Below are 288358 nucleotides of genomic sequence, written 5' to 3'. Positions count from 1 at the left end.
TTTAACAAAGACTAATAGGGGAAAATCAATGGTGGTATTACACCTTTAAGGAAAATTATAATTTGGTGACTATGTTTATCTGTGGTCACACCTTACCAGATAGCACGAACGGATGCCTAATGAATGAAAAAAAAGGTTTTACGTTGACAACGTTGTTATCCGTTGGGAGTCCGTTGATGTACACACCAAATAAAACGGATGCGTAACGAATGCATGACGGAAACACACAGAATATGCAACGTACGGGAAACGGAAACGTAACGGACAGAACGGAGGTCGAACGTACATCCAATGAAATTTATATGTCTTTCATCTCCTAATTTGGTAAAATTGCGTCAAAAACTTCGTATAGAAAAAAAAACTGTTTGTAATCATTACATTAATTTCTAGACCGATGGCCGGTCTAGCTATGGAAATACGGAGAGTCAAACAGAAAACGGCCCATAAAACATGTATAAAATAATCTTGATGTTCTTATAAACCATCTGTGAAGGCTAAATTAGTACTCAGCTGTCTAAAATTGATTTTTTATATTTGAAAAACCCACCCAGCCAAAATCTGAAACTAACTCCTAACTGTGTATTGCTTCCTTAAACGTTTAAGATCCGTTCATCATCCGTTTTATTAGTTAAACGTCCGGTAGAAACCCGTTTCACATTCGTTCAACATCCGTTTTATCCGTTAAACGTCCGGTAGAAGTCCGTTGGTGGCCAGACCTTCAACGGATGTATAACGGACAATTATTAACCAACTTACTACAATATGTATAGAAATGCCCATGCTTTATAAAAGGAAAATTTCGACATCTGGTCATTATGAACGGAGAAATTGCTACAGCCAGTCATTACGAGATCTCAGTCATGCATTACGAAATCTCAGTCATGCATTACGAAACCACACCCGTGCATTACGAAATCACAGTCATGCATTATGTGATATAGATACAATGGATAAGCGTAGATTCTTGAAAAAGAAACCATGAGCCCGGAGTGCTTAAAATTCAAAATCAAATAATTTATAATTATAAAAACTCGTACCCCTGAAAAAAATGAATGGTCAGTGTCTAAGTAAACTTGTGAGCTTGCAGGATTTTTAATAATTTTTTTGCAAAACCATTGACTGTTTTTAAGAATTTAGTTGATAACCTTTTAAGAATAAAACAAAATACTCACATGTTCGTCCATGTTATGGTATCATAAATGTATTATTGTTTATAATCGCCATAACGTCATTGCTTAGTCACTTAAGTTGGGCGTACTCTAAAGGTGTACTTGAACATTTTTATTCAATTATATATAGTATACTCAGTAATTAAAGGTTAGCAACAAATTTGTAGAATTTATATTTACCATAAAACACTTCTAAGTATAGACATAAATACATTTGCGTTAAAGAGAACATATGCGATCAGCTGTTACATTAGTTCAAAGTTTACAAATTATTTCCGAATTTTAGACATTTTTGATATTTTTTTTCTTAAGTAAAAATATATGTTGCTAATTTTGTTTTACTCAGTATAGAATTAAATATTGATTGATTGATTGTTGGTTGCTTAACGTCCAGTGGGAAATATTTCATGAATGTTCAGGACAACTATTTATATATTAAATAGTATTTACGAAATCCATTGTTCACATTGATTATAGTAATTCCCTATTGATTTGATATAAAAAAAAAATCCTATTCGAGGCGTTCAAAATCACGCAAGTGTCATGCGTTTTCGATTCTTAATCTTAATTGAGCAGGATTGTCAGTTTCCCGAACTCCCGTAGAATCAAAATTACAAATAGATATTGTTATAAATGCCTAATTAGATTTTTTTTTATTAAATATTCAACTTTTTCATTTCAGCCCAGAACAGACAAAAACTAATGTGTTTTATCTGAGGCCATTATCTAAGCCAAAGGAAAACATTTGGTATACAGCCCAACCAATTGGTTTAAACACCCTAGCTGCAACCGTAGGAAAAATGTGCACAGATCAAGGACTCCAGGGATTTAGGTCAAACCATTCATTGCGTGCAACAGCTGCAACCCGTTTATATGAATGTGGCGTTGATGAGCAAATAATATCAGAGGTAACTGGACACAGGAGTGATGCTGTGAGGGAGTATAAAAGAACCAGTGAGACCATGCGACGAGACGCATGCGGAATTATTCGCGGAGATGTGCCTAAAAAACAAGAAGTGTCGAAAAAAATCTGTATTGGAAACAAGGAATTAGACATTAATATAAATGTTAATGTTAACGTAAATAAAAGTTAAATGCAGTGTCTTTTCATTTTTGTAATTGAACTTATTTCAGATTTATCGGCCCGAAGGTTCAGTGATAAATACTCGTCAGGCAACAATACTCGATAATGAGCTATTGTAGCCTTAATGAGTTTTGCCAAAGGCTCTCTCATTGTTCAACCACAGTGGGTTCTTGAAAAAGAATCCACGCTTATTGAATAGAAAAATTTCACAACAATGGTTTAAGTGATATAGATACAATGGATAAGCGTTGATTCTTGAAAAAGAAAACATGAGCCCGCAGGGCGAATGGTTTGTTTTCCATGAATCAACGCTTATCCATTGTATCTATCACTTAAACTATTGTGATAATGTCTTTTGAAAATTAAAGTCTATTCTTAATTAGAAGGTATTGTAAGTGAGTTTAATTAACCATGATATTGTGGCAAACGATCCATTGCAATAAATTAGATATCACAATTAAATATTTAAAAAAAATACAAATATATTATAACACAACACGTTTGCCCTTAAAGATCTTCATATCATCAGGCATCCGAATGTTATATCTGTTTTTACAAAATAAGACATATTCGAACTTATTTCTATTTGGATTGATCTTAATGGAAATGGAGAATGTGTCAAAGGGACAACAACCCGACAAAAACATTATATATAGTGCATATAATAAGTATGTTTCCGGAATTTCTAGCAATAAGCCTAATTCAAGACATATCACGATTTTCTAGCATAGGAATTTGCGAATTAAAATTTGTAAAATTATATAGTATTAAAACAGATGAAATCATATAATATTAATTTATAAAACAAAAATGGACCATTATTATGCAATCCATTTTTGTTTTCTTTGAAACATATGGAATAGCCAACCATTATCCGATAATAAACGACCAAAATCGCTTTTTTACACAAAATATCCACAATAACATTCAAAACAAGAACAAAAACTGGAAATCTAGACTAATTTGGAACAATAAAAAGAATTCAGGGATTCGAACCTAAACAGACAAGTCCTTAGCTTTAACTCATTTATCTTAACTACGAAACCTCGTGGCTATCAACTCATACTATACGATTACCTATTATGTATATATTAAGGTACAAGCCATGTGTGTCCGTTGTACCGATGTATATCATATATTCATTTATATATATAAAATAGACTTGTAAATCGTAACCGATTGGTAGCCCAGAGGTTTCGTCGATATGTTAATGTCAGTAACAAGTTACAAAACTGATGGACGGGTTCGATTCCTAGTGAAGGCATATAGAAATTACAAAAATTAAAGGTAAGTTTTTTAAAATAATTGCATTAGTGAACAGAAATCAGGAAATTAGTCAATTCAAACTTAATGATATTAGGAACACAAAGGAAACAATAGAATATAATCTAGTGAGTCCATTTCAGCGACGGATTTAGAAAGCGTTGATTCTAGAAAAAGAATCCACGGTAAATGAATAGGCTGACGTCACCACAATGGTTTAAGAACAGTTGAAACGGGACATCGATTAAAACAAAATGTCGTTTATTTCTGTAAATAAGTGTGACATTTTTTTATTCTTTTTTAAACTTAATATCATAAAAATAAGTTTAATAAATGATGTTCATTAACATTGTTTTGTAACGACTTGAAACGGAAATATTTCACAGCCTTTTTCGAGAACGATTTTCGATTATTATCACTGTTTCATTTCCGTTGTTCAATCCTCAGAATGCAGACTTTACTGTCTGATTAATTCTTCCCAGCTACTTTTTATTTGCTAGATGAAATGAATTTTAATAGCATAAAATTAAGTACTTGGATGAGAAATCAGAAATTACATCTGACAGTCACAATGTTGACTAAAATTCCATGCGAAATTGAATGCGAAAAGACAAGTTGAAGTTCAGCTATGAAATTCCTGTATCTTCTTCACGGTAAGTTTTTTACTCTTTGTTTAATCGAAGAATAAAACCATTTAATAAAAATTTTATGAAACGGGCTTTTCTGTATTGGTCCTGTTGTAGTTTGTGGATAGCTGTATAATTTTGGATCCGAGACTCGAAGACTGTTCTTGAATGAAGTTGCCTTTATAGTTGGTTAATAAAAGTATCAATATATGGACTTTTTCATATTGGCCCTGTAACATGCCCTTGATATTAATAATGGCCTCGGACAGTTGTAATGGCCCTCGGCGTTGCCTCAGGGCCATTACAACCATCCTTGGCCATTATTAACACCTTGGGCATGTTACAGGGCCAATATGAAAAAGTCCATACATTAATACTATAGTAACGGATACAAAACGGTAACGAAATGGACGAGTACTGTACAAAACGGACGCCTACCGGACGTTTAACGGACACTTCATCCGTTGGACGTCCGTTCAAAGTTTGGAACATGGTCAAAATTTTCCACCGGACAAAAAGGATGGAAAAAACGTACGCTAAACGGACATGAAACGGATATGGACGGACGTCTAACGGATAAGAATGGACGTCTAACGGACATAAACGGATTGAAAAAAAGTTATCCTTTCGGCATCCGTTCAAGGTATCCGTTAAGGTGTGACAGTGGCTCTTAGATCTGTCCTTGTCTTATTGTCATTTGAACATTTTCTCTAAGATGATTATTTCAAACTATTTTCATGATGTATTCATGGACCGGTATTGTGCATTTCTTACAATGAGTAAGGCTTAAGGATAAAATCGTGCATTCTGGCTATGATAACACCACAACTGAATGTTTATTGTTGAAAAATTATTTTGATATAATCCATTAACCTATAAACAATGATAAAGATTTAGTTATAAGCAGGAAAAGGAGATTAGATCATTTAAGCTTTTAATGAAGAGAATAAACCTAGAGTTGCACGTAGTAATGTTGAAGACATCCCTTTAAACATGGTACGCTCGTCATCACGAGTCAGTTGGCTGTTAGACGATTGAAGATGATTTTCAAATGTTGTAACCAACACCCCGTAATTTAAATCGCGGATTTTGTCATCGTCGAGTTTTTACTTACACGAGAAGTACGACAATTGGGAAATGTGCAAAAAGATCTAGGCAACCTTGTGTAGCATCTGAGATCATTTCTTTGTTTTAGGGTGTGTGTTGCTGCGTCTCGATGTTTTCGATGTTGTGTTTTATACACTGGTTTTACCTATTGGTTGTTAGGTTTTTTGTCATGAAGCATTTTCAGTTTGCCATCGACTTATGAGTTTCAATAACCCTTTTGTATCTTTGCATTTTTTTTTATTCGTTAGCCACAACATCTCTTCTAATGCGAGGCTGATTTATGATCTTTGAGACCAAATAAATAATTAGTTATATATAAGGTTAATCTTTTTTTTCTGTCATTGCTTTAAATGCTTTATATACTTTTAAACGTGCACCAATCCATTTAAAAATGCAGTTTTAATGCAAAAAAAAACAGCAAAAAAACCGCATAGTATTTTTGGTTTTTAATATTATAGAATACTGGTTTATAAAAACGAACATTTTGAAAACTAACATACCTCCTTTTTCAGATACAACAAATGAACAATCTTCCGTAAATTCTTTAATAATACCATTTTGAATGCAGGAATACTTTGATGGATCTGCTGGGCAGAATGCACTGGCTCTCAAAGACCATTGTGCTAGATGTGGACATTTGAGTTTGAAAGGGACACTCATTCCAATAGCCTTTCGAAAATAAAAAAAATCACATTGTTTCGCATTGGATTGAAATTTGTTCGAACTAAACACACGGAACAGTTATCCTTTTATATATCTAATTGTTAAATCACATACACCAATATTTTTTACAATAAAGTTAATAATAGAAGTACGGAAGCATGGAAATTTAAACTTTTTGTTTTCATTTCTTACAGCACTGTTTTGATACCTGTGCTGGTGGACTATCAGTCATCTTGTGTATCGTGAATTAGTCAGTTTGTCGGTATCTAGAATTGTCCGTACATATATTTAAATTTTGAAATGATTCAAAAACTAAGGTTTTAATTCCTTCGTGCAATGTTGGCCTTAGATGGATTTGGCTATTTTTAAGTCTTTTTGAATTATACCTTTTCATTTTTTTCGGTCATTATACATCAAAATATTTGGCTTATATTGTTCTTGGTGTAGCTAAATCCACAAAAAACTCATGTAAACCTAAACATATGTTTTCTATTTGTGATAGTAATATCAGTGCATTTAATACGATATTGAATTGATATTCGATAAGCTTTATCCTTAAGATGTGTTGTGGTGCGTTTATATAAAAAGATACGAAGTGTAATGAGAAAATTAAATCATTACATTTAGTAAGGATAACAATTTAGGCCAAACGTAGTGGCTTTACTTAATTTTTGGTTTTCCGGTGAAAAATAGTCATATTATGGAAAGGGCCAAATCCACCTTTACTCTGGTGCCATTTTATGCACTACCGGTATACACTGTTTGAAAATGTCGTTCTTAATGGTCCGTGTATATCAATCTAATTGACCTCGTAGGTGTGTCTTTTTCGACCAATGAAATTGAGTCTTCCACGATCTTGGAAGTTTAACGTAAGGCAAAGGGATGTAACTCATTTTATTTACGACGAAATCGTCAGTCAAAATAATTCATAAACTTTTTTGATTGGCTTATTAATAGGTCGTCAACTCATTTGCATATCTTTATAAATTCATAACTTTTAGTTCACTCACATGTGACCTCAAAGCCGGTTTCGTTAGATTGCGTGTATATCTGCGTCCATTCGTTTTTCGTTTTGAAATATAAAAAACAAAAAACAAAAAACAAAAAACGAAAGTGTTTTCATTTTTCGTTTTTGATTTCTTAAAAAACCAACATGAAAAACAAAAGTGTTTTCGTTTTTCGTTTTTGATTTCACAAAACGAAAAACGAAAAACAAAAGTATTTTCATTTTTCATTTTTGATTTCTCAAAAATCAAAATCGAAAAATGAAAGTGTTTTCATTTTTCATTTTTGATTTCACAAAAACAAAAAACGAGAAACGAAAGTGTGTTCAATTTATCTTTCCCACACTGTTTTTAATTGTCATTCAAAAAATGACAATGTTGTCATTTGTCATTCATTTAAAGGCGCTTCAGACAATGAAATTATAACAATGTTATCAATTTATGTTACATAACAAAAAGGTGAACATAAAGTTTTGTATATATAATTTTAATTATTTCTCGATTTATAATGTAAATTTTTTTCTTTTGTTGATGTACAGTCATTGATAGTTAATGTTGCTAATGTAAACACTCCGGTATTCATTCAACATAATGTAGACAAAATAGACCGCATGACTTCTGAATTGAACTACGGTGATAAAGTAATCAAAGACTTTCAAATTACCTTGTTTATATCTTTGATAAAGAATTAATTATTATATTTAGATATTAAACGAATCAAAAATTTAAATTGTACAATATAATATTATATAAAGGTGGTACAAATAAATAGATTGATGACAACATCACACTAACAAGGGAGGTAACTACTTTTAAAACTAACAAGAAAACTAGCCCGGTCGTTAAAGTATACATGAACAGCGGTTGTCAGATCAATATTATTTTAATCGAAGTAAAATGTCGACGGATGCAAAAGTCTTTATCAATCTAAACACTAAGGATGCGTGATCTTAACTTTTAAGTTTGGAGAGGTTGATATATAAGATGATAATATAGAAGCGTAACTAGTCTCTATTACAAATAAAGCAAACTATATTTTGGCCAGGGAAGGGCTCAAGGACCCCGGAAGAACTGGAAAAAAATTTACAAAATTTTTGGACCATTTATTAATCTAAAGCGCAAGTTTTGTCTTATTTATTTTATTATGTTCTGGTCTCGGAGCAAAATATATAAATACAGTATAAGACTTTTAGTATTTACATGTAGAAGCAATATCAAAAGACATATGTAGGATGAAGAAAAAACAATGTAATCTACATAGTCAAGTGTGTGGCTATTTTTAGTTTAAACATATTTATTAATAGTGGATAGGCAATGTTCTCCCCGGAACGGGAATCGAACCAGGAACTTCTGCTTTTGTAGTCCGATGCACTAACCCATGTTACTTTTGTATAATGAGTATCAATGGTCCGGTTCATCGTTGAAGACCCTCCCGCTACTTTCAAGATGAAGAACAGGAATAAAAGCCCTGTTCATTAATAATTTGTATTTTTTCTATATATTGTGTGCGATTTTGTCCCGTGTACATTTACTCCACATCTCTTTATTTTCTATTTAGGACCTGGATACGGCTCAATGCTAGTTTCAGCCCTCCAATGCTAAAGGCCTAGGTCATATGTTTTTTTTTTAATTATTTGATGCCGTGGGATTGGGATTTTTAGCTTTAATATAACCCTTGTCAGCTTTAACTTGTGTTTACAGCAAAGATAGCCAGTTTTGTGTTCTGTAATATACTGTAACAGTTTAATTTTTCATGTCCGGTAGCATCGTAACTTCTCAAAACATCTTCTGAGCAATATCTGGACATCTGTGCCGTGGGCATGTACAATTGCCAAACCACACATGCCCGTTCTTGAGTCTTCGTAGATCTATTCCAACTTAAGTATTATTGAGTGTACGACAAGCAGAACATGATATTTTATACCATTGAATATTGAATCCATAGTTATAAAGATCGATTACTTGATTGGTGTTCCTTTAACGTAGCTGCAGAACAAAACGAGAGAGCTACTTTCGAATATTTCTACAATTTCAAGCAGTTTTCCACTCACAAACACAATAATATTTTCAACAATTATTAAAATAATTATTTTTTACACTTTTTTATTTTTATGTTGTTTTAAAATATCAAATTGACTTGAATTTTGGATCCCGCTAAAATGTTTAACCCCGCCACATTCTAAATGTATGTGCCTGTCCCAAGTCAAGAGCCCGTTATTCAGTGGTTTTCGTTTGTTTATGTGTTACATTTTTGTTTTTCATTCAATTTTTGTACATAAATTAGGCCGTTAGTTTTCTTGTTTGAATTGTTTTGCATTGTTATTTCGGGCCCTTTTGTAGCTTACTATGTAGTATGGGCTTTGCTCATTGTTGAAGGCCGTACGGTGACTGATAGTTTTTAATTTCTGTGTTATTTTGGTCTCTTGTGGAGAGTTGTCTTATTGACAATCATACCACATCTTTTTTATATTTATATGAGTATTTGTATATACCAAGCTAAGTCAGTTTATATCTTGTTTCTCGTCTGACTATACAAAAGGCTAGGAGAGCTACTTTGATAGATCAGGTTGATTCTATTCAAACTGGGTGACCTGGGAGAAAAACATTGAAACTTTCCAAAGAAATACACCCCCCCCCCCCCTTTTCAACTTTTTAATAAGGAGATATGGTATTATTGCAAATGAGTCAACTATCCCACAAAGTTCAAATGTAGTGGATGTAAGCAGTTATATACAAGCAACCATATAACCTTCAACAATGAGAAAAAACAAACGGTATTGTTGGTTACAATAGTCCATGAAATGAAAAATATGAAACAGTTCAATTGAGAAAAATAACGGCCTATTTTAAAACAACATAAAATACGAAAAACAAATATGAAGACATCAACAAACGACAACCACTGAACTACATGCTCCTGGGTTGTAACAGGCACATGCAATATATGGCGGAGTTTAACATGTTTGTGAGCGCTCAATCCTCCCCTGAACCTGAAACAGTTTGTTACAGCACAGCATAAGAACAAACTATACAAATCATCGGAAAAGGGCTTAACGCATGAGATCAATACAAAACAGACGAAAAAAAACCATCTAACAAAAACACATACCGAATGTGGCAGGGTATATTTATACATCGTTTTCAAACAATCAAAGTACTGAAGTACTGAACATCGAATGACTGCAAGTTCTTTTGGATTGTCACAAGCACTTGTTTCAGAAAAAAATATCACATCTCTATACCTGAAAGTGAGGTTAATATACAGATAACATTTTCTTTCTGAGACAAGTTCTTGCGTGTATGGTGAATAAATGACAGGGAATCAACTTCAACGTAATATCTTGTATATGTCCTGTAGTATATTGTAGTGATACCAATCAGTACATTCTGGTTTGTTTGTATATGTTATATTAATATTTGTATATTACAGTTACTACATCTTGTATATATGATTTTCATCCATTTGTATATCATTCTATTTTACTATATTAATAATAGTACAGTGCAAGTGCATGGTGGACACTCTTCTGTAATAACTCGATTTTTCTAATAGATTGGATTTGAGTAGGTATTCATATTTCTCGCAAAACTCAGTACACATATTCTCTATCATATGATCTTTTTAATTTTAATGCCAAGTAAAGAGTTCTGACTCTCAATTTCACGGTCCACTAGACATGGAAAATGATAGTTCGAGTGGGTCATTTATGTACTATGGACATATTCTTATTCAAATTCTTTATTAAAGAAGTTAGTAAATTTTCTTCAGATAAAAATACTACATTTGTAAATTAGACGAACCAATCTAATAAAAAGATATATCTCTGATTTCGTTATACTTATGTGTATGAGAACATTAATATAGATATGAATTTTAATAAGATTATTGAACGAACACGTTCAATCTTAGGATTTTATTCTTATCAATTTGGCCAAGGCAAAAACAAATAAACGTCTTTCAAGCCAAAGTTAATATGTTTGCTATACACACACTAGGTTTTTATTAAACTTGGTAATCAATCATTAATCAAAAATACAGTCCCAGATAATAAAAAATCATGAAATATTTGGTCTAGTAATCAAATAATCATACACAAAATCAGTAGTTGTCGTTTGTTGATGTGGTTCTCGCTTCTCGTTTTTTATATAGTTTAATTAGACCGTTGGTTTTCCCGTTTGAATGGTTATACACTAGTCATTTTGGGGGATCTTTATAACTTGCTATTCGGTGTGAGCCAATGATTCGTGTTGAAGAGGGTACTTTGACCTATAATAGTTTACTTTTACAAACTGTGACTTGGATGGAGAGTTGTCTCATTGGCACTCATGCCACATCTTCTTATATCTATATGTCATTTCGATATGTTTAATTGGGGTCTGGGGCTGGCATGTCAGTTACTGCTAGTAGTTCTTTGTCAATTTATGAATCATATTTATTTTGCGTAGTTCCTTTTGTTTACTTTTCTGACATCGGACTCTGATTTCTTTTAAACTGAGTTTTTCTGTACATATTTGTGTGTGTTTGTTTATTTTACATTAACTGGCTATAGTTGAATAGTTGGAGGGTTGAGATCTCACAAAGCATGTTTAACCCCGCCGCATTTTTGCGCCTGTCCTAAGTCAGGAGAATCCGGTCTTTGTTAGTTTTTTATGTGTTTTGTTTTTTTTTTATCTAAGTTAAGTGTGACGTCCATTTTCACATAACTAGTATATATTTTTATTTAGAGACCAGCTGAAGCCCGCCTCTGGTTGAGGGATTTTCTCGTTGTGTTGAAGACCCATTGGTGGCCTTCGGCTGTGCTCTTTGGTTAGGCTGTTGTCTCTTTTACACATTTTTTATTTCCATTCTCAATTTTATTGATTGATCAATTGATTGATTGGTTGATTGGTCATTTTACTTCAAGCAAAGTCATGATCATTTGAGAATCCTTTATTTGTATCGTAGTGTTAATTTTACCAATGAAACTCTACATTAATTTTTGTCTTAATATTAAATTTCTTTGTAATGACCGTCTGATTAAAATAAGACACGCAAGAATATGAAATATGAAAACTTATTTGGCCTTCAATGTCTCAACCTTTTTTAATGTGAGTAACTTCATTGTTCAGTTAGATTTCGATTTTGATATTGTTTTTGCAAGCCTCCATAATAGATTTCCGGTAATTGTTCTGCATAAAACCCTATGGGAAAGCACATTGACTTCCTTTTCCAAACGTTTATTGGACCCCAATAATTTGGCAAGGTGTTGCAACCTTTTATGTAAAGAAGTTACAGCCGATTTCATTGAGTGTGTAGGCAAAGGTAGCATCCTTGGTTAGTTTGCTTATATTATTAGATTAGGTAAACTACCCTCCTTTCAGAGTAGACTAGTTCGACAGGTAACCAATCAATCTGTCTTTAGGACTAGGATCCTTCTACAGGAGGGTAGTATACCTTACCTAATAATGACTTCACGGTTCAGCTAACAAGCAAGCAAACAAAAGATATAACCTTTGTCTACACACTCAATGTAATCAGCTGTAATGAAAATGCGGAGTTTTTGAGACCAGGCTCAAGCAGATAGTCGGTAGCAGCCAGTTTTCAAATATTTATATAAACACAAATGTTGCATAAGACTCAAACGTACTTCAAATGTTTTAATTAATAAATAACCACTATATTATCAAATCAATCGCTTTCGATATATTACACAGCGTACTGCCCGCTTTACGTTTTAAATAGTCAACACTTTTGAGTGTTTATAGAATCGTAAATAATAATGATTTTTTGTAAACGATGGCAAAATTGCACTATTGTGTGAAATAGCTTTCCTTATTATCGGCATCCTGTCAAATAGTTCATGAAACTGAAGAATAATTATTCTGCATTAAAAGAAACCTTTAACTTTTCCGGTAATTGTTCTGCATAAAACCCTATGGGAAAGCACATTGACTTCGATCCTTTTCCAAATGTTTATTGAAACCCAATAATTTGGCAAGGTGTTGCAACCTTTTATGTAAAGAAGTTACAGCCGATTTCATTGAGTGTGTAGGCAAAGGTAGCATCCTCGGTTAGCTTGCTTGTATTATTCGATTAGGTAAACTACCCTCCTTTCAGAGTAGACTAGTTCGACAGATAACCAATCAATCTGTCTGTAGGACTAGGATCCTTCTACAGGAGGGGAGTTTACCTTACCTTATAATGACTTCACGGTTCAGCTAACAAGCCAGCAAACTAAAGATATAATCTTTGTCTACACACGCAATGTAATCAGCTGTAATGAAAATGCGGAGTTTGTGAGACCAGGCTCAAGCAGCCAGTCGGTAGCAGCCAGTTTTCAAATATTTGTATAAACACAAATGTTGCATAAGACTCAAACGTACTTCAAATGTTTTAATCAATAAATAACCACTATATCATCAAATCAATCGCTTTCGATATATTACACAGCGTACTGCCCGCTTTACGTTTCAAATAGTCAACACTTTTGAGTGTTTATAGAATCGTAAATAATAATGATTTTTTTTTTAAATGATCGCAAAATTGCATTATTGTGTGAAATAACTTTCCTTATTATCGGCATCCTGTCAAATAGTTCATGAAATCATGAAACTGAGTTATAATTATTCTGCATTAAAAGAAACCTTTAACTTTTTGCCACACAAAACTGTTTTTACAAAACATTCTACCTCTGAACTAGTGGATTCCGCTTAAATATGATTGGACAAAAGGTTTATTTTTTGTATTCGAAGTATGGTGGGCAAGAACATTATTTATTAGCTAAAAAAGATTAATCCGTGTTATAAATTAACTTGTAATCAAGTAGACCCTAGATCTCTAACTTATGTTCTCACCTAGTGCAGAAAAAAAGTATTGCCGCAGATTTTTTTTATTAACTGTCCGGTAAGGGTTGGGTAGGGTATCCGACCTCAACTTTAGACCTGCTTTAGAAGAAAAACTAAGCAGAACAACACCCTGGATTTTTCTACTGTAGACCTCAACTACCCAGCTTCCCTTTGAACCTAGTGGGGACAATTTTTATTACATTTTCGGTAAGGGTGGGGTTGGGTGTTCGACCCCAACTTTGGACCTATCTTTGAAAAAATAAGCCAAACAGCAACCTTGATTTTTTTATCCAGCTTCCCAGCTCCCCTTTACACATTGTGCGGACAAAAGTATTGCCGTAGAAATTTGTTTATTAACTTTTATGTAATGATGGGATAGGTTGGGTAACTGAGGTCCACTTGAAAAAAAATGCAGGGAATCCAATGTGGTTTTATGCAGAACAATTACCTGAAATCTATGGTAGTTTGCAAAATAAGTAATATGTTGGCAAATAATGAAAGCACGCTTCTTAATTAATAGACATAGAAATAAAGAGAAACCGTATAATAACCGATAACAATCTCCCAGAGACAAACTACATTACATTTTAACACCATTATTCTAGCTATTTTATTTATTTCTTGGTCCATTGTCTCTATCATTTATATTTTTGTCCACTATCCTCAATTCCAATATCCCCCATCAACGGCCTCTTGTTAATATCACCTTAAAGTCTTCACAAATAAGCAAAACTAATACCGAATAGGCTCCAAATGTTAAAATAATTGACTGCTTTAATATCCCAGTTTGAATTTTGAAATTGCAGAAATTTGTTTTTTAATCAATTGATCAAGCAAAATACATTATCGTCCTCGATGTTCGTAAAATACTGGCAGATGGACCTTGGTAATCAATTCTAGTAATCTTGGATCGACCTTTCTAAACTAAAAAGTAAAGTTCACCCACCCATATTGTTCAGATTGTTAAAGACTTTTGCATCCGTCGACATTATCTTCGATTAAGTAGTATTGATCTCACAACCACTGTGCATATGGCACGCCGTTATTATATTTATTCAATTTCGAGATATCTTAGTTAGTTAAATAAGATATCTTATAAACTAATTGAGATATCTTAATAACAAAATGAGATATCTTATATATTAATTGAGATATCTGATTTATTAAATAAGATATCTTATATATTAAATAAGATATTTTATTAAAATGTTTATAAAGATATTTTATTAAAATGTTTATAAAGATATCTTATTAAATATATAAGATATCTTATTTAAAATATAAGATATCTCTATTAATTAATAAGATATCTTATTAACTATATAAGATATCTTTTATATAGTTAATAATAGAGATATCTTATTTACTTAATAAGATATCTCCATAAGTTAATAAGATATCTCTATTAGTTTATAAGATATCTCTATTAATTAATAAGATATCTTATAAAGTATGTATTTAAAAGATATCTTTATAAAAAAGTAAGATATCTCATATATTTTACAAGATATCTTATTAATTAATAGAGATATCTTATTAACTTATAGAGATATCTTATAAACTAATAGAAATATCTTATAAACTTTTAGAGATATATTATTAACTTATAGAGATATCTTATTAACTTATAGAGATATCTTATAAACTAATAGAGATATCTTATAAACTTTTAGAGATATCTTATTAACTTATAGAGATATCTTATTTAATTGGTTATAAAGATATCTTATTTAATATATAAGATATCTCCATAAGTTAATAAGATATCTCTATTAGTTTTTAAGATATCTCTATTAATTAATAAGATATCTTATAAAGTATGTATTTAAAAGATATCTTTATAAAGAAGTAAGATATCTTATATACTTTATAAGATATCTTATTAATTGATATAGATATCTTATTAACTTATAGAGATATCTTATAAACTAATAGAGATATCTTATAAACTAATAGAGATATCTTATTTACTTTCAAATTAAATCAGATATCTTATAAAAATTAAAGATATCTTAATACTTAATAAGATATCTTGTTAAATAAATAAGATATCTTCAAATTTGAATAAATATAAAAACGGTGTGCCATATGTGCATGTATACTTTAACGACCGGGCTAGTTTTCGTGTCAGTTTTAAAAGTAGTTAGTGTGATGTTGTCATCAATCTATTTATTTGTACCACCTTTATATAATATTATATTGTACAATTTAAATTTGTGATTCGTTTAATATCTAAATATAATAATTAATTCTTTATCAAAGATGTAAACAAAGTAATTTGAAAGTCTTTGATTACTTTATCACCGTAGTTCAATTCAGAAGTCATGCGGTCTATTTTGTCTACATTATGTTGAATGAATACCGGAGTGTTTGCATTAGCAACATTTACTATCAATGACTGTACATCAACAAAAGAAAACATTTTACATTATAAATCGAGAAATAATTAAAATTATATATACAAAACTTTATGTTCACCCTTTTGGTATGTAACAAAAATCGACAACATTGTTATAATTTCATTGTCTGAAGCACCTTTAAATGAATGACAAATGACAAAATTGTCATTTTTTGAATGACAATTAAAAACAGTGTGGGAAAGATAAATTGAACACACTTTCATTTTTCGTTTTTTGTTTTTGTGAAATCAAAAATGAAAAATGGAAACACTTTTATTTTTCTATTTTAGTTTTTGAAAAATCAAAAATGAAAAATGAAATTACTGTAACCACTAGCCATTCAACAATGAAGTTGTGAGTTCGAAACCCGCTGCAGGTGCACTCGACTCCAATCTTAATTGACTAGGATTGTCAGTTTTCCTATCGAAAGTCGAGCACTAAAGCATTCTCAACCAGAAAAAAAAACTGGCCGCCACAAAATAGCCTAAATTTGGTGCTTTAAAGTGGCGTCAAAACACAAAACAAAATCAAAAAATCAAATCAACCTTTGATTATGTGTTTCACAGATCTTTCGAAAAGTCTAACCTTACAACTAATGAGACGATAATTGTATAATAAAAAAAAATAAAAGTACTTATAATAATCACGGTGGGTATGGTTGTCCTGCGACAAAACGTTCTGTACTGGTGATTCGGTCCTGACGGGTGCTGGTGATCAATGAAAAAATGTAAACAAAGACGAAAATGATGATTTTTGACGTTTTCACTCATAAAAAATGGAAGAAAACAGTTGAGATTTTTCAATTTTGTTTCTTATTGGTTCATGTGTAAACCATTAACAAGTTGACCCTCTAAACTGTTTCAGTAAGCGTAACACAAAAATGCTCATTTTCAGAAAATCTAGAACTGAAAAAATAAAACAAAAATGCTCATAGAGTCCGCTTTCTATACCGCAATCCACACGACAAAACTATTTTGTGAAAAAACATTGCAATTTATTAAAATTTAGCATTTTCTCAATTTATTCATGTCCTGATACTGTGCTGGTGGGTCCTGTCATTGTGCTGGTGGGTCCTGATACGGTGCTGGTGATTTTGGATAAGAAGTTGGTCATATTTGAAACAAATGTTACAAAATCAATAAAATTGGGCAGATAATTGTTGTCAATAGGATCTATGACTCCTATTTTAGCTCTTGTGCATCCATTTGGCTGTTTAATATGTGTTTTCAAATGATCGTAACTTGTATTACATAATTACATAAAAGGGCAACATCTTTCGTCCAATATCAGATAACAATATATAGTAACTAAAATAAGAATAGTTTTATTAAGATATTAAATGCCCCTTACATTGATGCTTCAACAATGATCAAAGCCCATGTCGCATAGACATGTTTGTTAGCGCTCCGCATACCCCTCCCCACTTCCACCCAACCAACCCTCCTCATTTCCTCCTTCATTGTTACAGTGGTGTACCAACACAACAACTTATCACATAAAATAATAACACAAAGACACACATTATTGAACAACGAATGCTCGCAGGTACTGAAAGCTAGTTCAAAGCCGCATTTTCAACTAATAGATAAACCATGTTCTCATATACAAAAATCCCAATCGTGTCGATTAAAAAAGTCTCAAAACTTAAGTTCACATTTTAATGTTTGATGAAGCAGAACTTTAAAAGTGTGCAGTGAATCTTGTGCTCACAACAGTTATTGTCATAATTATGTTTACATAAGACTTATAAAGGAATTAAGAAGGTACCAAGAAGTATTTTACAGTTCAATTTAATGATCATGAATGGAAGGAAATGGTACGGAAGTTTACATATATAGGTCAAAAAGAAATTGATAGTATTTTTTGGCGAAAGACTTAAACGCTTCTTTGCATTATATAGTACAGCTCTTCTATAAAAGCATGCAAAAAAAAACTTTGATTGACTTGCTTGCTATGTTTTCTTGGATGTTTTCAAACAATAGGTAGGCGGAGTTTCAATACATACTGGGATTTGATTGAACAAATACAAACTGACAGGAATTGAAGTTAATGTTTATTGTCCAAACAATTCTAGTATATATTAAACAGACTACTTACCTGTAGTTTACAAACATCCAAACAATCATAGCAAGCAATTTGACCAATGGTTTGCTTTGCATATATTTATAGAAGAGCTGTAAATTCTAAAAAGAAAATTCTTGTTGTCGTAGATGGTTAAATCCTCAACAAAATTTCAATAACTTTGTTGGAACAAATAAAGGTTTTAAATCAAATTTTCGTGGACTTTTTAGCTTCCACCCTGACGAGGCATGTTAGCTGTTCGTATGCTGTTGCACCTGACGCACGGACACTTTCACATTTCCATCTTCTTTTCTGAAATATTTTACCCAGCTCATACTTGACAGGATTGTTATCCTAGTAAAAGGTGTAACCAATGAATTGAACACAAGTTAAACATTCCACAATACTACATAATTCATTTTATGTGTCAATTTGTTCGAAAAAAAATCGAAAAGAAGAGAGTTTTTTTAATGTCATGATTATCTGTCGCTTTCTAGATCTATGCTTAGCATTTACTACAGATGACATGGACTCCTCACCCTGGTGACCCTGCTGCCTTTCATAGCTTTATCCGTATACATATATTAATAGATAAACAAAAGGCTGCAAATGATATTTTTGTATTTAAAATGATTCGTTGTAACGAGAATATTTGTGGTGAATGCAAACTGTGAGGGTCAAAATCTTAAATTGCTTATAAATGTTGCTGGACCTAGTTTCGTTATCTGATCTGAATTTTCTGAAATGTGCAAGGTAGATAGACATTGGTTTACTCGGTAAATTTTGCCCTAATTGCTTGAACTTCTGCAATATTAAAGCCGATTTCAATGAGTGTGTAGACAAAGGGAATATCTTTGGTTATCTTGCTTGCTGAACAGAAAAGTCATTGTTAGGTTATGTAAACTACCCTACTTTAAGAGTAGACTGGTCTGACAAATGACACATCTTTCTGTCTGTATGACCAGGCTACTTCGAAAGGAGGGTAGTACACCTTACCTAACAATGACTTCACGGTTTAGCTAACAAGCAAGCTAACCAAAGATATTACCTTTGCCTACATACTCAATGGAATCGGCTGTAACTAAAAACTCGAATACATTTTAACAGACAGTGGTCATGTTTGTTGATAAATATTGTTTTTCCTAGATTCACTCTTGAAAAATCATTTGGTAACATTTGGTCAAGTAATTTCAGAAAAGATCTTTTTGTAATTGCGGACGCCAAGACAATACATGAACCTCACACGACCCCTCGACACAGGTGAGCTTATATATTATCTTACAAAATGATCGTAATCCCGAAAATCGTAAACATATTTTCCTATCTTAAAAGGGGGCAAGAAGGGTTCCATTAACAGGCCAATAAATAAGATTACAGTTAATTTGAAAAAAAAAAATAAAAAATAGGGGTATTTTCTCTCTCATAATAACAGTAAACAGATTCACAACAATGTCAATTTCAAGAAAGCAGACAACAGTTAATTAGTCAATAACAGTACAGCATCAATGATCTTGAATATATGCCACTTTTAACTAAAATATAAAGGCACAGAACCAGGACATAGGAGAACAGAACCAGGACCGTTTTTCTTATCACCAGCACAGCGTCAGGACAATTCCGTTTAACGAACTTGCACGACTTTTGCAATATAATATTATTGTAATATACTTTGCATGGTACTTATGACGCATCAGAGAAAAATTAAGCAACAAAACAGTCGTTTTATTGCCGTTCTGATACAATGTAAACAAACCCACCAGCACAGAATCAGGACCCACCACCACCTGACAGGACCAAATCACCAGCACAGAACGTTCTCTCGCAGGACAACCATACCCACCGTGAATAATGCTTAATACATAGTTAATCTATTATTTATACATTTGTCTTTTAAAAGAGTAAAATTGGGAGATATTCAAACAAAAAAGAATAATGTAGGATTCTGATTCTTACAGATGCTTCCATTTCTATTCTTATAATACATTTTTAAAAGTTGTACGATTCGCAGCGGCAATTAATTTTAAAAGCAACACTGCACCTTAGTGTGCATGTATTAAAGATATTAACTTACACAAATCAATAATACTTTACGTAACATCACAAATGCCGTCTATGTCGTCTCCCTAAAATTACAAATTAAAGCAGATTTTTTCCACAGAACATTCCTTTTTAGCATTGCATAACAGAGATATGACTGTACATTGAAGCTTATCATCTTTAACAAATTCAATATATATACTCGAACATGTACCTTATGTGTCTAAAGGGAAATCCCTAAATTTCCCTCCTTCTTTCAGAATGTGTATTCGTGCCCTTTAAATTGGTCAAAATTTGTGTTTACTTATATTAAGTGGCTGCTTGTCTTTATTGTCAGGGTACTCACATTGTACCTATTTTGACGGTTTTGTAACCTTCGTTTTAAACAAACATATAAAGACCTAGACAATTTTTTTTTGAACCTACATATTAACAACCTAGAATTCTGTTTTGAGGATGCATCCATGCATAATTAACATCACATTTGTGACAAACGAACCACTGTTGTTTTGTTTTATTTCTCCACAATTTGATATGCTTTGTAAAAACAAAATGTGATTGTTATATGATGTTTTAATTAGATTCACGCACCTATTTATGTTTGTTCATTTTTCCTTCTCAGTTTGGTCACAGGTTTACCAGTTTGGCGACACAAAACATATTAGAGATACACTGGACAGGGACTAGCTGCAAATAATAAACAAACACAATCATCTGATGCACCACTTTATTTAGGAAATCAGCTTAAATATATAAAGGAAATGTATGAACACTGTTTGAAAAAATATGATAATGAAATTATTTCATCACAACTAAAATAAAATCAGAATTAAAGTGTCTAAGTTGATTTTTGTTTTGTTGAGACAAAAAGGTAAAATGGCTTTTTGGGGTAAAATAAATGTCAATTCCATTCAGTGTATGTCTTTAACTGTTTTGACGAAGTGTGTCCAGATTCATAATGTCAATAAAAGATTTAACATAATGTTTTGAGGCAATTTGAGAGGCTGAATAACGGAGCTTTAATACGTTTTCCTTTTAGGCAAACAAAATTCAATTAATTATTTCTGGAAAGTTTAAAATCATTTTAACTTTCACGATTTGTTTACAGGCAAATAACTCATACCTGAATTTCACTTGACATTTACGTGCAAAATTTATTAACGAGCCACACCAAAAGTATGTTACTTAACAGTACAGGTTGAAATCTACAAAGACAGATAACATAAATCATAATATAACACGTATTTGAGATGATAAACATCGTCAGTACAGAGATCCTGTATATACACACGTTTGCTTTCTATCGTTTTTATAATTGTTACTGGAATTTTTTATCAACATCGCCTTTGATGAAAATATGTCTTTACTATTTTTGCAAAAGCATTTAAGGTCCGAATACTGTGATTAACACAAATCCTTATGCTTCCCAACAAAAGTTTCTTAACATAAAAGAGTTCAACAAAGATTACCACAAATAAAGGCAACAGTAGTATACCGCTGTTCAAAACTAGTAAATCGATGGACAAAAAACAAAATCGGTGTAACAAACTAAAACTGAGAGAAACGCATTACATATAAAAGGACAACAACGACACAACATTAAAATGTAACACACACAGAAACGGACTAAGCATTAGACAAAATGAGAATAACAAATATAACATCACAATGAACTGTGACTTTTTGTCCTTCATCTATCTGTCCTACATTCTTTTATTAAACTTAAAAAAGAAGATGTGGTATTATTGCAAATGAGACAAGTCTTCACAAGAGACCAAAATGACACAGAAATTAACAACTAAAGGTCACCGTACGGCCTTCAACAATGAGCAAAGCCCATACCGCATGTTCAAACAATTCAAACGAGAAAACTAACGGCCTTATTTATTGAAATAAAATGAACAAAAATCAAAGATGTAACACATAAACAAACGATAACCACTGAATTACAGGCTCCTGACTTTGGACAGACACATACATACATAATGTGGCGGGGTTAAACATGTCACAACTTTTCCAAATTGTGGATCCTCAATGCTCTTCAACTTTGTACTTTGTTTGGCTTTTTAAATATTTTTGAAATGAGCGTCAGTGATGAGTCTTATGTAGACGAAACGTGCGTCTGACGTACTAAATTATAAACCTGGCACCTTTAATAGCTATTTACACCACTGGGTCGATGCCACTGCTGGTGGACGTTCGTCCCCGAAGGTATTTTCAGCCCAGTTGACATATCATGAATATCAATAATGTGGACATCTTTATAAACTTCCTGTTTACAAAACTTTGAATTTTTCGAAAAACTAAGGATTTTTTATACCAGGCATAGATTACCGTAGCCGTATTTGGCACAACTTTTTGCAATTTTGGATTCTCAATGCTCTTCAACTTTGTATTTTGTTTGGCTTTATAAATATTTTGAAATGAGCGTCACTGATGAGTCTTATGTAGACGAAACGCGCGTCTGGCGTACTTTATTATAATCCTGGTACCTTTGATAACTATTAGCTGGATCCAAATCCTCCCCCAAACCTGGGACACTGGTCTGACAGTACAACATAAGAACGAACTGTAAAAATCAGTTGAAACTTAGTTGTTTGCCCAGAATTTATATAACAAAAAATATGTTATTTATCACATATGGTCAAGAACATTAACTCTGTAATACGTTTTATGTAATGCATTATGTAGTCCAGCCTTTTATGGTTACACACCTGGAAAGTCTGGAAGGTTCCCCTATGTAGTCTTACAATTGTTTTAAAAATTAGATCCTTTCACAACACGTGTTTATGACCGATCAGTATTTCTTATGGCTTACACCGTAAACCATGTATTTATAATTCTTTTTACATGAGAAACAAGTATATATATATATGTATATATATGTAAAATGACTGATTAAATAGTCAACGATTAATCTTACAGGGCGATGGATCATGTAATATGATTCTGTACACTACAAAATATAATATATAACAAGTCAAAAAGGGTACAACATCACCATTAGATAACTATAAAATGAACAAACATTAGATATTTCGGATAACAGATATCCTTCTTCAATAATATATATAGAGATCACTATAATAAATGTTCTTGTGTATAGAAATATAATATAGATTACTAATAAATCCAACATTTCCAGTATGAATAGTTTTAATTCACTAGTACTTTCATGTTTTAAATAACAATCTTCAGGTGAAACTATACATGATTAACGTAACTATGTAACCACCGTGTATCATCGTACAGCGGATATAGGTACTAACCAAGCGGACGTGAGCGATTTTGATCTTACACGGTAACGAAAAATCTTTGTTTTGTTCACATTATATCAATGTGTACTTCAATCTAAACATAATTGCTGTTTTAAGAAATGATTTGATCGTAGGTTGATGATTAGAGATGTCTCATTATTTTCCCAAAACAAGAGGGATTACTAAAAGCATGTGCAAATACTTGTAAAAGAAGTTGGCCCTAGTCTCATCCGAAATAATTCTATATTCATTGCAACTCTTTTTCTGATAGGAGCTCAATGTGTGTGTGTAATAAGTATAGCTGTTTCAATAATTGGCATTGAAATCTTTCATACATATGTTATTATTCGATATTTTATCCCTGAAGAAGCGTTGTGTACGGTGTTTAGCTGACCACATAAATTCTTATGTACGGTGCATAGTTAAGTTGTTGTACATCGTACACAAAAACTTTATTTATATACTCGTTTATTACCCAAGCAGTTTCAAGGAATGAGTAATCACAGGTAGGTTTATGATTGGTAACTATTACTGTTGCCCTGTATTAGATTTCTTTCAGATAAATGTCTCAACAACTGTATCGAAATTGAAAGTGGGTGTTGACTTCCACAAGTATTTGCGCATGAACAAGTTTATTGTTCTTATTTGAATATCAAAGTTGTTTTATGAATATGAAAAAATCGATGCAAAAATTATTTGGGAGCAGGAATTTCAAATGTTGAGAAAGGTACATTGAATATTGATAAAGCAAAACAAAGATCTTCGTTACCTTGTAAAGTCCAAATCGATCATACCCGCTTGATTAGTACCTATATCCGGTGTACTGATGATACATGGTAACGGTAGGTATGTAACGTCATAGTTGTCTTTGATTATATAAAGGGAGATAAATCGTATTACACTTAGTCTAATATGAGGCAGGCATAACCTGTAAATGGGGACGAAGTCTGTATGAATAATTTTTTTGTAACTTAAATATTTGTTAAAAAAAAGAAACGGAAATACCGTAACGTTTCCGATTTTGGTTCTGTTGTTAGGGATTTTAGTTGTGACATTATTTAAGTTATGACGTCATATGCAATGTAAACAAACAAATGCTATCATAAGGTAACGTTTTTTCATATCAAGGAATTATTGAAAATGAAATTGGTATTGCGTTCCTTCCTATTTTATACTAGACTGATAAATATATATTTTACACAAAGTTTCATACAAACGAGACCGGCAAAAGGAAGTACATTGTAGATTTTTACCAGATGCGGGACTTCAATACATGACATCCAAAACATTGAACGATTTTTCGTTTTGTTTTTCATAACAAGTAATCTTTAACGACAGCGGATTATGAATATCCGAAAATAAAACGCTAGAATTTAATACTGAAAAATTTTGAACCAGCTTAAGAAAATTTGTGGAAGCAATATTGTAATCAACAACACTGGTGTTTTTACATGTAAAACTACCCAGACCTTTGTCTTCACACATTCTTCCATTTAGGATAAACATATTATTATTCTTACAAAATTCAAGTAGCAAATTACCAAAATTGTTTTTTTTTTTTGTGATCCATACTTTTCCTTAATCGATTTATATTTAAGTCATCTAAAGTACAAACACCCTCATTTTCAATGTCTAACATTCCTGAAAATTCTTCAAAATTTACCACGTCAAAGTCTGACTCTTCATGGATAATAATAGATTTAAAGTTTACAAGATATTTTACAAAGTTTATTAGATATTTTATATAGTTTATAAGATATCTTAAATAGTTTATATATTGCTATCTAACATCAGTACTAATCCAGTGACAAATCTCATTTTGAAGAAAAGAGCAGTAAAACTCCCACAACAAATAAGCGTCCTTCTTTACTTTCATAAAGTTTATATAACCATTGGGGTCCTCTTTGTTCAGCTTTCAATTCTCTCATAATTTTGATTTTGCCATTTCATTAGGGACTTTCCGTTTAAAATTTTCCTCGGAGTTCAGCATTTTTGTGATTACTATTTATACTGCCCACACAGTGGTCGCCTTGTCAGCCACTGCATCATCTAGATTTTTCGGCACTTTTTGCTGTCTACCCCTTTTTTGTTTGTTTTTTAAGCTCTTTTCAAGTTCCCTCACAGCTATTAACTTGTTTATCTGAGCTCTAACCACCTTGCCAAACGATCCAACTGCTTTATTTACATGTAGATATTTTAAATGTATAATTTTACTCAGACCTTCTGTGAACTACTGAATCTTACCAAATAAACGGGGATTGTGTCCATTGGACACAGATAATGCCTTAGCTTGCATATAACGTTTTCAATTTCTTTAAATTTGATAAACCTTAAGGTTCATTTGGACCTTTTGGCTATAATGGCTGACTTGTAACTTCAAAATTTACTCTGAGTTCATACAAACCTGTGCATCTGGAAAAGTTTTAAGGCATAGCATGTCCTAGATAAATACATTTTGAATATATATTTTATGATTTAGAAAATTAAAAACTCAACCGGATTTCGTGCACTTTTTTCCATTTCCCCAGAAATTGACAAAATAAACTAAATTTGGAAAGAGGGTTTCGAACTTCTTCACAGGTAATAATTGAAGTTAGCTGTATTGATTGACACGGACAATAGATGTACAATTGAAACCTGACAATCATTGTTAATTTAAACTGTGTACTTGGGTTGACCATATCAAGTGAAACCCAACTGTTTGTTAATTTTCTCATCTTCTGCAGGGACGAAAAAAGTGCACTGCAAAATCCAGTTAAGTTTTAAATTTTCTAAATCATACAATGCATTTGAATTTTATTTCTTTAGGGCATGCTATGCCTTAAAACTTTTCCAGATGCACAGGTTTGTCTATGCACAGAGTAAATGTTCAGGTGAAAACACAACCATTTTAGCCAAAAGGTTCCACACGAGCCGTAAGGTTCATCTATACACTTCAACAAAAATGTTTTCACCATGAAATTTTCATTGAATGCAGACGCAACTGTGTAATCATAACAGTTATAAATCCTGGCAGCATATAGATATTAGCAACTGTTTTCTTGTTGTGTTTTAAAGAGAAAGAAACTTTTGTGGATTTTACTGAACAGGTTCTTTCCTTGCCACAGGTGGTGTAACAATAAACAAAGCCAAGTTGAATCTTTGAGATGGTCCCACTCAGGTAATGATTGTGTTATATCATATTGATTGATATGGGCAATAGAGGGACAATAGAAATCTGCCCACAACAAAGGTGATTTAAATAGTGTAAATGAGTGAACTTAATCAAAGAACACTCAGGTGTTTGTTTATTTTACTATCTTCTATGGCAAGGAAAGAAAATGTCCATAAAAATTTATAAAGAGTTGTAACTATAATTTGGATGTTACACTAATTTATCTAGGTACTGCCAGCCTTTATTTTTTTTTTAAATTACAGAGTTTTGTCTGTACTAATAGAAAATTTCATATTGTAAATACTGCCATTTTTGTTGAAGATAGATGAGCCTTAATATTTCTATACATATCATCATTTTTATTCTAAGCTGTATGTTTTTGCGCATTTAATTCAAGTCAGGAATATGACAGTTGTTGTCCGTTCAGGAGATGTATTTTGATTGGGGACTTTCCGATTAAATTTTCCTCGGAGTTTTTTTGATTTTACTTTTTAATTAATGGATCAAATACTTCTTTTTGTGATGGGTTGTTAAAGCGATGACCGAAGGACATAATGAATGAAGCACTTATGTTACTTGATATGCATGCAAAGCATTATTAAATGTTAATGCTACAACCATGCATTGATGAGTTTTATCGAATGTTTCCTTTTTTTCCCATTGAGTCTTGTGATGTTGTTAGGGGAAAAATGTGCTGTAAAAAATGTTGCCCTTTTTTTTAAATAATAGTTATCAAAGGTAACTACCAGGTGGTAATTACCAGGATATTACTTCAATACGCCAGAGGCGCGTTTCGTCTACATAAGACTCATCAGTGACGCTCATATCAAAATAGTTATAAGGCCAAACAAGTACAAAGTTGAAGAGCATCGAGGATCTAAAATTCCAAAAAGTTGTGCCAAATAGGACTTAGGTAATCCATACCTGGGATAAGAAAATCCGTAGTTTTTCGAAAAATTCAAAGTTTTGTAAACAGGACATTTCTAAAAATGACCACATAACTGATATTTAAGTCAACATACAAGTGCTGACTACTGGGCTTGTGATAACATTGGGGACGAAACGTCCACCAGCAATGGCATCGACTCAGTGGTGTAAATAGTTATCAAAGGTACCAGGATTATAATCTAGTACGCCAGACGTGCGTTTCGAATTTTGATTCTGATTTTTAATGTTTGAATTCCTCTTGATTGCTGTCATTCAATCAAAACTATGGCTTCTTATAAGACTTACATGTAATGTAATAAGGTTGAAATAAACAAATGTCATTCTAGTATAACTTTTAAAATTGTGCGATTTGATAAAACATTAAATGTGCAGTCAGCTTTGACAAGATTTTGTATTGTTTTAATTAATTCATTATATTTATTATATTGTACAATGGGTTAATTGAAGGGTGCATATTGTAATGATATACAATTATGGCCCGCTGAGGAGTTGATTATCCAAAACTGTCAACCCGAGTAAGGGTTATTCCACGAGAGCTTTAGACCGAGGGGATTAAATCTTACTTGGGTTGTCAATTTTGGATAATCACTGACGCAATGGACCAAAACTGTTTTATTATACCGAACGAACAGTTTCAATTAAAAATATAATATTGTCAAAACACTACATAAGAAAATTATTTTGTGTCTTTTGACACTGAGCGTAATTACAACAAAGGTAGACTCTTTCTATAATATATAGATGACCATAAAAATGAACATTTACAAGAGATATCGTCGACACTAGATGAATTCCCAACGCTTGCTAGTTCTAGTTTACTCGTCACTTGATGGGCTTCATGCAACATGAACGTTGTCATTTTGTTTATTTACGTCTGTGACGTCATTTTTATTGGAGATCACCCATGTACAAATCAAAAAATCCAAAGTGCCTTCAAAAGGTTATTCTCCGTCGAATAATTAGACTTACTCGTCCTTCCTTGCGATTGAATGAAAATTAACATGTGCTATTTTAATTACAGATGCTGAATTGACTAGCAATTTGACCAAGAAGTCATATTTTTCCAGAAGTTACGATTATCTGAATTGTAAATCGATAAATGTCGTCTAAGGATTATAGTGCAACCTTTGCGGATTGGTATAATCGGTGAAACGAAAGGAAGGCTAAACAAACGTATGTGCGGTCATAGGTCAGACATTAACCTCAATGCTAACGACATTCTATACCAGCATTTCAATCAGCCCGATCATTCCATCGTTTCTATGACAGTTCGCATTATTGAAAAGATATACCATAGCTCTAACAATCCTAATCTTTCAACGACACTCCGTAGACAAAAAGAAGACTAATGGATTAGACAATTGGGAACTGCAACACCGTATGGCTGCAATGACAAAATTGATGGTATAGGTATTCTATCTAGCCCTTCGTGTAACTCGGTGAATGTGATGAATATTTTCAACTCGACTCCTCGACGTAGACGCAGTCATGGTCATCGTCATTATACATCACCTTCTCTGCATGATGTCTCTATTGATGACTTGCTGTCATTCATACAAAAGCCGTTAGGTATTCATCACATTCGCACGAAACTTTATTCATTACCCCTTTCAAAACTTCATTCTCTGTTCAATTTATGTTTGGAATCCACTGTTACAAACCCTCATTCAAACCAATACAAACTTCAAGCTATAATTTCGGATATTGCAAGTCACAGACTTTTCAAGCCAGTTCGCATTGGAAAAGATGAAAAAGAGAAAAGATCTTTTCTAAATCTTTCCTTTGCCAACAAAGGTCTCGATGGCGTCAACCTAGGCAATATCCTTCATCATAAATTAGTTCAATCGAAAATACCTCCTTATTTCAAAGACCAGTCTGTACCAATAATTTCTTATACCTATACCAAACCTATTGCAACTAAAATTTTCAATTACAAACGCGTTTTGCAGAATCTCGATATTGACGACATCAAGTCTAAACATCCTGATTGCACTTGTGCTAGTTCCCAATTCATATATAATCCTGGTGGCCACGTTATTACCGGTGACCTTAACATTGTTAATAACACTTCTATACGAAATGTGCTATCGAAAGGTCCGAAATATCGTGAGCCTAAATCCATCAATTGGAAATACAACTTTAAAATTTTGATGGACTCAGTCGAGGATTATGCCAGGCAATGGGCTAAACGTGTAAAGGAAGACGTAGACACTCTATCCGAATGGATTAAGGCAGTGAGGTCGTTAATACAAATCAGAATCAAGAAACTGAATGGGTCCATCAATGCCCATGCTATGTCAATCTTTAAAGACCCAAATGTTGCTAAACACTTATCCGACCTCCATGATAAATATGTTGTTGTCCCCGCAGACAAAGCCCCAAATAACATCGTTTTTGTCTGTAAAAGTCACTACATTAATTGCTTGATAAACGAATTATGTATAGACAATTCACCTGGCAACTCAACATATACCCTCACGACACTTACCAAAGAGGAAATCCTGGATAATCATAGGTCTGTTCTTTGTTCCTTTGGTATTTCAACCAAAGATGAAGAACTGGATCTTCCATCACTGTATTGGATACCTAAACTACATAAGTGTCCTTACAAACAACGGTAGATTGCTGGGTCTTCCAAGTGCTCCACGAAACCTCTTTCTAAATCATTAACATCTATTTTATCAGCAATCAAAGACGGGCTTTAAAGTTATTGTGAAACTGCCTATTCTAGAGGTGGCGTGAATCAGATGTGGATACTTAAAAATTCCCAAGATCTTTTAGAGTACATACAATCTAACTCTCTTTCATCTTGTAACAGTATTAAAACATTTGACTTTTCTACTCTTTACACAAGTATTCCACATTCCAAACTAAAAGACAAATTGAAAGAGTTGGTATTACTTTGCTTCATAAAAAAGAATGACCAACGTAGATACAAGTATCTTGTCTTAGGGAGGGATAAATCATACTTTGTAAAGAATCACTCTGATTCAAACAAAAATTCTCTGAAACCGATATTATCAAGATGCTTGATTTCTTGATTGACAACATATTTGTAACGTTCGGAGGACGTGTTTTTTCAACAGACTTTCGGCATCCCAATGGGAACAAACTGTGCCCCTCTACTTGCCGGCTTGTTTCTTTATTATTATGAGGCTGACTTCATGCAGGAACTTCTTAGGAAGAAAGATAAGAAGTTAGCAATATCCTTTAACTCTACTTTCCGCTATATAGATGACGTTCTTTCACTAAACAATTCAAAATTTGGTGACTATGTGGAACGCATCTATCCCATCGAATTGGAGATAAAAGATACTACAGATACAGTTAAGTCGGCTTCATATCTTGACTTACATCTAGAAATTGACAATGAGGGTCGGTTGAAAACAAAACTTTACGACAAAAGAGATGATTTCAGCTTTCCAATTGTGAACTTTCCATTTCTAAGTAGCAACATTCCAGCAGCACCTGCATACGGGGTATATATCTCCCAATTGATACGATATTCCCGTGCTTGCATTTCCTATCATGATTTTCTTGATAGAGGGTTACTGCTCACAAGTAAGCTATTAAACCAAGAGTTCCAAATGGTGAAGTTGAAATCATCCCTTCGTAAATTTTACGGACGCCATCACGAGTTGGTTGACCGTTATGGAATAACCGTTTCACAAATGATATCGGATATGTTCCTTACGTCGTAACTACAATCCCCTTCCCTTTCATGAATGTGACCTACCGAATTAGACTATTGACCGGATTTGTAATCACATAAGCAACACGACGGGTGCCACATGTGGAGCAGGATCTGCTTACCCTTCCGGAGCACCTGAGATCACCCCTAGTTTTTGGTGGGGTTCGTGTTGTTTATTCTTTAGTTTTCTATGTTGTGTCATGTGTAGTATTGTTTTTCTGTTTGTCTTTTTCATTTTTAGCCATGGCGTTGTCAGTTTGTTTTAGATTTATGAGTTTGACTGTCCCTTTGGTATCTTTCGTCCCTCTTTTAAATTGATCAGAATTGTATGAATCTAAGGTATACTAATCCATCTTATATAAATCATCGCTTAAACATACGCATTCATCCAAATAAATGACTTCTGCAATCATATATAGAAATAAGATGTGGCATGAGTGCCAATGAGACTACCCTCAATTCAAGTCACAATGTGTAAAAAGTAAATAACTATAGGTCAAAGTATGGCCTTTGATACGGAGCATTAACTCACACGAAACAGCAAGCTATACAATGACCCGAAATGACTAGTTTAAAAAAATCAACAGGAAAACCAACGGTCTACTCTATATAAAATCGAGAAACGAGAAACTACTGAACGACAGGTTTCTGACTTAGGACATATGCAAACAGATTCAACGGGTTTAAACGTATATATTCTCATAAACATTAATTTTGTCTGGGACGTCACTTATTTAATTTTTGAACATTTACTCATGATATTTGACAAATAATGAATAACCATAAAATATCATAGAAGTCATGTCATTATGACCTTTCCTGTTGATCTCAGGGTCAAAATAATTCATGTTTTGTTCTAGACCTTTGACTCTCCATAAAAATTGATTGAGTTTTATATGTCCAAACCTAAAACCATATATATTCTTACAGGCTATGAAAATTTCTTTTTACTACACACAAGGATTAAATCCTTAAAGTCAAATCTCAGTTATAATTCACCATATGTTTATACCCAGAAGACACATTCACATCCCCACCCCTACGTCAGATCAATTTTTTATTGCCTGTATTATACATTTCATTCCAGACGAGATCTATTTGTGGTACAAGCCACTTATATTTATTTCATTTCATTTACTGTTAAACATATTTACAAAACTGTTCAATCCGACCTCTAATTAGTAAATCCTTTATATTCTTGTTTTCATGAAGACCACATATGTTTTGTAGTTGACTTCAATTAAAAAAAAACACATGTTTGCTGTTACTAAGTAAAATGTTGGTTTCTATGCTCGATATGAAATTCGTCAAAAAAGATAAATGATATTCAAGATGTTTGTATTATAGTGTTACACCAAATGTGAAAGCCTATTCTTCCAAAAAAACTAAATTCATACCTCATATTACATAAGATAACAGTTGTTTGACAGTTGCTATGCACTTTTTATGTTGCTACACAATGTATTTTGTTGATTAGCATTACGAGAACTTCAACTGAAATAACTTTTCATTTCTAACTAAAGATTGTTCATAAACAGTCAATCTGCATTGCATTCACTTTAATTTGTTCAATAAAATGACTTATTGATTTGTAGTTGTCTTTAATTCAAAAATTGTTTTGCTGTTCATAAGCAACTTTTGTGTTGGAATTCGTAATACGGAATTTGTTCAGAATAATGTGTATATAAAAATGTATTGTTATGGAACACCATAGGGAAAGGAACATCTTCTAACAACTGCTTAATTCATACTTCAGAGGAAACAAACACACATTATTGTCTGTTGCTAAGGTTGTTTTTACGCATTTAGTAAACGAAATCAAAGGGACTTTTTCATTTATGACTTCAAGTTCTTCTTAGACAAACAAGATTATTTGGAAATATTTAAATTGTTATTGATAAAGCAATTAATATATGATAATGTTGATACCTGACAAAAACGGTTGCTAGGCAACCTTCCGTTCACCGGAACACAATACAATCAGTGTTTTTTTCAAGTTTTTTTTTATCAATGATATTAATATAAACTTATATGGAAAAAGCGCCCCTTATCGTACCTTGTCCTTTGCAAGTTTATCAGAAGGAGATATCAAGAATTTTATGTTAAATGCAGACGCTGATAATACATGAAAGCTAATGCAACAAGTTATAACGTTTGTCAAAGAATATTTCAATAACATGTTATTTTTTTTTTACAAAATACAATTTAAGAATACAAAGAAAGAACATTAAACGCCATTTTCCTCATACATAATTTACATATGTAATGTAAAAATTAAGGTCTTTCACTCAGTCAATACGTTATATATGGACCTGTTATATAATATTGACATTCGGACTTCGTCCTAGGGCACTTTACTCTGCTCAGGTCCATATATGACGAAGTGACTTCGTTAAAAGTCCATAATTAATAAATATTCACCGCGGCAAAAATCCAAAAGGTTAATATAAGATTTGGAACAACGTCCGTGTACCTAAAAATATATATTCCAAGAAAATGCCAATGATATAGGTCTACGACGTCAAGTAAATACCTGTGTTTTCTTTTTGTCTTGTATTTGATGGATTTGTTTTTCTTTCTTCTTTTTTGTGTATTTGATTTTAGTAATATTTTTAAAATTTTAAAATTTAACAACTGCAAAAGCACATGATACGTTAAATATAAAGACAGAGAACAGTTTTAAAAGTTACCAAAAATATCTGCTACAAATAATAGAAAATTGGAGAAAGATAAAAAAGGCATATAATAAAAGTTGTTTATCACCCCAGAGATATGAAATTCAACTTATAATAAAACAACATAACATTATATAAGAGTTCCACATACGACAGCTGTGGCGTTCCATATATTTGTATCAGCACTCATTTTACAAATAAGACAAGAATTACCACTATTTCTATTGAACCAGCGTCCAAAAAATAAGATTACGCAAAATATGCTTAATGATTAAGCGAGTAATAGTTTCCTGTTTTTCAATTAAAACTCTAGTAATGCATGCGCAGTCATCAATAAAAATTATATGTCAGATATCAAGAATTCTCATATGTATTAGTATTTGCTTATCAATGTTGGGTTTAAAGATTTTTAAAATATATATTCTCATAAAATAATATATATATTATAATTATTTAATTTATATCTAAAATGAAAACATACTGTAATTATCACAAAAAACTTACCACTTTAAAAAAAAATGCAGGAGTGTCTTTTGATATTCTATATCACTAAGAAATAAGGCTAGTTAACTTTACAAACATATTAGTTTACTAGTAATCGAACATTATATCTAAGTTTATTCACTAAGATATACATACACTTCAATTGTTCCTAATACAACAGGTTTAAAAGGCACATAATTGTCAGGCACACAATATCTGTAATTGCATAACTTAATACATCAATACTGAGCTATCATAACAAATACAGGGAATTCTATTTTTTAATCAGACACAAAAAGCCATGACGCAAAACCGTGACTCAATTCAAAAGAACAAACTATCGGCCATATTTATAATTTACGAAAAACAAACATGACAGACAAACCTTGCACGTTCTTCTATATTTGGTAATGTTTATCCGTAAAACAGATACATTGTTCGTGTTTCTGTTTGTCAGTGTTTGGAAGCTATCATGCGTATAACCATTGTTACAGACATATGTCAATTTTTCAACTACTAGACAAATGAAAACCTTAAATGATAAGTAAACGTGAATGCATCTTAAATAAATCCTAAAAACAGTTGTTTTGTCTTGTTAAAGTTTTAAAAGTTCTTAATTAACCTGAATTGTATTTGAACCATTATTTCTTCGATTACAATAAACTAGGTCTTGGAAGTTGATTTTTATATTCAAAATTTAGTAAGTGTTATTAAAGAATAGTGCATAATAAGTTGCAACATTACCTTTCTATCAAATCACCTTTTAAATGCAACAGTTCATAAACAGGTAATGTTGACGTAAATGGAACTAGATAATTAATTCTTCCCTGAGAAACAACCCTGCTAACGGCATATTCATTAACGTGTATAAAAGGTGCTACAAGGAAATCTTACTCCAAATCAGGTGCACTTTTGCAATTTTATTTTCTGGATATATAAATGCTGTTTATAAGATAGACATCTCCCCCTCTCCCCCATTACAACTGACCTTAAAGTGCAATAGAAGTTCGAGAAAACTGGTATTCAGCATTTTGTCCACATATATAGTTTAAAAAATATACAATGTATACATGCATTAAGTTTAAATCTTCTGAAGCGAATACAAATGATTTTAGTGTGACAATTATTGAATTTTCCATTTAAATCCTTTATATAAGTAACAAATAATGTGTATTTCCTATTCATTATGTATTTACGGGAAGCTAAAAGATGTCATTTATATTTATTTTCTTAATCAATATTTACATGGTTACTATCATGTTTGTCTTACTGAGCTTTGTTAGTATTACAAAACATTTAGAACTTTACATGTATGATAGTTTACATGATAACGATAACGTCGTGACATACATAACTATACACATCATTATATACAAAAAAATATTTCTGAAGGTGTAATCCCACCATTGATTTTCCCAATTAGCCTTTGTTAAAGTTGTACTTTATAAAAAACAATGTACAGAATTTATCTTTGTTTCAAATAAAGAAATATATGGCATCAATAAAGTTTTATCCTGTCCAGTATTATGTAAAAGAAAGTTCGCATTGCATTGTATTGCATATAAGAATATAACCACATCTGGAAGTTAATCAAACAAATTCTCATCAATTTACATCGGATGACTGTGAGGGCATTCCGGTATATTGCTGTCGCCTATAGGGAAAACGGTACTATTTCATTTTCCCAGCATGAGTTTGGCCTTTTGTGTACCCAAGACAGGTGAAGAAAGTCAACTTAGGACTGTGATTGAATGTAAGGGTACAATATATATTTTTTATTTATATATGAATAACTGCAGTGTGTAAATTTACAATATAAATTTTAAAACCTATTGAAATACTTTCTAGAGAATTATTTGAAAAGGCTTCCAAATTTCATAAATTTGGTGTAAATGACGTTGGGCATGGATAACATAAACAAGCTCCGTTGGAAATTGGTCATGATACTATTTGGCTTCAATTTTTAAAATAGAGTAACAAAGTACTAACACCACACATAACTGTTTTATCCAGGTTTTTATCATAAAAAGTGGTAAATTTAGAAAATATTAGTATTGTCGCCTATGGCAGAATAAATAGTACCGTTTTCCCTATATTTCCATTACGTAACTTTCGTGTTGGGATTGTAACCGATCTATAAATGTGATAAATAAGCGGACAAAATATCATTCTTTAGCGCTTGTTATAAATTAATTTTTTTCAATGGATACTCCTAAAAATACTTTTTTTAGAACATACATTAATAATATGAAAACGTTTTGTCGATATATATATATATATATAAGTAAAAAATCTTTAATATCTATGCACACGTACAGAAAAAGTGTGTTTACTCATACGGATGAATATCTCAAGAACGTTTGCAATCTCCAATGGAGAGTTTTCGGTCTTTGCTCTCTCTGAAGGACCGGTAACTCTGCATGGGACATTGAACGTTTTGCAGGAACATATGAATGCGCACTCAAATCAAATCTATTAGAAAACTCGAATTAATACAGAAAAGTATCCACTATACTTTGTACTTGCACTGCAATACTTTTGATATAGTAGAATCGAATGATATACAAATGGATGAAATCTATATAGTTACACATGTTTATATGTAATTGTATACAAATATTTTTATTATACCTCAGATATCATTTTCAATATAAAATAAGTACACAATTTTTTCACTATTTTGCAAATTAAAAGCTTTGAACTATTGGACCGGCCAAAATTTCCAACTATTGGACCTGGGTGAAACCATTTGACCGCAAGCTTCATTATATTTCGCGGAATTTTAAATGCAGCTACGCGATTGGTGGATTTTGAAAATAACGCGGGGTGAACGACGTCGTGTTTTACCTATTGTATGTAGTATAGGGTTGAAGTCAGTGCAAGACGTAGCCTTATCATTTCAACATATCTATGAAGTAAACGTTATGATTTGGTTTCTTTTTAATATTACGATACTTGATTAATCACCGGCATTTATTGTCTGTTGTCTTTTTCGATATAATGAAACACTAACTGACTGGATATTCGTGAAATATAAAGTTAAGTGTCCCTCGGATACAACTATTGCTCTCTGCTACGCCTCAGGACAATAGTTGATCCTCGGGACAATAAACTTACTATTCCACTCATACCTAGTCAATAAGTATAGAATATAATATATAACAGAAAATATTTTCTCTATATATAACAATAAACCAGATTAAACTGATTTGTATCACTACTGAATATACATTTTTTGTAATAGTTATAACGAGTGATTGAATTAATCCTCCACGCACGAACTTGTCTCAGAAAAAATATATCTGTACTTGGCCCTCACTTTCAGATTTTTTTCTGAGACAAGTGCTTAATATCATCCACAAGAACTTGCGGTCATCCGATGTTCAGTACTTCAGTAAATTGATTAAATATGTGCCAGCTTTGGTAAACTGTTTATATATCTTTATTACCAAAGTCTATATAAACTATAGGTATATCTTTGAATTACATCGACATCAATCATACATACAATGCATACATAAACACAAACTATATTACAGAATAGCAGAAGGTATTGAAGTAATACACAAACATTATTTTAACATTTAGTTCTAAGTGTAAAAGATCTAAATATAAATTTACCTAAATTACACAGCTCTTTTACATTTTTGGACTCATTAGTTTAATAAATTTGTACATCGATGTTTTTCCAATAATATAGCTTAATACAAATTGTTGACAAATGAACATTTGAGGATGAAATGAAACTCATCCTTTATATCATTTTTACAAAAAGTACATGTTCTGTTATTTCTTGTTATGATGTAAATATCTTCCATTTGTTTTAGCTAAGTTGTTGCTACTAAATCCTATTTTTGTTATATAATTTTTGTAAACATTTGAAATTGGTTTGCATTAATAAAATTGCAGACATATAGGTATTTATGTTAAGCATAAATGAATCTATGGTCCCTCAATACTGCCATGATTGTTGTTATTGTTTAGCAGGTTTTTTGTCTAGATCGATAGCCGACCAACCAATAAAAAGTCTCCTTTTCGACAACACATTCATTTAGAGAAACAAATTTTTTATCCCACGAAAATATCTTGGCATATACATGTGGCTGTATCACTCAAGTAATAGTGACTCTTATGACTGTCCTAATTATCTGTTTTCTAAAAATAAACAAAAAGGTGTGAAAAGTTTACTTTAAAGGGCAATAACTATGTATGGGGTCGATTGATTAATTTGGTCATGTTGACTTATTTGTAGATCTTACTTTACTTAACAATTTTGTGGTTTACAGTTCATCGCTATCTATTATAATATCCAAGATAATAACTAAAAACTACAAAATTTCAATAAAATTACAAACTCAGGGCCAGCAACCCAACAACCAGTTGTCTGATGCGTCTGAAAAATTTCAGGGCAGATATATCTTGTTCTGATGAAAATTGCTTTTTTCAGATTTGCTCTAAATGCTTTAGTTTCAGAGCTATAAGCGAAATACTGCAATACACCCCATGTTCTATTTTTAGCCATGGCGACCATCTTGATTGATGGGCCGTGTCTTCGGATATATTTTTTAAACTAATTACCATAAGGATAATTTAGGCCAAGTTTGGTTTTATTTCGCCAAGCAGTTTCAGAGGAAAAGATTTTTGTAAAACCTTACAAAACTTTTCGAAAAGTTGTGTAAAGCTGGCTTTAAATTGCAATAACTCTTTATGGGGTCGAATGATCTTTTTGGTCAAGTTTACTTATTTACAGTTTTTGAACAATTTTGCAGTTTTCAGTTTATCTCAAACTATTATAATATTCAAGATAACACAAAAATGCAAAATTTCATTAAAATAACTAATTAAGGTGCAGCAACAAAACAACGAGTTGTCTGATGCATTTGAAAATTTCAGGGATGATAGATATTGATCTGATAATTTTGTATACCCCATGTCAGATTTGCTCTAAATTCCTTAGTTTCAGAGCTATAAGCCAAAAAACTGCATTTTACCCCCATGATCTATTTTTAGACATGGCCGCCATATTGGTCGATGGGCGGGATCATGACCCAAGACCACAATAAATGAATATAGTTCCCAGTATAGTTTTTCTTTATTTTCTTATCTTTCCCTTTCTCATACATTTCTTAGTTTTACTAGCCATGGGGTGGAAATGAATGAAGAGAGCTGAAACAAATTTTTGGATGATTTATTTTTTATCTGATTTTGGTATGGAAAGAGTGATTTGAATAGGTGCAAAAAGGTAATATTCACACTTTTCAGAACATTTCTTGACTTGACTATAGGAGTATGGATGTGTATTAACCAAATTTGTATGATGTAAGCATGCATTTGTTCTGAAAGTTGGAATTATTTTTGGACTTGTACACACAAAAAAAGACAAAAATTTGGGGACTGATAGAGGAATTGATTGTGGTATCGGGCCTCATCAGATAAATTTTTAAAACTAGATACCTGAAGGATTATTTAGGTGAACTTTGGTTTCATTTTGCCCAGTAGTTTCAGAGGAGAAGATTTTTCTAAAATTTAATGGACCATACCTTTATTGTGAGGTGAGCTAAAAATAGGATAGAAATGACATATGGATTTTTTTATGACGTCTTCACCCTTAATCTGTTGGACATATACTGACTGATACTTAAGTTTTGAATAACAAGATTTACCTGCCAGTTGTGATTTGCGTTGAAATAACTATTAGTTACTACAATTACTCTTATTTCGATATTTTATGTGTATTGTATTTGTGCCTTGTACAGATATTTTAAGTTGAACCAATTGCAATTGTACATTGGTTTTTTATCATGTTGTGCTGTTACACCAGTGTTCCATGTTAGGGAGGGGATGAGAGCTAACATGCGTAATCCTGTCACATTCTTTATTTGCCTGTCCAACGCCAGGAGCCTGAAGTACAATGGTTATATAGATTCTGTCATATTTGGTTTTTGTTAATAAATAATTCAAAAGTTATGAATGCAGCCGTTAATTTTCTCGTTTTGAATTTCTAACATTTTCTACAATCGGGCTTTTTACAGCTGACTATATGGTATAGGTTTTTTTCATTGTTAAAGTCTAAGGTTAGACTATAATAGTTTCTTACACCAACTTCATTTTAACTTTTGTAAAAAGTTGTCTCAGTGGACATCATACCATACCTACAACCTTTTGGTATGTAAAAAAGCAGCAAAACTTTTGTAATGCCCTCTAAATAAACTCATCATATACCTATAGTTGTTTTAATGTCTGTGTCATTTTGGTCTCGTGTGGACAGTTGTCTCATAGGCAATCATACCACATCTTTTTTTTATAATCATCATAGATACCAGGATTAAAATTTTATATAAACGCCAGACGCGCGTTTCGTCTACAAAAGGCTCATCAGTGACGTTCGAATAAAAAAATATTAAAAAGACCAAATAAAGTACGAAGTTGAGAGCATTGAGGACCAAAAATTACTAAAATGTTTGCCAAATACAACTAATGCATTCGGTAAACAAAGGTCAACGAACTCCTATGGCTGCTTTCGTTAAGGCAAACTTGGACTTACATCGGCATTTGGAAGAGCCGCAAATTTGGAAAAGATAGAGTTATACACGTAGTAATTAAATGTATAGTTATTTATTATTGCGTAAATTATTGATACTGTAAACCGAGAAATTTTCGCGCCGTCTTTATTTCGCGATTTACTTGCACGATCCTGATTCGCGCGGTTTTGAATTCGCGATTTCCCATTGGCCTAGATAAATATTTTCATAAATGATTTGGAAAGTGAACAGCTTTACATATATTTTAAATCAAATGATAAAATCAATCAGAAATCTTTTGTTTTCGGTTCATTAATGTTAAAGTAGATTAAAAGTTTGGCATGTTTCAATGCTCGTAAAAACACATACACAATAATAGAAAAGTAAACCTAATTAAGAATAAATTAAAATAAAAAGCTGTCAGGATTAATGCTAATTATCGATCTTTTGATCTGATCAATCTTTGTGGTAGATTCAACGAGTTGATACCTTTATTACTGATTGACAGGTGTCATTTACATAATTTTAATGAGTGTTGTTTACATAACAATATCCGTAATGTTCGCTTCAGTGAAATAACTGATTTGAGTTAAAGACATGACTTTTAACATTGCTTTTCATTAAGAGATACATTTATAATTTAAATTATATATTTGTCGTCTTTGAAATCAGTGTTATACAGTAGTCCTATAGATATTCTATTCATATACATAGATATAAGACGGTGTGGTATGGGTGGCAATTAGGCAACTATCCATCCAAGTCACAATTTGTAAAAGTAAATGTAATTAAAAGAGTTTTTCCTTGATATTTTCGCGGTCGTTTTATTTTCGCGTTTCACTTCTTACCGCGAAAATAAAACTACCGCGAAAATTTCCCTGTTTACAGTACGCCAAACTGTATGCTCGAAAGGTATTCAGCATTGTTTACCTCATAAAATATAGGAAATTGCACCATGTCTGTGCGTTTTGAATCTAGCAGTTTTATCAAATATTCTGTGCAATATCTAAAACTTGCAACAACTTTATAATTGAATAAATCAACCAACACATGCAACTTGCACATTGACATATACTTTGCTAGAACCCTCAGAATCAAAGATTATTTTGATAACAAGGATAAAGAGGTGGATAATGAGGAAGACTCAGACACGTCTGACTTGGGGAAGAAATCAGAATTACGCATTTTAAAAAGAAAGTAAATCTGCTATACTAAAAGATGTTATCGACAAAATCAAATCGGATGTTGTTCATCTAGCTAGCAACAAGTACTCGTCATTTTATAACACCTCTGCTGCCGAAAAAAAGGCCACACAATCGCCGAGATGAAATTGTGATAAAACTAGTAGACAAGGGAAGTGCCGTTTTGATAATGGACAAAGCTAACTATATCGCGGAAGCAGTGCGTCAGCTCTCTGGTGAGATATTTTAAAAAAAGCTATACTATGACCCTACTTCCGACTTTAGTTCCAAAATTATCACTGCGTTACAAACAATGTACGATGACGGTCACATAAATGAGAATACAATCGGTAATTTAAAACCAGAGAACGCCAAGCCTGGTCGAATTGTTTTTTTCTTCCCAAAACGGCCATCCGACTAAGAAAATCTCGGAATTCGTAGATTTTCATTTAAGATCTCATGTAGAAAAATCTTCCTTCCCACATTCAAGACACTACATATTATCTTCGTAAAATATAATTCATGAACCCCCTTCCTCCGGAAACTCGCCTTGTCACTTTAGATATCACCTCATTGTATACCAACATACCTAATGATGACGGCATACAATCTTGTAGGGAAATATGGGACTCGCGCAACACTTTAGAACCACCCACTGAATTTTCAGTCCAGCTACGCACTCTGGTCCTGAAATGCAACAATTTCACCTTTAATGTTGATCATTACCTTCAAATAAACGGGACAGCAATGGGGACGAAAATGGCACCGTCTTACGCCATTGGATTGAATCCCAACAAAAACTGGATGATTTCATCAGACATGCAAACAACGCCGATCAGTCAATTAAATATACGTAAGAAATTTCCGACTCTAAAATATCTTTCTTATTTCTTAGACACAATTATATCTATTAAGGACGGTTTCATATTAACAGACCTCTACTGTAAACCTACAGATAAACGTCACCCCAAACACTGAACAAAAAGTATCCCGTACAGTCAAGCTCTCAGAGTAAAGCTGATTTACTCCTCTGATGAGGCTGTCACGAAACAGTTACAGGAACTTCGCTGATTTTTGACCAAACGAGGTTATAAGAAATTGAACATAGATAAGGGGTTTGCGCGCTCTAACAATAACAACCGCAATAACCTGTTACAGTACAAACGGAAGAAGCGCAGCAAAAAAGAACGGTTTGTTCTAACATACAATATCGCCTTTACTAACCTTTCACGTTTGTTCATTGCCATATGGCAAATTATTGCCAAGCACCCTAAATGATCCAAGATCTTTCCCAATCCTCCTATCTTAGCTTTTCGGAGACCAGCAAGTTTAAGTCTGAAAGACTTATTTGTAAGAGCTGACCACTCCTCAAATCAAAGCTGTTCATCTGCAGGATGGTGCAAGTCATGTGGTAGCAGACGATGTCTGACTTTTCAACAAATGCTAAATACTCAAACCTTTGTTTGCCACTCGACTGGGTCTGTGTACACTATATTTCGCAATATAAATGGCAAAACCCAGAATGTTGTATACCTCCTTCAGTGTCGATGTGGCATGCAGTATGTTGGCGAAATAGAATAGCCATTCAACAAACGCATGAATGGTCATCGAAGTGACTACACTTGCAAGCCCGACCTACCCGTAAGTCATTTGAGATCACCTGGACACGCGCGAGCTGATCTCGAAAACCTTACCATCACAATCATTTACCACAACGAGGGTTGGTCGAAGGTCGACAGAGTCGTTCGGGAAAGATTTTGGATAAGAAAGTTAAGGAGAGTTTCCCAAGAAGGCATAAATTAAAAAAAATAGAATGAGTCACTCATTTTCCTGTCATCACGTTTTTTCCTACTATCCCTTCTTTCCAGTAACTCCAGTTTGAAGATTTTTTAAAAATCATACCAGTTTAAATAACAGGGCTCCATTCATTTGGGATGGGTGTACATGTACGTAGCCACGTTCAATTATTTTACCTTATAAATCAAAAATTTACTTATTGTTCTTATCATTCTTAAACTGCTATTCGTTTGGGAGGCTTAAATATGTAGTTTCTGTTGCAATTGTCCTACGGTTGTCAAATTTGAAACTTGGATCGGTTAGGGTTTCACATCGCAAATAACTATTTTCATTTTTGGCATATCTTTGTAGTCTTTGTGCTGTGTTTGGAAATTTTAAAATTGTACCGGCGTCTGTGATATTCGGTTTAATTATATAAATTTCACGAATTTGATAGTGTCTTAATTTGAATATATTGATATGATTCATTTGACATCGTGCTATTACCGAAGAAGGATATCTGTTATCCGAAATATCTAATATTTGTACCCTTTTTGACTTGATATATATATGCCCTGTACAAGTTGCGATTTTGTACAGGTTATAACATGTACACAATTTTTGTAGATGTTATAGTTTGTACAATGCCATTATACATGTTATAACATATACAAAATATTGCTTAAAAATGATTTTAATTTGTACAAAATTTGAAAATGGAAATATGTTTCTATAAATACAACACATGCCATTACTGTATTTAATAATTTTATCATTTTTCTGTAATTGTCCATTCAAGTAAGTGTCATACTGAAGGTGAATTGAATATTCATGATTCAGCTGACGACAATTAACAAACTATGGAGTATGAAATAGAAACAATGGTAATTGAATGAAGTGATGCTAACATGGTTGGTGAGGAAGTATCAGCATGCCAACTTCTGGTATAGCTTCTTGAATGAGGGCGCGTTCTAGTGTTGATATTCATGCTGTTAAAGCTGTTCCCTTCTAATGTGATAATGTTATCATTCCTATTCCGTTCATTGATATGGGCCCTGCCGATGAGAAAAACATAACAGGCGTGGTGATGAATGTGAGTATACATGGTGGTTATAAAATTGGAACTAAAGACTTAGACGAACAAATAAAGAGACACTTTAGTAGAAACCAGGTTCAATTTCTTACAAATGCAACTTTAAATGTGTCTGAGATCCCAATGAGTATATGAGTTTGGGAGCGATGGTACGGAAGATATCATTAAGTGGAGGGCAAAGTTTTGTGCATTATCAGTGTAAAAAAGGCAGTTGAAAAAAAAGAAGAATGAAAGTTGTATGCAACTCAAAGGTGTCACATGTATCTGTCTTGTAGCAACAAGTAAAACAAATAATTTCTTAAATTATGAAAATGAGGTATTTTATGCATAGTGAAAATAATGCACCTTCTTATGCATTTGATTATGTTCTTTATTATTTGCTAAATTTTAATCGTGAATGTATATTTTGCTTAAATATCATTCTCAAATTTTGTACAGGTTTAAACTTTTTCAACCAATATTTTGTACATATTATAACATGTATGAGGTACTTGTGTACATGTCATAACTTGTAATTTGGCATTGTACAAATTATAACATTTAACAAGTACAATATGTTTGTACATGTTATAACCTGTACAAATTTGTACACGAAATATATGTATATTATATATAAGTGCCTATAAATAGCAGCACATGACATACAAATCTATGGGAGTGTGGATTAATCAGTACAGAGATTAATTCAATTACACAAATAAAATTATAAATTGCCTAACAATGTAATTTTAACACACTATTTAGTATGTAAATATAAGAATGTTTAAAATATTTACAAAATGATGAAAATAAACGCAATATTTCGCTAGACCAACTAGCTTTATCAAGCGTGGATCTATCCAGGTGAAATCGGATGTAGATGATAAGAAACTTTTGCAGCTCAACGTCTATGTTACCCTTAACTGCCATTAAAATGCGAAAATATTGCAGCTCAATGTCTATGAGCACTTGAATTTAGCTTCTTTGAATATAAGAAAATTAATTTTGCAGCTCAATGTATATGTTGCACTCGGATTTAGCTACCTTAAAAATACATAATTGGTAGTTGAAGTTAGCAACGTCCATTGGCCAATATTACGGGATAAAAAGGACGATGCTTTGTTTTAAATTATTCTTTATCTTATCTGAATTTTTTTTCGTCTTTTTCGTTAAGACCATCAGGTTCTAAAGTGTGGAGTTGGTGGATCCAAAAGTTTTCCCTTCTCCTTCTCGCCGTGGTGTCCCACTCGGTGTTGACTTCTATAATTTGGAAAGTGACATTATCAAAAGGATGTTTCGTTGAACGAAGATGTCTTGTGATAGGACAGTTTTTGTTGGTTTTGTACGATGAACGATGGTTATTGAGCCGAATATTAAATTTGTCCATTGTTTCACCTACATACTGAATGCCACAAGTGTCACATGTTAATATATAAATTGAGTTCTCCGTTTTACAGTTGGAATTAGAGTAGATGGTATAATGTTGTTTAGTAACGGAGCTGATGAAAGAACTGCTTGTAAAAAAAGAAAAAGACGAAAAAAGATACAGGAAAGATAAAGAATAATTTAAAACAAAGCATCGTCCTTTCATCAGCTCCGTTACTAAACAAAATTATACAATCTACTCTAATTTTAATCAAATCAACAGCTCAAACACATCAAACGAATGGATAACAACTGTCATATTCCTGACTTGGTACAGACATTTTCTTATGCAGAAAATGGTGGTTTGAACCTGGTTTAAAAAAAAAGGAAGTAGTCTAAATGAAAATTGAAAATAACTTTGATTTACAGAAAACTGAAATATTTTAATGGTAGAATTGTGTATGCTTCGATGGAAGTTCTACTGAAGGTTTCACAAACGGTAACGCCAGGTCAATAGTCAACATTTTTGTGTTGACATGAGTTAGCATGGAAATGGTTATAATTATAAATTAATTATGAACAAAGTTTTGAATTTTTCAAAAATCATAGAATTTTCTACTCACAGATATAGATAGTCTAAGCTGCATTAGGGAGAACCTTTCGGAAATTTGAGTCTTCAATGCTCTTCAACTTTGAATTTTGATTTGGCTTTTCCACGTTTTTTATTCGAGCCCCACTGATGCGTCCTTTATAGACGAACCATCAGTCTTGTGTAAAACGTTTAATCCTGTTATCTATGATTAGTGTCTTGTCATATTGAGTATTAATCATTTTAAAGGGCTTCAAGAAGTTATACTGTTATTACTAGCCAGTAGACACTGACGTTGGGAGTTCGAACCCTGTTCTTGCGATTGCGCCCTTATTCTAATTGACTAAAATTTATTTGCTATCGACGGTGGATGGTTTTCTCCCAGCACTCCTGTTTCCGCGACCGATACAAAAAATTGGTCGCCACGAAATAGCGCAAGTGTGCGTTGAATGGTCGTTATAATACCAATAATCTATATTTTTTTACCATGTTTTATCGCCATTGCTAACTATACTTTTAATATGTTTAATGCAGCTTCTTAACTGCCTCTGTATTCTACATCTAATATACGTTATTTACATATAATTTTCAGGATTGCAGTGCAGTTTGGTAGCAGACAATTATTTTTAAATTTTCATTGTTACATGATTGAAGTCATTTTTGCAAAGTATTTTACTGGATTTAGCTCTCTGTCCAAGTATTATTTATGTAATTTACATTGAACTCAGTTTATTGTTATGCAAATAAATTCTGTATGGAATAAGAATCGGTAAACAGACTTTTTTTTTTACATGTACAACTTTAAAATATTTTATGTGAGTTATAAGGTTATAATTATCGGAAACAATAGCTGCATCTTGCAATAACCCAACAGTTTTGTCCTCTAAATGTATTTTAAGCCTAAATGATGACATTACATTAACTCGTCTCATAACATCAATTATCTTATATATCAAAATTGTAAGGTTTTTTCCTTGACTTGAGACATTTATCAAAAAGATCTTCTATTTTCTCCAGCAAATATAATATGGGTTTGTGATTCAAACTTTTATTTAGACCTTCATTTCTGTCTATATGCTTCTATTGCTTGTTCACATGATTTCATAACTTCCTGTTTTACCGATCCATACTCTTCTTGGTTCTGGTGAAATTGTTGAGTAAACTTCAGCGACCTTGTCATCAAAAACACTTTGCAGCAGTGTAATCCAATAAGGTTAAGGCAATTTGAAATGTGAAGAAATTTATTCAAGCTGTGGACATTCTGTTCAAATTGTGCTACTGTTGTTCAACTATAGACTCATCGTTTACGGTAAGATTCAATATTCATCAGGAATTGTAAATATGTTTTATGATATCGTATGACGTAACGTCTATAGTGAACAAATGACTAAATGAACATTAATTTGTGTAACAAAATAATTTGAAAAGGAGTGTGCCAATAAAAAGTTCAATTGTTTTTTACTTTATTCTTGAATAAAATGTTTATGTTTTCACCTTAACGATTTCCACATTTTAAGGAGTTAGCTCGATAATTTCTTTAAAGTTATTTGATGGCTGGGTGTTAGTTTTGCCGTAGTATTTATGTTGTAATGGTGCTGCTTGTCCATTTATTGTTTTATAAATATAGTAGGCTTTCATCTTTTTTACTAATTAATTTTACAAGATTAATGTTAATTTACAAGGATATATGAGGAAACAATCATGATGTACCTAGAATAAGGCTCCTGGCGAGAATTGTCGGTCACATACTTATTGTATATACTTTATATATGCTACTTGGTTTGGTTGCTGTTTCTTTGACACATCCCCCATTTCCATTCTCATTTTTATGAGAAATAAGTTCGAATATTTCGTATTTTGTAATAACAGATACTATTCAAATGCTTAATAATATAAAGGTCTTTAAAGGCAGACGTGTTGTGTTATATTTGTATTTTTTTTAACCGATTTATTGTGATTTTAGATTTGTCAATTCATCTTTGGACACTATTACATTGTTATTTGAACTCAATTACAATACATCCTAATTAAGAAAAGACTTTAATTTTGAAAAGAAACTAACACAATAGTTTAAGTCATAGATACAATCGATAAGTGTTGATTCATATAAAACAAACCATTCGACCTCCGGGCTACATAACATTACATCCACGCTCCTTTGTTCTAACAGGGGTGATCTGTGCCGGATCATCCCTACCAGATCACCCCAGTGTGAGTTTTTTTGTTATGCATGCTTTCTGTAACATTTTGGCGGGAATGTCAAATCCACTATAAAACTTATGATTAAATATACAATTATACGGAAAAGACTATCTATCAAAATTCACGTAGAAAAAATCCAGTGTATATGCTGGGATTCGAACTCAAGACCTTTAGCATATTAAGCCACGACACAACCACTACACCAAGACGACTGGATACGAACATCAGTAATTTAACATACTTAAAAGAAGCAAGATATCTTTATAAGTTGGGCGAGTTGGCATACCTTTATTCAGTGGGATAAACCTTTTTCGTTAATAAGTGAGTTGTCAGTGATTGTTCAGTTTGATTTTATACTTTTCAAAAGTGGGGCGAGTCGGTAAATATTCAACTGATCAAAATATTGAAAATCAGATAATGCTATGCTGTGGTGAATACTTTAACGAAGAGATACATGTATCATTTACTGATGTACGTAGAGATGAACTCCTACAAAATCAGATGCTCCACGAGAAATTGCCTAAAAAAGTGACATTTCAATTTTGAAATGGTTCTATTTACAGATCTACAGGTTTTAATTTAGTTTTTTTTTCGGGCAATGAGTATGAATGTTGTTTTGGCGGCGTATACGCTGTCCGGTGTTGATAGACGTCTTAAATATTCCAAAAACTATATTTTTTTCATTAAGTCATGCGTGAACTGATCCCCTCACGCATGTCTTAATGAAAATGTTTTTTTTTTAATTTTTAAGACGTCTTTCAACACCGGACAGCGTACACGCCGCCAAAACAACATTCATTTGATCAGTTGAATAAGAAAATTGAGATTTAGAAATGTACATACCTTTTGAAGCGGTGACAATTTCTCCACTCAAGCACAACTGGAAAATCCTCTCACGGTTTTCATTGCAGAACCAAATGTTCTGCGTGTGTAGATTACCAGTGACAGTAGTAATTGTGAAATAAAACTTCCGTCTTGAACACATATCCTGTTGAACTTACTTTAAATAAGGTTAATACTAACAATGACCATTTCCCTTTCCTCGATCTTGATATCTATATCATTAACGGGAAGCTTAATACATAAATTTATGATAAAAGAGATGATTTTTCATTTCCTATCGTTAATTATCCATTTGTAGATGGTGACGTTCCCTTGTCACCATCTTATGTTGTTTATAGATCCACTTGTACGATTCGCTCGTGTATGTAACAACGTATTAGATTTTTGCGAGAGAAATTTATGTATTACTGATAAATTATTCCACCAGGGTTTTCGATACCACAAACTAGTCAAAACATTTACTAAATTTTATTATCGGTATAAAGAAATAATTCGTAAATATAACTCAACATGCAGACATCTTATACGTTCATGTATTTCACATCCAATCTTTTATGGTAATATTCTTTACAAAGCACCTCTAAAGCTTACAAAACCTTTAAACAGACTTATTAAGAAGGGATTTAGTTACGATACTGTTGTCAGGTTGCATATTTTGGCTTAAATATTGATTCGCTTATAGGGTCTATGCATCGGAACTAAACACATTTATTTAAAAAAAAAACAGTTGTTGGCATGACACGGGTTGCGTTCGTCTCATGAATGGAGCTGGCATGTCAGTAAACTGCTAGTAGTCTGTTGTTATTTATGTATTATTGTCATATTATTTATTTTATTTTCTTACATCTTCTAACATCGGACTCGGACTTCTCTTGAACTGAATTTTAATGTGCGTATTGTTGTGCGTTTACTTTTCTACATTGGCTAGAGGTATAGAGAGACGGTTGAGATTTCATAAACATGTTTAACCCCGCCGCAATTTTGCGCCTGTCCCAAGTCAGAAGCTTCTGGCCTTTCTCAGTCTTGTATGATTTTTAATTTTAGTTTCTTGTGTATAATTCGGAGTTTACTATGACGTCCATTATCACTGTACTAGTATACATATTTTTTAAGGGGCCAGCTGAAGGACGCCTACGGGTGTGGGACTTTCTCGCTACATTGAAGACCCATTGGTGGTCTTCGGCTGTTGTCTGCTCTATGGTCGGGTTGTTGTCACTTTGACACATTCCCCATTTCCTTTCTCAATTTTACAGTTGTCCTATTAATACATTTTGAAAAATTTCGAAAAAAGCTAAGAACGAACTGTTGTATCAGTCATGATTGGAATCCATCCATTCATTATGTTTTTTTCCATAGCTGTAATAAATATTTGTAAGTTTTGCATTAATTTAGATAACAGTATATAGACCAATGAAATTCAAAACAGTGTTTCAGTGGTTAAACCATATCCTTTTGGAACTATATTCACACGGTTTAGTGTTACTGTACTTCTAAAACGACTAAAGAAATTACCCAGTAAATTGTATCTACAAACGTGTCATTCAGCGATATGGTAGTGAAACTGTATATTATAGATAAAAGTTGGTCTATAAGTGATGTATTGAAGAGCTCTATGCTACCGTTGCTTCAATGTATTTCATTTCTTTTCTAAGAGGAAAGACTTGAAAATGGAAACGGCAAATGTGTCAAAGAGACAACAATAAAATCAAAAGCATAAAACAGCTCCCATGCCATCATTCTTTGTTTACCACGCAGTCATTAAGTCCCACATCCGGAGGCGAGCTTCAGATAACCCCTTTATAATTTACTATTATTGTTTTGGTATGTAATTTATTTGAATTTTACGTTATGTAAGAGATACATAAAGTACAGGTACCGTATCCCGACGTTCGTAGATAGCATATCAGTAATAAGAATAGTACTTGTAAGTACACAATATAAATATTATTTCAGCTACGTATTCCACTGTTTCAGGCAGGAACCCAGTTGAAATCGAACAAAAAGAATCGAAGATCTTTGTTAGAGAAACCGATAAATGCTTACTATAATGTTTACTATAGTAACAACAATTTTAAAAGTCAATAGAAACAAATAAAACGACAATTTTCTTCTTAATTACGAAGTGTTTTATTTTAATAACACCATTTGTATAAGTTTTCAATTTATCTATTACATAGTAATGCAGAACAATTAGATATCAAGTCCGATTTCGTCCGACGACATGGGTATCTATCAAGTTGGATGTAGAAAATGTATAAACTCCGAGTTTTTTTTTTTAAATCACCACGGACGGAGAAGATATCAATCTGTTAGTTCAGTAATTTTCGTGTCTGCTCTTCCATTATGTGACTCAAGAAAAAAATCCCCAAAATGGGTAACAATTGCATCGAAAAGAGAAAATCGAGTGCACCTTTTTATGTTAGTGCGTGTTTGAGGTGTATATTTTGTCTTAAAATCTCGCTTCAGATTCTATCATTTTTATATATCAAAGCTACAGGTTGATTTTATAAAATAAAAAAATCGCAGTATGATTAGATGATATATATGGGTCAAGTGAAATACATATCTAATGAATAACAAAAACAGAGTAGGTGTGTTCGAATAGTTATTTGTTTACTAAAAGTACTTGACGACAGTCTTTTAAGTTAGATGATGAAAATGCATATCTTCGAAAAAATACAATTGTGTGTGTGTGATAACTAGGGCTTATAATCTTCAACCACTGACAATTTTTAGTCTGCCCATCATGAAATATTTAATAAGAGTTTTTTTTAAATGTTTAGGAATTTTCGAAAATTAACTGAAGCTCATAAGAGACATTTGTCTTTTAAAATACAACTCACATATAAGGATCGTAATGGTGCAATGTGGATAAATTATCGGTTTTCAAGAGCAAAATTGGCAGCGCGTCATCCCAACAATGGCTTCCATTTCTGCGATTGTGAAAATGAACAGGCGTAATGGGGAGATAATTTTGACGAAGTAGAATCTTGACTGTGTCTATTATACATATTGATATGTTAATCGATATTTCATTGGTTGATATTATCCCACGTGTCATTGAATAAATATTAATTTTACCCTCTGATTATTTTATTCCCTTCTGCAATGTCGGGACTACATCGTGAAACGTTACGCGGTGCTAATGTTCATAACGTTTGAACTTTTTTTTTAATGGCGATAGCAAAACTCAAAATCGTGTTCAATTTATATCAGACGTTAAACCAAAAAGACTAATAAATAACTTTTGATCCTCGAACAAACAAATTTCCCACGGGCGAACTTGAAAGCCTTTAAGAAATATGAATATTCTTTGGCCGAGTGAACTAATCTTCATATCTTTCTCAGGCACGAGAAATAAATGTATTTTATGACACTGTTTAAAAATATATATATTATATTATGAATTTTAGTTTATGGAAGACAATAACAATCAAAACCAAAGAGTAATCAAAGACTCTAAAAACCAAAGGACATTTACATCAACAGTTATAAATAATAAATAAGAAACAACACGAACTCCACTGAAAACCGGGAGTGAAATAAGGTGCTCCGGAAGGAAAGCATCTCCTGAACCGTATATGGCACCCGTCGTGTTATTTCTTTGTTCAGTTCGGTAATGATGGAAGGTCATTATGACTAGGAAGAAAATCATATATGATTTCTATTGTATTGCTTTCTAGTGTATGTCAAAGATAAAAGCTTTTGTATATAAGTAATATATTTCTATTTATTGTAAAAAGTAAAATCACAAAAATTCTGAACTTAGAGGAAAATCAATTCGGAAAGTCCATAATCACATGGCCAAATCAAATAACATTATTAGAATTGATCATGGAAACTAGAAACGAGTCAAAGAGACAACAACCCGACTAAAGAGCAGAACACTGCAAATATTGATAAATTGATCGTAAACACAGCCAAGATAATCCGGTTCCCTGTGGCGGGCCTCTGGTGGCTCCTTAAGAAAAATGTCTTACTATTTCAGCGAAATGGACGCCACGTTAATCTCCGCAACATAAAAGAACAAAATATATTCAATAGACAAGACTTACAAAGACATGATGTTTCCGTCGTGAGACAGGTGCATGAAAAATGCGGGGTTAACCATGTTTTAATGAAATATTAATCTTTTCAACTCACATGCGACCAATAAATAAAAGTTTCAATCATATTAATAACTAAACTGGAAGAATATAATAATAAGATTCAACACGTTAATTTAGTGTTCTATTTACCAAATAAATAAATTTGAAATGATAATTAGATAGATTACTGTTACTATGTTGCTTAAAAAAAAAAGGTGTATATAATAAAATTCTATCGGACCATCTATCGGAGAGTGAATAAAAAGCTAATTTGTTTCTAAACGTTATACTTAGCAAGTCAAAAAGAAATAAAACAAATCAACAAAAAGAAATGATAAATACTCAAACAGCAAACTCATACAAGACTGTTAAAAGTTTGTACTTTTATCCCCAATTCTGAATAATTCGCTCCGACACAAAATCTCCTTTAGGACTTGTAGTTCCTGGTGGTAGTAATGCTAAGTACACTGGTGTATCTGCTCCTAAAAGAGAAATACAAACAAGGTCTCTGTAAACAAGCAAGTTCTGTTTTACTATTAACATTTACTATTTTTGTTTGTTTATTAAATAAGGTTCTAAAATGGTTTAATTTTGTAAGTTGTAACTTGGATTGAGAGTTTTCTTATTAGCACTCAAACCACATCTTCTTATATATATATTATGAAATGAGATGATACTTTTAATTCAAATATTTTAAAGCAAGAAGAACAGTTCTTTTGATATTAAAAGGAGATAAAGTTAATCTGCAAGTAGAAAAAAGTTGATACAAGCATTCACATGTCTTCATTAGTGACTAAAACGCATACCGAATAGTAAGTTTTAAAAGGGTCATCCATGAAACTTGAGAGACAAATTTAAAAAAAAAAGTAGTCCCAATATTTGTTAAAAACAAATAAATAATAAACACAGATTTGAAATAAAATAACACCTTAAATCTATATGTTTTCTTACATTCTTGTGAATATGTAATCAAATATTACCAACCACCTGATTTATGAAAAAACAACAATAATTTTTTTTTAATCGTTCCTTACATAGATGTTTCCTCTTGCTATATTGTGTTTATACCTCGAATATTGCATAAATGTCATAAACATGCAATGTTTTATTTCGTAAATTATCTTCCTATATGATACAAGAAATGTTTAGAAAGTAAAACAATACTGACTGTTGGTGACCTATGCCGACCTATGACTGCTAACCTATGCTTAATGTCGGGTTCGGTTGGACAATCGTCTCATTAGCTTCATCATATCACATATCTTTGTTCTATACCTACTGCATATTGTTTTTGGCATAGGTTGATTGCTAATTTTGCAAATGTGTTTTAGGAAATTTTGAAGTATATACCTTTTTTCACTAGTTTGAAAATGGAAATACTGATGTATCGGAAAAAAAGTTAATACTATACCAAATTGGCATTGTTTTTATTATTTCAAATATTTTAACATATACATTTTTGGATGATGTCTAAAACTTAACCAATGTGTATATGTTACCTTCTGTTATTGTTTTAGGACCTTTAAGCGATGTCATATCTGTTGCAACATAGCCAGGACAACACTGTAAAGATAAAAAATCAAATCCTTTCGAATATTTCATGTTAAATTTTATTTCTGATAGAAATGAAGAACAATAATTTCTAAAACATGTTCTTCAGGAAATCTTAGAGGTCGATATCAATCACGACTGAGTATCAGAGATGTAACATGATATTTTCTGGTGAACAAGTGACGCATCGAATACACTATAGACACAAACTGTGTTTGACATTATTAAGTTAAATGTCTGTTTTAATTTACAAAGTTCGTAAGCAAATAATGTAGATTCTTTTAGTGTCGTATCATGATCATTTTTAATTTTATTGACCATTTTTTGGTATCACAGAAAAATGTTTTGGTTGATGACTTACAGCATTAACAACAATATCTTCCCTGGGATCTGTGTTTAATTTTCTTTGTTGAATGAACGTCATAACAGTTACTCCAAGTTTTGACATTCCATAAGGCTTTAAAAAGAATCCTTGTTTTTCATGGTCATCATTTTGTGCAGCACTGAAGTAATATACAATTTATTTCATTTAAATGCAAATGCGGATTAATAAATTTACAACAACATCCTGATTTCAAAATTAAAAACCACTTAGAAAACAAAGAAAGAAAAGGGAGTAAGCGATATTCTTTTACTTTACCTTCCAATATATATATATATATAGGATGTTCTCTCACTACGCAATTCATAATTTGGTGACTGTTGCACGCATCTATCCCATCGTAAAAGAAATAATGAATACATCAGATACAGATTAGTCTGCCTCATATCTTGACTTACATCTAGAAATTTACAATGAGGGTCGGTTGAAAACAAAATTTTACGACAAAAGAGATGATTTCAGCTTCTTAATTGTGAACTTTCCATTTCTATGTAGCATGTTTATTGTGTAAAAATGACAAACAACATAAGAAATGAGAACGTTACCAATCTGGAGAACTCTTTTATATCCCATAATCGAACAAATGTCTAAATAAAATTTGCACAGGACTGACCGATAGAAAAAAAACATCCGCCCATTTGGAGGTGTTCAAATAAAGAAACAAAACTATTTTAGCGATAAAATAGGTATATTAATGTTAATTAGGTTTTTTTAAGCAGTTTATTATTGCTAATTTTAAATGACACCGTCTCTAAGGTAGCCTGGTAGCGTGGTCGCCTCGAGTGCAGAATGTCATGTGTTCGATCAATAGTTCGGATCAAACAAAAGACTATTAAATTTGTATTTGCAGATGAACTAGCTTTTTTGTTTTAAATCCGCCTTGTTGTTTATCGTATTGAAACCTCGTTTTGAATTTCAATATAAGACTAGATAGACCTATCAAATGATCATTTGTAGATACAGACAATAGTAGCATACCGCTGTTCGAAATTCATAAATCGATTGAGGAAAAATACAAATCCGGCTTACTAACTAAAACAGAGGGAAACGCATCTTTTTTTATTTATATTGAAGTCATGATCCCAGTTCTAATATTTGCATGATTGCAAACGATGATATTGAAAGAATCACAATTGATGTAGAGATGTATGCGAGATCAATGCATATTGAAGAACAGATGCGGTTATCTATATTGTAAACCAAACCATAATAATTCAGTTTTTTCAACAAATATAACTATAAAACCTACTCAATAAACTGTTGAATTAATGCAGTCAATTCATCCGTAGTTATGTTTGGCTGTTTGAACTTTGACCTAATCTCTTCACTACACTTACTAATTGCTTCTTGTGAAGCCATGCTGGACACATTTACTACCCTGTAAAATATAATAAATTATGTTTGCTTGATCCATAAGATATCAGTTTTAGAAAATTTTGAAGAGAGTTAGTTTAAAAGTTTTCAACACAAAGCTAATATATGACAAATCATTTTTATCATAAAGTCGTATGGTACTGATGACATACGACACATAATGTTACTAGAATAGTTTTTTTATATACCATTGGTGGTCTTTATTTTTTAACAGAGCAAATTTCGTAAAATATATTGCGACATCTAAACCACAATATTTTGTTAAAGTCGCATGAATACAAACGTGGACAAATCTGTACTAGACAATGTCGTTAACAATTTTAAGAATGAGGTTACTATGTGAATACTATCAACATCAGTACAGCAAGCAGGAATCGTTTAAATTTAACAATTTGGATCGCATGCATGGAAGATCTGACGGATGAAGAACGTCGGAATAGTATATTTCACTACATAAAACTGCTTAATATGTCCTTATAGTGTCCAGAGAATAAAAAACATGGGTGTTGATATATCAGCGCTTCAGAAGATACGATGCCTTGGTAAAGTTATTCAGTGTCCAAAGTTAGAGCAAAACCCCAAATGTTCGATCTCTGAGTGCGATTTGAATGTTATGCTAGGAATCTGGAGTCGATTTCACATAAAAACTTACGACTAAGATTGATCGTAAGTCATGATCAATTCAGTATACTTAAAACCAACTTTAGTTGTAAGTTTTTATGTGAAATCGACTCCTGATGTTCAGTGGTTGTCGTTTATTTATGTGGTTCGTAACTGTTTCTCGTTTCTCGTTTTTTATATAGATTAGACCGTTGGTTTTCCCATTTAAATGGTATTGAACTAGTAATTGTGTGTGCCCTTTATATCTTGATGTTCCGTATGAGCCTAGGCTCCATGTTAAATACCGTACATTGACCTATAATGGTTTACTTTTTACATTGTAACTTGGATGGAGTGTAGTCTCATTGGCACTCATAACACATCTTCCTTTATCTATATAAGTGAAAATATTCAGCCGATTTTAAAGCATACGCACACATAACAGTAAATATTATGTCTTTTTTTTCCTTTTTAAAGCATATATTTTATTCAAAATTCCCTCAAAATTACGCACTTCAGTTCTTATATGTCCAATACCTTTAAATAATTTTATAAGAACCTCATGTATGAATTATTAAACGTATCTCAATGTATGATATAATTGCCATTGAACCTTAAGCATGCTACAATCAACGAGTTAATAGTTTTTAAAACATTTATGTATATACAATTGTGTATGACCGTGCCTGATTTATAAGTTGTTTTAACAGCAATCATTATACTATTAGGAGGATGTTATGCAATTGCCAATGAGACATTTTTCAGCAAGAGCCAAGATGAAAAAACCCAGCGAATAACATGCTCCAGACTTCGGATAAGCCCAGACAGAATGTGTCGGGCTTAATAAGTATGATGGCGCCAAATTTCCACCTACTTTGGAAGTGATGAAACGGTATAACATAATTAAATTACCAATAAAATTCAATTGAAAAGGGCTTTACTTGTCAGCGCTATTAATACAAAAGAAAATGCTAACGTTCTCGAAGTAACTGAGCCAATAAAAACTAATAAAATTAAAAACCAATTGTTCAGAGAACAATTGAAGGTCTTTCCACCAAAACAATGTATTTTAATATGAAAGGTGTAAAAATAGGTTTAAAATGTCATTTCAATCGTCAAATGATAGCTTATTGTACGCTGATTCCAAAAATATATGGTTTCTAAACAATATTTTTTTAGATAAGGGAGATAATTTCTTACTTCCGGTTTGAAAAACTCTATTTCCGATAATATTTGACTATTTACTTAACACTGATTCCAAAAATATCTTGTTTTTTATACTTTTATGTAATAAAGTACAATAAATAGCTACTTCCGGTTTACACAAGGTCACTTCCGGTTGTTTTTTTAAGTTTAAATGGTTTGATACCGTTTGTCAAAAAGTCTCATGACTTTATTATGTATACAGATGGGGTAAAAGCAAAGGTCAAAATCTAGAACGTCAAATTAAGCTATGACCTTGTGATCAATTTCAAGGTCATTAACCAAGAACCTCAAATCAAAAGACCATAGGTCTTAATTATGTTTAGTTAATGAGTTATATCACCATACGCGTATTTTTAAATACCAAAGGGGAGAAAACTCCCTTTCACATTCAACGTACCCTTGCAATCAAAATTTACATGTTACGACATGTTACAACAAACGATTTAGAAAAAATAATTTGTCGATATCTTAAACGTTTTTTGGAAATGAGTGGAAATGAGACATATTCAAAAATTAGAATATGACCTTGACCTTTGACCTTGACCTAATTTTCATTTTTTTGGACCAAGGACCTCAAATCAAAAGATCCTAGGTCTCTATCAATTATGGTTTACCAGTTAGAAATGCAATTCACTTATATCAAATGAATAAGGGGAAATAACTCTCGTATGGAGCATTCATATCACTTCGGTCAAATAGGACAAATCATGCAAAGGATATAACGAGCAATTTTGTAAAATAAATTTGTCATAATATTTTACGTTTGCAAAGGAGTTGCGCTCACAAGGAAAACAGTGTTTGGGGAGATTACTCCTACAAAGAAAAGTTTTCGGTTACGCAGGGTAAATTTCAAAAGCGCATCAATTGTTCGATATCATATACCAAATATCTAAGCGACATATTGCAAAACAAATGTTTATCGCAAGAACAAAATTAGGCGAAAGAAAAAAAAAAAAAATTCAGAGAACAATTGAAGGTCTTTCCATCCTTTTTGATATGAAAAGTTGTGAAACTAAGTTTAAAATGTCATTTCAATTGTCAAATGATAGCTCCTAGTAAGCTGATTCCAAAAATATATTGTTTCCATACATTTTTTTTTAAATAAGGGAGATAATTTGTTACTTCCGGTTTGAAAAATGTTACTTCCGATTATATTTAAATATTTACTTGAAACCGATTCCAAAAATATCTGGTTCTATATACTTTTCTCTTAATAAAGTACAAAAAATAGCTACTTCCGGTTTACAAAAGGTCACGTCCGGTTGTTTTTTTTCAAGGTTAAATGGCTTGATACCTTTTTCTAAAAGTTGTATATCTTTATCATGTATACATATAGAATAAAAGCAAAGGTCAAAATATAGAACGTCAAATTAAGCTATGACCTTGAGATCAATTTCAAGGTCATAAACCAAGGACCTCAAATCAAAAGACCATAGGTCTTAATTATATTTAGTTAATGAGTTATATCACCAAACGCGTATTTTTTAATACAAGAGGGGAGAAAACTCCCTTTCACATTCAACGTACGCTTGCAATCAAAATTTACATCTTACGACATGTCGCAACTAACAATTTAGTAAAAATAATTTGTTGATATCTTATACAGTCTTTGGATATAAGTGAAAATAAGCCAAATTCAAATATTAAAATATGACCTTGACCTTTGACCTTGACCTAATTTTCATTTTTTGGGACCAAGGACCTCAAATCAAAAGATCCTAGGTCTCTATCACTTATGGTTTATAAGATAGAAATTCATATCACTTATATCAGATGCATAAGGGGAAATAACTCTCATATGGAGCGGTCATATCGCTTCGGTCAAAATAGGACAAATCATGCGAAGGATATAACGAGCAATTTTGTAAAATAAATTTGTCATAATCTTTTACGGTTGCGAAGGAGATGCGCTAACAAGGAAAACAGTGTTTGGGGAGATAACTCCTACAAAGAAAAGTATTTGTTTACGCAGGGTAAATTTCAAAAGCGCATAAACTGTTCGATATCATATACAAAATATCTAAGCGACATATTGCGAAACAAATGTTTATCGCAAGACCAAATTAGGCGGAAGAAAAAAAAAATAATCAGAAGAAAAACAATAGGTCTTTCCACAGAAAAGTGGAAAGACCTAATAATTATCTTTATCAGCCGGATATATCAATCAGTTTACATCCAACATCCAATGAACTTAGTGTAAATACGTCATTGACAGCCAAAGAAAAACATGACCTTTTGCAATGATATTTTATAAATGCAATATTTTATGCACTTGATTACTGATTTGGAATAGAAAAATTATCATACCACAATTTGTTTTGCAGTAATATTATCTAATCTAATCAAACATTATTCAAAATTCAGATAGTTTTACTTTGTTATGCACTTTATTGCGTATTTTTATTCGAAATATACCTGCTGCTACATATGTATTGCTTTTACACACATGATAGCGAACTACTTTATCAACATGTTTAAAGTTCCAAACCAAAAAGGCTGAATGGAGTATATGAATATGGTACTTCCTTTAGGTATTCCGTTACTGCATTTAAACCTTTTCTTAAGTTAAGCGTCTACATGGCAGTGTGGTATGTTCGTTTTTGTAAATTTCATAGTCTCTGCACATTTCAATACCTTTCGGTAATTTTTTGAAAAGTTCTAAGATTGCATTTTGTAATAAAAATTGGTCATCCCAATTTCCTGGCCTTTAAGTCATAACACTTTGCTCAGTATTTAAAGCACAAAACATGAAATCCAACATTTTGATTGGTTTATTTTAGAGTTTGAGTACAAAATCTGACTCGAAAGTTTTATGACCGCAAGGCCCTTTCATGTTTTCAATAATGTGTGTCTTTTCGTCGCATTTCTTTTTTATATGTTATTTTTGTCTCTCTGTGATTTTTAAATTTGGTTTCTTTTAAATATTGTTGAAATGACTAGTGATGTATTAAAATCAAGGGTTTCTGAACTATATAATCATTGCTAATTACCTAGAATGAGGCTTTAGAAGAGGAAACAAAGTATTACAAACATTCAAGGTACCAAAGTAATTTGTCCCACATGTCGTTGTAGCCCGCACGCCAATAGTTCCTACCTACAAAAAATACATTCAGAATATAGGTTTCCCAATGAGTACTTGTATAACTTAAAACATTTGCTTTAGGATACCAAACTTCAAAGGCAAAATTATATTAAACGGTTTGTAAACCTTCGACCTAGGAGTCACCATTCGATGGTGTGTAAGTCTAACTCAGCTATATTATATTTTAATCTCAATGAATGGAGTTAATTGAATATAACGTGCAATCCTTTTATTATTAACAATTTTTTTAATACTATAAATACAATAGCAAACTCTTCATCTGATGGCAAATCTAACGAAGTAAACTCTAGGATCATGTACTAATGAAGTTATCAATATATAAATAATAAGATGTGGGTGCATTGTCAATGAAATAACTCTCCACAACAGACCAAATGACGTAGAAGATACCAACTGTAGGTCACTGGAAAACCTTCAGCAGCGGAAAACACATGTTTTATAAACATCTTGATAATTTTTAATATTATACCCGTACTGCTATGTCCGTTTATGCAAACTTCATATTGTAATAAAGAGAAGGGTTAACATCATGCCGAAAGAAATGACTTTGTAATAAATTGTTTTGATTCGTTTCGTCCTTTAAAAACAAACTAGTGTTTGGTGATTTAAAAATATGGCAAAAACATGCTGACTTCCACAATATAATTGCCATTTTTTGGGATACGATTGCTTTCAAGCAATCTGTAGACTTATACCGGTGGCTCAGAGCATTTTCCCTCACGCCAATCGTTTTATTCTAAACATTAAGGAACATCTCAGATTCTTATGATTGTCTTACTTTAAAAGGTAAAAACAAACAAAGGGATTGAACTTAATCAACTTTCCTATAATGTTCTTTTCATGATCTTCATGTTTGATAATTCCCTTGACTTCGATGCATGTTTTTAACAACACGGAAAATCAGAATTAAGCAGTATTTATATTAAGTGTAGTTATAAATTTAGAAACACGTCAGAGGGAATTCCCAGTTTTGATAAAATGCGAGAGTTCTCTGAATGCCGATAAATCTATTTCTGTCATATAAGAACTGAAGTGGAGTTATTTTTATATGTTACCGTTATGAAACTGATATTTGAGATTGTACTTCCATAAAGAAATTGAGAACCATCTAGGTCGTTTAATAAGCATTTAATATATCTTGCCCCAGGGTTTGATTTGGAAATTATGCGCATGCGTATAGTTTTCTTGACTTTAAGGGGTTTTAGATTGAATGGTTGCTCTGGATTCCCCACTCAATTAATTAATTTATAACTCATGGGATCTTTTCTATGTATGTCTGCTATTGAGGGTTATTGTTGTTGCATAATTTTAAATCATATGCATCATTTAGATTAAAATTAATATATTCCACATCGTAGAACACCCCTTCAGGCAAAATGGAGTCTTCCATATTATCGTTTCGAGTTGTCTCCCTTCCGGCAGTAACTTCCGTGAATTCTGAATATAAACAAGACGTCGAGTATTAGCTCGTTCTGTCAATAAACGTCGTATTATATTAAAAACGAATGCAATTTAAACCGATAAATGTGTAGGGAAAGGAGCCATGATGACTGACCCAAAGGAAATTAAATATTTAAAGAGTTAGGAATGGGGTTCCTCCTAGGAAAAGAGGTGATAAGATACGAATTGAAATCTACATCTACATCTACATCATACGACGATCCATCAGCACATTGATGACTATACGTTGGCGCATCGCTAACAGACACTTAATAAAATATAATAACCAATGAGTGAAATAAAATACCTTCTCTGACATCTCTCACTCTGAATCAGTCAGTGACTGCTGTGGAAAGTAAACTTGGTATTGATAGAACAAAAATAAAACACAATAGACCTAATTACATTGTTCATACACTTTTATCCGGGTTTGGCTATTTTGTAATTATTTTACATGTCTGTTTGTCATTTGAATTAGTTTTGAAAATAATATTATCCAGCTACATGCATACTCTTTGATTATACGTTGGTGGCAGAAATAATTCCAACATGATATATATTTTCATTTTCTCTATTTCGATTTTAATTTTGTGTTCGTGATTGCTTTTCTTGATGCTGTTTGTCGAGTTTTAGATGTTAACCATTTGTCCAACCGGAAGTATGGTTTCCATTAGAACATGTGAAACTACTTTATGATACTTGATATATAATAGGTATGGTTTATATCGGTAGAATGGACAATCAACATTCTATAATTTAGATTTGACAATGAGTGTTGTCAATAAAATGTAACAGTTTATGAGCCGTGTTTCTATTGATTAAGATTTGAACGAGCGATGAACTTTCTCCAGCTGTTTAAGATTTAAATGTGTGTAACGGTACACATTAGATCTGTCATAGATACAGACTTACAAGACTGATTAAGTATAGCAAATTACCACCTAAGTTAAAGTAATCAAATCAATTAAGAATGACTAATATTTATTATATATAATTACACAGACTTGTATTCAAGTTATAATATATACAAAAGAAATAAAAAACATAATATGATATAATACAAAATATAAAATTGGCGTTACGGGCAACATGCTAGCAATTGATATGTATTTAAAAAATAAAAATAATACATATCTCAATTAAATTCACATTATTCGAGCATCTATCGCGGCACTTGCACTTGACGACAGAGTGTAGATGTTGTACCGTGACTTCAAATAACTTTGACCATATACTTTAAGGAGAAATTCACGAGCCACTTTAGTATACATCAAACATAAACATAACTCGTAGAGTATTGAATGAAACCTCAAACAATGTGAACCTAATAGCAAAGCGAGCCTTTTAAAAGAGAGTATTTACAAGAGCTCGAAGCATAATTCAAAGAACAATATGTTAATTCAAAATACCTCTCTACGAGCTAGTGACATGTTGAGCGCTGGCCCATCCCATGTCAAACATAGGTAACTCAAGTATACCCACTCTTTTAGTTTATTTTAATTAATTTTAATACCTGCATGTTGAGCGCTGGCCCAGCCCATGCTTAGAGGGTATTGGCTCACTTTGCAACCTGAGACGGATAACCTCGAGTGAAAAAACCATTTGCACACTAAAACATGTATCCAAAAGAACTTTCAAATGAACAAACAAATGATTCGTTCACCCGACGAGAGGGCTGCCTAGTTATCCATTTTATTCAGGGCTGCCTGAGAACTCAGGTAATAATTTTGTGACAAGTAAAAAATGGATGAAATTCATTATTACATTGCCCGAACGAATTGCTACACGTGTTGCCAAAGCACAAACCACAATCTCGGAGGTGTAAGGGGCGGATGGAGGGTCAATAATTACAAATAAAAATATAACATAAAATAAACATGTGTATCTAATCCATATAAAAATTACAACTGCAACTTAACTAAATTTCTAATGTACCCTAGACAAGTAAGGGAGGAGTTACTCAAGATTAACATGCCTTATATAAGATTAACATGCCTTATATAAAACAAGATAGACCATTAACATTGCGGTCAGACAATTCCCAGACTTCCATAAATAAGTCAAGATTAAGAGATAAAGTAAACAAATGGCATCTGCAAGGAAATAAACACTTAAACTTTAATTAATGAACATTAATACACAATAACGAATACAACTGGTAAACAAAAGAATACCTTGTTTGAAATTCCAGCATTGTTTACCAAGATATCAATCCCTCCATAATTATCCTTCACAAAATCCTTCAGTTTGGTGGTTGAACTCGAGTCGTCAATATCGAGAGTATTGTATTTAGGTGAAAGTCTTTTCTCCTGTAGTTGAGCTACTGCAGCTTTACATCTCTCCTCGGATCGACCTGTAAAATGTAGACGGTTACAAGTATTCTAATGATCAATTCACAGTGACTACTAGATTTACTGTGTTTGCTCTGTATACAGTTTCTTTTTATTACGAATATTTGTTATAAATACATAGCTTAAAAACTAATGCACTTTCGTATATAATTCTGTTCTTACCCTAGGCCTGTGGTCGACTATAGTATCATAATAATGTCCACAAAGGACATCCGTCAATCGGACAACAAAAATATATGTAAAGGTTCATAAATTTTTATTACAAAACAGGTGTCTTAGAATACAACAAGATCTTGTAATTATAATTATCAAGATTCTATAACATGTGTGAATGTATTGAATAGAATAGAAACTATCGAAGATCTCCAATCAACTGCAAATTCTTTAAACACAAAATAAAGAACAAAAGAGAGACAAATCAAATTTTATATCAGACAATCACTGTTGATCAATGTTGCGATCCCGTAAACTTCGTCAACATATCAGTTATTTAACTTGCGATCATCAATATCTGAATAAAATATGTTTTCACGATAAAAATTTATAGATTCGGAATAAAAAAAAAAGACGTACGTACAGAACCTACAATGTAGTTAAGTATAGAGACATGCATTGGTTCTATAATGTCAAAATATTTTACAAAACATCATTTGATATGTCTTTTATTACCACGCATAGTAAGGTCGTCATATCGAGGGACGTTTATTACAGTGATTTTGTCATATAGTTTGGATAAGTTAGACATGGTTGTGTTAAGAGATTTTATTGACAATCAATGACATAATATAAACATTCTGATTATTTTCTTAAGGAACCTCTGAATATAAATTCAAGCTAGTAAGTATTTTTGGTTATTGCTTATATGTTAGTACATTAAAGTTTTCATCCTATAGTTATAATTGGACACAGAATTATGCTTGCATATGTCAAAATTTATAAGTTGTTGTTCGTTTCTAATGTATAAATTACAGTAATGTATGTCTGTTATATCCCATATTTCGTTATGGTATACATCTGCCGTCAATAATTCATGAAAAAGCTTACGTTTTCACACAATTTAAGATTAAAGAAAATTCGGTGTCATGGTTTGGTTCATTAGTTTCATGGTTTAGTTCATGTACGACATGGTTCGGATATCTGATTTCTGTCGAGAATGATGGAAGTGTTACGATCAAAATAAACAGACATGGTATGTACAACTATTAAAATACTGTTAAACGATATTTTTGCTGATTCTTGTTTTTGTGTTAAACCCAATATATCCTATTTGAGGCCATTATTATAGCGTCACTATTTCCTTGCTTTGTTGTTTTGTTCCCAGACGAGTAGATCTGAGTTTTACATATTGAAGATGATCTTCTACTCGCAAAAAATCCACCGCTCTAGAAATTAAGTCGTCGACAGTAAGGCTAAGATATCATCATTATAATTATCATAATTTTAGAACAAGCATGTATAAAGAGATTACTAGAGTAACATGTTAATGCATTTCAATTATAGCAAATTTCTTTAAAATGTTGTTGTATTCAGAATACACTATGACCTAAGAAAACACATAGTAATTTACAATTAGTAAATACAGTATGATTTCCAATGGTACAGCTATCCACCCTAGACCAAATGACGTAAATGTAAGATCACCGTACGGCCTTCGACAATTAACAAAACTCATACCTTTTAGCAAGTAATTAAAGGCCCCGACAAAATTGAAGATAAAGCGATTCAAATAAGAAAACTTACAGCCTGACTAATGTTCAAAACGATAAGCAAAAACATGATATACAGGAATAATCGACAACCACTCGAATGCATCACACACTGTATACTTTATACAATGTCATACTGAATATAACGTGGTTTAAATGTTTGCTGGCTCCCAACTAACCCCTTGTCTTAATCTGGGAATACAGGTTACAGCACAACAAACTATAAAAAAAAATAGCTGAAAAGGACTTGATTAGATCGATACAGAGCAAAGTAACAAAAAAATGAAAGTTAGAACTGATCTGTGAGTATATTTCAAGCCAATAATAACTAATAAAACAAAAACAAAAAAACAAATCTTTTATTTATTTTAGAATGGAATACTGATACCAATATTAATATTATTGTCTGTGACTTCTTGCCTTTTCGGCTCAGAAATGTATGATGTCCTCTCGATATCGTTTGTTTAGTTTTATAGTTGAGTTATTGTATCATAAACGGTATCATTTGTAAGTAGATGGACTCAGCCAGGGATCATTATCGTGCGAAATGATTAATGACGTCTACTTAGAGTTCCATAACGTTGAACAGTTAAATAGTAAAAAATAATGTTTCGGTACTAATTTTCCAATCAGTCCAATACATTGCTGATATCAACCTATTATTTAACTTTCATAAGATCCGGTATGAATTGTACATATGAGAGCGTTTAAAATCCAGTTCTCCATATACAGTTATATTTCTAAGGCACACAACTCTTTTAAAATTATTTGAGCGGCACTATTTTTTTGTAATTCGTCCATGACATTGCTAATATAAACCTATAATGTAAGTTTCATAAAATGTTGGCAAAAATTGTACATTTGAAAGTGCTTTATTGTAACAATGCAATTTTTAATATAACTAATGTTTCAAGGGGGCATAACTATTTTAAAGATAAATGATCGGCACTGATTTTCGAACTAGCCCGGACTATTACTAAAAAAAACTATGATAAGTTGCAAAAAAATCCGACAAGAATTGGAAACTTGAGAGCGGACAGATGAACGCACAGAGGGACAGACGGACGGAAGGACGGATGCCCGATATTTCCATTGACCTCGCAATGAATTACGCGAGGTACAAACATAACGTGAAAGTGCGATTTGCCGTTTACGCTCATCAGGATTTTTTTCCTATTTTGTCAATTAATTAAATGTGTTTTTTTTTTTTATTTTTCACAATCACCTACACACAAACTATCAATAATAAGGTGCAACAAATATGTATTAACTTGAATCTAAACCATGGCAAAAGTAACCAAAACCATGACGAAATTTTAGACTCGTAACTGAACCATGTCAATCGTTTAACCAAACCATACCAATTTCGATATTTTGGTTATCATGCGTTAATTTAAAAAAAAAATATATATCAATTTATGTAGTTTGTCTTACAATATAGATTCAAACATTTAATTTGCTTTTTATTTGCTTATATGAAAAGAACTGAGGCAATCGTTTTTGGAAATAGCATAACTTATCCATGACCACACACAACCAAACTATGACAAAGTCACTGTACTAAACGGTCCTCGGTATGACGATCTTGCTACCCGTGATTACTATACCGCTTGTACTCCTATGCCGCAATAATTACACGTATGCGGCAACAGCATATGTATGCCACCTTTCCATTATGTCTTTTAATCCCATTGATATCAGTTGAACCGAATATATATATTTTTACGCTTTATTTGTATACTATAGACTTCCAAAATTTCGATGAGTGTGCATACCATTCAACATACACGCTTTATTTGTTGATTGCATACTTGAGTGGGCATGCCATTCATTCTGTTAGTTTTCTCTCAATGGTTTTTCTTTTATTGTGTCTTCTTTTTCAGAATTTCATGTTGATTTTGTTTCTTTTTCTTATCAATTCTTATAGAATATATTTATACTTTTGTACTGATGCAAAACGATGATTTAGTTGAAATTGATAATTAGTAATGGAACATTTCAGATGTCCCAAATTTAAGCTTACCATTACTCATTTAATAATATTAGACACTACTGCATTGAATATAAAGGTTGTATTTGTAAAGGGAACTCTTGCTTGTTATTTATGTCACCATCCTACTTGTAATAAATAAGTACTAGTACCTGTTAAAATGACGTCCCCATCAAACTGTTTACACAAAGATTCTACAATGGCATAACCGATTCCTTTATTTGCACCCGTCACCTGTAAATTCAAAGCCACAATTCCTATAATTTAATTGTTCGAGACAGCGTATACAGTGTATTATCAGAGAGCAGTAGTTAGTGTTTTGGTGCATACATGATTTGTAACATTTTTTTTTAAATTATTCACTAATAAACGTAGAAATTATGCGGTGTTCCCATTGCATTAGTCAGAGTTTACAATTTCAGTACAGGACCTATTTCATTTTATCAACGTTTTTTCATCAAACTTCTCAAGTACCTATAAATTTTTCCCCTCCTACTTTATGGTTCTGTTTATGACACAACACATTTATAAATGGTTATTTTCATATATATATGCTTCCTTAGAGATAATTCTGGTCGAGCGAGAGAAAGGGCAATTTCACAAATTTGGGAAAATTTTGCTTACAAAATTTGCACTCTATTATTTTCATCCAGTGACCCCATTCTAACTAATAATATGCTGTTTATTCAGTCTGAGACTTTATTATTTAGATGAACATAAGTATAAACGATCGTCTGAGTAAAAAAAAATCTACCACATTGATAAAACTTCGAAATAAACGTCACTGAAATGTATATCTGTTTGCAACAGAAATTATGCATTTATATTTCAGTAAATATCTGGATCAATTTAATTTTTTTTCTATTATTATTGCATTTTGGCGTTCCAATGGTGAGGTAAATCTTATCAATATCTGTGCCATGGGTAATGTTCGTACACTAGAAACGTAGAACCGCATTTAAAGATCCTTTCAAACCATGTATGTAATTGATACCTTATACATATGTATACATGTTACATCTATTGGTTTTTTTTTAATATTATCTATGTTCGCTGATCCGAACTGTATGTCCCTATGTTTGAAGATTTATTTGAATAAACTCACCATAGATACCAGGACCAAAGTTAGTATATACGCCAGACGCGCGTTTCGTCTACAAAAGACCCACCAGTGACGCTCTAATCCAAAAAAGTTAAAAAGACCAAACAAAGTACGAAGTTGAAGAGCATTGACAACCAAAATTCCTAAAAGTTTTGCCAAAAACAGCTAAGGTGATCTATACCTGAGGTAGAAAAGCCTTAGTATTTCAAAAAAAGATTCAAAAATTTTGAAAACAGTAAATTTATAAATATAACTATATCAATGACAATTCATGTCAGCACAAAAAGTGCTGACTACTGGGCTTGTGATGCCCTCGGGGAAATAAACTCCACCAGCAGTCGCATCGACCCATTGGTTGTAAATAAACTCATCATAGATACCAGGACCAGAAATGTTATTTGTGCACAACCAAATAGGTGCATTACACACTTAAATCGATATCAACTCTAATGTAAAACAATCAGATAGTTATTGTTAATTCGTATTTTTAGATTTTAAATAGAAACTAAACTAAATTGGATTTCAGAATAAATGTATTAAATCAAGCATATTATTTTTACGAAGTAGGAACAACTGATAACTAACAATAATAATATGTAAATGTAACTGTATTCACACGTAAAACAGTAGATATATTTATATAGTTTATTACACATAAACTCCCTATTGAAAGAGAAAGTACATATTACACAATGCCATATAATTACTTACAATTGCAACGCGTCCAGTCATCGTCCTGCTTTCTTTCTTTTTATCTTGAAAGACGTGTTGAAAATAATAATTTGAAAGATATTACAATTATATATCGTCTAATCGTTTTACAATTTTTCCTTTACGTTAGCTATATTTATTGTATTGTATTGTATATTTATTGGTTACATTATTTCCATTAACTTTGAACCGGAAGTAATAGTAATTGTTCTAATCAACTACTACTACATTGCAAATTACGTATGACACTTGACTGCTAGAAAAACAATATAATTTTGTTGTTTTAAAAAGTAAAAAATGGAATACACGGTAATCACATGCTTGTGGTATAGTTGTAAATAACATATTCCTCTTATTTATATATATATATTAATTGCATGACCTAATATCATTATTAGAAATATTTAACAGTTCTTGCAATTGTACCTTAATATTGAGTGCAGTTTGACGTCTGAGCAACTTGTAGGTACACTTTTATAAGATATAAAACTGAACATATCAAACATTTTTGTCAAAAGCTTATATTTTATTTTTTTTTCATTATAAAATTAAAAACACTCTGAAAAAGTCTTCTAAACCAAACTCTCATCACAGCATACTGTTTTTCCATACATTGAAATGGGGCGTCCGTTTGGCTGTGCAGGATGTATCAAGTTCGCAGTCACGTCCGGTCAGAAGTTGGACGTTAAATCCGATGCCTCGTGTAAAGAGAATGCCACGCTTTTTGCACGTTAAGAACCCTTACAACCACTCTTTGGGGGGTCCGTAGGTGGCCTGTTCAAGGCAAAATTTCTGTCCCTATCCAATATACCCTTATTTTCCAGTGGCAGTCCAAATTTCCCCGACCATCATCCTAGATGGCCTCTATTGTATCAACCTACCTATAGTATTTATTTTTAACTTGTTCTAGTCCTAAATATGCATCATGTGACATATTTGCCACTGGACGTTTAGCAACCAACAATCAATCAATGATACATTGATAATAAGTAAATAACGTCTGTATTAAGGCCTCAGATACACAGAAAGACAATAATAGTAGAGATTCCTGACATTAAAGTTGTTGATTAAAAAAAAACATGTTCCAATACGTTATTTAAAGCATCGATCGTTATAAGTCGTGGTCAATGGATTAATAACAGTGTATTAAAAACACACAACCTTAAGCTTGCATTGTTTTAGTAAAAATTGTGTATCTCTATACAGTGTATTACAGATTTAAAAACCACATACAGGTTCAAATAAAACAAAACTGAATAATACCATACGAAAGAAATCTTGGACTACTTAAAATCAAGCTTAAAGTAAGTAATATTTTATCAGCATACAAAACAGATTTTAAACAACCCCTTGGTAAAATTCAAATTCCGATTGAAACAATTTTAAAACATTAACGTTGAAAGCAAAGGAGTAGGTCCGGTAAGGCCCGATTTTGGCCTCAAATTTCAGGTCCATCGAACGAAAGATTTTGGACACTTTTTAAACACTTAAGTGTCTATTTAAATTGATTCAATTAGTTTTTGTAAAAGATTTTATCTGATTTAGTCTTCAAAAACGCTCCGATTCAAGCTTAAATATGAAAAATCTATCAAATATGCCAAAAAACGTCACTTTTCAGATGTTTTTTTGTCAAAAATGAAAGTGGCCGCATCCGTGTTCATCCTGAATCTTTTAATATATGTTATGTATCATCATCAAATACAACTTACATTTCAATATTATGAATGAACACGAATGCGGCCACTTTCATTCTAAAAGTTAACTAAAATGCTCAAATTGTGAAGATTGCAGTAAATTAGCATAAGTTAATGGTGCTAGTACCCGATATATGTGCATTGTATTGTCAAAAACAGCCCATATTTATGTAGCAGAAGCATTCTATTTTCCAGTAAATAGCTTAAAGATTACAATTTCATACTTTTGTAAAATTGCTATATTTTGGGGCCAAAACGGGGTCTTACTGAACCTACTCCTTTCCCTCAAGGCAATATTGACTGTTAATGAATATCTCCAGACACATATTTTCTTGCAAATGTTTTCTTTTTACCAAATCGATTCACTAACTGACTGATTGACTGATTGCTTGATAATTAATAAAAAACAACAGCAGAGGGTCACCAACAGGTCTTCAATGTAGCGAGAAATTCCCGCACCCGGAGGTGTCCTTCAGCTGGCCCCTAAACAAATATATACTAGTCCAGTGATAATGAACGCCATACTAATTTCCAAATTGTACACAAGAAACTAAAATTAAAATAATACAAGACTAACAAAGGCCAGAGGCTCCTGACTTGGGACAGGTGCAAAAATGCGGCGGGGTTAAACATGTTTGTGAGATCTCAACCCTCCCTTAATATGTATCAAACAAGTTAAGGTATGTGAAAACATTCAAATATAAAGATGATACTTTTAATTTCAAGGCAAATACAGCTTTCCTGCCTTGCTCAGCTAATTTCTTTGAGTTTTTAAAAAATGTCCGTTATAATTCAACAGAATACCTAAATAACATTTATTAACTTCTGCTCACGAGTGAAATTACTTCAATAAGTAGGTAGGCCGGAAATGTATAGCAACTTGAAATGTTAAAAACGGGTAGTAATTTAGTGTTACAACATGCTACCTTCTAAAAGAGTTTTTAGAAGGGTTCACGAGATGAAAAACGATTCATTTAATTTTAGTGTAATATTTGGAGTTTGGTATGGCGATCATTATCACCGAATTAGTATATATATATTTGTCTAGGGGCCAGCTAGGGGGCGCCTCCGGGTGCGGGAATTTCTCGCTACATTGAAGACCTATTAATGACCTTCTGATGTTGTCTGTTCTATGGTCGGATTGTTGTCTCTTTGACACATTCCCCATTTCCATTCTCAATTTTATTTCACTACGGGGCATCGAATCATAAAGGTAGCGTGTCCACTCTAACCAGTAGTGTCTACGTACTTCTGATAGACGCCTTCAAAATATTCAATTTTATTCTTGCAACAATTCTGGTATTGGTATCACGGGAATAGCATACTCTCGCTGCTGCTTATCAGTCATATAAAAGGTAATAACCAAATATACCGAACTGCATGAAAGCAAAGGCTTAAAGAGACCAAACGAATGGCGAACAACTGACATATTCTTTTCTTGGTGCGGGCGTTTCCTAATGTAGAAAATGGTAGATTAAACATTGATTGAGAGCTAGTTGAATTATGACATCGTTATGAGTTTTATTCTACATGAGAAAAAACGGTTTCAAAACTAATATAGCATTTTCCTCGGAGTTTAGTATTTTTGTCATTTCACTTTGTATTGTTTAACACTTGTTATGTTGGTGTCTTTTATAGCTTGTTGTTCGATGTAAAAGAGGAACGAAAGATACAAGAGGGACAGTCGAACTCATAAATCGAAAAAAATTGACAACGCCATGGCCAAAAATGAAAAGACAAACAGACAAATAATAGTACTCATGACACAACATAGAAAACTAAAGAATAAGCAACACGAACCCCACCAAAAACTAGGGGTGATCACAAGTGCTCCTGAAGGGTAAGCAGATCCTGCTCCACATGTAAAAAGTAAGCCATGGATCCGTGTTGGAGGCCGTACGTTGACCTATGTTTGTTTAACATTCAAACAATGTTACTTGGACTGAGAATTGTCTCTTTGGCACTCATACCACATCTTCTTATCTATATTTTCCTTCTTCAAATATTGTAATAAAATCTTACTATTTTGTGTTTGGGAAGTTCTATTTAGCAATTAAAAGATCTTTTTACAATTTCATTTGAGGTGTAAAAACGAAGCGTTGATAGAAATACATTTTGTTCCGCACTTTATTCTAAATATATTCACGATCAACGCTTTTAAAACCCTAGTGAGAGGGTAAATAACTTGCACCTTTTTTAACCGTTTTTTCACGTTTATTTATGACTCGAACAAAAATTTCCATTCTGCGTTTTTTTTTATATATTTCATTATTTACCATATATATATAGTTCAAAAAATTTAATTTTGACTCCAAATTGAATCGTAGCAAAATAGCGTTTAACCTACCTCCAAACGGTTCCTGATTCTCAAATGAGGAGTTCCCAAATAGCATCCAAGCTTAAATTCACATCCGTAAAAATCAAAGAACTGATTCCATGTTTTATTTATCCAAATATCAAAATAAAATTGACAATTGTCCATGCTTACTATTCATTATGAAATGTTTTGAAATTTTAGAAATAGATGCCTGTCAGATATCTAAATTGCTTATTTTTAAAATGTAACTGCGATTACTCTCAAATCGTGCTTTTGTATTAATTTGACCTGTTGATAACAATTTGTAATGCTTTTTTGTTCTTTAATGTTTACCTTTTAAAAATTACTTTTCTTCTTTCTATTTTCAATATATACATGTTCCTGCTTTGGTTATTGTTAAGTATGACTATACTTTTTCACTCCTGTTCTCGTTCAATGAACAACAACATTATTTTTTTCTTTTTTTTTCATACCGGTGTAAAAAGACAACCCATTGTTAGGTTACTGCCTCTGAATTGGATTTTTTTAATGAAATTTTAATCCTGGTGTCAATGATGAGTTTATTTGCAGTTTATAACTTTGGATATTATTATAAATATATAAACTATAATCGGCAATGATATTTCAACTTTCAAAAATAAACGACGTTCCTTAAGTGAGCGTAACATCGACAGCTGTCACGTAAGGATACAAAAGTAACAGCTGACGCAAAATTAAAAAAAATTATGTTGCACTTGTTTTCTAAAGAACAACATAAGAACTAACAATATGTGCTTTTAATTTTACATTATAAATCTTTTTGAAATCGCCGTGAAGAAAAGATTATACCATCAGTAATCAAGTATCATAAATGGAGTGCTTTTTGCGATGTCAAATTGCATTGGTCGTGTAGAATCATTGACCGTATATTTATCTCCTTATTAATGACGTTGACAATGCGTTTCGGTTGCGTTTTATTCATAACGTCATTATACGTACATGTACCTGTTCGCGTAATTTTAAGCTTAACTCGTTCCAAGTTTAATAATGATATTATTTTATCCTTAACATTTCGACCAGAACAATACATACAAATTGGTGAAAAATGCCATGTCTCCCATCAATTCAAAATACAGCATTATAATATAAAGTGGTATTATTGGTAATATACTTTTGGAGAGGATCGGTATTAAAACATGCCGCCATTGTGTTATTGTGCTATATATGCACTTTTTTGTTTTCTTGTGCTTCATCTCGCTTATGTATTTTGCATAAAGAGTGCCTATATGTCCTTTTGTTTTCCTTTGTTGAATAAAATAATTGTTTTGTAGTAATAAGTAATTATAGATTATAACGCAATGTTGACTGCTGTGTCCTATTTTGACATTCGTTCCTTTAATGTTTGTTTGTGTTCATATATTGTTGTCAATATAATGGAATTCTATGAGACTGTTATACAAGTGAGGGGTCTCTCTAGCTTTAAAACCAGTTTTATTCAACAATTCTATATATAAGAAAATGCCTGTACAAAGGCAGGAATATGACAGTTGTTTTAGATTCGTTTGATATGTTTGAGCTTTAGATATTACCATTTGATAAAGGACTTTCAGTTTGGATTCACCTTTGTTTGTTTTTCTACTTTTTCGTTGAATACAGCAGTAACTTTGTCCCAAAAACCTAATAAATCAATGATTCAAATCAAATCGATGTACGAGTCAATTGTGTATGTCTGAGTAAACATTTCCTAAAAAGAATATTAGTTATTCTCAAAGAATATGATACAATATGATAATCTTTATTCCGAATAAACGGGTCCAACGACTGCAACATGATATTGTTACAATGATAAATTACACAAATACAAAAGAACAATACTGTGGTCATACATACTTGAATGAAAGTATATATAAAAGAGAGAAAATAAAGCTTCACACATGTGTATCCATAATATTAACAATCTGCCTTGTACATGTACATGTTGTAAAAATCAACAGATCATAAGTTAGAACTCGTATCAAATTTAAGGTAAAGGCTCATGTAATATTATATCCTTACTGTATTAAACATCTTTGCCCATATTTATTAATATCTGAAAAAATCTTTCCTAATATAATTGTATGTAACAGAAACACATCAATACTCAGCAGTACTCGAAGTTAAAGTCAAAACCAGATAAATCCCCCCAAAACATTTACCAGTAAAAAAGTTAAGAGATTACAATGTCATGCAAATTTAAAGATGCATGTGTTTTAAAGTTATCAGGAAAGCTCGAATATTTGAATGCTAATGATGTATAAGAACCGAAACAGTTGAGCAAATTTGATTTATAATGATCACCAAATCAATAAAGGTTTACTTTCAATGAGGAAAATATACATAATGTATTGTCAAAGAACTATGCATAATTGTCTAAATCATCAAAATTGAAATATATTATGCTATGCTCAATTTGATCTAATTATAGCCATTCTACAAGCCAAAAATTTCTCAAATCTTAATTTATATATGTACTTTCTCATATGACGATCCCTAAACGCTCACTTTCGCCAATGAAACCTGTTCCTGCGAGGAATTAATTTAATTGCTCGGCGCGTATCTTCCTTCTCAAATGCGAAGAAAACCGATGCATTTAATTGCTTTGAAATGATTGTTGACATCCATTCACGGTGGAACACATTCAACATTGACAAGACACGCAAATAACTAAATCTGTTTGTATATGAAGTGAAAAATAGATCATTTCCAGAGTTTATCATTTGTATCCTATTTTTGAACATATTGTTTTTCGACAACATATAAAGTAAATACTTCTTATCTGCAAATCCAAAGATTGCGTAGTTTCGAAAGAGTTTAGTCATCCAGTTTCTGATTGCATTTCTCTTTTTATGGTGCAAATTAAAGAGGATTATACTTTGAGACAGAATATGCAAACACTGATCACATTGTTTCTTTAGTTCGTATATTTGCTCGTTATGCTTTTCAACTAAGTAATTGTACATAAAATAATCATCCAGTGAATCATCATCGTCATTTGTCATGACATCTGTCTTGGATAAGTTGCACGCACCTTCGCACAATTCAACTATTTCCGTAAAATTAGGCTTTTTTAGGTTTAATTCTGCCCGATCATTGACGTCCGATATCCACAAATAGGAAGCCTGTTTCAATATTTCGAGCTTAAGTGTACGAAACTGATCATATCTTTTATCAACTGTAATAAAGTCATCATGAGACATAATTGTTTTTATACATTTTATCATATTGTGATATGCATAGACGGAATAATGATCAGGGTATGTTATTTGACATGTCCAGTCAAATATATGAAAATTATTCACTAAGTTTAATAAAGTATGTTCATATGCAGATGATGTCGGCTGAACAATATTTATTCCTGTTTGAATAAGCCATCTGGAAATGATAGTTTGATTCATTAATTTAGCGAAAAATAACGGTGTTAGATCATGTTTATTTCGGCAATCCATTATCTTTTCACCGTACATATATTTCACTTGTTTCAAAAACTTTAAGAACCCCTTAGCCGATGTTATATGTAACAAACTAAGATCTTCCTGCTGATTTAAGCATAATTTGACTTTGCTTAAATCTGTAAACTTTAATAACAGTGTTGCAGATTCATCAAATTTTACAGGAAGTTTTGGTTCAATGTGATCTTTATATCTAACTTGCGTCTGATAGCGTATAATATAAAACATTAAACCGTCATCAAAGTAATAAGGTGCAATCCCATTCAATAGGAATGGAGAAGACCTTACAAGAATATCCAATGCTGATTGATTCCTTAAGGACAATTTATTGACATCTAAACCTTTACTTAAAAGGTAGTGCAACGCCTTCAAATGACCTCCCATTGCAGCACGATGAAAAAGATTTAACCCATCGGTATCAAAGCAACAATCTAAAAAGTGACTTGAATAGGGTTTGATGAACAAATCAAAAAATTCTGTTGTTGAGTGATACCAGTATCGATTTCTTTCGTTCATTAATAGTGTATGTAGAGGGCTATGGTGAGATGAATTACATCTTAAGGCATTGTCTTTCGTCAGTACGAATTCTTCTAAGTATGGTCCTTGGTAGGAATGTACTAACTTTTCTATATTAGAAAACGACAGAAGAATATTATTGAACTGACTTCGTGCGTACTCCTTCATCATAAGGATTGGAAATAGCCTTGATTTAGTAGCAGAAAGGTGGACAAGTTTCCAGATATCTATTTTGTCAAACTTGTTATTTTCACTCAAAAACTGGGAAATACTCAATATACATAATTCATGTGGCGAGAGCAAATGTGAATAATTCAGTCCACATTTGTATGTAAACATTTCCCCTAAAGAACAGTTTGTGGGAATTATAATTGGCTCCATGACCAGTCGTTTAGTCATAGCGTTGAATGCAGTTTCAATCGGTGTAAATCCATTTGTATCATTTTGCAACATCATTCCAAGTATATCATTTCGGGAAAGCACCTGTTTAGCATGGTTTATTACATAATATGTTCCTGCTGTACACGCATGATGAAAAACATTTTGTCCATTATTATCTTGGTGCGTTATGTTATGATTCATTTTATCAACTAAGGCATATAAATTGAAAGAGTACCAACTTTTATGGTTTTGAGAAGGTTTGTGTCCTATGATTGCTATATGCAGGATACTTCTTCCAGAAAAATCTTTAACGTCAGGTGTACGTTGTCTGTATGCTTCGAAGATATAACTTAAGGCGTGTGATTCACACGATGCGGCAGAATGAAACGGGGTTGATCCGTTTGATGTTCTATAATAAAGTGTTTCGTTGTAGATTGCTTCGGTAAATGCAATATCAATGAAATATTTGTTGTTGTGACAAAATGCATAATGCAATGGCACTGCATTATCAGAATCACGTTCTGCCCAAGTAATGTTTGTATTATTAAGAACTAGCTTAAGCATTTCGTTACTACCATGGGCTGCAAACAAATGATAAAATGTTGTGTTGACATGACATTGGATGTTTTGTAATATAAACATGTCATAGTCACTTATTTTAATGATATCATTAGATGCAAATTGAATTTTCGACATACATCTCCACGACATAATTTTTTCAAACTCATACAGATACTTGAATATTTCGGAATTTCCATATGCTATAGCTGACATGAGAGGTGTTTTACCAGTTACGTCCATACAATTCAAGCCAGTAATTGACTTTGCGAGCAACTGTTTTATAACTTTAAGATGTCTATTTCTAACCGCAGCATGAAGGGCTGTCTCACAGGTCAATAGATGCCAATCATCACAAAATTGCGTAAATGAAAACGATCTTAGCCAATCAAAAATATTGTCTTGATTTGTAATTTCATCAAGTGATTTAAAATTTTTATTAGAATTATAACCTTTTAAAAATTCACGATATAGTTTGGTTTTCCCGAAATAATTCCGAAATGTCTCATTTTTAAAATCTTTCATAAATAATGATAATATATTGCTAATAATGTCTTTGTTTGATTGAATCCTGTTTGCATCTTGAGATATCCAATAAAGGGACCCGTTACATGGCAGACATTCATCACGTAAACCACCGCGTAATAAGAGATTTACAATTTTATAATTGCCTTGTTCAGCAGCATGGTGAAGGGATAACGCATCTCCTTGTTTCTTGTCGAAGTTATACAATATTTCAAATACACCAGAAAAGCCACTTTCAGCAGCTAAATGGATCGGCTTTAAATTCATATCATTGGTCTGATAAATCAGCGAACGTTGTTTTTTAATGATTAATTCAACGACATCTAAATGTCCATTTTGAGACGCAATATGCAACATTGAATATCCACAAAAGAAGTAGTATTTACAGATGTAAACAAGAAATTTACTGTTGAATGTATACAATGAATGATGGATGACTTCGATCTTTTGTGAAATATTAATACCTATCGATAGAAATGCTTTGAGCGATTCGTCATTTCCATTCAAAGCAGCGATAAAAGGAGCAGTAAAATTTCTTGTGTTTGTTAAATAAATTTCATTCTTTCCAATCAAATCATATATGATTTTAATTGTTTCATAAGAATTTACTTCACGTGCCGCCTTGTGCATCCATCCTTCGTCAGATAACAAAACCAGTTTTTGTATATTATGTTTGTTATGAAATAATCTTTGTTCGATGTGCTTATTTTTGGATAAACTCACATGATAGACTAGTTCTACTAAATCCACAGGTTTCAATCTGTTTAGTTTCTGAAGTAGATATTCGGAAAGACGTTTGTGACCATTTGCCTTACTGACATAATACCTTAGGCCTTTCCTAGAGGCATTGGTAAGAAAGTCTGCAAAAGATTTGTGTATGATTGATAGTTCCAGCTCCGATTTCCTGATGAAGTGTCTCAATTCATTTCCAATTGTATCCAGTATAAAATACTCCTCAGTTGATGTATCAAGGTTTAAAATATCGATGAGTTCATAAAGATTTAGAGGTTTATATGTTGCAATGATCACTTCAAAAAGCGGTAACATCTTTATAAAAGCTCCATAATCTTCTCCAAAGGCTCGGTCTAAAGTATTTTCATATAAGTCTAAAACGGATTCAGGAACAGATTGCGATATACAAGAAGACATTTGTATGCAGTGATGCAAATATGCTTTAGCAAATAAGAAATTTTCTCGCACTCCTCCTACAAATTTCACTACTTCTTGCTTGCTCATGTCAGAATTATCTTCAACATACTGGTGGATGTCTCGAGTATTATGTTCCTCCGTAGTATCCATATGAATATGCTTAAGAAAACCTAATTTTGTTTGAACAACTACCAAATTCCTTGACGTCACAACAAATTTAACATAAGGTGGAAAATGCTTTATATATTTTGCTAATATATTTAAGAAAACATTTTTTCTTTTGGTTTGTAATGTGCATTCATCAATAGCATCAATAACTATTAATAGTGTTTTGTTGTATGATGATTTACTTAGAGGATTAATTACTAGTGCTTCAATACAAGTAAAAGGGTCTTCTTTACAAAGTGTTTCGCTCTCAAGGAATTCAGTCGCTATTTCATCATAATGAATAAGACTTCCAATTGAGGGCACATGTCTAATTATCATTCCTGCCAAATTTGTTATAAACGTTGACGGATCATTGTACAAATCGTGACCAGTTCTGCATATATGATAAGATATCAAATGTTTGTGCAAATTTGACCATGGTAATGTTATTCTACCACAAATTATATGAGATGCTATTGTTGACTTTCCGTAACCCGTTTCCGCTGTCATGATAACACCAACATCAGATGAATTTAACGCTGTCTCTATTCTGCCTACTATCCATGAGCGTTGGACTGTTGACTCACTATAAATGGCCTTTACGTGTGATAATACCAATTTCCAAAAATTGCATGTTTTACCGTGCTCCAAACACAAACATTCTAAAAATAACAATATAAGTTATAACAATAATACAGAATGAGCTAATAACTCAGCTACACGTTTTAATATCTCAATGGACATTTTAAATCAAACGCGAAGACAGTTATCGTGTACATACTAGTTTATAATCATGAAGATAAATGTGGTAATGATTATAACAATGACACTATTTTTTTTTTAGGTCATTAAAAAGAGACATCATGAGCGAAAATAAAGGAGTTTCCGAAAATTGAAATTTAGAATATGCTTACTTTTTTGGATGGTAAAAAAGGTAGCGCGACTTTTGTGCTCTTAACTATGTCTGTGGTTTTATGAGTAAACAAAATGTGAAGATTTAACGTCATTGCGTCATTTTACTAAATTTGCATTCATTTTATTGTCGCATAACTTTGTAAACCAAACATTGTACATTACCTTATTTGATTCAACATATGAATCGGATTATTATAAATGGAATGAAATATATTATATCTTTTGGCCAATTTAGTGAACAACCAAAGCTTCTTTTATATTGGAAAATTATGAATAGTCTTTATCTTATTAGTTCATTGTCAGTAACAACAAATCTAAGAACAACTATAGTGTGAAACTGTCGTGCACGATACTGATAAACGTCTTACAAGACTAGCATATATGATATAAAGAGACGTAATCTGAATAGACGAAATATCAGCAGTGATTTGGACATAAAAATTTGTTGTTGTTTTCTTTTTATTATTTTTCTTTGTTTATTAAATAATTTATTTATTCTGAAAGTTAATGTTTTGATCATAATTGTAAAAGAGCACTGACAGACTTCTTCATCCGTCCGTCCGTAAAAGATTTAAAAAAAATTACGAAAAATTGTTTAATTCGACTTTGAAGGGCAATAACTCGTTGTGAGGTCAATGGACCTTTTGGTCATGATGAAATAATGTAGATTTGTTTTGTGTAATTATTTTATTTTGGATGATGGAACATGTGAAATTACATACTACAGTATTCGATACACTTTATAAAAAATAAAGTAACACTTGATAGATAAATTAAGTCATAAGAATATAATAAGATGTAAATATAGATATCACAAATGATTTTGTTAATAATTAAATAAATTAGATAAAAGCTGCTTCTTACAAAAGCCATTTCCGATCCATTTTTACTTTTTGTACAGGGGTTAAGAAGTATACATTAATCCAATATTCTAAATATTCTACCCCACCATATTGTGTTAGGGGTATTTTCTTACATCTACATTTGTATATTTAATATTTGAGTAGCAACAAAATACTATTAACTGTTTTACTGTTAACAAAATCCTCAGACACACCTTAAATGACTTCTTTTGCACAGAAAGGTAGGAGAATGCCATAATTTTTAATTCAATTCTATCTAACGGATAGCCAGAAGTTTTGTTATACATTATATTTTCAAAAAATATGAAAAATATTTTCTTTAATTTCTGAACAAAATGTACATAGTTCAGTTTCTTTTAATTTACATTTGAACAAAAATGAATTGCAATCTGTATATTTAAATCTCTTTCCCATGTTTTACGCGAGGATAACGATATCATCCTCCAAAAATAATGTATATAAAAATTTATAAGAATTTGATTCCTTTTTAACTTCATCTAATAATTCATTTTCAAACATTTCCAGTTTTGAACTACCTTCTACATATTCTAATATATTTTCCCATCTCTTTGGAATCGCACTTAAAGCACCATAAAACTCTACAAAATTAGTGTTAATATCATACTTTTTTTTAATTCATCTTATGATAATAGTGTTTTATTATCTGACATCAGATCATTACTGAAGAATATACCATTTTCAATATATTTAACCTCAAAATCATCTTGCCATCCATTTTGATGTTCGGGTTCAGCCATATGGTCTGGGCCAGAATTTCAGTATTGTTTTCAGCTTAAAGCTAATTTTTATCTTAGAAAAATTGACCAGGATAATTTACCATGCCAAAACGGATTAACATTTTTCGGCTAAATAAAGTAAATCTTCTTGAATTAAGTGTAAAATTTTGTCCCCCCCCCCAATTTTTGTATATAACTAAGTAGCAAGACCTTCCAAGGAGGGTAATTTTGGGGATCTAATAATTTATACAGCCAAGACATTTTTACACTTTAACAAAATTAATAATTAATAGGCATCTTAAGGCCACTATCACAGTGTTTGGACATTACCACTGCCTTTTTCACTTTATCAGGTTTACCTTTCCATAAACAGTTGAAAATATATTCTGAATCTCCTTCAAAAACCCTCCTGGGGGGGGGGGGGGTAGGAAGGACAGTCAGAACTTGAACCAAAATGGGAAGTGCTAAAGTTTTAATAACTACAACCCTTCCAATATATATTAGTTCTCTATAAGCCCAAGTATTTAGTAATGACTTGATACTGTAAAATCTTGGCTGTTAAATAACAGAGAGTTTTATCCATTTGAGCAAGCTCAACCCATTTACCTAATAGTTTAAACCTCCAAGAATGGTTCCAAACAAGATTTTTATCTGGCAAAAGTTTTCCCATTCTACCCTTTTTTGACACAATCCATACGGTTTCGGTTTTGTCAACATTACACCTAAGTCCAGCACATTTTGAAAAATTATCAAACAAGTATAAACACTGATTTAGGGACTTTTTGTCACTATCCAGGACTACGGAAGATTCGTCAGCGTATTGACTCAACAAAAATTCATAGTCATTAATTGTTACACGATCAACATCAGGGTCATTTTTACGTTGTTTTTTTTTTTTTTGTGTCGTTTGTTTCCTCATATATTTGAGTGTGAACTCGCATTATTATAGACGTGTCACGGTACTTTTCTATCCCAAATTCATGTATTTAGTTGTTTTAACGTTATATTTGTTATTCTCATCGGATTTTGTCTAATGCGTTTCCCTCGGTTTTGGTTTGTGACCCGGATTTTTTTTCTATCTGTTTTATGAGTTAAAAAAAAATATAACCTTTATTTTACACTGCACTAAGAGGCGTCATAGTAGCATGCCTTAATCCAACTTAGAAATGTATGATCAAAGCCATAAGACTGTAAAGCCTCATATTTAAAAGACCATTCAACTGTGTCGAAACCTTTTATAAAATCGACTAAAACTAAAAGTCCAGGGATGTTGTCTTCTACCATCTTTTCCATCATATCATTAATAAATGTGGTACATTCGCCTATATAAATTCCTTTAAGAAAACTTTTTTGTGTTTGACTAATTATGTTTACCAAGACCTTTTTAAATCTATTTGCTAGACTTGCTGTAGCTATCTTATTGTCTACACACAGCAGTGTGGTAGGTCACCAGTTCTTTAGATAAAGTGTTGACTTACCCTCCTTTGGTATACAGGTAATGAGTCCCTGTCTTTGAGTGATAGAGAACTTTCCATATTCTAAAGCCCCTTTCTAGTGGTATTGTGATTGTGACCAAGTTTGATTAAATTTTGCTCCGTAGTTAAACAGAAAAAGATTATTGTCAAGTTTAAACGGACGAGGGACGAGGGACGAAAAGTGATGAGAATAGCTCACTTGTCTCAAAAAGCCAGGTGAGCTGTAAATGAAAACATAACCGTGCTTAGTGCGACACGACATAATATTCGAAGCGTTGATAGCTGGATAGTAATATATTGATTGCCATTTAGTATTGTCTTAAGGCTGAACGAATTTAAAAAAAAAAGATTCCATTCTTACCTTCACCATTCTCTTTGTCAGAATTATTTCTTATACCATAAATTACAACAACTAGTAGTAATAATAAGACTGAAAGATCGAATACACATTTCAGGAATCTCAATGATTGGTTTCTGTATACTATAATGTTATCCTTTTCACATTCGAAAGGCTGTGTAAAACGTTGGAGTTTTTCATGAAACTGTAGTCGGGAGGAATCTGTTAGTTGTGTTGCTTTTTCCAACTGTCTCGCTTCAGATATTGGAATTTGTAGATTTGGGCGATTATTTAGGCTTTCCAGTGCAGTGTTAGACTCTCGCAGTTGCCTAAGGAAACATATCTGTGATTTTGCGCTTTCGTGACAACACACACTCGGAAAAGTTAATATATCTAACAGTATATCTATACATTCCTGTTTTTCCCATCTTAAAATCTGGGCACTATAGTTGTGACCGAAACGTGTGTTACGTATCTGTGCTACTGCTTTTAATTTATCTGTGTCAATATCACATATATTCAAATGTTCTAAAAGTGACATCAAGTTGCCTATGTCTTTCACAACCCCAAAACCACTTATTGTATGTCCGACGTGTCCTGGCGATTTAATGAAACATTTTGACACATCTTCATTTGAATATAACCAGTCAATAGAATTCATTGAACTCCACTGTACTCGATAAGTTGGGTGACCATTAACGTAAGTTTCTAGCTCTCTTTTCCATGCCTTACATGTTTGACACCAGTTATTTCCATTTTTTACATTCTTACTGCAGTTTATCAGACAGTTTGGAAGAGTTGCAAGTTTTTTATAAATGTCAATTCGCACAGTGGATACGATAGAATCAACGTAATCCTGTAATCCTTCTATAGTTGATATCAATGCAATATACACCGCTATGAAATTATCCCATTGCTCCAAATGTTCCTCGATATGTCGAATAATATTTGACATGTTTAATATGAATTATATTGTTTTAAATTTTAAGAGATATAACATTTACGTTAGAGTTACTTTTTTGATTAAATCATAAACTTGGGAACATGGGTTACATGTACATATGGTATGTTTACCGTGGTTGCTCATAGTTACTATCGATCAGTGATATATGACAATGACAATTTAATATATAAATTGTACCTGAAGTATTTATATTAAGTACAAAATATTGCATAATCATTCAATATTATCTAAGTTGCATTTGTCTACCCTTTTCTGAAATAAACATTCAGATCATAATAGTCTTATCATTATTTTCATAACAAGTAAGGTTTGTCAGTATTCGAATATAGCGGTATTCCAATCTTATATATGTATATATATATATATATACAACTCGTCTAAACATCAACCCAACAATGTTAGATCTGTAAATTTGCTTTCGCAAATTTTTGGTTCTTCCCTCGCCGGGATTCGAACCCATGCTACTGTGATATCGTGACACCAAATCGCCTGCACTGCAGCCGTCCCGCTAGACCACACGACCACCTGGGCTCTCAAAAAAGAGCTTTCGCTGGCCATGTGTTACCTTTCCACGTCAGTTTTAATCTAGCGGCGTACTACAGTACATGATATATAAGGCATGAAGATGTTATTGTTACAGATCAGCTAAATTATCTATAGTAAAGGATCCTACAAATTAATGTAAGATACAGTCACAGAAAATAATTATATTCATAAGTACGTCTGAGTCAGTGACAACCCTACAACAGATGTATCCATCGGATCGCCATCAATGATGGTGATACATGGCTGTGTACATAATGTATATACAACTCGTCTAAACATCAACCCAACAATGTTAGATCTGTAAATTTGCTTTCGCAAATTTTTGGTTCTTCCCTCGCCGGGATTCGAACCCATGCTACTGTGATATCGTGACACCAAATCGCCTGCACTGTAGCCGTCCCGCTAGACCACACGACCACCTGGGCTCTCAAAAAAGAGCTTTCGCTGGCCATGTGTTACCTTTCCACGTCAGTTTTAATCTAGCGGCGTACTACAGTACATGATATATAAGGCATGAAGATGTTATTGTTACAGATATATATATATATATATATATTTATCATATATTTAGTAGTAAATACAGTAGTTTTGAATATTTGATAAATATCTTGCTTTTTAATCCATATCGCGCAGCTTTGATGCGCACCCTTTATCATACTTTTTATCACACCCTGCCCTTCATCGCACCCCTTCAATTTTTTTATTTTTTTTTTTTTCATTTTTACATTTAGTCCGTTTCAGTTTACGCAAACTTTTCAAGAAATATTTTCCGCAAAATGGGCCCTAAATTAACGGTCTTTCGGGCGTGATGCAATTTATTGAATGACGTCATTGTAATCATGTGACGTCACAAACGTAGAATTTATATTATCTGGCACACGATATGCACTTATTAAAAAGAACTCAATTAAATACCATACTAAACACACAAAAAATACAATAAACAAAATATTTTTAGATAAACAGCACGCAAATTGTAAGGTAACCCAGGTGATACGGATGAGTAATTGAGCAGTCCTTTTAAAGCTTTTAAAACAACTTGAAGACAAAAGTAGGACTGACGGTAACCCAGGTGCTAGGGATTAGAAAGCAACTCACCTGTTGAAATATATGATAAAGTGTATAAAACATGGCAAAATCCGCATCACATGCCGTATCACCCTCGACCAATATCATCCCTCGGGCTGATCATGCTGATACAGCATATGATACGGATTTTGCCATGTATTATTCTTTATATATATAATATAAATTGCATGTATATACATGCCGATCGATTACCTACAATAAAGGTTATAATATCTTTATGCAAATTTTACCTGGTAGGATTTTGCTATCTAAAAAGTAAAATCACAAAATACTGAACTTAGAGAAAAATCAATTCGGAAAGTCCATAATCACATGGCAAAATCAAATAACAAAACGCATCAAAAACGAATGGACAAGAACTGTCATATTCCTGACTTGGTACAGGCATTTTCAAATGTAGAAAATGGTGAATTAAACCTGGTTCTATAGCGCTAACCCTCTCACTTTAATGACAGTCTCATCATAATCCGTTATATTTACATTGATGCGTTAAATAAACAGACACAATTAATAAAATAGTCAAAATATGGGTACATCAGTCATCATGGTATAACAATTTTAAAAGGGACAAATTAACAGAACACAAAAACATCTACTATCTAAGAACACATTCATTGATTTGAGTGTCTGACGTTAGAAAATTTTATACGTCACATAAATTTGTCGTTCAATGTGCATACAAACAATTTTATAATTTGCATAGGTGATGTTAGAATACAGGGTTAAAAAATCAAAAGTATGTAAGAATAAATTTCAGAAATAGACCGAGATTTAAACTTGTCCAAAAGTTATATATAGAATTTATAAGAATCCACAGATAGTTAATTCCACTACGTGATTGAATGATTTTGACGTTTGTGGTTCAAGGTATATTGTAATTTGTAATAGAAATATATCATAATGACAGTCATATAATAGAACAATATCATACTAACGGGATCTTTTAAAGTACAAAGTCACGTTATAAGAACAAAAGAAATACAAAAAGTCGCATATACAAAACAAACCACCAAAAAATGAAAGCCAATACAAACACATTGACGAGATGTATAAGTACCGAGCCACGTCAAACGGATATTACATAAAACCATTCAACAGTAAAAGTAATAATAATAATAGAACGCAGACAAATGAAAGAACTATAAAACACGTTGTTAAGATGATAAACAACATCAGTACGCAGAATCTATACATCATGACCATCGTCACAGTCATTTAATGTAAGATCAACCGGTGACTTCCTAGTAAGTCTATTTTGCAAGAATTAAACAAAGGTTTATTCAACATTTTTCGGCATTTACATGACTTTGTTTTAAGCAACGTAGATTCACACTAAATCACTAAAAAGACCACATTACTTTTCAACTCTGGAGTAAAAAAATTAAGTGTATTCAGCATTACTTTCTTTTAAAGAAGTTCGCTTGTCATGTTTTTGGATTTTTGTCAGATTTTCGGAATTCTCTGAATTTAACCATTTGAATGCTTTAACAAAATTTGCCCATTGCCCCCCCCCCCCCCCCCCCCCCCCCTTTTTTTTGTTAATTTATAAATCTTTTACATATATAATGATAAGCCATCTGTAAAAGTCTTATAAAATTTATTAGTTTTTGAGATCTTAAACTTGTCAATGATAAAGCTATGAGAAGTCAAGGGAGTATATTTTCCCGCCAAAATTTCAATGACTTATATTTTAAAAACAAGCGCATTAACCCAAATGTTTTTGCTCTTTTGATTCGTTTATTAATCCCCTATCAATAAAAACTAATGTTTTTAAAAGCTTATTAATTTGAACCTGAGAAGCGAACTCCCTTTAATATTTTCAACCCTTATTTTATTCCATCTATCCAAATATATATTTTACAAACAATGGGTGTGTTTGGATATACGCCTGAGGCGGCCTATGGGTACCCAAAGGCACCTATGGTTGGATATTTTGTGTATAAAATATCAAACCATAGGTGCCTATGGGTAACAATAGTTCGCCTCAGGCGTGTATCCAAACACACCCATTATCATCAAAACCAATGGAGCACAGAACTTCCGTATTTTCCTAATTTGACGCAATTTTTTGTGACGTATATTCATTTCCTTAATTTACTCCTATAAAATAACAAATGTCTGCTATAGTTTTAGATAATCGATTTTTCAATACTATATTATAATTAATTGATATTTGCACATGGACTTTTGATGAAATGTTTTACTTTGAAATACATTAGTGTCATTTCAAAATTGTACTTCTTGATTACAAACTGCTCCAAGATCAGACTAAACACTAAAAAATATAAACATTGTTCAAAATACTATGTATGTTTCACTTTAGGAGTGTATTTATATACACTTTAGTTTAGATGTATACTGTATTTTGCAAAACATTTAGATAGTAACGTTCTCAATGCTCTTACACTTAAACTTATAGATTATTATATTTGTTTACTCTGTGTATAACATTTATAAATATATCGAGGGAAACTGCAAACCTACGAAAGAATGTTATGTGTAGCAACCACGTAGAATTAGATATTACGGAAGACTGTATTTACACGCGTTCTGAGGAAACTACTGTACTTTATGGTTGCATATAAAAGCTAGATAACATGAGTTATAAGTTTTGATTGGTATTCCAACTCTTTTTTAACACTGCATAATCTGTATTTAAACAAGTATTTTGTTTTTCTGATCACGCTTTTATAATGAATAATTATTCTATGTTGCAATTTGCGATCGTTTATATAGTTAACGAACAAATATTATGAATATAGATCCCTTGATTTGAAATAGATATATGAATGTGATTTTTTTTTCGAGGACAAAACAAACCTAATGTTTCGTCCATTTCCGAAAAAAACCGAATTTAAAATTAGTATACTTAACATTGATGTCAATTGTTTATTATGTTTAAACCATTGACGTATGTAGTCCGGCGGCTTCATGAACAATTGTGCACAACGTGTTACAAGCATGAAACTTGGCACAAACCTTCCTCTAGTATTACTCTTTAATTTCAGATAGGGAGGCATTTGAAAAAAATGTCTCACTTGCGGTAAAATTCAAAATGGCGGTCAGTATACTTAAATCAGCCCAATATCGAAGGCGGGTATGTGAAAAGGTGTTAAAATCATGCTACTATAATTATATTTGGCACGAACAATGCTTATGTGCTACTTTTGGATACAATTAGAGATTGTAAGTCTTTTGAAGCCCTACTTACGGTAAAAATTAATATGGCGGACATTGTTATAATGTCCTATTTATTTGGGAGGATAATTGAAGTGTATTTGAATGTACTGCTACTATCATCATATTGTACAGGGACCTTTCTTTGGTGCCTCTCTTGGATACAATATATAGGCCACATGTCTATAAAATCACAACATCCGGTGAAATCCAATATGGCGGACATAGAATTTCTTTTTTTTTTTTTTTTTTTTTTTTTTTTTTTTTTTTTTTTGAAATGTTAAAACATTTTTGTGCTAGTCATTCAACTTTTGACTTTAAGTTATCCTTAATCCCAAATATTCACTATATCTAAAAGAGGGACGAAATTTATCAATAATATGGCGGCAACACATTGATTTCTATTCACAATCACCACCACAAGCACACAAAGCAGTGCACGGGAGACCTGATTTGCCACATTTACAACGACCACCGCAGCCTTTTTTTACATCCGCAATGCACAAGCTCCTGACAAGATGACGATGCCTCAGAAAGTGCAGTCCAAAAGGGTTCCCATTGATCATCTTTGTCCCTTTTCCATCCATAAGAGCCTGGACTAGGTAGTAATGGAACCAATTCCAAGCTCGATCCCCATACACAGCCGCCTTGGAATATTGCACGTTTAACATGTTGGAAAAGACTAGACCGAGTCGGTGGAATAGCCTCAATTAGTCTTCCCTTTTGCGCAAACAGTTGTTTTCTTGCTTCATTAACCCCATTTGATGTGTTCATTCGATCGTACATTAAAACCACGTATCGTTCTATCAATGCCATTATTAGATCCATATCAGGTGATGTAGGTTGATCAATCATTATTCGGAATGCTAAAGTAACATCTTCAAATGCCATCCATGTCTCCCACGCAGTCTTTTTTCCTTTTCCAGCAAACGAAGAGACGGTATCACAACCGGTAAAGGCATGAAACACAGGAAGTGTGTGTGATATCTCAATGCCTAGTGCATTTGAAAGTTCATGAATGGATATATATCTGAAGCTTTTTCCACTCCCAAACGCTAGCCATAGTTCGTCTGCCCCAATTTCACGAAATAGTGACCCAGCAATGACAGCAACATCCGTATCAACTGTTCGAATTATGACTCGTTTAAGTCCATGGTTCACTGCATCCGACACATGCACCATGATTCTAGTGTCAGCCTCTTCATGTGAACATGGTGCTAAATTTAAAACATCATCACGTGGTGGATAACATAACACATCCTGATCATTTGTTGCTACAACTATCTTTTCTGCAAAATGTTGTTGAGCAAGATGCTGAGAAAGAAAACTAAAAAGTTCCTTTTTATTGTCATCATCTCTCAAAAAACTTTGCCAATTTTGAGGAATTTTATTTTGACCCTGGACTCGTCTGCGTATTCCCTTCCCTCGTTTGCTTCTGGTGGCAGCCTTCAAGCTATTGTCGATGTAAACATCCCAGACTACATCCACTCTTGCTACAGTTTCCAGTTGTTTTCTAATATAAGGACAGAATATCAAATCAGCATAATCGTCAAAGGTACGAGATGTTGATGGTTTAAGCATATTCACAATTGCGGCACCGTCAATAACTAAAGCATCCACCTCAGGAGCATCACATGTCGTTGTTGTCAATGGTTCCAAACACTTACTGAGAAGATCTGATTTGGTTCCAAGACGCATTTTCCCATGCTGGCTCAATGCTGGCGGATTTATATTGTTTTCATGGGCAAAGAAGTCTTCCAAGTCGCCACCTCTTGTCTGACAAGATATATAGAGTCTTGAAAATAACGACACATCACTTTTCAGTATGCTAATTTTGTCCTTCATTGCCGAAACAGTCTTCCCGTGTGGAGTTCTAAATAATGCCAATGCATTTTTTTTGATCGGTTCAAAAATTGGAACAGTTCTTTTTATCAGTCTGTTTTCTATGTATTTTTCATACTGTGTTTTACCGATCTTCTCTATTTTGCGGATAGTATCAACGACAGATGTCGGTGCTATATCCTTTGTATCAAGGACAAGCAAATCTTGACTATCTTCCATGAACGGATTCCCTAACTCATTCATTACTTCTAACATCGACCAAATATCCTTCAAGAATGACTTTTGTACACTAGTCTTATTTTCGTGGTGATGTTCGTCTTCTTCTACCTCAAAATCACTTACAGTGCTCTCAAACTCTTTTGTCAACCTCGCCATTTCAGGTCCTGCAATCATCCATCGTCGTAAAGCTACAGGATTTTCAGTTAATCCAACTGCACCACCATCAGACTTTATTACTGCATTATTCTGCTCATGAGCATGGTCTATTGCTATTGCAGAAAACCTTTTTTTGGTTTTGTGCACAACAAACTTCCCCGACAAAAACTCAACATGAGCATCAGGATTGGTAGAGGAAAGAGCGGTCATATCACGAACATGAACCGGTAACCATCTTGAGTAGTGGATATGATCAAATTCCTCACTATCACTGTATTCCTGGTAAGCAGCCTTAAGCAATATGTACAAACAACATGCTGATATTTGACGAGCACGTCTGGTCCTTGTTACGTGACTAGCATTTAAAAATGCCTCAGCTTTACCAGAAGATGCAACATTGGCTTGTGTCAGCACAGATGTCCAACCAGATCCTTTCAACCAATCTCCAATGGTCTTAAACGTTGCCATTTCAATATGAAGTCCACCGAACATTACTATGAACTTGTTTTCACCGTAGATTTCTGGCCAATTCCATTGAATTTGCTTAGCAACTGCAAAGAGAGGTTGATCAAACGCTATGACTGGATTCTGACCAGGATTTAATGCCTCGACACTAGTCTTTATAACATCAAATGAGTGCTTTATCATTGCCACAGATTTAGCCTCTTCTTCAAAGAGTGGTAGAAGTGCTGATACGCAGGGTTCAAAATCCTTGATGGGTTCATGTTCTGCATGATAGGCTCCCCAAGAAACCAATGTTCTTTCCTCTATATCATATTCCTTTGAATTGGAAACAGTTTCAAGCCACCTGTATTCGTTCTGGACTGCTTCATGTAAGTCACCAGTACATCCTTTACATGTACTATCTGTCACAGGAATAACAGGCACATTTGTCTTCAAAACAGCTGGTTTGACAACAGCATATGAATCAGGCAAACTTTCAGTCACTCATCCGCCTTGGATGCTAGTTAATTGGAAATCTAATCGCTGTTGTCCATTCATTTGAGTTAACGTTGTAACATGTTGAAAGAGAGAAATTCCTGTTCCATGAAATGAATCTTTTGCTGTCGTTGAGCTAGGGTTATGATCAATATTATCTACGGCGGCAGTGGTGAAAAGGCCTAACCGTAACGACGGAGGACAAACATATCCGTCTTCTTGATACTGCTTACATAGTGTATTTGTAAAAGATGCTGATACTGATAAAATCCGATCATATGAGACTGACAATCCTAGTTTATACAGTTTGTCGATTAACCCTCTCTTCCTTGTTTGACAATGAATCACTATTCCCAAATACATCTGTGAAGGTGTTTCTCTTGATTTTGCATGTCTGTTGGACTTTTGAATTCTTTTATGACTATTGAAAATCAGCATTTGAGCAATGGATAACGTTTCTTGGGAAAAGGAATCAGTTGTTATGTCTGGTCCATACAGTAACATATTCACTAGCGTTAAAAGAGATCGTGGTACTGATTTTTCCTGACAATCGGCAGCAAATGTACCATTGAATTCTGAAGATGTTGAAATCATATCACTTCTAACAATCTTCACAGCCTTATATATCTGCATATAATTTGAGTCAAAATCTTCCTCACATGCCCTTCGTTAGGCTGGCCCAATGTCATCTTTAAATGCTAATAAATTTTCTCGACCTTGCTTATAGGCCTCAATATCAGGTACATACGTCAATAATCTATTCTTCAGTCTCGTACTATGGACTCTACCTTCTTGTTCAGCTCCCATTTTCTCCAATCTGTTACCATACATTTTTGAAAGATCTGACATCTTGAATACTGGTGCAACATTATCTTCACTTCTAGATTCTTCTATAAAGCTTACTAATTCAGCTAATGCAATTCCGTGGCTGATTCGTGACTGTGTTCCTCCTTCAGACTCGTCGTCATTAGCCACTCTTGATGCTTTTCGATAAAGATATATTAAGCATTTTACGTGATACTTTGCCTCTTGGGCTACAAGGTCTCCTGCACTTAACTTTGCTAGTAAGACAGTGTCTTGTAGCTTTTGAGCACATTCACGAACACGATTGTCAATGCCGTAGGTCGCTGCTTCACGTAACATCTCATCTTCCTCAATAGAATCACAAAAGAAGCAAACATAATCTTTCAGACCTATTTTACAGGGTAAACTCAGACGTGTTGATTTTCTTGCCTCTTGTAATAATGATGCTTGCCCATCATCAGATATGTATCTATGTTGTCTCTTTTGAGCCCTTTTGAGTTCCGTAGTATTGAATTTTAGACGACATTTTTTATGCCATTTAGCATTGCTCTTTATCAGTGTGTTCTGAATACCACTCCCATCATTTAGTTTATTTAAGTCTAACCAAGAAGGTAAGGAGTTAATCTCATTAAATTGTTCAAGGTTTTCGGATAATGTTTTATATCCAGCACTCGTGTCATTCTGCCTTGCGGAGGCAGGACATTGGAGTGTGTCGAGACTATCAGTTTGACAAAATATGCATTTAAACCAGTCCACATTTTGGTCATGTCCCCCTATTTTAGAAGATGTTGGTACTTGTTCATCAAATGTATCAATGAGCTGAAACGATTTGTTGGACATCTCTAGTGTAAACAATATTTTATTATAATAATAAAAGTTTAACTATGAACACATTCACAACTAGGATTTATAAACAAGCAACACAATTAAGTACTTATATTTATAGTCTGTCTGATCAATCAGTTCTATAAATAATCGGGTGAATTTGATGTCGGGGAATGAAACGAACTATCATATACTTACTGCAAAAGCATCCGAATACCAACATCTTTTTACAAAACAATATACAAAAAATTTCCAAAATTTACCAAATTTTTTTTTTGTCTGCCATTTTTTACTTAACCGGAAGTATGGAATTTTTATAAAGGTGTGCTTAATATGATATCAAAAACACACACAAAAGAAAGGTTTGTGCCAAATTTGATGCAGTTATGTTTAGTAATACGCCTATAAACATACTTTAAGTCGAAATTAACTTGAGTAGGAGATGATGTCCGCCATTTTGGATTTTACCGGAAGTGAGATATTTTTTTTTAAATGCCTCCCTATCTGAATTAAAAGAGTAATAGTTGAGGAAGGTTTATGCCAAATTTCATGCTTGTAACAGGATGTGCACAATTCTTCTGAAATATGCTTGTAGCCGCCGGACTAATGGGATTACATGACATTGCATAAACATGTAAAGATGATCTCTTATCAAACAAACATCAAACCAAAATATCCAATAAAACTTTTTCGCGAAATAAAAAACAATATCCAGGTTATTATATCTCAATATGACAGCTTTGGAATATAAAAGCATGATAGCATTTTCAAATAAAATATTGAATACGATTTAAGAATCTGCTTATAAATTGTTGAATTCAACGACATTGCATTAGGTGAAAAGTACGTACCGTCACATTTCATAAAATATTGACGGATATCAAAAAGTTCTACTTGGTACGTTTTAATTGCAGTACCGACACTAATAAATCAGGGACATGTTAAGCGTACTTAAAGACACCAACGTGCTTAATAACCGCACGCGAAATCTACAATGCATAATGTACACATGGTGTTCTGACCCTTTCAAGAAGCCCATGGTTATTGCTGCTTTAATCTCACTTCTTGGTACCTTTGATAACTATTCACGTCAAATATATTGAGTTCCAACGGTTACAGTCTTAATCAATATAATATTTACATGTGTATGCAAAATTCATTGTTCGGGATGTTTAAATAAAAGAAACTTAAAATTTCATTAACGTGGGATTCCTACACATCTCCGTTACAAACGAGGTTTATTTCAGAAAATCAAAAGTTCGTCCTTCTTTCTATGGTCGTTAACGTTATTGTCGGTATTTCTTTTCGTATCTTCCAATGGAAGTAGGTTCTTTATATTGAAGACTTGATCACATTGACAAGCCATTGGTCTAATTGGAAAATGTTAATTAAGATAGTCTGTAAGATAAACTCGTTACACAATGTGATAATGCCTAACACGATATATATATGCCAATGAAGTCAATTCATTTCATATGAGGTGAGAGCAAAGGCCATTTTGCAGCTGGTTTTACTGTTTCATGAGTCATTCGTTAAACACATCATGTTTTTTTTTTTTTATCTTTTTGAATGATTTTTTAAGAAAAAGGAATGATTTGATAACACATGCTAAGCAAGCTGGTAGAAACAGACGCGCGTATAAGGATAGATGAAAGAAACCTGTTCCATGGTACTGATTCATTAAATACATGCAAAGACATTTGTACCAATAACTCTGATTTTCGTGCAAGTGATCGAAACGGTATGGTCTATGGTAACAGGTCATATTTTGCTGTTCAAGCTTCATATACTAGTAGTCATTCATAACCATAGGCCGAAACCTCTACAATGGTGCGGTACATGTTCACAGCCAAAGTTTTAGTGGGTCAGTACACCCAGGGGAATTCAACATTTCGTCGACCACCTGAGATCCCAGGACAACAGCATACACGATTGTGTTAACTTCACTGATAACCAATCAATGTTCCTATATATATTTTTTTTGAAAGAAATCAACATTATCCAGAATATCTTCGTATCAATAATGTATTTGATGAGAAAGCAATCACTATAAATGTATACGCATTGAATATTTTGAAAAAAAAAACATACTATTGATTATCATTTTTATTGTAACAAATAAAGTAGAGGCAACAAACCAACAAAAGAGCAGAAAACAGCCATTAACAGGTCCTTCACAGCGGGAAAATAAGCAAACAATTAATATTTATTTTTTTATTTTATTATAATTTATTATCTATTATTAACTGAGAAGACTGGGTGGTTTAGGAAGATTAATTCCAGTACATAACTAATGCATCTGTTTTTTAAAAAGTGAAACTTATCGGTACAAACTTATTATCAAAATTGTATCTTAAACTTTCAACTTTCAATCAATTTCAACTAATCTACAAAATACTGGATTCTTTTCAAATTATTCAGCTTACTGGCTGTTTTCCGGGACATTTGTTTTTCGTTTATTTTTGTACATAAAATAGGCCGTTAGTTTTCTCGTTTGAATTGTTTTAAATTGTCATTTCGAGGCCTTTTATAGCTGACTATTTGGTATGGGCTTTGCTCATTGTTGAAGGCCGTACGGTGACCTATAGTTGTTAATTTCTGTGTTATGTTGGTCTCTTGTGGAGAGTTGTTTCATTGGTAATCATACCACATATTCTTGTTTTATATTGTTTTTCTCTCCTACTATGTAACTTGTTTTGTTTCTTGTATCAATAATGTATTTCTTTACATAATCATCTTTTTAAAACGACAAAAAGAAAGATACTCGATTTAAATTTTCATTCTAAGATATAATGATGGAGTTCTTTTTCTATTGATCCCTAGTCTTAGCGAAAACTTCCGCTTGAACTATTTCAGTACACTTATAATATCATTAACCTCACTGAATCGACAAACGGATCTGCTTGCTACTATTTCAAAATCATACATTGTCAAGTTCCCTGAAAGTTGAAATAGACAGAACTTACCAAACGTGAAATTTCAATGAAGTAGAGATGTTGAAAGTTCTGTTTGCAAATTAAAGTAGTCAATGAAAGCAGTAAAACGTTTAAGCAAAAGAGAGAGGCGGGAGTTACACAATGGAAGTTCAAACTCACCAGTTGGAAGACAAACGAATATCGCCATGGTAAATAAAAAAAATATGACAAAGCGACAAACAGTTTTTAAAAAACACAAAATAAAACATTGGATTATTTACACAATTATACAAAATAAAAAAGACAAACTAAAGACTTAGCAAAATTTATCCAGCAACATTCACTTGCACTACTTTCCTGTTGAAAACTAACTGCACGTACAGTGCCGCGGCTACGAGCATTTGTTAGAGGAATTGTTCACAACCTGCTACAAGCTTGAAACTTGGCATAAAGCTCCGTTTAGATTATTCTTTGTTTTCAGATAGGGAGGCAATCTGAATTTTTTTTAGCTCTTCCGATAAAATCCAATATTGCAGACATTATACTTAAACCATCCCAAAATCGAAGACAGGTATGTGAAAATGTGTTATAATCATGCTACTATCATTAAAGACGGCCAAAAACCTTTATTCTATGTTACGTTTTGATAATTTATATGAATTATATGTCTTTTAAAACCCTTCGTCCGGTAAAAATCAATATGGCGGACATTGTACTAAAATACGCGTACTTTTAGGAAGAGTAGTTGTAACGTGTTGTAATGAATTGCTACTATCACTATTTTGTGCAGGAACATTTCTTTGGTGATCTTCGTGGATACAATATATAGCGCATACATCTTTAAAATATGGCGGACATGTTTAATTCAAATAATAACTATTTCCAAAATGTAAAAAAGTGATTTTCGTGCCGGTAATTAAACATTTGGCTATGTTATCTTCAAACCACTATTCATGATTATATTAAAAATGTTTTCATACAAAGTTTACACTTCAGATAAAAAGCGATATGGCGTAAATTCGGAGATGAGTACTCAATCTGTATTCTCGATGTAGAGTTTTGGATAGATTGATTAAAAAAATAAACGTTTATAAAGTACTTAAACATCTTTGAAATTACTAGTATATGGCAGCAAAAACATGTCTATTTACAACCACAACCACAGTAACAACGACTGCGGGGTCTTTTTTTTTTAACATCATCAATGTACAAGCTTCTGACAAGATGACGAGACTTCAGAAAGATCTGCCTAAAAGGGTTTTCATAGATCATCTTTGTCTCTTCCACAACTATAAGTGCCTGGACTAGGTAGCATAAGAACTAATTCAAAGCTCGTTGCCCATTAACACCCACTTTGGTATATGCACTATTAACATAGTAAACATACTAGCCCGAATCGGTGGATTAGCACAAATACGGGAACCCTGTTGTGCAAACAGTTGTTTTATTGCATTGTTTACCCCATTTGATGAGTTAATTCGACCGTGCATCTAAACCAGGTATCAATACATCTGGTGATGTAAGCTGGTCAATTATCATTCTAAATGCAGAAGTAAAAGTAAAGACTGTGTGTCAGAATCCATTTATAACCAATCAATATTTCGATTCAAGGGTACTAAACACCAATGCTCGATATAATTCTGGTGGATTTTGATTTAGAATAAAAAGGGATCATTTAAAAATAATTTGTTATTCAACAATTCAATAGCCGGAGCAAAGTTTATGTAAGTTTGATCATAAAATCTTCATAAATTAAAAATATCGTGAAATTTGGAGTATAATTTTCTCTCGGGAAGGAATCCATTTTGTTTTCATGATTTAATCTTTCTATGATTCGAGATACCCTATTTGTAGTATAGTAAAAATGCTTTTACGATTAGATTTTTCATAATGTCAATTTTATTAAATTCGTTCGTCAAAAATATATTTTGATGGAAAATGCAGTTGCTATTCTGTTGAAATTAAAAGTTTTTAGGATTTAAAAGTCTATAATTAGTAATAGACATAAACACGATTAACATGATCAATCTATTGTGATCAGATTGAACTATATTTGAATCAGATTTTTGCATAAATTATGGACGTACAGTGTCGGTGTTACCCCAATGTTTTACATTTCAACCTGTTATGTTTGTTTATTTTGCTGAGATATTATTGCAAATATAATTGAATGTTAAGCGACGGTAAAACCGATTAGAGATTTAGCTAACAATAAAACCAGGTTCAATCTACCATTTTCGTTATAAGAACATGCCTTTAACAAGTCATGTATATGACAGTTGTTTTCAATTTATATCATTTCATGTGTTTGAGTTTTTGATTTAGCTATTTGTTTAGGGACTATTCGTTTCGAATTTTCCTTGTAGTTCGGTATTTATGATATCATAATTTAAGTATCATTATATTGTCGTATTGGTTAGCTATCTAAGATTCTTTTTTGCTCTACACTTATTTAACAATTGATCTAGTATGGGTAAAATAATAGACATGCTTTCAAATACGCCGTTTGAAGAAAAAAAGTTAAATGTATATTAGAAGATGTGGTATTAGTGCCAATGAGAAAGCTCTCCATCTAAGTCAAATTTTGAAAAAGTAAACCGTTATTGGTCAAAGTACGGTCTTCAACACGGAGCCTTGGCTCACATCGAACAGCAAGCTATATAGGGCCCCCAAAAATTAGTAGTGTAAAACGATTCAAACGGGAAAACCAACAATCTAATAGAATATATAAAGAAGCTCTGATTTTTCGAGTAATTATCATCATTCTAAAAAATAGTTGCTTTTGCAGAAATCAAGGCATGAGGCAATAACAAAAAACATAGAAACGTGTTACCCTGATATTGTACACACATAAAATACGCAAAATTCTTGACTTCAATATATCTTATTCAAGAAGGATCTAAATCGTGTTTCTTATTGATGTTTCTACAAACTATTGCCTCACATTCTCATTAAGAAAAAATAAACACACCTAATTAAATGGGCATTTAAAAAGTCAGAAAGTGAATAGATATGTTCAAACTCGTTTAGGTCATTTTTTAGTAGTAATAAACAAAAAAACTATGTCAATTGGACATGCTTTGATACTATATATGCCCTTGAATTTTTACTAAATAACATTTTTTTTCGCTAGATTCCGTATATCGTGAGGTTATCGGAATTCCAATGGGGACTAACTGTGCACCACTTATTGCGGACCTGTTTTTTGTATTGCTATGAGTTACAATTTATCACAAAAATCAGCAAAGACCCATCGAAATAACATCTGATACACAAATTTAATAATACTTTTAGATATTTGGATGATATGTTGGCTCTCAATAATGACTTCAGTATGTATACAACAGAAATTTATCCTGTTGAACTACTATAAATAAAGCTAATACAAATAATGACCACTGCCCTTTCCTTGATTTTGATATTTATATCATTAACGGAAAGCTTAATACTAAAATTTATGATAAAAGAGATGATTTTTCATTCCCTATCGTTAATTATCCATTTTTAGATGGTGACGTTCCCTTGTCACCATCTTACGGTGTTTATATATCTCAACTTGTACGATTCGCTCGTGTATGTAACAATGTTTTAGATTTTAACGAGAGAAATTTATGTATTACTGAAAAATTATTACACCAGGGTTTTCGATATCACAAACTAGTCAAAACATTTACTAAATTTTATCATCGGTATAATGATATCATTCGTAAATATAGCTCAACATTCAGACTTCTTATACGTTCAGGTATTTCACATCCAATATTTTATGAAAATATTCTTTATAAAGCACAAAAATGTCAGTATTCACCTCAGAAGCTAACAAAACCTTTAAATATACTTATTAAGAAGGGATATAGTTACGATACTGTTGTCAGGTCATTAAAGATTGCATATTTTGGCGTTAATATTGATTCACTTATAGGGTCTTTGCATTGGAACTAAACACATTTATTTAAAAACCAGTTGTTGGCATGACACGGGTTATGTTCTTCTCATATATGTTATGATGGTATGTTACTAAACCCCTCATGGGGAGGATTGTGTCTGATGTTCATATGATGAAGACATAATTTTTCAATCAGTTTAATTGAGGTCTGGAGCTGGCATATCAGTTAACTGCTAGTAGTCTGATATTATTTATGTATTATTGTCATTTTTTTAATTTTCTTTGGTTACATCTTCTGACATCAGACGCGGACATCTCCTGATCTGAATTTCAATGTGCGTATTGTTATGCGTTTACTTTTCTGCATTGGCTAGAGGTATAGGGGGAGGGTTGAGATCTCATAAACATGTTTAACCCCGCCGCATTTTTGCGCCTGTCCTAAGTCAGGAGCCTCTGGCCTTTGTTAGTCTTGTATTATTTTAACTTTTAGTTTCTTGTGTACAATTTGGAGTTTAGTATGGCGTTCATTATCACTGAACTAGTATATATTTGTTTAGGGGCCAGGTGAAGGATGCCTCCGGGTGCGGGAATTTCTCGTTGCATTATAGACCTGTTGGTGACCTTCTGCTGTTGTCTGCTCTATGGTCGGATTGTTGTCACTTTGTCACATTCCACATTTCCATTCTAAATTTTATTTCATTTAATAGTTAACAAAGGTACCTAGCTTATAATTTAAAAGAAACTCATCAGTGACGCTCAGATCAAAATAAGCATAAAGCCAAACAAGTACAACGTTGAAGAGCATTTAGGACACAAAATTACAAAAAGGTAAGGTAATCTATGCCTGAAATAAGAAAATTCTTAGTATTTCAAAAAAATCATAATTTTGTAAACAGGAAAACACTTCCATCTTCATTTTCCTTTAAGAAAAAAAAAATTAGCTGCACTGAAAATGACCAATTTACAGACTTAACAAAATATAGACGGTTATTTTACTTGCCTCCCTATCTGTCCTGTGTAATCAAAGTAAAGTAATCAAATATCTTTTTATTTTATCAACAAACCATGTATAGTTTATCAACCAGGAGGGTAATCAAATATATTTAAGTTTTGGGATTTAACATTTCATAAATATTGTTTATCAAAGGAAATTATTTGACGTCAGATGAATGTTAACATACTGAATGTTCAAGAACCACGCCAGTGTATGTCTTTAAATTGATTTTTACCGGTTTCTTTTATCATTACGTTTTTGTTGAAATCTTTCTACGATATAGTTTTGGTGTAGATATGTGAATATTTCCTGGTTTTCCGGGTGTTGGACACTACCTCATTCAAAATGACTAAATCCGCACCTGCTTTACATCAAGATAAAACTCGGTTTTCTATATAGATCAAATCAACACAGATAAACGGGTTTACATTTTGTACGCGAGACGCATGTTTCGTCTACAAAACATTCAGCAGTGATGCTCGAATCAAAAAGTTTCAAACAGGCCAAATAAAGTACAAATTTGAAGAGCAATGAGGACACCACATTTCTCAATGTCTTGCTACATACAGTTAAGTTAATATATTCCTCGTGTAAAAAATCTTAGTATTCAGAAAATCCAAAGTTTTATAAACAATTAATATGTATCTATGGTCATACCAATGATAATCCATGTCATTCTTAGTATTTGCATATCATATCTAATTAATATATAGAAGGGGCTTCCGCATCGGACTCAAATAACACTTATCATGCATCCGTTGTGTAAAAAGTACAGACGTTTATTATATCTACTGAATTAATATTTTCTGAAAACGTTGTTTAGGGAAACATTACATAATAAATCTAGAGATAAACTTTTATCTCATGTTTTACGTGTATAATTCAAACAACGGTGAATAATATTATTTTCAAATTTAAAAAACACCAACCAGTTATAATTCAGTTGATTTAGTCACTTCAATCCCATAGTACCCATACAAATTAACAAGATGTAAAATGAATGAAAATAACATTTCAAAAGTTTCAGATTAAGAAATTTGTGTTAATGCGATGTCTGATTTTTGTGCAAGCCATTCAAGTTATTTATATGCACGAAAATGCAACAATATGACAAACTACTAATTGGTATCTTGTGGTAATTGCAGAATAAATGAAGGTAGTTTTGGGAACACGTGTTGTTGGGAAATCAATTACCACTTAATAGGTAATACATTTATGAAATCTTTAATATGCAAAGAGTTGCTTTCAAAAGATACCTTCTGCACTATCAGTTTCTGTTCACTCGTTCTGTTTATCGAATGCCTTTGGGTTTTCATCTTTTTTTTTCATTTATTTTGGTACAATTCTCAATAACGAAAATCATAACTTGATTCACCATTTACTTTCGATATTGCAAAATTTTTCTGAAAATGTAATTTACGAAAAACATTAAAAAATAATGCAAAATTCTTTCCCTAACCCGATCTTTTTTATATTGCAATGGTTTATTAATATTTATACTACATTTGATAAAACGTATCACTACATTATCTAGATAACACATATTTGGAACATATATACCCGGCAAAAACCGCGTATATACAGTATTTGTCATACTTGAGTCTTCAGCTGAAGTCAACTGAGGGTAAGCTACTTTAACAACAATTAACGCAATTCTTACTGAAACAAATCGCTTATCAACTAAACTATATGCATTCTAAGTTTTGCAAAAATGCATTCAACAAATAAAGACAGAGAGCATTATTATATATATGTACAATTTACGGGTCTTGGTGAGATTTACAGAAAAACTAAACCCACCAAGTAACTAAAATAAGAGTTGAAATAAGGAGACCGATCGTTTTTTAGAGACAAAAAATCAGAGTTTTATATAACGATCATTTGTTTTAAAGCCTAGAAAACCGCAGCCTGTAGTTTTCAATCAACAAGATATTCTTATCAAGCAGGTATTAGATGGTAGTATACATATGACAAAATATCGCAAAATTTTTATTATTAATGTGATAGATACAAACTCTTGATGCATTTCAAATTTTAAATTAATTTCATTTCATTATCTTTTCAACATAATCTACTATATTTCCTGTGATATTAAACTAGAAATGAAAGTATATGTTTGTTTACAAAAGTGTTTTCTCTTGTTTAAATATTAATTAGTCACGTTGAAAGGATAGATAATGTCATAACCATTGATCTTAAATTTTAAAAAATAGAATAAAAAAATAGATACATAAATAAATATCCAAATAAATAAATAAGCTGCCTTTATCTAGTTTATCCTTGCCTTTATTGTTGGCATGACAATATCGTGTGGAAATATTGTTTTGGTCAAATTCTATTTCAACTTATTCTACCTGTTTAAATGTATTTGGTAGTTGCATAAAGCTATTATCATATTCATTAGATGGTATCTTCTTTACTGTTTAAATTTCTTGCACTTCTCAAAGGTATTATTAACTTAATACCTGCTGGTCTGATCTGTACACCAGAAAAATTATATAAATGAACAAAAGTTGAGTATTAACTTAATACCTGTTGGTCTGATCTGTTCACCAGAAAAATTATAGAAATGAACAAAGTTATAATTGATCAAAATAAACCATTTTTTTTTCACGTGACACACATCTAGCTTAGTTTCAAGCAGATGATATGATATCTTCAAATGTTTCAGATTTTATTAATAAATATGTAAAGAAAACATGGAACAATTCTCAAATAAAATCGAATTATCTGATACATCCGAGTCTGCTACACGGATGACACCAACAACTGACAGTGCTAGTGAGCCGCACGAGAAGGAGGTTAATAACGAAAGTGTTAAGACCAACGATTTAACAGGGGCAGTAGAAAGAAGAAGAGACAGACAACAGTTTAGTAGGGGTCGTGGTCGTGGGAGAGGTAGAGGCAGGGGCAGAGGGGATAGAAACCGACATCAAGAGACCGAAAAAGAAGGCCAAGGAAATGCAGGTAAAATATCTGGCAAAGGAGCAAATAGCCGTGGCAGAGGGAGAGGTAGAGAAATTACACGACAAATAAAAACAATAGAGGACAATAATGATGAGGAGCAGTTACCAAACGTTGATGAAAATCTGGTTTTTCAATTCATTGTACAAAAATTTGGCGGAGGATGTACGCTTTCCGATTTCAAACAACAATGTGATTTATTTCCCGAAGATTCTAATGTTACCAGATGGTTCACCAAACACAGCAGAAGGTTTCATCTTTTCAAAGATAACGATGAACTAGTTTATATAAAGACCTTCCATAGGCAGGTAAAGATTTGTTTGCAGTATAATAGGAAAACGAATCCTGGTAAATGTGAGAAATCCGAATGTGAATTTGTCCATGTGTGTCAACGGTACACGAGAGATAAATGTAAAAACACTAATTGTTCAATGCTTCATGGTTTTACTGGTGAGCATAATGTTCAATTGAAAGCAATAATGGATATTTCACAATATTCAGATGCAGAAATCAAGATAATTTTGAATTGTAACTTTCCGTCACTTTGCAAAGATTATATTTACAATAAAGGATGCAAAAACGTAAATCCAGAAAAAAGATGCCCAGATCTCCATTTATGCGATAATTATGTATTTAAAAAATGTACAGATCCTTGCAATATAAAGCTTGCACATTCACTACAACAATTTCATAACAACTGGGTTTTGTCATCATACCACATGGACAATCGAGAAAAATGGCCAGAAGCTCGAGTTCTACAATCTATTATCATTCCTACAAAAGATCAGGAACACAGTGGACACAATGAATCTAATGAAAGGAATGAGGGTGAAAAATCACAACAGAAAACAACAATATTTAAAAAGACTCCCTCAGAACCCGATTTTCAAGAAGAAGTTCAATCGTTACTCGCAGAAGATGCATTAAGTGTATCAATTTGTCCTAGTATTAAGAAAGAGAAATGCAAATCTAGAATGTGCAAAAACCATCATCTACAAAGTGGTTTTCCATATTTATGGCAAATTAAATTTGAGGGAAAGTGGCTGTCCTTTTCTGTACTTGACAATGAGAATCTTGAGAGAGAATTTTCTGACTTGAAGGACAATACAGACACTAAGGTAGTTTTATGTATTATCACAATACATTCAAATCATCATTTATGTTTTAACTAAGTAATTGAAATAAACAAAAGATTTAGCACCATCTTTGAAATTTGCAAAAGCACTGTTTTGCTCTCATTACTGGAAGTAAAATCAAATTTAATCATGTCTTTTACAGCTTAAAGAGTTACCAACTCTTCTATCGAATCTAAATAGTTGGCAGTTCTATATATTTTAATAAACAGGTTAATTTCGTACAAAATGATATACACTAAGCTATAAAACCTGGTTTACCTCAGCAATTTCTTCATTCGTAACGTTGGCGCCTTAGATTTATTTTAGTTTATGGACTTCCCCTTTTTGGATTTATATTGCAGTTTGGTATTATAGTTTTTTTTTATTTTTTCAAGTTGGTGTTTCTTCATCAAGAACTTCACACGCGTTAAGATAATAACCTTGAGTGTTATCCGAAATCATCCTTTTTTTATATTGACAGATGAAGTATAACGACATAGAATACAGTTTTAAAGCTACGTTCAACAGTCCAATGTACGCCATTGTTACAGATAGTAATGGGAAAGTAGCAGATAGTTGTGATAAACTGGATGTTAGACGTCTTGGTACAATTTCGTTTGCAGAAAAGAGAATGAGTGCAGAAAATTTTGTAACACAATGGCGATGGTACTGGACGAACGATTCACAGAACTGGACTATATACGAACCGGTACGATTAGTTAAATTCATGACAGTATTATAGTTGATAAATATGATAGTTCACCAACATCATTTTGTTAAAGCATCCTTTTATTAAACTATCAACCTATATATCCGATCTATCGAAGTTAAAAAATGAAAGCAGCAATACATGTCATATATAACTTTATAACAAGTTACTCATGATAAATAAAAATGACAACACCACATTATTTCACATAAAGTTCCCGGTGTTATGTCACTAAAGCTAGGGAGAATACTGGATATTGGTAGTCACTAGACTGGTTATCAATAACCTTATATAACATTAAGGCAACATAGAAAACGAAAATTATTACGTGTAACGATAGAGGGGTTTCGTGTAAAACAAAGAAGGAACATTTACTTGGATATTAAGTTCTATACGCTACGCTTATTTCATCATGAAAAATTCAAACTCTAGTCCAAAATTCATGATCCGCAAGGTAAACAGCCTGTTCTTCATTCCCTTCACCCCCTCCCCCGGTTAACAAATACCTATTTTAATCTTTCATTCTTTTTACTTTTATGCAGGTGGATGAATAGTAAACTTGTCGAAACAAAAAAATTATTCATGAATAATTTAGATCCTCCATCCGTGATGCTCAATTAAAACTTTCAACCATAAGTTTTTAGAATATATACAAACAATATATATAACAGCAAAAGCCCATTCAAAACCGATATCTATACTAGTATCTTAAAAAAATATTTTTAGGATTAATGTACACATGACACTGAAAGAACAATTGAGCGGAATTGTGCTAGTTTGCTCGTTGTTAGCTATTATATGTTATAATATTCAAAAGACCCTCAATGCAAATCAGGATAAACGCTTTCATGGGCATGCAATCTTTAGAAAATGTATTTGACGGAATTTCAAATATTTATGTATTTTTTTAAACAAAAATTGTAAATTCATGTCATCAAACCTAAGCTAATAGTACGTTCTATCTTTGTTTTCCTTATATCTTCTTATATTATTTAGCTTGTCAACGCGTAAAGGCGTAAATTTTTAGAATTATAAGTTGTTAGCGTTAAAATCAACAAAATTGTATTTTCGTAGTACAAGAAATTAGTTATAAAACATAAATGATATCTTGATGTTTATTTTTTTATTTTAGCTTCACCAAAGTAAAACTCTTCACTAGAGTTTTCATTCATCTATTAAAAACAAGTAACACTTTCAATTTAGAATTATAATTAAATGATAAAGCATAACTTCAATAGCATGATATAATAACAATCAACATTTTGTAGGACGTATTCCAATTCTCGCTGGAAAAAAAGTTTCTGCCCAACCAAAAGACCTACTTGTTTATGAGGGATTTTCAATACAGGATTACCTATAAAAGCATGATCCAGACCAATCTAGATAACAATCGTTGTCGTGAAATTATTCGTCGACCATTATTCGTCTCAAGGACAGACGTCATAGAAAGTAAATTGTAAGTATAACTTAAACATGTGTTTCAGAAGATTCATAATCTGCAATAGATTTCGAAGACAACAATTAAGTAAATATAATGTATGTGATAGAAAGCATAATTCATTAAGGAGAACACAACACGCATTTGTTTAAAAGATACCACATACAAAACAACAAATTGGCAACTCGAACTCAACAAAACATTTAGAATGAACTAGAGTGTACTAAAAGGATACAGAGTTTCTATTCCACGTTACAATTTCGTTTATCTGTCATATAAGTTGGTGTCGTACATAAGTTAAACCGAACGGGTTGCTGCTAAGCCAAATTGAAAATTTTAGTGGTCATCAATGATCTGACACATATAATCCATATCGGTCAACCAAACATCATGGCGGCTTAAATTTGTTTCTAGAGATGACTTAATCTTTATAAGTGAGCGCATTTGGTTGGATGATTTTTTTTTTAAATGGAACCCACTATCGGTGTTAAAATGCATCTAATGCCTATCACAGCTTATTGGTGAATATATCTTTATAGATAAATATTCTATGTATTATGTTTTATACAAATGGATGAAATATGTATGATTCAATTCATATTTTGTCTATGAACTATCGTCATGAACTTATAAATAAGAAACGTTTTACTTTGTTTTTCACTAGTCCAACAAGCATACCTTTCCCATTTGCCATGGGAACAAATAAACCACAACATTTCCAAGAATGGGACTGTGCACATGCCTTTGAATTAGTAGAACTTGACTCAGCTGATAACGACTTCCATGAAGTAACTAAGTCTTTCAAAGATTCCTTAGGTACCCAATCAGTTGATATCATGTCTATTTATCGAGTACAGAACAGCAAGTTGTGGAGTGGATATGTCACGTAAGAGCATATTTAATATTCTATAATGGGAAATTTAAGAAACAATGCATGTAAATGGTAAAGGATAAATATATTGATTTTATAATAATAAAAAGATAACAGTCAACAAACTATTTCTGGCTTTAACATAAAACAGTTGGACATGTTCGTTAATGATCTTATAAAAATAAAAATAATAAATGCTTAAAGTGCACTTTTAGCAACACTTATATGCTAGAATATGTGGCGAAATGAGAATAAGTTGCTCAGCCATTTCGACGCTTTCCGTCTCGCCTCTTTTTGCAGTTTGTACGATTACCCTTGCAACTGTAATTTGTATATACCTAACAATCGATGTAACGAGGTTGCAACATTGGAAAACTACTGTTATTTGATGTAAATGTCAAGGTGTTTTGACAATAATTTTCGGAGGCTTATGGGCCCTTTCCAATCAACAATTGTCATTAAAACATTTGTGAAACGTGTATATCTATTTATGTAAGCTCCTTTTGATTTTTATACTCAATATGACAGTTGTTATCCATTCGTTTGTTGTGTTTGAGCTTTTGATATTGCCATTTGATTAGGGACTTTCCTTTTCGAATTTTCCCCACAGTTGGTCCGAGACCACAATTATTTCGTAGTGCATTTCTTGTAGAACATAAATGAAAATAAAAAAAAATCCCACCTGCGCTTTCTCAAAGAAACTTTTACAGTGTGTTGTACTACTTTTGGGACAAATTATATCAAAATTATAGAAAATTTCATCGCCTCAAACTCAAAATATGGACAATTTTATCTTTAGGGCGTCTTGAAATCTTTTGACAGCTTTTGAAGTGCTATTTTTCAACCTTTTTTACCTGGACCAAATCACTACTTTCCTTTAAAATTCTGGACCCAAACTTTTTTACAGTTTAATTTCACCCCCTACTTGCAATTTGAGGCATAAAACATGGAGACATAAATTTGGAAGGGATATAAAAATTAATGGCAAGTAACCCACTGTCAACACTAGGGACTATATTTGGAACAACGAAAATGAACAACGAAAATAAAGGGACGACAATGGTGGTCTCGGACCAGTTCATTACTATTATGATATAACTTTTTTTACACTTAACGTTTCCGAATTATTTGATTTTTTTCATAAAAAGATGAATTTCCAGTTTTTGTGACTATAACTATAGCTATGACTCAAATAGGGTTTGACCACTTGTCCTGAATTGTTTGTGTAATGTTCAACTATATATTAACATACTAGCTTTTGACATCTCAAAAACGCTTTCGATATTTTTCATAAGAATTTGGGATCTTGTTTATTTCCATTGGAACAAGCTCCCTTTGTAATACATTTCTGATATAACATTGTATGTTTTGTGTCAGTGGGTACGACTGTGTGTGTGCATGTTGGTTTTATTTGGGGTTAACTATTTCAGCATTGTTCACAATATTACTAGTTGATCATATAATTAGTTTATATAGCATTAAGACGAGCTAAAAAAAAAAAGGCGACTGGCATAGCATGCAATCATGACACAGGTCTGTTAAATGGCTAGATTACCATACACGATCGATTTCCACCTATTTTCCTTCCAACTAATTTTGGTGGGGTTCCGTGTTGCTTAAGGTGTCAGACCACCAATTACTCCCTCCAATTTAGAACGTATGTAAAAGTAGTCCTACTTTGACACAAAATAGTGCTTTTGATGTCATTGTTAACTTAAACTAACCAACAAATTTGCAGAAATGAAACTTTTGGTGAAAGGGAAATATATTTAGACCATTTTGAGCCAAAATTCACTTGTCTATGAGTTTGCATTAAAAATTCAGGATTAATGCGCTACATAGTACACTAATTTAAGATTTCCAGAAAACCGGGAGTTATTTTGGTAGTACCTGTCTTTTCAAAATCAGAAATTTGTTACAAGACTTTAAACATTGGTTGAAAGTTGGCATGTAGGAAGGTGATACATGTACAATTCAGGATATACCTGGTTTCCTTGAAGTTAAACTTAAGGTAAAATATTTAGAAAGCTGTGAAAATTGCAAAATTTGGTTGAACAGATAGGGATTTTTTTTTTGGTGGTCTGACACCTTAATTTGTAGTTTTCTATGGTATTTCTTTTGTAGTATTATGTGTCTATTGGTCTAATTATTATTTTAGCCATGGCGTTATTAGTTCATTTTCCTATCTGGGATTGAATGTCCCTCTGGGATATTTCGCCCCTCTTTGAATTCATTTACATGTCTTTATCTGTAAATGAGCGCAAGTACTTATAATCGCTTGAAAAACATTTTTTTTCCAAATTATATATTATAAGCTTTTTTTTCTTTCGTGAAGAAGAGTATTTTCTTAATCAAAGATGGTAAATAATTTTTCAATATTTTATATTTAGAAAAAGAAATGACATGATAACAAACGCTGAGCAAGCTGGTAGAAACAGACGGATAGATGAACGTAACCTGTTTCATGGTACGGATTCATTCAACACATGTAAAGGAATTTGTACCAATAACTTTGATTTTCGTACAAGTGGTAGAAACGGTACGGCTTATGGTAACGGTTCTTATTTTGCTGTTCAAGCCTCATATAGTCATTCATATGCAAAACCTGAAACCTCTTCGAAAGTGCGGTACATGTTTAGAGCCAAAGTTTTAGTGGGTCAGTACACTCAGGGAAATTCAGCATTTCGTCGACCACCTGAGATCCCAGGACAACAGCATATACTGTACGACTCTTGTGTTAATTCCATTGATAACCCATCAATGTTCATAATTTTTGAAAGAAATCAACATTATCCAGAATATCTTATTAAGTATAAATAATGTATTTGATGAGAAAAAAATGTATACAAAAACATTGCAAAAGAAACTTACTGTATATTATTATTTTTGTTGGAACTTAAATATAATTGAGAATGGAAATTGGGAATGTGTGAAAGAGGCAACAACCCGACCAAAGAGCAAAAAACAGCCACCATTGTATCCAACACAGCGAAAAAATTAGTGAGAAAATCAGCGAGAAAATAGGATTTTTGTGTATTATTAATTGAGAAGGCTGAGTGGTTTATTAATTAGAAAAATTAATCACTGAACATTATCACTACTGTGTCTGTTTAAAAGTAAAACTTTTCGGTATAAAAATATCATAAAAAGTGTAACTTAAACTTTCAACTTTCAATTTTAAATGATTTACTGCAATCATTCCACATTGTTCAGCCTACTGGCTGTTTCCTGTGAAAAATGCCTTATATATGAAAAAAAAAAAGAAGATGTGGTATGATTGTCAATTAGACAAGTCTCCACATGAAACTAAAATGACACAGAAATTAACAACTATAGGTCAGCGTACGACCTTCAACAATGAGCAAAGCCAATACCGCATAGTCAGCTATAAAAGTCTGGCTCTCCTCAGTTGATCAGTGACTTGTTTCGTTTTTTTTTCGGTTTATTTTATCTTATATCAATAAAGTTTTTTTCTGTACATAATCATCTTTTAAAAACGAAAACAAAGAAAGATAAGTTGTCTTTAAATGTTCATTCAAATATATCATGACAAATATTCTTTCTACTTGTAAGAACATACAAAATATAAAAAAAATTACAAAACGATATAAAGTTAACAATGAAAAGTAGATATGATGATTTAATTGAAACACAATTTGAAAACATTGATGATAAAACAAAATTTTATCTATATAAAAACAATTGCAAAAAACTAGAATCATACCTAAATATATCTAAGGATGAGAAACATTTTTTTAAAACTCTATTGTGATTATAATAAAACACTAAGAAAAGCCTTTTTTTGAACACACATGTACTGAAAATAATAACTTTAATGCTTTAAATAAAGAAGAAAAAAAATCATTATTTACTAAATCCATGAACGACTTTATAAACAAATAAACTAGGGTCCTTCTTGAAAAAGTCATTAGAACTGAATAAATTTTGATGCTGTTTTTTGTAATTGTGTATGTTTGATATGTATGTATATATGTTTATTGTTTTAATACACGTTGGTACGACAATAAAATATTTTATTTGATTTGATAAAGTCCTTTCTCTATTGATCCCTAGTTTAAGTGAGCAATAACGCCTGAAATATTTCAGTACACCAAATGTTCTATCGCAGATGCTTATTTCGACAATCAATGTCTATTCAGTGATGCCCGAGGTCAAAATATTTTAAATACAGGCTTATTAAAACCAAGAAGAGCTTTGCACGAGGGAGATACATTACTCAATTTTAAATAATTTTCAGAAATTTGTAACAGCTAATTCAAAAAACATGAAATCCGTATTTTCATGCAGATAGATAATTTTTAAAATATTAATAATTGTTGGTACTGTGATGTATATGTACGTTATATTTTTCTGGGGAACGTGTACTTTATGTATGTTTTTATTTTAGAGGTTCAATGAAATTTTGGCAATTTCTCTGTATATTTGTGTTGCCCGGTCGTAAAAATTCGTACGGTGCAATTTCCGTCAAATAAAGATCAAAGGTTAAGGACGAATTTATAAGTGCATATTTTCCAAGATGTCAGCTTTATTACATATTCCGACTTCTTTATAGTAAAAAGAGAGAACAACAGACACTTATCAAACGTATTTAGAGGATGGAACTATCAGATGGATCGCTTTATTTGAATACTTAATATTTACTTATTAGAAACAGACAGTGCTCAGTCTTAAATATTTAGAAAAAGAAAACTTTGATATCTAGACTTTCACTTTTTTTTATATACGTTTTCATAAAAGGGACACTTATAATGCATTTTGAAATTTATGATTGTTTTTCTTATTATTTTTAATAAAACAATTGTAGCAGTGTTCACGCAGGAGCGGGATCTGGCAAGATGGCATGGGGGTCATAACCCTATAATTCTACACAAGACCATATGCCAACATTTTTCTGTGGTACCACAGCGAAGTTGTGTTTTTTATAAATGTATAAATGTTTTTTCTCTTGTTTACCAAAGCCTTCGGTTCTTTACTACTACCAGTTATGGAATTATTTTATCCATCAAGTACCGGGGAAGTGTTATTCAGGTTATGGCCTAGCGTTAGTGTGGGGTCGTGCTCCTCGTTCACTTTATTTCCATTAGAAGAACATTTGTAACTTCCGTGACCAGAAGAGCACATACTTTCCAATATCACAAATGCCGGCGGTTTGTATCGTCTTGCCAGACATCGTTTACTGCTTTGTCCTGCGACCGATATTATTCCACATAGTATTTCTTAAATTTTTCAAATCTTGGATCAGAATATATAGGAAAATATGGATTGATTGCTTATTATGCAGAGATTCATTTTTTCCTGAGACAAATTCGTGCGTGGATGAAGAATTAATGACAGGAAATTCAACCGCACCGTAATAACTATTATATTGTAGTGATACAAATCAGTATACCTGGGACTATTATACTAATATAATAATTGTATTATATGTTTATATAATTTTCATCCATGTGTATATCATTCTATTTAATATTCTAATAAAAGTACAGTGCAAGTGCATGGTGGACACTCTTCTGTAAAAAATCGATTTTTCTAAAAGATTGGATATGAGAAGCCATTCATATTTTCCCGCAAAAACTATTACAGAGTTACCGGTCCTTGCCGGGAGTGTCGCAAAACGTTCTTGAGATATACTTCCGCAAGCTTTAACAATATATTTATAGTAGTATCCATTGAAAAAATTAAATTAGAACATGCGATAAGGAATATTATTTTGCACTAGATAATGTCTGCGGATCTATAATTTTTATAGATCGGTTGAAAACCCAAAACTAATTTGCATAATGGAAATTTCGGCGATAGCAATACATCGGAATGACCTCAAGGTCATCTCGATGTAAAAATCAGTTGAAAAAGGCTTCATAGTTATCAAAGGTACCAGGATTATAATTTAATACGCCAGACGCGCGTATCGTCTGTATAAGACTCATCAGTGACGCTCAGATCAAAATAGTTGTAAAGCCAAACAAGTACAAAGTTGAAGAGCATTGAGGACCCAAAATTCCAAAAAGTTGTGCCAAATATGGCTAAAATAGTCTATAATTCCTGGGATAAGAAATTAAAATCCTTAGTTTTTCGAATAATTCAAAGTTTTGTTACAGGAAATTTATAAAAATGACCACATGATTGATATTTATGTCAACACCGAAGTGCTGACTACTGGGCTGGTGATACCCTCGGGGACGAAACGTCCACCAGCAGGGGTATTGACCCAGTGGTGTAAATAGTTATCAAAGGTACCATGATTATATTTTAATACGCCAGACGCGCGTTTCGTCTACATATAAGACTCATCAGTGACGCTCAGATCAAAATAGTTGTAAAGCTGACAAAAATACAAGTGGACGTGTGTTGGCATGATGTTTAGCTTTCTCTTTATCTCATCCTGATTGATGTCATGGGTATGAAGTATTAAATAAACAGCATACACGTCAATGACTGAATTAGATGCCTCCAGGGCATATCATTTATGAATAAAACGATCAGTGTGGGACCTTAAATGGATTCTTATTTAATCAAAAGTTTGAAGCTGTATTGCTGACGTTTGTTGTGCCAAAATTTGATGCGTTGTCTCCTTCAATGCCCAGATGCCGGTACAGCTGATGTTGAATTCCGTGTTGTTTGTGATTAAAATGAGCATCAGACAGTTTTATTTATACAGTTTTATTCTTAACTCGCATAATCCACTTGTATGTCAAGCATTGCTTGTAAATCCTCTGGGTTGTATAAGACCCAGCAGACCTCATTTGCTACTGTGCCACAGTAAATTGGTTCAATGTATCTTCCTAAAAGTAGGGTCTCTAAATGATCATGGATTGATGAAAAGTTTATCTGCAGCAGGTGAGGTAAAATTTTTGATAGCCCACTTTCCTATTGTATTCTGATGTCAAAAGTCACTTTTAATTCAACTATGATGAAGATTTTATAGTTGTGAGCTGTTTCAAACCAATACAATAATGGAATATGAAAATCCTTCTGCAGATAGCTAATGCAATGGTAAACCCACCAGCTTGTATATCCGGTCTGTATGTGCTATATAGTATGCATGTACCTTTGTAAATGTTTAATTTTTCATTTCCAAATATCTTAAATATTTTAAAACCCTGGTAACGGTAATTTTTCGATAAGAGTTTGTGTCATCTAGTGGCTTCCCCTTACACTAAACCCAGAAGTTAATAAACAAAGTTAAAGTAGATCTTTTTTTTATTCATAAAGTGCCTCAGCACTAACCCTACGTATCATTATAATACTGGAAGCATAAAAAGATAACTCTGTAAATGGTATCAACAATTATTTGCATTTATATAAATAGACGACGCCCATTATTTTTTTCTTAACTTTTCCACTTTGTATCAGAATCATTTGTCAAGATAACAATGGAACAGCACGCCCGTATCTAAATTATTATATTCAATGTTCTGTGCTTTATATTTACAGTTCTGTTATATTAGCTTGCGTTTGAAATCATCTTCACAGTTTCATTAAGACTGCAAATTTAGATTTTATTTATATAAATCTGGGAACAGTATAACTAACATATATTTTTATTTCGTTCCTGTATCCATTAATAAGAGTTTATTAGAATATTGAGAATTTAATTAATTTCATAAAAATATTTTCTCAATTTCTGTCTAAAATATCGACGGATTTTAAAAACGACACTAATGAGATCTCAATCCTCCCCCGCTTTACTTCTAGCCAGGCCTTGGGCCTGAGGGAAATATAATGTCTCTGTTCTAGTCAATGTAGAATAAACAAATACATGTAGAATTACCCACAGTAAAACACAGTTAAGAAGCAGTCAGAGTCCAATGTCAGAATATATATAAACAGAAGAAGCGGCAAAATGACAACAATGATACATAAATTAACAATAAAGGACTACTACAAGTTACTGACAGCTCCAGACCTCAATTCATGTCTTCATCATATAAAAATCAAGTACAATCCCTCTCGTTAGGGGTTTAGTATCATAACATCATACAATGCATGTACATCATGCCAACAACGCCATAAGAACAACATGTTGTGTTTATTTCCGATGCAATGACACTATGAACTATATATATTAACGCTCTTCTCTTCTTTTAGTTTCCGCACTCCATCATAATATTGATGACTATGTGCCGTGCATGCGTGGGTAAAATTTACAATTTTATATTTACATTAAAAAAAATTAATAAAGAAATAATAACTTGTTTTTGATTTTCACTGTACATATAAGATAAAACTATTTACAAGGTGTTACATTACATGGTGTAGTATTGGTTGAGAACAGATATCGGAATCTGTTCTCTGAATGCTTCAACTGTGGTGCATTGGACAGCAGTAACTGGTAAAAGGTTCCATTGGACGATTGTCCTAGGATAGAATGAAAATTTATATGAGTCTTTTTTTGCCTGTATGTGCCTGAATGAGTGACTGTGAGTGTATTGTCTTGTTCGACTGTCTGATGGTATTAACAGGTTCGTGGGGTATATTGCTACTTGGTGGTGTATAATTTTAAAGAAAAATATAAGCCTTGTTCTTATTCTTCTAAGTTCAAGTGTTGGCCAGTTAAGATGGTTAAGCATGTTTGTCACAGAGCTGGTGTTATGATATCGATTACATATATACCTGGCTGCACGTCTTTGGACCATTTCTATTTGGGATTTTTGAGATTTTGTATGTGGGTCCCAGATGCAGCTACCATACTCCAGCTTTGGTCTCACAAGTGAGATATAGGCCTTTTCTTTAACTGACTGCGAGCTGACTTTAAGGTTTCTTTTGATAAAATTCAGTTGTTTTGTTGCATTTGCTGTGATGTTATTTATGTGTTTGTTAAATTTTAAATCAGTTTGTATTGTTAAGCCAAGATATTTAGTAGATGTTTCTTGTTGCAAAGTGTGCACATGTAAGATGTAGTCATATGGGAGAGGTGTTTTCTTTGTTGTTACTTGGAGGACTGAACACTTGTCCGGATGGAAGGACATGAGCCAGTCCTCTTCCCACTTTGCTGCTGCTGTTAGGTCTTCTTGTATTTTTTTGAGTCATCTTTATTTTTAATGGTTTTGTATATGATGCTATCATCTGCAAAAAGTCTAAGAGTGCCATGTTTTATATAATAATTCAGATCGTTTATGTACACCAGGAATAAGATAGGACCAAGTACTGTTCCTTGAGGTACCCCTGATGTGACATGTATTTGTTCAGATTTGGTGCCTTCCAGTAATACCGTTTGTGTGCGAAGTGAAAGAAAGTCTTCTATCCAGTTCAATGTTTGGTTGTCCACACCATAGTGTTTAAGTTTATGAAGTAGTCTTTTGTGAGGGACTTTGTCAAATGCTTTGGCAAAGTCCATCACAATTACGTCAATTTGGATGTTATCATTGCTGTATTTTGCCAGTTCTTGTATAAATGACACTAACTGGGTTTCGCAAGATCTTGAGGAGCGAAACCCATGTTGTAGATCGTATAGAATGTTGTTATTTTCTAGATGTGCCATGATGTTACTTGCTAATACATGCTCCATGATCTTACAGAAGGATGCATGTTAGGGATATAGGCCTGTAGTTGATAGGGTTGTGTTTATCTCCCTTTTTGAATACTGGGCAGACGTTGGCATGCTTCCAGTCAGTAGGAATTTTTCCGGTGTTCAGGGATTTTTCAAATATTAATGTTATTATGGGCGCGATGTCAGTACTTGCCATCTGGCCCTGTGGTCTTGTGTGGGTTAATCTTTCCTAGTAGTTTTTGTATGCCTTTCTCTGCAATTTGTATGGTGTTCATTTTTGGATGGTTAGAAATTCCCATGTCAGGTATTGTTTCACTGGATGTTTCTGTTGAGAATGCCTTCTGAAATTGATTGTTTAGCAAATTGGCCTTTTCTTCGGTGTTATCAGTTAGTATGCCATCTTTTCTTAATGCTACAATGCCTGAACTGTCATTTTTCATGTTTTTGATATATAGCTGTACACGTTTTTATGTTGTCTTTTAAATATGGGATTATCTGGTTCGTTTACTGGGAGATCAAATATCATGTTCTCGATGTAGTTGCAGTAGGATCTTCTCATATCTGTTTGAATTGATTTTTGAGATGCTTGTACTTTTTCTTCAGTTGTTCATTTTTTTTCTCTTTTTATGAAGTCGTTTAATTTTGTTGATATCAATTTTAAGCTTGTTGTTAACCCATGGTAGTTTTTTCTTGTTTGTAACTATTTTGTGAGGGATATTAGCTTCTACTGATTGTGTAAGAGCTTCTGTGAATGTATTCCATAGAATGTTTGAGGTCGATTCTTTAAATTGGTCTTTAATTTTGCATAAGAGTGTTCCTAAATCTATTTTTATTTTGCTCCAGTCAGCTTTGGTATATTGTAATACTTTGATTGGTTGTTTTTTGTTTCTTTTTAAAGATACATTGCAAAGAAAAAATAAAGATAAATCTGAAACAATAGCCCGGTGAAGTACTATTTAAAAAAAAAGACTTTATGATAGAAATCGATATCGACATTGTATTTTCTATCTTAAAAAAGAAAATCTTAAGATTGTGTAATATATATCAAAAATAGTCTATTTTGATCACTAGAAAGCACTTGTCTCATAATTTTTTCCACCTATGTCTATGGGCTGATAACAAAATAACCGTTATACCTTTATGGGCGTTTTTCAATAAAAGCTTATATTTCTGACCTAAAAAAAAATGGAAAATCAACTTGTCTAAAATTTAATTTCAAGAGTTATTTTGAATACCTCTATCATAGACCTGTTTGTAAACAAAAAGTGCAATCTTAAATACTCCTTAAAATGATATTTTTTTCATAATTTGAGTACTGTTTCGTAGGGGACTTTTGTTCCCTACGAAACTGCTTCTAAGCACACATATGTTTGCAATTTTAAATGTTTCCTATAGACATTCAAGTTTGTTTACTTTATATACTAGGAAAATCTAATTTTTTTTTCTAAATTAGAGAACCATTTTTTATCGATAAAGATTAGACAGTACTTCACATATGAAGGTACAACTCGTGTTACGTAGTGGACATTTTGATGCGTTTCGTAGGTGACAAATCCGTTTCGGAGTGGACAAAAAGTTTCGTAGTTGACATCAACCCTATTCTATGTTAATAAAAACATAATAAAAATTACATGAAACTAACCCTTGGTATTTGCTTTGCACGAATATAATTGAAAAAAGAGTAAAAAAAAAAAGACTGCATGGTAGTGGTAGTGTCCCCTACGAAACGTTTTTTCTCCCATACTTGTTTCGTAGGTGACCGTTTCGTAGGGGACGTATTCACATGTTTTATTTTTTTCCCACAATCCCTTTATTGCAAAAGTCACAAGACTGATTGTATTCATCAAAGCATGTATTAAGCTGTACACTGATATTTTTTTCATAATTTTAAAACCAGATACTGATGGAGATTTGACCCGTTTCGTAGTGGACATTTACAAAAATACGGTATCACTCTGGTCCATTTGATGTGCTCAATTTTTTTTACCAACAATTTAATTGCCGTTATAAAAGCATCACTTCTTTTGTAAGACCCTAATGTTTATATCTCTTGCAATTAAACAAACATTACATTGATTTTATAAAACGGTTTATAAGCAAATTTGAATGCCTTCGTTTCGTAGTGGACATTTTGTTAGGGACACACCTTCTGAAATTAAAAATCCTATGTTAAAAGCTGTTTATTATAATATGTTGGCTCTAAACATACTTTTGAATTATAAAAGAACTTATATTAAGTAAAAATAACATTTATTTCTACATTTTTTTACGATATTTTAGAGTATGAATGTTGAACAGCTAGCTAGGCGGTCTAGGGACATGCCATTTTGGTTGTTTTGGACCATTCAGGAATCAATAAATTAGCAATCCCTTTAAATAAAATTAACTGTTTCTTTGCTTAAAAATGTTAAATCTAATTCAGTGTACTGACTGCACAAAATATTACTTGCAAAGACCAAACACATTTTTTTAAAGTGGCTAGGACAAGAAAATACGTTTTTATTGAAAAACGCCCTTATATTAAGGTATAACGGTTATTTTGTTATCAGCCCATAGACATAATTTAGTCATGTGACCGTGACGTCATCATGTTCCGGTTTTCTACGGTTTAAAATGAAATTTAGAATTAGATTATAAGGCAGCAACCATTTGATTTTCTGGGGTGGGGGTGGGGGCTATGTGTTTTTTTGGAAAAAAAAGTTTGTTTCCAGTTTTTGGAGAAAAAAATAATTTGTTTTTGATTCTGAGAAAAAAAAATTGTTTGTTTCACCCTCAGCTGCGACTATATATATGTAAGTAAAAATAACATTTATTTCTACATTTTTTTACGATATTTTAGAGTATGAATGTTGAACAGCTAGCTAGGCGGTCTAGGGACATGCCATTTTGGTTGTTTTGGACCATTCAGGAATCAATAAATTAGCAATCCCTTTAAATAAAATTAACTGTTTCTTTGCTTAAAAATGTTAAATCTAATTCAGTGTACTGACTGCACAAAATATTACTTGCAAAGACCAAACACATTTTTTTAAAGTGGCTAGGACAAGAAAATACGTTTTTATTGAAAAACGCCCTTATATTAAGGTATAACGGTTATTTTGTTATCAGCCCATAGACATAATTTAGTCATGTGACCGTGACGTCATCATGTTCCGGTTTTCTACGGTTTAAAATGAAATTTAGAATTAGATTATAAGGCAGCAACCATTTGATTTTCTGGGGTGGGGGTGGGGGCTATGTGTTTTTTTAGAAAAAAAAGTTTGTTTCCAGTTTTTGGAGAAAAAAATAATTTGTTTTTGATTCTGAGAAAAAAAAATTGTTTGTTTCACCCTCAGCTGCGACTATATATATGTAATGCTAAAATTGAAAGAAAAAAATTGTTTTCGACTTGTCGCGAAAAAAATAGATTGTTTTGTCCAGAAAAAAAAACCCATAGCACCCCCCCCCCCCCCCCCCCCCCAGAAAATCAAATGGTTGCTGCCTAAGAAATGACTGTAATATTTTTTCTGTATTCGAAATAACATAAAAAATGTGGTGCACACACTGTTAAATAACCAGCTACGTGCGTTATTCAGTGTGCACCAAATTTTTTTTATGTTATTTCTTCATCGACACCGTCACAGAAAAAATATTACAGTCATTCCTTAAATATATCAAATATAGGAAACCTCAATTTTTTTAATTTCGCGCGCTTTTTAATATTAATATATATATATATAGCTATAGTTACCTCCCCTATTAAATTTTCCGGAATTTTTTTCTACTTTCGTTTTCATAGAACGATTTATCATGGAAGAGTTCTTTCTGGTACCAAACGTACGACTAGAAGAGGTGCTAAGACCATATTAATACACATTGCACTTGCTATCTTTAATTACAAATGTATTACCTTGGCTACTCGCCCAACTCAACGCAACAGTGCCTGTGCAACGCAACACTACAACAGCTACAGAGCTAGGCCTAGGCTAGTCCAAATAATATATTATGACGTCTTGAAAGGCTATGATACTTTTTTTCGTTGACGCTTTACATCAACGCTGTGAGGCGACAAAGCAAAAAGTATAATAGCCTTTCAAAACGTCATAATTATTTGGACTAGGCCTAGTTTAGGGTGACGAATCCCCCCTTTTTACTGCAAATGTTATTATACCAGTAATACACAGGTACTTTTCTCAGAAAACATTCTTTTATACCTAATATTAAACAAGGTGCTAAACTTTCATATTTGAAAATGTGTGCCTGTCCGGAATTTCGATTTCTACATATTTGGGTAAGCCTGTTATGAATGATCCCAACAACAAATATAGACGTGTTATAAACCAATGTGTAGATAAATCAATTTAGATTTTTTGGCATAACAAGTTTAATGGGGTCGACAACTCAGAGAAATCAAAATATAACAGAATTTTGCATCTAGGTGACATTATTCCAAATGCGATTTTAGTAACTTAAATAACATATTGTACACAGTACAGTAACTTACTGTACTTTGTGTCATGTATATATACTAAAAAAAAATTGAGACAAGTGCCTTTGCCGTTATAATTATAAACCAGAGTTCCCAAAAAAATGTTTGACCCATCCAGACATTTTTCTTATCCTGATTTTAATTCCTATTGACTTGGTAACATAAGTCAAGAATGCAAAAAAAATGTGCATCATAGCAATGATAGACATTAAGAAAGGATATAAGAAATCTTCAAACTTATAATGATTTTTTTTGTTCAAGCTATCTCGCTATATTCAGCATGTTCAGTATTAGTCAAGAAGAGACCTAAATGTCAAATAAAATCCACACAATTTAGTGAATATAAAACAACAGATTTTGTAGACAAACTTGTCCTAAACAAGTATTTGTTTAAAAATTCCACCTGGTAAATCTGACCAATATAAACAGTTATTCTTTGCAAGAACAATTTCCAATTCAAAAATAGACTACCAGACACTCTGACAATGTCTGATGTGTGCCAAGATACAGTAATAGAGATCTTTAACATATCATTTGACTAAATTTCTATATCCTCTCTTCCTGTGCCATTGATGCAATATACTGGCCCAGAGTGCATTGACTCAGATTCATTAGCTATTAAATTGCCAGTGCATCATTTGAAGTGTGCAACATTTATTACTTATAAAAAAGAAGATGTGGTAATGCATGCATGCACAATCATGCTATCATAAACTTCTCATGTTTTAAACTGAATTATTCAATTATACCCTTTACTTTTAGAAATATAAATTATATGGAAAATTACATTGTAAACTCTCCTACATTTCTTGTAAGATTGCTATAACTTTATATCAAAGGTTGACAATATATATCAGCAACATTAAACAGCTTATCAATTAAAATTATTTTTCAGCGAGTTATATAAAAAGAAGATGTGGTATGAATGCCAATGAGACAATTATCCACAAGAGACCAAAATGACACAGACATAAACAACTATAGTTGACCATACGGCCTTCAACAATGAGCAAAGCCCATACCGCATAGTCAGCTATAAAAGGCCCCGATATAGTTGTTTCTTATGATGGTCAAAATTTGTCGAAAAGAAGATTTTTAACTTATAACTTTCATATTTTGCACCGTTTTTTTGTAAAAAAAGTTTGTTTTTCACATGTCGCATCATATCTCAGAAACTATTTATGATCATTGCATAAAACGTCGCAGTCACAAGACAATGGCATATCATGCGCTCATGGCGCAGCTGTTTATTTAAGCAAGAACGTTCTTTTAAAATTTGATTTTTAAACCTTTTAGTCTTAAAAGAGCTGTCTTATAATGGACATGATATTTTTTAAATTGTGCAGTCTTGATTCTATTAAAATTATTTATTTATTGTTTATCATAGAATAGGTTAAACTATTGCGCTAAAATGGACATTGATAATATAAATCCTTCGCTAAAATGGGTTAAAAATCCTTCACTAAAATTGGTTATACTTTGTCGCTAAATGGTCAGATCCAGCTCATAAGTCCATGTTATGGTTCTGTAGTTTGTCCTCTTCTTAGATAGAATTAAACTCCATGAGGTGAACCAACGCCTGTGTGAATCATTTCGATAGAGTCCCTGAAGTGGATACCTTGGTATGCAAGGTTGTCAAATTATGCAAATGAATGCAACATTAGAATAATACTCCAAATTGACAACAACACTTCAAATGGTCTGCAATTTTATTTGCTATGGTCTACATGTTTCACCTGCAAGGCAGGCTTCATCAGGACAATTTTTATACAGAAATTAATCCCTGAAGTACTCAAAGTGGTGCATAAAATTTGACGTCATCATGGTGAAAGAAACAATGAAAAGTGAAAGTAGCAATACAGAGTTATAAATAGATAACATAAATATAGAAAGTTAAAGTTTGTTGACCAAGGAATATTCCTGTACCAAGTCAGGAATATGACAGTTGTTATCCATTCGTTTGATGTGTTTGGACTTTTGATTTTGCCTTTTGATTTTTGATTTTCCTTTTTGAATTTTCCTCGGAGTTCAGTATTTTTGTGTTTTTACTTTTTTTTTTCCATACTTGCGATGAAATAACAACTGGACCAAGATGACTAAGATGTCTGATACCACCTTAACATATTTAAATGATAGCAGAAGAAACGTACCACGGGTGCCGATCTTAAATGAACTAGGAATTCACAACCATGCCATTAAACAGACCAACTACTGCAGACGATCCCAAAATTATATAGTCACCAAATAATTAACAAGGGAACATTTTTTGACAATTTTATTTTACCTAGTGGCGACCATAATCTTCCTGTTGTTGCCGATGCACCAGGAAGTAGTATCCTCCAACAATGGCCAGGTTAGAAGAGAAGCCTTGCGAAGTGGTAGGAACCATGGGAAGTTCGTCCAATTAGATACCAAGCCTTAGAACAATTTCATGTATCATATAATAGTAAAACAAACTCAAGTTACAATGTAAACAAACTTTAATTTTCTATATTTATCTTATCTATTTATAATATTATTTTAGATAGAATTGATACAATATTTTTACTGTTTAAAAGATTGCATTTTAGAAGCATTGACCGGGATGAAGTTACTTAGATTTACAAAAAAACAAAGCTCTTACTGTCTGAAAGTACAAACATTCAATATTAGTCTCCTACCAATGAAGTAGAAGGGGACTTTATTAGTCTCCTTCCAATGAAGTAGAAGGGGACTTTAGGTTTCAACTCTGTTTGTCTGTCTGTCTGTCGTCTCTTTCTTTTTTTTTCATATGAGTTGATATTTGTGAAAAAGTTTAAATTTAAACACCATGACAAGTTAAAGATCAAGTTAGCATTTTGTTCCATTTATACAAAGAATTTTTAACTGGTAGGGGAATATGTATTGTCATGTAATACTAGTAACATTCAAGTTTTATATATATTTTTTTAAAAGACAAATGCAGTACTGCATTAGAAAGAGAAAAAGGAACAAATCGGTAATGATAAATAGTTTTGTAGTTGTTCAACTTTTAGCTCTTCCAGATAATGAGATTAAGCATTTGATTTGGTCTTGTTCATTTTTAAATATATCATTAGTAATAGTATGGTCAAAGTATCCATTCTTGTAGGTACCTGATTGACTATCTACTATCATGACTATTGAAGGCAACTGAAATACTACGGTGAGAAAACTTCAGGTAAATGACATGCATGGAGATAGTTGTGAAGTCGAATGAATGTTTGTCACATGTGATTTACTCATAACTAATCGTTCTCCTTTGGTAACTACATAGTACTTTTAAAACATCTATTTATTAGGTCAAGTGTCTTAAATTGTCTTGCATTGAATTTCGATTCAGTATTTAAATTGTTGTTTTGTTTCAGATAAATGATTGAAGAACATGGCCGGCAGATATACCGGTAGACCACTTAAAACCACAGAGTATCACTTGGATGCTGGGGCTGGTCATGGTAGAGTTGATATTTTACTTCAAATAGCTTCACTATTGTACATGCAAGCTGAAGTCTTTAACTGTTTGGCTTAACCAGAAATTATAATGTACAACAATTCATTATGAACTACAAAATCTTTATAAGAATGTATGCAGATTTGGGCAAAATCAGGAAATTAAATATCCACAAAAAAGCAAGTTTTTTTCAATCAACAAAATTTGGTACCAACTTAAAATAAATGAATCCATTCCACAGTATATAGAAAGATTGTAAGGTGAACATTTCTGTCTGCCAGTGTACTGGTATTTCTGACCTTGACCTTATTATCATCGATCATTGAAAATGTTAAGTTTATGTGATATTTGTAGTAAAACCTTTATTTTTGTTAAGCCTGCAACTGATTTCACAGAAAGCTTGACATAGGGATAGTGATCTGGTGGTAGCAGTGGCAGTGGCAGCAGTGTTAGTTCACCTCTTAAAAACCTGATATTGCAGAAGGTAGACCACCTGGATCCTTCATACTTTGTATATATAGAAGTTATAATATAAAGTTTCTGTCTGTCATAAGTCCACTGTCCTTGACCTCATTTTCATGGTTCAGTGACTACTTGGAAAAAAATATTTTTAGTGTTTTATTATGACTAATAGGTCCTCATGCCAGTCAGAAAGTTTTCACTTGACCTTGACCTCATTTCATGGATCAGTGAACAAGATTAAGTTTTCGTGGTTAAGTCCATATCTCAGATACTATAAGCAATAGGTCTACTATATTTTGTGTATGGAATGATTGTAAGGTGTTCATGTCCAAATGACAGGTGACATCTGACCTTGACCTCATGTTCATGGTTCTGTGGTTATTAAGTTTAGTGTTTTTTGTTTTAGGTATGTTTTTCTTCTACTGTTTGAAATAGGTTTACTTTATTTGGTTTTATGGAATGATTGTAAGATGAACATGTCCATCTGGTATGTGTCATCTGACCTTGACCTCATTTTCATGGTTCAATGGTTTAAGTTAAGGTGTTGTGTTTTCATCTGTTGTTCTTATGTATACTGTATGTAATAGGTCAACTATAATTGGTGTATGAAAATATTTTATGATGTACATGTCAGTCACATGTTTTATTTGACCTTGACCTCATTTTTGTGGTTTATTGTTCAATGCTAAAAAATATTTCGGTCTGTTTTTATTTAAGGTTGCCAATCACAATTTGTTCTACAAAGAAAAAAGCTGAAAAAATGACATCTCAAAAAGAAAACTAGACAAACAGAAATATAAAATTTGAAAATTAAAAGCAAATAAAAATTGTTAATCTAATTCTTATAAGAATTACTGCTTATTTTTTTGGCATCATGTTAAAAACTGAAATAGATTATTCTTGATGAAACAGGCGAAAATAGGTCTTGATATTTCAAAGTTATATTTCTTTTGAAATTTAAAACATTTGTTTATATATATTATAGGTCAAAGTAACAATGGTTCAAGAAGACCAGCACCAGTACATCAGCAGAGACCAAAGTCTGTCTCCATCAAAGAAACTGATTTTCGTGTGAAAAAAGATTTCACACGCCACCCGAAAGAAGTAGAATGTTTTAAAAAATCCAAATATTTTACTGAACTTAAATCAAAGCCTGTAAAAGTTTTCATGAATGGGGGTCAGGTTGTTGTTGCAGGTCCTGATGAAAAGAGTGTTGACAAAATTAAAAAGAAAGCAGAGGAACAGTTCAGTAAAATAAAAAGTAAAGCAATGAGAGTAAACAGTTCAATAGCAAGTTTGCTGACTATGGAGGATATCACTTCTTTCATTGACTTGAAACTCGATATTCCTAAAATATCAGTAGCTTGGGGAATTAATGTTCTACTGACTGAGGATAATTTGATAGTTTTTGCATTTAGTGAAAAGGATGCTGCTGAAAAATTAAAACAGATTATGGAATGTATCAAAGAAATTAGAGTTTCTATGGAGGAAAGCAAATCTGAAAATGTTTTGAATATTATTAAAAGAAACAGTTCAAGATTGACAACTAGTTCTACAACAGACAGGAAGGAATTAGTAATTTATACCACTCAAGATGTCTATGACCAATTTTTTTCACCATCAAATCCTGGTAACAAATCTGCAAAAGAAAGAAAGTCGCAAGCACCTAATCCAAATGATCAACGTTCAACAACTCCAGCAAAAAGTATAGTAGCAGGCTCTGGTGGTTCTGGTAACACAAGAAATACTTCTGCAAGTCACCCAGATACTAAGAAAAGAAATGTGAATTCTAGAGGATCTTCTCAAGATAATTATGATGAGAATGGTGATCCTAATCCTGACTATGATCCTGTTGATAAACAATCTGATCAAAAGTTTATTAAAGTTCCTTTGAAGATAGAATCAGCCAAAATAAAATATTTAGAGAAATATGAAGGTCAAAAGTTGGATGGAATATGTGGAAAGTATGATGTTTCTTGTGAAGGTACAACTAAAATGGATTTGAGCGGAAAACAAGCAAATATAGCTTCTGCAGAACAGGAACTTTACAGTTTAGCAGATAATTTTATCGTAAGGGAAGGTTTTAGTTCTGCTGGCAAGCCTGTAATTAGTGAATGCATCAACAAAGGATGGCAAGGACTAGAGAAGGACAAAACCTGTATGATAATGGTTGAACCATGTCAAAGACCAATTTTGAAGGAAGGATGGATTGCAAAAACGGATGACCAGTTGATGAACATTTTGTTTATGAGTGGAACATTAAACTCAATAGAGGCTGATGTCATTCTGTGTCCAGTCAATAAGGAATTGGTACCTATAGGATTTGATTCTGAAGCATTGATGGGAGGTTTGTTATAAAACATTTTTTTTATGGCCTACCATTGTGGAGGTGGCATTAGGTTTTACCCTTGTCTGTTTGTATATGTCTGTCAGTTCTGAAATTGGTTTCAGTTCTCTAACTAAAGTTTGCATTAATTTCAACCAAATATAATGAAACTTATACACAATTCTTATTACCACAAAACACTGATCAAGTTTGATTTTTCAGCAGTGGTATGATTGCCAATGGGACAACTATCCACAAGAGACCAAAATGACACAGAAATCAACAACTATAGGTCACTGTACGGCCTTCATCAATGAGCAAAGCCCATACCGCATAGTCAGCTATAAAAGTCCCGAAATGACAAATATAAAACAAGTCAAATCAGAAAAATAGCAGCCTAATTTATTTTAAAAATAATAAACTAACAACAACTAACACATTAACAAACAACAACCATTGAATTACAGGCTCCTGGCTTTGGACAGGCACATACATACAGAAGGTGGCGGGGTTAAACATACAAGCTGGATTCCAATCTTCCCCTAACCTGGGACAGTTTACAACTGGTAATTTAAACAATTTTTTTTAATTTCTTAAATCATATTTAAACAATGAAGTGTTTATAAAGCCCATAAATTTGACCCAATCTGTCTAAACTCATTGATTTGTTGCATAGCTTATCCTTTCAGGTCTAAATAAAGAAAGGCTTGTCAAACTCCTACCTAAGACATCTGGGAAAAAGCTTCGGATAGGTGATATAGAAAGACTGTATGATCCAGAAAACCTTAACTGCCACTGTTTACTATTGACTGTTCTTGATGAAAAGTTGAACGGTCACTCAGAATCGCTTGATCAGAAAATAGCAGCAGAAGTTATAAACTCTTTAGAAACAAGCAGTTTTAGAAGTTTTGGGATATCGCTGAGCTACAAAACAAGTCCAGAATGGAAAATGTTTTCATTACAATTGCTGTCTTGTTTATGGAAATCCAGTTCTAAACTTAAGTGTCCAATGTTGGTTTATTGCTTTGGGGAAGAAGACTTTGATAGTCTTGACAACCACCTATCTGAGAAATTAATGATTGAAAAGTATTTGCTTCCTATAAAAGCAGAATCTTTACAATATCAAGGTAATATATAATAACTTAAAATTGACACGTAATATTGCTTATTTTATTTATGCAATGAGCAGGGTGAGTTCAAATTATGTTTTTGACTGCTTAGAAAGGGGAAAGTGCATGATAAATTTGCCCTGCCATACAAGGTAAGAGATACAAATTTAGAAAGTAAAACGTTACTCAACATAGCCTTTAAACTATATTAAATTATGTTCTTTTAAGAGCTCTCACCTGCCTCATAGAGCCTTGGGAGTTCAGATATGATTAAAATTACATTGTAGTCCATTGTCTGTGTGTACTATTTACACACCATCTTCTCTGAAGGTACTTATCCAACTTAAATTCATTATACAGATCAAAGCAATGGCTGCAGAAGTCAAACTTTCAGTCATACTAACTGATTTATAAAACCTCTTCTCAACTGCAACTAAAGGCATTTGTTTTATGAAAAAAAATTAAGATTAGCCTAATTTAGGGTTTAAAAAAACCAATTTAAAACAATGTTTATTTATGTGTAAAAGGGCTCCAATATTATGCCATTGGTGAGACTTAGTTGAAAGTCTTTAAAAAATCATGTTTTTCTTCTTCCTAAAACAACTTGATGGGAGTCTATATGTGTGGGAGGTCCAGGGGTGTGGAAATATTTGTTGTGAGCACTTGTCCCTGGGCAAGTAAAACTAAAAATTTTACTTGTCCGGAAAAAAATTTACTTGCCCTGATGATCCCAATAAATATTAAAGTATTTCTTGTTAGCTAATATATGATTCTTACTTAGCACTATTGTGCATCACAAACGAATGAAATCCATTTGTTTATATGTGTAAAAAATTAGTAAAGTAGGAAATGGGTTAACATCAGTGGGACAGAAACCTAACAGCAAACCAACCAATGAAATGACATGTAAAGGACAATTTTGCAGCAGTTTTGGGATAAAAGTTGTAGCCAGTAGGTACATAATATACTAAATTTGAGGACAGTGATTCTCGCTTCCGTTTCCTTTTTTTTAGGCAGTTAAGCTGCCTTATGCGAGCACCCTGGATTTGGGTTCCCCCTGGGAATTTTTGAAAAAGTGCCATTGCTCTGATCTGGCAGGTCTGGTAGATTCTTTATAACTAATTTGACATTTTTTTCACACTTTTTGTTATAAAAAAACAATAAATATAAGGAAGATTACCTTAAATGATCGTCGATTTTCCCAAAACAATTGAAGTTCCCCATTTGAAAAAGTGCTAATTAAAAAGTTAAGCATAGCTTGTTATCGTCTGTGCTTTTGAAGAAGATGTAAGTGAACTATTGTAAGGATAATTTCATCGCCGAAAATGTTTGTAATGAAGGCATTAAAATTTGCCAAATGGCATGAATGGCGCATGGATATTATTATGCGGCTATTACGCCGTTGAATTTGGTGGATTCCATCCTACTAAAGGTAAATATTTAAAAGCATTGTCTTACTTCCTCTCTGTATAAGTCTTGGATTTGTAAGAATACTTGATTATTTTATTTCTACATTGTATGAAGATATGTATTTTATTTAATTATTTAATGCAAGCTGATGTTATTATTTGTCATCGTGTCTCTCCGTACTTGCTATGTATCGTGTAAACCCCCAAACATTATACTCGATCAGGGCCATTCAATCGGGACCTCATTTGAATACGTATTTATAGATTATGTCGATGTCAATTAAGGTCATTTCAAGATGGTTTCCTTTATCGTGTTTTAGTTAAAACAAGGACGTATAACTGAGTAAAATCACAAAAATACTGAACTTAGAGGAAAATATAAAGTTGACATGGTTAATTAATTGCTTTACACACAAACCAGTAAACTCATTCATGTAAGACGATACACCTGTACAGTGTGACCTTTCACTTGGAAATATAGTTTCGTATACAAAATTCCACTTCTTTCAGGTTTACATTTTCAGTATTAATGGTTACAATTTACAATTAAAAAAATGTTAGATCTTGATTTATTTTAGTCGATAAGTTAAGAGTTAAACACAAAAAGTCGGAATACGAAAATTTTTGATACTTCAATCACACATATTTAAAATGGCGCATCGTGGTTTACTTGTACACACGTGAATAACTTTAAACGAAATCGATCTTGGGAAGATTTCACTAGGTTTTATCTCGACTATAATGGTTTTACCATTGAAGGGTTCATCTTTTATTGATATTCAGGATTCAAGTACACTGTTAAGATGCAATGACACAAATTTTACCAAATCCGAAACAAAGCGGACATTCGATCAAAGGCTGATTTTTATGCAAATTACTAAGTCAAAACTGTTAGAGTGTTTATTTTATTTAAAAATAATAACAAAGAGTAGTCAAGAATACTTTTATTTCTAAATAATAAAAAGAGTTGTCAAGAATACATTATAACATTGACAACACATGATGTTTCTGGCCAAACCTCGTTCAACATCGTATCCCACTCTGGAAAAAAAAATGTCATGAAATCCTATAGTACTGCATAGTCCGCACTCTTTCGATCAATTTCATTCCCAGGGTACATAACCGCGGAGTATACACCCCTTTCTACGGTATGTAACACATAAACAAACGACAGCTACTGAATTACAGGCTCCTGACTTGGGACAGGAACATATATTTCATTACCAGAATATTTAGCCAACCCCCTTTGTCATGGTCTATTGACTAATATGTATTAGTTTTTGATTAGGTCAGTTATTGAGGAACCACTAGTGAATGGTCAATGATATTTGGTGTGCAGTTGGATAAACTTTGTCACTTTTAATTTCTTGGCTCACACCGAACAACAAGCTATAAAGGGCCCAGAAATTACTAGTGTAAAACCATTTAAACTAGAAAACCAAAGGTTTGTTAAAAAAGGACAACTTATGAAAAGTCAATGGTATTTGGTAAGCAGTTGTATATTCCTCCATACAGCTTGTAACTATTAGCAAAACCTACATGTATACTGTATAGTAAGCTTTAAAAGACCAGGAATTACAAATGTAAAACAATAAAAACTAATAAAAATGTTAAAATAAATAAAATTTTGAAAGTGGCGGGATTGGATAGTGAAAATTTTAGGGTACAAACATTATTCAATACTTGAGAAATAGCCGAGATAATATTTTCACCAATTTTTCAACAATATTCGTCTTAACTTCTGCCAAGTTTGTCTCTGCTTTTTTATTTAACTGCCTACAGCGCCTTTGGTGCTTTGATTTTAAATACTCTGTGTCCTCCGTTTGCATTTAAGGTTTTCTACTCGACTCATGATTCTTTTTGTCTTGCTTGCCCAGCTTATTATTAAGTATTTGTCAATCTGAATCTCGATACAAAATTGAAAGAAATGACACAACCGGTAAATGATGGATAAAACTTAATCGACAATCCAGGGTCAATGGACAAAGCCAATGCAATGTTACGCGACTCTGGTTCGCATACTTATTTTTATTTATTATGGTAATCGATCTATTTCCAGTATCATGTAATATTTATTGTCATGAACATTGATGTTTTTACTTGCTGAAGATTGGTTTCTTTCACATAAATTAAACATCTTTATACATTTTGAAATTAATTTTATGTTTTTGTTGGATTTGAACTTTGTCTTGTACAAATGTTGTATATTTTTTTACTTGTCCACGGGCAACCAAGACAAAAATAATTACTTGTCCGGTTGTTCAAATGTACGAGTCGGGCGAGTCAGGCATAGCATTTCCACACCCCTGAGGTCCCTGTCATATAAGTTAATAATTCAGTGTTCTCTAATTCCTACCCGATTTATCCTTTTCCTGACCTGTTGATTATTTTTATTTAATCAACTTGTGGCTTGTTTGATCTCAGTCCTTCATTGGTCAAAATTTGATCATGTCGTCAAATTTTCTTGCTTCGTCTGAATTTCCTATTGTGACATCATGAAAAAAGGACACTTCTTTTTGAATACCATTCATAAAGAAGGATTAAAATTGTGTGTACATAGCCTATAAATCAATACGATGTTTAACCACTCTCAACAGTTAAATTTTAAATATCTAAAACGCTCAGCAAGCCTCACATTTTAAATTTGAAAATTTTACTGTCTCAAGTGGATAAATAGGGTATCACACTTGATACAGTGGTAGAATCTATAATTATATTTTACTGTAATGTAGTTTATTCTTATTTTGTACTTACAGAGGAAGAGAAATCTATTAAAGTCCTGGTAGAACAAGGATCCATACTTGACTATGATACCAAGGTGAGATATTGGTTGATCCAACCAGAAAATGAGATAGCGTCATCTTCGTTGCTCGCATTAAATTATTTATGAGTTTTAAATCTTTTTGTTGGTAAAATGTCTATATTAAATTATGTCAACTATTTTCTTCAAATAGTTTAAGGTTTTTTGAGTAAGTTTGTTCATGAGTATAAAGCTGATAAAGTAAAAGGCTCTCCTACTTGTTAAGGGACATCACACTTTAAATCAAGAATATTTGAACTGTTTAGTGTATTGTTTTTGAATACTTATTGTATTTGTTGTTTTAAGCCTAATGGAAAAGAATTTATTCATTCATTGAAGTTTTTATGGTATAATCAAAGACATAAGGATTACTATCTGTTAGCACAGAAGTAAACTTGTTGTATAAAGATTTATATTTCAAAAGTAAAAGACCTGGATACTTTATACCTTGTATGCTTATACCTTATGTTATGAAGATTTCATCTACCATATGTCCATTGTCATAGCTTGACCTCATTTCATTCATGGTTCTGTGACTGTTAAAGTTAAAGAATAAATTTGGTTGGTATATGGGTACATGTTCATCAGACAAGATTCAAGTTATGTGATTATGTCCATTTATCAAATACTGTAAGTAAACTATATGCCTTGTATGGAATGATTGTAAGGGATGTACATGTCCATCTGGCTGGTTCCATCTGATCTTGACTCATTTCCATGGTTCATTAGTCAATACTAAGTTTTTTTGTTTTGATCTGTTATTCAAATTCTAATACTGTGGATTCATTATTATTCGTTGGATATCAATTTTTGTGGGTTTCGTGGATACAGTTGAACCACAAATCCAAATGTTAAACGAATTCCAATTCCATAAGATTTGTAAACAAAGATTGGCAAAACCACAAAATCAAATATTCACGAAAATGTAAGTTTTTCTGAATCCATGAAAATTAATACCCACGAAAATAAATGAATCCACAGTAGGCCAGCTGTATTTGGTTTATGAAATAAGTCTAAGATATGTCTTTCTGGCAAGTAACATTTGACCTTGACCACATATTTGTAGTTCATTAGTCAATGCAAAATTTGTTTGTTTGGTTGATCAATTACAATAAGCCATAGGTCAACTACATTTGGTGTATGGAATGATTGCCTAGTCGGGTTTATCTGACCTGGACTTCATTGTTACAGATATTTTGAAATGTTAAGATTATATGAAACATTGCATTTAAAACTTAATCTGAAAGTTGAAGTTGAAGGTTTTTAACATAAAATCAATGCTCTGAGTAAAGCAGAGGAGACATTCCAGCATGTGCACTCTTGTTTTTAGAACAATATTGCATTCACATCAGCATACATGTTATCTTCAAGAATATTTTGAGACATGACCTTCAAATCAACTAAATATATGGTGTGATACTTAATAATAATGATGTTTAAATTAGAGTATTCTACTTATATTTCCAGGTTGATGCCCTAATCAACTCTGTTGGTGCTTCTCTTGATCTAAGCAATGGGATTGTGTCTAAAAAGCTTGTTAAGATGGCTGGTGATATTGTGCAAAATGAATGTAAAAAAAAGTACAAAGAAGGGATCAATATAGGAGACATTGCCATCACTTCTCCTGGAAATATGAAGTGTAGAACGATTTTTCATGTGGCTTTGTACAAATACTGGGTTTTTGATGGAAATATTTCTATTGAAGTATGTTGAAATCTGAAAACTGGTAATACAAAATTATGCTTCTCCAACCAGAATTGTTCATGTTCTCTGCCTGAAAGGACATTTGTGGTTATAAAATCTTGAAAAAAATGTACATGAAAATTCACCTTTTTCCTTTATATAACCAACTTTCTCAATGTATTTTATTCTGACTTTACATATTGTAGGTCAATACTACATATTTGCATGAAGATTGAACAGATAAGGTCATGAAGAAATTATTAACAAAATCAAAACATATGCAGCAAAAATAGTTCTTTATGAAACTAAGTTGCAACTTGTTAATGTAAATACAGAGGGCCATTTACCTTTTTACAAACAGGGTTAATGAAAATAAATAGGTTTTGCGATTTTAATTTTCTTTTTTCATCTGAATTTTATTTTAAGTTTCCTTAAAATAATCATGAATAGACATAGTTTCAACCTAAATTTTAAGACTTTAAACTGGCTTTTTATACGCCCATTTAGGGGACGTATCATGGTATACCTTTGTCCGTCAGACTGTCAACATGTTGGACATTAACTCAAAAATACTATAACCAATTTGCATAAAACTTTGGTGAATTGTTCATAACTATTTATGTGAGCTCCCTTTCAGTTTTTTTTATAAATTTAGATTTTAGGTTTCCAAGTTTTGCGGTTTTATTCATAAAAAAGGGGGATTTTCTAGTTTTATAATGTTGAATTGTTTATATCTATTGATGTAAACTCCCTTTTGATTATTCATTAAAAAAGGAGGATTTTCCAGTTTTCAAATAATAACTCAGGAATGTTTTCACCAACTTGCAAGAAATTTTGGTGAATCATTTATATTTATTGACATGAGCTCCCTTTCGATTTTTCTGAGTTTTAGATTTTACGTTTCTAAGTTTTGGGGTTTTATTCATAAAAAAAGAGGGATTTTCCAGTTTTTGAATTGTTTATATCTATTGATGTAAACTCTTTTTTAATTTTCATAAATTTCTATTATGACCGTAAGAAGTTATTGAATTTTATTCCTTGAAAATATGGAGGGCATATCATGCCCTCATTGCACAGCTGTTTATTGAACTGTGTCCTTAAAAAACATATGTTAATGACTAATTATGTATATAACATATTCCAAATGTATTTAGATTAATCAGTGTTCTAGGATTTTTTTGGCACCTTGACTTACCACGGGTAAGATCAATAAAAAAATTACTTACCCACATCTAAAAGTTAAATCCGCTTATGGCCGGGGGTCTGGGGGCCGCTCAGGGCCCCCAGAAGCTCTGGGGTAAATGATGCAAAATCCTGCATTCTAGCCATTTCCTGGCACCTTTTTCATGCTTCAGAAAGTACCCTTTTTTGTGATGTCAAATGATGTTTTGTATGAAGCAATGATGACTAAAGTGTATTGAAAAGTATTTGAAATATATGGCTTAATTGTAACTATATACCTATACCACCAGAAAAGTACATTGAACTATAACAGTACTTCACTGACTTTCATACCAATAATCCACTGTAAAAAAAATAAGGGACTTACATGCAACTCTTTTTAAAAATCAGACATGCTCTTTATAAAATACTGAATATTTTTCAGGCTAATTCACTGAACATTAATGATTAAGAATAAGTCATTTGTTGCACAAAGATTTTAAATTTAATAACTTTTATGACATGCTTTAAATTATATGTTGTGAAGTTTGTCTGAACAAAGCTGGATTCGGATACGATTGAATTTTGTACAAAATTTTAAAAAAACGATTTCTTACTAAATTTGACAAATATGTTATAGTTATTACTATGTCATTTATTAAGAGCTATAATAAATGCAACTGTAAGTTTATTTTCCTCCGATGACAAGAAAAAAAACCGTTTATGTCCCATTTAAGCACCAGTTATCAATCCGGATTTTCCGATTTTACCGACACCGTGACCGACTTTTAGAATGATAGGAGAAGAATGTGGTCTCTTTTGCGCTTGATTACACCTAGTAAACGAGTGCTTGAATAAAAGCGCCGATAGACATCGACAAAATCTTCGATCTTTTATCATAGTTTTTTCTCGTGATTTAATAAAAATAAAAAGCAGATATGGGAAAATTGAAGAGGACCGGGAAATTTCAAGAGTTTTTCGGCTTCCCCGAACTTGAAAATTGACTTACCACCGGGTGACAAAGGCTAAAAAATGACTTACCCTTTGTCATAATCCACTTACCCCGGGTAACGGGTAATGGGAATCCTAGAACACTGTTAATGCCAAGTTTATCAGTGCCATGCTATCCTAAATATTCAATGACCTTTTCTTTACTTTTAACAATCCTTTGTTGGGCACATTAATTTAGTTTGTCAATTATTCATAACAGATTCTGAAGAGTATTATGGGAAAATGTATGAAAAAAGCAGAGAAAAAGAAACTCACCTCTATAGCATTTCCAGCTCTGGGTACTGGTACTTTAGGATATCCCCCTTGTTTGGTTGCCAAGACAATGTTTGCTGCTGTTGATGAGTTTGAAAGAACATATCCTACATACTTAAAGCAGGTTGTTTTTGTTCTGTTTAAAGACCCAGATGTATTTCAGGTAATGTAAATGTTCATTTCTTTAATCTTTTGTATTGCACGACTCATGTAAAATTGTATAAGTATGTTACTGTCTTGTCACAAAGTGGACAGAAGAAAATTTGTATAGAACAGATGTACATAAGTATTAATTATCTGGAACATACTATGGCATTAACAATTTGGATATAACTTGTATTTCTAATCTCCATTTTTACCTTGTTAAAGACTCTTTGAAAGTAGATTCTTTCAACATGGGAACTTGCATTGTCTCCTGACCTTAATCTCATTTAAATGCTAAGGGGTCAGGTTACTAGAAATCAGGAAATAAGGAATTTGCCTGTGAATTTATTTAAAGAATTTTTTTACTGCAACATTAAAATTACATTAGATTTACTTAAAACTATCACAAAAACCAGGAAGTTGTCATTAAATCAACATGAAATTTGTTATGCACTTTTATTATGATTTGAACTTTTTATGATGAATGCCAAATAAGATTTTGTTGCCTACTGATCAGGTTAACTTTTAGGTAAAGGTTAGCTGATACTTTTGATACTCAATATATGTTAATCTTGTTAATGAATTACAACTATTTCTTCACTATTTTCTGAAGAAAAAAATCCCTAACAGAATGACTTCTTATTTGGTCAGCTGTTTGGTAATAATGTGTTAAAACATATAGCTAGGCTTTTTGGATCTGTCAGGTACATACTACCTATTTCCTGACCAATAGTGGGAAAACTATTAGTGCAACTCAAATATAGGACCATTGGCTACTGGGCCCCCTGCAAATATCTGAAACTGAGAATGATACACTTGCCATCCTTGTTTTTATCAATATACAAATAATTCATATGAATGAAACTGTCAAATGACTATTGGAATTATCATAATCCTTAAATGACAACTTTACCTATTTTTGGCTATTTTATTGCAAAGATCTTCACCTCAGAAACAACAGAAAACATCTCAATTAAATTTAATATGAATGATCCATAGATTACGGTAGAAAAAAAACCAGAAATTATTCTGATTTTTTTCATATCAATATATCATGTATTTTTTTTATATTTGTATAGCTTTTTAAAAATGTTGGCCAGTGGAGGAATGAAAAAAGAAAAGATATGATAAACTACGGTAAGTGAATAATATACTGTATAAAAGGAATGTAGAAATTCTTCTCAAGAGTAAATTTAGAAATCATCAATATAGATGTGAATGGACAAACCAAATGTTCAATTGGCAAATGCAACTGAAAGGACCACTTTAAAAGTAGTAAACATTTCTAAGAAAACAGTAATCAGAATACTCAGGAATAAATACCTAATGTAATATTTGGGAACTATATTTTAGACCACAAACTAAGGGATTTAATTATGATTGGAAGCCATCATACTGCAAAAAAGTCCATATTTACTGTGGATATTTGCATTATAAGTAAGTATAACGTTAATTTCAAAGTCCTCTCATTCAATAAACACTGGGTTTAAACTGATTTTCCTTTGTTAGTTTTGTTAGTCCATTAGGTCTTCCTCCATCAGGGATAAAGTTTTGTTTATTTAGTCAACCATGAGTTGATGATCACACCAACTTCAAAGCTAGCATGTATGAAAAAGCGACGGGGGCATAATTCGCTCAATAGGCAGCTGTTTATTTTAATTGGGGCTAGATCGACTTCCAATTGGGCTGAATAGACTTTGGCTGGAATAAATAGGACATAATCATGTCTAGAAATCTAATTATATAAATTCAACAAAACTATTGTGTATACAAGAAATAAAATAATCCACTCACATGACTCATAATTTTCAGTTATTCGACCAAAGCAGTTGATGTTTCTACCTAAAGACTTAGAAACCAGAGTAACTGTAGCAGATAATGGTTATTTCAGCAGTTTAAGATACAAAGAACTGAAAGTAGTTGTTACAGAATCAGGGAGTCTAGGTTGGTAAAATGCATGTAGTTGTTATAGATATAAATGAGATAAAATTAAAATAGAACAAGCAATTATGTAATAAGATTTAAGCAAAGAATATAACTCTGCAATGTAGATGACTTAATTTAGAAAGGTTTTAACTTTCATAAGTTTCATCATATTAAAAAAAGTAACATCACAAAATACTAGTCTCTAAGGAAAATCCAAAACTGAAAATCTGTAATCAAATGGCAAAATCAAAGGCCCAAACACTTAAAACGAATGGATAACACAATTCACAATCCTGAATTGGCACAGGCTTTTTCTTATGTAGTAAATGGTTGATTGAACCTGGTTTTAAAGCTAGCTAAACCTCTCTCTTCTATGACACTCGCATAAAATTCCATTATATTGATAACGATGTGTGAACAAAACAAGCTGACATAATAGGTGAAAATGTCAAAAGTAGGGGTACAGCTGTCAAGCATTCTTTTTTTTTTGCTTCTGATTGGGATTCTTTTAGTAGATTTCACTTTTGTAGAGGTTGCTTTAAGAACTATAGAACTCTTTTTTTATAGATAAGAAAATGGATTGGAATGGTCAAGATGGCTGCTTTGTTTTGAAGATGAAAATTGGACATAGTGTAGATGGAATGAAAGCATGCTTCAATGAAATGATAACTCATATGCAATCAAAGAAATTTCATATAGTTGATTTGTTTTTACAAAAAGTTCCAGGTTTGTAAATATCTTTATAAAGAATCAAATACTATCTCTTGTTCTCCAATGAAAATATAAAATCCAAGACATCATTGTATTTTTTTATTTTTTTTGTAATTTGAACTTCCTGGTCCAAAGTCCCATTGTGAGTTATTTAGTTAATTTCCATGATTTCGTCTATCCACCTTCATAATTTGTGTTGTACAGAAACAACTATAAAATAAGGAGATGCAGTATGATCCCCAACAAGACATTTATCAACCAAAGTTCAAACGAAGTGGGTGTAAGCAATTATTATATACAAACCCTTCTACCTTTAACAATGGGAAAAACAATACTGTATAGTGGAATTAAAAATATGAAACTATTTAATTGAGAAAACTAGAAAAGTAGGAGAGACACTGAGTTCCTTGGAACCCTGACAGAATATTTATTTGACAACGCTGCAAAAAACAGGATATATGACACATTATCGCAAGGTGAGGAATATTTGACATTGGAGCCTAAAGTTATGAACATTTTATAAAGGTGCATTAGCCAATCTTATTCATAGTTACAAAGTAATAAAATCTAAGGTTTATTAATTGCTTGTATAAATGTTTTAGATTAGTGCACTGTTTTAATTTTCATTTTTTGTTTCAATAAATGTATCATTTGTAAAATTAGTACTACTATTTCTTTTTAATAGAAATTCCAATCCATAAACAGTTGAAGATTCTGATAAGTGAGGTAAAACAGCATGGAGAAGACATAGATATCATTAACAGGAAGAATGCTGGAAATAATGTTCTACCAGCAATAAACTATGTTAAGCTTGTGAGAGTTTTTCTCAAGTCTGATGATTATGCAGAAGTAGAAACAGAATGTTTGAAATTTAATGACAACAAGGATGGTAATTATATAAAACTTCTCTTACATTGTCTTAAATATGCAAAGAATAAGAATGTCCTTGATATCGTTTAGAGTCAACCATATTATTAAAAACTTAGCCTTTTGACATCCTTCAGAAAAAAATCCTTTTGAAGTTGACAAAACTGTCAACATGATTTTTAGCCTGAATTTGAGATTTTGCAACCACTTTTTGTTCATATAATGACGTTTGTCTTGTTTCAAAAAAACTTTTCAACAAAAAATCTTTTTTCGTTTGAAAAATTGAAACGAAAGTTTTTATGATTCACCTCAGGTTTTCAACTTCAAAGTTTTTAATTATTCGTCAATGTTTATATTCAACATAGCTGCCTTATCTAAAAAAAGGCAACAGGAAATTTTCACTCTTAATATATTACCACCTGTTTTGGAATTATTGCCCTTTAAATATTGATTCCCCTCTTAATTTAAAGCAACTATTAGCTGTTATCCTGAAACTTATAGGAGCTGGGTTAAGATAATCAGAACAGCAAGATAAATCAACTTTGAAAATTGAAAGAAAAAATATGTATCCTTGTTCACTTTAGGAGGTATTGTTTCTGAAATATCAGTTTTAAGCAGTTTTTGGCTGTTATAGTGAATTAAGCTTGGTTAAAAGTGTTAATGCCAGAATGACAGACATGACAACATCTGTCACAACCCTTTCTGAGTGTTATAGTCCCTGAAATATTGTATTTGACTTATATTTACAGTTCTTCCTGTTGTCTTAATAAATCTATGAACCAGTTTAATGATATAGGAAGATGTGGTGTGAGTGCCAATGAGACAACTCTCCATCCAAATAACAATTTATAAAAGTAAACCATTATAGGTCAATATACGGCCTTCAACACAGAGCCTTGGCTCACACCGAACTAAAAGCTATAAAGGGCCCCAAAATTACTAGTGTAAAGCCATTCAAACGGGAAAATCTAATTTAATCTAATCTATTTTAAAAACGAGGAAAGAGAAACCTGCATAGATTACATAAACAAACGACAACTACTGTGCATCAGATTCCTGACTTAGGACAGGTGCAAACATAAGCATGTAAATTGCAAAAAGATTTGATCTGCAACACAAGAGTAACAGTTGTATGTGCATATAAAAGTCATTATTAACAAACTTGTGTTTTTCCACAAGGTGAGCAATACCGACACAATATTTAAAGGCTTAAATAGGCTAATGGGCTTTGCAATTTCAGGCACCAAATAATGGCTCTTATCATGCCTCCCCCTTTGATATTTATTTCAGAAAGTAAATGTCAATGGCATATCACAGATCAAACCTCCTTTCCATTCAGTGTGGAGGTGGTGGGGTCAAAGACGACAGCTGACATTGTGTATAAAAAAGTTGTTCAGGACATTTCTTCTATTCAGGTATGCTGATTTTTTAGGTAATTATATAATTTTTTAAATCAGATATTGTCCATCATTAACATCTTATTAGATTTGATGATAAAGCTTAAATATAATTTCAAAATATAATTCCACAATACATGTTTTAGAAAAGTTATACCAATGTCTGATTTACTAACAAGGTAACATGAAGGATATTATGTGTTTGAACTAGATCTTCAAAAGGAATATTCAACTGGTTTAAAAAAAGGTTACGTCAATAAGAAATATTATTTATGTAGTAAATTGCACTCTCACAACTATTTTTTTGGTAAGTGTAAAATGAAATATACATAGGTTTATTACAGCATTTTCCTTAGTGAGTTCAGGACTGATCCATTATTTGAAATGCCTGATTACAGGACATATTATTAACAAGTCAGACAATAACTCAAAAATACTTTACCCGATTTGTATAAGACTTTGGTGCATTGATTATGTTTTTTGATGAGAGCACCCTTTCAAATTTAAAAATTTTTTGATTTTGTGTTTTCAAACTATGGGGTTTTATTCATTGAAAAAGGGAGATTTTTCAGTTTTTGGACAATAACTCAACAATGCTTTAAACAGTTTTCATGAAACTTTGGTGACTGTTTTATATCTATTAAAATAATCTCCCTTTAGTTTTTTCATGAATTTCTGTTATGACATTGAGGAGATATGGAACTGTATTCTTTAAAAAGGCAACTTGTGTTTATGGGGCAGCTCTTTATTAATACCTTTTTAGCTCACCTGGTTCAAAGGGCCAAGTGAGCTTTTCTCATCACTTTGCATCCCGTCGTCGTGGTCCGTCGCCACAATCATCATTCGGGTATCTAGTTTAAAAAATGTGTGGCGTGACCCGGCCAACCAACCAAGATGGCTGCCATGGCTAAAAATAGAACATAGGGGTAAAATGTAGATTTTGGCTTATAGCCAAAGCATTTAGAGCAAATCTGACGGAGTAAAATTGTTTATCAGGTCAAGATCTATCTGCTCTGAAATTTTCAGACGAATTGGACAACCAGTTGTTGAGTTGCTGCCTCTGAATTGGCAATTTTAAGGAAATTATACTGTTTTTTGGCTATTATCTTGAATATTATTATAGATAGAGATAAACTGTAAACAGCAATAATTTTCAGCAAAGTTAGATCTACAAATAAGTTAGTATGACTAAAATGGTCAGTTAACCCCTTAAGGAGTTATTGCCCTTTATAGTCATTTTTTACCAATTTTTCCTAATTTTTTCTAATGTTTTACAAAAATCTTCTCCTCTAAAACCACTGGTCCAAATTTAACCATACTTGCCCATAATCATCATTGAGGTATGTAGTTTGAAAAATGTGTGCGATGACCCTGCCAACCAACCAAGATGGCTGCCAATGGCTAAAAATAGAACATAGGGGTAAAATGTAGATTTTGGCTTATAACTCTGAAACCAAAACATAAAGAGCAATTCAGACATGGGGTTAAATTGTTTTGCAAGTCAAGATCTATCTGCCCTGAAATTTTCAGATGAAGCCGACAACTGGTTGTTGGGTTGCTGTCCCTGAATTGGAAATTTTTAAGGAAATTTTGCTGTTTTTGGTTATTATCTTGAATATTATTATAGATAGAGATAAACTGTAAACAGCAATAATGATCAGCAAAGTTAGATCCACAAATAAGTCAACATGACCAAAAAGGTCAGTTGACCCCTTAAGGAGTTATTGCCCTTTATAGTAAATTTTTAGCCATTTTTTGTAAGTCTTAGTAATCTTTTACAAAAATCTTCTCCTCTGAAACAACTGGGCCAAATGATTCCAAATTTGGCCACAATCATCTTTTGGGTATCTAGTTTTAAAAATGCCATCCAACCAATATGGCCGCCACGGCTAAAAATAGAACATAGGGTTAAAATGCAGTTTTTGGCTTTTAACTCAAAAATCAAAGCATTTAGAGCAAATCTGACAATTGAAAATTGTTTATCAGGTCAAGATCTATCTGCCCAGAAATTTTCAGATTGATCGGACAACCCATTGTTAGGTTGCTGCCCCATAATTGGTAATTTTAAGGAAATTTTGCTGTTTTTTGTTATTATTTTGAATATTATTATAGATAAAGATAAACTGTAAGCAGCAATAATGTACAGCAAAGTAAAACCTTAAAATAAGTCAACATGACCAAAATGGTCAATTGACCCCCTAAGGAGTTATTGTCCTTTATAGTCAATTTTTAATTTTCATAAAATTTGTAAATTTTTACTAACATTTTCCACTGAAACTACTGGGCCAAGTTCATTATAGATAGAGATAATTGTAAGCAGCAAGAATGTTCAGTAAAGTAAGATGTACAAACACATCACCATGACCAAAACGCAATTTTGTCATGAATCCATCTGCATCCTTTGTTTAATGTTCACATAGACCAAGGTGAGAGACACAGGTTCTTTAGAGCCTCTTGTTTATGCAAATATTTTCCTTCAACTTTCACTGCGCCGACTTTTACTTCCATGTACAAATATATTTATACGACAGGTTCATTGTTATAGCTTTCATCAATAAATAATCTTGACAAACTTCAAGTTTGGATCTATCGTTGTCAGTCAATATTGATTTACATTTGAAAGGCAAAATGATAAACATCGCAAATCCTGTTTTATGTCATCCATTTTGAACAAGGTCTGGGAATCCCCGTAGTTCTAGCTTTTAAAATCTTCTGTTCTTGTCCAAATCCTTTTAATCAGCCGCCGCTGATAAATCGTTATCATTAAAATACTTCTGAACGTGTTGGGCATTTCTCCAAATAATATCCGCCATTTTGTCACTTTTTTCATCAAATTTTTCACTTTTGGTTTTATCGCTTATTTTTAACCAATCAGAATTCATGCAAGTAGAAACTGCCGCAATCTCATGAAAATTGACTCCGCTCATTCAATGGTAACTGTGTAAACAAACGGAGTTACGGAAAACGACTATAGTTGCGCGTAGCAGTAGCAGACTGCTTTATCATAACAACTATAGTCGTCACGTATGTAACAGTCTAAGGGTTAAGTGTCTATTTCAGTAGATTCAATTAGTTTATGTGAAATATTTTAACTGATTTAGTCATAAAAACCCTACGATTCAAGCTTAAATATGAAAAATCTATGAAATATGCCAAAAAATGTCACTTTTCAGATTTTAGTAATTTAGGATGACTTAAAGATGTTAGTACCTTATATATGTGCATTGCATTGTCAAAAACAGACCATATTTATGTAGCAGAAGCATTCTACTTTCCAATAAATAACTATAAGTTTACATTTTAACAATTTTGTAAAACTACTATATTGTTGGGCCAAAAAGGGGTCTTACTGGACCTACTTCTTTTTTATATATTAGGCAGTCTTAAGGGTTTGGCTACAGAAGTGTTTCTTTAACTCAGTCGGTTAGAGCACTGTCTTGTAAAACAGAGCTCCTGGGAGAAATGCCAGAGGATTCGAAGTGATTTTGCAATAGAATCATGCTCTCCTGTGACACTTTGTTATCCATAGCTTATATAAACTGTCTCAACTTTTGCACTGGTATCTGTGGCAGGTAGCCCACCTTTTGTATGACATACTTTCTTTTATTTTTTTTCAGGCTACCTTCAGATTTAAAATGAACATTCAGAGCACAGAAATAAAGAAAGTAAAAAAAGCAGTAGAAAAATTGAAGAAAGATATTTCTGAGATAACTCTAGATGAAGATGCTTATCAAGTTGTATGTGAAGCAACTCAATCACAAATTAGTCACATCAAAAAGGAATTGGCTATGTATGAAGATTTGTCCCTTTCCTATGACATGAGTGAAGATGATTACTCTGCTTTAAAATATATCACAAATGATGACGAATGGCGATCTTATGTCAAAAAAATGAAATATGTGAAAGGAAAAATGACAATTGATGTTGAAGATTCAGATGCTGTAAGCATGTTGGCCACATGTATAAAAAGTAAACTGGAGTGGCTGATGCAGTTAGCAGGAACAGAAGTAATTCCACCAAGCAAGCATTCAATTCCACATACAGATTTAATATCTGAAGTAGAAGATACATGGCCAGGAATGTTTTGTTTCTTGTCCTTCGATAGGAAGAGAATAATTATTAAAGCTTCAAGCTATGAACAAGCACAACAGGCAAAGTATATGATGGAAGTTAATCTTGGAATGGTGCAACAAGGTGGTGGACGTAGAAATAGGAAATTTGCGTCACCAGATGAAGTTGGTCCTGGACCTGTTGCTGCACCTTCCAGCACTTCTGAATTGGCCATCAAAGGAGGAATGACCTTCAAAACTAAAGAAGGTATTCAGATATTTGTATATTCAACTGGTATTGGAAACCTTAAAGTTGACACCTTAGTCAATGCTGCTAATAGGGATCTAATGCATGGTGGTGGAATAGCATACCATATCAGTAGTGCAGCTGGCTATGCCTTGGACAAAGAATGTGATGACTATGTCAGAGCCAATGGACCTCTACATGTTGGAACCTGTTGTTCTAGTACTGCAGGAAGTCTGCCATATAAGTCTATTATTCATGCTGTCGGACCAATGTGGCATTCATATCCACACAACAAAAAGCAACAATGTCTGGATGATTTGAGGAAAACTATTGTATCAGCTTTACAAGAAGCAGATTCTTGTAAATTTACTTCAATAGCTATTCCTTCTATAAGCTCAGGTAAGAAAGTACAGCAACTTTTTGTTATGAGTCACACATCTTTACAGAGGTTATCATCTCCTTTGTCAGTCCATCTGTCGGTTACTATTTAGTGTTGGTATTCTAGCACGTTAGTGTGTTGTTGGTTCTTATTTAAATTTTAAAGGTTAAAAACAAATCAGATAAAAACACAGATGAGTTTGATAAAATTGAAAAATGGGAAATGTGAACAATTTTTTTCAGGAGGGGAATTCGTTAGTATGTTCTTTTCTAATTCATTTCACTTGGATAGTGCTTTTATATATTATCACATTCTCTTTAACTTAGTATGATTGTTTCATAAAATCTTAAAAGATTAATACGATAATCTGTGTAATCTGAAATGAGAGACCATTTTCTAAAGACTTATTTCTCACATATTTATTATGTGAATGGAGTATGTAAGCTTGTTTGCCTATGTTCTTCCATTCATGAACTCCCAGATCACAAACATTTTTAATTTTTGGAAATGTAAATTAATGAATTTAAAAAAAAAAATTTAAAGAAAAAAAATACTCAAAGCATTCATTTCTGGGTCGATATAACTATAGGCATACAATAAGCTTTCAGCTGTCATTTGGGCTTTTCAGTCTGTTGCCCGGTATATTATCTGGGTCTGTTTTTGTAAAAATATAAAAGTGATACAATGGTTAAAAGGATTTATACCCCTCAACACAAAGTTTGGAGGGTGTCTTGTCATCCATTATTCTGTCAAAAATTTACTTTTGAGTCCCATGACTCAGGTAAACCAAAATTTTTACATTTGCAGATTAATTTTATGTTTTATCTTTGCAGCACTAAGAACATTTTTCCCCATTTGTTTATTTGGAATTATTATCCTTATAACCTTAGAAAATTTTATTATGAGGATTCTGTTCAGTAATACATTCTTCACCAGATATAATCAAAAAATGACATACAATGTAAGATTTACATTTTTGTTTAGGGGCCAGCTGAAGCAACATTCGGTTTTCACGCTGCTTTCAAGACCCAATGTTGGCCTTGGACTGTTTTCTGCTCTTTTGGTCAGGTGGTTGTATCTTTGACACATCCCTGTTTCCACCTCAATTTTGTAACATGAAGATGTGCTTATTAGTTGGCCATCCTAAATCCCAAAGTTATACCCTCTTTGCATTAGATTTGATCAGGTTTTTTAAGCTAACTCCTTTAGAAATTTAAGGGATACACAATTAATTCATCCCCAATCTCCAAGGAGTTTTAAAGTTTAGTTAGAGAGCTGAAGATATTTTGTACATATGCACAGGGATGGCTAAATTGAATATTAGCATCTTTATGAAATTTTTAAAGAAATACCTTCATAAACAATTCTTTTATTTTTCAGGTATATTTGGTGTGCCAAAGGAGCTGTGTGCTAAGGAGTATCATGGAGCAGTTATAGAGTACAGTAGAAAATCTCTAAGTACATCGGTTAGAGAAATACACTTTATTGACAAAGACAGAGGAATGTGTAGGCTGATACAGGAAACATTTGAGAATGAATTTGGTATCAAAGGTCAAAAGATGTGATTGAAGCATATTGCCAAGATAATCTTTTTGTGGATTTAGATTGTTGTTTAGAAATAGCATAAGAGAAGTGTCAATCATTTTCACCTGTATTTTACTTAATGCATACTTTTATTTTTATTGCCAATTTTGAAAAACATTGATATAAATATTATATTTTTTTTAAATTATAGTTTTGTCTACAAAGTCAGACATTTCAAGGACCTTTTATATTCTAATCCCTTACCAAAACGTGCTAACATGTTGCACATAAGATGCTCACGTTAGAAACTAACATGATTACACATGAGGTTTTTAACATGCAAATTAGGTGAACATTGTGAGAGCAAAAAAATTGCACATATGAAACTAACCTAATTTGCATGTTAAAAACCTCATGTGCAAATGCTCATATGAGCCTTTGTTTCACATGTGCATTTTATCAGATTGCTCATATGAGCATCTGCTTACATGTTGCACACGTGAATATTAGTTGACCCATTTGATTTTGTTATCTAATTATTTCCAGATTATGATGATTAAAGTGTATCTAAAGATCAAAACAAATGGCTGCTTCAAATAGGAATATTTTTCAAATTTAAATGAATATCTTAAATAATTTAATTAAAAATTAAAAAAAAAAAAACTGACACATTATGTTAAGTGTTATTCTTTAATTACTGTCAATTAATTATGATTTTTATATTATTTTGTTTTTTTTTTATTTCTTAAACCATAATATTACATTTTAAAACTAATGGGTTTAGTACATATTGAATGTCTTTGATTAAGTACTGTATTTCAGAAAGTTTAAAAAGGAATTATCTATATACATGTTATACCTATTTGAAGCAATCTGCAAAATAATTCTCTGTTAAATAAAGACTAAAATTGTAATATATTTCAGAATCTGACACAAAAATGAACATAATGAAATTGAAATGATAACTTACAAATAATTAACCACAGCCACACTGGTTTTATCAGATTTCAACAATACCATTTTCTTCAAATAGCACAAAATATGGCTTAACATTTTTCATATCTATCTCCCTCAAATTATTGCATTTTTTTTTGCTTTGAATTTGAATTTACAGGAAGTACATGACTGGGCATGTCATTTTGAAAAAGCTCATATGAGCAATGATGTAGGTTAGTTTTGAATGGTTAGAAGAATGGAAAAACTTTTCAAAGTACAAAACTAACATTAAACTAACATGGATGATAAAAACTCACCTGAGGTTTGAAATGCACATGTAAGCATTATGTTAGATTTTTGTGGGCACATATGAACTACCAAACTGCACATGTGAGCAACCTGATTTGCATACAATTCTTATTTGCATCTCATGTGCTTCACATGTGAAACTTATGTGCTTTTGTTAGCAATTTCTGTAGGGGATATAACAAAAAATATTAAATAAATAGACTTTACAGTGTTAAGCCAATTAAATAATATTGTATGTTAGATAGCCATATTCAAGTAAAATTTCTAAATTTCGTCAAAGAAATATTAATCACATTTATTTATTTATTTATATCATTTCCTTCATATCCAATTATATTGTATGATTTCCACTTATGTTGTGAATTATATTTAAATTTGTTGTGTCACAATTCTCATGTCAATATGTGTGTGTATGCCCTGGCAACAATAGTAGGTGGATATACTGATTATACCTGTAGGTTTGTGATGATCATCCCATATCAGGTTAAAGTGGTTAACTTAAAGGTTGTCTACCAGGATGTTATTTTCACTGCAAATTTGTTAACATATTTGTTATAATGGGATAGTTTTAATTAGTATAGACCCTGTGATATTTATGTTACAAAAGTGAGACATAGCAATCCTAGATTCTATCGACAGCAACAATATTCAGGTTTAGTCTGTGGTTAAAAATGTTTTTAGGTAAAATTTACAGAGATTGAATTTTTTACATGATAAATATGACCACAGTAATCACAAATGAGACAAAGAGTTCCACAGAACCTCTTACAAATTGTATATTAAGTTATAGTTTCAAACCTAATTTTATGGTCCACTGAACTTAGAAATGTGATAGTGCAAAATTTTATTTCAATATTTTAAAATCTTCTTAAATATTCATTTCACATTTTAGCATAATCTTTTGATACTTATTGGCTTACAGTTCGTTGTTTATGATATTTAAAAAAGTTTTAAATTCAATTTCACCCAATTAGCTTCTAGTCAGACAACTTATTGTCTTCCATAATTCTAGCTCAAAGCTGTTCTTCAATTAGCTACCTTAGTCATATTTTCATTTTTAATTTATTTTCATAATAATTAGCAAATGAAATAGTTGTAAGATAATATTCTACCAGACAAAGATAATGTAAGCATGTGTATGATGAAAATATCTCATATATGAACTCTTGTCCATCGAGTTTTAATATAAGAATTCAAAATGTTAATACTTTCATTTGGTGGTGTATCAATTATATGATTTTATCGCTTTTTACGAAATTTTCCTGTGATCTTGCTGACTGAAAATTTTCTTTCTCAGCGAAGTCGAATGATATAAAAAATATCAATGCAAACTAAGGACACACGTGCCCCTTTTCATGAAATTAACAGCAGTGGCATAGGTTAAATAGCGATAAACAGATTATCAATGGTCATCTCAACTCGATTGCTTTTCTCGCTTTCTCCGTACTGGCTCAAGCGAGAAAAATCAATCTCATTGAGATGATCAACGATAATCTATAATTATACACTTTTTTTTGCACATTAAGTTACAGTTATATCACTCCTTTGTATAATCAACTATAAACTGTAACTGTTTGTATTACTGTTGGTGTAGAGATATATTAACAGTATTTTGACAAATGCAGTATTTGAAAATTGCCTTTGCATCAATTTAGGTCTATCAACAGGGGCGGATCCAGCCATTTGAAAAAGGGGTTCCCAACCCAGAGTAAAGGGGGGATCCCAACTATATGCTCCCATTCAAATGCATTGATCGGCCCAAAAAAAGGGGGGTCCAAACCCCCTGAACACCCCCCCCCCCCCTGGATTCGCCAATGATCAATCAAGTTAAAATTTTCTCTCCAAAAGCATTACATATCATCATTATATTGATTTTATATTTTATTGTATGTTGATCATTTTAATTTTATATGAGTTATTTGATATACATGTAAATGCTTTCTATTTATACACATCAATGATCATCTGGTTTATTGTGTATTATTTTTATTTTAAAGTTGTTGTTTTTCAAGTGTTGTACTCTGTATGTAGAATTATTTGGGTTTTTTTTCATTTATTTTCAAGAATTGCACACTTTGTACACTTGTTTGGGTTGATAAATGGCAAACATTGTTAGTTTTAGATTGGTACGTTTTGTTTCCTTATACACTTTGCCAATTATATTTACACACCTGTATATTTATCCTGTAATTGTTAATAATAAATATAGATTTTAAAGATATAACTTTGTTAAAATTTGATTGAAAAACTCTATGCATATTGTAGAAAAATTTCATAATTGTTCAGCTCTTTTGTGTATAAACCTTTTAATTTATTAATTTTAATTCATTATAATTATATCTTCAACTGCTTTTCATTTCAGGCATTTTAGTCTTTAAATTCCTTCTGTAGTGAACACTTTATTATATGTAACCCTCTCCTGGCTGTGTAAAAATAAATTAGAAAAATAAATCAAATCTTTTTTTTTTGGTTTAACATAGATTTTAGAATGAAAATATAGTTTTAAAAGAGTTAATTTAAAGCTAAAAGATTGCAAGTTTTTTACTTTGAAGAGATAGTTATTGTCGGTATGAAAATGTTTTAAATTTTACAATGCTGGTTAACATTTTATTGACCTACCAAAGTTATCTCCCTTTTGTTAATTGTATGTATCTGCTAGATATTCCATGATATATTTAATATATAATCTAGTCATCATCATATGATATTTGGTAATGCTGAAGAAGCTACAGTTTGTTCACAATTTATGCACAGCTGTTGGGTGTAGTAAGAAAGAACATTTTTAAACCAGGAAAAGTTCTTAAATATTAAATGTCCAAATACTATGGTTCAAGTGTATTACCAGTTTTATTCTTTTATTCCAATGACTTCCAAATTTAAATTTGTTCAATTATTTTTTGTACATTTACTTTATGTTGAAATGCATTTTGTTCAATCATATCTAAAATTTAACTGATTTGACCCCAAGAGGTTTTTGAAAAATTGGACATTTAAGAAATTTTTCAAAAATATGCAAATTTTTAGCAAACTAGTTGTCTCTTGATGCTGTAATTGATGATGATCTTTTTAGCTATGAGAAAGGATTTGGGTTGTGGGATGGGTGATGGTATATTTCCTGGTTGGTTTAAACCAATCTCAGTTGATTTTTTTTCAATTTTAATATGACCTTGTGCCATGAACATTGACCAAATTGTGTTTCTTTTTCATTTAATGTTTACTTTGTAGTTACAGTAGTCAATGCATACTGACTGGAAGAAAATGTGACTTGAGTGTGTCTTCCTGGGAATAATTTTAAAGTCTGTTTTACCGATTTCTGACAAATAGGAGCCTAGATTTTACAGACTTTTTTTGCCTTTTGCCCATATTATACTTCATTATGTTCCTCTACCATGTATGCATGTATTTAAATGTTAATAGTTTTACCTATGACCTATACATTTGGCCCCAAATGACTCTCACCACCTCCTGATTTTGCCCACTTTTCACATTTTTCCAATTTTGAAATCTAAGAAAGCAACAAGATTTGGGGAGAATGGGTTAGGTAAATGTAAGATCATATCCTATTGTGTAATTAAAGGATCTTTTGTGTTATTTCTGTTTGTCTATTAAGGAAATATTGTAGAGTTAATTAAGTATATGTATGTTAATACTAGTATACAACCATTTATATATATATTTATATATTCTGGATATCAGTTTTACATAATCAGTACCTAACAAAATTCACGTTAAATTTTTCAGTACGTTAAAAAAATAAGGTTAAATTTTCTTTTTACATTCTTGAACTTTATTTTTGCAGGTAGTTGTCAAATTTTATACAGGTCTTCATTTTTCAGAAATTTTCTTTTAAAAACAATGTGTCCAAGTTTCAATAATCTCAGATGACCTCTCTTTTCCAGTACAAACTGTTTAAATTAGATAGGGGCATAAGAGCCATCTCTTGTAAAAGGTTCAATAATAGGATTGTTTTGGTTTTAAGGAGAAATAACACTAAATACCTTGTTTGGCCTAATGATTGATTTACAACTAGTTTGGTATAATATTGGATAGGCATGAGTGTTTAAAATTATCTTTGAAATTATTATTATTAAAATAAACTGAGATTGATAGATAAAATGACACAAATTCAACTTATTTTGTACAAATGACAAAAATGCATTTCTGACTTCATGTATCCTGAACAACCTTGTTTAAGTTATATATCATTTTAACTTTGAAACTGTTATGATAAAAAGAAGTACAATTTATAACATTCAAAGGTCAAATTTTAATGAAAAATATCCAAATATATCATTTTTTGCACTCTTATACTTTGATAATGTTTAAAAATTAATCTATAGAAATTAGCCTACAACTGTTTCTAAGTTTTATTTATCTTATTTTAAAGTGCCCAACCCTCAACCAAACCCAAAACAGTGGTGTGACAGCACAACATAAGAACAAGTTGTAAAAAAACAGTTGCATGAATTGATTATTTGTATACTTTTTTGTAAACTTTGTTTGATGGTGGCCCCATTATTTAGTATAACAAGAACATACCCAAATACAATTATGAGGTTGGTCTTCCTTTACAATTATAAGAATGACATTTTTAAAATTTATTTTAATATACTAACAGTTTTCTGTCTTTTCTGACTCATTGCTAGAGATCCTAGATTGCAAGTATAAAATTTATGTACAAAAATTTAGTTTTTCATTTGTCAATTACTATTAGATTTGAGAAATATTGAAAATCCTTATTAATGAAGTAGAGAACTAATATCTTACAATGTGATCATGGCAGCCAAGATTGTTAACATATTTTAACTAAATAAATTAAATAAAAATACTAGTGATCTGTGATATACCAATTAATAATTAGTTTTTCCTTGTTTGAAGACCATCATAATTGTTTGATTATTAACTTATTATTGATTATAAGATTATTAGTGATGCACAATAAAATATGCAATAAGATTGGTATTAATCTTTCTAATATATGAATGAATACTTTATTTGCAAGAAGCATATACATGCTATGGCAAACGAAAAAATCTTTCTGATATACTTACAATAAACTTACAAATTACTTGATTGTATGCTGATAAATTTACAGGAGACAGTGATTGTGGTGAAACATTATATGCATCTAACAGATACATCATTATTACTATATGCAATGAAGTTAGATATTAATTTTAAAAAGAAGATGTGGTATGATTGCCAATGAGACAACTCTCCACATGAGACCAAATGACACAGAAATCAAAAACTACTAGAACACACCCGTGATATCGCGGGTCCGTGACTGAATTAAAGTATATAACTATGCGCAAGCCTTATTTTAGTATTAGTACTGTCATCTGATAAAGTCATGCCGATTATAAGATACACAATTTTCTCTGCTTTCAAATCTTTCTGTTTGAACCCGTCGAACTGGAACTTATCAATTATTGGTAATATTAATTATTTGGAAAACAAAAGGTCCTGGAATGGAGTATTTTTTAATCAACAGCATTGTCCTATATTAGTTATAAATAAAGTTGAATTCTTTGATTCGCTGTTTTACGTCATGCCCGCTAACAAATTGAAACTTTCCAGATTTTTAGTATTCGTATTGTTATCTTAGAAAGTCTTACGGATTAAAATACTACAATAGGTAACAATTTGACAATTAAGTAGTGTCAACCCTGTGATTATGACCCGTGTATATAGCATATTAATCCTGAATACACCGTTTGGTGGTGCGCCTGTCAGATGCGGAACGTACAGATAAGGTCATAGGTAACAGGTGATTATACTATTGGTATCGGTATCGGACTCGACCCGGAACTTCCTAATTATTGGCAATATTAATTACGTGGAAAACAAAAGGGCCTGGAGTGGTGTAATTTTTAATCTACACCTTTGTACTATATTAGTTGTATATAAAGTTGAATTCTTTGATTCGTCGTTTTTACGTGATCACGGCTGACAAATTGGACCTCGTAATTTTAGTATTATAGATAGGTCACCATACGGCCTTCATCAATGAGCAAAGCATATATCGCATAGAAAACTAACAGCCTAATCTATGTACAAAAAATAAACGAAAAACAAATATGTAACACATCAACAAACGACAACCACGCTTGGGACAGGCACATACATACAGAATACTCGATTTATGACCATGAATTATTGCTTCTTATGTTTTAACATACATATGCATGAGATCAATTGGTCAAATGACCCCTTATATGATTTATTGTCCTTGAATGTAGATTTTTGCTTATAACTCTGAAACCAAAGCATTTAGAGCAAATTTGATAGGGGTGAAATGGTTTATCAAGTCAAGATCAATCTGCCCTGAAATTTTCAGATGAATAAGACAACCGGTTGTTGGGTTGCTGCCCCTGAATTGGTAATTTTAAGGAAATTTTGCTGTTTTTGGATCTTGAATATTATTATAGATAGAGATTAACTGTAAACAGCAAAAAAGTTCAGCAAAGTAAGATCTACAAATAAGTTAACATGACCAAAATGGTCAGTTGACCCCTTAAGGAGTTATTGCCCTTTATAGTAATTTTTTACCATTTTTTCTTCATTTTTTGTTATCTTTTACAAAAATCATCTCCTCTGAAACTACTGGGCCAATTTTAACCAAACTTATCCACAATCATCTTTGGAGTATCAGGGTGACGAAATGTGTGGGGTGACTCGGCCAACCAACCAAAATGGCCGCCATGACTAAACATTTGACTTATAAATTTGAAACCAAAGCATTTAGAGCAAATCTAACTGGGTTAAATTGTTAATCAAGTCAAGATATATCTGTCCTGAAATTGTCAGACGAATCAGACAACTGATTGTTGATTGCTGTCCCTGACTTGGTAATTTTTGAGGAAATTTTACCGTTTTATGGTTATTATCTTGAATATTTTTATAGATAAAGATAAAAGATAAACTGTAAACAGCAATAATGTTCAGCAAAGTAAGATCTACAAATAGTTCAACATGAGCAAAATTGTCAGTTGACCCCTTAAGGAATTATAGTCATTTTTTTAACAATTTTCATAAATTTTGTAAATTTTTCTAAATTTTTACAAATATTTTCTCTGTTTCTCAGAGCCCAAGTTCATTATAGATAAAGTAGCAAGAACGTTCAGTAAAGTAAGAACTTCAAACACATCACCATCACCAAAACACAATTTTGTCATGAATCCATCTGTGTCCTTTGTTTAATATGCACAAAGACCGAGGTGAGCGACACAGGCTCTTTAGAATCTCTTGTTTATACATAAGAGAGCAACAATGTATGGCAATGTATTTGCATAGTATGATTTACAAATAAGTCAACATGGTTAAAATCGTCAATTGTCCGGCGAAAGTAGTAATTGAATCAGCCTTTTGTAGAAGTTACTTCCTCTGAAGGCTAAATTTTATCTTTTTTGTTCCTGCATTTTTGTCATAAACTGTAGGTGAGGAACTTTCGAAAGAAAAAAAGATCGACAAAATAAGATAAACAAGTAAGAAAACATAGCCATAACTCAATAAGTTGAGATCTAAAACAACTATTTAAACATAATCGCATGTATATGAGAGGGTCTAATGTTGTGTGCATCGTCTGTTATTGATTTATGTCTTCTCGTGGTTTTGAATCACTTTGTAGACCAGGCGAGCATGTACCATAACCAGAGGCGGATTTAGGGGGGGGGGGGGCAGGGGGCCCGGGCCCCCCTTTTTGGGAAACAATTTGGTTGCTTATATAGGGAATCACTGAAGCGTGACTGGAGCGGGCCCCCTCTTAGGTCAGTCAGTGGGCCCCCACTTATGAAAATTTCTGGATCCGCCACTGAATTTTAGCAACATTTTTAATTATATGATTAAACTATGGTTTTGATTTTTTTTTACAATTCATTAAACATGCAAATAGTGTGATCAAGAGCCGGGGTGGCAATAGTAGCATTAATAATTAAACAAACCAAACGCTTTATATTTTAAGAAAGAAGGAGACCTGGATGCTTCATACTTTTCTATATGCCTCATTTTATGAAGTTGACGTCTATTATATATGTGGGTATTGTCGAACATCTCATTTTCATGGTTCAATGACTTACAAGGTCCAATTCACCATTTTCTACATTTACAAATGCCTGTACCAAGGCAATAACAATCAAAACCAAGGAGAAAACAAAGACTCACAAAACCAAAGAACATTTACATCAACAGTTATAAATAATAAATAAGAAACAACACGAACTCCACTAAAAACCGTGAGTGAAACCAAGTCAGAAATATGACAGTTGTTGTCCATTCTTTTGATGTGTTTTGTCATTTGCTTTTGCCATGTGATTAGGGACTTTCCGATTGAATTTTCCTCGAGTTAGGCATAGGCAAAGTTTATCTACTTTTATAGCTGACTGCTAAACATTGAAATATTGCCAGGTATATATTATAAAGAGTGTCTATACAGTTTGCTACCTTCTTCCAGCATATAGTTGCACACTAAAACGGATGGATCTGGAATTAATTACTTGTAAACAACATATATTAAGACGCTACATGAATTATCATTTTTTTAAAGTGTCTTACCTTGACCTCATTTTCATGGTTTATTGGTAGTTTAAAGTATTTGTGTTTTGATCTGTCTTTCAAGTACTATAAGCCGTAAGTCAACCATATTTGGTGTAAGGAATGATTGTACAATGTGCATGTCTGTCTGGCATGTACAATCTGATCTTGATCTCACTTTCATTGATCTCTAAAATAGTAGTTTTTCAGCGTGAAGTAAATGTTACAAAAAAGCTTGTAAGACATGTAGATAATGCATAGTATAATATATTCATTCAAATGCTACACTTTTCATTTTGACTACTCAGTTGATGTTATTCTTGGGAACTGTAAGTCCACCAGCAGCTGTATCGATTGATTATTTATCAAAAGTACCAGGATTATAATTTAGTACGCAAGACGCGCATTTCGTCTGAATAAGACTTATCAGTGTTGCATAAATGAAAACAACACTTTATCCGTTCCGTTCGTTCAAAGACCTTTTTCTGGATTTACCTTCACCAGGATTGCCAGAGCCGAATATTCATAAGCCAAGAAGAAGAAGAACCACAACAGTGGAAGAGCTATATTTGACTTACAAATAATAGCCACATCCATATAAGGCCATTTTTACCTCGGAAATTTGAAAAGAAATGTTTTCGGGTCTCTGGTGGTTACTGCCGGTTCTTAGAGGTGAATAACCCTAATAGAACATATGTACCCGTTCCAGCGATCGACTGATACCCTGTTACTTATTCGTTAATTATTCGCTTTTAATACGCGTGGTATACGTTGCACCTTGATATAAATCGATTATCAATTGTGTTCATGTCTCTGGCGGTAATTATGTGTTCTCTGAGGTGAAAAAAAACCTATTAGCGCATATGTACCCGTTTCACCGCTGCACTGATACCCTGTTACTTATTCGTTACTTATTCGCTTTTAATACGCGTGGTTTACGTTGCACCTTGAAAAAAATCGATTATCAATTGTTTTCATGTCTCTGGCCTCTGGCGGTAATTATGTGTTCTCTGAGGTGAAAAAACCCTATTAGCGCATATGTTCCAGTTTCAGCGCTCGACTGATACCTGTTACTTATTCGTTCCTTATTCGCTTTTAATACGCGTGGTATACGTTGCACCTTGAAATGAATCGATTTTCAATTGTGTTCATGTTTCTGGTGGTAACAATGTGTTCTTAGAGATGAAATAACCGTATTAGCGCGTATGTACCCGTTCCAGCGCTCGGATAATACTCTGTTACTTATTCGTTCCTTATTCGCTTTTAATACGCGGGGTATACGTTGCACCTTGAAATAAATCGTTTTTAAATTGTGTTCATGTCTCTGGTGGTAATAATGTGTTCTTAGAGATGAAATAACCGTATTAGCGCGTATGTATCCGTTCCAGCGCTCGGTTAATACCCTGTTACTTATTCGCTTATAATACGTTTGTTATACGTTTCACCTTTTAGAAAAGGATTTTTAATTGTGTCCATGTCTCTGGTGGTAACAATGTGTTCTTAAAGATGAAATAACCCTAATAGCCCGTATGTACTCGTTCCAGCGCTCGGTTAATACCCTGTAACTTCTTCCCTTATAATACGTTTGTTATACGTTGCACCATTTAGAAAAGGATTTTCAATTGTGTTCATGTCTGTGGTGGTAACAATGTGTTCTTAAAGATGAAATAACCCTATTAGCCCGTATGTTCCCGTTCCAGCGCTCGGATAATACCCTGTTACTTATTCGCTTATAATACGTTTGTCATACGTTGCACCTTTTAGAAAAGGATTTTGAATTTTGTTCATGTCTCTGGTGGTAATAATGTGTTCTTAGAGATGAAATAACCCTATTAGCGCGTATGTACCCGTTTCAGCGCTCAGTTAATACCCTGTTACTTATTCGTTCCTTATTCGCTTTTAATACGCGGGGTTTACGTTGCACCTTGAAATAAATCGTTTTTCAATTGTGTTCATGTCTCTGTTGGTAACAATGTGTTCTTAGAGATGAAATAACCCTATTAGCGCGTATGTATCCGTTACAGCGCTCGGTTAATACCCTGTAACTTATTCGTTACTTATTCGCTTATAATACGTTTGTTATACGTTGAACCTTTTAGAAAAGGATTTTGAATTGTGTTCATGTCTCTGGTGGTAATAATGTGTTCTTAGAGATGAAATAACCCTATTAGCGCGTATGTACCCGTTCCATCGCTCAGTTAATACCCTGTTACTTATTCGTTACTTATTCGCTTATAATACGTTTTTCATACGTTGCACCTTTTAGAAAAGGATTTTGAATTGTGTTCATGTCTCTGGTGGTAATAATGTGTTCTTAGAGATGAAATAATCATATTAGCGCGTATGTACCCGTTCCAGCGCTCAGTTAATACCCTGTTACTTATTCGATACTTATTCGCTTATAAAATGTTTGTTATACGTTGCACCTTTTATAAAAGGGTTTTAATTGTGTTCATGTCTCTGTTGGTAATAATATGTTCTTTGAGATGAAATAACCCTATTAGCGCGTATGTATCCGTTCCAGCGCTCGGATAATACCCTGTTACTTATTCGCTTATAATACGTTTGTTACACGTTGCACCTTGAAATTTGCGCGCACATATCTTTCAAACATGTGCACATAACTTTCAAAATCTAGTGCGCTCGAGTTTGAAAGTTGTGCTCGCCAATTTGAAAGTCATATGAACAAGTTTGAAAGTCATATGAACAAGTTTGAAAGTCATGTGCACAAGTTTGAAAGATATGTTCGCACAAGTTTGAAAGTCATGTGCACAAGTTTTAAAGTCATGAACACAAGTTTGAAAGTCATTTGCACCAGTTCTTAAAGTTTCACATCATCTACGAAAGTCGTGCATGCTAATATGAAAATCCTGCGCACAATTTTTAAAGTGATGCGCAACAGTTTGAAGTCGTGAAATCCAGTTTAAAAGTCATGTGCACCAGATCTTGAAGGTCGCAAACACCATTATGAAAAGTCGTGAGCACATGTTTGAAAGTTATGCGCGCCAGTTTGAAAATCATGCACACGAGATCTAAAGTTGTGCGCATGAGTTTTCAATCTGGTGCGCGCAATATTTAATATCCGGCAAACTAACATATACTTTCCCCTGTACTGTACCGGCTGTATAATTAACTACATAAACTTTTTTTTTGGCTTGCGTATTTGTTTGAATCGATTGTTAGCATGTTTGTTCGGTGTGAGCCAAGATTCCGTGCTGACGGCCAAACTTTGATCTATAATGATTTACTTTTACGAATTGTGACTAAGATGAAGAGTTATCTCATTGGCACTCATGCCACATCTTCTAATATCTATTGAACGTTAAATAAAGCTGGAGTGTATGTCTGCAATGCATACTGCTAGTTTCAATATATGGCAACGTAAAAACAATTTAGTATGTTAGTGTTGATCCCCCAATTTGACAATATTATGGAATATTGAACAATTCTAATACAAGTGGACATATACACAAGCCGGCAAAGAAAACCAAATTTAACCCACAATTTGTTTAGAAAAATGCCTGTGCCAAATCAGGAATATGCTCTCTTGTTTTTAGAATATTTTTTTTATCAAATTTTTCAAACATCAGCAAGGATTTTCGTTTTATAGATATGAATATGCATAAAATCTAATGGGCATCAGATGAGACGAATCACAGTTTTTGTTTGTGTTTACGTCTGTTTCTCTTATACTGTATGCAATAGGTTTACTATATCTGGTGTATGGAATGATTGTAAGGTGCACATGTCTAGCTAGCAGTTATAGTGAAACTAGTCGGTGTGGTTTATTTAGTGTGGTATAATCAATCAATCAAATCCAATGGTACCAATTGAACCGTTATAGCTCTATTCACAAACAAAAGTTAAACGGAATAAGTCATGTTAATCCAATCTGTTGATATACTAGTTGAAACAATATTTTATTCGAATAAATTGAATTGGATTGGGCAACAGGCATAGCCTATATAAGCCCCTCCACAATATACTGATTACAGGCATAAACAATCGGTAATGATAAAGAAAGATTCGTTATCATGGATATCTTTTTTTAAAGTAAAGTATAAGCAGCAACAGATCTTTCAAGGGCCTTTTCACGATCCGAATATAATTTTTTTAGAAATATTACCGTTTTTGTAAGTTTATGAATAAACTGAATCAGAATAACTTTCAGAACTAAAACAGTAATATTGAACGATATTTCTAAGGGAAAATAGTTGATGTATTTGAAATTTGAAAAAGAAATAATAATTTATTTACATTCTTATTTCTTTGAAATTTCGTATAGAAATCTGCCTTTTGCAGTTTTATCAAGCCTTTGACTTTTGTCGCAGAAAGCTTGACATGGTGAAGTGATCCAGCGGCGGCGGAGTTAGATGACTTCTTTAAAGCTTAACATTTTAGAAGGTGGAAGATCTTGATGCTTCATACTTCACATATAGATGCCTCATGTAACTAAGTTTCCGTCTGTCACATATCCATTGTCATTGACCTCAAGTTCATGGTTCAGTGACTACTTGAAAAAAAAGTAATTTTGTTGTAGCGTTAATTTCTCTCTTATAAAGATAAATAGGATCACTATATTTGGTATGTGCGTATCTTGAAATGTCCTCATGCCCGTCAGGCAGTTTATACTTGATCATTTCATGGATCAGAGAACAACGTTGAGTTTTGGTGGTCAAGTCCATATCTCATAATATAAGCAATAGGTTTAGTAGATTTGGTGCAAGGAATGAGTGTAAGGTGTACATGTGCACCTGGCAGGTGCTGTCTAACCTTGACCTCATTTTCATGGTTCAGTGGTTATAGTTAAGATTTTGTTTGTGTTTTGGTCTGTTTTACTTATACTGTATGCGATAGGTTTACTATATCTGGTGTATGGAATGATTGTAAGGTGCACATGTCTAGCTAGCAGGTGTCATCTGACTTTGACCTAATTTTCATGGTCCAGTGGCCAAATTTTTTGAGATTTTTAATTTTTTTTATAACACTATATGCAATAGATCAACTATATTTGGTGTATGGAAATGTTTTAGGATGTGCATGTCAGTCTGACAGCTTTTATTTGCATGGTTCATAGCTGGAGAGTTTTCTTGGTTTAGTCTGTCTCATATAAACTATTAAGCAATAGGTCAACTATACTTAGTGTATCAATAAATGATTGTAAGGTGTACATGTATTTCTTGTTTGGTATATATAAGCGTGACCTCATTTTCTTGGATCAAGTTAAGTTTATGTGATAGCCGAAGTAAAGGTTTATATTTAGGATAACCAACTTAATATCAAGGATTAGTAAAGAAGGCAATACATTTTAGCGTGTGTACTCTTGTATAAAAACTTTTATGTCCTGACTTTTCTCGGATACTAATAAGAATGTTGAATATAAAAAAGAAAATGTGGCATGATTGCCAATGAGACAGCTCTCCACAAGAGACTAAAATTACACAGAAATATACAACTAAAGGTCATTGTACAGCCTTTAACAATGAGCAAAGCCCATACCCCATAGTCAGCTATAAATGGCCCCGAAATGATAATATAAAACAATTCCCACGAGAAAAATGACGGACTAATTTGACAGACAGTTTTTATTTCCAATATTTTTCACAATTCATTAAATAAGATTATTTACTGACGGAGCATACTATTTCATTCACGATCCTAATTGTATACCAAATCATTCACGATCCGATCGCAATTCTTGACCACCGTTAATTATTTCTTTTCGATCATTTATTCCAATAAACAGAATGCCACCCGTGATTTCTACATTTGTTATATTATTTGTATATTTTCTCTTGGAAAGCATTATAAATAAAGTTTCATGCCAGCCCAAACTCACAAGTTAAACAGTGACAAAGGAACGAAAAAGTAACAAGGTATTAGTCGAGCGCTGAAACGGGAACATACGCGCTAATAGGGTTATTTTACCTTTAAGAACCCACAATTACCACCAGAAACAAGAAAAACAAATGAAAATCTCTTTTTCAAAAATGGAACGTATAACAAACGTATTATAAGCGAATAAGTAACGAATACGTAACTGGGTATCAGTCGAGCGCTGAAACGGGTAAATACGCGCTAATAGGGTTATTTCACCTTTAAGAACACATAGTCACCACCAGAAACATGAACACAATCTAAAATCCATTTATTTAAAGATGAAATGTATACCACGCGTATTAAAAGCGAATAAGGACCGAATAAGTAACAGGGTATTATCCGAGCGCTGGAATGGGAACATACGCGCTAATAGGGTTATTTCATCTCTAAGAACATATTATTACAACCAGAGACATGAACACAATTGAAAAACGATTTATTTCAAGGTGCAACGTATACCCCGCGTATTAAAAGCGAATAAGTAACGAATAAGTAACAGGGTATTATCCGAGCGCTGGAACGGATACATACGCGCTAATAGGGTTATTTCATCTCAAAGAACATATTATTACCACCAGAGACATGAACACAATTGAAAATCCTTTTTTTTCAAGGTGCAACGTATACCACGTGTATTAAAAGCGAATAAGGAACGAATAAGTAACAGGGGATCTGTCGAGCGCTGGAACGGGTACATATGTTCTATTAGGGTTATTACACCTCTTAGAACCGACAGTTACCCCCAGAGACACACAAATATTTCTTTTTTTTAAAGTGCAACACATAACACACGTTTTATAAGCGAATAAGGAACGAATAAGTAACAGGGTATCAGTGTAGCGCTGAAACGGGTACATATGCGCTAATAGTTTTTTTTTCACCTCAAAGAACACATAATTACCGCCAAAGACATGAAAACAATCAATAATCGATTTTTTTCAAGGTGCAACGTATACCACGCGTATTAAAAGCGAATAAGAAACGAATAAGTAACAGGGTATCAGTCGAGCACTGGAACGGGTACATATGTTCTATAAGGGTTATTTCACCTCTAAGAACCGACAGTAACCACCAGAGACACGAAAATATTTCTTTTCAAAATTGGAACGTATAACACACGTTTTATAAGCAAATAAGGAACGAATAAGTAACAGGATAACAGTGTAGCGCTGAAACGGGTACATAGGCGCTAATAGGATTTTTTCCCCTCTTAGAACACATAGGTACCACCAGAGACAAGAAAACAATTGAAAATCATTTTCTAAACGGTGCAACGTATACCAAACGTACGAGACGCGAACAAGGAACGAATAAGTCACAGGGTATCAGTCGAGCCCTGAAACTGCTACATACGCGCTGATAGGGTTATATCACCTCTTAGAAACGAAATCTAACACTAGAAACAAGAAAACAATTTAAATCCTTTTTTAAAAGGTGCAACGTACACCACGCGTATTAAAAGCGATTTAGGAACGAATAAGTAACAGGGTATTAACCGAGCGCTGGAACGGGTACATACGCGCTAAAAGGGTTATTTCATCTCTAAGAACACATAGTTACCGCCAGAGACAAGAACACAATTGACAATCATTTTCTAAAAGGTGCAACGTATAATACGCGTGTTTTAAACAAGGTAGTCTGCTCTGTGGTCGGGTTGTTGTCTTTTTGACACATTCCTCATTTCCATTCTCAATTTTATTAGTCAAGCTCCGAAACGATGTACACCCCGCTAACATGTTTTATAGCTGACCATGCGGTATGGGCTTTGCTTATTGTTGAAGGCCGTATCGTAACCTATAGTTGTTAATTTCTGTGTCATTTTGGTCTATTGTGGGGAGTTGTCTCATTGGCGAGCATACCACATCTTCATTTTTATACTAGCGCTAAAAGGTGATTTCACCTCTTCGAACCAAGAACCGGATCTTCAAACATACAAATATAAAACATGTAAAAGGAAGAACGTATAAAAATCAAATAAGAAACAAATAAGTATCTAACATAAAGCAACAGGATCGGTTGAGCACAAACACATATAAATAGGTCATAAAAAGGTCATTTTACCTCAACAAATTTAGAACTATAACCAGAGATAAGAATATAAACAATTAAAAAGGGGGAAGGATATCAAGAATCGAATAAGTAACGAATAAGGAATAAGTTATAAGTAACGAATAGGTAACGAATAGGTAATAAGGAATAAGTAACGAATAGGTAACGAATAAGGAATAAGTAACGAATAGGGAATAAGGAATAAGTAACGAATAGGTAACGAATAGGGAAAAGGGAATAAGTAACGAATAAGGAATAAGGAATAATAACCAACTTGACGTCCATATACTAATCCTTGATGTTTGTTCTTACAAAAAAAATATTTTAAAAATATAATTTTTTTTATTTCATTCGTTTGATTAGGTTGAGGTTTCGAATTCTTCTTCATTTGAAACACGTCTACACAGTTTCCTCAGACAGGTCGGCTGTTATCTTATCAACTTCTGTCTCGACCTCCTCTACCTCTTCTTACACAGCGTTCTTCTTTTATAATATGCCATTAAAACCACTTTTTTCAGACTTTTTTCAGACGCTCAAGTTGATCATTTCTTAGTCGTATTGGGGAGGCAACTAGGGAAATCATAGGTTCTGGTTTCAAAACGTCACACACTCCGATTTAGCTGGTTGTTCAGCCACACACTGAAATGTTAATTGCATAAACTTCATATTTTACCCTCCAAATCTTCGTAACAATCACTTGTTGAGCCAGATTTCTACTTATACGTATTTTCACTACTGTAAATCCCAAAACATGCAAAATAAACACATATAAATCTTCAACTATATCCAGAATCTCTCTCTCTCTCTCTCCCTTTCTAGCTCTCTCATACAATACGCACACACAAATGCAACTAGTACGAGAACAATGACTTAATGCATTGTGTATGTAACTATGTCACTACTTACACAAATACCTTAATTGTGTGGGAAACGATAACAATTCATTTAAACAAGCCGTGCCCTTTAATAAAAGTTATTTGTGGTACAGGGAAGTAATATAATGGAATGTATAGCCATAAATGCTACATCAAAACATGCAAGCAATAAGTAACATGTAAACATCACGTCGGAACAGCTAACTTTGTGAGTAAAACAGAATATTGCAATATTATTTGTAGGACCATTCGTATTTTAAACGAATAATGATACATTTGCGAAAGGTATAATATTTAAATATGTCAAACAATGGAATATTTTTTCTCATTTCAAAACATTAGTGATCCATATTTCAATAGACTCTTGACAATTCGGTTTGCTCATCATTCACATTGCATGTTAGAAACTAAAGCCCAAACAGGTTGTATATAAGCATTTACCAGCTGGATCTGTATAACAATAAATACCATGCCATTTGCATGTCACAAGTAGTCAACGTGATTGCTGATTTCAATTAACCCTTATTTCCTGTGTAAAATTCCAATTTCTCTATAGACAAAATTATGACGTTTCTTTCTTGTTTCTTCCTCTTAACACGCCAATTATCTTGTTTCATTACTGCAGTTATTTTCCCTATTTATTTCCCATTTGGTTTGTTCCATAGTTTTGTCAGTAATTTGCTTGATTGATGACATTCTTGCTTGTTTTATCCGAAATATATTCCCAGAATTTTAATGGGGTCTTCTTCCAGAATATCTTTTCTTTTGTTTGTTTCTCAAGTCACACACTTTTAAGTTCTAGGACGAAACATTTCTACAAAACACATTTGAGATTTGTGTCGATTCCGATCGGGTATTACTTCATATGCTGTTAAACGTACGAATGGCTCACAATGTTAATAAAATTTGGCCATATTTTTTATTTAGCATAAGCTGAATTGGACCAATAGTTCGTCATGATATAGCTTCACCAAAAGGAACAGCATTCCGTTATTTGAAAAAAATCTTTACTGTAACATAATCTTTTATTGGTTTTAACAAATATGCACAGTGACTACAAATAATACGAGAAAGAATATCGTTTTTAATATACTTGGTCGGTAAGTTCTTACTTTTTGAGATACATGAATATTTACTACAAGCAGATTAAACAAGCTGTACATAATAAAGCAGTCTTGTCGCTGACCATATCATCATTGCAAAAAATCTATTGAGTCTAACAATAAGGAAATAATTATTAGGTTGCTGCATTAGTACAAATGTTGTACATTCCTATAAATTTTAATTTTATATTTTAAACATTGAACTGTATAATTAAACAAATCAAATGAGTCCTTTTAAGATAAACACTGAAAAATATGGGTAAAACATTGATAATGTTAGAAAACACATACATGTATACATGAAAAATAACACACTCTCACACAAAATCACCACAAAAGCAAACACGTATACAGACGCTTTAATCTAGTAGTTTTTATGATCGACGTTCAAACTGTCGTTCTTCGGTGGTCTTGTATTGGTTCTGGTTCGTGCGTTAGTAGCTTACATTGCCTACCAAACTACCATTACTAGAACCCCTTCACATGGAAGTAAACAACCTGTTAATTACAAAATTACAGGTTTCACCTTGACATAAACGTTGCATAAAATCAAATAAAATATAATCAAAATCTGGAAATATTTAATAAATTGTTTTCCTTTGATATACGTATCCAGCTTTTTATATATTTTCATCAATACTGTTTGAAAAATACCAATAATAATGTGGTATAAAACAAATTTGACCAGACACACGTTTTCATATATGATAGGGTTGAATCGTATTATCCTTTTCGTCAGTTTTGTTATTGGCTGTTAAACGTCCTTCTTTAGTTCCTCTTATGATTTCACACGTATATGAATTATGAACTTGAATAGAACGGGGATAATTTCCCTAAATAGTTGAACAATAGTCCTATCCATGCAAGTTGTACCGCATTAAATAGACGGTGACTTGACAGAACCGAAGTTGACAAACATAAACATATTTTGAAACATACACTACATTCACAAAATCGTTTGTATTGCCTAACTGTCATACAATTTGTAATTTCAGCTGGACAATCTGAAAGACTTTGTGATGTTGCATAAAGTATTATTTATCTGTGTAAGTCTATTGTTATTTAATTCTATAGCAAATTATTTGTCATAAAATAAATTTCATTAAGGAGAAACAACAAGTGGTGGTAAAAAAAAGATACCGTATCTATCCGTTTGCTAGGTGAGTGCATTAAATTTGAAAATATGTTTTTAATGTCACTCAACAATAGCATCTTAATCCACATTTACTCGTTTCGTACATTACTTAAAACAGTGTAAATTAATCAGAATAATACATTTTTAAGTTACAGTAATAATAAATAAATATATCAGCTTTGAATGAATTTGTTTCAAAATGTATGTCTTCTTTATTGATCGTGAGGAAATATAAACATAAAATTATATTCTTTTCGATACAAGTATTTGTCAATTATATTCTGTGCAATACATTTAGCCTTTCCACACATTCTTGAGAATACTGTTCGTTCATGCTGTAGTCTAGTGGTCGTCATAAAGTTCGTATATTATACATTATCTTTACTTCTTCGTTAGTTTTTGTTTTTTATAAATCATTACCCTTGTTCATTTATTTGATCGCATTCATTTTTTTCCTAATCTGAATAATAGGATGAAATAGTATATTAATATACACTAATTTAAACTACATTTTTTTCAAAGGTTTTTGGAATGTGTAGTTCTTTCAAACTGAAATGTCCAAATCATTCACAATGGTCTTTGAGAGCCAGATCATTCTGTCCATCAGATCCATCAAAGTATTCCTGCATTCAAAATGAACATATTAAAGGATATACCGAAGGTTGTTCAGTAGCTGAATTTGAAAGGGGAGGCTTGTTTAATTCTCAAGTATTTTTCTTTGTAGAACATCTTTCTTCAATGTAAAATATCGAAATTCAAGCCAGTTTTAAAATGAATGTTTGATAGTATACACATTTTGTTTAACTAGTGCATTTGATTGCTGATTTTAATTTGATATCAAGTTTTGATAAAATCAGAGGTATCAAGATGTATATAAAAGCCTAAAATTAAATTCATCCGTAGAATTAAAGAATATTCTTAGAAGCACAATTGAATATATTGTACAAATTTATTTGAAGATGTAGTAATCTGAAAACAGATACAGCCTGTACATACTATTAATTCAATTATTTAAAAAACATACATTATACTTCACAGATTTATTGATGCATAAGTTCGAGAAATCAAAACCTTTTATACGTTTAACCTTGCCATATGTAAAGTATGGTCTCCTGGTTAGTTTATTTTCTGGGTGCATATGTGTTTCTTTGGACAAACTGCACAAAAGAACATCGGAACCAAGAAAAAAATATACACCCAACAATATTTAAAACAAATTTACGATTTAAGAACTCTCGTGTAAGATAACACAGTGAAGGAAAGACAAAATTCAACATAGAAAAATTAAAGTAATTTATTGGTTAAATGTATGACCAGTTTAAGGGAAATTGATAGATTATAAGCAGGTCCTTCCATACGCTTAGCTCATTCTGAGTATAAATATGGTTCTTTTATCATTTGAAGGCATGAAGATAATCTTGCGAGGTAATTTGGACGCGGGACCATGTTCTGTAGAACGATACCAACCAAGCCAAATAAAGTTTTTAACAAATATTAGTAGTGCGTGTATATTTTCCAAATCAAAATGTAATGAAGAAGGTCAAATATTACATGATAAAGGAAGCCCTACTCAAGATGTTGCGTGCAGATGTGACTTAACACAAAACTACGACTTAATTTCTAGACAAACTGCTTCTAGATATTGTAAACCCGCTGAAGGAGATTGTTCTTGCTTTAAAAAGCAGTGTCATTTAATAGGTGATTATAGTTTATTTATTCGAAAAATAATTAAATATGTTACGATTTTTATTACTTATATATGGCCATATATTTCCATTAATATTTTAAAATTGCATTAATGAACAACAGAATTGATTACTTTTAGAAGATTCTTTTCGAATTGTATCAGTACAAATTTTTTTTTGATTGCCACTCACTCTCTTTCTCTTTCTTTTTCTCATACACATATACATATTTTCAGATTATTCATGCATTTCAACTCCCCCAATAGGAAAGAATCCACTGCCAAATACATTAAGGTAAGCAATCGAAAGCAACATTTGATAGTGATGAACAGCTGCGGTATCGGGTAGTAGAGCAAGTTTAAACTTTAGTTATAGAGATCAGCTTCATGTAATGCGAGTTATGAAAGTCGCCTTGGCTAACTGCGAGTACTCTGATATCAGTACTTATTGTCTTTTTGTTGTTGGAATATACAAGTACCCGGCCACGTTCACTGTGTTTTTTTTTAGATGAATAAATTTGAGAATGAAAATGGGGAATGTGTCAAAGAGACAACAACCCGACCATAGAACAGACAACAACAGAAGGTCATCAACAGGTCTTCAATGCAGCAACTATGTCAATTCGTATCTATATGATGAGTTAAGTCTTTTTCAACTGATTTTTATAGTTCGTTCTTACGTTGTACTGTTACACCCCTGTCCAAGGTTAGAGAAGGGTTAGGATCTCGCTAACATGTTTAACCCCGCCACATTCTGTATGTAAGTGCCTGTCCCAAGGAGCCGGTAATTTAGTGATTGTCTTTTGTTGATGTGTTACATATTAGTTTTTCGTTCATTTTGTGTACTAAAATTTGGCCGTTACTTTTCTCGTTTGAATTGTTTAACGGTTGTCATTTCGCGGTTTTTTATAGCTGACTAAAATGCAGTATGAGCTTTGCTCATTGTTTAAAGCCGTACGGTGACCTATAGTTTTTAATTTCTGAGTCATTTGGTCTCTCGTGGAGTGTTGTCTCATTCGCAATCATACCACATTTCTTGTTTATATTACAATGTATAATATAATGATGTTTGCTTCGCAGAAGCAGTATAAATATGCCAAATTTTGCTGGTGATTAGAAAATTTGGTGTCCGTTTGTGATAGGCGAATTTATTATAAGCCATTGATAGATCGAGGAAAACCGTAAAGGTCTTTTAATCTATGGGTTTTGAAAAGATAATGACAGTTCGTTGTTAACATATGATGATGACGTGTAATTAAGGATTTAATGATTACTTATTTATTACATATTAAGGACATACCTGGTCTCTAAAACGATAAACTACACATATAACTGATCGTCTGTGTTAGCGATTAATTTTGACGGTCAACCAGCTAATTATGATGGCAACCATATTTACTTATAACCATGATATAACAATTTGACATTGGGTGGTTGTGAGTAATGGCTAGATGCATAGTGTATTTCTATATTGCAGAAACGAACCAGTCCCGCCATTTATTGTACAAAGAAGTATAACAAAACGAGGTATGCATTGTTGTTGATAAACATTTTCTCCTGTACAATAAACATAGTTTACAAGTACTAAAAGTTAAACATGTATCACCATATTTTGATCTTTGATATTTTATTTGATCGTATGTTCTTCTCTTTGCCTTGGAGGACCTGTAACCATCTAAAACTACTTAATGTCTTCAAATATGTTGAATGAGATTAGTGTTCTCCTATAATTATACATATTTTCTATGTTTTGACAGAAACGATAAATCGATCACCATGTACAACAATTATTGTGATTGTAATCATACTTGGTGAGTATTAAATCTATCTTATTACACTTTTGGTTTAACATAAATTAATAAATTCACAAAAGTTAACTTATTTATTGGCCCGGTTGCTTTTCAGCGTAATGAAGGTTATTTTAAAACTCAGGTTTTATGCACTGACATCGATGTCACCGGTTTATATCCCTTTCATTGGTTAATATGACTCCTGGTTTGGTGTCCATTCCTGTGGGTTTACATTTTTAGGCTTTTGCTATAGTACTGCCATGGTTCTACCGACAAAAAAGTTCAAATTCATTTTCAACCTATAAAAAGATAGTTATGAACAATTGGAATTTGCTAAATTATTTTAAGATTGCTCTCATCGATCTTTTGACCTTTCAACTTGATTTTTGAAGATTTGTCATTTTGCATGTACTACTCGTATAGCAAAGTATAAATATCAATATGAATACAATGTATGGATACTTGAGAATATAAAAAAATTGCATAGAATCTCAAAGCAGTTCTCACAACCAATAAGCTGCTACTGTTGTTTTTTTATAGCCTTTCCAATGTCAGTGCTGCTTTTTTATGACCAGAGGATAGGCAAGTTTATTGACCAACAGTTTCGAAAAGGTATTTAATATGAAATTTGAGAATAATTTTCATCTTCACTAGAATCATCTAAATATTATCGTCAGTCATTTGTATATGTAATTACACTTCAGTTTTAAATTGGCTTTGTTTACATGTTTAATGAAATGATACCATACCACAAGTATGTTCTGATTAGTTTCCTGGAGATGCTGCTAAGATTATATTTGCTTATATAAGTGAATGTTTTTGGAATTCCATACGGAAAGGAGAATATATTATACATGAGATTTCAGAATCCAGATTAAAACAACTATCATGTGTTCGATGAATTAATATATTCGATTGAGTCGGAGATAGCTTGTTGAATAAGCGCCGAAAGTCTTTCATTTAACATTCCATTTGCTTAATCTGCATTATATAAATGTTTTTTTTCTATTTACATTGTTTTTTTTTTATATATGCCATTAAATAATGTGGCAGATAAGAATGTAAATGAAACTTAAATAGCTCAGTTTACTGATGCTTGTCATCAGTGTTGATCGATATGTAATTATACCCCACACAACGTCCGTCTGTCCGTCACTCCGTCAGCCCTGTTCTTGTAATTGCAACTCCTGAAATCACACAACAGAATTATTCCGAGACCTTTTTAAATAATAAGGACATACCATGTAAATGTGCATATCGACAGGAAATTATGATTCAATTTTCTTTTCTTACAGTTATTTTATTTATCTTGTGACAATGTGGGCGTGGGGTATGTGGGGTATGTGATCTCGCTCACACAGGTTCTTTAATTATACATTGTATAAGTAATTTGTTATTAAATAAAGAAAATATATGTTTATCACTTGAACCTAAGTAGTGAGTACAATATAATAATGATTCACGATGATGATTGATGATCAATTAGTGGTGATACACGACTCTTTCAGTGCGCGTGAATACTTCGCAGCTTAGAAAACTCACATTTATTGTCAATGAAGATAGAATTCGAACTAAAACTACTATGAGCACGGTTCGAACTCACAACTCCATGTTTAAGTATCGCTGTGAATCAACTACTTGGACCACTAGACACGCGATTACAAAAAAAACCAACATGAGTTTATATATCAACAATGTATGTGTGTTACCGTCAGTTAGTTATTTACACAAAACACAGAGTTAAATTTGTTAAGCTATATATATACATGTATATAAGACATATATATAGGAAGTATTTAAAGTCTCAAATGTCTTATATCCTTACCATATTTTCTTGACTAGTAACATTTAGTAAATTCCCTGACAATGTGACATCTTTGAGACTACCTGATAAAGGTTAACCCAGAAAACCGCTTCGAACACATGCAATTATTTAAGTTGTTATTTTTATTGTTTAATACTCGACAAACCAGAATTGTCCTTTAATTTAATGAAATAGTTGGCAATTATGCGTAGTATGTAAATACAACCTAAATATCATTAGAAACTAGTTGGCAAGTTTGAATACAAACCGGGAGCTCCGATTGAATGTAATTTGATCAACAAAAAATGGTATACACTAAAAATAATTGACTTATTCACTTAAAAACAAAGTTACCAACCAAATTGTTATGAATTACATAGGGCACGACAGCTTGAAACTTTTCTTTGTATGACTTCGTTGTTTGCCACTAACGGGTATGCATCATTTTACAAATTTCAAGAAATGTTATTTCATCAGTGTTTTATACTGGTTTGTAAGGACTGATGCATGAAATCATTTTATCATGCATTAACATAAACATGTAAGGTTATAACTATTGCAATTTTCACACAGATAAAATGACAGTATTTGATCAAAGGTTACTATACAAATGGATGAAAATGAGAGGTAAAGGTGGCGCGGTAGTATTTCCTGACCGATAAAAATAATGATAGCCCTTTTAGAATTGATGCAATTTTTCTAACACTGTCCAAAATTCTACATGCATATTTAACTGTAAATTATTCAGAAATGATTTTTAAAGTGTATCATGACCTTGTACTTGTTTTTGCTATCTTTAAAAATATAAGGCCACAAGTGCTTTTAGGTCTTTTATCATGTAGTGAATACAAATTTTTTAAATAATCTCAAAAATTCATTTTCATCCGTCTGCATGTAAAATTATTTCATATTTTTCAATACCTGATTCATCCCTCAGTTTGGGAAAGTATGTTCAGTTGATATTTTTTTTCAATCACACTGTTCACATACATTTACTTACTCGGGTACACAAACGAGCAACCTAAATTACGAAATAAAAATACTACCGTGTAGAAACTATAACAGCCATATCTATGTACATCTGTAAGTGTGCGCTAAATAGAGATATATATCGAGAAATTTTATCACGCTGATCAAAAAGCAAAGCAGAATTTCATAACAGTAGAATTATATTTATTTACATTATATATATAGATTCTACGACTGCATCGACTGAGATACAATATTTATCCATTCGAGACAGTTAAATTTCAAATTTAAAACCCGAGGCTCGCCGAGCATTTTAAATGTTCATAATATAACTGTTGAGAGTGGATAAATATCGAATTACACGAGGTTTGGTGGTGGAATCTGTTTTTCTAATGATTTTCAAACAATACGCAGGCAAATTAATTCCTTCTTTTCGAATGATCTACATAAGATGTGTTCTTACTATCTGACATCTTCAAGCAATGACTCCTTTTTTTGCTAGACCACTTGACCACCTAGGCTCTACAATAATAAAGCTTTCGGAGACTGGGTGTTACCGTTTCACGCCAGTTTATATCTACCATCGTAACACAGAACATGATATATAAGGCATAACGTTGGAATATTAACAGATCTCTCTCTATATGTATATTAATTGAGAAAATTATTTATCAGCCTTAATTGAAATCTCACATTGTTATAGTTCAGAATTACGCTGGATCAAGAATGCAAACTTCTGAGACAGATTTTTCAGATGAACCCAACCCGGAAAAGGAGGGTTCAACAACCTTAGCAAAAATTACAATAGAACAGGCTGATGAAACTGACTCTAATGACCAAAACCTTGCAAATAATGAGTCTGATAAATGTTGTATCAAAGTTACGCAATGGATAAAATCAAGCAAACTAAATTCCTTTTGTTCCGATGGAAAGCCTGTATTTAATGAATGTATCCACGACAAATGGAAAAAACTGGAGACTGACACAAAATGTGAGATCACAGTTGAACCATGTGACAAAACAGTTTTGAAGAAAGGTTGGGTTGCCAAAACAAACAAAGATTTTATGAACATTTTGTTTATGAGTGGAACATTGAACTCAATTAAAGCTGATATCATTCTCTGTCCTGTCAACAAAGAATTGGTACCTATAGTATTTGATTCTGAAGTATTGATGGGAGGTTTGTATGCATTGCTTTTCTATTTTATAAAATGATTACTATACTTTGATTTAACTTGATTTTTATATAAAAAGTCAAAACACAAAAATACTAAATTCCGAGGAAAATTCATAAAGGAAAATCCAAAATCAAAAGGCAAAATCAAAAGTCCAAACACATCAAACGAATGGATAACAACTGTCATATTCCTGACTTGGTACCGGCATTTTTCTAATGTAGAAAATGGTGGATTGAACCTGGTTTTATAGCTAGCTAAACCTCTCACTTGTATGACAGTCGCATCAAATGCCATTACATTGTCAACGATGCATGAACAAAACAAACATACTCAAAGAGTAAAAATGTCAAAAATAGGGGTACAGCAGTCAATATTGTGTTATCATCTTTATATCACTATAAAAACAACAAATGTAAGGAAGAAGCACAAAAAGGCATACATCAAATTTAACATACTCATATTGCTTTTCTTATACGACTTAATTTATCTATGTAAAGTCTACCCGTGAAGGATAGAAGGTTTTCAGTACTGGTGTAAAATTGCGCGTTTGAAATTCGCACAGGTAGACATAAAAATAATTTTGTCGTTCGATTGACGGCATACATAAATACAGAGTCACGTATAATATATATATATATATATATATATATATATATATATATATATATATATATGTACAAGGCTATTTATTTAAAAGGATGTGTACTATGAGATGCAGATATTACTGAAAGCATACTATTTTATCTGAATAACTATACACGTTTGATGAAACTCCCTTGTTTAACAAAATATCGACTGAGTATATAAATTATATAACAATTATTTTCGAAAAATTCATTTAGAAAATTAATATTTCGGATAGCAGATATCCTTCATCAATATAATGTGAAATGATTTTTTTTTTATATTTCTTCACAATCTTGAAAACAATACAAATTTAAAAACCTCTCTAGAATTTTCAACTTGACGCATGTTAAGTATTTTTCACTGTGACTGCATGGATATGCATTAGTTAGTTGTGAAATGAGCTGATTTGAATTGTCACAGGGGTAAAACGTTGGGTTTTTTCAATAGAAGCTATGAATTCATACAAACCAAATTAATATCCGTGTTCAATTTGAACTGGTAAAGTTCTTAATTTTCAAAGTTGAAGAAGGTTAAGTAATATAAACTTAGGCTAGCTGCGTATTTATACATGCCACATTGATAACACTGTTCAATATTATGGAACTGGAAAAAAAATATCTGCCTGATAAGTGTGAGGTTTAACTAGCTATAAAACCAAGTTTAACCAACCATTATCTTCGGATCATACCTGTAATAATGACGTTTGTTTTTCACTTGTTCCGTTTGAATTTGTTAGTTTTTATGGACTTTCCTTATTTCAATTTGACTTGGAGCTCAGAATTTTTGAATTTGACTTGGAGCTCAGTATTTTTGAATTTGACTTGGAGCTCAGTATTTTTGAATTTGACTTCGAGCTCAGTATTTTTGAATTTAACTTGGAGCTCAGTATTTTTGAATTTGACTTGAAGCTCAGTATTTTTGTTTGACTTGGAACTCAGTATTTTTGTTTGAATTGGAGCTCAGTATTTTTGAATTTGACTTGGAGCTCAGTATTCTTGAATTTGACTTCGAGCTCAGCATTTTTTAATTTAACTTGGAGCTCAGTATTTTTGAATTTGACTTGGAGCTCAGTATTTTTGAATTTGACTTGGAGCTCAGTATTTTTGAATTTGACTTGGAGCTCAGTATTTTTGTTTGACTTGGAACTCAGTATTTTTGTTTGACTTGGAGCTCAGTATTTTTGAATTTGACTTGGAGCTCAGTATTTTTTAATTTGACTTGGAGCTCAGTATTTTTGAATTTGACTTGGAGCTCAGTATTTTTGTTTGACTTGGAGCTCGGTATTTTTTAATTTGACTTGAAGCTCAGTATTTTTGAATTTGACTATGAGCTCAGTATTTTTGTTTGACTTGGAGCTCAGTATTTTTGAATTTGACTTGGAGCTCAGTATTTTTGAATTTGACTTGGAGCTCAGTATGTTTGTTTGACTTGAAGCTCAGTATTTTTGCATTTGACTTGGAGCTCAGTATTCTTGAATTTGACTTGGAGCTCAGTATTTTTGAATTTGACTTTGAGTTCAGTATTTTTGTCTGACTTGGAGCTCAGTATTTTTGTTTGACTTGGAGCTCAGTATTTTTGTTTGACTTGGAGCTCAGTATTTTTTAATTTGACTTGGAGCTCAGTATTTTTGAATTTGACTTGGAGCTCAGTATTTTTGTTTGACTTGGAGCTCAGTATTTTTGAATTCGACTTGGAGCTCAGTATTTTTGTTTGACTTGGAGCTCAGTATTTTTGAATTTGACTTGGAGCTCAGTATTTTTGAATTTGACTTGGAGTTCAGTATTTTTGTCTGACTTGGAGCTCAGTATTTTTGTTTGACTTGGTGCTCAGTATTTTTGTTTGACTTTTTTGTATAAACTATTTCAACAAGCAGACATAACAAATTGACATTATTTTAGTTAAGCCAAGAGTGAGATAAATTTCAAAAATGACCAACAGAACTGCAAATAAACAAAATATCAGAAACACATGTAATGCCTTAAAACAAATTAAATAACACATACATTGCAATCATCAAGTAGTATATATCATGGACCCTTATCGAGAAATGACAACACAATTAGGATGTTAATATACAAAACGGATATAGTGTGACTGTCATTGTATAAATATCAGGTTCCATTACTAAAATATCGAATTCATTATTGAATTTTTTTAATCGTCTCTAAAGCTACTCGGCTACAGGCTACCAACATGTAATTTGTTGCATTTGGGTATCAAGTTTGAAAATGAATATTATTTAACATGGCTGATGTTGTCAAAATATTCCTTGGAATCAAACTGCAGTTTTGGGCTAATTTGGGCAAATAAAGTAGTTAGGGTATACCAATTTATAAAACTCATAGTTTTGTCAACAAACGACAACCACTAATTACAGTTTCCTAACATGGGACAGGCCCATACATATATAAAGTGGCGTGGCTAAACATGTTAGCTAAATCCCGAACCCCCTCCTTAACCTGGACCAGTGGTGTAACAGTGAAACATTAGAACGAACTATATAATCAGTTATGGTGGTGGTTTCGTGTAGTATTTTGGCCTTTAGTGCGGAAGTCAGGATAATCTATCCGTTTGGTATGACTTCAATTCATGCGAATTAGGACATCGGTCTTTATACAACAGGGTTTTTACTTAAATCGCAGTCTTTTGTTCTCGTCCCGAAAATACACGTAATTGGCAACTGGACGATAAATGGGCATGTATTCATCATACTGAAGTATGAAAACCACATTTTGGTGACCCCTTTTCGCTTTGAAGTCTGTCATATATTCACTCTTTGACATGAATAAGATAGATGCCGGATACACATTATGAAATTACAACTTAAAATGAAATTAAAACTTAAAATGAAATTAAAACGAAGTCAAAAGGTGTGTATGCACATATGAAATGAAAATGTAGTTACTTGGATTGAATATTTCCCAATAGGAATCAGTTTATTTGACTGTTCCTTGGATTAAGTACCATATAAATCAGGTCATACATGGACTGACTGTTCTCCTACCTGGTTTATTGGTTACTTGTAAACACGTTTGTCATGTGTATTGTTTATTTTATTATATTATAGATAGTGAAAAACATTTCATATTTTTTTGGGTACATTTTTGTACCATATCATATAGTAATAACTAATAGTGTAAGGAATAGAATTTGTAATGAAAAGACAAATGTTTATTTTTTTTGCCTAAATTTTTGTACTGTCAGCTGTAAAATAATATTTCTATGGTCTAATTTTAGGTCTTAACAAGGAAGAGCTGGAGGAAGAGCTCCAAAAATATGATGTGGTACGAATATATAATCCAGAAAACTTTAACTGCCACTGTTTACTTTTGACTGTTTTTGAGGATTTGAATATAAAGACTCACTCTGATTTCAGGGAACAGAACGTTGCAACACAGGTTATTCACACTTTAGTAACAAACGGATTTAGAAGTTTAGGAATATCACTGAAGAACAACAAAAACCCAGAATGGAAAATGTTTGCATTCAAGTTACTGACTTGTTTGTTGAAATCTAAATCTAAACTGAAGAGTCCAGTTGTGGTTTATTGCTTTGATGCAGTGGACGAGTTTGATAGTCTTGAAGACTACATACGAAGGAAATTGAATATGGACAAGTATTTGGTTCCTATAAAAACTGAGCATTTAGAATATCAAGGTGAACATTTATCATTGATTAAATTAATTCTTAAATAATAAAGCCTACTATACTGCTTTCTCATTGAACATGAATTTAAGTAAACTGCAAAGAGACATAACAGGTATAAAAACAAAACTAACATGTTGCGTGGTGCAGTCTGTGTAAGATTACATGCTGTTTGAGAGGTAATGACAAAGGCAAGGACAGTACATGTCACAACTAACAATGGGTAGGATGCTTTAAGAGGAAATCGTTGTTAACATTTCTATATGGAGAAAATCACTAAAAGGTCTAACTGCAAGATATTTTCATATGTTATCTTCACATTAGAATTGTGCCGGGTTTTTTATAAAGTAAATATCGTTTATCAAATATATGATGTGCCAACTTTTTATTTTTGTATTGCAGAGGGAGAAAAATCAATTGAAGTATTGGTAGAACAAGGATCTATACTTGACTATGATGCTATGGTGAGATATTGCTTGATTTTTTTTTGTATCGTGTATAATAGTATTTTATTTTATCGCAATTGTAAGAAATATTTCTTTGATCTTACTGAATGATATTTTCCTTTCTCGTCACAGTAGAGTTACGTTAGATTTAGGGCATAAGTTCCCTTGTCAATGAAATTAACAACGTCGACATAGGTAAAATAGGGATATTAAACAGATTATGATTGGTCATATCAATTCGATTGATTGTCTCACTTTCGACGTACCGGCTCAAGCGAGAAAGTCAATCTCCTTCAGATGACCAACGATACTCTATAAGTACCATTTGCTTAACAATGTGACCACTTAAGAGTAATTGTAATAAGTTTAACTGTGAGATATCCTTAAACTGTTTGTATTTGTAATATGACGGTCACTGATAATGTATTGCTCTGTTAACGATCTTGTCAATGCATTGCCTTTGAATTTGATTTATGGCATCAGTAAAGTAAACAAAGTTTGCCTAAACTTTTTACGTGATCAGCTTCAACTTTGATGGTTTTAACCTAAAATATATCTTTTCTAAGAAAACAACAATACTTTATTTCAAAATATATACTACATGACTCATTACAGGATAAAAAAAAAGCGGTTCTTCCTCTCGTTTCTATCTTTTTTTAAGCCTTGTTCTGAATGGTAAAAATCATTCATTAATTTTTTTTACAGATGCCATCTCCAGTTGTATGGATTATTTGTTTCACAGATGACGACCGATATGTGCCTATTTTTGTGAATACAATCCCGTCCTATTTCTTTTTTTCAAAATTTTACCCACTCTATAAGACTTATCACCAGATTTGGATTACATAATCAATATACATGGTAGGTTCTACACGATGAGCCTGATCCAGAGAACTTAAATCACCCTACAGGTATATGTTGCTCAGCCTTTAGTTTTTTATGTTATATTTTGTGTACTGTACTGTTAATTGTCTTTTTGTCATTTTTTGCGTTTTCGAATTCTTACTTTTCGAATTCCGTTCGTTTCTTTCGCCTGTCGTTATTTGTACTATAATATTTACCTTTTTAGACAAAGTGTGGTTAATCTATATATTTACATGTTTGTTTTTAAGGTCGATGTCTTAATAAATTCTGTGGGTGTTTCACTCAATTTGAGGAATGGAATTGTATCTCAAAAACTTGTGGAGAAAGCTGGCAAATCTGTTCAAGATGAATGTAAAGAAAATTACAAAAATGGCATAAACATAGGAGAAATTGCCATCACATCTAAAGGGCATATGATATGTAAAAAGATTTTCCATGTAGCAGTGTACACAAACTTTGTTTGTGATGGAAATATTTCTACTGAAGTAAGTTTGTTTGGTGTATCCTTCAATCTCACAAATATCATTAGCACACAAGCAAATGGACCAACAATAAAAGTATGAACCCTTACTTGACCATAATATGTTGAATCTCTTTCCTGATATACATCTGAACTCATCATAAGATTATGAGTGGCCAATGCCAAATACCATTCAAATGATAACTTTCTATAGCATTATTGAAATCCACATTTTTGTTCAATTATCAATTTTTCGCTATTTATTTTTTAATAATTGACTTATTATTAAACCAATATATTTAAAAATGTTGCCTTCATCGGTTTAGTTTTACTATTTAACTCTATGACAAATACTCTTGAATATGTTGTAAACTATTCTTTTACCAAGAAAATAGTATTAGAAGAGTATCATATGACATATATGATGTGGTCATTTTTTTTTTTTTATCTCAAATGTACAGTAAATTGTTCTGATCTTTAAACCAACTAATAGCATGTTGATTCACCGAAGAGAGAACACATGAATATGCATGATTGAAACAGGTATATCAGTGTGTGTATCAGATTGATATACTGCTGCATTTTTTTAATCTATCTAATTATCATTCTCCGACAGTGTTTTAGTTTTCTATGCTTGTTTATTGGTTTTTTTTTCTAATGTGCATATTTTTATTTTTCGATTTAGTAAGAGTTCGATAAAACTCAAATACACCGAAAACAACTATAAAATTTACCAAAACTTCATATCATGGTTTTCAGCTGACAAAAGTTTAACTTGAAATGTCGTTTAATCAATACGTTTTGTATTACATACTGACATTATGGAAAACAAAATAACAAGAAACTGCTTTCTTTTTTTTACAATTTTGTAGATTTTTACTAAGTTGAAAAATAATAAGTTCCTTTTTTATATGAAAATAAAATAATATGGTTTAATACGACAACTTTTCATTGGAGACCAAACGTTGTAGAACAATGTAGTAGTTAACAATTATACTCAACCGTACGGCCTTGAACAAAGAACGAAACCCATATCACACAGTTAACAATAACAGCCCCCGAAATTATGTAAAACTGTTTAAACGAGAAAACTAACGACCTGAAAAATGTAAAAAACAATAAATGAGGAACGTAGGATATACAGTGACAAATGAAAAACACTGAATCACAGCGTCCTGAATTGGAACATACACATATCATGCATATAGAATTTTCCTGTTAAACATGTTTGTTGGAGCCAAACCCTACATTTAACCTTGAACAGTGCTGTAACAGTACAACATTATAGCAAACTGTGATGAATAAGTATGGCATTGCTACAAAATACATAATACGATACGACTGTTTGAACACTACTTAGTTGAATAATTCATGCCAAAGCAATACATTATGAAATGACCCTTCATGACATGATAGTTAAGACAATAACGTTGGTATTGAAAGAGATGGTGATTTAAGATTGAGAGTACAAGAGGGAGTTACAACACATGTTATTATTCTAATAAAGTGTGAAAAGACGATTGATCCCTGCAACTTCTTTGAACAAATGTAAAAGAAAGTAACATAGAAGATATAGGTGGTATGAGTGCCTATATGAGACAACTTTCATTCAAGTCACAATTTAAAAATTAACCAAATTATAACCTCACACACGCGAATCAATGAATTTATTTGTAGATAGTTCTGTTGAATTGTTCCTGTTAAAATTGTTACACGATGACGACTGCTGTACACAGGAAAATTTCACTCACATCAATTTCACGTGAATTTAAATTCATGTGAATCTCACGTGAAATTCGCGTGAATTTCACCTCAAACGAGCTTATACGTGAAACTCACATGAAATCAGTTTTTGTGAGTTTCACGTGAATCTCATGTGAAACTCATGTGAATTTCACATGAAAATCACGTAAATAATTTTCATGTGAAATTCACATGAATTTTCAAAATAGAGCATTTCAAATAACATCTAGATTTTCAAATTTAATCAAAATTATAAAAATATCATTTTTTTGTTGTAGATTTTACGTGAAATTCATGTGAAAAATTTCACATCAGTTTCATGTGAATCTCAATTCATGTGAAATTCACATGCACATTTTCACGTGAGTTTCATGTATAAGCTCAATTGAGGTGAATCTCACGTGAAATTTTTCATGTGAATTTCATATGAGATTCATGTGAAATTCATGTGAGAAAATTTTGTCTGTGTACCCATATTTTTACTATATTATTCATTATGTCTGTTTAGTTCACGCATCATTGTAAATATAAAGGAAATTGATGAGACTGTCGATAAAGTGAGAGTTTTAGCGCTATAAAACCAGGTTTAATTCGCCATTTTCTACATTTGAAAATGCCTGTACCAAGTCAGGAACTTCTTAACTATTCGTTTTTGATGTGTTATGTCATTTGATTTTGCCATGTGATTATGGACTTTTCGATTGGATTTTCCTCTGAGTTCAGTATTTTTGTGATTTTACTTTTTACAAATCAAAGTACGGTCAGCAACACGGAGCCTTGATTGACACTAAACAGCAATCTATAAAGGGCCCAAAAAAATGACAATTGTCAAACTATTCAAACAGGAAAACCAACGGCTTAATCTATATTTAAAAACGACAAACAAGATATAATTATCAACCACACCAACACACGACAACCACTGAACACCATGTTCCAAACTTAGTACAAGTGCCAAAAAATGTAGCGGATTTTGACATTTTAATATGTGCCAACCTCCCCCTTATCTGACACACTAGTGTAACATCACCACATAGAAAAACACACTATAAAATATCAATTAAAATGGCTCAATCAAAAGACATAACAACAAAAACATAGCATACACTAAACGAAAAAAAAAAACATTTATGACACAATGTTAACACAAAATCAATGGAATAAAGGGTGAAATGTTAAACAATATCAGAAACACAATGATGACCTTGAACCAAATGCCTCAAAATAAAATAATATTCACAAGTAAATGAAAATAACTTGTAAGGTATACAGTAATGAAATACAAAAAAAAATGTGTTGCTCATAGTACAAGAACAGAAGTGAAAATTCATAGTCATTCCAAACATTTATCTAATTTGGTATATATTAAAAATAGAGAGACGAGGTATAAATTTAAAGCATTTAAAAACAAAGTTGTATCTATAGTATTAGTAAAATATTACGATTTGAGAGTACTTGCAGTTACTGAAAGTTAGTTTTAAGCAAAAAACAAATAACAATAACAAATAATGCATCAGCGACTTAAATCAACTAAAAGACATCCCAGTGATTAAGTTTTTTTTTGCGCTATGGAAAGTCAAAGAAGATATAACTCTGGCAATGCCAAACATAAGAATATCGACAGGCAGTAGAATAGATAAGAGTTGATCTATTGATAAATACTTATAATGTATTACATAGATATTGTAACCTGTATATAGAAAATAAACGTAGATGTGTATTAATACATCCCCTAAAATTTTAGTTATGTTTAATTTCTTGATATTAGAATTCTATAGGGTATAAGATAGCCAATTGTTTAAAGGTTTGATGAGTTAATGATCATTTTGTGATTTCCTCGCTTTAGATACAATATAACCGTTACAAAATTTAGGATGTGAAATACCGTTTTTGATAAGTTTTCTACAAGTACAGCTAAATTAAATATTTGTATCTATGAAGTAAAATTTTTAAGTAATTCTTGTAAACGATATCCCTGACTTAATAATTTAGCAGTGATGCATTGATTACGTTCGTTAAAATCTATGACATCCCAACACACGCAGGCATAAAATGAGTTGGAATATGTAAACACCGTCTGATGGAGCTAAATGAACATCACCGTATAAAAAAAGGAAAATTAATAACAGGGAATGAAAAATCGTCTCTTTTGTCGTAAATTGTAGTATGGAGTTTCCTTTAAGAAATTGAAAAGTCTAAATCTAGAAAAGGATAATTACTCCTGTTTATGTTAGATTTATCTAAAGTAATTTCTTTTGGGTAAATAGAAGACAATGATGGTCCGATGTATCATAAAATATTAAGTACCATTCTCGAGATGTTCATAAAGCAAGAGTAAGTTCTTCAAGAAATAATTTACTTGATTTTTTTTGTTGACTATATGCTGTCTACAAACTGCTATCATGAAAGAGAAATCTGCATAAAATATAACTATAGAATATATATAAAATAAAGATTGAAGTGGTCATTTTGGTCAAAATGTCAGTTGTGACATGTGTTTGATGTCACAACATTGTCATAATATATAAGATTTCTGCATGACTAGATAACCAACCAATAGTAGCATTTGTATCATAGTTCATTGTGTCACTAATTAGTATGGACATTATTTATAACAGATTTTGAAGAACATTGTGATAAGGTGTTTGAAGGCAGCTGAAAAAAGTAAAATGACATCAATTGCTTTTCCTGCTCTTGGTACTGGTACTTTAGGATATCCTCCATGCTTGGTTGCCAAGACAATGTTTGCTGCTGTCGATGAGTATGAAAAGACAAATCCTACATACTTAAAGCGGGTTGTTTTTGTCGTGTTTGAAGACAATGTTGTATTTCAGGTAATAACTAGTAATAGTGTACAGTAAACTTTTTTAAAGACTTCATTTTCATACTCAGAAGAGAAAAAAAGTCATATGAAAGACATATAAGTACCTGATTATTGCTTTTCTTTTTTAAGCATCAGCCCTAACAATTTGCAAATAACATCAATAACTTATCCTCATGTCCTAGTAAAGCAAACATTTCAAAATGAGTTATACTTTTCAGTCTGACTTTCACTCCATCTTTTTGTTCTGTATAAAGCTAAAATTTAGTGTAAGGTTTAACGATGAAGTTCTGTTCACATCAGTTGGAATTGTACACATGTTAATTTCAAAATGAATTATTTGTTTTCGGAAGAAATAAAAGTGACAAAGAAGGTTAAAATGTATATCGTTATGACATATTGTCGCGATGGGTGAATTAAGCTCCTTGAATGTATTTTGATTGTTTAACAGTTTTTGCTTCATGAAATGATGAAACAATTTATTTTTTCATGGTGCTAATTTGTTGTTTTTTTTTATTTTAGATTTTCGAAAATATTGGCAAGTGGAAGAAAAACAAAGTTACGGCCAATATAAAATATGGTAAGATAAATTTTAAGTCAAATAAATTCATAATTGCACAGTAGTGAATGATGAAAGTGTATTTATCTAAAAAAATAATGTAGTGACATTTGATTGATCTGTTGAATTTGGTATATTTGGATTACATAACCACAAGCAGATATGAATGACATGACGTTATATGTCAATAACACAACAAATCAAATGCACAGAAAACCCGAAAAACAGCCAGGTCTTAGACAAGTATTGATCAACAGTGATATGAGTTTATGTGTTAGTTCACCACATAAGCTCGCGACTAATCATTCGACATTGATGACCTATATTTTAAGGTTCATCACAAGGTTTCTAATCAAAATTTCAAATAATAGGCATTGAATAAAACAAGTAGCTTCAGTCAGAAAACTTGGGTATAAGATGGATCTTTGGAATAATGTACCCTTCCTACAAACTAAGGTCACTCTTACTCTTTACCTGATTCAATTACTTTGAGTTGCTTTGTTGGTATTATGTAAGGACTCTTGTATCAGTGGCAGCAATTTGATATAATTTTTGTCAAACCTAAGAATATACAGATAAGTCTTTGCTGCTTCCATCAAATATTTTGTATTTACAAACAAGATGATAACCTTATCAATCAACTACTACAATCGAAATATCAGAAAGTGTGAATCTGCCTGTATTTGTAAACATTTAAATACATGTGAGTTTTATAAATTTACATTATCTGCAGTTGCTCAATACATGTAGTATAATAACTTATAGTTACTGGTGTATGCCACAGTTGAATATAGTATTTAAATGGTTAGGTATTGTTAAGTTATTCTGAATACCTTGCATAGGCCATAAAGTAAATACTGATTGGTTTAAAGGTAGTGTGTAAGCTATGACAATAAGAAGATGTGGTATTATTGCAAATGATCCAACTAATTCACCACAAATGTCATGCATATAGGCAATTATAGGTTACCCCTTACTGTTTAGTCTGTTATCAAAGGTTTCCGCTATGAAAATTTTGAAACAATTCAAACCAGAAAACTGGCAGCCCAATTTCTATCAATAAAATCTACGAAAAACAAAATATAATCCAATGTCACCCACCGAATTACCATATTATATTTTCAAGTGGATAACTGTTGATATGTACTGTGAACGTTTTGTGTATATTTAGATTTGTTAAGTGACTAGTCACCAGGAAAACGTGTGAGATTCCTATGCTATTTTTGCTAAATGGTTGCAATTTCGATACTTTGACGTTAGGGCATCGAGAATGTTTATTTGCATAAAAATAATATTACATTAATTAACTGTTTTTCCATGCTCTTTATTTTGATTTACCAATGATAACACGACCTGGTTTATGTTTTTATATTTCAAGGATTTGAATATCGATTATTACTCTAGCTAAATAAGTAGCTCCTTCTTATATTCACAGTATTGTAACGTTTTCGCCCCTTAAATTGAGTGGAAGGTTAAATTGAATAAGAAGGCTCTATCGAACATACTTTGCATGGATCCTTTGAGCTGGTATAAGGTTGAAATAATTAAACTAAGGCAGGTGTAAATTTCATAGATACTTCATGTTGCATCTATATAATCAAACATTTACAAATCATCATTATAGGATTAAACGCCTTTTTAAAGGAATTTATTAGTGTATGAACTCGACCAATGCACTATGATATGTTTGTGAGTGACTTGGTCCAGGTTATACACCAATAAATTCATTTAAAAAGGCGTTTAATCCTTATTATTCTTGAAAATTGGAGATAAGTAATATATTTTTCAACACTCGTAACCTCTATCACACGTAAATTGTATATTTGTGTCATTGAATAGGCATGGCGCATGAACATATTTGTTGTAATCATTTAAATTTGTTATCTGATAAAAAAATAAACTACAAAGAGTCGTATTATCATTCAAACAAAGGTTTTTCTGTTTAATTTTTTTTTTATCTTATTCAATTTTACGCTTAACGTGTGAAAATAAATTTTGTTCTCGTCGCCGCCATCTTGTTTACATTGGTTACGAAAAGAAGTTCGGTCAACGTCGTCTATCGATAAAAATTAACAACGTCAAGATCAACAACCGGAAGTCCTCTCGACCAATCATATCAACGTATTCCCTAATTATGTAAGAATTATAATAACATACATTTACATTTTTATACAATATGCCGTAATCATCTATAACGATTTCTTTCTGCTAAAATGAAAGCAGATTTCCAGAAACTATGTCCATTACTGTTTTCTTAATAAGAAGATGCAATTAGTCAATTTTTTTTAACTCCAGCAATTATGAATAAAAGTTTCGTTAACTTTATCATTTTTAGATATTCCACCAAAGCAATTGGTGTTTATTCATAAAGATTTGGAAACCAGAGTTAATGTAACAGATAAGGAATATGTTACCAGTTTGAAATATAAAGATTTGAAAGCAGTTGTTACACAATCTGGAAGTCTAGGTTTGTCGTATTAATACGGTAATACGTATCTATGTAGACGAAAATATATGTTAATGCTTTTAAAATGCAATGTTTATTATCTTTGATATAAAAAGAATATAGAATAGTTCAAATTTGGGTGACGGCATTTACATTGTTATCGAGTTATGTTCCTTTATAAATGGAGAATTTGTTAAATAAACTGTATATTTACACATTTATTTTTTTATTTTTCATATAGATCTTATAATTCTTATATATGTGAAGCGTGACCTACCGAAGCAGACTATTTACCGGTTGGTAATAACATGAGCAACACGACGGGTGCCACATTTGGAGCAGGGTATACTTAACATCACGGGGCACCTGAGTTCACCCCCAGTTTCCGGCGGGGTTTCGTATTGCTGTTGTTCCCATATTTGTATCATTTTTACTTATTGTGTTTGTTTTTGGAACTTGATGCGAATGTCATACGTTAGAAGTTTTGTTAGCTTAAAACCAGGTTTAATCCACAATTTTCTACATAATAAAATCATGTACCTAGTCAGGAATGAGACAGCTGTTATCTATTCGTTTGATGTATTTGAACTTTTAATTTTGCCATTTAATTAGGAACTTTCTGTTTTGAATTTTCCTTGGAGTATTTTTGTGATTTTACTTTTTATAAAGTCGAGACTGCCAACTATCTCAATATAAGATATTCATTATCAGTTCAAGATGAAGATATTTCCATTTAATGTTTATTTTTGGTCTATTGTTTACCTTTATAAGATATCTATTTGATAATTAATTTTCTTATTCATTTCGAAATGAATTATGATTTTACCATGTTTGTCATCTAGGTTTCCTTTTATTACTTTTTCAGTGGATTATTTGCAGTTGGTTTAGTATTTAAGATCAGATTCAATTACGAAGATTATTGCTTTGTATTATAACTTTAAATTCATTTTCATAGATATGAAAATGTATTGGAATGATCGAGATGGCTGTTTTGTAACAAAAATAAAAACAGGACAAACTGAAGAGGAAGTAATAGCATATTTTACGTTATTAGTTACACATATGCATGAAAACAAATTTCAAGTGGTTGATTTGTTTTTTCAAAACATTTGTTCAGGTTTGTAAATACTTTTATTTATAAGCAATAATGTAGTTAATCTTCCTTTCAAGGTAAAAGTCTGTTAACATTCATCTGCTATTAGAACATGTAACAGAAATTTATTGAGTGATATCGATGGAAGAATGAAGTCACCTCTTTATTTTATTCTATTTGAAACTTTCAGAATCTGTAAATATGTTTGAAGATTATACTGCCACCCAAGCATTTAAGGCTATATTACAATAACCTTGGCATCTGCTATCCAGGCATCAACCAAATTTTCCAACAAATATCCTAAGCATGATAACAAATGCCTAAGACTAAGATCCTTTCAGTATGTTTTATGTTGGTCATTTCCATTGACATTATATCTTCTTATACTTCTGAATTAAAAACAGATGTTTTGGGTTAAGTTGGATCGGGACTATTCGACTGCGCATAATTTCACGCATGAATTAAAAAGTATTTGTCGTAAATTTGATATAATTTTTTCAAATATTTTGATTGATTAGAAATGTTAAATCATTGTAGTTATGTGACTGAAAGCCTATTTTCGTTATTATCTGTATCTGTTAAAGGGTCAAAATGACATTTCACCCATTTTTACCATTTTCCCGCCAAAATTTGGGTTTTAAAGCAAAATATATTTTTTTCCTTATCGGTGACCTATGTTTTTTATTTGCTCATTCTTTGAAGTTATATTTCAGCTTTTTATATGACAGTTTTGGACCAAGTGTCATATAACGTTTCATTGATATTCCGATAACAATATGTCAACACCTCAATTTTTCCTATCATTTCATTGAAAAACGGTCCCTTTTACATACCTGTTTTAAAGTATAATTTTGAGCTTAAATGGTCCGTGACCCCCTATTTTTTTTCGACCAATTTAATTCACTTTCTGTAAAGAATAAAATAGCAAAGAATACGGCACTTCTGATAGAAACTTCGAAAAGGCCCGAGCCACCTTAATCCGTCTGAGAATGTTTAACATTGATTTAAATTTAATTTTTACAATTGTGGTTAGTTGAAATTGCATTTCAAAGTATTCGCTGTCAGAGGATTATTGAAGATGTAGAATTTCTATAGGACTGTATATTTGTTTCAATAATCTCTGTTTATTCTTAGAATAGCTTCTGGAATTTAATCATTATCTCTGTCCTGTATGTTCTCCCATGTATTTGTAATGTAGTCCTGTCATGTAATGTCAACAAAATGGCCAATGTTATATTATAGTTCGTTTTCTATGTGGGTTGCATTTTAGTTTTTTGTGTTTCTGTTGTGTCGTTGTTCTGCTCTTATATTTGATGTGTTTCCCTCAAGTTTTAGATATAGGAAGATGTGGTATGAGTGTCAATGAGACAACTCTCCATCCATATAACAATTTATAAAAGTAAACCATTATAGGTTGAAACCCGGATATCTTGTTTCCGCAACCGATTTATGAATTTCGAACAGCGGTATACCACTGTTGCCTTTATTCATGTATCAAATTATTATGTATTGAGTACATGTGATAATGCGAAATAAATTTTATTTTGAGTCAAGCTCACTACATCTTCATTTAATCCTAAATTTGTATTATCTTCATAGATGTCACAGCCAATAAACAGTTGAGGATTCTCATGAATGAAATACAGAGTCATGATGATCGAATTAATAAGAAAAATTCAAAAATAACTGGGTTACCAGAAATAAATTATGTTAAACTCGTCAGAGTTTACTTCAAGTCTGAAGACTATGCAGAAATAGAAACAGAATATATGAAGTCAAATGACAAGCAGGAGGGTAATTGTTGGCTTTAATTGTATTGTCTAAAACATTTATAAATATAAAGTTTTCATTTATATTTTTAAAGGATATCAATCTAAGACATTACATTGATGTCTGATATGATTTCATTCCTTAAATAGCTTAGAAAATTTAATTTCGTAGCACCATTTCAAATATGCTCATTATGTATGAAAATGCATATAATCATGAACTAATAATGAGCTACACAAGATGTTTAAATGTAAAGACATCACAACTGGATCATCATAATGCACATTTGAAATAAAATGGGAACAACTGATGAATTTATGCCGTTTTCTATCCATTCCAAGGAACACCTAAACAATGTTAGAAAACTTAATTATAGTTATTTATATAGTTTAGTCAAATTTAAAGTTGTTTCTTATGTTTACAATACATGTTTTGCCTTTCGGTAAAAAAAAACCCAATAAGACCATGTGTGGTAAACTTTAGATTGGCACTTATATTTGAGACCACAATTTTCACCTAGATAAACGTTATATAAATGTGCTACAAATATGAGAATGCAATTAAAATTTACCAGTCAACATATTAATCACATTTGTCTAGTTTTATTTTATTCATTTGTAGATCCATGATGGTATTTATTTAGTGTTGAATCATTCATCTTTTAGCGGCTATGAATGTTTGTAGATTAAAGAAACAAATGTCGTTTTTTGAGATGTGATATCCTGGTTTTAGTAAAGTCTGAATACACGACTGTAAAAATGTATATTTTTAAACATTTAACCTGGTTAACCTATTCCCAGGAAATCAACAAAAAAAACGGTATCCGACGAATAATATGATATATAAAAAAAATTATAAATTCTTTTTTTTCTTCAGAAAGTAAACATGGTGAATGGAAATGTCATGTCTCTGAAAAATCATCCTTTCCATTCATTGTGAAGGTTGATGGACCAGAGAGTGCGGCTAAAGATGTGTATGACGAAGTTGTGCAAGACATTTCGTCTATTTAGGTATAACATTTGTTTACTCTATTATTTCAAAATCACGTCTAAACTGAACAGCTGTCAAACTGTAGAAAAGTCAATGATTTGTTAAAATATCTTATTTTAATTCACGTCGCTCGAATAGCGCGTTTATTTCTTATCAGGTCATGCAACTAAGAATAAGTGTACTAGTGGATACACATACCTTCTTAATTTTTGAAATTGTAAAAAGAAAAATATACTCAAAGCAACCATTCCTAGGTATAAGAATAAATGCATCATATAATTGTTTTGCATGTGCCTTTTAAATCTCGCCTCCGTGTACCAAGTTAGGAATATGACAGTTGTGTACCATTTGATCGATGTGTTAAATTAAAAACACATTATCAGAGCTTGTTTTTTGATAAGACATAAATATGATACAATGGTTGAACAAAAATGTGGAAGGTATGTAGGTCTCAGCATATCTGTTTGTCCATCCTCTTACATGCTTCATCAGATATCCATGAAAAATGTAAGATCCTATTTACATAATATATATGTATATTTGTAAATCGTCCTTAATATTGGAGCTATGCCCCTTTGTAAATATAAATACTTGATAGTATTCAGTATTAATGAAAAGATGGAGTAGAAATATTAGTTTGACTATCATTTCTGTAAACGTACATTTGAAATATATAGATTTGTGTGTCAATACAATCTGCATATCATAAATTGTTTCTGTGTTAATTTTCAAACACCTTAATTAGAGGGTAATACTTTGGCGTATTTATATTCACAATCTTTGCCAGATGTGTTTTAAAGTTCTAAAACTATACTGAATTTTGCACCGTATTGTCAATATATGCACAGATAATTTGTTCATGGTACCATGGCAACAAAAAGGGCACGTTTGAGCTGATTTATTTAAAAATATGTTTTAGTATTCTTTTCAACTATTTAAAGGGATCGTGTTCACTGCATTTATACAGTCTCATTGTGTAGACATAATAGAAGGAAAAAGAAAATGCTATTTCCTTTAAGCATATTTACGAGTTTTAAACATACCTTCATAAACAATTCTTTTATCTGTCAGGTATATTTGGTGTTCCAAAGGCGTAGTGTCGCAAACCGCATTATGGAGCAGTTATAGGGTACAGTAGGAAAATCTCCAAGTACATTGGTTAGAGAAATACACTTTATTGACAAAGACAGAGGAATGTGTAGGCTGATACAGGAAATATTTGGGAAGAAATTTGATATTAAAGGTCAAAAGATGCGATAGAACATATTGCCAAGATAGTCTGTATAAATTTAGATTTTTATTTAGAAAGAGCATATGAGTAGTGTCAATCATATTCGACTTTATTTAACTATGCATTAAGTATTTCATTGGCCATTTAGGTTGTACCAGTTACACTTAAATCATGTGTATTATGTTATAAAAAGTATAGTTATGTGAAAAAGGATATGTTATAATTTATTTTTATTTATTTTAGATAGGATTGTTCAAACTAAATTAATAAACGTTATTGCTGAAATATTGTTCACCTGTTAATTTACTTCGAACTATTACTCAATTAATATGTATTGTTAAAATTTCTATTTAGTTTTGAAATGTGGTATACTTAGAATTAGTGTGTGTCTTGATTGGAAATATTAGTCAATGTATTTCAATTTTCTCAAATGAAGTTCTCAAATATTTCAAAGTAAAATCTTAAGTATTCTAATGTCGGTATCAATGCTATGCATTGGCTACAATAAACAGGATGCATTATGTTTTGGTGTGAGTGTATCTTTCCATCCCATATCAGGTCAAATATTTTGATAAAGGTGGTTAACCATAAAGGTTATGTCACATTCAAACCTAATTTTATGGTCTCCATAGAATAAAAATGTAATGCACGTAGTGTGAAATGTAAAAAATTTCTGATGTACTGGACATTTTAGCATAATCTTATGACACTGATAGCTGTATAGTTTGTTGTTAATAATATTTAAAAACAGATTTTTACAATTCAATTTCACTCCAATACCTTCTAGTCAGACAACTATTTGTCTTCAATGATTCTAACTCACCTGGACAAAACTGTTCTGTGATTCGATACCTTAGTCATATTTTCATTTTAAATCTATATGTATGATAATAAGCATCTGGAACAGTTGTAAGATAACGGTCTTTCAGACAACGACAATGTGAGTATGTGTATATGAAAATATCTGACACATACTCTTGTCAACTTGGGTTTTTTTGTATAAAGAATATGTAAATTTACATTACTTTTCAATTGTTTGTTTTTGCACATGTTTATTTGTGTAATATTGCATTACTCCTGCTGTTTGTGTTAAGATATATCAGTTGTATTCTAACAAAGCTAATATTTGAAAATATTCTTTGCATAATGTCACTTTAGACCATCATTATATTGAGAAAATAGATTTTCAGGGTCAAATATTTTAAAATGTTAAATATATTTTCTACACTCTTAAGATTGCAATGGCCATTATTAAATGACTAGGGAATATAAATCATGCAAAGGTTAAATTTGTTTTAGTTGAGTGTATTGTACTAATTCTACTGCATTGGTATCGACTTCTCAGGGTTTTGAACATTAAGATAAGTTAATGGATGGATAGGCATATATTGTATTGTTTTTTTCTTTATATGGACACTGATAGCTGTATAGATGGATGGATAGGCATATATTGTATTATTTTATTTTATTTCTTTTTTTAATCATTTATTGAAAGAATTGCATGCAATATATATATATATATACTTGAATGTTTAAGTTATCAAAATTCATGGCAAACAATTTTAATTTTACAAAATATTGTCAGTTGTTACATTTTTGATACAAAGTTTAAATATGCTCATGAATACTATTCAAAATACATAATTGAAAATGCCCCTATTAAACTTGATTGATTAATAAAAATATGATTATTATGTGCTTTGCAAACAACAAAATGTTTTTCAGTTTCCTCATGTAGTGTATTTGTAAACCTCTTTTTTTTTTTATCAAAATATGTTTTCATTACATATTCAACAGTACTACTTTTCCTTTCATGCTTTTCAGTATTGTGTGCCTTCAGTAGTGGACACTTTCCTTTGCTGTTTGTGTTTAAAGGTTGCAATTCTGTAAATATTGACAATGCAATTTCCCATAGGAACTCCTTTTACGGCTAAAACTGTACCACTTTTACTATGAAGTTTTGAAAAAAATCTTATCCTAGAATTGAAAGTTCATATCCACCACAATTTTTTTCAAAGGTCAAAATATAGGGCTGTGCTGCAAATTTTCAACGTTTATATGCCCTGAACTTCTCAGAGTTTAAACTAACACTAATTTTCTTTACTACCCCTACCTCGAATGAAAGGTTACCACAGATTTCACTGTAACCAATATGCACATGTAAATTTACTGGTAACATTCCCAAGTTATGTCTCTGTGAGATGGAACACAGAGATCATAACTGGGAACCAGTATGTAAACAAAATTAATTTTCAATGAATATTCAAGTTCTCCCCAAAAGAGGCGTGTTTTGAGAAACAGCTGTATATACAAAGTACAACCTATACTAGATAAAATTCTTCTTCCTCATTGTGCATAAATTGCGAAATGAAAAAATGTTAATGTAGCACTAGTTGAAGGTTACAAGTTTGCTCCATACAATGCTGGTAAACATTTTACTGAATATCACCCCTTAGTTCAATGTGAGTTTCTGCTATATTTTGCAAATTGCATACTACATTTGACATATAATCTAAGTCATCTATGATATTTGGTAATGCAGAAGCAATTACGATTTATGCACAACTGTAAGATGGCGAGTGTAGTAAAATATAGAACAAAGCAGAAACATTTTTGTTTAAATTAGAAAAATGTCGCTCTAAATACTATGGTTCATATTTACTATAAGCTGAATTCTTCATTTTCATTGTTTTTATTTTTTAATGACTTTTAAACTTATATTTGTTCAATTACTTTTTAATTAATCAAATTTGAAATTTAAGCAAATGTATGATACATTATAACAGACAAAACATGAGCTCTGGTCAGCTCTTGGATCCTCTAAATAATACGTATGTGTAAATTTTAAAATTGATATGATCACAACTTTTTTATATGGTAAATTATCAAGATTGTTAAAACATGTCATCTCAGAAAAATACAGTCTTATCTGTTTCAGAATAGAATATAACCCACTGACAACTTTCCATTGAATAATCGTGACATCTTTTTTCCTAAAAGAATTAAACTGCTTTAAGTTTTGTATCATTTCATGTTCGAAACAGTTATGATAAATGGAAGAACACAGTATAACATTCATTCGTCAAATTTAAATGAATCTAAGCGAGAATTCCAAGATTAACGGCAGCGAGTATAAATGTACATAAAAGTATTTGTTTTCGTTGGTTAAATTATTACGATTTCTGTTGGTCATCTTAGTCAGGAATATGACAGTTGTTGTCCATTCGTGTGATGTGTTTTATCATTTTATGTTGCCATTTGAATATGGACTTTCAATTTTGAATTTTCCTCGGAGTTCAGTATATTTTTTATTTTACTTTTTTGTTAGCAATTACCTAAAGTTCTTCATTAAAATGAAACAGTTAACATCAGCTTTTTTTCAACAAATAAATAGAAATACTAGTGTATTGCGATATCGTGATTAATAAGCATTTTTTCTTTGTTTAAACAAGCATCTTAATTGTTTGATTTTTAACTTACGGATTATCATTAATGCACAATAAATATATATTAAGAATGGTATTTTTTATTCTTATAGACTTACAATAAACTTACAAACTACTTTGAGTGTGTGCTGAAATAAATGCCACTTGGTATTAATATAAAGGAGAACAGTAACATAACGAAGTGATTATATATTTAATAGATACACTATGCATTAATCTAGGTATCTGCATTATCAAACTTGATTTGTATTCATTAAGTACTGCTACTTTTGTTTTAACATACATATGCACAAGATCAATTGGTCAACTGACCACTTATAGGAGTTATCCTTATATGAGTTATTGCCCTTGAAAGACTTAGTCTATATTAATCATTTGCAGAAACTATCAGCAGAGAGAAAGAATAAACAACAAAAAAGTTCTGCAAAAAAAGAGATATACAACTCAATCAAATTGTGCTTTTGAAAGGCGTTTTTGTCCATTTTTTCCCAAAACATTTTAGATAGAGAGAAAAATTGTAAATAGCAAAGATGGTAAACGCAATAAGCTCTACAGACATGTCAACAAAGCAGAAATTGTCAGCAGACTCCTGATAAGAGGGTTTGCACTTTAATTACCATGATTTTGTTGGCAGAAACAAATATTACAAGTATAAGAGTGTAACAATATATGGCAATGGTTTTGCAAAATATTTTCTACATAGAAGTCAATATGGTTTAAATCATCAATTGACTTCTGAACGAGAAATTGCTCTTTAAAGATGATTTTGCAGTTTTGGAACAAACTATGATAGATATAGAAAAATAAGTTAGTTCTGCACAAAATAATCTATTTTTTTCTTATTATTACCATCCAACTCTTCACAGGAGTAATTTCCACTGAAAGATGACTTTTATCTATTTTCTGCATTTTTTGTCCAAAAATAAATTTGGAAAAGAAACTTTTACAAAAAAAAGAACAACAAAATTAAATAAACACGTAAGATAACATGGCCATATATCACTAAGTTGAGATATCAAGTAACTAGTTAACCCATGCCATTCACATGTTCATAAGAGTATATGATATTGATAACCTTGTCAGTATTTGCGTTTTGTCTTTTTGTGCTTTTTAGCTCACTCTGTGGGCCAGGTGAGCATCTATCATCACTAGGCGTACTTCGCCCATCGTTTTTGTACACTTTTTTCTCCACTGAAACTACTGGGCTAAACGTAACCAAAATGTACCTGAATATTTCTTAAGGTATGTAGTTTAGATTTGTATCCGGGGATAAGGTTCAATAGAAAACATGGCTGCTGTGGCCAAAAATGGAAAATAGATGTAAAATACAGTGTTTTTGTTACTAACTCAAAAAACAAAAACTAATCTGACAGGTGGTTAACAATAAGATCCACACATAGGTCAACTTTACATAAGCAGAAATTATTACATGTTACCCTTTTTGCAATTCTTTAGTAAACTAAATTTAAAGAGAAAATCCTTCGACAAGGATGAACCGCCAATTGATATATGAGATGTATTATACAGGCCAATCCATCCATGTCAAAATTTGTAACAAATAAACCATTGTAGATTAAAGTATGGCCTTCAATATGGAGCCTTGGTTCACATCGAACAGCAAACTACAAAGATCCCCAAAAGATTAGTGTAAAAACCATTCTAACAGGAAACCAATGGTCTAATCTTTATGGAAAAACGAGAAACGAGAAACATTTATGAACCACATAAACAACGACACCCACTAAACAACGGGTTATTGACTTAGGACAGGTGCAAACCAATGCAGTGGGTTAAACTTTTTGAGAGGCTCTATCCTTCACCATAACCTGAAGTATAACATTATACAACATAGAAAGATGCACTATAGAATATCAATTGAAATGGTATATCTCGGTCAAATTGAATATTTAATGCATAATAAGTAAATTTGGTTTTCCTATTTGAAAGGTTTTACACTAGTCATTTTAGGCCTTTATAGCTTGCTGTTCGGTGTTGGCCAAGGCTCCGTGTTGAAGGCCGTGCTATGACCTTTTTATTGTTTACTTTTACAAAGTGTGACTTGGATAGAGAGTTGTCTTATTGGCACTCATACCACAGCGTCTTGGTTATTCACGATTGTTTACATGTACATCGATAGATTTTTTACTTTGAAAATTGTTATTAATGGACAAAATGTTCGCTCACAGTATTATAATAAACCATACCTGCCAACCCTCCCCTTTTGGGCCGGTACACTCCTGCGCGGCAGTATAGAATCTCCTGCTTTTGGATATTTTAACCTTGAATGACCAGTCAACATTCATTACTTTTTTGTGACACTGATGAGGCTTTAATTGTTTTTACTTGTAAAACCAATTACGTTTGCGCGCATTTGGTGATTGATTTGTTTTACGTTTGCGTGCAGATTTAGAATACATTTGCGCGCATTCATTTTACAGGTAAACTCAGGTAAAAATAAAGGTATTATTATATTTGTCTTACTTTCTTATTAAATATGACAATCTATTATAAATTTTGAAAATATTTGTTAGTTCAATATATACATGTATATACATATAAATTGATTCACTTTGGTAACAGGAAAGAACTGGATTTTTTTATACCATTTTTAAAATTTGCATTGTTACCTGGTTACCACATTTAGCAATTGTTTGAATTACAGACAACTGTTTACAGTTCCTAGATCCTCAATGTGTGTTCTTCGATTTGTGTTATTAAAATATCATAAGTAGAAGGTGGTCATTTTAGTGTAGTGCTCCGTGGAAGGAGACATATAGGCACTGTCATAATTATAGCAACGTCGTTGTGTTTGTGTCTTTCCCTAGTACAAATGATCTCCCTGAAAAACTGATTGGTGGCAGAAAAATATGGATTTGTTTGGTGATTTACCAGAACCAAGTAATTAAAACTGACATTTATTTACGTTACTATTTGAAAAGCATATTTTAAGAATGTGAAATGCACAAATTATTATAGAATTAATATCTACATAATTTAATACGTTGTACATTGCAAATAGACCGAATTCTTCTGTCACTAGCATGACTAGGATCTTCCACCTTCTTGCGTTTGAATAACTAATTAGATTATAATTAGATATCACATGTTATTTGTACAGAAGTTCTGAAATCAGAAGGTAGAAGATCCTAGTGACCGGAAACCAAAGTTGATTGGTCAAGTTATTTCAAGATGTCAAACTTGCTGAGAATGAAAGTAGAATGTATATATATACACCTTATCGCTATTTGTCCTCCATTACTGGATATCACACAGGTTCCATAAAATTTTGACGTCATAAAACAAAATATCTGACGCCACAACGGAAAAGTGATTCTTGTATGACTTCAAAAGTTCAAGCGTCCGGGTCAGCTGGGAATAGCGATATAAAGGTGTACTGAATGTTGAAAAAATTGGATTATCTGGACTCCGAAAGGTCGTTGATCATAGTGAGGCACACAAAAATGAGAAAAAACTTTTATCTATAAGTGTATATCCAGGTGTAATGATAAGTCGTTATCCTAAGGCTATTTTTTTCTTATTTTTTCTGTACACTTAGCTTTCATTTTTTATTACCATGCATTGTCAAGCTTGGTAACTCATAATTATTTGTCAGTAACTAAATGTACGATGCTGTCCCATACTGAACCTTCTGACCTTGTTTGTTTACATTTAAATTTCAATGGCGTCAAAATCACGTGATGTTAATTCGTTCTACCCAATCAAATTGCTCTACTGTCAATTAGGTAATTTTCCAGTCTACGGCAATTACGTTATTTCTTTGTGGGATATTGCTTCAAAATAGTTTGCAATAATTTTGGGTTTTATTCAACAGGAAAACTCTTTTTTTGCCATCCCTTTTGACATCAGTGGAATTCTGTATGAATATTTATCTACAGTCATGATGGTCAGAATATCGATCTTTTTATAATGAATAAAAAGAAAATTCTATGAAAAATAAATGTAAATTATTTTTCATTAACCTACTCTATATTCCTGTACAAAATTATGGCATGGGCATCGTTTTTTTCAATTAGTTTTCCTTTCATTTTGGTTGGGTTTTTTTCGCGGGAAAATCGCGAAAGACGTAAGGAGCATGTCATTTTAAAATTCCTAAAAATACGATTTGCTTGACCTGTATTGCCTGCCACAAGATTGATGACGCTGAATGGAATGTACACAAAGCAATGGAGGCCGGAAGTGGGATTTTGTGAAGTTCTAGAATGTTTTTAGACATTCGGAAGTCGGGATTGAAACGGGCATTAGAAATTTGGCATTTTTTAGCAATAATTGAGAACAACAATGAAAACTTACCTTCAGAAATGTTTTTTTATTCAAAAGTGCAGAAAAAACGTATTCTACATTGTTTTTCTACGCCAGAAGTAGCGTAGTGACGTCAATGCGGAGTTTCCCCGTGTGTTAAGTTCAAACACAAATTCCTAACGAACTGACAAGATGAACGATTTTAGACTACGGTAGGATACAGGTACGGATGTCTGACAAGGCCTAAGATAAAATATAGTTTGTTTCCCCAATCCCGACCAACCCTGCAAACATGGTCTGGCTCACAAAATTACAAACAGCTGATCTCTGAAAATATTTTACTATAAAATGCTACATAGATTTAATAATGTGAAATTGTGATTAAATCGATGAAAAAATTGTGTCATGCCATGAACAATGAAGAATTAAAAGATATGAATCCCTGAAGTAAAAATTTTTTTTTTTCTACTTTCTGTTTGTCGGTTTTACATATCCTTCTACTTTCTTGGACTGATATTCCAAAAAACAGATGTATTTCAAAAAAAAAATCTTAATATATATTTTTCAATTCACATGATTCAGCATAAACTTTTATTTTTAATTGAACAGAAAAAAATGAGTCCATAAAAAAACCTAATAACACACACTCAATCATGTCAATAGGTTGATATTTTTTTTTTAACATTTAATGTTTCTGTTTTAACTATGGTTTTCTGCTTAATTTGTTCTTATTTGTTTAGGTAAGGATGGCCAGAGTTTATATGATGATTTGTCTGTCCAGGCCAAGACTGTAAAAGGAGCATCTGGACCACAGAAAAGGAATGCTGATTCAGCTGATTTGTCTTCTACACAAGATGACAAAACTTCTAAAATAAAAACATCAGGTAAAGTCCTGGTAGTAGTCATCAAACTACAATGTAGATATGTAACATCATCAGTTGCTTTAATCAATGTCTCATCATGCTCATTGCATTGGCATGCGCGCAGTCATAACACATGATACCTAAAAGTATATAAGCTCATCCTACATATACATAATACCATGAAAAAAAGGTAGCCAGTTGAGAAATGGTATAATCCAGAGTCAAAAGTTGGTAATACGAAATCAAGGAAATAGTCTCTTTGTAAAAAATATATCACCAATAACACAAAAACAAAAGATGATAAGTTATATCTTTTACTGTGGGTTCATTTATTTTTGTGGGTACAGAGTTGAAAACAATAGACCACTTTCGAGTTTGTCTTTCACTGGAAATACTCCTCAATTATGCTTGCCTTTATGACGTCATTTACCAGATAGAGAGGATCACCTGTATTCCTGCACTAATAATGTTCATCAAGCATCTTAGTGATCGTCATTGTGCAGGATGAACTCGAAATAATATTTGTTCTTAGGTACTTAATCACAATTCCCTAATGACAGCAGTGCTGATTTAGTGATTGTCAATTATGAGAATTTAATTTGTAGAAGAATTCATGCATATATAGCACCATGAATTTAAATGTTAAACAAATAACATAGAACATGTGTAGTTCATAGAACATTTGAATTCTTGACTCATGTGTACACTTGAAATCCATGAAAATTAGTTTTCCTCTGATAATAATGAATCCTCAGCATGTTATCTGTTTTAAACTCTCATGACTTTATACATGATGTACAGTTTTTTATTGGTAAGGATTTGATTTCAAAACTGTAGACATATACAGATTTTGTGAAGGGATTATTGAATAAGATGGCAGAAATATTTCACTCTTATTTATATTATATAGAAAAACATTGAGTTATGGTATAATTTTTTTAATATACATAAATGTTACATACAGTAGAAACTATGTGTAAACTGTATTTGTAATATGATCAATGAAAGTAACACTATATCAACCATGCATGATGTTATTTATATTGGATACCAGTTGTGTATGGAGTCCTTAGCTACATTACTGTCAAATGTTTTCAATACATGCATTTATCCTTTTTTTATATAGAAGAGAGACCGTTGGTTTTCCAGTTTGAATGGTTTTATACCAGTATTTTTTTGGGCCCTTTATAGCTTACTGTTCTGTGTGAGCCAAGGATTTGTGAGGAAGGATGTACTTCAACCTGTAATGATTTACTTTTATAAATTGTGACTTGGATTGAGAGTTGTCTCATCAGCACTCATACCACATCTTCCTATATCTATATATCTGTAAATGCATTTACAGACAAATTATTTTACAGTCAAGTTTAAGCTAAAAGGATTTTACAAAGAAAGACGAGGAGAGAGAGAAGAGATGCAGGATGCTCATGTTATTATTGATGACTATACAAAAGAATTCTCAAAGTTAGATCCATCTGTGTAAGTACAAATGTATATCATGTATATATGGCAAACCAGCAGGTACAAAACAAATGTGGGATTTTGATTAGATTTTAGTTGTTTTAACGCCACTTTTATGCACCACATTAAGCTATTGCGTGGCGTTCGGTTTTTACTGGTGAAGGAAGCCGGAAAAAACCATGACCTTTAATAGGAAAACTGACAATCCTAGTCAATTAAGATTGGAGTCGAGTTCACCTGCAGTGTTGACTGGCTAGTGATTACAGTAGTAACTACTTAGACCACTCGTCCACCAAGGCCCCAGGGATGACGATGTTACTAACAGTGACAGTTCTTGTTATATATATGTGGTTTAAAAGTATGACAGTTGCATCATTGGGTTTTAACGGTTGTGATTTTGCTAATAAGTTTCTTCTTTCTAAAGATAGAAGTAACAATGTGAGGAGGATGGTATTAGATTTCAAACTTTTTGCTCCAACTGTGAGATGTTAGGACTAAGGTCAAGTTTGAATTTTACTGTTTTTGCAATTCATTCTATGAATATATGTCCTTGAGTTTTCTTGTTTCTAGGTGAGAGGTTAAGTTAGATTATAATTTATAATTATTTAGCATCAAGACTTACCATGAAAAGACTGTCTGTTTGATATTTGTTATTTTATTTCCGGTACTACCGGTACTTAGTATTTGTTTACATTTCAGATATTGCCTAGCTATCTTTGCTGTGTATGATGGCCATGCTGGATCAAGTACTATTTGTTTACATTTCAGATATCGCCTAGCTATCTTTGCTGTGTGTGATGGCCATGCTGGATCAAGTAGTATTTGTTTACATTTCAGATATCGCCTAGCTATCTTTGCTGTGTACGATGGCCATGCTGGATCATGTAGTATTTGTTTACATTTCAGATATCGCCTAGCTATCTTTGCTGTGTATGATGGCCATGCTGGATCAAGTAGTATTTGTTTACATTTCAGATATGGCCTAGCTATCTTTGCTGTGTATGATGGCCATGCTGGATCAAGTAGTATTTGTTTACATTTCAGATATCGCCTAGCTATCTTTGCTGTGTATGATGGCCATGCTGGATCAAGTAGTATTTGTTTACATTTCAGATATCGCCTAGCTATCTTTGCTGTGTATGATGGCCATGCTGGATCATGTAGTATTTGTTTACATTTCAGATATCGCCTAGCTATCTTTGCTGTGTATGATGGCCATGCTGGATCAAGTAGTATTTGTTTACATTTCAGATATCGCCTAGCTATCTTTGCTGTGTATGATGGCCATTGCTGGATCATGTAGTATTTGTTTACATTTCAGATATCGCCTAGCTATCTTTGCTGTGTATGATGGCCATGCTGGATCAAGTAGTATTTGTTTACATTTCAGATATCGCCTAGCTATCTTTGCTGTGTATGATGGCCATTGCTGGATCATGTAGTATTTGTTTACATTTCAGATATCGCCTAGCTATCTTTGCTGTGTATGATGGCCATGCTGGATCAAGTAGTATTTGTTTACATTTCAGATATGGCCTAGCTATCTTTGCTGTGTATGATGGCCATGCTGGATCATGTAGTATTTGTTTACTTTTCAGATATCGCCTAGCTATCTTTGCTGTGTATGATGGCCATGCTGGATCATGTAGTATTTGTTTACATTTCAGGTATCGCCTAGCTATCTTTGCTGTGTATGATGGCCATGCTGGATCATGTAGTATTTGTTTACATTTCAGATATCGCCTAGCTATCTTTGCTGTGTATGATGGCCATGCTGGATCATGTAGTATTTGTTTACTTTTCAGATATCGCCTAGCTATCTTTGCTGTGTATGATGGCCATGCTGGATCATGTAGTATTTGTTTACATTTCAGGTATCGCCTAGCTATCTTTGCTGTGTATGATGGCCATGCTGGATCAAGGGCATCTAGGTTTGCATCACAGAATTTACACAAATATCTGAGAGATAAGTTCCCAAAGGGTAAAGTTGACCTCCCAAACAATTCTGAAATCTATAGAGAGCTTTATATCTAACCTTAAATAAGATTCTATGACCACTTCTTATAACATCTTAAAAAGTTTGAAAGATTTAATTACCATGATTACTGTAAATTCAGAAATTATTGCCGGGATTTATTGTTGCGAAATTCTGTAGAATGGACTAAAATGCAAGATTAATTATTGCAATTTCATGAAAGTCTGCATACAGTTATATGTATCAAATAAAAGAATGTGAGTTCTTAAAATTGTGACACTGATTCAGTCCCATCAATAAAAACCTCACAATAATTTCACAATTTACAGTATTTGAAAGTTGATCTTAAACTGAAGACTGTCTAATGTAGGAAGATAATTTGAGTGTATTGTAAATGATACCATTTATCTCTATTAACCAGTCACAGTGTATCTAATATATCCAACTACATCACATGTCTGACACTGTGTGCAACTCTTACTTCAAAATAAATATAAAAAATGTAAACGGTGTTATATATAAGCAATGTGCTGCTTTTTCAGATATCTTTATCCAGATCATTCTTTCTTAGACATATTTGTTCATATATTCCCATTCAACTTGTACCAATTTAGGAAGCAAGAATTGTATTAAACTGTTTTGAGAAAGGTATAAACAAGCATAAAATAGGACTATACATATAAAAGATAACATCATTTAGGAACAATACAACAGACTTCCTCAAAGAAAACTATCCTCTAAAAACAAAACATGACTAATATTATATATGTCTTACCCACAGCTGTATCCTGAAGTATAAACATATGAACATGTGGTATGATTGCCAATGAGACAATCCTCCACAAAAGACCAAATGATACAGAAATTAACAATAGTTGGTATATGTAACAGTGTTCTCCCCAGGATTTTTTGATAGCGCTGTGGTAAGCGTGCGATGGTCGATTCATTCACCATTTTTACATAGTGTTACATTTATATATAACAACCATGTTGTTTATATTATATTATATTTAATATTCAAAACCCTGCATTTTGTAACATACTTTTTAGGCAGTATATATTTTCATCTTTAATTTGCATAGAATAGTATCATAATCAAAGATTTGTATTAACATCTACAGGTTGATGCAGACATTGTTATTTCTGTTTGTTTTTGCAGGTGATGTGACAACAATAGAGAAAGATATAAAGAAGATATTGATAGAAACATTCAAGAAAATTGATGATGATTTTCTTAAACAAGCTACTAAGAGGTATAAATAGCCTTAAGTTTATGTGAGAAATGTTTTTATAGAAAAGATTTCAGATTACATCAATGAAACACCTAACAATATCAATACCTCACCAAAAATTGATAATGTTCCTTCAAGAAAATCTTAATAAAATTATTTACCAATTACTTTAATCTCTTACAACTACCTATTAGACCATATATTTTTAATAGTTGTTTAATATCCGAACTACTCATAAGGGGACAAGTGAATTTTAATTAAACATAGAAAGAACATATACCGGTATATCTTAGGATTAAATTCATAAAGGCATGTGACAAGGTTTTAAACAGTGAAAAAAGTATTTGGTCTCCAAACAGGAAGCAAATTCTGGTCTCACAAATGTTTTTTTGGTGCAATACTTTAATTTGTATCAAAGTCTGCCTATATGGACATCATTTCAGGTGATAATGAATACTGGTAGTATATCAACGGAGAAAGAAATTTAGATACAATAAAATCAATTGCTGACAACCAAAGTGATTGTTTACATAGGTCATGATAGAGCAATTTTTCTCTACAGTATGTCTTTTTTTAGAAATACAATCAATGCAATTATGAAAAACAACCATGAATTTCACTGAAATTTTAATTCGACTTTTATTTGTGAAATACCTATCCATATTCAGTGGTCTCGTTAGCCCAAAATAGAAGGGCGCCGCGCCCTGGGTGCCCTCAGCCGCGCCCTGTGTGCCCTCAGTCACGCCCTTCTGCCCTGACGCCGTTTTCCAAAAAAAACCTTGTGCCGTTTTGGTAAAATTGCCTTTGTCATGTTTGTTTCATCGATTTCTTATCAGAAGTTGAATTACAAATATGACACCTGGTGATTGCCCCCAGGTAATGAGGTTTATCATGTCATTACAATCAATTATTGTGGATAAGACTTCAATTAAAGGTGTTAATTACTAGGTAATTTAATTAAGACAATGTACCTTTTTATGATGAATGTGTCGGCATTTTCTTTCGATCTTCAAGTCACAATGAAAGTGTGTGCGAATGAAGACTTTCATGAATTTAGAATTGAATTGAAGTAATCAAAATAAAACTATGCCTTCTGACACAGAAACATCGTACATCTGAACTTGTGAGCGACAAGCAGACGTAAACATGGAAATTAATTTTGGAGTTATTTCCCCTGAAAATGCTTATTACAAAATTGTGCCCCTAAAATATTATCTAGCACTACAAATAGGAAAAAATAACCAATTGAATACAAAATTATATAAGAATGTTACCTTAAGGATATTAACTGTCTTTGAACATAGAAAAAAAAATATATTGCAATTTATTTTTGATAATCATACTTTTAGCAATCCATGTTTTATTTATTCTCAATAAAGAAATATGAACTATAATTTTGATTGAATGATGTCCAACCTGTCATGCTACTAAAATGGAAGTGTGCAGTAATACTCTCATCACAAATCAACTTGATGAAGCTATACTGTATAATATATTCTTATACACGAACAATAAAAACAGGTTTTGAGGGCCAAGCTCTAGATGACATTTTGAAATACAACTACTCTGTCATGTACATGTATGGTAAACTATGAGATGTTTAGTTTATGTTCTTTCTTTTGGAAGCAGAGGGGGTGGGGAGAATAGTAAGTTTATTTTGCCTCTTTTGGTTAATAGTATGAATGTGTATTGCCATGTATTATGAACATGATATAGTATAGTATGAATGACTTTTCTTATGCAAATTTTATAGAATAAATAATTAAAACAACAACTTTATAAATGCATCTTTATTAACAATATATACAGTAAAAAAATATGTGAACTCGTGATACACGCAGGGACGTAGAAAAAAAAAATGAGCAGTGCCTTCTCCTATCATAAAAAAGTGCCCTGCCCTCCCCTGGCACCCTGCCCTCCCCTGGCACCCTGCCCCTTTTGAATTCTAGCTAGAGCACTGATATTACTGTAACAGAATCACATACAGTTTAGTTCTGATATAAAACACTTTGAAGCAACTTTGTTCAATGATACAGTTGTCATATATTGTAGTAAACCAGTCTGGAAAGACGGAACGACAGCTACAGTCATACTAGCAATAAATGAAACATTGTATATAGCAAGTCTTGGGGACAGCCAGGTTAGTGTGGACTGACACATATTTTAACACATCAATGAAGAAACATTTTAGTCAAAATGCTCATCTTATGCTGTAAAATTGGTAACGTTAATGTTATTGATAACTGTATTGAATTTCAAGGTCAATTATTTAGTTTGAAATGCACTAAAATCTTTATTTCAGTTGCAATGTTTTCTTTTAACAAGTAACTAAAATTGAGGATTTACATGTCTTTTTCAGAGAAAACCAACTTTTAACATACAAAACATGTACATGCATGCAACAATGAATGTATAAAGAAAAATAGAAAGCACTTAGAGAAAGGGTGCAGTTGTAGATTTAAGATGTTTTGGGGGGCCAGGGGGAACTTGATCTCCCTTATGGAGCTACATATATAGTTAATGCTTAGACTTTTCATGTCCCACTTAAAACTTTGCCTAGTTTTGGGAGGTCAATGGCCCCCTTTTTCAAAATCCTGGATCCATATCTTTACTATAGATTTTGTTTTACAGGCTTTTTTGTGTCGTTATAAAGAAGAAACAAAGAAGTGTTCAGCCATACATCTTACTACAGTCCATGATCCATCCTTGTATGAAGAAAGAATGAGAATACAGAAGGCTGGCGGACATGTTCAGTAAGTTTTTATACCCCACCTCAAATCAGTAAAATATTTGTATGTAAAAATAAACATCTCTATCTAATAATTAAGATTCATTATACCCCTGCTTTAAAACAAATTGAGGTATACTTTTTTACCTCAGTCTGTCTGTCCATCCATCTATCCATCTTTCCGTCCATGCGTCCCATAAATATTTTTCGTCGCATCTATCTCAGGAACGACATTACAAGGATTTCTGAAATTTGGTTCAGGGTTTATAAAAATCAGCCTCATGTATACTGTGCGATGCATTTTCAGATTCATCACTCAACAACTCCCTGTTTACTGAAAAAAACGCTTGTATCACTATACACATGATAGCTAAGTTGAAAATTTTTGTCACCTTATTCTCCTGAACATCAATACAAGGATTTCTGAAATTTAGTGACAGGGTTTATATACATTGTAAGTCAGCTATACCCTGTGATGCATTTCCAGATTCATCACTCAACTTCTTGTTTACTGTCAAGTATTTGGGGGAGGATATCATTAGTGAGCAGTAGCTCACAGTTTCACTTGTTGAATATGCTTCTTAAAGGATGTGGAGTACTTCTTTGGAGAATATATTTAATAATTAACAGAGAATTCCACAAAATAAGAAAGAAAAGTCATTTGCATCAATTAGTATGAATAAAGGAGACATGAGTGTTCTGTGGTCAGTTGGTTGTCTCTTTGACACTTTCCCCATTTCCATTCTCAATTTTATATGAAATAAAATCACAGCTAACCTTTGAAATCTTTCAAAAACAATTCCTAGAGAGGATAAGATAATATCATTATAAGAAGTTCCTTAAGGAGTCTAGCTGGTTGTTCATTTCTAGTATTGTTTATTTTGTCTATTCTGACAACATGATATCATTTGACCTTTCATTTTATTTTTAGAGAAGGCAGGGTAATGGGTGCACTAGAAGTGTCCAGGTCTATTGGAGATGGTCCTTATAAAAATCATGGTGTGTCATGTGTTCCTGATGTAAAGAAATGTCAGCTGACCCAAGGGGATAGGTTTGTACAATATCATGGTGTATTTTGTTTGTTTGATATCTGAAAATGTCACCTGAGCCAAGGATAAAGTTTTATTTCCAAGTCATATGTTTTCTGCTGGGATTGAATTTCATATTTCAAATATTTGAATTTGCTATAGAGCATCCTCCTTTATGTTAAGAATTATTAGTGCAACAACCTTTGGAGTCTTTAATCTTTTTTATGTACCTGGTGTTAATAAACGTCGGTTAAACTTAGGATATAGATTTGTACAAAATCATACATATTTCATGAAATTTCTGCTGAAAAAACAAAAGTTCAAATTGATGATTATTTTGATTAGATAATTGTTTAGATCATTGTAAAACACACTTTAGTTTGTTGGATGTATATTACAGGTATATAGTGTTAGCATGTGATGGTTTATGGAAGAAATTTAAACCAGAAGATTGTATAGCATTTACAAATACAATATTAGAAGTAAGTCAGAATTAACAGTTATATAGAAAGTGTGTCTGATTAATGTTGTTCTTTAGTCCTGTGCCAGGGTCTGATTAGTTAAAGTATCTATATCATAACTGATCAAATACTTTTAAAAATGTACAACTTCATTACCACAATGCTAATAACAAAAAAGATTCAATTTGATCAAATTTCACAAAATGTGTTTTATGTTTTCAGGATTCTACTGCACAATGTGCATATTTAATTGAATGTGTTTTATGGTTTTGGGATTCTACTTTTCAAAATACATATGTAGCGTGAATGTGTTTTTACTTTTATGTTTTTGTGATTCTACTGTACAAGGTTCATGACTGTGTTTATATTTTCAGGATTCTACTATACAAGGTACAGATGACAAAAGTGCAGATGACCTGAGATATGAGACAGCATGTAATAGACTAGCCAATGAAGCTGTGTTACGCTTGAGTGCAGACAATGTGACAGTGTTAATTATTGCAATACAACCGGATAAGTAAATGTCATTGAAGATAAATTGAAACAGGATGATTTATGTGGATTGTGAAAATAAGATTATTTGAATTTTGTTATACATTGTATTTATTCTTATCAGTTTAATCAAATGAAAAATGTTTCTGGGTCTAAGACCCTTTATATACAAAAATCTGCTGCATAGTTCTTTTATTTTTTATGGTAAAGATTGCATGAAAAGTAATTAAAATCCTATTGCCACTGGCATGACAGCTATATTTTCAAGGTCCAGGTCTCATCTCAAAAGATCTGGATGTGGGGTCCTCTATTTCTGTATTCTCTAATATTCTTTGACATTTTTCTGTATTTTTTATGTTTTTTGCCCCTTGTTCTCTATTTCTAATCTAAGCACCTAGTTACATGTATTTTCTATTCATTATTTTGAAAAGAAAATTCAAAAATTTTGTTCCTGTTTATCTGTATTTTACTTATAAATGGACTTCCATTTAACATTACATTTAGTCTGCAGTTATATTTTTTAAAACTTTTATTAGATTCTTAAACTACTGCTGTTGTCTGATCTATGGTTGGGTTGTTGTCTCTTTTACACATTTCTCATTTCCTTTCTCAATTTTATCCTGGATTTTTACCAATCTTGGACAGAAGCTTCTAACAATAAAAAGATAGTATCGAGAGGAATATTTTATTTTATTTTTTTCATTATTTTGAGTCTGCAATTAACAGCAAAAGTTTCTGCACATATTGCCCATTATTCTCTATTTTGAATACCACATCCAGAAACTCATTTCTAAGAGCACTTATGACATAGTGCATTGCTGTGAACATTCAAAAGATTTTACCATGTCAAGCAAATTATTTATTTGTAATATGAATTTTCCTTTGAATGAATTTTTAGTTACCATATTTAACTTTTGAATTTCGTCATTGTTTGCTTATCATAGCAAATGTAAATAATGGGAGGAGTTTAGACTAGTGCTCTAACCGCAGTCTTGGAAGTTTTTATTGCATATTTAACAATAAAATCAATTTACCACAAAATTTACAAATAAATTTAAATAAAATAGTTATACTTGCAAAATAAAACCTTAAACTAAAAATTGTTCCTTAAACATGAAGAAAATGATTGCCCATTGAGAGCTACAAATATCAATTGTGTGGTTATATAAATTAAGAGGTTATAATGATAAATTGGTGAATTATTTTTATACCCTACGTACGATAGTAGAGGGCATTAGGTTTTCTGGTCTGTGTGTCCTTTCGTCCTTCTGTCTGTTCGTCCATCTGTCCTGCTTCAGGTTAAAGTTTTTGGTCAAGGTAGTTGTTGATGAAGTTGGTCCAATCAACTTAAAATTTAGTACACATGTTCCCTATAATTTGATCTATCTAATTGTAATACCAAATTAGAGTTTTTATTCCAATTTCACGGTCCACTTAACATAGAAAATGATAGTGCAAGTGGGGCATCTGTGTACTATGGACAGTCACACATTCTTTTTTTTATCGTGTCACAATAAATAGTCCCAAAATATATCACAGGATGTTTAATTGCTTCATTTCTTTCACTGTATTATAAGGATTATCTCCGTGAATTTAGCCTACTAAAAATATTTGTCTCTGAACATTATGCAAGCAACAATTAACCAACCAGTCAGTAGATCTTTTCCTGATGTTGGGAAAAGAACAAGTTTAAAAAACATTTCCTTCCTAGCAAAAGTTTTAAGTCTTCTAAAACTATAGGTCCTAATTGTTTAGAAAGCAGGCAACATGGTATACATTAAACAGGATTTTTAATCTATCCCCCTCAAAAATTTTCAATTACAAATAAAGCTCTCTCTGGCCTTTAAACCTTAATGACAGTTAGGTAGCAACAATTCATTTACATGTACATGTATAAAAAAAAAATTAAATTCTTCTAAACAATCTGATTCATGAGTCCATGTTTCTGAAGTGAAAATAAGAGATGTGGTATAATTGCCATTGAAACAACTTTCAACCAGAGACCACATGACATACTAGTTAACATTGTATATATGAAAGTGTTTAACGACCTTGACTGGCTATACAGCCCTCGCACGGTCGGCTCGGTGCCCGAAGGCGATTGGTGAGCTTTATCATATTTTGATGCCGTGGGTCAGGAACAGGTAGTAGAGGACGCCATATGTAGGCCGCCATCTTGGTTTTGGTAAGTTGTTTTTCTTTTGTTGACTATTTTGATGTACATTAACATTGTATGTTACTGTACGGCCTTCTTATACCAATGCCACATATTCGGCTTTGAAAGACCCTGAAATGACAAATGAAAAAAAAAAAATGAAACAAGAAAAAAAAAAAGAGACAAATGTCTATTAATTGTGTACACTTGTCCTGGTGAACTGGTGTCTTTTCTTCCAGTTATACTACATGCTGGCTAGCGGGTACAGTCAGACGGGTACTTTTAAGAACTTTTGGTAAACTTAAATTTTGTATTTTTTAACCTTTTTTTTTTAAACCTTTTTTTATTTTTTTTTTTGTCAATTATTTTTACATCCTTTAGTATATTGTTAAAGATAAATAAAATTTTTAATTGCTTAATGGGAAAGAAGCTTTCTTTTGAAAAATTAACTCAAAACAGTTTTATCTGTCGTGTCTTTGGCTATTAACTTAGTTAAGATTTATAGAATACTATTAGGGCCGTAAATTACATAGAGGCATATAGGTTGTTGCCTCCAATTGCCGACTTACAAAAAACAGAAAATAAAAAAACAGAATTGGTTAAAACCATGCATTATTTTAATAGCAATGGTTGTTAGTTTAACCTACAAGGTGATTAATCATAATGGCAGGGTGTTTTCGATATTTAGAGCTAATAAATATCTCCAAAAGGTACCCAACACCTTTGCAAACATAAAATCTAAGCCAATGCTTTACGGATTTTACTTGCTACCACGGTATTTTTGTAACTGAACGGAAGACTAATATATAGGCCCTATTGCTAATGAGTATATAAATGATATCCCATACTCTGGTGACTTGCCACAAGAAGTTTACAGGAAAAAACCATTACGTCTATTAAGGGGATCGGGTCGAACTGTACAATAGAGCAAGCAATCAAACACACGAAGTTCTACCCAAATATAGAAGTGACTGTGAAAAATTTTTAATGTTGGAAATATTGAATGTATCGAAGTGCTTAAGAGATGGGATTCGTCCATGCACAGAACAACCGCCTTAGCATTTGACAAAGCCTAACAGAATAAAACTTTCAGTGTGAACAAACAGTGTTACGTTGACATACTTTGAATTTGATAAATTAAAGTTATGAGTTGTTACTTGTGCATTTTCATTTTAAGGTTTAAAGATTGTGTCTGAAACGAAGTTAAAATAGCTCGATCTTCAATCTCTGGTATTTCATGTAATAAAAGTCGAATTCCCAGGGGTATTTATACTGAAAAGTTCGCTGTAGGGACCTTATGTTAGTTGGTATAGTTGACTGAGAAATTCAAAAGGAGGGGAAAATTAAAGGTGATGTTTCAGGGGCAAGCCAAGGGTGTGTAGAAATCCTATAAATCGTCAGAAACATGAGATTTTTTTTTATTTTTAGGCAGTTAAGCTGAGCTGCCTTATGCTAGCACCATAGATTTGTGTTCCTCCCAACGAATGATAAAAAAAAACGATGCCATTGTTATAATCTAGCAGGCTAATATGTTATCTATATTATAACGTATTAGACACTTTTTCATACTTTAATGGCACTGGCTACGGTTACATGGAAATGTAACAATAATAAAAATATTATTGTTACATAGGAGACTTAATGCCGGAATGCAAAGTCGGGTAAGGAACCGATTAATTACGAATGTAACAATAATTACTGAGGCTACGGTTACATGGCGTTATTGTTACATGAAAAACAGCAATCATTAAACTTAAATCTTGTATAGTTACAACTTTTGTTGCCTTAATTTTGCATATGTACGAAATAATACTTGAAATAATGATAAATAATAAATATTATCGTTAACAAATGGTGTTTAAATTGTTTTTTCTAACGTATAAATGGTTTTGGTGTTTTGAAGATACTCTTCCTCTTTTTGTACTTATGTCTGTTGATGGAAACGGCGAGAGCGAGGTTATAGCATTCTGGATAGTTTCTGACGAATCTCGAGAAACTATAAAAAAAATAACGCAACTCTTCAAAAAGTACAAAGAAAACTGGTCCAAAATTAGATGTGTAATGAGTAGCAAAGACATGATCGAGAGAGAGTCATTAGGGAAGAAATACAAAATGTACCCTTACTAATATGTCTTTTCCATGTACTAAGAACTTTCAAGAGAGAAGTGACTACTGAGAAGCTTGGAATTTCAAAAGACGAACGTATTTTGGCTCTTGAATTGCTTCAAAAGATGGCATATGCTAGGACCGAAGACAGCTACTCAGAATTTTATCGTGAACTTAAAGACACTAATCTTGAGTCAGTTATTAGGTACTTTGACAAGAAGTTTGTATAGCTGAATGAAATTTGTGTCTTGATATTGTTTCAGTTTTGTTTCAAACGAATCCTAAGTATTAAATTTTTCACCCACAACAAAATTGGTCACAAGAATCTCTTCATCCATTGTGCATTGTATAATGACAGTAATACGAGTAGGTGTGCAGTTAAATACTTAAAGTGAACACTTTTCTCAGCCCGAGTTCTCAACAACAACCCATTGGTCTATATTTTCGCCTTTGGCACTACTTATCTAAAGTAGTTAGATATAGGAAGATGTGGTGTGAGTGCCAATGAGACAACTCTCCATCCAAATAACAATTTAAAAAGTAGTAGCTTTAAAACACCAAAACCATTTATACGTTAGAAAAAACAATTTAAACACCATTTGTTAACGATGATATTTATTATTTATCGTTATTACAAGTATTATTTCGTACATATGCAAGATTAAGGCAACAAAAGTTGTAACTATACAAGATTTAAGTTTAATGATTGCTGTTTTTCATGTAACAATAACGCCATGTAACCGTAGCCTCAGTAATTATTGTTACATTCGTAATTAATCAGTTCCTTATCCGCCTTTGCATTCCGGCATTTAGTCTCCTATGTAACAATAATATTTTTATTATTGTTACATTTCCATGTAACCGTAGCCAGTGCCATTAATAAAAGGGTGCATACTGTAAGAATCCATCTTATATGAATCCGCGCTTAAACATACACATCCACCAAAAAGAAATAACTTTTGCAACATATATAGATATAATAAGATGTAGTATGAGTGCCAATGACACTTCCCTCCTTCCAGGACACAACATGTAAGAAGTAAACAATTATAGGTCAAAGTACGACCTTTAACACGGAGCTTTGGCTTACACCGACCAGCAAGCTATCAAGGACACACAAGTGACTAATGTAGCAATTCAAACAGGAAAAACAACGGTTTAATCTTTATGTAAAAAAACCTAGAAACGAGGAACACGTATGAACCACAACAACCACTGAACCGGTTCCTTACTAGTTGCAAACAAACACAGCATATGTAAACGTGTAAACAGGCGACAACCTTCACCCTAACCCGAATTTATATACTCTTATTAGTAACTTGCATGTCCAAATACAACTGTAGTTCATTTTGATAAACAAATTACATAAAACGCAAAAACAAAACGAAACGAAAAAAATCAAAATGCAAATTAATCACATACATGTATTTTACATGATATTTCACAAATCATTTGACACTGACAGGGAAGTGAAACCATTTTTCGTCATTGCCAGTTTCCACATCATATTAAAGGTAACAAAAATGTTCCATAGATGTAGGAAGATGTGGTGTGAATGCCAATGATACAACTCTCCATCCAAATAACAATTAATAAAAGTAAATCATTATAGGTCAATATACGGCCTTTAACACAGGGCCTTGGATCACACCGAACAACAAGCTATAAAGGGCCCCATTTCATTGTGAAAGAAACATCAGATTATTCTGTACTCAGTTTTGACTTGTCTTTGTCAATTTTCCCTGGCTTCCAAGATGAAATGAATGGATACATTATGTTAAACATAACTATTCTTCTTCTTTTTTGGAATTTTATTCTCATACACACTTGTCCGGGTCAACACTTATTTAGTTTTTATACATTGACTTATGATATTTGGCATACAGTGTATAGACATGACTCAGATATCATAACAGTCTAATATTATTATGACATTTACCGTTGATCTCTAGGTCCAATTAATTGACCTTTTACTTTCATGGTTAAATGATTGTCCAACCATTAAACCATATAATATGTTCTTACAGGCTATGCCATTTTCTTGACTGCACAATATGATTAATTTCTTAGGTCAATTAATGCCTCGTTAATAACTCCAAAAATGATTTATACCCCCCCCCCCTTTTTTGCCTTGATAAGTCATTTCTAATTCACCATAGGTTTTGTACCCATGCAGAGGACACATTCACATTCTACCCCTGCATCATATTAATTCGTAATTGCCTGGATTAGACATTTTATTCAACACAATGTCTGTATGTGGTACAAGCAGTCCCCTCTCTTTCATTCCATGAACTGTTAAATATCTTAAAAAACTGTTCAAACTCATCTCAAATTATTAAATTATATATTCTTGTTTTAATGAAAAGACCTTCACATTGAAACAAATGTGCTGTAGTGGTCTACAATTTAAAAAAAAATGTTTGCTGTTGCTAAGCAAGATGTGGGATTCTATACTCGATATAGAATTCGTCCAAACAATAATGATAATCTAGATGTTTATATTAAAAATGTGAAGTCTTAGATGACGAATATCATTTCTTTTTGTATTGTGACATTAACATATCTTTGCGTTCTAATCTTTTTGTTTATCTAAAAGACTATGTACCATTATTTCAGCATCTTGATGCATTCAATAAACTTAAACACATTCTAAACCCCATCCCTGAACTTGTTTGTCATATTGGAGTCTTCTTTAAACAGTCTTTGGAACTGAGGGAGTCAGACCCGTGTCAGGAAAGGTTATGATGGTGTTTTTAACACATACATTTATAATTGAACTCTAATGTTCTATTTTTCCATATATAGTATTGTATTATTTTGTATTTCATTGTATTACATTGTATTTCATTGTATTGCATTGTATAGTATAAAATTATTGTTTCATTGTATTGCTTGACCCTCATGGGTGTAATTTTGCAATAAAGATATTATATATATTATAGTGTAACGCCGTATTAGAAAGTATATTCCTAAAAAATAACTAAGTTCATACTTCAAAAAATATAAAGAACCTTTTATTGCTTGGTTGATATGCACGTGTTATGTAGCTTATTTGATGATCAGCGTGTAGTGACCTACAATTGAACTAAGTTTTCATTTCTAACTAAACATGTTCACATACAGACAATTTGCATTGCATTCAATTTAACTTGTTCAATAAAATGACTAATTAGGTCTTTCCACTTTTCCGTGGAAAGACCTATTGGTTTTCTTCTGATTATTATTTTTTTTCTTCCGCCAACTTTTTGTTCCTCCGCAATTTTTTTGTTTCGCAAGATGTCGTTTAGACATATGGTATATGATATCGAACAGTTATTACGCTTTTGTAACTGACACCGTGTAACTAAAATTTTTCCCATATAAGAGTTATCTCCCCGAACACTGTTTTTCTTGTTATCGCGTAATCTTCACAACCGTATAAGAAACCGACAAATTTATTTTTGCAAATTGCTCATTACATCTTCAGGATGTGCTGTTTTATTTTGACCGAAGCCGTATAGAGATTCCATATAAGAGTTATTTCCCCTTTTGTATTTGAAATTTTGAAATGTATTTTAAACTGGAAAACCATAAGTGATAGAGACCTAGGGTCTTTTGATTTGAGATCCTTGGTCCAAAAAAATGAAAATTAGGTCAAGGTCAAAGGTCAAGGTCATATTCTATTTTTTGAATTTGTCTTATTTTCACTCATTTTCATTAACGTTATAAGATATCGACAAATTATTTTTACTAAATTGTTAGTTGCGACATGTCGTAACATAATAATTTTGGTTGAAAGGGTGGGTAGACAATAAATGGGAGTTTTAGCCCTATCATTGCTAAAATTATGCGTTAAGTGATATAACTTATTTACCATATATATTAGAGACCTAGGGTCTTTTGATTTGAGATCCTCAGTTTGTGACCTTGATATTGAGGTCAAGGTCAAAGGTCAAGGTCATATTCTAAATTTTTGATTTTGGCTTATTTTCACTCATTTTCATTAACCTTATAAGATATCGACAAATTATTTTTACTAAATTGTTAGTTGCGACATGTCGTAACATAATAATTTTGGTTGAAAGGGTGCATAGACAATAAATGGGAGTTTTAGTCCCTATCATATCTAAAATTATGCGTAAAGTGATATAACTTATTTACCATACAAATTAGAGACCTAGGGTCTTTTGATTTGAGATCCTCAGTTTGTGACCTTGATATTTAGGTCAAGATCAAAGGTCAAGGTCATATTCTAAATTTTTGTTTTTGGCTTATTTTCACTCATTTTCATTAACCTTATAAGATATCGACAAATTATTTTTACTAAATTGTTAGTTGCGACATGTCGTAACTTAATAATTTTGGTTGAAAGGGTGCGTAGTCAATAAACGGAAGTTTTAACCCCTATCATATCTAAAATTATGCGTAAAGTGATATAACTTATTTACCATACATATTAGAGACCTAGGGTCTTTTGATTTGAGATCCTCAGTTTGTGACCTTGAAATTGAGGTCAAGGTCATAGGTAAATTTGACGTTCTAGATTATGAACTTTGCTTAAAATTCATATCTATACATCATAAAGCCATAGGAATTGACATTTTAGACTGATTTTTAATATTTTAATATCAAAATAGATATTTACTGGTGGAAAGACCTTCAATTGTTCTCTGAACAATTGCTTTTTAATTGATTTGTAGTTAGCTTTAATTCAAACATGTTTTGCTGTTGCTATGCTCACTACGGAATTTGTAAAGAATAAAAAAGATGTATTTGAAAAAATATTGGAATAAAACACCAAATGGAAAGAAAAATCTTCAAACAACTGCTTAATTCATACTTAAGAGGGGCAAGCACCAATTTTTTAACCGTTGCTAGGCAACATTTTTGTTGCCAAGGTTGTTTTTAAGCATATAGTAAACAAAATCAAAGAGTATTTTCATTTGTGACTTCAAGTTCTTATTGGTTAAACAATATTATTTGCAAATATTTAAATTTGTACTCATAAAGCAATTAATATGTGATAATTTTCATTCTTAATATAAACCGTTGCTAGGCAACCTTCTTTTCACCGGAACACAATAAAATCATTATTTTTTCAAGTGTCTTTACTAAGACCATCATTGATATCAATATAAACTTATTTGGAGAGGGGACCAACAATAGCCCTAAAGGCTTATCATACCTTGTCCTTTCCATATGTTTAACATTGAATCAACAGATGGGTACATAATCCTTAATGTAAAGTATCATTTCTATGAATACACATAATCACTATTTGTCCACATTTACAGGACATCACAGAGGTTCCATTAAAAGAGAAAATGTCGGAAGTCACATTGGAAAAGTGATAGATGTATGACGTCAATAGTTCAAGTGCTAAACAGAAATAAGGCAGCAACCATTTGATTTTCTGGTGGGGGATGGATTTTTTTCCAGGCATTTTTTTTTTCGCGACAAGTCGGAAAAAAAAAAAATTTTAATATAGAAATTATAACAGATAAGGGGACAACCATTTGTTTTCTGGGGGGGGGGGGGGGCAGGAGGATTTTGAAAATCTCAGCCTTGATAATCACAAAAATAAATAGTTTGTTCTGTGGTAGTTTGAAAATAAATTACCTGACTTGCAATGTTTCGAAAATTACTATTCGAAAGTATGAGATGACACCAGATTCTTCATAAATTCATCTTATTTCCAACAAAAAAAATTTTTTAACAATGAAAGTATAGTTTATTTAAATATACTTGAAATGGCTGAAAATTGGTTTCATTTAAAATGAGGTATTATATTCTCAGGAAACCTTTAACAGGGCCGTAATTACATTTCATGCTTTCCCTCAGATGTACATGTAGCCCTGATTTTTCGAGATTGATCATGAGTTTAGAGAGAGAGAAAACAACAGCCACAGACTTAACTATATGAATTCCATTTTTGCTTTTATCATGCACATTGGTCTTTTGATGTTGTCTCTAGAAAATTAAGTCAACTTTCACTGAATTTATACATTTATATAGAATACCAAAATATTGTCAAAAAATTATTAAAACTGCATTTTCAGATTATGAAAGGGTCTTTTGAACACCAAGAAAGCATGAATTGCATCCTTTGTTCTATAGCTTCTTCGACCTTCAGTGGCTCCAAAACCCTTAAAACAAAGATTCATTTCTGCAGAGGAGGATGATTAATTCTAGTTAAATGGTATATAATCACTTGACTATACATGTAACATTTATAATAAACAAATCATTTCAAAATTGTATGTTTTTTCGAATATCATAAATATAGTTGTGAAAATGAATAATCAGTCCCTTGCTTTAATGAAAATGGTAATTTTTGAAATCTCAAGAAGAGATTTTATATGAATTTATAGGGTTAAATATACTTACCATGAAAATACATTTATATTATATAGAATATGTTTGCTTTCACAACATGTTCTCATCGCAATTAACTAGGTGATTAAAAATTACATCCATGAGATGTACTCACCTACGTCATAGTTCACCTGTGTAACATACACTAGCTTTAGTTTTAATTTGTCGTTTAATTGAATAATTTCAATTAAGTGAACAAAAAACTGAATTTATTCCAGGGGTGGTGGTGGATTGTGGTAAGTATATTTAACCCTATAAATTCATATAAAATCTCTTCTTGAGATTTCAAAAATTACCATTTTATATGAATTTGGTTAAATATACTTACCATGAAAATACATTTATATTATATAGAATATTTACTGATTAACAAGCAGTATTTCATTTGGTGGAGGATAAATTCTCTCACACACATACAATTTCAACATATAAAAAATTATGTGAAATTTTTTAAAAAGTAACTCCATTAAATTTTGTAAATACGGATATTAGTAAAAACCGAAATTACTGAATTTATTATACAATGAAGCTATGCTGCATAACTATATGTATCAATGGCAAACTTTGCAGATTGTATAAATACAAGTATGCAAAATTAATAGACTTGATGTAGAGTTGTCTCAATGGCACTCACATGTATATATACCCCATCTTTCTATATCTGATGAATAAATAATCTGCAGGTCAGTATAGAAATAATTATATTAAAGCTCCTTCATTATGAGCTAAATGTGTTGTAATATTTATGCAACAGTAAATAAGCATTTATTTCTGAATAGGTTGTTCTTGTTGCTTGTACAAATCGACAAGAACTAATCCAACCTTAATTTCATTACTTTCCACTTTGAAACTTAAGTTTATTTGGAAACATTATTACCTTTCTTTAACTTTCCATTGTTTTCTCTATGTTAATATAATAACAGAATATATGATTGCTGTCATCTTTTGATAACCTGATCAATATCACATCTTTGGAAATAAATTCTTTTCTACTTAATTAAAGAATTATAATCAATTAAAATATACTTTGTAAATAGGTGTCCTTAATACAATCAAAGTTTATTAAAGACTCAAACCAAAGTTGTTTCATGATTATGCTAAATCTGGATTAATCTTTAAACTTTTTTAAAGTTATAGTCCCTGAGAATTTGCTTCTCTGCTAGATATACTACTTTTAATATTTTATAGATTTAGAATAAAATATTTTCATCAAGAGAAGTCTTGTACTATTGTATAATGACAATTCTCTAAACTGACTAAATTTAAAAAATCTGATAAAATTTCTATGAGTGGTAGAACCTTTGAATACAATGTCTACCATTTCAACCATGACCAATATTTTTGTTTTGTATTGGACTACTCAAGTGTAAAAATACAGAAATGGACAAATCAGTGGAAAAGTTTCAGTATACATGTTTCCATTGATATACTGCTTCCACAGAACATTTGGATGTTGAGCTGAATTAAAGCCATGATTGTTGTCCTTATAAGTCCAAAAAGAATGCTAACAGATGATTTTCTCCAGCTATGAAAAATCTGTCTAAAATAAAATGTTTTGATATTTCTAATTAACATTTGACAACGGTTAACTTTCTAGAATATCTTGCCATGTACAGTTCCAAATTTAAAGAAAACAAAAATTTGACATAATGAACAACTCTTGTATGTTGCTCTTGATAATTGTTTATATTAATTTCAGAAATTATTTCGCTATCAGAAATACTAAAATGCAACTTGTCAAATATAGTTCAATAGTTGTATTTAAAGAAAAACACTTGTTTGGCAATATGGAAAACACTTGTACTAACTTGCAGTATCCTTAAGTGTTCTTAGTTATTTCAAAAATGGTTTCACTATCAAAAATGCTCATTTTATTTCTGTCTTGGTTCACCTCATCTGAATCCTATACATTCTGATATGATTCAATATATATCAACCAAACAGCTTTTGGTAGTATTTTGTGACTTCAACCCAGTCATGTGGTTAACTTAGTCACTCAGAAGAATTTTGCATTTGTCCCCAGATTTGGCAAAAACAAAATTAATGTGATTTAAATAATCACATCTTTCAAAACAAAATTGAATCAAAATTCAAAGTAATTGTTTAAAATAAACACATTTCAATTTTGTGTAGCATATTCTTGCATAAGATACTAACTCTATGCTATATATTTATATTATTCTGGCTGGTAATATGGAAATTGAAAAGTGAATAATTACCATCAATTCCGAGGTTAAAATCACATGCATTCGGAAAACCTTCCTGCATATAGATAATACACAACTTGACTTTGACCAGACTAGATTTTTGTAACTTTATGCTTATAATGAGCAAAAATAAAAAATAAACAGTGACATTTTAATATTTAGGTATAATATTAAGAAAATGTCTCGCATTTGATTTGATATAATCATGGAATTATCATACTATATTTTACTTCCATGTACTATTCTTAGACTATTGAAAGCTATTTGCTAACTATTAATCAGTCTTTTAAATAAATTGCTTTTCCTACATTTTGCTGTTAGATTAACTGCTTCTACACTGGTGCTAAAATTTGAGAACCAATTGAAAAGTATATATATTACAGTATATGTTTATATTGGTACATCATGTGTTACTCCAAAAAAAAAAAAACTCTTCTTTTTTTTCTGCATCTCGTAAAGACTGACTAAATAAAAGGTTTATATAAAGAGCTGTATAATAGATAGTTTCAAATCTTGAGAACTACTTCAATTTCCTAGACCATGTCTAGCATTTTAAATAAATCCTGCATCCACAATGCTTTAAATCTTATTTATTTATTTACCAATATTTTACTAATTTTTTTACAAGATCTAAATTAATGATAATCTTGTTTCTATAAATCAGCATATTTGAGTCCTCTATACTTCAGAATTCTGAATCAATATTTAACTCTAGGAAAAACAATGTGTAGCCATTGCATAAACTGTTGGGTTCTACCAATCTCACATTAAGAATAAAACAGACCCAATGAATGAATCCTTATAGCAGAAAACTTGCCCATCTGTTGGCATTGCTTAGAAAACTTAAGATGTAAATTAAGGCATAATTTTCTATCTTAAAAAGAACATCCAAACTCCTTTTGCTTTCATGATTGGAAGATATATGTATAATTTGACAGTGATTCCCATATAGTGAGGGTAAGATAGTCTCTTAAGTCTTACGTTATCACCTCTTTTTTGTGTACTCAAAACAAAACAGAATTAGTACATATTATATTTAATAAATGCATTGGCAATGTACACTCTGAATTATGTAATCAATATATAAGCCATTACCTTGAATGAGTCTTTGTGAAATGCATCATGGCATCCCCTAAACTCTTTATTCAATAGACAATCTAATGTTTACATAAAAACATATAAAAGCCTTTGTTTCCTTACTGCCGACAAAAACAAACAATTGGTTATAGCAGTTCATACTTATAATATTCATGTTCTTCTTGTCATAAGTAAACTGACCATGAAATTTAATATTAGTAAAAAGAGTTGTCACAAGCTATCAACTGTATTTAAAACAGTGCTCCATTCTTACTGTCTCCATGTCTGTTAGATCATTGGAGAATTATTTATCAGTAAAAAAATAATTAAATATTTACAGCAATTTGCTGTTCTGGAAAAATATTTCAGGCTTCTAGAATTACTGTCCTGATTTAAACTGGACATATTTAAAAGAAGTATGTATTGGTATGCTTAAACTACAATCACATTTGTATTGTACTAGATAACAATGTATCATTTTAGTGTCTTTAATATCTGTCTTGACTATTTCCAGACACTTGTTCAATATATTTTCAATATGAGCAAATATGTTAATTGACTAAACTGTTGGTTCATCACAAAAACAATGTGCAACCAAATATTAGCTATGCTTGTGTTGTTTTAAAATATAATAAAAGTAGACATAATGTTCCCTGGGTGGAAGGATGTCTAGAAAAGTCAGATAGACCTGGACTTAAATTCACTAGTCTGATTCTAATTTATTTTATTTGCAACAATCATCCACGTGCAATTCTATGCTCCATAAATATCAATGTGCAATCAATAAATAGTTATGATTTAATTTTATGTAAGATATCAAATCTGTATTTTATTAGAATGAATGCAACTTATAGATTCTAAATCATGCATGTTGTTCTAGTTTCTATGTTTCCTGTATGAAACATGTCAACATTAATCAAATAGACTTGGGCAAAATCCCTATTCTATTTTAAGTCTATAGTGATCCATTGAGCACGTTTTATTTTCAATAAATATGGTTTATGTTCCCTGAATGGAAGGTTAACCAAAAAAAACATCATCAGTTGTTGGCAAAATCCCTATTCTGATTGTGATGTATTTATCAACTGTTAAAACAGTATCACTGTTGGTCTACGCTCCCTGTATGGAACGTTTTCCAAATAAAACAATCAGAAATGGGCAGATTCCCTTTTCTGATTGAAATTTATTGAACCAATTGAGGTTCTAGTCATAATAGTGGTATACGCTCCCATACGGACGTTATCCACATTAAAATAATCAGATCTGGTCAAAATACCTATTCTGATTTAATAGTTATGAGGCCCCTCATGGGGGGGGGGGGGGTCCTAGTAATCACATAATCACCATTTTTTTTGCCAATATAATCACATAATCATTAAATATTTGCTTATCTTTAGTAATCAAATAATCATAAACTAAAAATACAGTCCTAGGTAATCAAATAATCATGAAATATTTGGCTTAATAATCAAATAATCATTAAAAAAACGGCCAAGTAATCACATAATCAAAAACCCCATGAGGGCCCTCAGTTATGTGTTTACACAGTCTCGTGTACCAGGTTTACACGTAACAGACTGAAAATTGTAAACAATCGAACCAATTGAGGTTCTAGTGACAATAGTGGTATACGCTCCCATACGGACGTTTTCCACATGAAAAACAATCAGATCTGGTCAAAATACCTATTCTGATTTAATAGTTATGAGGCCCCTCATGGGGGGGGGGGGGGTCCTAGTAATCACATAATCACCATTTTTTTTGCCAATATAATCACATAATCATTAAATATTTGCTTATCTTTAGTAATCAAATAATCATAAACTAAAAATACAGTCCTAGGTAATCAAATAATCATGAAATATTTGGCTTAATAATCAAATAATCATTAAAAAAACGGCCAAGTAATCACATAATCAAAAACCCCATGAGGGCCCTCAGTTATGTGTTTACACAGTCTCGTGTACCAGGTTTACACGTAACAGACTGAAAATTGTAAACAATCGAACCAATTGAGGTTCTAGTGACAATAGTGGTATACGCTCCCATACGGACGTTTTCCACATGAAAAACAATCAGATCTGGTCAAAATACCAATTCTGATTTTAATATAGTGATGTGTTTACACAGTCTCGTGTACAGACTGCAAATTGTAAACAATCGACTTTATCCAAACTTTACACTCGACCCGTTTCGTAGCATTGCTCTAATGCAGTGAAAAATCCGGTCAGCTGAGCGTGAAAAAAGAAATAAACATCCGTTAAAAAATATATCTTTTTAAAAACGTAGCACTCACGTAACATGTCCGATTTTGACAGCTAAATTCTGCCTTTACCCGATTTAATGTTTGAAAATGGCGGCTAAACAAAGGTCATTTTCTATGTCGTCGTATTTCCAGACTCGTAAGCTGTAAAAATGACGAAAACGTGCATATCAGAAACTTGGCAGAAGCGCTGTATTCTGATTCACATTAAATTAATCGTATACCGATATTCCGAAAACAAATAATGTCTTTTATAAAACATAAGGATTTTCAACAGTAAACTGTTAAAAATCCTTGCCGACGAGAAACATGTGTTCTCTTGAACGCAAAAATTAAAACTAAAGCTAGTGTATGTTACACAGGTGAACTATGACGTAGGTGAGTACATCTCATGGATGTAATTTTTAATCACCTAGTTAATTGCGATGAGAACATGTTGTGAAAGCAAACATATTCTATATAATATAAATGTATTTTCATGGTAAGTATATTTAACCAAATTCATATAAAATGAAAAATCTTGCTTCAATAGTGCAGAAAATGAATAATCTGTCCTCTTAGTTTACAAAAATAAATACCCGATCAAAAACAACTGTATGCCTAAAACTGAAAATGGCACTCAACCCAACATCTGTTTAAAAAACATTTTCTGGTATACCTAAATTTCAACTTCAAGCAACTAAAATAACTTAACAAGAGTGCACACACTGAAATGTCCTGCCTTCTTAACTAATCATTGATTTTATTTTGATAGTCCTAAATATAATAAAATTGAGTATGGAAATGGGGAATGTGTCAAAGAGACAACACCCCAACCATAGAAAAAACAACAGCAGAAGGTCACCAAAAGGTCTTCAATGTAGCAAGACTTCTGCACCCGAAGGCGTCCTTTTTACAGCTGGTCCCTGAACAAAAATATACTAGTTTTAATACAAAGCTTTATTACAACTGTCACATAAAGTTAACAGTAACCAAGAAAACTAAACATTGACCAATGAACCATGAAAATGAGGTCAAGGTCAGATGACACCTGCCATCACAAGAGAAAACACTCATCAAAAAAACTTTGGAGTCTCACAACCTGGTCATTCTTGTGTCAATCCGAAATAGACAGGATACACTGAGCTGCTTCTAAAACTGATGAAAAGCTACAACTCTATCTAGTAACTGAGAAGTGCTACAATAGTTATAAATAAGCAGCACATAAACAGTAACAAGAAAGGCTGTTAACCCTGTTAAATTTTAGACGGCAGCAATTTCAATATTTAAACTTATAGAATTGATGAAGAAAATAGAAACTACATGAGACAAAACAGAAAATAAAATACCCAGTCCCTTTTCAAACAATAAGATATTTCCTATTAAAATTTAGATAAAAACAGTAAAATATCTCCAATTTAAATTTGGATAAAAACAGTAAAATGTCCCCAATAAAATTTGATAAAAACAATTAAAATACCCATTTCCCCTTAAAAGCGTGTTACAGAGCAAAATACCCTTTTTTTCCCATAAAAGCATGTTACAGAGCTTCACATGCAGACTGAGCCCCCTCACTCTCAGTTTGTACCAGTAAAAACAGTAAAATACCCCCAATTAAAATTTGGATAAAAACAGTAAAATGTCCCCAATAAAATTTGATAAAAACAAATAAAATACCCATTTCCCATAAAAGCATGTTACAGAGCTTCACATGCAGACTGAGCCCCCTCACTCTCAGTTTGTTCTAGTAAAAACAGTAAAATACCCCCAATTAAAATTTGATAAAAACAAATAAAATACCCTTTTTCCCCATAAAAGAATGTTACAGAGCTTCACATGCAGACTGAGCCCACTCACTCTCAGTTTGTACCAGTAAAAACAGTAAAATACCCCCAATTAAAATTTGGATAAAAAACAGTAAAATGTCCCCAATAAAATTTGATAAAAACAAATAAAATACCCATTTCCCATAAAAGCATGTTACAGAGCTTCACATGCAGACTGAGCCCCCTCACTCTCAGTTTGTACCAGTAAAAACAGTAAAATACCCCCAATTAAAATTTGGATAAAAACAGTAAAATGTCCCCAATAAAATTTGATAAAAACAATTAAAATACCCATTTCCCCTTAAAGCATGTTACAGAGCTTCACATGCAGACTGAGCCCCCTCACTCTCAGTTTGTTCTAGTAAAAACAGTAAAATACCCCCAATTAAAATTTGATAAAAACAAATAAAAAACCCTTTTTTTCCCATAAAAGCATGTTACAGAGCTTCACATGCAGACTGAGCCCCCTCACTCTCAGTTTGTTCTAGTAAAAACAGTAAAATACCCCCAATTAAAATTTGATAAAAACAAATAAAATACCCTTTTTTCCCATAAAAGCATGTTACAGAGCTTCACATGCAGACTGAGCCCCCTCACTCTCAGTTTGTACCAGTAAAAACAGTAAAATACCCCCAATTAAAATTTGGATAGAAACAGTAAAATGTCCCCAATAAAATTTGATTAAAACAATCAAAATACCCATTTCCCCTTAAAAGCATGTTACAGAGCTTCACATGCAGACTGAGCCCCCTCACTCTCAGTTTGTATCGTAAAAACATGTTACAGAGCTTCACATGCAGACTGAGCCCCCTCACTCTCAGTTTGAGTACCGTAAAAGCAAAAATGTTTTGACTGAACCTCCGCACATCAGTCAGACTGAGCCACCATTTTCAGTCACTGAAAATAATTTTTATTTGATTTTATTTTGATAGTCCTAAATATAATAAAATTGAGTATGGAAATGGGGAATGTGTCAAAAGAGACAACAACCCAACCATAGAAAAAACAACAGCAGAAGGTCACCAAAAGGTCTTCAATGTAGCAAGACTTCTGCACCCGAAGGCGTCCTTTTACATCTGGTCCCTGAACAAAAATATACTAGTTTTAATACATAGCTTTATTACAACTGTCACATAAAGTTAACAGTAACCAAGAAAACTAAACATTGACCAATGAACCATGAAAATGAGGTCAAGGTCAGATGACACCTGCCATCACAAGAGAAAACACTCATCAAAAAAACTTTGGAGTCTCAAAACCTGGTCATTCTTGTGTCAATCCGAAATAGACAGGATACACTGAGCTGCTTCTAAAACTGATGAAAAGCTACAACTCTATCTAGTAACTGAGAAGTGCTACAAAAGTTATAAATGAGCAGCACATAAACAGTAACAAGAAAGGCTGTTAACCCTGTTAAATTTTAGACGGCAGCAATTTCAATATTTAAACTTATAGAATTGATGAAGAAAATAGAAACTACATGAGACAAAACAGAAAATAAAATACCCAGTCCCTTTTCAAACAATAAGATATTTCAAATTAAAATTTAGATAAAAACAGTAAAATATCTCCAATTTAAATTTGGATAAAAACAGTAAAATGTCCCCTATGAAATTTGATAAAAACAAATAAAATACCCTTTTTTTCCCATAAAAGCATGTTACAGAGCTTCACATGCAGACTGAGCCCCCTCACTCTCAGTTTGTACCAGTAAAAACAGTAAAATACCCCCAATTAAAATTTGGATAAAAACAGTAAAATGTCCCCAATAAAATTTGATCAAAACAAATAAAATACCCATTTCCCATAAAAGCATGTTACAGAGCTTCACATGCAGACTGAGCCCCCTCACTCGTTTGTTCTAGAAAAAACAGTAAAATATCCCCAATTAAAATTTGATAAAAACAAATAAAATACCCTTTTTTCCCATAAAAGCATGTTACAGAGCTGCACATGCAGACTGAGCCCCCTCACTCTCAGTTTGTACCAGTAAAAACAGTAAAATACCCCCAATTAAAATTTGGATAAAAACAGTAAAATGTCCCCAATAAAATTTGATAAAAACAAATAAAATACCCATTTCCCATAAAAGCATGTTACAGAGCTTCACATGCAGACTGAGCCCCCTCACTCTCAGTTTGTTCTAGTAAAAACAGTAAAATACCCCCAATTAAAATTTGATAAAAACAAATAAAATACCCTTTTTTTCCCATAAAAGCATGTTACAGAGCTTCACATGCAGACTGAGCCCCCTCACTCTCAGTTTGTTCTAGTAAAAACAGTAAAATACCCCCAATTAAAATTTGATAAAAACAAATAAAATACCCTTTATTTCCCATAAAAGCATGTTACAGAGCTTCACATGCAGACAGAGCCCCCTCACTCTCAGTTTATACCAGTAAAAACAGTAAAATACCCCCAATTAAAATTTGGATAAAAACAGTAAAATGTCCCCAATAAAATTTGATAAAAACAATCAAAATACCCATTTCCCCTTAAAAACATGTTACAGAGCTTCACTTGCAGACTGAGCCCCTCACTCTCAGTTTGTATCGTAAAAACATGTTACAGAGCCTCACATGCAGACTGAGCCCCCTCACTCTCAGTTTGTACCAGTAAAAACAGTAAAATACCCCCAATTAAAATTTGGATAAAAACAGTAAAATGTCCCCAATAAAATTTGATAAAAACAAATAAAATACCCATTTCCCATAAAAGCATGTTACAGAGCTTCACATGCAGACTGAGCCCCCTCACTCTCAGTTTGTTCTAGTAAAAACAGTAAAATACCCCCAATTAAAATTTGATAAAAACAAATAAAATACCCTTTTTTCCCATAAAAGAATGTTACAGAGCTTCACATGCAGACTGAGCCCACTCACTCTCAGTTTGTACCAGTAAAAACAGTAAAATACCCCCAATTAAAATTTGGATAAAAAACAGTAAAATGTCCCCAATAAAATTTGATAAAAACAAATAAAATACCCATTTCCCATAAAAGCATGTTACAGAGCTTCACATGCAGACTGAGCCCCCTCACTCTCAGTTTGTACCAGTAAAAACAGTAAAATACCCCCAATTAAAATTTGGGTAAAAACAGTAAAATGTCCCCAATAAAATTTGATAAAAACAATTAAAATACCCATTTCCCCTTAAAGCATGTTACAGAGCTTCACATGCAGACTGAGCCCCCTCACTCTCAGTTTGTTCTAGTAAAAACAGTAAAATACCCCCAATTAAAATTTGATAAAAACAAATAAAAAACCCTTTTTTTCCCATAAAAGCATGTTACAGAGCTTCACATGCAGACTGAGCCCCCTCACTCTCAGTTTGTTCTAGTAAAAACAGTAAAATACCCCCAATTAAAATTTGATAAAAACAAATAAAATACCCTTTTTTCCCATAAAAGCATGTTACAGAGCTTCACATGCAGACTGAGCCCCCTCACTCTCAGTTTGAACCAGTAAAAACAGTAAAATACCCCCAATTAAAATTTGGATAGAAACAGTAAAATGTCCCCAATAAAATTTGATAAAAACAATCAAAATACCCATTTCCCCTTAAAAGCATGTTACAGAGCTTCACATGCAGACTGAGCCCCCTCACTCTCAGTTTGTATCGTAAAAACATGTTACAGAGCTTCACATGCAGACTGAGCCCCCTCACTCTCAGTTTGAGTACCGTAAAAGCAAAAATGTTTTGACTGAACCTCCGCACATCAGTCAGACTGAGCCACCATTTTCAGTCACTGAAAATAATTTTTATTTGATTTTATTTTGATAGTCCTAAATATAATAAAATTGAGTATGGAAATGGGGAATGTGTCAAAAGAGACAACAACCCAACCATAGAAAAAACAACAGCAGAAGGTCACCAAAAGGTCTTCAATGTAGCAAGACTTCTGCACCCGAAGGCGTCCTTTTACAGCTGGTCCCTGAACAAAAATATACTACTTTTAATACATAGCTTTATTACAACTGTCACATAAAGTTAACAGTAACCAAGAAAACTAAACATTGACCAATGAACCATGAAAATGAGGTCAAGGTCAGATGACACCTGCCATCACAAGAGAAAACACTCATCAAAAAAACTTTGGAGTCTCAAAACCTGGTCATTCTTGTGTCAATCCGAAATAGACAGGATACACTGAGCTGCTTCTAAAACTGATGAAAAGCTACAACTCTATCTAGTAACTGAGAAGTGCTACAAAAGTTATAAATGAGCAGCACATAAACAGTAACAAGAAAGGCTGTTAACCCTGTTAAATTTTAGACGGCAGCAATTTCAATATTTAAACTTATAGAATTGATGAAGAAAATAGAAACTACATGAGACAAAACAGAAAATAAAATACCCAGTCCCTTTTCAAACAATAAGATATTTCAAATTAAAATTTAGATAAAAACAGTAAAATATCTCCAATTTAAATTTGGATAAAAACAGTAAAATGTCCCCTATGAAATTTGATAAAAACAAATAAAATACCCTTTTTTTCCCATAAAAGCATGTTACAGAGCTTCACATGCAGACTGAGCCCCCTCACTCTCAGTTTGTACCAGTAAAAACAGTAAAATACCCCCAATTAAAATTTGGATAAAAACAGTAAAATGTCCCCAATAAAATTTGATAAAAACAAATAAAATACCCATTTCCCATAAAAGCATGTTACAGAGCTTCACATGCAGACTGAGCCCCCTCACTCTCAGTTTGTTCTAGTAAAAACAGTAAAATATCCCCAATTAAAATTTGATAAAAACAAATAAAATACCCTTTTTTCCCCATAAAAGCATGTTACAGAGCTTCACATGCAGACTGAGCCCCCTCACTCTCAGTTTGTACCAGTAAAAACAGTAAAATACCCCCAATTAAAATTTGGATAAAAACAGTAAAATGTCCCCAATAAAATTTGATAAAAACAAATAAAATACCCATTTCCCATAAAAGCATGTTACAGAGCTTCACATGCAGACTGAGCCCCCTCACTCTCAGTTTGTTCTAGTAAAAACAGTAAAATACCCCCAATTAAAATTTGATAAAAACAAATAAAATACCCTTTTTTTCCCATAAAAGCATGTTACAGAGCTTCACATGCAGACTGAGCCCCCTCACTCTCAGTTTGTTCTAGTAAAAACAGTAAAATACCCCCAATTAAAATTTGATAAAAACAAATAAAATACCCTTTATTTCCCATAAAAGCATGTTACAGAGCTTCACATGCAGACAGAGCCCCCTCACTCTCAGTTTATACCAGTAAAAACAGTAAAATACCCCCAATTAAAATTTGGATAAAAACAGTAAAATGTCCCCAATAAAATTTGATAAAAACAATCAAAATACCCATTTCCCCTTAAAAGCATGTTACAGAGCTTCACATGCAGACTGAGCCCCTCACTCTCAGTTTGTATCGTAAAAACATGTTACAGAGCCTCACATGCAGACTGAGCCCCCTCACTCTCAGTTTGTATCGTAAAAACATGTTACAGAGCTTCACATGTAGACTGAGCCCCCTCACTCTCAGTTTGTATCGTAAAAACATGTTACAGAGCTTCACATGCAGACTGAGCCCCCTCACTATCAGTTTGTATCAGTAAGAATGGATACTTGATACGTATGGTAGGGGACGTTACTATACCTAGAGCAGAGCGTTAGTATCTGTGAACCCTAAACACAGATGGCGACTTAACTTACCATACTTGTACACAAGTATCTAATGCTAACTGATACATAATGTTGATAAAAACAATTAAAATACCCATTTCCCCTTAAAAGCATGTTACAGAGCTTCACATGCAGACTGAGCCCCCTCACTCTCAGTTTGTATCGTAAAAACATGTTACAGAGCTGCACATGCAGACTGAGCCCCCTCACTCTCAGTTTGAGTACCGTAAAAGCAAAAATGTTTTGACTGAACCTCCGCACATCAGTCAGACTGAGCCACCATTATCAGTCACTGAAAATAATTTTTATTTGATTTTATTTTGATAGTCCTAAATATAATAAAATTGAGTATGGAAATGGGGAATGTGTCAAAGAGACAACAACCCAACCATAGAAAAAACAACAGCAGAAGGTCACCAAAAGGTCTTCAATGTAGCAAGACTTCTGCACCCGAAGACGTCCTTTTTACAGCTGGTCCCTGAACAAAAATATACTAGTTTTAATACAAAGCTTTATTACAACTGTCACATAAAGTTAACAGTAACCAAGAAAACTAAACATTGACCAATGAACCATGAAAATGAGGTCAAGGTCAGATGACACCTGCCATCACAAGAGAAAACACTCATCAAAAAAACTTTGGAGTCTCACAACCTGGTCATTCTTGTGTCAATCCGAAATAGACAGGATACACTGAGCTGCTTCTAAAACTGATGAAAAGCTACAACTCTATCTAGTAACTGAGAAGTGCTACAAAAGTTATAAATAAGCAGCACATAAACAGTAACAAGAAAGGCTGTTAACCCTGTTAAATTTTAGACGGCAGCAATTTCAATATTTAAACTTATAGAATTGATGAAGAAAATAGAAACTACATGAGACAAAACAGAAAATAAAATACCCAGTCCCTTTTCAAACAATAAGATATTTCCAATTAAAATTTAGATAAAAACAGTAAAATATCTCCAATTTAAATTTGGATAAAAACAGTATAATGTCCCCAATGAAATTTGATAAAAACAAATAAAATACCCTTTTTTCCCCATAAAAGCATGTTACAGAGCTTCACATGCAGACTGAGCCCCCTCACTCTCAGTTTGTACCAGTAAAAACAGTAAAATACCCCCAATTAAAATTTGGATAAAAACAGTAAAATGTCCCCAATAAAATTTGATAAAAACAATTAAAATACCCATTTCCCCTTAAAAGCATGTTACAGAGCTTCACATGCAGACTGAGCCCCCTCACTCTCAGTTTGTTCTAGTAAAAACAGTAAAATACCCCCAATTAAAATTTGATAAAAACAAATAAAATACCCTTTTTTTCCCATAAAAGCATGTTACAGAGCTTCACATGCAGACTGAGCCCCCTCACTCTCAGTTTGTACCAGTAAAAACAGTAAAATACCCCCAATTAAAATTTGGATAAAAACAGTAAAATGTCCCCAATAAAATTTGATAAAAACAAATAAAATACCCATTTCCCATAAAAGCATGTTACAGAGCTTCACATGCAGACTGAGCCCCCTCACTCTCAGTTTGTTCTAGTAAAAACAGTAAAATACCCCCAATTAAAATTTGATAAAAACAAATAAAATACCCTTTTTTTTCCCATAAAAGCATGTTACAGAGCTTCACATGCAGACTGAGCCCCCTCACTCTCAGTTTGTTCTAGTAAAAACAGTAAAATACACCCAATTAAAATTTGATAAAAACAAATAAAATACCCTTTTTTCCCATAAAAGCATGTTACAGAGCTTCACATGCAGACTGAGCCCCCTCACTCTCAGTTTGTTCCAGTAAAAACAGTAAAATACCCCCAATTAAAATTTGGATAAAAACAGTAAAATGTCCCCAATAAAATTTGATAAAAACAATTAAAATACCCATTTCCCCTTAAAAGCATGTTACAGAGCTTCACATGCAGACTGAGCCCCCTCACTCTCAGTTTGTATCGTAAAAACATGTTACAGAGCTTCACATGCAGACTGAGCCCCCTCACTCTCAGTTTGTATCAGTAAGAATGGATACTTGATACGTATGGTAGGGGACGTTACTATACCTAGAGCAGAGCGTTAGTATCTGTGAACCCTAAACACAGATGGCGACTTAACTTACCATACTTGTACACAAGTATCTAATGCTAACTGATACATAATGTTGATAAAAACAATTAAAATACCCATTTCCCCTTAAAAGCATGTTACAGAGCTTCACATGCAGACTGAGCCCCCTCACTCTCAGTTTGTATCGTAAAAACATGTTACAGAGCTTCACATGCAGACTGAGCCCCCTCACTCTCAGTTTGAGTACCGTAAAAGCAAAAATGTTTTGACTGAACCTCCGCACATCAGTCAGACTGAGCCACCATTTTCAGTCACTGAAAATAATTTTTATTTGATTTTATTTTGATAGTCCTAAATATAATAAAATTGAGTATGGAAATGGGGAATGTGTCAAAGAGACAACAACCCAACCATAGAAAAAACAACAGCAGAAGGTCACCAAAAGGTCTTCAATGTAGCAAGACTTCTGCACCCGAAGGCGTCCTTTTTACAGCTGGTCCCTGAACAAAAATATACTAGTTTTAATACAAAGCTTTATTACAACTGTCACATAAAGTTAACAGTAACCAAGAAAACTAAACATTGACCAATGAACCATGAAAATGAGGTCAAGGTCAGATGACACCTGCCATCACAAGAGAAAACACTCATCAAAAAAACTTTGGAGTCTCACAACCTGGTCATTCTTGTGTCAATCCGAAATAGACAGGATACACTGAGCTGCTTCTAAAACTGATGAAAAGCTACAACTCTATCTAGTAACTGAGAAGTGCTACAAAAGTTATAAATGAGCAGCACATAAACAGTAACAAGAAAGGCTGTTAACCCTGTTAAATTTTAGACGGCAGCAATTTCAATATTTAAACTTATAGAATTGATGAAGAAAATAGAAACTACATGAGACAAAACAGAAAATAAAATACCCAGTCCCTTTTCAAACAATAAGATATTTCCAATTAAAATTTAGATAAAAACAGTAAAATATCTCCAATTTAAATTTGGATAAAAACAGTAAAATGTCCCCAATGAAATTTGATAAAAACAAATAAAATACCCTTTTTTCCCCATAAAAGCATGTTACAGAGCTTCACATGCAGACTGAGCCCCCTCACTCTCAGTTTGTACCAGTAAAAACAGTAAAATACCCCCAATTAAAATTTGGATAAAAACAGTAAAATGTCCCCAATAAAATTTGATAAAAACAATTAAAATACCCATTTCCCCTTAAAAGCATGTTACAGAGCTTCACATGCAGACTGAGCCCCCTCACTCTCAGTTTGTTCTAGTAAAAACAGTAAAATACCCCCAATTAAAAATTTGATAAAAACAAATAAAATACCCTTTTTTCCCATAAAAGCATGTTACAGAGCTTCACATGCAGACTGAGCCCCCTCACTCTCAGTTTGTTCTAGTAAAAACAGTAAAATACCCCCAATTAAAATTTGATAAAAACAAATAAAATACCCTTTTTTTCCCATAAAAGCATGTTACAGAGCTTCACATGCAGACTGAGCCCCCTCACTCTCAGTTTGTACCAGTAAAAACAGTAAAATACCTCCAATTAAAATTTGGATAAAAACAGTAAAATGTCCCCAATAAAATTTGATCAAAACAAATAAAATACCCATTTCCCATAAAAGCATGTTACAGAGCTTCACATGCAGACTGAGCCCCCTCACTCTCAGTTTGTTCTAGTAAAAACAGTAAAATACCCCCAATTAAAATTTGATAAAAACAAATAAAATACCCTTTTTTTCCCATAAAAGCATGTTACAGAGCTTCACATGCAGACTGAGCCCCCTCACTCTCAGTTTGTACCAGTAAAAACAGTAAAATACCCCCAATTAAAATTTGGATAAAAACAGTAAAATGTCCCCAATAAAATTTGATAAAAACAATTAAAATACCCATTTCCCCTTAAAAGCATGTTACAGAGCTTCACATGCAGACTGAGCCCCCTCACTCTCAGTTTGTATCGTAAAAACATGTTACAGAGCTTCACATGCAGACTGAGCCCCCTCACTCTCAGTTTGTATCGTAAAAACATGTTACAGAGCTTCACATGCAGACTGAGCCCCCTCACTCTCAGTTTGTATCGTAAAAACATGTTACAGAGCTTCACATGCAGACTGAGCCCCCTCACTCTCAGTTTGTATCAGTAAGAATGGATACTTGATACGTATGGTAGGGGACGTTACTATACCTAGAGCAGAGCGTTAGTATCTGTGAACCCTAAACACAGATGGCGACTTAACTTACCATACTTGTACACAAGTATCTAATGCTAACTGATACATAATGTTGATAAAAACAATTAAAACACCCATTTCTTCTTAAAAGCATGTTACAGAGCTTCACATGCAGACTGAGCCCCCTCACTCTCAGTTTGTATCGTAAAAACATGTTACAGAGCTTCACATGCAGACTGAGCCCCCTCACTCTCAGTTTCAGTACCGTAAAAGCAAAAATGTTTTGACTGAACCTCCGCACATCAGTCAGACTGAGCCACCATTTTCAGTCACTGAAAATAATTTTTATTTGATTTTATTTTGATAGTCCTAAATATAATAAAATTGAGTATGGAAATGGGGAATGTGTCAAAGAGACAACAACCCAACCATAGAAAAAACAACAGCAGAAGGTCACCAAAAGGTCTTCAATGTAGCAAGACTTCTGCACCCGAAGGCGTCCTTTTTACAGCTGGTCCCTGAACAAAAATATACTAGTTTTAATACAAAGCTTTATTACAACTGTCACATAAAGTTAACAGTAACCAAGAAAACTAAACATTGACCAATGAACCATGAAAATGAGGTCAAGGTCAGATGACACCTGCCATCACAAGAGAAAACACTCATCAAAAAAACTTTGGAGTCTCACAACCTGGTCATTCTTGTGTCAATCCGAAATAGACCGGATACACTGAGCTGCTTCTAAAACTGATGAAAAGCTACAACTCTATCTAGTAACTGAGAAGTGCTACAAAAGTTATAAATGAGCAGCACATAAACAGTAACAAGAAAGGCTGTTAACCCTGTTAAATTTTAGACGGCAGCAATTTCAATATTTAAACTTATAGAATTGATGAAGAAAATAGAAACTACATGAGACAAAACAGAAAATAAAATACCCAGTTCCTTTTCAAACAATAAGATATTTCCAATTAAAATTTAGATAAAAACAGTAAAATATCTCCAATTTAAATTTGGATAAAAACAGTAAAATGTCCCCAATGAAATTTGATAAAAACAAATAAAATACCCTTTTTTCCCCATAAAAGCATGTTACAGAGCTTCACATGCAGACTGAGCCCCCTCACTCTCAGTTTGTACCAGTAAAAACAGTAAAATACCCCCAATTTAAATTTGGATAAAAACAGTAAAATGTCCCCAATAAAATTTGATAAAAACAATTAAAATACCCATTTCCCCTTAAAAGCATGTTACAGAGCTTCACATGCAGACTGAGCCCCCTCACTCTCAGTTTGTTCTAGTAAAAACAGTAAAATACCCCCAATTAAAATTTGATAAAAACAAATAAAATACCCTTTTTTCCCATAAAAGCATGTTACAGAGCTTCACATGCAGACTGAGCCCCCTCAATCTCAGTTTGTTCTAGTAAAAACAGTAAAATACCCCCAATTAAAATTTGATAAAAACAAATAAAATACCCTTTTTTCCCCATAAAAGCATGTTACAGAGCTTCACATGCAGACTGAGCCCCCTCACTCTCAGTTTGTACCAGTAAAAACAGTAAAATACCCCCAATTAAAATTTGGATAAAAACAGTAAAATGTCCCCAATAAAATTTGATCAAAACAAATAAAATACCCATTTCCCATAAAAGCATGTTACAGAGCTTCACATGCAGACTGAGCCCCCTCACTCTCAGTTTGTTCTAGTAAAAACAGTAAAATACCCCCAATTAAAATTTGATAAAAACAAATAAAATACCCTTTTTTTCCCATAAAAGCATGTTACAGAGCTTCACATGCAGACTGAGCCCCCTCACTCTCAGTTTGTTCTAGTAAAAACAGTAAAATACCCCCAATTAAAATTTGATCAAAACAAATAAAATACCCTTTTTTTCCCATAAAAGCATGTTACAGAGCTTCACATGCAGACTGAGCCCCCTCACTCTCAGTTTGTTCTAGTAAAAACAGTAAAATACACCCAATTAAAATTTGATAAAAACAAATAAAATACCCTTTTTTTCCCATAAAAGCATGTTACAGAGCTTCACATGCAGACTGAGCCCCCTCACTCTCAGTTTGTACCAGTAAAAACAGTAAAATACCCCCAATTAAAATTTGGATAAAAACAGTAAAATGTCCCCAATAAAATTTGATAAAAACAATTAAAATACCCATTTCCCCTTAAAAGCATGTTACAGAGCTTCACATGCAGACTGAGCCCCCTCACTCTCAGTTTGTATCGTAAAAACATGTTACAGAGCTTCACATGCAGACTGAGCCCCCTCACTCTCAGTTTGTATCGTAAAAACATGTTACAGAGCTTCACATGCAGACTGAGCCCCCTCACTCTCAGTTTGTATCAGTAAGAATGGATACTTGATACGTATGGTAGGGGACGTTACTATACCTAGAGCAGAGCGTTAGTATCTGTGAACCCTAAACACAGATGGCGACTTAACTTACCATACTTGTACACAAGTATCTAATGCTAACTGATACATAATGTTGATAAAAACAATTAAAATACCCATTTCCCCTTAAAAGCATGTTACAGAGCTTCACATGCAGACTGAGCCCCCTCACTCTCAGTTTGTATCGTAAAAACATGTTACAGAGCTTCACATGCAGACTGAGCCCCCTCACTCTCAGGTTCAGTACCGTAAAAGCAAAAATGTTTTGACTGAACCTCCGCACATCAGTCAGACTGAGCCACCATTTTCAGTCACTGAAAATAATTTTTATTTGATTTTATTTTGATAGTCCTAAATATAATAAAATTGAGTATGGAAATGGGGAATGTGTCAAAGAGACAACAACCCAACCATAGAAAAAACAACAGCAGAAGGTCACCAAAAGGTCTTCAATGTAGCAAGACTTCTGCACCCGAAGGCGTCCTTTTTACAGCTGGTCCCTGAACAAAAATATACTAGTTTTAATACAAAGCTTTATTACAACTGTCACATAAAGTTAACAGTAACCAAGAAAACTAAACATTGACCAATGAACCATGAAAATGAGGTCAAGGTCAGATGACACCTGCCATCACAAGAGAAAACACTCATCAAAAAAACTTTGGAGTCTCACAACCTGGTCATTCTTGTGTCAATCCGAAATAGACAGGATACACTGAGCTGCTTCTAAAACTGATGAAAAGCTACAACTCTATCTAGTAACTGAGAAGTGCTACAAAAGTTATAAATGAGCAGCACATAAACAGTAACAAGAAAGGCTGTTAACCCTGTTAAATTTTAGACGGCAGCAATTTCAATATTTAAACTTATAGAATTGATGAAGAAAATAGAAACTACATGAGACAAAACAGAAAATAAAATACCCAGTTCCTTTTCAAACAATAAGATATTTCCAATTAAAATTTAGATAAAAACAGTAAAATATCTCCAATTTAAATTTGGATAAAAACAGTAAAATGTCCCCAATGAAATTTGATAAAAACAAATAAAATACCCTTTTTTCCCCATAAAAGCATGTTACAGAGCTTCACATGCAGACTGAGCCCCCTCACTCTCAGTTTGTACCAGTAAAAACAGTAAAATACCCCCAATTAAAATTTGGATGAAAACAGTAAAATGTCCCCAATAAAATTTGATAAAAACAATTAAAATACCCATTTCCCCTTAAAAGCATGTTACAGAGCTTCACATGCAGACTGAGCCCCCTCACTCTCAGTTTGTTCTAGTAAAAACAGTAAAATACCCCCAATTAAAATTTGATAAAAACAAATAAAATACCCTTTTTTTCCCATAAAAGCATGTTACAGAGCTTCACATGCAGACTGAGCCCCCTCACTCTCAGTTTGTACCAGTAAAAACAGTAAAATACCCCCAATTAAAATTTGGATAAAAAAACAGTAAAATGTCCCCAATAAAATTTGATCAAAACAAATAAAATACCCATTTCCCATAAAAGCATGTTACAGAGCTTCACATGCAGACTGAGCCCCCTCACTCTCAGTTTGTTCTAGTAAAAACAGTAAAATACACCCAATTAAAATTTGATAAAAACAAATAAAATACCCTTTTTTCCCATAAAAGCATGTTACAGAGCTTCACATGCAGACTGAGCCCCCTCACTCTCAGTTTGTACCAGTAAAAACAGTAAAATACCCCCAATTAAAATTTGGATAAAAACAGTAAAATGTCCCCAATAAAATTTGATAAAAACAATTAAAATACCCATTTCCCCTTAAAAGCATGTTACAGAGCTTCACATGCAGACTGAGCCCCCTCACTCTCAGTTTGTATCGTAAAAACATGTCACAGAGCTTCACATGCAGACTGAGCCCCCTCACTCTCAGTTTGTATCGTAAAAACATGTTACAGAGCTTCACATGCAGACTGAGCCCCCTCACTCTCAGTTTGTATCAGTAAGAATGGATACTTGATACGTATGGTAGGGGACGTTACTATACCTAGAGCAGAGCGTTAGTATCTGTGAACCCTAAACACAGATGGCGACTTAACTTACCATACTTGTACACAAGTATCTAATGCTAACTGATACATAATGTTGATAAAAACAATTAAAATACCCATTTCCCCTTAAAAGCATGTTACAGAGCTTCACATGCAGACTGAGCCCCCTCACTCTCAGTTTGTATCGTAAAAACATGTTACAGAGCTTCACATGCAGACTGAGCCCCCTCACTCTCAGTTTGAGTACCGTAAAAGCAAAAATGTTTTGACTGAACCTCCGCACATCAGTCAGACTGAGCCACCATTTTCAGTCACTGAAAATAATTTTTATTTGATTTTATTTTGATAGTCCTAAATATAATAAAATTGAGTATGGAAATGGGGAATGTGTCAAAGAGACAACAACCCAACCATAGAAAAAACAACAGCAGAAGGTCACCAAAAGGTCTTCAATGTAGCAAGACTTCTGCACCCGAAGGCGTCCTTTTTTACAGCTGGTCCCTGAACAAAAATATACTAGTTTTAATACAAAGCTTTATTACAACTGTCACATAAAGTTAACAGTAACCAAGAAAACTAAACATTGACCAATGAACCATGAAAATGAGGTCAAGGTCAGATGACACCTGCCATCACAAGAGAAAACACTCATCAAAAAAACTTTGGAGTCTCACAACCTGGTCATTCTTGTGTCAATCCGAAATAGACCGGATACACTGAGCTGCTTCTAAAACTGATGAAAAGCTACAACTCTATCTAGTAACTGAGAAGTGCTACAAAAGTTATAAATGAGCAGCACATAAACAGTAACAAGAAAGGCTGTTAACCCTGTTAAATTTTAGACGGCAGCAATTTCAATATTTAAACTTATAGAATTGATGAAGAAAATAGAAACTACATGAGACAAAACAGAAAATAAAATACCCAGTCCCTTTTCAAACAATAAGATATTTCCAATTAAAATTTAGATAAAAACAGTAAAATATCTCCAATTTAAATTTGGATAAAAACAGTAAAATGTCCCCAATGAAATTTGATAAAAACAAATAAAATACCCTTTTTTCCCCATAAAAGCATGTTACAGAGCTTCACATGCTGACTGAGCCCCCTCACTCTCAGTTTGTTCTAGTAAAAACAGTAAAATACCCCCAATTAAAATTTGATAAAAACAAATAAAATACCCTTTTTTTCCCATAAAAGCATGTTACAGAGCTTCACATGCAGACTGAGCCCCCTCACTCTCAGTTTGTTCTAGTAAAAACAGTAAAATACACCCAATTAAAATTTGATAAAAACAAATAAAATACCCTTTTTTTCCCATAAAAGCATGTTACAGAGCTTCACATGCAGACTGAGCCCCCTCACTCTCAGTTTGTACCAGTAAAAACAGTAAAATACCCCCAATTAAAATTTGGATAAAAACAGTAAAATGTCCCCAATAAAATTTGATAAAAACAATTAAAATACCCATTTCCCCTTAAAAGCATGTTACAGAGCTTCACATGCAGACTGAGCCCCCTCACTCTCAGTTTGTTCTAGTAAAAACAGTAAAATACCCCCAATTAAAATTTGATAAAAACAAATAAAATACCCTTTTTTTCCCATAAAAGCATGTTACAGAGCTTCACATGCAGACTGAGCCCCCTCACTCTCAGTTTGTTCTAGTAAAAACAGTAAAATACACCCAATTAAAATTTGATAAAAACAAATAAAATACCCTTTTTTTCCCATAAAAGCATGTTACAGAGCTTCACATGCAGACTGAGCCCCCTCACTCTCAGTTTGTACCAGTAAAAACAGTAAAATACCCCCAATTAAAATTTGGATAAAAACAGTAAAATGTCCCCAATAAAATTTGATAAAAACAATTAAAATACCCATTTCCCCTTAAAAGCATGTTACAGAGCTTCACATGTAGACTGAGCCCCCTCACTCTCAGTTTGTATCGTAAAAACATGTTACAGAGCTTCACATGCAGACTGAGCCCCCTCACTCTCAGTTTGTATCAGTAAGAATGGATACTTGATACGTATGGTAGGGGACGTTACTATACCTAGAGCAGAGCGTTAGTATCTGTGAACCCTAAACACAGATGGCGACTTAACTTACCATACTTGTACACAAGTATCTAATGCTAACTGATACATAATGTTGATAAAAACAATTAAAATACCCATTTCCCCTTAAAAGCATGTTACAGAGCTTCACATGCAGACTGAGCCCCCTCACTCTCAGTTTGTATCGTAAAAACATGTTACAGAGCTTCACATGCAGACTGAGCCCCCTCACTCTCAGTTTGAGTACCGTAAAAGCAAAAATGTTTTGACTGAACCTCCGCACATCAGTCAGACTGAGCCACCATTTTCAGTCACTGAAAATAATTTTTATTTGATTTTATTTTGATAGTCCTAAATATAATAAAATTGAGTATGGAAATGGGGAATGTGTCAAAGAGACAACAACCCAACCATAGAAAAAACAATAGCAGAAGGTCACCAAAAGGTCTTCAATGTAGCAAGACTTCTGCACCCGAAGGCGTCCTTTTTACAGCTGGTCCCTGAACAAAAATATACTAGTTTTAATACAAAGCTTTATTACAACTGTCACATAAAGTTAACAGTAACCAAGAAAACTAAACATTGACCAATGAACCATGAAAATGAGGTCAAGGTCAGATGACACCTGCCATCACAAGAGAAAACACTCATCAAAAAAACTTTGGAGTCTCAAAACCTGGTCATTCTTGTGTCAATCCGAAATAGACAGGATACACTGAGCTGCTTCTAAAACTGATGAAAAGCTACAACTCTATCTAGTAACTGAGAAGTGCTACAAAAGTTATAAATAAGCAGCACATTAACAGTAACAAGAAAGGCTGTTAACCCTGTTAAATTTTAGACGGCAGCAATTTCAATATTTAAACTTATAGAATTGATGAAGAAAATAGAAACTACATGAGACAAAACAGAAAATAAAATACCCAGTCCCTTTTCAAACAATAAGATATTTCCAATTAAAATTTAGATAAAAACAGTAAAATATCTCCAATTTAAATTTGGATAAAAACAGTAAAATGTCCCCAATGAAATTTGATAAAAACAAATAAAATACCCTTTTTTCCCATAAAAGCATGTTACAGAGCTTCACATGCAGACTGAGCCCCCTCACTCTCAGTTTGTACCAGTAAAAACAGTAAAATACCCCCAATTAAAATTTGGATAAAAACAGTAAAATGTCCCCAATAAAATTTGATAAAAACAATTAAAATACCCATTTCCCCTTAAAAACATGTTACAGAGCTTCACATGCAAACTGAGCCCCCTTACTCTCAGTTTGTTCTAGTAAAAACAGTAAAATACCCCCAATTAAAATTTGATAAAAACAAATAAAATACCCTTTTTTCCCATAAAAGCATGTTACAGAGCTTCACATGCAGACCGAGCCCCCTCACTCTCAGTTTGTACCAGTAAAAACAGTAAAATACCCCCAATTAAAATTTGGATAAAAACAGTAAAATGTCCCCAATAAAATTTGATAAAAACAAATAAAATACCCATTTCCCATAAAAGCATGTTACAGAGCTTCACATGCAGACTGAGCCCCCTCACTCTCAGTTTGTTCTAGTAAAAACAGTAAAATACCCCCAATTAAAATTTGATAAAAACAAATAAAATACCCTTTTTTCCCATAAAAGCATGTTACAGAGCTTCACATGCAGACTGAGCCCCCTCACTCAGTTTGTTCTAGTAAAAACAGTAAAATACTCCCAATTAAAATTTGATAAAAACAAATAAAATACCCTTTTTTTCCCATAAAAGCATGTTACAGAGCTTCACATGCAGACTGAGCCCCCTCACACTCAGTTTGTACCAGTAAAAACAGTAAAATACCCCCAATTAAAATTTGGATAAAAACATTTGTGGACAAGGCTGATGACACAACGTAGGAACACTATGTCTACCTTTTGAGTAAAAAGTCACAGGCCTGGACAAAAGTTTATTACATTGCAATCAGAATAGTAGGTATGCGATGTGCCAGATAAATGTCATTATGAAGACAGGTTAAATCCCTGTCCTGTGCATTGGAAGTCATTTTCATATCTTTCAATTTTTAAGATATCCTATCAATTCAAAATATATGTTGTATATTAATGCGATATCTTATTTAATTTGAAAATCCCCGTGTTGTGGGAAATATCTAGTTGATTATATAGGTAACCACTGAAGCATTGTGGTTGTTATGTGTGGCGTCATAATATTTTCATATTGACCATCAATATATGAATTAAAAGAAACATAGCGTCAGTACTATTGATTTATATAATTTTTAAGTCGAGACAATAAACATAATGCAAACCTACCTTGTATGAGGTACAAATGTCCTGTATAAACAAAACTCTGGAACCCTTGTGGTACTACATCATGTACAATCTTAGTCTGGTTCAATATCTGCAATAAAAACATAATAACTGTTGCTGCTAAAAGTTAAATTTGTTTATACACCTGAGATAAATTATGTAATTTGTCTAACAGAATGATTGTTTTTATTGTTCTAATATTTTTTACTGATTATGATATATACAGTCTTATCCCCCGCCCCCTCCCACCACCACCACCAAAAGAAAAGAAGAAAAGAAATGTTGAACAAAACCAGGGCGAATGGACTCTATGGGCAAACGAACTCAGGGTGAATGGACCTCAGGATACCAGAAATATTGGAACATACCTTCACACATTTCTCCACAATTGATGTAATTGATTCACAAAACTTGGCATATTGATAGTTATTCCTGACATGTTGAACCTTAATAAAATATCTAGAATCTTTCATTTTGACCATTTATGCAATAAAATCATATCAGTTATATGTTGAAATAAGAGATATTACAAATGTTTAACATGTTATAGAAAACTTACTTTTTTTTTTTTATAAAATCAAAGATGTCCATTAAATATGAGTACAAACTATATCAGCACCCCTCAGTTCAAGATATAAGCAAATTCTAACCAAGACAATAGAATTTCCCTCAAAAAAAAAACATGAGACTTAATGAACCAATCATTATAAAGAAGAGAGTTGTCATACCCCAAACTTGTAAAACCTAAACGGTTACAACATTAACCTAACTCATTGGTCCATGAAGATAATCACTAGTGCATGACTTGAAACTACTCACTAAGCAACTTAGAATTAACTCATCAGATATATTCATTTTTTAATTAACTGTCCATTGTATAATCAATGTAGAGAATCACTGTTTGCACAAGCTCATGAACACTGTCAAAATTTCAATAACTTGGACTGCAAATCAAAATTTTTATGGTTAATAACCACTAAAGATCAACATATACTGAAAAAGTTATGCATTTTTCTTATCCAGAGTTTTCAATTGAGATCCACAAATTCTGTTAATGGCTAAATCTCTTTTAGTTTATCTATATATATATATATTTTAAATTCAAAAATTGAATTTAAGTGCACATTTCTCTATGTGTATGCATATTTCTTCTATTAATATGTAAATGCTTATAAACAAACTGCAGTAAAACTCTAAGGTGCTTCTCATATTCCTCCAATTGTCAAAAAATATAATTATATACATAAATATCTAGTAATTCGTTGCTGTGTGTACATGGGAGAAAAATACCCTTATATCTAATCAGTTGGGGCTGCATATCATTTGTATGCAACTCAAAACACCATATCTGTTTAAACGGGAATAATCCTTACAGAAATTGATTGATTGTCTCCCATATTACTTTCTATTCCATGTGCATGCAATAACTGTTCAGAGTTCTATTGTCATGTATTTCATTTTATTATTTCATTGTTATAACAAATCATTGTAATCATTGTATGAAATTTAAAACCCGCAAGGGTCCATAATTGGATTAATAAAGTATTCTTATTCTTATTCTTATTCTTATACTATTTTAATAGAATATTGTTATTAAAAGAATTAATAAACGTTTAACTCAGCTAGTCTGCCTATAAGTTTATTCACTGGAAGTTTTGCAAGTTTCATGTAATATTGTAACGTTTGTGGGTCATCGTAAATTCCCCTTTTCTATTTTTAGATACTATATAACACTATAGTTGTCCGGTCACTTTTTCGCGGGGATCGTTTTTCTCGTGCTTGAGACTCAATGTCCCGACTTGGATATTTAAACCACGCTCTGCTACCAAATGCAACGTAATTGGGTGTTCGTGTGTATACGTGTTTTTCTTTCATAATCTGTCTCATGACATTATACCCTGCTAGCTCAGCCATTTACGTTACTGGTAGAGAGGGTTCGGCCTGTGCTTTCGCTCCAGGACTTCTGACAGCAAACTGACAATACAACGAAACAGTAAATTCAATAATGACAGGAATAAGAAACCTAGAAATGACCAGTGATGACGATTTGCCAAGCAATGTATTTGCTCATAGAACAAATGACAAAAATTCATAAAACATTTTCATATTTAATAGACAAAGACAACATAAATACATAAATCATATCGCGGTATCTCCAGGGCAAAAATATCAATTTAGAATTTCAATACACTTTCGAACTTCCCCTTTTTGGACAAACAATGCGGTGAAAAATACCCATACAAGTTAACCATTTCAAAGAAGCGTTTGGCCTTAGTGCTAAATTATCTAATTGAATAAAACAAAATGATACTAGAATTTTGAGGTGTCCGTTTACTTAAAATATTGAGAGCTGTACATTATCGTTTTTAACTAAAATATTTCCCATTCAATCAAGTTGTGACGTCAACCTTCCGAGACAAAATAAATATACCCACTTGTTCCCACCGACTTTGTTAGACTAGATCATGAATCTCATTATTCTATGACTAGGGAACAAAAATCGATCCAGTAAAAAAACCCATCGCATTTCCCGTTTAGTTTTCAATCCAACCAGAGCAATGTCTGAAAAACGTTTTTCAGTAAAATTGACCAGTTCAAGATCCAAAACCAAAACATGCGATAATACAAAATTCTATTTCAGAGTAATTAGGCACGAACAATCCCGTAGATTGCATTGACGACCGTTACTCCAAAATATCCCTCGGATTAACCATCTGTCTGAATATCGCTATCAAAATGAAACCCATCTCTTCATAAACCCGAAATAATAAAATATCTAGCTAGTGTACAATTCTCTCTATTTAATCTGGAACGGAAACGTAACATTTTAGAACTGTTTGACTATGAGATCGAAAAGAAATATATCAAATGTTAAATAATAAATATTTAAGTCAAACATCGAAATACAAGATAAATTGAAATTTAAAGTACAACTTACCAGTACGAAAGTTTTCCCCAATCTAAAGAAATACTGTCCTGACGAGGTTTAAATATCCAAGTCGGGACATTGAGTCTCAAGCACGAGAAAAACGATCCCCGCGAAAAAGTGACCGGACAACTATAGTTATATATAGTATCTAAAAATAGAAAAGGGGAATTTACGATGACCCACAAATGTTACAATATGAGGCAATCTGATTCTAAAAAAATCCATCTGTATCTGCAGAAATATTGCATACAAGTGTTATGTCATACCAAAAGATTACATCCCAGCTCCTTTGTTCTAACAGGGGTTATCTGAGCCGGATCTGAGCCGGATCACCCCAGTTTGAATTTCTTTATTGTACATGCTTTCCTTTGTTCTGTAACAATTTGGCGGGAATGTCAAATCCACTATCAAACTTAATTCTATAATTATATAGACATGACAGAGGCCATCTATCAAAATTGACGTAGAAAAAATCCAGTGTATATGGACTATATGCTGGGATTCCAGCTCATGCAAGACCTTTGGCATATCCCACTACATGGTACCAGGACGACTGGATATGAACTAACAGTTATTTAACATACTTAAGGAAGCAATATTTTTTTTAGTAAAATGGGTCGAGTTGGCAGACCTTTATTAGTAGGGGTTTAAAAAAATTTCGTTAAGAAGTGAGTTGTCAGACTGATTTGATTTGATTTCAATTTGATTTTACACTTTTTCAAAAGTGAGACGAGTCGGTAAACAATAATGGGGCGATTTTTTGTTTGTTTGTAAAGTGGCGATATAGTATGGGCTGATGGGCAAGTGGGTCAAGTTGACACTGTTTGATATTGCTACTCACGGGGGGGGGGGGGGGGGGGGGGGGTCTCAACATGGGATTTTGGGTACAGGTGTGCAGCTGGGATTTTAAAAACACCCCCCATTCATATATTGAATAATTGTGAAATCCCTACCTATACATATATTTCACAGTGAAATCATAACCCATTCATATATTTATGACCCATTGATATATCACAATCGGTCAATTACTACCTATTGATATATTTCCTCGGTAAAATTGCACCCCATTGATATATGGCACTGGCTACGGTTACATGGAAATGTAACAATAATAAAAATATTATTGTTACATTGGAGACTAATTGGCGGAATGCAAAGTTGGGTAAGGAACTGATTAATTACGAGTGTAACAATAATTCTTGAGGCTACGGTTATATTACGTTATTGTTACATGAAAAAACGGCTATGTACGATGGGACTAGTAATATGTACTAAATAATAAAAGTTGAAAACATTTATTTTATATTTACAATACATACAATTATTACATACACGTTTTTTATTTATTTTTATTTACAATGACAGTTTCTACATATCCACATTTTTTTTATAAAACCTCTCCAAACAATATTTGTATATAGGATATAGATTTAAAATAAGGGGGAAAAGTTACCTTTGGTTTAGGCTCCATCTGATTTTGAAACGAAATTACGTCCTCCATGAATACATGTATACAGATGTTCACAGTTAACAAACTTTGCTTTTGATATATCATATTTTTCAGAACTACGTTTGTATAGTTGTATGAAATGTGTGTCTTGTTATTAAATCAGTTTCGTTTCAAACCAATCTAAAGTTTTAAATGTTTCACCTAGAACTAAATTGGTAATAGGAATCTCTTCATCCTTTGTTCAAAGTATAATGACAGTTATGAGAGTAGGTGTGCAGTTAAATACTGAGAAAAGGACGCTTTTCTCAGCCTGACTCAGTTCCCAACAACAAACCATTGAACTATAATTTTTGCCTTTGACACTACTTATCTGAAGTAAAATTGAGAATGGAAATGGGGAATGGGTCAACTCAAAAGCGACAACAACCCGACTATAGAGCATTCAACAGCCGAAGGCACAATGCGTCTTCAATGTAGCGAGAACTGAACTCCCGCACCCGGAGACGTCCTTCGGCAAGCCCCTTAACAAATATGTATACCAGTTCAGTGATAATGGACGCTACACTAAACTCCGAATTATACAAAAGAAACTAAAATTAAAAATCATACAAGACTAACAAAGGCAAGAGACTCCTGATTTGGGACAGTATCAAAAAGAACATCAAAACCATTTAAACGTAAAACTATTCAAACACAATTTGTTGAATAATAATATTTATTATTTGTCATTATTACAAGTATTATTTGGTACCCATGAAAGAATTAAGCAACAAAACTATAGAAGATTTTAATGTAATAAATCCAGCGTATATTGCTGTTTTTCATGTAACAATAACGCAATGTAACCGTAGCCTCAATAATTATTGTTACATTCGTAATTAATCGGTTCCTTAACCAACTTTGCATTCCGCCAATTAGTCTCCAATGTAACAATAATATTTTTATTATTGTTACATTTCCATGTAACCGTAGCCAGTGCCTACTTTAATTCTGGAATACAAAAAGTATGATTAGAAAATCTTAAATGATCGTCGAACGATATAAAATATTTGAAGTTGCACATAAGAAATAGTGCTCAATAGAAACCACTTCGTTGTTTATTATCCCTTGTGCTTTTGTCTAAGATGTCATAGAACAATTGTATAAATATTTCATCACCGAAAATGTCAAATTACAAGTCGTTTACATTTCCCAAAAGGTGCAGGAATATTGTTTGACTAAATGAAGTGGTTTAACAATGCTTGTTTTTAGGACGAAAAAGAGTAGAAGTACTGTACATTATGATTGTTTATTTATAATGCCCTGCACTGGTCAAGACAAGTGACGATAGGGTTGCAGCTTCTCGTCAACCATAGCAGACTTTTTAGCTCACCTTTCCTAAAAGGAAATGTGAGCTTTTGCCATCACTTGGCGTCCGTCGTCGTCGTCGTCGTAAACTATTTCAAAGATCTTCTCCTCTGAAACTACTGAACCAATTCAAACCAAACTTCATCTGATTGATTCCTAGGGTATGTAGAATAAAGTTTGTGTTTTAATTCCTATTTCTTAAAAAAACATGGCCGACATGGCTAAAAATAGAACATAGGTGTAAAATGCAGTTTTTGGCTAATATCTCAAAAACTAAAGCATTTAGAGCAAATCTGACAGGGGTAAAAATGTTCAATAGGTTAAGGTCTATCATCCCTGAAATTTTCAGAAGAATCAAACAACCCATTGTTGGGTTGCTGCCACTTAATTGGTAATTTGAGGAAATTTTGCAGTTTTTGGTTATTATCTTGAATATTATTATAGATAAAGAGAAACTGTACACAGCAAAAATGTTCAAGTAAGATCTACAAATAAGTTCATATGACCAAAATTGTCAATTGACCCCTTAAGGAGTTATTGTATTTTAATGACAATTTTACACAATTTGTTCATCATATTTGCTAACTTTAAAAAATCTTCTCCTCTGAAACTACTGAACCAATTTCCACCAAACTTAAGCTGAATTATCATTAAGGTGTCTAGAATAAAGTTTGTGTTTTATTTTCTGTTTTGTCAAAAAATATGGTTGCGATAGCTAAAAATAGAGCATAGGGGTAAAATGCAGTTTTTGGGCTTATATCTCAAAAACTAAAGCTTTGATAGCAAATTTGACAGGTGTGAAAATGTTTATTATGTCAAGATCCATCAGCTGACACAGAAATTAACAACTATAAATTACTGTACAGCCTTCAACAATTAGCAAAGCATAATAACCAATTTGGCTGTTGACCCCTTAGAATATTGGCCTTTTAACTCAACTTTACACAATTAGTTCATCATGTTGTTTAACTTTTAAAATATTCTCCTCTGAAACTTATAAACCAATTTGAGCCAAACTAAGGCTAAAGGATCCATATTGTGTTTAGTATATATCTATTTTTAGCTCACCTGGCCCAAAGGGCCAAGTGAGCTTTTCTCATCACTTGGCGTCCGTCGTCCGTCGTCCGTCGTCGTCGTCGTCCGTCGTTAACTTTTATCTAGTTTAAAAATTGTGTCCGGTGACCCGGTCAACCATCCAAGATGGCAGCCATGGCTAAAAATAGAACATAGGGGTAACATGCAGTTTTTGGCTTATAACTCAGAAACCAAAGCATTTAAAGCAAATCTGACATGGGGGTTAAATTGTTTGTCAGGTCAAGATCTGTCTGCCCTGAAAATTTCAGATTAATCGGTCAACCCATTGTTGGGTTGCTGCCCCTGAATTGGTAATTTTATTATAAGGAAATTTTGCTGTTTTTGGTTATTATCTTGAATAACATTATAGATAGAGATAAACTGTAAACAGCAATAATGTTCAGCAAAATAAGATTTACAAATAAGTCTAGCTACCGAAATGGTCAGTTGACCCCTTTAGGAGTTATTGCCCTTTATAGTCAATTTTTAACCATTTTTTGTAAATCTGAGTAATCCTTTACAAAAATCTTCTACTCTGAAACTACTGGGCCAAATTAAACCACACTTAGCCACAATCATCATTGGGGTCTCTAGTTTGAAAATTGTGTCCAGTGACCCGGTCAACCAACCAAGATGGCCGCCATGGCTAAAAATAGATAAAAGGGGTAAATTGCAGTTTTTGGCTTATAACTAAAAAAATAAAGCATTTAGAGAAAATCTGAAATGGGGGTTTAATTGTTAATCAGATCAAGATCTATCTGCCCTGTAAATTTGAGATGAATCGAACAACCAGTTGTTGGGTTGCTGCCTCTGAATTGGTAATTTTAAGGAAATTTTGCTGATTTTGGTTATAATCTTGAATAATATTATAGATAGAGATTAACAGTGATCAGCAATAATGTTCAGCAAAGTAAGATTTACAAATAAGTCAACACGACCGATATGGTCAGTTGACCCCTTTAGGAGTTATTGCCCTTTACAGTAAATTTTTTACATTTTTCATAAATTTTTGTAGATTTTTAGAAAATATTTTCCACTGTAATTACTGGGCCAAGTTTATTATAGATACAGATAATTGTAGCAACAAGAATGTTCGGTAAAGTAAGATCATCAAAACACAATTTTGTTATGAATTTATCTGTGTCCATTGTTTAATATGCACATAGACCAAGGTGAGCGACACAGGCTCTTGAGAGCCTCTAGGTTTTTTTTTTTATCAATTTTGGAATCAAAAATAATTTTTTTAGGAAAAAAACATAATCCACCTTGAAGTTAAACGATCATTCCTTTTAAAAGCAACACGTTCAGGTTGATGCTAAATTTCGGTTCCCTTGTTAATACATGTATACTTACTATATTGGTTAACCTGAATCCGTTCGTCCACAGAACTGTAAATCATTTTCGTTGATTCTGCTCTGCATCAAATTTCATCATATTGATGTATCTTACAATGAAATAATTGATGAAAGTACTTATATGAGATAGCCACATAACAATAAGTTGACGCCACACAACAATAAGTTGACAAGAGAAGACTATAGCTATAACACTAAGGTGCCATTAAATAGAATGAAAACCGCTTTAACCTCTAGTAGGAAAGGCGTAGATAGTAATCGCCAAATGTTTTGAATATTTTTTCACGATATTATATACATTTCTAGTATAAAATCATCCAACAAACGTTTTTCCTCGCTTCGCTAGGCGCTTTATCTTCAATAGTTAGCCCCTTTTAAAAAAAAATCTTTGATCTATCCCTGAACAGTGAGAATTAATTGTCTTCCCTTTCTTTTTTACATTAGACCATACAGATTTACACCTTTGATATTAATGCGCCGGTTACCAAATTTGAAAACAAATCTACACAATGTAATAAAATGAGAAAAATTTGAGAATGGAAATGGGGAATGTGTCAAAGAGACAACAACCAGACCAAAGAGTAAAAAACAACCGAAGGCCACAAATAGGTCTTCAAGATAGCGAGAAAATTCCGCACCCAAAGGCATACTGCAACTGGCCCCAACCATAGGTCTGTTGTTCCTTAATCGAGGTTGATAAATTCAACTTGTCAAAGTAATGATAAAATATTAAACTAAAATATGAATATGTTTACCCTTCCGGAAAGAACCATATCTTATAGAAAAATTGACATGACCAAGCCACACATCCCCTTACCACTTCATCCCTGACATCCCCGAATAACAAAGAGGAATAGGCTAAAGGCCACCAAAAACTGAACAATAAGAATACGATTTTACACAAGGTCACTATCAATGAGATCACTAGGTCATATAACTGTCACTATAACAAATTTATTTACCATTTATATAATACAGTTTGACTAAAATTAATGTCCTTTCCTTCCAAATGGTCATCTAGTAGAGGTTTATCATAAGAAAGTAGTACAATTCCATTTATCAAAGTAGATTTATATAAAGAAAAATGTTGTCCGGGGAAGTAGATGAGTAAGAAGGAAACCATAGATGTACTACCCATGGGTATTACATTGTACATCTCTGAATATACTGACCAAATGGTCGAATTAAATATTGTTTTGGAACGCTTTAGCAAAGAAGTACTATTAATTGTTTTCAAGAAATAAAGCATGAAGCAATGATCAACTATATCAAATATATTTTAATAGAAACATTTACTAGAACAAATTTGATGATCATTTACAATTAAGTAACCAAGCCTTTGAGTATTGTTAAGTAGAATTGATATTCTAACCCCATAAAGACGAAAAGATTTCAATAAACACATGATTTTCTAGAGTCAACATGATGTAAATAATAGACAAGAAATATGTACAAATGAACTATATATAATAAAAGTATTTAAATAATTTTAGAACATTCACATATAGATTTAGGACAAAATCCTTTAGAACAATTTTCTAAACACCATCCAACCATTTTACGGTGAGATGCAAATTTTCCTGCTCCTTGACAGTGCATTTTTCGAATAGGTTTAGAAAGTGTTCTTTTTGAATTTGAACTTTGAATTTTATTCGGAACAACGTTCTTTTTATGCGAAAGTAGACGAAATAGTCTGTTTTTCGAATTTGGCACTACATTATGTTTCACAGTTTTTATTGAACCCTGATTAGGAGCACTAGTTTTAATAGTATGAATTTTAGAAGGCCTTGAATGTTTATATTTATGTGTGGCAATACTGTTTATTGCTTTGGTTTCGCACGTGCACATGACTTTCGGGCAGTTTCCCGCGTTACAATTTACACCACACCAACGATTTGTTCCTTCAACGTGTTCGAATTCTTTAGTTGCACGACATTTTGATTCGCTGGCTACAAAGCCTTTTGGTCCATCTGTATATTTTTTTATCACAGTAGGTGTCCGCCAATCCTCATCAACAACAATTTCGCTAAGCATCATGGGACCGTCTTCTTCCTCTCCGATATCAGCTTCAATAACCGTAGGTTTGGAAGAAGGCCAGTGATTGGACGGTCTTTTGTAGGTATGTTTCTGATTGGTGTCTAGTACTGAAAGCTGATTGGCTTTCCCAAGTTCAACAATGTCGTGTCCAATAGGATTCCATTGAACAAGAGCTACCCGGGATCCACGATTTGTCGAAATTATAGTTTGCAATAAAGTCCAAAGAACACTAGTTAATTTATCAAAAACCGGAGATGCCCCAGTTTTCTTACCAATAGTACTAATTAAATCAGAAGGATTTGAAAGCAGTTTGAAGTTTGATTTAAAGGCTTCATTGTGTCTGATGTTAACAGGTTTTCTCATTGTCAAACCTTTTCCCACAGTGTTTGTTGTTATAGTAACATCTGAACATCCATAGAATTCCTCCTGAGGACCATATCCTTTCCCACATTTTCCAGTCTTTTTATTGCAACCCCATCTGTTACCTAAAATATAGTAGTAATAATTTTACCTTATGTAATAAATCTGTATTTTGATTGGATGAGAGACGTGGTAAAATCGTATTATTCACCAACTTCTCTGTTATGAGATTTTCTTTTTTTTTTTGTCAGCTCTTGAAATTTGTACTTCTCAACCGGTATTTTTGGCAAATACTTCTTGTAAGCATGGCGTATTTGTATATTATATCATACAAAACCAAATAATTCTACAGTTAAAAATGTTCTTAATTTATGTAAACCACGGTAGCAATTCTTTCTTATGATTAGCAATTCTTTCTTATGATTGAAATTGTTTTTACAACTTTTTTGCAGAAAATTAGATTGATTTTTGCTGTTCTTTAATTTTTAAGTGAAAAGTTTGTCTACCTGTTCTGAGAATACTATCATCAATTAAACTGAGAGTTAAAATCTATATGAAAAAAGTGCAATTCCGCCAGATATTCATGTGTCCTTCCAAGGAACATCGTCCGTGGTTTTCCTATGTCCTATCATACCGGTATATGTTTTGCCATTTGTTGAATTAGGTTTGATTCCTTTTTGTTAAATGTTTTAAAAAACTGTTTAAGACACTAAACGATATGGAGCCTCACATAATGTAAAGATATCTTCCAATCATTGAAGACATAATATTACCTCATTTTTTGTATACTTCGTAGGTTTGTTGTCTTATTGACCTATACCCTGCAACATTTAATCGTGTGTTTAAGCAAAGAAAGACAATATTTGTTGATACAATTCCCTTCTATGTATTTGAATTTGGTTTCCAGAATATAGCTGTGATCATTCCCTTTAATGACACTTGATATGTTATGCTGTCGATTTGGTTGCATACATGTTTATAAGCAAATAAATCTAAAGCAAGAGAAATGCTCTGAGATGAAAATTGAAACATAGGAAAATATAAAAATCCGTTGAATAGCCCAGTAAGTCAATAGTTACGGTTACGACGAATAGTGCAGTTTGGCAGTCAAAAATGTAAGGTACACAACCAGAGAATTATCCTGTAAAGAATTTATGATACAATGATTTGGAATACTAGATATAGAAAGATAAGGTGTGAGTGCCAATGAGACAACTCTCCATCCAAATAACAATTTTAAAAAAGTAAATCATTATAGGTCAATGTACGGCCTTCAATACGGAGCCTTGGCCCACACCGAACAACAAGCTAAAAGGGGCCCAAAATTACTAGTGTAAAACCATTCAAACGGGGAAACCAACAGTCTAATCTATATAAAATTAAAAAAAATAAAAAAAAACGAGAAACGAGAAACACGTGTAAATTACATAAACAAACGACAACTACGTACTGTACATCAGATAGTCCAGTAAGTAATTTGGGGTACAAAAATATACCAGTGAGTAATTTTGAGTACACACATAGTCCCGTAATGTATGTAGGATACAGAGAATAGTCCAGTAAGTTCATCTTTGTTAGCCAAGGGTTACCGTATCCACTCTTGGCTAGCGAAGATATAGTAAATTATGTGGGGTACAAAAATAGACCAGTTAGTAATTTGGGGTACAAATCTATAGAATATTTTAGTTCTGAAGACATTTAGAGTTCAAATCTAGATGGTTTCAGTGTTTTTGTTGTTGATGTCTATATGTCAGTAAACCTTCATCTGGCGCAATGATTTTATTCTCAAAAATAAAACTTAAGCATCTATACATCCGTAATTAAAGTGTGCCAGACGTCAAACCGCAAACTTCGACAAAAGTGGTAGGCCTACTTAGTAGTCATAGTTTTATTTACCTTGACCTTGTGGTTTACTTGTAACTTTTATAGTTTGTAAAGTTCTGAATGAATAAGATTGCATTTAATAATAAAACCGAAAGGAGACAGAACACATATATTCACAAACATTAGAAAGTGTACATGTATGTTGACCTAATGTTGTTAACGTCTATACCATTTGGTCTGTGGTGGAGAGTTGTCTCATTGGCAACCATACCTCATTTTCTTCTTTTTATACGTACTATAAAATATGCACCAGGAGCTTGTTATGTAGTGGTTGCAGTTTGTTGTTTTTTGTCATATCTGTTTTTCTTGCATTGTTTTGTACATAAATCATTTCGTTAGTTTTCTCGTTTACATTTGATAACATTAGTCATTTTAGGGCCTTTTATAGCTGACTATATGGTATTGGTTTTGCTCATTGTTAGCGGCAATAGGGTGAACTATAGTAGTTTTAAATTCTATGTCATTTGGTCAATGGTGGAGAGCTGTCTTGTTGGTAATCATAACACATCTCATTGTTATATGATCATAAAAAAAAATTGGTCTCTTGTGGAAGTTGTTCTCCCAAATATCATACCACATCATTGTTATATAATCATAGAGAGGAAATACTTACCGGTTCTATAACGCCATTGCATGACACACTGTGAGCACACCAATCCCTTAGGAAGTTTGCCTTTAAAAACGACTATACCATTCTGATGACCACCTACATGATACCGACCATCTTTTGACCCAACAACAAATATAGGATATCTATTCAAACATTTTTGTGTTATCTGTTTTGTGACGTCATTATTTGGACAAATTCGGAATTCAAAATATCCAACATGATTGGCCGTAATGTCGACTGCTAAATCAATAATTTGGCCACTTTTATATTGTCGTGTGATTACTCCGGCGGCATATTTTCCACCTGCTTCGTTTGGTCTCGGACTTGTTTGATATGGATCCCCACACACGCCACAACGACCGCCATATTTTATCCAATGATTCTGAAAATGGAAAAATATATATAACTAAAATACGAAAAGTCTCAATAACAATTGTTTGTTAATTTACGTCCTTCTACGAATACCATCGGCGGATCCAGGCTTGGGACATCCTTTAAATTGAAATAAACTTCGATGTTGTTCAAAAATAAGATGTTAAAGTATGCCCTCCTAAAACAAAATCATAGATAAGGGACCATAGAAGTACATATATTAGGACAACATCTTGCATGGATTTAGACCTACTATTGCATTGATTAAGACCTAATATTGCGTTGTTATAGCTGACTATGCGGTATGGGCTTTGCTCGTTGTTGAAGGCGGTACGGTGACCTATAGTTGTTAATTTCGGTGTTATTTTGCTCTCTTGTGGACAGTTGTCTCATTGGCAATCATACCACATCTTCTTTTTTATATATAATACTGTATGCATATTCTAGACGATGTACTTTTTTCATGAATCACATTTGAATTCATTACTTTTAACTTTTGTTTTAAGGTAGAGGGCAGACAAATCATGATATAACACAACACAGTTTGTCGATTTAGTATCTTTCGTCTAGTATCTTTTATGCATTCACATACTGGATGGGGTTTACAGATAAGACCATAATGTCGTTATGGCCAATACTGCAGAAAACTGGTAAAAAAAAATAGAGAATAGCGGGATACCAATATATAAAGAAGAGAGTAAAATAAAATTGTATTATTTTTTTTATAACAGATAAAAAAGCTTAAAAACAAAGAGTACAGATTTGAAGAACCCCCTACATGTATCCCTAATGAGAGTAAGAGACGGATCCAGCCATTTTTACGAGGGTCAAACCCAGAATCGCGTTTCGTCTTCAGAAGTCTCATTGTAGTTGAAGTTAAAAGTTGAAGTTAAGAATGGGATAGAAACTAACTTATCTTGTTTATTTATGTTCTTCAATGAAATTTGTTTTTCAATTAGAGCACATGAAATTACTTTTATTATTGACGGAATTTTGCAACAGATTTGACTTTGATGAACAAAGTGTCCCAGTTGAATATAAAAAAAAGAAGATGTGGTATGATTGCCCATTAGACGTCTCTCCACAAGAGACCAAATGACATAGAAATTGTACATTATAATTCATTATCAGCCTTCAATAATGAGCAAAGCCAATGAAGCTTGTTACTGTGTATTCATATTTGACTTACCTGAAATCCCCCACAGTTTAATTCATTATCATTTGGATTAACAATTGTTTTAAATCCTCGTCTCCACATAGTCGATCTGGCCGGAGGTTCCCATAGTTTTCCATGTCCAATAACGTTTCCAACACAAAATATCCATATGAAAATAATTTCTTTCATATTTCTATGCCTTTGAAATGAAAACAGGTTTCATATTTTGGGAAATTCACGAATCATCTGAATTCATGGAATTTGTCTATACATCTTTCTGTATGAAACCCATTACTGGTTATGTCTGTAAATTAAGATATTATAAGAGAGTTATTATTGTAAAATCTAAACAATCGGATAGTCGGTCTGAAAGAAAATGAAAAACTTTTTTTCTGGATATATTTTAATCAATAACAGCTAATTAAATGTATATAAAGCTAAGTTTTAACATTAATGTATTGAGTACGATATATGCACTTACAGTGTTAATTTTTGCCCTTAAGATGTAAATAATTGTAGAAAAGTATCAACCAAATAAATGACTATCACAAAAGGTAATTATGTTTACACAAAATGTGTTTTAAGGCAATAAAGATGTATCTGGTATTGGTCAACGGACATTAGTCCATCAACTTATTTTACATGTTTACGCCTACATTAATAGATATATTATCTCAAGATTGTGTCCATTAATAGATTGATTTACTGTTAGTGGCTGAAAACCATGCCAATACACAAGTATAATGCATAATTGAAAAATAAAACAACAGACGTAGAGTTGTCTCATTTGCACTCATACCACATTTTCTTTTGTCTTATTACTGCATCCCATTTAAATTCATGTGTTATTTCTATTAATAAATTAATAATCAATAAAAGATCTTACTTGTGGAACTTGCAAGCTGCAGTATGTTGGTGAAACAGAAACTAAATTCAACATCAGACTTAACAATCACCGGTCGTTCTATACAAAAGGAAGAAACTGTCCAATTACGAGACACCTCTTAAGAACAGGACATACTTTTGATAATATCACCTTTCAAATAATTGAGGTAAACCAAAATTGGGACACCGAAAGAAGAAAACAGAGAGAAAGGTTCTGGATGCATCAGTTACGTACTCTTGAACCTGATAGACTTAATGAGAGAGATGAAAAACAGTTCTACCCAAAACCAAAGGAATAAATCATGAACTTCATTCTATTTAACGAAAACAACTATTTGTTTAGATTTAAAAATTGGTATGTACAATAAACGGCAAAAATATATTTTATATAGACCATCAATCAATATGTTAAACTTTTGTGTAGCTCAAGCTACAAAGATATTTTTTGTCATGCATACGATTTCACCTAGATAGATACACACGCCCGATGAAGCTAATTTGTTTAGCGAAATATTGCGTGAATAAAATATAAAATATGACAACTAATTTTATAACACTCATTAGTGTGTCTTAGACACTTATATAAAAAAAAAGATATATAATTTTTTTTTGGTTCAATCATTAATGAAAGTGTAATAGTGAAATAATCTTTTAGAAAACAGTTTAGATTTTTTCCCCGTAATTTCCTGTATTAATACTGTAGACCATATACTTTTGCAAAGTCATCTTCTCTGATCTTGACATATATCAGTGTATATTTGAATATTTCCAATAACAATAAAATTGATATGACTGGTCAACAAAAATGTGATAAGAAATTCAAGGTGGCGGGAAATTCATTGTATATACATACATTGTACTTAACAATTATTTTTAGTCATCAAAGTGAACTTATTGTAATACATTTAGTATTTAACCGAATTTCAAGGAAAATTCAAATTGGAAAGTTTATTATCAAATAGCAATAGCAAAAGCTCAACCATATCTATCAGAGACATATTAGACGAATGGACAAGTTAAAATGTACCATGGCCACTAGCCATGACCAAATTGGAAACCATGTACATTTTTTGCAACTATTTTGATAAAAAAAAATTATAGGGAAAACATAAAATAATATCTCATCGGCGAACTATTTCGACACACCAAATGTTCTTCGTCAGTGTCAATTTTCTTCCTCTCTCAAAATGTGTGTATATATATATATATTCCTTCTACAAGCAACACCATTTTATTATTGTATTAATTAGTTACTTGTCCACAGTATTAAATAGTAAAAAATGAACCACAAGTGACAAGTGTTTGTTTGTAATTGATAATGTCATTGACATTTGACACGTAAGTCACCTTAAAAGGAAACAAGAAACCATAGCTTATGTTCTATAGGATTTGACATAACTGTTCTATACGGTTATATAAATTTAAGGAATTTTTGGTCCTCAATGCTATTCAACTTCGTACTTTTAATGGCCTTTTTAACATTTTTTTATTCGAGCGTCACTGATGAGTCTTTAAAGTTTGTAGACGAAACGCGCGTCTGACGCAAATACAAAATTGTAATCCTGGAATATGTGATAAGTTAATTTATACATGTATTATTATAGTTTGATTTAAAGACTAATTACAGTAAAGTTAAGTTGTGTCCCTCCCTTGACATTTCTGTTGCTGATTCAATAAGTTGTTGTTGGTTTTTTTTATTTGAATCGTTTCACACTTACATGGTTCTACTACGGGTGTACATTCCTACCTTGAATACAAACTAAGCGTCTGGCAAGGTCAACAGGGACGTTTATAGCTATCTATACGGTATTGGTTTGCTCTCTGTTGAAGATCATACGGCGACCTATAGTTATCTACGTTATTTGAATTCTGGTGGATAGCTATCTTAACTTTACAATAAATAAAGATTTATACACTGAGTTGTTTCTTTTTTTGCATTTATTTAAATCAATTGAATTTGAATGTCAGAACACGAGGGAATACAATTCTGAAAATCTACTTTCGAAAGCATTGCTAATTACGGGGTTCTTAATATTTGTAAGCATTTATACATTTAGGGCTTCAAGGTGTATATCTTGATCACGTTTTATATTGATTTATTAATTTGTGTCTAGAGCCACTTTTTAAAAGCACTATTGTGTTGATTCGTAGCTGTCAGATTTTATTGACGGAAGGAGCCGGATTGCACGAAGAGACACATCGACCTTCCGTATAGGAAAACGGACATTTCTAGTCAACGAATATGGCAGTCGAACGCACATGCCACATACGGGTCCGTACTGGACTCAAACAGTTACCGGTACCTCATGAACTTTTTACAGACTAGTAGTAACACGCGTTTTAGTTAACCTAGGTATACCTAGAAAAGTCGTGTTTTGTAGTAAAACTATCTATTTTTGTTGTTTTGTCATAAAATAATTCTAATTTACCGTATTTGGCATTTGTATATTAACATTGTTGACAACCGTTTGTTGACAGGCTTAACATAATGACTAATGATTAAAAACTGATAAGAACAGTAGGCTTATTACTATAGCTATCAAACTATTTTTGGTCTATAATGTATTTATGACGATATGACCTAGAACAAAACGCAACGAGAAAAAAAAAATGCTGATGTAAAACTTTTCAAAGAGAGTAAAAGCTTTTTTTTTTAATGTTTTTTCTTCTAAAACATGTTTAACTCTTTACCGTTATTCACAAAAATAGAAAAAATTAGGCATAATGACCGAATCGAAATAAAATATTCTTTTGTGTGGAGCAGACGGTATTTAGAATATGTTTAAAAGAAAAATCTGCCTAAATCATAGATGGAATTGAATTTTTCGATTTAAGCTGCAAGATACTAGTACTTTTTTCTTTATTATGTAAGCCAGCTAAAAGAAGACGTGATAAGTTGTATCATTCAAAGTTTTAAATCATTCCAAGTTTAGAAAAAAATTGAAACAAATTTAATGGAAGTTATCATTAACGTTATTTTCATGATTTTACTCCTTAAAAATGGAATTTGGATTTTGAATTATAAGGACTGACGGCAATATTTTTTTCTGTCAAATCGAAATAACCTTAAAAATGTGATGCACACTTTTTTAATAACCCGCTATACGGATTATTCAGTGTACACAATACATGTACATACAGTCATTCCATAAATTAATAGAATTGGGGAAATGTCTTACCTTCTAACGACGATGAACTCAAAATCAGTACTAAAAAAGTTACAAAAATTAATATTGAAAATTAGCCTAAATATGTAAATAACGACAGAAAAATCATTGTTATAGCAATTCTTTAATAAATTCAGAAATTTGAATATTTTTTTTACGTCTTTGAATATTTTTTACCCATTTCCTTAAAAACTATCCAACGAAAAGTCAAGTTTTGAAAAAAGTTAATAATTGGTGTCAATTATGTAAATTTCATGTTGACTTTTACGATTAACCTTATGCATTTTTATATTGATGGAATGTAGTTTACTAAATGATTGACAATAAATAAAGCGTAGATAAATAAATTTGACATAAAATAAATTATTAATCAAGTGAATCCAGTCATGATGAAGTTTATTGTCCTAAATGTGGTAAGAAGATACAAAAGATTTTTAGTGCGTTTCGTCTTTTCACTGAAAACAGACATTTATCAGAAATCTTTACCTTTTATTTTGTATTCTATGTAGGTTTCGGAAGTAAGTTGAATAGGTGAGCTGCATGTGAGATAAGAGTGAGGTGCCTGATAGTATAAGGACTTGATGTTTTTGATATATTGAAGATCTAAATTGATGCAGATTATAGATATATATGTGCAAGATAATTTTATCAAGAGAAAAAGTACATAAGACTACTAATATAAAGGTTCCTGGTTCGATTCCCGTTCCGGGATGAAAATTTCAGGGACTCAATTTTCGACTCTCCCTTGACACCATTTTCGAGTATGGTCTTGAGGAAACGACAATAGTCTGTTGGAAGGGGTCGGTAAATAGCTGACCCGTGTTAAGAGAGAGCCATATCTCTTGCACGTAAAAGACACCCTTGTAGATTTCAAAAAAGGGTAGGCTTATGCCGCTACAAGGCAGCACTCGCATCCGCAAAGTTGATACGGATTAATATAAGTTAATATAAAGCTTGTTTCCCAATCCACTTTAAATAAATATGTTTAAACTAAAAGATTGTTATAATAATTCAAAGAAAAAGAAAATACAACATCCCAAACTAAGGCCTTTCTAACTCAGGAAAAGACAACCTTGGCTGTAGTTGGCAAAATTTTTAGTAATTTTTTGGTTCTAAAGGCTCTTCAACTTCATATTTTATTTGGCCTTTTCAAATTTATTAGATTCTAGTTTAGTTTAAACATATTTTATTTGCTGAATTAAAGCAAAATGGATTTGACACAAGTAAATCATACTTATGAAGTCTTCTCCATAATACAATATAAAGTTACAATAATAGTATAATATAATGGACATGTATATAAAACAAACAGTTTATTCAATATAATACTAGCTTTCATATGTGAACAAAGAGGAAAGTAAAAAGAGAAAAAGAAAGTTTGAAAAGTCGTATAATTCTGTGACGACGACTTGTGAATTGATGACAACGATGACGTTCCGTGTCAGTAATAATAACGCTCTATCAAGGCATAAGAAATCTGTTTAACCTTTTTATGAAATTTTGAACATGTTTGAAAATTGGAATATTTTATTCGTTCGAAAGTTCCAAGTGTTCGCAAATTAATAGTTTTGTATCTAAAACAAATTTTTCAGATAGCCAGTTAAGGTTATGGAATAAGGTTTTTCTACACAATGTGTATTTTGGGCAAACGAAGAAGTGATGGTAGACATCCTCAATATCGGACCCACAATGGCGAGAAGGATCATCTATAATATTAGATCTAAATAGGTCATTGTTTAAGAATGAAGCGGAACATCGCAATTGCGTTAAGATAATATTTAATTTCCTTGGGCCGTACAAATAAAACGTTTCAATTTTACATAATAGACTATCGTTTTTTAATTCTTTCTTAAATTTAGAAATAGAGTCGACACTGCGAATTTTTGGATCAAGTTTATTCCATTCACGTATAATCGAGGGAATAATTTAAACGATTCAGTAGTAAGGGAAAGTCTGCAAAATGGAACAATAATATCATGACCATTTCGCAACGGGTAGTTGGTTGTATTTTGTACACAAGGAGGTACAAGATTACATAGATATTCTGGTGCATGCTTTTGGTTCATGTGATAAAACATTTGTAATTTTCTTCTCCTTCTTCTTCCAAAAAGAGATTCCCAGCCAACCTCAGAATATAAAGTTTCAGTTTTTGTAATTATTGGTGATCTGTTACTATTCTTGCGGCCTCTAATTGCAAATTTTCTAATTTATGTGAGTAGTCTATTCCACAATTATCCCACATTTCCGTGGCATATTCAAAAATGGGTCGAATAAAAACTAAGTATAGTTTTTCTAAATTATTTCGAGACAATCGGTATTTGAGTTTACGTAAAACATTTAAGTGTTTCTTTACACTTAGAATTATACTTTCAATATGATTGTTCCATTTTGCGTCACTACTGAAATTAACTCCCAGGTGCTTATGAGATTTACTTACAGGTATATTTCACCATTTAAGGTAAAGCTAAGGTCTGGAGTCTCAATATTTGAAAAAATCATAATTTCGGTTTTATCTGGGTTAAATGACATAAGCCATTTAGAAGACCAAACATCCAGCTCTTTCAAGTCGCGGTCGATAACAGATTTAATCTGTTCTCCGTCGTTACCAGAATAATTGAATGATGTGTCGTCAGCAAATAGCCGACACAGTGAAGTAAGCTTATCAGCAATATCATTAATATATAAGATAAAGAGAAGAGGACCCAGAACCGATCCCTGGGGAACACCAGCTGAGACATGACAGAAGGAAGAAGACGAGTTATTTAATACTACTCTCTGTTGTCTGTCGTGTAGATAATCCTGAAACCAATTCAATACGTTTCCGTCAACACCATAAGCTTTTATTTTACATATAAGACCCCTATGCCAAACTGTGTCGAAAACTTTAGAGATGTCACAGAATATAAAACAGTTTATATCTTTTTTTTCAAGGAGTTTAATATGCAATTATATATTTCTAAGAGTTGATGCTACTGATTCATATGTGATTTATCACCTGTTTATAGATTTATTTTACTATTTCAATTTTCATATATTGAAATTTTAGTCCAACATAACGACCATATGTCTTTCTGTAAACGAGTTTTGATTCAGATGCATTATCATTCTGGGTATATACAACCAGAATAATGGCTTTCGAGCTTAATTCATTGTTCGACCAATAAAAAAAAAACGGATGAAAAACATTGTTTCAGAAAGGAAGATATGTTTAAACTTTTTTCGGGGGAAGGTGATTTTTTTTCTAAAATGGGAGGTGTACGTCCTCCACGCCCCACCTAAAACCGCCACTGATAATCATCTTATACAAATAGCCATTGTACTGAACCTTAATGAAGTAAATACACGCACTATATGTAGAGTTGAACCACATCCTCTTATTACTAAAGAGTATATATGTTTTTTTTCCATATGATGAAGACGTTTTTTGTAACTCAATATTGAATCTCTACACCCCCTTTTATTTCCAAAGGAAATAAGTTATCAAAGGTACCATGATTATAATTTGATACGCCGTCTATATAAGACTCATCAGTATAAATAACATACTTAAACCATGAGATTTTCTAAAACTTGAAATCACACAATTTATATATATTCAAAACACACATCACAAGAGATGATTGACTGGTGCCTTACCACAAAAAAATCTATGCATCCTTGAATCAGGGTATGTCAGTTTTGTATAATAATTATAAATCTGTTTAGTACTGTTGTATATGGTATTTTTCTTAAAGTTCTAGAAAATTGTTTAACGATTGGGACTTTTTATCCTTATTTCATCATTTACTTACATTTTAGATAAATCCAACATAAAATGAAAAATCACCAAAACCCAACGTGGTCACAAGAGACGTTCTGTCTAAAATCCTGACCATACATATATCGGACACAGCTCTATGTCATGTTATATTCGCACGGATCGTTGAATTCCATGCTTGTCAGATGTCTCTGTTTTATGTGATTTTCTTCATTTTTTTCCTAATAATAATGACAGAATGAAATTGACCTGATATGTAAATATATAAATAACATTTGATGTGTTGTATCTGTTCATTTTGTAAAGCTACACTGAAATAATTTCCATTTCATAAAAAATATGAATATACTTAATGATATACCTTGCTTTACTTTACATGTATGGCTTGTCAATTTACATTTATTAAAAACCTTCAACCTTGTTTTAAAACAATTAACCTCAATAGAATGAAATAATTTTTGTTTAATAAAAAAATATGAATATAATTTATGTTATACGTTTCTTTACTTTACATATGTGTCTTGTGTCAATTTACATTTATTAAAAATGTCCATTCTTGTTTTAAAACAATTAACCTCAATAGAATAGACATTAAAACAGTTTGATGATTAATTTTAATTACATGTACAAGTCAACAATGCTTTACCCATGTTTAAAGCTCATAAATCAAATTCAAATATACAAGATACATCCTCGTCCTGTTGTTTCTGATGGATAGTTGTCCCTTGCTCATTGGTAATCATACCACATCTTCTTAGTTTTATTCAAGCGAAAGATAAAAACCTAAGGAAATGAATGCCCTCCACTGAACATGTTACGATACCTTGATCATTGAATGTTTAAATCAAGATTCGAAAAATGCCACGGCAGCAAAGAGGACACAAAAACACTTGCGATCAAAACACTTTCCTGCATTTACAAACATAAAGAACGCTCAAACCCACAAAATTAGAAAGTCAAGGATGATAAGATACATAAAAAGCATGCAAAACTATCTGAACAAAATGGATCTTTAAGTTTAGCCTAATTTATCAAACGTCATTGGCAACTTTGTCTGAGTGAGGGGGTAAATACCCGATAATTTCATAACTCAAATATTTCAATCCCTCAGACTCTCTCCGTGTCGGATTTTCTTCCACACGAGGTTATGCGGCTATCGTAGAGCATGGCCATTGAAAAATTTCAACAATGCACTGACTCCTTAGTTGATCATACCCTCAAGGACTAACACTGAGTTCATCCGTAGCCGTATCGAGAAACAAATGATCGATAGTCAAATATATTCCGGAAATGAGCTTGGGGTTGATGCCTAAAATCAATTTTATAATAATAAGCATTCATTTTATTAAAGTGTCACATACTTGTCTACAGATTTTTATACAAATTATATAATATGCATTGCACAATGATAAAATAAGGCAGATAACCAGCCTCAATAGGCTTATGAGACACTATATATATACAAATAAACTGATCATAGATACCAGGACTAAATTTTATATATACGCCAGACGCGCGTTTCGTCTACAAAAGACTCATCAGTGACGCTCAAATCCAAAAAAGTTTAAAAATTCCAAATAAAGTACAAAGTTGAAGAGCATTGAGATCCAAAATTCCTAAAAGTGTTGCCAAATACAGCTAAGGTATTCTATGCCTGAATTAGAAAAGCCATAGTATTTAAAAAAAAAAATCAAAATTTTGTAAACAGTTAATTTATAAATATAACAATATCAATGATAATTCATGTCAGCACAAAAAAAGTGCTGACTACTGGGCTTGTGATACCCTCGGGACAATAAATATCTACCAGCAGTGGAATCGACCCAGTGGTTGTAAATAAACTGATCTAAATTTTATATATACGCCAGACGCGCGTTTCGTCTACAAAAGACTCATCAGTGACGTTCGAATCCAAAAAAAGTTTAAAAAAGCCAAATAACGTACAAAGTTGAAGAGCATTGAGATACAAAAATCCTAAAAGTGTTGCCAAATACAGCTAAGGTAATCTATGCCTGAGGTAGAAAAGCCATAGTATTTCCAAAAACTCAAAATTTTGTAAACAGTTAGTTTATAAATATAACAATATCAATGATAATTCATGTCAGCACAAAAAAGTGGTGACTACTGGGCTTGTGATACCCTATGAGAAATAAATCTCCACCAGCAGTGGCATCGACCCAGTGGTTGTAAATAAACTCATCATAGAAACCAGGACTAAATTTTATATATACGCCAGACGCGCGTTTCGTCTACAAAAGACTCATCAATGACGCTCGAATCCAAAAAAGTTTAAAAAAGCCAAATAAAGTACAAAGTTAAAGAGCATCGAGATCTAAAATTCCTAAAAGTGTTGCCAAATACAGCTAAGGTAATCTATACCTGAGGTAGAAAAGCCATAGTATTTCAAAAAATTCAAAATGTTGTAAAGAGTTAATTTATAAATTTAACAATATCAATGATAATTCATGTCAGCACAAACAAAGTGCTACCTACTGGGCTTGTGATACCCTCTGGGAAATAAATCTCCACCAGCAGTGGTATCGACCCAGTGGTTGTAAATAAACTGATCATAGATACCAGGACTAAATTTTATATATACGCCAGACGCGCGTTTCGTCTACAAAAGACTCATCCGTGACGCTCAAATCCAAAAAAGTTTTAAAAAAGCCACATAAAGTTCAAAGTTGAAGAGCATTGAGATCCAAAATGCCTTGCCAAATACAGCTAAGGTAATCTATGCCTAAGGTAGAAAAGCCATAGTATTTAAAAAAAATCAAAATTTGTAAACAGTTAATTTATAAAGATAACAATATTAATGATAATTCATGTCTGCACAAAAAAGTGCTTACTACTGGGCTTGTGATACCCTCGGAGAAATAAATCTCCACCAACAGTGGCATCGACCCAGTGGTTGTAAATAAACTGATCATAGATACCAGGACTAAATTTTATATATACGCCAGACGCACGTTACGTCTACAAAAGACTCATCAGTGACGCTCGAATCCAGAAAAGTTTAAAAAAGCCAAATAAAGTACAAAGTTGAAGAGCACTGCGATCCAAAATTCCAAATATATATCTATTTAACAAATACAAATTGAAAAACATAATAAAATGTTAAAAATGTTTAAAATTATCCAATTCATTATTTATAAAGTTATTTACCATAACACTTATTTTAATGTTAATAGTTTACAGGAAATATTTCTGATGTAAAAACGAAATTGAAGATGAGAAACATGTAGTTTCATTGTGTCCTTTATATGCAGACCTTCGAAATATATTGTATAATGAAGCAGTAAAACATAACGATGAATTTTATAACTTGTCTATTGACGAAAAAATTATATTAGTATTCAGTAATGAAGAACTATGTCAGGTAGTTGCTAAAAACTGCTTTACAATTTTATGTAGAAGAACAATTTTTTATTTGTATATAGCTGATTATGTATTTAAAATCTTACATATATGTAGTTTTAAAATTATGTAAAATATTGTATATAATAGTAATCCTTTAGAATTAGTCTCTCATAGTTCTTAATAGAATGGCACTTGTATAAGTTTTAGTATTTCTAAGCTAATGATAATTTACTGTTAGTTTTGATATACAATATGTTTTATATATGTTATCCAATATTTCATGTTATACGCAATGTTTTATATGTATATTGGAATGTATAATGTTATACAAGTGGTGAGACTTTAATAAAATATTGAATTTGTATGATCTTTCATTTTCAAGACTGGCACTGGCGATGAAGGTAATATGTCTGAAAATGAAGACGCTGTTATGCGGCAAACACAACGACACACAAAGATATTATGTATCACCAGATTAGAAAAAGAGGTAGCGAAAACATTCAGGGTAAAATTGAAAAGGAAACAGTAGAAATAGGAAAAGAAAAACTACACATCAAGCGAAGACATTTTTTGCTGTTAGTACTTCTTAAAATAAACTGTGTATACCAATAATAACTAATAGAATAGAAACTATTTCTTCAATATTTTTGTTTTATATTGGAGAAATATAATGTTTTCATAGTCAAGGAAAAAAATTTAAAAAATGAGATACGTCCCTCTACTATGACGGTATTTTTAGTGTTATTTTTAAATAGATATTGGCGATTAGCCACAAAATTTAGGATTGTGATGTCCGGTTTTTTTTAATGAACTAACTTTTAAATCAAGAAGTCTCTGGATGAGAGTTGTCTCGTGAATAACCATACCTTTTTTTCTTACTCTACCTGTAAAGCTTTTATAACAGATTTTTTTAAATATCAAAATAACAGTGGTATGACTCATGCTTATTTCTACGTATTGAATACGTGGTGGTGACGTTTTAATTTACGAACACATATATATATATATATATATATAAGTCTGAAAATTACACCAAACAGTGTTAGAGTTAGATTTTATACTGACAAATTTTTGTCCGTCCCTCAGCGGGATTCGAACTCACACCTTTGATACACTACAGCACCAATCGCTTAGCCTCATGTCCAGCGCTCTAGACCACTCGACCACATCCGCTATATAAAAAATATAACTTCAATAGTCGTAGTGTTACCTTGTCACGGAAGGTGAATCTAGAGATAGACATGAGACACGTGTTTTTTAAGCGTGTGTAGATGTTATATTATTATTTTCATACACAATGTATTTATTATTTGTCAGCAATCTAACTCAACAATTTTTATATATCATATAGGATCATGATTCATTTCATTATACAGTCACTAGAAATAAGTATATTTTACAAACAAGTCTAAACAAGTGACAAACCATACAATATACATGTCCACTGGATCTAAGAGTGATATAGATACAAGGTTAATGCAAATATTTATATAAGTCTGAAAATTACACCAAACAGTGTTAGAGTTAGATTTTATACTGACAAATTTTTGTCCGTCCCTCAGCGGGATTCGAACTCACACCTTTGATACACTACAGCACCAATCGCTTAGCCTCATGTCCAGCGCTCTAGACCACTCGACCACATCCGCTATATAAAAAATATAACTTCAATAGTCGTAGTGTTACCTTGTCACGGAAGGTGAATCTAGAGATAGACATGAGACACGTGTTTTTTAAGCGTGTGTAGATGTTATATTATTATTTTCATACACAATGTATTTGAACCAGCTATTGGACCCAAAAAATGGCTGCGTATATTTGATATAGATGATGTGTTATATCAAAACTATCTATATAAATTTTTATTCAGATATTTAAAAGAAAATAAACTTAGAATTTTTAGATGGAAATTACTACAACATATTCTACCTACAAAGAAACTTTTATGCAGGTGGAAAATTGTAAACAATAGTTCTTGTAATTTTTGTACACAAGAAGAAGATTGTGATCACTTCTTTATACTGTGTCCGTATTTAAAACTTTTTTGGAATAAAATAAATGAAGTTTTAAAGAACAGTAAAATAACTTTTAAGATAAAACTAAGACACTTAGTATTTGGATATAAAACTTCTCAGGAAGAATATTTTGACTTAAACTATTTTTTAACAATTGTGGGTTTTTCAATTTACAAAGCCTACTACATATCTGATCAAAAGAAAAAAAATGTCAACGTTTTCTCAATTTTTCTCAATGAGTTCAATAGAGGAGTATGTTTGAAAATTAAAAGTAATGTTTTAGCAACTATTAGAAAACATATGAATAGCCACATTAAGTGATATTATTTAATATATATATATGATGTAAAAAATGTAATATGTATTTTACAACTAATCACTACTCTGAGTGATTAGTGGATTGTAACAGGGAACATCAGGAGGAGCTTGGACTCCTGAATGATATTGTAACAAGCCAATATTTGAAATAAATATTTATTTATGTTGTTAAAAAAAAAAAAGAATTGTACTTAAATAAGCAACTTTTTTTCCTCATAAGAATTAATCCTGCGCCTGCCATTTTGACTAGGATTTTAAGTTTTTCTATCAATGCTATGTGGATCTTTACTGGCATTCCGGTTTCCACCACGACAAAAACTGACCTGCACGAAATAGCACATTAGTGCTGAAAGTGGCGTTGAACACAAAACATTCAATCCCTCCTATAAAATTTGTAGCTAATACAATGCAGGATCATACGTCATATTTATCGATGACTGTTCAAGACAGATTACATTTACACCCCCTTTCTAGTATGTCATATTAAAACATAGATATATTATTAGTTATGACTAACGTTTTAATTTTATTTTTTTATTATAGTGTCTCCGTATTGTACAGATGGACATCCGAAAGGTTCGAATATTTACAATAGATATTCAATGTCTGGAGTAACCAAGGTCTAGTATCCAGTATCTTCTTTGTTAGTTTACAATTTATACAAATTTCAACATTCAGCTGTCAATTTGGATGACTGAGTCTTTTTGTTACGAAGTTACGAGCGTCTCGCTTCAAAGGTTGTTAAACCTGATATCTATGTTTATAATTCAAAGTAATTGATTAATTTTTATTTTTATTATTGAAATTTGAACACTTAGAGGGCAATTGGCTGTCAGATTCATGCTCACCGATTTGACTCAAATTCTCATATGTAATATATAACATACGTATATCCAAATTATTAAAAGTCTTAAATTAACAATTCACAAGGCAAGAGCTCGATAATTTGTATCATAGTTTCGTTTGTTTTTCAGTCTAGACGCCGTCTAATTAAATATCGAGTTTACGCAGGAAGACTGTCGAAGGTCTTTTCGATATAAACATAAATATAGATATACACAGATAGTGAACGCATGCAATAAGATTTTTATAAGACTGTTTGATTTTATTGCAGGTTAAAAATATATGTTAATCATCGTTTTTACCTGTATAAGAATGAGTTTTTGAGAATCGAAATGATTTACCCTTGTAACACTTTCAATGTTAACTTAGTTTCCTTTTAATAACTGAACACGCATAATTCATGAGTAATCCATCTCTAGCTAAGGAGTTAAATTGAAGGTCATATGAAAACGGATTCAATGAGATAGAAATATTCACTTCCAAATGGAAAATTCATCATCGATGTCTCTTAGCATATTTTGACAAAATTGAACCATACTAACTGCTACATGTAAAAGCGAATTATCATTTTACAATTTCACTTTCATTGATGTTTGAACGAAAATAAATTCTATTTTTTTATATATATATATTTCGTAGCTAGTAGCCCTTTAAGGCCAAGCTACATCATATGGGTTACTAGTTACCTTAATACATCCTGTTGGAAAGATGCGTGGTTCCGTCTTCAGGTGAATCCTCCTTCCTCGGCTGTTTCGGCGCTGTCCACTACAACCTCCAGAGGTACGCCGACTGGGTTGATCAAGTCCCAGCCCGAAACCACATGGCTATCCATCCCTGCCTCTACACTTTCTGCTTCCACTGTTCTGACCTTTATCTCCATAACCACATCGATGCTGTTTCTGTCTCTTTACACAAGTTACCAATTAGCTTGCTTCTTTCCCCTCCCACAATACCAAGTGCTCTCAATGCTCGCCACATAGACTGTCCTACAAACCCTCTGCTTCCCACTTCCACTGGAAATAACCATACCCTCCATCCATTGTCTCTACATTCTGCAAGTAGGTCTTGATACTTCAATCTCTTTCTTTCGTTGGCATCTTCTATTCTTTCTTCCCATGGCACGGTTAGTTCCAGCAGGATTGCCTGTTTTGTTGAGGCAGACCAAATGACGATGTCAGGTCTCTGGTTTGTTACTGCAATCTGTGGCGGGAATTGTAACTTCTGCTTCAGATCCACCAACATTTGCCAATCAGTTGCTGTTACCAGTAAACCGCTTCCTTCCACCTTCTTCTTCTGTCCTTTCTCTCCTTCCTTAACATAATTGACAAAAGTAAGGCCTTCCTTGTTTTTCCTTGGCTTCTTGATGTTTCTCTCTAGGGTGTCTGCTAGTGTCCCTAATACCTTGTCGTGTCGCCACGTATACCTCCCGTCTTTCAAAGCACTCGAGCATGAAGATTATATATGCTCCAAGTTTGCTGGCTTACCACAAAGAACACACTTTGGGTCATCTATCAATCCCCATGTTGCTAGATTTGTTGGGCTTGGCAATACATCATATACTGACTTCAGCTTGAATTGCAACCTATGTGGCTCCATCGTCCAGATCTCATTCCATCCTAACTTCTGTTGTCTTGCTCCTTCCCAGTTTAACCAGCTTCCTTGTTTCTTCATACTCACTGCCTTTACCATTCTACTTTTTCTTCCATTGATCTTACTTCTTTCTGTACCAGTTGTCTTTTTTCTTCCATTGTTGCTGATCTCCATTTTGCTGTAGGTGTAACATCCAGCCCCTGTCTTCCAACTGCAACTCTGCCAACTATCTCACTGTGCTTTAATCGTGATTCAGCATCTTCTATTGACTTCTTTGTCGACCACTTCCTTCCTGTTCTTATTTCTACTTTTGCTGACCGTACCATCTCATCCCTGCTGTTTTTTAGCGTCAGATGTTGTCTAACCTTGGTCACCTTGAATTCCTCAGTGATTGACTTGAGTGGTAGCTGTAACTTGCTTCCTAAACTGTAAAGGCCCACACTGCTGACACTGCGTGGTACTCCAAGCCATCTACGTAAGTAACTGTTTGATATTCTTTCCATTCCCTCTACTGTTGTCATTGGTACATCATACACGAGAAGTGGCCACAGCAGCCGAGGCAATATCCCATGCTGGTAAATCCATGCCTTGTACTTTCCTGGTAGTCCACTCTTATCTACTGCCTTTAACCAGTCGTCCAACTGCTTATATGTATCTTCCACATTCAACTTATCTGACAAAGTGTTGTTGAACCATTTTCCGAGGCACTTAACTGGCTTCTCTGAAACTGTTGGTATTATCTCATCTCCTATTTTAAACCTTTCCTCCTTAACTTTACCATTCTTCACCACCAAACTTCTGGATTTGCTAGGCTTCACTTTCATTCTTGCCCAGGTGATCATCTTATCAAGCTCTTGTAGTGTCCACCTGGCTTCAATAACTGTCTTTGTGCTTATTGTCATATCATCCATGAATGCCCTTCCTGGTGGTTGCCGTACTCCTGACTTCATCCATGGGCCTCTGCTCTTCTTCTCTACTGACTTCACAATCAAATTCATTGCTGCTGAGAAAAGGATGACAGATATTGTGCATCCTGTCACTATTCCCACTTCTAAACGTTGCCATGACGTTGTAAAATCTCCAACGGTAAATCTCAGCTGCAGATGGTTGAAGTACTCTTTTATCAGCTCTCTTACTCCGTCTGGTACATGGTATCTCTCCAGCATCAACTCAACTAACTTGTGTGGTACTGTCCCATATGCATTCGCTAAATCCAACCAGACGACTGCGAGCTCTCCCTTTGAATCTTTCGCTTCTCGGATTATCTGTGTGTTCAATACAGCCTGATACACCTGGTACCCCTCCTTTCTGTACTGCAATGTCAATGTACTCGTTGCTCAGCATGTAATTTGTCATCCTTTTGGCAAGTATAGCAAGAAATATCTTTCCTTCCACATTTAACAGTGAGATTGTTCTAAACTGTTTCAGTGTCTCTGACTTTTCTTCCTTTGGTATAAAGCACCCTTCTGCCTTGTGCCAACTCTCTGCTAGGCGACCTCTTCTCCAAATGACTCTTATCAGTTTCCATAGACGTCTTGTAATTCTCTGACAGTTCTTGTATACTTTATATGGTACTCCATTTGGTCCTGGTGCTGATGCTGCCCTTCCTTTCCTGATGACATCTACTACCTCTTTCAACTTTGGTGGTGATTCATCAAAAGCCTGCTCTGGATCTTCCGGGCATATTAGTTGTTCTATCTCCGGTAATTCTTCTTCCCTTTTTGGATCACTGTGCATTTCTTTTAAATATTCCTCTACTTCCTCTTTACTAGCTTTCAGTTGTCCTGATCCTTTCTTCCCCAGCAATCTTGATGTAAATTGAGCTCTTGCTTTCTCTCTCTTCTTCCTCCTTTTCCTAGTTCTCTCTGCTCTCCTTGTGATCTTGAGTTTCTTCCTGATGGTGTCCCTCAGTTCAGATAATGCTGGTTTTTCATCCTCTGATGCCTGATTATATCTTTTCTTAAGTTGCCTAAGGTCTTTCCTCATCTTTGCTATTTTGGATTCTCGTCTGTTCTTTTGACCCTCTCGCCTCACCACCTCTTTCTCATCTGCACCAAATCTGTCCATACCTATGTTGTAGATAAATGATGTCATCGATTCTATCTTCCTGTCTATGTTACCTGCCAATGCTGTGTTCAAAATTGCATCCACATCCTCATCAAACTGTTGCCATTCACTTTTACTTTTATTGTTGGGCCATTTTACTCTCTTTCTTCTAATGTTGTTCTCATTTGTGTCTGATGTTCTTTTTGGCTCTTGTGGCTGTCTGATGTTGTCTAAACCCTCCTTTTCCTGTTGATTCCTCTCTACCATGCTGTCCTCTTCATTGTATAACACATGGAGGCTGTGGTCGCTGTGGTTTGAATCCTGAACCACCTCCTCCTCCGTCTCACCAGGCTGCCCTGTGCGTTGTGTTATGCTCTGATTTGGCTTGCATTTCATCTTTCCTATATGTATCTTCAGACCACGTTGGTTCTTGCAAACTTTCCCACAGATGCATACATTTACGTAATTAATGTCTCAGATTTTGGTAAAATTTAAATACATTTTGTGCTTGTTGAACTATAACACAAAATTGAAAGATAATGCATTTATCTTTTTTATTTTCAGAAATATATTTGATTGTTTTTTCTCCTTTCAAATAAGGTGAACATAGGTATAGAAGGAACATAAAATCGGCGTATGACGTTACTATCTTTGACTTTAATCGTCAAATCTCCAATTGCAACTAATAAATTTTTCTTCATAAATTATATGTATTTAATTCTTAATTTTTTGTTCTAATGATGTAAAATGATAATTTGGTATTTGTTCGGCTTTCAATATTCAAGAATTCCACTCAGTCGTTAGTTTTCTATGTTGTTTCTTATGTTATATTATTTGTCTGATTGTCTTTTTCAGTTTTAGCCATGGTGTTGTCAGTTTATATTCCATTTATGAGTTTATCTGTTCCTCTGGTATCTTTTGCCCCTCTTTTAGGCTAATCCTTCCATGTACAGGTAAAATACATCAAATACATCAAACATATCTATATTTTAAATGTATATTGATATTTTTTTTATGTTATAGGAGAGATCCGTTTGCGGCACAAATACCTCCGTTTTAAAGTTACATGGTATCATTTGCGCCAAAAATCAAACCTACGATTACGCCAATTAGAGGAAAAATTACTTCTCTCCTGCTTTATTCGGACTTGGAACCAATAGTTTTCACGGCAAATGTTTCCTTTTCTGAAACATACTTTCGTCTTACTGCTGCTGCATG

At 32.5% G+C, this 288358-nt stretch overlaps 7 protein-coding genes across 8 annotated transcripts; 5 read left to right on the top strand and 2 right to left on the bottom strand.

Annotated features, from left to right (window-relative positions):
* Positions 1 to 53661: 53661 nt before the first annotated feature.
* LOC143056446 (carbonyl reductase [NADPH] 3-like) lies at positions 53662 to 71749 on the bottom strand. The gene is made up of 8 exons (XM_076229529.1): positions 71600 to 71749; positions 69939 to 70020; positions 65914 to 66092; positions 62187 to 62290; positions 57266 to 57394; positions 55996 to 56137; positions 55583 to 55646; positions 53662 to 54565 (listed from the first exon to the last, which is right to left on the bottom strand). Exons 1-8 carry the CDS (start codon positions 71618 to 71620, stop codon positions 54468 to 54470), a joined length of 819 nt encoding a protein of 272 aa, XP_076085644.1. The 5' UTR covers positions 71621 to 71749; the 3' UTR covers positions 53662 to 54467.
* Positions 71750 to 107731: 35982 nt separating this feature from the next.
* On the top strand, positions 107732 to 116150 carry LOC143057160 (protein mono-ADP-ribosyltransferase PARP12-like). The gene is made up of 5 exons (XM_076230408.1): positions 107732 to 109118; positions 109597 to 109824; positions 111093 to 111280; positions 111927 to 112148; positions 114524 to 116150. The coding sequence occupies exons 1-5, from the start codon at positions 107736 to 107738 to the stop codon at positions 114951 to 114953; spliced, it is 2451 nt and encodes an 816-aa protein (XP_076086523.1). The 5' UTR covers positions 107732 to 107735; the 3' UTR covers positions 114954 to 116150.
* A 9231-nt stretch (positions 116151 to 125381) lies between these two features.
* On the top strand, positions 125382 to 143869 carry LOC143056170 (uncharacterized). The gene is made up of 9 exons (XM_076229252.1): positions 125382 to 125475; positions 129478 to 129564; positions 131008 to 132369; positions 133038 to 133475; positions 137599 to 137684; positions 139134 to 139370; positions 141721 to 141936; positions 142997 to 143054; positions 143730 to 143869. Exons 2-9 carry the CDS (start codon positions 129495 to 129497, stop codon positions 143867 to 143869), a joined length of 2607 nt encoding a protein of 868 aa, XP_076085367.1. The 5' UTR covers positions 125382 to 125475; positions 129478 to 129494.
* Positions 143870 to 144423: 554 nt separating this feature from the next.
* LOC143055844 (uncharacterized) lies at positions 144424 to 159797 on the top strand. Its single transcript, XM_076228884.1, has 5 exons — positions 144424 to 144569; positions 145240 to 145443; positions 146712 to 146836; positions 150436 to 151513; positions 152874 to 159797. Exons 1-5 carry the CDS (start codon positions 144458 to 144460, stop codon positions 153056 to 153058), a joined length of 1704 nt encoding a protein of 567 aa, XP_076084999.1. The 5' UTR covers positions 144424 to 144457; the 3' UTR covers positions 153059 to 159797.
* An 11928-nt stretch (positions 159798 to 171725) lies between these two features.
* Positions 171726 to 203473, top strand: LOC143056013 (uncharacterized). Its single transcript, XM_076229085.1, has 19 exons — positions 171726 to 171806; positions 173697 to 173747; positions 174359 to 174527; positions 175241 to 175534; positions 175758 to 175815; positions 176998 to 177047; positions 177278 to 177331; positions 177851 to 177922; positions 180787 to 181263; positions 185126 to 185545; positions 185936 to 185997; positions 187092 to 187328; positions 191665 to 191880; positions 192390 to 192447; positions 194762 to 194893; positions 195828 to 195989; positions 197565 to 197759; positions 198612 to 198745; positions 199797 to 203473. Exons 2-18 carry the CDS (start codon positions 173721 to 173723, stop codon positions 198743 to 198745), a joined length of 2817 nt encoding a protein of 938 aa, XP_076085200.1. The 5' UTR covers positions 171726 to 171806; positions 173697 to 173720; the 3' UTR covers positions 199797 to 203473.
* Positions 203474 to 206185: 2712 nt separating this feature from the next.
* On the top strand, positions 206186 to 220652 carry LOC143057843 (integrin-linked kinase-associated serine/threonine phosphatase 2C-like). The gene is made up of 10 exons (XM_076231274.1): positions 206186 to 206300; positions 208403 to 208546; positions 209887 to 210004; positions 211861 to 211967; positions 213121 to 213214; positions 215246 to 215333; positions 215825 to 215946; positions 216853 to 216972; positions 217350 to 217431; positions 217785 to 220652. The coding sequence occupies exons 1-10, from the start codon at positions 206270 to 206272 to the stop codon at positions 217929 to 217931; spliced, it is 1053 nt and encodes a 350-aa protein (XP_076087389.1). The 5' UTR covers positions 206186 to 206269; the 3' UTR covers positions 217932 to 220652.
* Positions 220653 to 263999: 43347 nt separating this feature from the next.
* Positions 264000 to 277107, bottom strand: LOC143056261 (uncharacterized). 2 transcript variants are annotated; one of them, XM_076229349.1, is made up of 4 exons: positions 277003 to 277107; positions 269193 to 269463; positions 267635 to 268013; positions 264000 to 265262 (listed from the first exon to the last, which is right to left on the bottom strand). In XM_076229349.1, the coding sequence occupies exons 2-4, from the start codon at positions 269346 to 269348 to the stop codon at positions 264220 to 264222; spliced, it is 1578 nt and encodes a 525-aa protein (XP_076085464.1). In that variant the 5' UTR covers positions 269349 to 269463; positions 277003 to 277107; the 3' UTR covers positions 264000 to 264219. The 2 variants fall into 2 exon arrangements, with proteins under 2 accessions (XP_076085464.1, XP_076085465.1); XM_076229350.1 differs by lacking the exon at positions 277003 to 277107 and adding an exon at positions 269641 to 269712.
* Positions 277108 to 288358: the final 11251 nt, after the last annotated feature.

Source organism: Mytilus galloprovincialis, chromosome 13 (genome assembly GCF_965363235.1).
Source record: "Mytilus galloprovincialis chromosome 13, xbMytGall1.hap1.1, whole genome shotgun sequence".
Lineage (NCBI taxonomy): Eukaryota > Metazoa > Mollusca > Bivalvia > Mytilida > Mytilidae > Mytilus > Mytilus galloprovincialis.
The sequence above is the reverse complement of the archived record's forward strand: the minus strand, read 5'-3'. Positions and strand labels throughout refer to the sequence as shown.

Coding starts and splice junctions, on each gene's coding strand:
- LOC143056446 (XM_076229529.1), bottom strand. CDS start 71,620: ATGACTGGACGCGTTGCAATT. Junction 62,291..65,913: donor ATGCTGGAATTTCAAACAAG/GTATTCTTTTGT, acceptor TATTTTTTGTAG/GTAGGAACTATTGGCGTGCG. Junction 54,566..55,582: donor TCCTAAAACAATAACAGAAG/GTAACATATACA, acceptor TTTCTCTTTTAG/GAGCAGATACACCAGTGTAC.
- LOC143057160 (XM_076230408.1), top strand. CDS start 107,736: ATGGAACAATTCTCAAATAAAATCGAATTATCTGATACATCCGAGTCT. Junction 109,825..111,092: donor ACTGGACTATATACGAACCG/GTACGATTAGTT, acceptor AACATTTTGTAG/GACGTATTCCAATTCTCGCT. Junction 112,149..114,523: donor TTGTGGAGTGGATATGTCAC/GTAAGAGCATAT, acceptor TTTTATATTTAG/AAAAAGAAATGACATGATAA.
- LOC143056170 (XM_076229252.1), top strand. CDS start 129,495: ATGGCCGGCAGATATACCGGTAGACCACTTAAAACCACAGAGTATCAC. Junction 133,476..137,598: donor AGAATCTTTACAATATCAAG/GTAATATATAAT, acceptor ACTGTAATGTAG/TTTATTCTTATTTTGTACTT. Junction 139,371..141,720: donor ATGGAAATATTTCTATTGAA/GTATGTTGAAAT, acceptor TATTCATAACAG/ATTCTGAAGAGTATTATGGG.
- LOC143055844 (XM_076228884.1), top strand. CDS start 144,458: ATGAAAATTGGACATAGTGTAGATGGAATGAAAGCATGCTTCAATGAA. Junction 144,570..145,239: donor GTTTTTACAAAAAGTTCCAG/GTTTGTAAATAT, acceptor TCTTTTTAATAG/AAATTCCAATCCATAAACAG. Junction 151,514..152,873: donor TATTCCTTCTATAAGCTCAG/GTAAGAAAGTAC, acceptor TTTATTTTTCAG/GTATATTTGGTGTGCCAAAG.
- LOC143056013 (XM_076229085.1), top strand. CDS start 173,721: ATGTTGCATAAAGTATTATTTATCTGT. Junction 175,816..176,997: donor CCACTGCCAAATACATTAAG/GTAAGCAATCGA, acceptor TCTATATTGCAG/AAACGAACCAGTCCCGCCAT. Junction 177,332..177,850: donor TGTGATTGTAATCATACTTG/GTGAGTATTAAA, acceptor GTTTTTTTATAG/CCTTTCCAATGTCAGTGCTG.
- LOC143057843 (XM_076231274.1), top strand. CDS start 206,270: ATGGATTTGTTTGGTGATTTACCAGAACCAA. Junction 206,301..208,402: donor TGGTGATTTACCAGAACCAA/GTAATTAAAACT, acceptor TTATTTGTTTAG/GTAAGGATGGCCAGAGTTTA. Junction 213,215..215,245: donor CTTAAACAAGCTACTAAGAG/GTATAAATAGCC, acceptor CATATATTGTAG/TAAACCAGTCTGGAAAGACG.
- LOC143056261 (XM_076229349.1), bottom strand. CDS start 269,348: ATGAAAGAAATTATTTTCATATGGATATTTTGTGTTGGAAACGTTATT. Junction 268,014..269,192: donor TAAACTGTGGGGGATTTCAG/GTAAGTCAAATA, acceptor TTCCATTTTCAG/AATCATTGGATAAAATATGG. Junction 265,263..267,634: donor GCAATGGCGTTATAGAACCG/GTAAGTATTTCC, acceptor ACTATATTTTAG/GTAACAGATGGGGTTGCAAT.